General features: G+C 42.9%; 3 protein-coding genes and 1 long non-coding RNA gene across 4 annotated transcripts; 3 read left to right on the plus strand and 1 right to left on the minus strand.

The window, feature by feature from the left end:
- The first annotated feature begins 50,457 nt into the window (after positions 1–50,457).
- spty2d1 (SPT2 chromatin protein domain containing 1) lies at positions 50,458–69,012 on the plus strand. Its single transcript, XM_041837621.2, has 6 exons — positions 50,458–50,999; positions 51,570–51,684; positions 51,808–53,472; positions 58,644–58,800; positions 59,226–59,303; positions 68,287–69,012. The coding sequence occupies exons 1-6, from the start codon at positions 50,940–50,942 to the stop codon at positions 68,384–68,386; spliced, it is 2,175 nt and encodes a 724-aa protein (XP_041693555.2). The 5' UTR covers positions 50,458–50,939; the 3' UTR covers positions 68,387–69,012.
- A 20-nt stretch (positions 69,013–69,032) lies between these two features.
- On the plus strand, positions 69,033–93,399 carry uevld (UEV and lactate/malate dehyrogenase domains). Its single transcript, XM_041837623.2, has 12 exons — positions 69,033–70,107; positions 70,427–70,511; positions 70,628–70,693; positions 71,933–72,096; positions 75,904–76,045; positions 86,444–86,538; positions 86,981–87,086; positions 87,870–88,040; positions 88,292–88,456; positions 91,018–91,111; positions 92,177–92,300; positions 92,779–93,399. The coding sequence occupies exons 1-12, from the start codon at positions 70,066–70,068 to the stop codon at positions 92,941–92,943; spliced, it is 1,419 nt and encodes a 472-aa protein (XP_041693557.1). The 5' UTR covers positions 69,033–70,065; the 3' UTR covers positions 92,944–93,399.
- Positions 93,400–97,921: 4,522 nt separating this feature from the next.
- si:dkeyp-19e1.3 (bromodomain-containing protein 4) lies at positions 97,922–222,673 on the minus strand. The gene is made up of 14 exons (XM_041837624.1): positions 222,449–222,673; positions 168,697–168,770; positions 141,985–142,070; positions 141,692–141,731; positions 141,542–141,622; positions 141,007–141,114; positions 140,276–140,385; positions 124,981–125,029; positions 111,145–111,265; positions 110,888–110,982; positions 110,638–110,703; positions 110,374–110,473; positions 101,826–101,978; positions 97,922–101,067 (listed from the first exon to the last, which is right to left on the minus strand). Exons 2-14 carry the CDS (start codon positions 168,760–168,762, stop codon positions 99,461–99,463), a joined length of 2,682 nt encoding a protein of 893 aa, XP_041693558.1. The 5' UTR covers positions 168,763–168,770; positions 222,449–222,673; the 3' UTR covers positions 97,922–99,460.
- Positions 222,674–243,814: 21,141 nt separating this feature from the next.
- Positions 243,815–245,450, plus strand: LOC121531365. The gene is made up of 2 exons (XR_005994135.1): positions 243,815–243,890; positions 244,632–245,450. It is a non-coding gene; the product is annotated as an uncharacterized LOC121531365 (long non-coding RNA).
- Positions 245,451–247,386: the final 1,936 nt, after the last annotated feature.

Consider the following 247,386-nt stretch of genomic DNA (forward strand, 5'->3'; position numbering starts at 1 on the left):
GTTCCCGTCATAGCGCTCTGGAGCAGGAACAAAAGGCTCTCTGATCTGGGCTGAAGGGGTAGTAAGGACAGACACTTGATTGGTGAGTAATTGAACCTGATTAAGCAGCACCTGACTGTCCTCAGCAATCGTCTTAAACAGGGTATCATGTTGGCCAAGTAGAATGCCCTGATTGGCTATGGCAGTCCAAATTTGAGTGCACTCTGGGGTGGTATCCGAGCTACTGTCTGCTGGGTTCATGTTGGTCAGATCATACTGTTATGATTTAACTGGATAGAACCCAAATGCAGACAAGTACACCAAGCCAGAGAAGTTTTAACAGGTTTATTATAATGTTCAATAGTCCAGGTTTCCAATAAATGGGGAAGAGCAAGTCCAGGTTACAGGGAGGGTACAGATCCAGGTCAGGGCAGGTGTGGTACCGTAATGTCCTAGTGTCCGTGGTGAGTCCAAAGGAGAGGCCCGATAGTGGAGAGCAGGATGGTGGTGGCAGGAGTGAAGCGGAGGCAGGAGTCAGGTTCCAAATATATGGTTGTCTTGACTATGATCTGACGATGAGTGGAAAGTTTGACCGGGTCTTAAAGGCTGAGGTGATTATGGTGAATGAGCTGCAGCTGGAACCCTGACTCCCGCACACCAGACTTCACTCCTGCAATCAAGGACAGACAGAGGGGAGGGGGAGAGCAGAGAGAGAGCTACCTAGCAGCAGTAGGCCTAACACTGCCGATTTTGCAGGTTTTCCTACTACAAAGCATGTAGAGGTCTGTAATTTTTTATCATAGGTACACTTCAACTGTGAGAGACGGAATCTAAAACAAAAATCCAGAAAATCACATTGTATGATTTCTAAGTAATTAATTTGCAGTTTATTGCATGACATACAGTGGGGAAAAAAGTATTTAGTCAGCCACCAATTGTGCATGTTCTCCCACTTAAAAAGATGAGAGAGGCCTGTAATTTTCATCATAGGTACACGTCAACTATGACAGACAAATTGAGAAAAAGAAATCCAGAAAATCACATTGTAGGATTTTTTATGAATTTATTTGCAAATTATGGTGGAAAATAAGTATTTGGTCACCTACAAACAAGCAAGATTTCTGGCTCTCACAGACCTGTAACTTCTTCTTTAAGAGGCTCCTCTGTCCTCCACTCGTTACCTGTATTAATGGCACCTGTTTGAACTTGTTATCAGTATAAAAGACACCTGTCCACAACCTCAAACAGTCACACTCCAAACTCCACTATGGCCAAGACCAAAGAGCTGTCAAAGGACACCAGAAACAAAATTGTAGACCTGCACCAGGCTGGGAAGACTGAATCTGCAATAGCTAAGCAGCTTGGTTTGAAGAAATCAACTGTGGGAGCAATTATTAGGAAATGGAAGACATACAAGACCACTGATAATCTCCCACGATCTGGGGCTCCACGCAAGATCTCACCCCGTGGGGTCAAAATGATCACAAGCAAAAATCCCAGAACCACACGGGGGGACCTAGTGAATGACCTGCAGAGAGCTGGGACCAAAGTAACAAAGACTACCATCAGTAACACACTACGCCGCCAGGGACTCTCAAGTGGGAGAACTTGCACAATTGGTGGCTGACTAAATACTTTTTTCCCCACTGTGTATATATATCCTACCAGTCAAAAGTTTAGACACACCTACTCATTCAAGGGTTTTTCTTTATTTTTACAATTTTTTACATTGTAGAATAATAGTGAAGACATCAAAACTATGAAATAACACATATGGAATTATGTAGTAACCAAAAAAGTGTTAAACAAATCTAAATAATATAAAATTATTTCCTTAATGTGTTTGAGCCAATCAGTTGTGTTGTGACAAGGCAGGGGGGTATACAGAATATAGCCCTATTTGGTAAAAGACCAAGTTCATATTATGGCAAAAACAGCTCAAATAAGCAAAGAGAAATGACAGTCCATCATTACTTTAAGACATGAAGGTCAGTCAATACGGAACATTTCAAAAACGTTGAAAGTTTCTTCAAGTGCAGTCGCAAAAACCATCAACCGCTATGATGAAACTGGCTCTCATGAGGACCGCCACAGGAATGGAAGACCCAGAGTTACCTCTGCTGCAGAGGATAAGTCCATTAGAGTTACCAGCCTCAGAAATTGCAGCCCAAATTCAAGAAACAGACACATCTCAACATCAACTGTTCAGAGGGGACTGTGTGAATCAGGCCTTCATGGTCGAATTGCTGCAAAGAAACCACTACTAAAGGACACCAATAATAAGAAGAGACCTGCTTGGGCCAAGAAACACGAGCAATGGACATTAGACCGGTGGAAATTTGTCCTTTGGCTGGAATCCAAATTGGAGATTTTTGGTTCCAACCGCCGTGTCTTTGTGAGACGGGGTGTGGGTGAACGGATGATCTCTGCATGAGTAGTTCCCACCGTAAAGCATGGAGGAGGTGGTGTTATGGTGTGGGGGTGCTTTGCTGGTGACACAGTCTGTGATTTATTTAGAATTCAAGGCACACTTAACCAGCACGGCTACCACAGCATTCTGCAGCAATACGCCATCCCATCTGGTTTGGGCTTAGTGGGACTATCATTTGTTTTTCAACAGGACAATGACCCACACACCTCCAGGCTGTGTAAGGGCTATTTTACCAAAAAGGAGAATGATGGAGTGCTGCATCAGATGACCTGGCCTCCACAATCCCCCAACCTCAACCCAAATTAGATGGTTTGGGATGAGTCGGATGGCAGAGTGAAGGAAAAGCAGCCAACAAGTGCTCAGCATTTGTGGGAACTCCTTCAAGACTGTTGGAAAAGCATTCCTGGTGAAGCTGGTTGAGAGAATGCAAAGAGTGTGCAAAGCTGTCATCATGGGAAAGGGTGGCTATTTGAAGAATCTCAAATAGAACAAAATATTTATATATAAATATTTATTTAACACTTGTTTTTTGGTCCATATGTGTTATTTCATAGTTTTGATGTCTTCACTATGATTCTACAATGTATATATTTTTTTAAATAAATAAAAACCCTTGAATGAGTAGGTGTGTCCAAACTTTTTACTGGTACTGTGTGTGTGTGTGTGTATATATATATATATATATATATATATATATATATATTATTTATAATGTTTTGCTCAGAAAACTTGGGAAGCCAAATAAAACCAACTGCGGGCTATATGCCAGTTGGGGAACCCTGTTCTACACCATGCTGCTACAGTAGGAATATAGACAGTACACAACGATTGCCCATGAATGTGTAATAGCGTTTGTCTTTCTCTCACAGACAATACCGCTTGGATACAAAGAAGCTGATGACTCAAGAGGAGATGTGAAAGGTCCCATGACAACAAACTCCCCTTGTTTCAAAGTGACTCCGAACATCTCACTGCACCACCCAAACACACCATATGCAAGAATTCCCTTTGTAGAACTGTAGTATTTATTCTAAGCGTTAGTAGTATATTTTTCTTCTACTATACAGTTGAAGTCGGAAGTTTACATACACTTAGGTTGGAGTCATTAAAACTTGTTTTACAACCACTCCACACATTTCTTGTTAACAAATTATAGTTTTGGCAAGTCGGTTAGGACATCTACTTTGTGCATGACACAAGTAATTTTTCCAACAATTGTTAACAGACAGATTACTTCACTTATAATTCACTGTATCACAATTCCAGTGGGTCAGAAGTTTACATACACTAAGTTGACGGTGCCTTTAAACAGCTTGGAAAATTCCAGAAAATGATGTCATGGCTTTAGAAGCTTCTGATAGGCTAATTGACATCATTTGAGTCAATTGGTGGTGTACCTGTGGATGAATTTCAAGGCCTACCTTCAAACTCAGTGCCTCTTTGCTTGACATCATGGGAAAATCAAAAGAAATCAGCCAAGACCTCAGAAAAAAAATTGTAGACCTCCACAAGTCTGGCTCATCCTTGGAGGCAAATTACCAAACGCCTGAAGGTACCACGTTCATCTGTACAAACAATAGTACGCAAGTATAAACACCATGGGACCACGCAGCCGTCATACCACTCAGGAAGGAGACGTGTTCTGTCTCCTAGAGATGAACGTACTTTGGTGCGAAAAGTGCAAGTCAATCCCAGAACAACAGCAAAGGACCTTGTGAAGATACTGGAGGAAACGGGTACAAAAGTATCTATATCCACAGTAAAACGAGTCCTATATTGACATAACCTGAAAGGCCGCTCAGCAAGGAAGAAGCCACTGCTCCAAAACTGCCTTAAAAAAGCCAGACTACGGTTTGCAACTGCACATGGGGACAAAGATAGTACTTTTTGGAGAAATGTCCTCTGGTCTGATGAAAAAAAAAAAAAACGTTTGGCCATAATGACCATCGTTATGTTTGGAGGAAAAAGGGGAAAGCTTCCAAGCCGAAGAACACCATCCCAACCATGAAGCACGGGGGTGGCAGCATCATGCTGTGGGGGTGCTTTGCTGCAGGAGGGACTGGTGCACTTCACAAAATAGATGGCATCATGAGGAAGGAAAATTATGTGGATAAATTGAAGCAACATCTCAAGACATCAGTCAGGAAGTTAAAGCTTGGTCGCAAATGGGTCTTCCAAATGGACAATGATCCCAAGCATACTTCCAAAGTTGTGCCAAAATGGCTTAAGGACAACAAAGTCAAGGTATTAGAGTGGCCATCACAAAGCCCTGACCTCAATCCTATAGAAAATGTCTTGGCAGAACTGAAAAAGTGTGTGCGAGCAAGGAGGCCTACAAACCTGAATCAGCTACACCAGCTCTGTCAGGAGGAATGGGCCAGAATTCACCCAACTTATTGTGGGAAGCTTGTGGAAGGCTACCCAAAATGTTTAACCGAAGTTAAACAATTTAAAGGCAATGCTACCAAATACTAATTGAGTGTATGTAAACTTCTGACCCACTTGGAATGTGATGAAATAAATAAAATCTGAAATAAATCATTCTCTCTACTATTATTCTGACATTTCACATTCTTAAAATAAAGTGGTGATCTTAACTGACCTAAGACAGGGAATTTGTACTAGGATTAAATGTCAGGAATTGTGAAAAACTGAGTTTAAATGTATTTGGCTAAGGTGTATGTAAACTTCCGACTTCAACTGTATATATGTCATACATTGACATAACTGTTCCTGCATACAGCTGTGTAAAGTCACCTTGGTCTCCAGAGCAAATAAACTTTGTCTTGAATACAAGCCATGTCTACTTATTTGCTATATAGACAGACTAATCAACTGTTTTATTAAAACATGTTTACTTGCCAACAAATTAGTTTGAATGATACACCAACTCCCTGCAACATTTGTTTTAGCAGTAAGACTGAAGCTACATGTATATCCCAATTAATTTATCAAGAACTTGAATTCAACACTTTATTGGTTTCTGATGCAGCTGGAATAATTTAGTCACTTATCAGTACACTTGTAAAAAAAAAAAGAAGATATAAAACACCATTATGCAGTGCTTTCGGAAAGTATTCAGATCCCTTGACTTTCTATACATTTTGTTACGTTACAGCCTTAATCTAAAATTGATTATTTAATGTTTTTCCTCATCAATCTACACACAATACCCCATCGTGACAAAAAAAAAAAAGGTTTTTAGACATTTTAGCAAATGTGTCACAAATAAAAAACAGATACTTTATTTACATAAGTATTCAGACCCTTTTCTATGAGACTCGAAATATAGCTCAGGTTCATCCTGTTTCCATTGATCATCCTTGAGATGTTTCTACAACTTGGAGCCCACCTGTGGTAAATTAAATTGATTGGACATGATTTGGAAAGGCATACAAATCAAATCAAAATGTATTGGTCACATACACATGGTTAGCAGATGTTATTGCGAGTGTAGTGAAATGCTTGTGCTGCTAGTTCCGACAGTGCAGCAATATCTAGTAAGTAATATCTAACAGTTCTACAACAAAAACCTAATACACACAAATCTAAGTAAAGGAATGGAATAAGAATATATAAATATATGGATGAGCAATGTCATTATCATTATCAGAGTGGCATAGTCGAAGATGCAATAGATAGTATAGAATACAGTATATAGATATGAGATGGGTAATGCAAGATATGTAAACATTTAAAGTGGCATTATTAAAGTGACTAGTGTTCTATTTATTAAAGTGGCCAGTGATTTTCAAGTCTATGTAGGCAGCAGCCTCTCTGTGCTAGTGATGGCTGTTTAAAAGTCTGATGGCCTTGATATAGAAGCTGTTTTTCAGTCTCTCGGTCCCAGCTTTGATGCACCTGTACTGTCCACGCCTTCTGGATGATAGCGGGGTGAACAGGCAGTGGCTCGGGTGGTAGTTGTCCTTGATTATCTTTTTGGCCTTCCTGTGACATCGGATGCTGTAGGTGTCCTGGAGGGCAGGTAGTTTGTCCCCGGTGATGCGTTGTGCAGACCGCACCACCCTCTGGAGAGCCCTGCGGTTGTGGGTGGTGTAGATGCTGTACCAGGCGGTGATACAGCCCGACAGGATGCTCTCAATTGTGCATCTGTACACCTGTCTATATAAGGTCCCACAGTTGACAGTGCATGTCAGAGCAAAAACCAAGCCATGAGGTCGAAGGAATTGTCCGTAGAGCTCCGATACAGGATTGTGTCGAGGCACAGATCTGGGGAAGGCTACCAAAAAATATCTGCAGCATTGAAGGTCCACAAGAACACAATGGCCTCAATCATGCTTAAATGGAAGAAGTTTGGAACCACCAAGACTCTTCCTAGACCTGGCCGCCTGGCCAAACTGAGCAATCAGGGGAGAAGGGCCTTGGTTAGGGAGGAGACCAAGAACCCGATGATCACTCTGATAGACCTCCAGAGTTCCTCTGTGGAGATGGGAGAACCTTCCAGAAGGACAAACATCTCTGCAGCACTCCACCAATCAGGCCTTTTATTGTAGAGTGGCCAGGCGGAAGCTACTCCTCAGTAAAAGGCACATGACAGCCCGCTTGGAGTTTGCCAAAAGGCAGGGTTTCATCACCATCCCTACAGTGAAGCATGGTAGTGGCAGCATCATGCTGTGGGGATGTTTTTCAGCGGCAGGGACTGGGAGACTAGTCAGGATCGAGGGAAAGATGAACAGAGCAAAGTACAGAGATCCTTGATGAAAGCCTGCTCCAGAGCGCTCAAGACATCCAGACTGGGGCGAAGGTTCACCTTCCAACAGGACAACGAACCTAAACACACAGCCAAGACAACGCAGGAGAGGCTTCGGGACAGGTCTTTGAATGTCCTTGAGTGGCCCAGCCGAGGCCTGGACTTGAACCCAATCAAACATTTCTGGAGAGACCTGAAAATAGCTGTGCAGCGACGCTCCCCATCCAACCTGACAGCCTGAGAGGATCTGCAGAGAAGAATGTGAGAAAGACCCCAAATACAGGTGTGCCAAGCTTGTAGCGTCATACCCAAGAAGACTCCAGGCTGTAATCGTTGCCAAAGTTGCTTCAATAAAGTACAAAGTAGATGGTCTGAATACTTATGTAAATGTGATATTTTAATTGTAGTTGTTATACATTTGCTAAAATTTCTATAAACCTGTTTTTGCTTTGTCATTATGGGGTATTGTGTGTAGATTGATGAGGGGGGGGGGGGAACTATTTAATCCATTTTAGAATAAGGATGTAATGTAACAAAATTAGGAAAAAGTCAAGGGGTCTGAATAGTTTCCGAATGCACTGTATACATACAGTATGTACAACAGCTAGCAATATCTATACCACTGTCACGACTTCCGCAGAGGCTGCCTTCCTTCTTCCTTGTTCGGGCAGGCTTCGGCATTCGTCGTCAACGGCTTACTAGCCACTGCCGCTCCATTATTCATCATTCCATTTGTCTTGTCTTGTCAATCACACACACCTGGTTCTTAGTCCGTATATAAGTGTTCCCTCTGCCCCCCTTGTCCTTGTGGGTGATTGTTTAATTGTGAGAGTAGTGTAGCTCGGTGGAGCTACTCGTACCTTGTTATTGCCGGGGTAGATATTTCCCCTGTGCCTATTATTGTTGAAGCTACCGTTACCTTATATTGCCAGGGTAGATTTTCCCCTGTGCCTGTTTCGTTTGTTGCTATCCAGCGCTATTTGTGTACGATGGAATAAACTCTGCATTCAGTGATTACCCTTCTGTGCCTGACTCCTTCTATCACACTCATCACAGAATCACCCACCCGCTATGGAGTCAGCGGGAGAAGAGAGCATGCCTGGAGTCGTGGCACGGGTCCAGGAGTATTCCACAATGCTGGCCAGCTTGGGGAAAGCGATGGATCGGGTTCTTCAGGTCGTCCAACGCCTGGAGAGGAGAGGACCCGAGCTGTCGAGACCAGCTGGCCAACCGGATCCAGCCACCTACACCCCAGCACCCGGAGGAATCCAGATATCCCGACCACGGGAGTTTGACGGGACGGTGGCGCTCTGCCAAGGATTCCTCCTCCAACGGGAGCAAGCCTGCTGGGACACCATGTTCTCTTTCACGAAACTGGTGGACATAGCCATCCGTTTGGACAACCTGCTGGCAGCCAGAGTACGTCCTGGTAGGGGTCTGCCCGTTTCCACCCCGGAAGACTCGGATCCCAAGCTGATGGAGCTGGGTGGAGCCGCCTTCCAAAAGAGTGGAGGATGACAGCGACAGTGCCACTCTGGTGGCACAAAGGGACAGTACACCACACGTCATAGTCAACGCTCTTTTGGGCCTGGAGGCGGCAGGCAGGGCACTCTCGCATCACCCCAGGTATCGAACAACCACACTCGTTCAGAGCCCTCTGCTGCACACTGTACCCTACCTATCGACTTTCCCGATCACATGGTAGTTCCCCAGTGTAAGGCGCTAGTCGATTCAGGTGCAGCTGGGAACTTTATGGACAAGGTATTCTCACGCCGTCAAGGCATTTCATTGGTTCCCCTATCCATTCCCCTCCCCATCAGAGCACTTGATAGTCGACCATTAGGGTCCGGGTTTGTAAAGGAAGTCACTGTACCAGTCACCATGATCACCCAGGAGACTCATTGTGAGCAGGTTACTTTTTCGATTATTGAGTCTCCTGCTTTCCCTGTGGTATTAGGTATCCATTGGCTAGCACTCCAAAACCCCACCTTCTCATGGCCGTAGAGGGTTCTCACGGGTTGGTCGCGAGAGTGTCAGGGTAGGTGTCTAGGTGTTTCCGTTGGTGCAACCACGGTGGAAAGTCCAGACAGTACCTCCACCGTGCGCATTCCCCCCGAATACCTCGATTTGGCGCACGCGTTTTCAAAGACGCGAGCGACTAAAATAGCACCTCATCGGGCGAGGGATTGCGCGATAAACCTTCGGGTAGACGCTGTACCTCCCAGGAGTCATGTGTACCCCCTGTCGCAGGCTGAAACAGAGGCTATGGATACATACGTCACCGAGTCCCTGGGCCAGGGGTATATACGTCCCTCCACTTCACCCGCCTCCTTGAGTTTCTTCTTTGTGAAGAAGAAAGATGGCGGTCTTCGCACGTGCATTGATTATCAATCACTGAGCAAGGAAACAATAAGATGTAGTTATCCTCTCCCCCTCATTCCTTCAGTGATTGAATCAATGCATGGGGTGCGCTTCTTCACTAAACTAGATCTCAAGAGTGCATACAACCTGGTGCGTGTTCGGGAGGGGGATGAGTGGAAGACAGCATTCAGCACAACCACGGGGCATTATGAATACCTGTTGATGCCCTACGGTTTGATGAATGCTCCATCCGTCTTCCAGTCCTTTGTGAACGAGGTGTTTCGGGACATGCTTGGTCGCGGTGTAGTGGTCTACATTGATGACATCCTGGTGTATTCCACCACGCGTGCCAAGCATGTGTCCCTGGTTCGCAAAGTGCTGGACCGACTGTTGGAAAATGACCTTTATGCAAAGGCAGAGAAGTGTATGTTTTTCCAGCAGTCCGTCTCCTTCCTCGGATACCGCATTACCACCTCAGGTGTAGAGATGGAGGGAGATCGCATTTCAGCCGTGAGTAATTGGCCGACTCCAACCACGGTTAAGGAGGTGCAGCGCTTCCTTGGCTTTGCCAACCACTATCTGAGGTTTTTCCGGGGCTTTGGCAAGGTCGCAGCTCCCATTACATCCCTGTTGAAGGGTGGGCCGTCCCGGCTCCGCTGGTCTGCTGAGGCTGACCTGGCCTTCAGGAGACTGCGGGATCTGTTCACCTCAGCCCCGGTACTGGCCCACCCTGATCCATCACTACCGTTCGTAGTGGAGGTGGATGCGTCCGAGGTAGGGATAGGCGCTGTCCTATCCCAATGCTCGGGCACGCCACCCAAGCTCCGCCCCTGTGCCTTCTTCTCTAAGAAGCTCAGCCCGGCGAAGCAAAACTATGATGTTGGTGATCGGGACCTGTTGGCTGTTGTCCGAGCTTTGACCGTGTGGAGGCATTGGCTCGAAGGGGCGAAACACCCTTTCCTCGTCTGGACGGACCACCATAACCTGGAGTACATCCGTGCAGCGAGGAGGCTGAATCCTCGCCAGGCCAGGTGGGCCCTATTCTTCACCCGGTTTGATTTTACACTGTCATACATTCCGGGTACGAAGAACGTGAAGGCAGATGCACTGTCCCGGCTGTATGACACAGAGGAGAGGCCCAGAGACAACACCCCCATACTCCCAGCCTCCTGCATTGTGGCGCCGGTAGTATGGGCGATGGACGCGGATATAGAGCAAGCATTACGCACAGATCAATTTCCACCTCAGTGTCCAGCTGGTCTGCGGTACGTGCCTGCTCTTATTCGTGATCATCTGATCTTCTGGTCACACACGTCACTTCCTCTGGTCACCCAGGTATCGGTCGTACAGTGCGCTGCCTGACCGGAAAGTACTGGTGACCTACCTTGGCTAAGGACGTGAGGGTGTACGTCTCCTCCTGCTCAGTGTGCGCCCAGAGTAAGGCACCTAGGCACCTCCCAGCGGGTAAGTTACAACCTTTAGCTGTTCCACAACGACCATGGTCTCACCTTAGTGTTGATTTCTTGACTGATCTTCCCCTCTCCCAAGGTAACACCACCATCCTGGTCGTTGTGGACTGCTTTTCCAAGTCCTGCCGCCTCCTTCCTCTGCCCGGTCTCCCCACGGCCCTGCAGACTGCGGAGGCCCTGTTTACTCACGTCTTCCGGCACTACGGGGTGCCAGAGGATATAGTGTCCGACTGAGGTCCCCAGTTCACGTCCAAGGTTTGGAAGGCGTTCATGGAACGTCTGGGGGTCTCGGTCAGCCTGACCTCTGGGTTCCACCCCGAGTCAAATGGGCAGGTGGGACGGGTAAATCAGGATGTGGGTAGGTTCCTGCGGTCCTACTGCCAGGACCGGCCGGGGGAGTGGTCGGTGTTCTTGCCATGGGCAGAATATGCCCAGAACTCTCTTCGCCACTCCTCTACAAACGCCATTCCAATGTGTTTTAGGTTACCAACCGGTTCTGACACCGTGGTAGCAGAGCCAGACCGAGGCTCCTGTAGTGGATGACTGGTTTTGGCGCGCGGAGGAGACGTGGGACGCTGCCCACGTTCACCTCCAACACGCCGCGCGTCGTCAGAAGGCCAACGCTGACGGTCACCGCAGTGAGGCCCCGGTCTGGCTCTCGAACCGGAATCTGCCCCTCCGCCTGCCCTGCCGGAAGCTGAGCCCGCGGTTTGTGGGGCCGTTCAAAGTCCTAAGGAGAATCAACGAGGTCACTTATAGGTTATTACTTCCCCCTGATTACCGTATTAACCCCTCGTTTCATGTGTCTCTCCTCAGGCCGGTGGTGGTTGGTCCGCTCCAGGAGTCTGAGGTGCGAGAGGTTCCTCCACCTCTGGACATCGAGGGGGCCCCGGCATACTCTGTCCGTTCCATCCTGGAATCGAGGCGTTGGGTGGGAGGCCTTCAGTACCTTGTGGAGTGGGAGGGGTACGGTCCGGAGGAACGGTTCTGGGTCACGGTGAGGGATATCTTCGATCGCTCCCTGTTGCGGGACTTCCACCGTCGCCATTCAGCTCGCCCTGCTCCACGTCCTCCAGGCCGTCCCCGAGGTATGTAAGCATACTAGGCATTCTATATTATACTACCACATCACTCTAACTGAATGTGGATGTTGTGTTGGTTGAATGTTCCAGGCAGGTTCCAGAATGTCCGTCAGGTGGTGAACCTCTTCTTGTGTTGATTAATGGCAGCTGGTTTAGCTAGCTTTGGTGCTGTGGCGATGTTGGCAGGGATGTTGGGTTTGGGAGTATGTGACTCTGGCACCTTGTAGACAACCGTATGGTCCTTTCTGCACTCCACAGCCAGGAGAACAAGTGTCTCATACACTTTCTTCAACACCCACTGCTTCGACCTCTTGCTCATCTGTAAACAAAAAAGGGTACAGTAGACTGGTATGTGTTTTGTTAGACTCAGTCAATAAGGGGCAAAGATGTGAAAAGTTTGAGGGGGCTTGACTTGTAGACAGTTGTGTATTGGTGACGTTTTCTGAAGAGGATATTGTGCTTTTATAAATACCTTTGGCTGTCCTGGCTTGTTTCAAAGTAAGATGATGTTGAGCCTGAGCTTATTCAAGGCTGAAAGTTTTCATCCAATGGGTCTACAGGCTCTGTACTACTAAAGCTGGTGTGTCATCGTCATCAGCAGCAGGATTAGTCTGTAGGATACACAGTAGTCAGTGATTAGCCAACAATTTACTACTTTGCCCCCATCAATACACACACAAATAACGTACTAAAGAGCTAATGTTCGGTAATGTATTATTGCTATGTGATTGCTGTATATAAAAGTACCATGTACAGTGGGGAAAAAAAGTATTTAGTCAGCCACCAATTGTGCAAGTTCTCCCACTTAAAAAGATGAGAGAGGCCTGTAATTTTCATCATAGGTACACGTCAACTATGACAGACAAATTGAGAATTTTTTTTCCTGAAAATCACATTGTAGGATTTTTTATGAATTTATTTGCAAATTATGGTGGAAAATAAGTATTTGGTCACCTACAAACAAGCAAGATTTCTGTCTCTCACAGACCTGTAACTTCTTCTTTAAGAGGCTCCTCTGTCCTCCACTTGTTACCTGTATTAATGGCACCTGTTTGAACTTGTTATCAGTATAAAAGACACCTGTCCACAACCTCAAATAGTCACACTCCAAACTCCACTATGGCCAAGACCAAAGAGCTGTCAAAGGACACCAGAAACAAAATTGTAGACCTGCACCAGGCTGGGAAGACTGAATCTGCAATAGGTAAGCAGCTTGGTTTGAAGAAATCAACTGTGGGAGCAATTATTAGGAAATGGAAGACATACAAGACCACTGATAATCTCCCCTCGATCTGGGGCTCCACGCAAGATCTCACCCCGTGGGGTCAAAATTATCACAAGAACGGTGAGCAAAAATCCCAGAACCACACGGGGGGACCTAGTGAATGACCTGCAGAGAGCTGGGACCAAAGTAACAAAGCCTACCATCAGTAACACACTACGCCGCCAGGGACTCAAATCCTGCAGTGCAGACGTGTCCCCCTGCTTAAGCCAGTACATGTCCAGGCCCGTCTGAAGTTTGCTAGAGTGCATTTGGATGATCCAGAAGAGGATTGGGAGAATGTCATGTGGTCAGATGAAACCAAAATAGAACTTTTTGGTAAAAACTCAACTCGTCGTGTTTGGAGGACAAAGAATGCTGAGTTGCATCCAAAGAACACCATACCTACTGTGAAGCATGGGGGTGGAAACATCATGCTTTGGGGCTGTTTTTCTGCAAAGGGACCAGGACGACTGATCCGTGTAAAGGAAAGAATGAATGGGGCCATGTATCGTGAGATTTTCAGTGAAAACCTCCTTCCATCAGCAAGGGCATTGAAGATGAAACGTGGCTGGGTCTTTCAGCATGACAATGATCCCAAACACACCTCCCGGGCAATGAAGGAGTGGCTTCGTAAGAAGCATTTCAAGGTCCTGGAGTGGCCTAGCCAGTCTCCAGATCTCAACCCCATAGAAAATCTTTGGAGGGAGTTGAAAGTCTGTGTTGCCCAGCGACAGCCCCAAAACATCACTGCTCTAGAGGAGATCTGCATGGAGGAATGGGCCAAAATACCAGTAACAGTGTGTGAAAAAACTTGCTTGGTGGCTGACTAAATACTTTTTTTCCACATCATCCCCTCCTTCCTTGCTAATACTTCCTTTTCTCCAATTTAGACTTCAAGCCTTGCATGAACAACAGTGGCGGTCATTGCAGTTTAAGATGAGGGAGGACGATATTTTTTTTATTCATGAGCATGACCTTATTTCTATTACAGCATATTGGATGACTGTCATTCATATTCCATTCACCCAGTTCAATGTAACAGCAATAGGTTTAGGCTACTGCATGATACTAAAATTGTCCCTATACCCATCATGAGGTTGCTACAACCTAGCCTATGAATGAAAGTTTACAACGTAGGTGCACACAGGTCGAGAGAAAAATTTGAGGTGACAGACAGTGACATATTCAATACCGACTTGAACACTCTTGCCTGCATCTAGCTTATCATTAGTCCAACAGTTGCAAACAAGAGTTTCTATTGGACAAATTCAGGTATGTTTATCCCCGTTCCGTTTGTTCCGTTTAAGAAAACACCTTACCACTGCTACACCTGGTTATCAGCGGAGCCTTGTCTGGCAGCGAAACAGTTCATTCAGCCTTATTTTTTAAAACATAGCTGATATGGCTGACTTGCTAAAACAAATGTGGTTTCTACTGACAATTGAGATGTACAAACTATGGCATAAGGGCACGACAAGCGGATAACAGGCAATCCGTAATTTTGATTAAGACATAAATGAGTGAGCTAGGACGGACGTAGTCAATATAACTATTTGTTCAGCACTTTTGAAATGTACAGTGACAGAATTCAGAACATGGGCCGTTCTTACAGTGTTCTTCCTGTACACCAAGTCAGAACCGTAGGATAAATAAAGGGGGCATATAAGCAGACAATGAAAGCTCTTACAATATTCAATGATTACATTTCTCTAAAACAGGTTATAGGCTACATGTGCACCACCAAGTCAGAACAGTAGGCGAAATTAAGAGGGGAAAATAGACCGAATTATTAGGGTGAGGCACATGGGCTACTAACAGCTTACTACACAACATACACTTAGTATGACTTTCTTAGCTACAGTATACATATCTCCCTGGCATATTACATAATTTATGCAGCAGCATACAAGACATTTTTGGACTCACCTTGTTGTGCTGTGCTCACTTGAACAGGAAGGTGGTGCGGCAGTCCTTTGTGGGCAAACTTTGTCATCAAACTTTGTCATCAAAGTCTGTCATTCTCTGGTTTATGGTGCTTTCAAGACAACTGGGAACTCGTAAGGTCGAATCATGATGACGTCAATGATCTTCAGGTCGTAGCTCTAGAAAGAGGCCCGGGTTCTGGATTTACAATTCCGAGTTGGATGACCGTTCAAAATGTATATTTTGAGTTCGCAGTTGTCTTAAACTCACTGAAGTCAGATTTTGCAGTTCTGAGTTAACAGTTGTTTTGAGCGCGGCACAAATCATCCTTCATTGACAGCATTGCCAATGTTGAATGTTTATCATTTTACGCTTGGAAAAGAGACCCTTAATCCTAGACTTGGGACCACACAGCCACTCCACTGAATAGCAGGCTAGTGATTGCTTTGCAATGCTTGCAGTTAGCCACTGATTCCTTCCAAACCACTCATTGTTGAATTTGCGATTTCCATCTTGCCGATGAGCACCGATACGTTTTATCTATAATTTCTCTTCATTATTTCTCGTAATATGACAAGGATTAAAAAGGATTTGCCAGTAGATTGTCGACTTGATTCATGATGATGACTGCTAGCTAAGATTTTGAAAGTATGATGTTGACATGATCAGTCTAATCAAAGCTACTGTAGATATAACGTGATTTGACGTAATTGTATCTGTGGCCAATGACCTTGAGCCTTCTTGGATGGGCACTTCTAATGTAACTCTATGGCAGCACCCGAGCTCTACCCTTAGACGTGGTGGTGACGTAGTGTCCCCATGAGTGACAGAACACTGAGCCAATCACGGCGCAGCTATAGAACATTACCAACACCTAGACTCCATATTTTCCACTGGCTGCCCCACCACCACAGAAAGCACTAAGCTAGGCTGAAACACCTGCATTTTGGAGCTGCCTTACTCAAGAAAGCAAAAAAGCGGCTTTAGTATCTCAATGACTTTATTCTTTTTATTTTTTACATTGTTTGCAAACTGATATGTGACACGTATTAATGCCAAAATAACATGCAAAACAGGCAAGCCCCCCCAAAAAAGCTACAAATGTGGGGCAAAAAAAAAGGAGGGGTTCTGCCCCACCTTCCCTGAATGACGGGTCGCCACTGTAGCTAACATAGCTTTCCTCTGTTTGAGCAGGGTGTTTGAGTAGGCTAAACTAGCTAGCTAAGTGAAACTGAAAGTGAAAATAAATTACTCTCTCTCTTGCTTCTCCTTCATTTTGGAAGAAATGAATTTGTTCAAAACTGTTCAACTATTGTCTTTTCTCTCTTTGTGAGTCGACTACTCACCACATTTTATGCACTGCAGTGCTAGCTTGCTGTAGCTTATGCTTTCAATACTATATTTATTCTCTGATCCTTTGATTGGGTGGACAACATGTCAGTTCATGCTGCAAAAGCTCTGATAGGTTGGAGGACGTCCTCCGGAAGTTGTCATAATTACTGTGTAAGTCTATGGAAGGGGATGAGAACCATGAGCCTCCTAGGATTTGTATTGAAATTAATATACCCAGAGGAGGACGGAAGCTAGCTGTCCTTCGGCTACACCATGGTGCTACCCTACAGAGTGCTGTTGAGGCTCCTGTAGACCTTCATTGCAAAACAGTGTGTTTTAATCAATTATTTGATGACGTGAATATATTTAGTATAGTTTTATCTAAAAAGGAACACTTAATTAAAAAATAATAATAATAATTGTATGAAATTCACTGAGGAGGATGGTCCCCCCATTCCTCCTCTGAGGAGCCTCCACTGATGAACAACCAACTAAGACTCCATAATACAGAGAACTAGAGTAGAAGTTGTAGCCTACTTGTAAACACACCAACTATGACAACAAGACATACACGGACCATGGTTATGCCTGGCTCCATTATATTTATTTGCTCATCATGGAGTTATGGAAAGATTTAGTAGATTTTAGTACGATTTTAGAAGTTGACTTACACATTCCTGGTGCTGAGCTTGATGTTGATGCCTCTGAAGATGTTGATGGGATCGGACTCTAAATAGAACGTAGTCACATTAGCTTCTGCTGTAGTTAGTTAGCTAGCTAACATAACCTCATGAAGCTAACGTCAGCTTGCAAAGTTACAAGTCATTTCGCCAGATAGCAGCTGCCTAATTACATTGATATGCTTTGGAATGTCTAGGCAGCGTATTATTTATGAAAGCTAGCTAGCTAGATTTTGGTTTAGATAAACTAATGTAGTTTGCTAGTTAGCTAGGTAACGTTAGCTATGTTACCTCCCTCAGCTTGACTTATTTTCTGCTGCGCTGATTGTTGGCTGATCGGATAGCTCCCTCTTAGAAGTGAAGGGGAAAAATATATAGAATGGCATCACTTTTCAACGTTCGACTACATGGCAGCCCCATCGGTTGAGACTTCAGTTCTGTTTCAAAATCCTCTGCCTGAAAGTGCTGGCTACAAACCCAGACATTTAGATATTTCTCACACCTCCACGGGGCGGTCTTTCACGTCCTGAAATCGCTATGAATTCTGGATATTGTGGTTTGCTTACAACCAGGCAATGTATACTGAACAAAAATATAAACGCAAAATGGAACAATTTCAACGATTTTACTGAGTTACAGTTCACATAAGGAAATCAGTCAATTGAAATAAATAAATTAGGTTCTAATCTATGGATTTCACATGACTGGGCAGGAGCGCAGCCATGGCTGGGCCTGGGAGGGCATAGGCCCACCCACTGGGGAGCCAGGCCAATCCAATTAGAATGAGTTTTTCCCCACAAAAGGGATTTATTACAGACAGAAATACTCCTCAGTTTCATCAGCTGTCTGGGTGGCTGGTCTCAGACTATCCCGCAGGTGAAGAAGCCAGATGTGGAGGTCCTGGACTGGCGTGGGTACACGTGGTCTGCGGTTGTGAGGCCGTTTGGACATACTGCCAAATTCTCTAAAACGACGTTGGAGGTGGCTTGTGGTAGAGAAATTAACATTCAATTCTCTGGCAGCAGCTCTGGTGGACATTCCTGTAGTCAGCATGCCAATTGCACACTCCCTCAAATCTTGAGACATCTGTGGCATTGTGTTGTGTGACAACTGCACATTTTTAGTAATAATCATGCTGTTTAATGATCTTCTTGATATGCCACACATGTCAGGTGGATGGATTATCTTGGCAAAGGAGAAATACTCACTTACAGAGATGTAAACACATTTGTGCAAAACATTTTAGAGAAATAAGCTTTTTGTGCATATTGAACATTTATCACTTTTATTTCAGCTTGTGAAACATGGGATCAACACTTTTTACATGTTGCTGTCACGCCCTGACTCAAGGGACTTGTATTTGTTGAGTCAGGGTGTGTATTTTCTGTGTTGGGTTTGTCTATGTTAGATTCTAGTATGTCTAGATCTATGTTGGCCTGTGTGGTTCCCAATCAGAGGCAGCTGTCGCTCGTTGTCTCTGATTGGGGGACCATACTTAGGCAGCCTTTTGGCACGTGTTAGTTGTGGGATCTTGTTCCGTGTGAGGTATGTTATTTGTCTACCTTGGACGGCACGTTTCGTTTGTTGTTTTGGTTGTGCGTTTATTCGTGAAATAAATATGAATGCATATCACGCTGCGCCTTGGTCCTTCTCGTTCATGAACGATCGTGACAGTTGCGTTTATATTTTTGTTCAGTTTAGCTGGCCCGTTTCTACCGGTGAGATGCAGAAACCAAAGACAGTACAGTATAAAGATAGGCTAAACTGCTTCTCCAATAGAAATCCCTGATCACATTTGTAGGCGATGTCATGGCGACGTTGGCTAGCTAAGCTCATGCATAGAAACACGTCATCGGGTCTAGTGGTTGTCTCGCACCAAACTGTGCATGTGCAGGCCGTCAAATCAAAGGCACTCCTTCGATATAAAGTTATTTTTGACAAATTAAAACGTGTCAGTTTGTCACTTTCACAAGGTTGGAGTAATAACATGTTCAACTATTTGTGCCTTTAGATTTGGAGAAAATTAACAACTAAAGAATAATTTTTCAATTCTCTCATTGACTTCTCAAACCCCAAACCCCATTCTACTCAGGAACACTTTTAGTTTCCAAATCCACAGAGAAGCATTGCTGCTCATTTTGTGGCCCTTAAAGAGTCAAGGGGTCTGAATACATTCCGAATGCACTGTACATATCGCACCGTACACAATTTCCTGTACATTGTGTCGCAGTAAAAGGGGGGTCCATTTTACTCAGGAGCACTTCTACTTTCCAAATCCACAGAGTTTACAACCCCAAGGTCGTCATTCCCATTATTGTTTACATTAGAAATTTTAGTCATTTAGCAGACTCTCTTATCCAGAGCGACTTACAGTTAGTGAGTGCATACATTTTTTTTTTTTCATACTGGTCCCCCGTGGACCTTTAAGAGTGGGAAATCAGCTTTAATCAAAATATTTGCATATTAGATTGATTCTATTTACACGTACATGTGCATAGGTAATCCCTATGACATGCATTGCTCCTAATGAGCATATATTTTAGGAGGCGCAAAAATAAAGAGAACACAATAGCTCGAACTGCAATCAGGATCCATGCGACAGTCACTCCAAAGCGTTGGCTTCTACGCAAAGATCCAAACCACTTATTGCAGTCATAGGTTGTATGCTACAGGAGGCTATGTACAGCCTTAGACGGATATGATTGAAGCCTAGGCTATAATAGACTACATCATTCATTTTTGTTTGGAATGCAAGCAGTTTTAGGCAAGCAAGCGTTTGGAATTGTTGAGGCCCAACCTTTCTAACCATCAATAGGATAATCTAGCTAATTAGATTGGCATGTCAGTCTGTTAGCGCTTCATCAAACACTAAACCTAATTTCCATTGCATCTCAATAAAGTCGGTCGTTAAGCACAATCCCCTGTTGATGGTCGGAATTTGGCTCCATTAAAGATGCACTTTGCAAAAATTGCTCAGCCATTTCCTGGTTGCTAAAATTAGAATAGTTCGCCTAATTTCAGTTTATGTGACAAAACAAGCAAGTATAGTGTAGAGAATCATTGTACCATCTAAACCGCTGTTAGATATATTTTCCATAACCAAAAATATTGTATTTTCAACTGTTTGAAGCTGGTGTATAAAACCGAAAGTAAAAGACGCAAAAATGTGGTTATGGTTAATATATTTCACAGCGGTTTAGATGGTACAATGATTCTCTACACAATGACTGCTTGTTTTGTCACGAACTGAAATTAGGCTAACTATCCTAATTTTAGCAACCAGGAAATGGCTGAGTGATTTCTGCACAATCAATCAATCAAATGTATTTATAAAGCCCTTTTTACATCAGCAGATGTCACGAAGTGCTTATACAAAAACCCAGCCTAAAATCCCAAACAGCAAGCAATACAGATGTAGAAGCACGTGGCTAGGAAAAACTCCCTAGAAAGGCAGGAACCTAGGAAGAAACATAGAGAGGGCGGTTCGTCAATCCAGTGCCTTGCTGTTTACCTTCGCACCCCTGGGCAAGACTACACTCAATCATAGGACCTACTAAAGAGATTTCATTTACAAAATAGCCTCCAACACTCTACTCAGCAAATTGGATGTAGTCTATCACGGTGCCATCCGTTTTGTCACCAAAGCCCCATATACTACCTGTCACGGTTTACTATGCCAGAACCCAGAAGCAGACCAGGACAAGGTACGTAGAGAGAAAGGTGAGTGTTTATTTAATAGATTCCGAGTGAGGCTGAATAATCCAGGAAACAGAGCGGGTGGCGTGGATGGGTTGTTGAGGGTGCAGTGGTTGGTCCGGTACTGGCTCGGCAGCCGCCGACCATCAGGCAGAGGTTGGGTGAAGGTTCCGGGTGAAAGACTGCAGACAGAACAAAAACGGAGGTCAGTACACAGCAAGTCACAAGGTGCAAAACAACAAAACTAACACTAATGGCTCAGAGGCTGATACGCTGACAAACATACTGTTCATAGCTAACGATCCGGCAGGAACTGGATGTTAGGCCAGAGCCTAAGAAGGGTGATGATCAGGACCAGGTGTGCAGATTGCTGATGGGATGCAGGTGCGGAAAACAAGAGCGCTCCCGGAGCGTTCCCGAACCCTCGGGAAACTGGAGATTACGAACCGGAAAACTAGTCACCAGACAGGACCCGACTCAGACCGCCGGGATCGTTACAGTACCCCCCCTCCGGCCAACGCCACCGGGCGGACTCCCGGAGCGCCAGGATGGAGGCGGTAGAAGTCACTGATGAGGTCCGCATCTAGGACCTGTCGCCGCGGAATCCAACTCCTCTCTTCAGGGCCATACCCCTCCCAGTCCACGAGATACTGGAAACCCCGGCCCCGCCGTCTGGAATCCATGATGCGACGCACCGTGTAGGCAGGACCACCTCCGATCATCCGAGGAGGAGGAGGAGGAGGCGGAGGAGGCAACAGAGGACTGAGGAAGACAGGCTTGAGGCAGGAGACATGAAAGGTGGGATGGACTCTGAGCGTCCTCGGTAGTTTGAGTCGAACTGCCACTGGATTGATCACCTTCTCCACCACAAACGGACCAATGAACTTCGGTAACAACTTCCTAGACTCAGTCCGTAACGGAAGATCCCGTGTGGCCAACCAAACCCTATCTCCGATGGTATAGGTGGGAGCGGGGATCCGGCGACGATTCGCCTGGAGCTGATACCGGTCCGAAACTCTAAGGAGTGCCTTCCTGGCCCGATGCCAGGTCCGGTGGCAACGACGAATATGGGCCTGAACAGAAGGCACTGAGAGCTCCTTCTCCTGAGAAGGAAACAGGGGAGGTTGGTAGCCATACAGGCACTGGAAGGGAGACATCCCAGTGGCAGATGTAGGAAGAGTATTGTGGGCATACTCAACCCAAGGCAACTGAGAGACCCAGGAGGTGGGGTTGGAAGAGACCAGACAGCGTAGCGTGGATTCCATCTTCTGGTTGGCTCTCTCCGCCTGACCATTGGATTGGGGGTGAAAACCAGATGTGAGACTGACTGTAGCTCCAATGGCCAAACAGAAGGACTTCCAGACAGCAGAGGTAAACTGAGGGCCACGGTCGGAAACGATATCACTGGGCAAACCGTGGACCCTGAAAACCTCCCTAACCAGGATCTCGGACGTCTCCGAGGCAGAGGGAAGCTTGGCAATAGGCACAAAGTGGGCGAACTTGCTGAATCTGTCCACGATAGTCAGAACGACCGTGTTCCCCTCAGAAGCGGGCAACCCAGTGACGAAGTCCAGGGCCAGATGCGACCATGGTCGCCGGGGAATAGGAAGGGGGTGAAGTAGTCCAGAGCTGGGCCGATTGGTACTCTTATTCTGCGCACACACTGGACAGGCAGCAACAAAACCCCGAGTATCCTCGGCCATGGCAGGCCACCAAAAACGTCTGCGAAGAAACGCCATTGTCCGAGCCACGCCAGGGTGACAAGCCATCTTGCTGGCGTGGGACCATTTGAGGACAGCAGGACGAACCGACTCAGGCACAAACAACCGACCGGGTGGACCGTTACCGGGACCGGGCTGAGTCCGAAGGGCCGCCAGCACCTCCCTCCTCAATCCTCCACATAACTGCTCCCACGACGCAGTTCCGGGGGAGGATTGTCTCGGTCTTGGACCCACTCTCCTCCGTCTTGGAGAACATCCGGGACAAGGCGTCCGCCTTGCCCGTTCTTAGATCCAGGTCGAACGTCAGGGCAAACTTGAATCGTCCGAAAAACAACGCCCACCTGGCCTGGCCGGGGAGTTGAGACGTTTAGCCGATTGCACGTAAGCAAGATTCTTGTGGTCAGTCCAGACAATAAACGGTTGCTCCGCCCCCAACCAGTGGCGCCACTCCTCCAAGGCAAGTTTCACCGCGAGAAGCTCCCGGTTACCCACATCGTAATTCCTCTCCGCAGGCGAAAGGCGACGAGTAGTAGGCGCAGGGATGGAGTTTACTGTCCGTGGAGCATCGCTGCGACAGGATGGCGCCAACTCCCACATCAGACGCGTCCACTTCAACGACGAACTGACGGGCCGTGTCCGGTTGAGAGAGAATCGGTGCGTTGGTGAATCGCCTCTTCAAATCCAGAAACGCTCGATCCGCCTCCGGATTCCACTTGAAGGTCCTGATACTGGAAGTCAAGGCAGTTAACGGAGCGGCCACACGGCTGTAATCCCGGATGAATCTGCGGTAGAAATTCGCAAACCCCAAAAAATCTCTGGAGCTGCAATCTCGTACCGGGCTGGGCCCATTCCAGAACCGCTCTAACCTTCTCCTGGTCCATCCTAATCTCTCCCCTGGAGATGATGTACCCGAGAAAGGATGTCGTGTGGGCGTGAAACTCGCACTTCTCGGCCTTCACGAACAGGCGATTCTCCAACAATCGCTGCAGAACCTGCCGGACATGCTGGACGTGGTCGGAAGGTTCCTTCGAGAAGATCAGAATGTCATCCAGGTAAACAAACACAAAGAGACCGATCATATCTCTCAGGACGTCGTTCACCATACTCTGGAATACCGCTGGAGCATTGGTCAGTCCAAACGGCATCACCTGATACTCGAAGTGACCCATCGGTGTATTGAAACCCGTCAACCACTCGTCCCCCTCTCTGATCCGGACCAGGTGATACGCATTGCGTAGGTCTAGCTTGGTGAACACCGTAGCACCCTGTAAGGAGTCGAAAGCAGAACTCATCAAGGGCAGGGGATACTTGTTCTTGACCGTGATGTCATTCAACCCCCGATAATCAATACACGGTCGAAGAGAGCCATCCTTCTTACCCACAAAGAAGAATCCTGCCCCCCAGGGGGTGATGACGAGGGACGAACGAGACCAGCAGCTAGGGACTCCTTGATGTAGGTCTCCAACGCCTCACGTTCAGGTCGGGAGATACTGTATAACCTTCCCTTGGGGTAGACAGCTCCAGGGACCAGGTTGATGGCACAATCATATGGTCGGTGGGGAGGGAGTGACAGAGCCTTCTGCTTACTGAAAACTTCCCCCAAATCGTGATATGTCTCGGGAACCAGGGACAAATCTGGGGGTTTAGCCTCAATCACCTGACTGGGAACCGAATGGGGGCAGGCAGTCTTGAGACAGTTAGCATGACAATCAAAGGCTCCAACTCGTTACCTTGCCCGTCACCCAATCGAACGTGGGATTGTGTTCCTTCAGCCAGGGGTATCCAAGGACCAGAGGAACATGGGAAGACGGCAGAATGAAGAATGAAATCATCTCAGAATGATTCCCCGACAACCGCATCTTAACCGGTTCAGTCCTCATCGTGATACGTGCCAGACTACTGCCGTTCAGAGTGGTCGCTTCAATGGCTTCCGGCAATTGCTCCTTGGAAAGCCCCAGCTGTTCCACCAACTCGGCATCAAGAAAGCTTCCATCGGCACCTGAATCGATAAACGCGTTAAGCGCTAAGCTCTGATTCCTGTTCACAAGGGTAGCCGGGAAACGGGGTCTGACAGAGGTACTGAGAGGTTGAAACTGGCTCGCTAAAAGTCCTCCCAACTTTAGCGAGCCGGGCAGTTTGACGACCGCCGGGAACAAGTGGAGATGTAATGTCCCGAGCTACCACAGTAGAGGCAGCAGTTGGTCTTACGTCTATGTTGACGCTCCTCCTTGGTTAACCCGTGCCGCCCCACTTGCATGGGTTCAGAATCGGGAGAGAGGACCTCTCCACTAATCCATTGTGGTGGAGAATGATCGGCGTGTTCTGGTCCACCACCCGACCCGACTGGGAACTGAGAAGCTGATCGATTGGACGGACCCCATTGCTTCTCCCTCCTTCGCTCTCGGACTCGATTATCCACCCGAATAGACAAGGCTACCAAGCTGTCCAGGTCACTAGGCTCCGGATAGGAGATCAACTCATCCTTGAGCTGCTCCGACAGACCCTGGTAAAAGGCCGCTTGCAGAGACTCCTCGTTCCACCCACTCTCCACAGCCAACGTCTTGAACTCGATCACGAAGTCGGCCACGCTGCGAGTTCCTTGGCGAAGCGAAAACAGGCGCCTAGCTGCGTCCCTCCCTCGGACGGAATGGTCGAAGAGCTTCCTCATCTCGGCCGTGAACCCCTGGTATGAAGCCATGCAGGGATCCTGTCGTTCCCAAACGGCTGAAGCCCACTCCAGCGCTCGACCACGCAGCAACTCAATCACAAAGGCTATCCTAGCCTTGTCTGTGGCATAAGAGTAGGGCTGTAGATCGAACACTAATCCACACTGCATAAGGAAGGAACGGCATCTTCCCCAGCTCCCCCTCATATTTATCCGGCGTCGGAACCTTGGGCTCACGGATGGACACAGCTTCAGAAGCGGCAGGCGAGATGGGTGAAACCGGTAGTGGATCCTCCACCGGACACTTACGTTGGTTCTGGACCTCCGTCAGACCGGTAGAAAGGTTCCGAACTGACAACGCGATCTCCTGTAGTACCGTGCTATGATGGCCCAACATCTTCTCCTGCTGGGTAATAGCATGGCGAACAGAGTCCAGGTCCGCTGGGTTCATACTGGCCGGATCGTTCTGTCACGGTTTACTATGCCAGAACCCAGAAGCAGACCAGGACAAGGTACGTAGAGAGAAAGGTGAGTGTTTATTTAATAGATTCCGAGTGAGGCTGAATAATCCAGGAAACAGAGCGGGTGGCGTGGATGGGTTGTTGAGGGTGCAGTGGTTGGTCCGGTACTGGCTCGGCAGCCGCCGACCATCAGGCAGAGGTTGGGTGAAGGTTCCGGGTGAAAGACTGCAGACAGAACAAAAACGGAGGTCAGTACACAGCAAGTCACAAGGTGCAAAACAACAAAACTAACACTAATGGCTCAGAGGCTGATACGCTGACAAACATACTGTTCATAGCTAACGATCCGGCAGGAACTGGATGTTAGGCCAGAGCCTAAGAAGGGTGATGATCAGGACCAGGTGTGCAGATTGCTGATGGGATGCAGGTGCGGAAAACAAGAGCGCTCCCCGGAGCGTTCCCGAACCCTCGGGAAACTGGAGATTACGAACCGGAAAACTAGTCACCAGACAGGACCCGACTCAGACCGCCGGGATCGTTACACTACCCACCATTGTGACCTGTACGCGCTTGTTGGCTGGCCCTCACTACATATTCGTCACCAAACCCACTGGCTCCAGGTCATCTATAAATCACTGCTAGGCAAATCCACGTCTTATCTTAGCTCACTGGTCACCATAGCAACACCCACCCGTAGTCTGCGCTCCAGCAGGTATATCTCACTGGTCATCCCCAAAGCCAACACCTCCTTTGGCCGCCATTCCTTCCTGTTCTCTGCTGCCAATGACTGGAACGAACTGCAAAAATCTCTGAAGCTGGAGACACTTATCTCCCTCACTAACTTTAGGCGTCAGTTGTCAGAGCAGCTTACCGATCACTGCACCTGTACACAGCCCATCTGTAATTAGCCCATCCAACTACCTCATCCCCATTTTGTTATTTATTTTGCTAATTTGCACCCCAGTATCTCTATTTGCACATCATCTTTTGCACATCTATCATTCCAGTGTTAATACGAAATTGTAACTATTTTGCACTATGGCCTATTTATTGCCTTACCTCCATAATTTACTACATTCACACACACTGTATATATATTTTCTGTTGTATTTTTGACTTTATGTTTTGTTTACCCCATATGTAACTCTGTGTTGTTGTTTTTATCGCACTGCTTTGCTTTATCTTGGCAAGGTCGCAGTTGTAAATGAGAACTTGTTCTCAACTGGCTTACCTGGTTAAATAAAGGTTAAATAAAAAAAAATAAAAAAATGATTCTTCAGTAAAGACTTAAAGGTTGGATAGGCAGACCGTTCCAATTTTTTTTTGCTCTATAGGAGAAAGCCTTGCCTCCAGCTATTTGCATTTTACATTTACATTTTAGTCATTTAGCAGACGCTCTTATCCAGAGCGACTTACAGGAGCAATTAGGGTTAAGTGCCTTGCTCAAGGGCACATTTACGTCATTTAGCAGACGCTCTTATCCAGAGCGACTACAAATTGGTGCATTCACCCTATAGCCAGTGGGATAACCACTTTACAATTATACTTTTTTTTTTTTTGGGGGGGGGGGGGGAGGGGTAGAAGGATTACTTTATCCTATCCCAGGTGTTCCTTAAAGAGGTGGGGTTTCAAATGTCTCCGGAAGGTGGTGAGTGACACCGCTGTCCTGGCGTCGTGAGGGAGCTTGTTCCATTGGGGTGCCAGAGCATTGGGGTGCCAGAGCAGCGAACAGTTTTGACTGGGCTGAGCGGGAACTATGCTTCCGCAGAGGAAGGGGAGCCAGCAGGCCAGAGGTGGATGAACGCAGTGACCCGATCCTGCAGGTTCATGCTCTACAACATTCGGAGAGTACGACCCTGCCTTACACAGGAAGCGGCACAGGTCCTAATCCAGGCACTTGTCATCTCCCGTCTGGATTACTGCAACTCGCTGTTGGCTGGGCTCCCTGCCTGTGCCATTAAACCCCTACAACTCATCCAGAATGCCGCAGCCCGTCTGAACACCAGACCTGGATTAGGACCTGTGCCGCTTCCTGTGTAAGGCAGGGTCGTACTCTCCGAATGTTGTAGAGCATGAACCTGCAGGATCGGGTCACCGCCTTGATGTTAGCGGAGAACGACAGGGTGTTGTCCAGGGTCATGCCAAGGCTCTTCGCACACTGGGAGGAGGACACAACGGAGTTGTCAACCGTGATGGCGAGATCATGGAACGGGCAGTCCTTCCCCGGGAGGAAGAGCAGCTCCGTCTTGCCAGGGTTCAGCTTGAGGTGGTGATCCGTCATCCATACTGATATGTCGGCCAGACATGCAGAGATGCGATTCGCCACCTGGTTATCAGAAGGGGGAAAGGAGAAGATTAGTTGTGTATCGTCAGCGTAGCAATGATAGGAGAGGCCATGTGAGGATATGACAGAGCCAAGTGACTTGGTGTATAGGGAGAAAAGGAGAGGGCCTAGAACTGAGCCCTGGGGGACACCAGTGGTGAGAGCACGTGGTGCGGAGACAGCTTCTCGCCACGCCACTTGGTAGGAGCGACCGGTCAGGTAGGACGCAATCCAGGAGTGAGCCGCGCCGGAGATGCCCAGCTCGGAGAGGGTGGAGAGGAGGATCTGATGGTTCACTGTATCAAAGGCAGCAGACAGGTCTAGAAGGACAAGAGCAGAGGAGAGAGAGTTAGCTTTAGCAGTGCGGAGAGCCTCCGTGACACAGAGAAGAGCAGTCTCAGTTGAATGACCAGTCCTGAAACCTGACTGGTTTGGATCAAGAAGGTCATTCTGAGAGAGATAGCAAGAGAGTTGGCTAAAGACGGCACGCTCAATAGTTTTTGAAAGAAAAGAAAGAAGGGATACTGGTCTGTAGTTGTTGACATCAGTGGGATCGAGTGTTGGTTTTTTTGAGAAGGGGTGCAACTCTCGCTCTCTTGAAGACGGAAGGGACATGGCCAGCGGTCAAGGATGAGTTGATCAGCGAGGTGAGGTAGGGGAGAAGGTCACCGGAGATGGTCTGGAGAAGAGAGGAGGGGATGGGGTCAAGCGGGCAGGTTGTTGGGCGGCCTGCAGTCACTAGTCGCAAGATTTTATCTGGAGAGAGGGGGAGAAAGAAGTCAAAGCATAGGGTAGGGCAGTGTGAGCAGGACCAGCAGTGTCATTAGACTTAACAAACGAGGATCGGATGTCGTCAACCTTCTTTTCAAAGTGGTTGACGAAGTCATCCACAGAGAGGGGGGATTCAGCAGTGAGGAGAATGTGGCAAAGAGCTTCCTAGGGTTAGAGGCAGATGCTTGGAATTTAGAGTGGTAGAAAGTGGCCTTAGCAGCAGAAACAGATGAAGAAAATGTAGAGAGGAGGGAGTGAAAAGATGCCAGGTCGGCAGGGAGTTTAGTTTTCTTCCATTTCCGCTCAGCTGCCCGGAGCTCTGTTCTGTGAGCTCGCAATGAGTCATCAAGCCACGGAGCTGGAGGGGAGGACCGAGCCGGCCGGGAGGATAGGGGACACAGGGAGTCAAAGGATGCAGAAAGGGAGGAGAGGAGGGTTGAGGAGGCAGAATCAGGAGATTGGAGGGAGAAGGATTGAGCAGAGGGAAGAGATGATAGGATGGAAGAGGAGAGATTAGTGGGAGAGAGAGAGCGAAGGTTGCGGCGGCGCGTTACCATCTGTGTAGGGGCAGAGTGAGTAGTGTTGGAGGAGAGCGAGCAAGAAAAGGATACAAAGTAGTGGTCGGAGACATGGAGGGGAGTTGCAGTGAGATTAGTAGAAGAGCAACATCTAGTAAAGATGAAGTCAAGCGTATTGCCTGCCTTGTGAGTGGGGGGGGTGAGAGGGTGAGGTCAAAAGAGGAGAGGAGTGGAAAGAAGGAGGCAGAGAGAAATGAGTCAAATGTAGACGTAGGGAGGTTGAAATCCCCCAAAACTGTGAAGGGTGAGCCATCCTCAGGAAAGGAACTTATCAAGGCGTCAAGCTCATTGATGAACTCTCCAAGGGAACCTGGAGGGCGATAGATGACAAGGATATTAAGCTTAAATGGGCTAGTGACTGTGACAGCGTGGAATTCAAATGAGGAGATAGACAGATGGGTTAGGGGAAAAATTGAGAATGACCACTTGGGAGAGATGAGGATTCCTGTGCCACCACCCCTCTGACCAGATGCTCTCGGGGTATGCGAGAACACATGGTCAGACGAGGAGAGAGCAGTAGGAGTAGCAGTGTTTTCAGTGGTAATCCATGTTTCCGTCAGCGCCAGGAAGTCGAGGGACTGGAGGGTAGCATAGGCTGGGATGAAGTCAGCCTTGTTGGCGGCAGAACGGCAGTTCCAGAGGCTGCCTGAGACCTGGAACTCCAGGTGTGTGGTGCGTGCAGGGACCACCAGGTTAGAGAGGCAGCAGCCACGCGGTGTGAGGCGTTTGTGTAGCCTGTGCGGAGAGGAGAGAACAGGGATAGGCAGAGGCATAGTTGACAGGCTGCAGCAGATGGCTACAATAATGCAGAGGAGATCGGAATGAAATGAACTAAACATCTGGGAAAGGAGAGAGCAGGCCTCCCTCACCAAAAAATAAATAATATAACTCTCCCAACTTCCACCTCAGAAACTATAATTGTTTCACTGAACCACCCGAATAAAACTCTCCCAACTTCCACTTTAGAAATTAGAATTGTTGTAAACTACAGCAGACTGTTATCAGTAGCTGTAATTAAGTACAGCAGCTACCAACCACCTAACGTTAATGCCTCGGATGAGGTTAGAAAAACAGCTGAATGGTAGCAGCTAGCTGGCTCAATCACAGGTACTCTTAAGCATGAAATAACATTGGAAACAACTAACCACAGTTGCTAAAAGTTACCAGTAGCTACCCGCTAGCTAGCTAGCTAGCTTTGTTGGTCCAAGTAGTGGGTAAGCTAGCCTCGTGCTTCGCCGGGGTCTGCCGAATACAATACTTACCTACAATAATTACCTACAATAACCTTCAATAACTACCTGAGTAAGCTACCTATAATACCAAACTACAATACCTACCTACAATCTAAATACATGGTTTAAGCTTAACTCAACACCATATAAAGAGCCAAGCTTACCTTTCATAATGCAGCAATGATTAAACGTTGGGTAGCTAGCACAAAGATATTGTATTTAGCTACTACAGTACAGCCAGCTGGTAGTGTTGGCTAGCTAGCAATGGCTGCTGTGTTGACTTTGTTTGAAAAACGGCGTCGCTGCGAAGCGAATGTAGCTGGCTAAAAGGATATTGTTTTTTAGTTGCTACCGTTGCTAATAGCTACTCGCCAGCTAATCCAGGAGGTGAGTTAGCTAGCTAGCTTCGTGCTACACCCGCACGCCGAATACAAAAGTAACCTACAATAACTACACAACAGCTACCCACAACAGCCCACGATGCCTACCTATACTACTTAATAATATACAGCCCACGATGCCTACCTATAATACCTAACTACAATCTAAATACATAGTTTAAGCCTTACTCAACAAAGCCCAAGCTATGTATAAAGCCAAACTGGCAGACTGCAATCAGTAGCCGTAATTAAGTACAGCAGCTACCAACCACCTAACGTTAATGATAATGAGGTTAGAAAAACAGCTGAATGGTGGCGGCTAGCTGGCTCAATCACAGGTACTCTTAAGCGTGAAATAACATTGGAAACAACTAACCACTGTTGCTAAAAGTTACCAGTAGCTTCCCACTAGCTAGCTAGCTAGCTTTGTTGGTCCAAGTAGTGGGTAAGCTAGCCTCGTGCTTCGCCGGGGTCCGCCGAATACAGTCCTTACCTACAATAATTACCTACAATAACCTACAATAACTACCTGAGTAAACTACCTATAATACCTAACTACGATACCTACCTACAATCTAAATACATGGTTTAAGCTTTACTCAACACCATATAAGAAGCCAAGCTTACCTCCTGCTAGAGAAAACACAACCTCTCCCGACCACCGTCCACCTCAAGACGTATGCTTAGACATTTTTGGGACAATAAGGAGGCCTGCGTCTTGTGACTATAGCGTACGTGTTGATATGTACGGCAGGACCAAATTATAGAGATAGGTAGGAGCAATTCAATGTAATGCTTTGTAGGTTAGCAGTAAAACCTTGAAATAAGCCCTAGCCTTAACAGGAAGACAGAGAGAAGAGAGGCTAGGACTGGAGTAATATGCTAGATTTGTTTTTGTTTCTAGTCAAGATTCTAGCAGCCGTATTTAGCACTAACTGAAGTTTATCTAGTGCTTTATCCGGGTAGCCGGAGTGTAGAATATTGCAGTAGTCTAATCTAGACGTGATAAAAGCATGGATCTGCTTTTCTGCATCATTTTTGGACAGAAAGTTTAAGAGTTTTGCAATGTTGCGAAGATGGAAATAAGCTGCCCTTGAAATATTCTTGATATGTTCATCAAAAGAGAGATTCGGGTCCAGAGTAAAGGCGAGGTCCTTCAGTTTTATTTGAGACAACTGTACAACCATCAAGTTTAATTGTCAGATCAAACAGCAGATCTCTTTGTTTCTTGGGACCTAGAACTAACATCTCTGTTTTGTCCAAGTTTAAAAGTTTAAAAAATATGTCTTAAATATAGGCTTCCAGGGTAGGCAATTTTGGTGCTTCACCATGTTTCATCGAAATGTACAGCTGTGTGTCGTCCACATAGCAGTGACATCACCAAGAGGTAGAATATATAGTGAAAACAATAGTGGTCCTAAAACTGAACCTTGAGGAACACCAAAACTTACCATTGATTTGTCAGAGAGCAAACCATCCCCAGAGACGGACTGATATCTTTCCGACAGATAAGATCTAAACTGGGCAAGAACTTGTCCGTGTAGAACAATTACGGTTTCCAATCTCTCCAAAAGAATATGGTGATCGATGGTGCCAAAAGCGGCACTAAGGTCTAGGAGCACGAGGACAGATGCAGAGCCTTGGTCTGACGCCATTAAAAGGTAATTTACCACCTTCACAAGTGCAGTCTCAGTACTATGATGGGGTCTAAAACCAGACAGGAGCGTTTCGTATACATTATTTGTCTTCAGGAAGGCAGTGAGTTGCTGCGCAACAGCTTTTTCAAAACATTTTGAGAGGAATGGGAGAATTTTTTTTTTCTGGGTCAAGGTTTGGCTTTTTCAGGAGAGGCTTTATTACTCCCACTTTTAGTGAGTTTTGTACAAATCCATAGGATAGGGAGCCTTTTATTATGTTCAACATAGGAGGGCCAATCACAGAAAGTAGCTCTTTCAGTGATTTAGTTGGAATGGGGTCCAGTAGGCAGCTGGAAGGCCATTACTATTTTCGTGAATGTGTCGAGAGCTACAGGATTAAAAGACTTGAACGTCTCCATTGATCCTAGGTCCTGGCAGTTCTGTGCAGACTCAGGATAACTGAGTTTTGGAGAAATACGCAGATTCAAAGAGGAGTCCATCATTTGCTGTCTAATGACCATGATATTTTCGTTGAAGTTCATGAATTCATCACTGCTGAAGTGAAGGCCATCCTCACTTGAGGAATACTGCTTTTTAGTTAGCTTTGCAACAGTTTATCAAGTTGGAAAGGTAGGCTGATCGAGCAGCAGTGAAGGCGTTTTGATATTGCACAGTACTGTCTTCCCATGAATATTGAAGTCACCAAAAAGTTGAATATTATCTGCCATGACTACGAGGTCCGATAGGAATTCAGGGAACTCAGTGAGGAACACTGTATACGGCCCAGGAGGCCTGTAAACAGTAGCTATAAAAGTGATTGAGTAGGCTGCATAGATTTCATGACTAGAAGCTCAAAAGACAAACGCAGTCATTCTTTTTCTTCGTAAAAGGACATTTGCTTTCATAAATGTTAGCAACATCTCCGCCTTTGAGGGATGCACGAGGAATATGGTCACTAGTGTAACCAGGAGGAGAGGCCTAATTTAACACAGTAAATTCATCAGGCTTGAGCCATGTTTCAGTCAGGCCAATCACATCAAGGTTATGATCAATGATTAATTCATTGCCTATAACTGCCTTGGAAGTGAGGGATCTAACATTAGTCCTATTTTGAGATGTGAGATATTATCACAATCTCTTTCAATAATGAGAGGAATGGAGGAGGTATTTATTCCAGTGAGATTGCTAAGGCGAACACCGCCATGTTTAGTTTTGCCCGACCTAGATCGAGGCACAGACACGGTCTCAATGGGGAAAGCTGAGCTGACTACACTGACTGTGCTAGTGGCAGACTCCTCTAAATTGGCAGGCTGGCTAACAGCCTGCTGCCTGGCCTGCACCCTATCTCATTGTGGAGCTAGAGGAGTTAGAGCACTGTCTATGTTGATAGATAAGATGAGAGCACCCCTCCAGCTAGGATGGAGTCTGTCACTCCTCAGCAGGCCAGGCTTGGTCCTGTTTGTGGGGGAGTCCCAGAAAGAGGGCCAGTTAACTACAAAAACTATATTTTGGGAGGGGCAGTTTTCAACAAGCGATTGAGTTGTGTGAGTCTGCTGCAGAGCTCATCACTCCCCCTAACTGGAAGGGGGCCAGATACAATTACTCAATGACAACACATCTTTCTTGCTAAATTACACGCTGAAGTTATGTTGCGCTTGGTGATTTCTGTCAGTTTCATCCTAACATCTTTGGTGCCAAAGTGGATAACAATATCCCTATACCATCTACACTCGCCAGTTTTAGCCTCAGCCAGCACCATCTTCAAGGCAAGTCAGAAACATGTTCAGGTCTTGTGTGGAAGCAACATTTTATTTATAATTGGAATCAAACCAAAAGTAGCCAGGAGGATGCCGCACTTGCACTGCGTCATTTAGTGTCCGGTGGTATGCTACAGAGAAAGAAGATTAAAACATTAAAAGAAAGAGCAAACAGGATACAAAACTTTTGCAAACTAAGTTCTACAACAAGACTCACATTCAACATGGTTATTCGTTCTTTGGTCCATGGCCCTGTCAAAGACATTCCACAGCGCAGGCGGAAAGGTGGACCCAAGTCTGATCCAGGTGTTCCTGATGTAGGTGAGGATGTCCTCCACCTCAGGATAGAGTCTCACAACACACCTGGTACGTCTGCCATTAACAAGCTTGTTAAAATTAATATGGACCAGAGCCAGAGGCAGGTAACCCAGGGCCATGATCTTGCTGAAAGGGAACAGCCTTTCCTCCACGGTTTCCAGCCATTAATCTTCCTTGCATAAGATTGTAAAGAGTTATAAGACAATGACTAAGTTATATGTAGAGAATGTTTGAACGCGCTTATACTCTTACTATTTTAACATTTAATGGGAATATGTTTGATCAGACAACTTTGAGTGACGTGCTGTGACACCCACAAAGTCAAGCTGAGTTTAGAACAGGAGTAGTTTTCAAAGTTTGTGAAATAAGGAAAACCTTCCACAGATGACGAACTGAGTTTTTTTATGCTTTATTGGTTTTTGCAAGGTGCAAAAACGCTATTACAATAAACATGCATCTGATCTGTTATTGATGGTCCTTTATTAATTCACAGGGATGGGCAAAAGTTACAAAATACAATTACAAAATACTTTTGCAAAGTAATTAAAATACACATCACATTTGCAAGTAACTACAACATCATTCTTAGTAACGGTTACAGAAATGTTCACTTGCTTTGTCTGTGATATGTGGTTGTTTATCTACCTTAGTTGAATGCACTGACTGTAAGTTGCTTTGGATAAGAGTGTCTGCTAAATGTCCAAAATGTAAAGGTAAAAACAAACACTTGCAAAGCACACTGGGTATTATTCTAATGATTTGTATTGTCATTAAATTTGGCCTTGTTTGGGGACAGAGATCATTAGAATAATACCCAGTTTGCTTTGCAAGTGTTTATTTTCACATAACATTTTGGTTATTTAGCAGACGCTTTTATGACACCATAGTGCCATCACCCTTCTGATCAGGGGTGAAAGTTGATTTAATTTCTTGCCGGTATGGGGGACCTCCGATGTCTGCACACGCTTTTTTGTAATGGGCCTAATCATAGTTGTTGAACTTAAAAATTGTATTAGTCTACCTTTTAATGTGGGATAAACCCAACCAGTCATGATGTTTTCATCTGATTGTCAAACAATTACTTCAAAAGGCTCATGTAGGCTACCGGCACACGTTACTCAGGGACGGCTGAACAGAGGGTGCGGAAAAAAAATGTTTTCAAGACTCATTTTTCTGCTTAATTCAGATAGTGTATGAGACAAAAGCTGATACTGGGTCCGTAGTAACCTTTACTATTATACAGTATTGCACAGTGTTTACTATGAACATAATATAATACACTTCTGGCTGAATTTTTTCCACAAGGAAAAGGTACAGCCATTCACGTCTCCTCTCCTTTAGATGGTGTATGAGAATAAGGCTGATACTCTAGGTCCCATTCTATACTATCATACAGTATTGTGCAGTGAGTAAGGTTCTGTATTTATTTTCTTAATCAACCTTGTGTTCTTGAACATAGCCCTGTTTCTTTGTGTTCTTGAACGTAGCCCTGTCTTTCATTTTTGTTCATTGATTCCACCTGTGTTAGTTACTCACCTGGTCTCATCAGCTCCTTATTTAGTTCAGTTCATTCTGTTTGTGCCTTGTGAGGTATTGTTTGTTTTGACTCTACAAAGCCTTTTCCTAGCTCGTTTGTGAGAACCAGTTATAGCCTTCAGTCCTAGTTTTTGATTCACCTGCCTGTTTGCCTACCTGTGTATGACCATTGCCTGCCTGTGACCACGATTCCTGCCTTCTGCGAAAGTGAAATAAACACCTGCCGTGCTCTGCGCGTGAATCTACACCTTTTTCTCCTTGAGTATTCATTACAGTGTATACTATAGACACAGTAATATTACACTGTTGGCTTCATTTTCCAGTATTGGGCTGAGTTTATGTTAGCCCAACCATAGTGAGATTACACTTCCTTTTATTCACACAGTTGCTGGGTTACGATCGTTTTTGTTACACTATTTTACAGTACAGACAGTAACTATCATAGTTTCCCATGGAAACACACATTTCCACTCTACTACACTGAGGGTTTCAGTGTGTAGATGTTTATTATAGTTTGTTTGCACTACCTTACAGTACAGACAGTAACTATCCCTTAATTTAAAACTGACAGCTCTATTACACTACTGTCTTTTTCACACGGTGTGTAGCTGGGTTTACTATATATTTTCTGTTGCACTACTTACAGTAGGCTACATACAGTAACTATGCTAGTTTCCAGTGACTATCTTAGTTTCCCTTGGAAACTCACTTTTCAGCTATTACACTGCGGTCTTGCACAGTGTGTAGCTGGGGTTACTAGTTTTCTGTTGTACTTATAGTTAAGACAGTAACTATCCTAGTTTCCCCTGGAAACTCACATTACAGCTCTATTACACTGCTGTTTTTCAGACATTGCGTAGCTGGGTTGGTGCTCGATAGTTTCTGTTACACTACTTTACAGTACATACAGTAACCATCCTAGCTAGTTTCCCTTGGAAACTCACAACTCAGCTCTATTACACTGAGGGTTTACGTATATAGCTGAGTTTACCATAGTTCTGTTACATTACTTTACAGTACAGACAGTAACTACCCTAGTTTCCCTTAGATTACACTGCTGGTCTTACGCAGTGTGTAGCTGGGGTTGCCATATTCTTTTGTTATACTGCAGGGTATACACTACCCATCTCTTCTTCCCACAGAGAGAAACGACCATTTCCAGTATGGCTTTTTCGCCTTGAGAAATGTGACTCACTGCCTCAATTTAGTCTTATGTAGCGACATTTATACGTTTTTTTTTTTTACATTGGATAAAAGTAGGGACTCAGAGCTAGAAAATTGTGTTGTGGAACAATGGAACAAAACAGTTGTGGAACAATGGGAAAGTAATTCTACTTTGAAAGTTGATAAACTTGTAACCCCACTTTTGAGAAATTGGCCCTTGAATGTTTTGGTACATTTAAGTAGACACTCTTAACCAGAGCGACTGCATACATTTTCATATTTCTTCGTACTGGTCCCCCATGGGAATCGAACCCACAACCCTGGCGTTGCAAGTGCCAATGCTCTACCAACTGAGCCACACGGGACACCTACTGTAGAGCTCCTCTTTGTCTACACCAAATGGCCTACATCCTAATCTGACTTTGGTGCAGGTCATGTTGTTCTTCACATTACAGTCTCTGGTAAACACACACTGTATCAAATAAAATCAAAAGTTTACTTGTCACATGCACAGGATACAGAAGGTGTAAACGGTACAGTGAAATGGTTACTTGCATATTTGCATAGTAGCAATTTTTTAAAAAGGAAATTGTCCAGGTAAAAATATTTTATAAATATTAGATGACGCTTACCCAGACACACTTGTCTAAATTGATGGGTCATGTGAAATAAATGCTATAACCCCCAGCCACATCTTGCTAAGTGGATGGGTCTCTACAGAAGGTCTAAACGGTACAGTGAAATGGTTACTTGCATATTTGCATAGTGGCATTATTAAAAAAAAGAGGAATAAAAAGTGTCAATGCCAGTAGAGAAAGAACAAAGTAATATGCAAAATAACGATCAGTGATACTGGTGATGAACAAGGTAGTTACATGAATACAATAAGGGGTGAAGTGGCTGAGAAGCAGTATAAAAAATAAAAAATAGTAGCAGCAACGTATGGCATGTGTGTGTTAGGAGAGAGTAATGTGTATGTGAATAGAGGCACTGCAGATAGTCCGGATGACTTGGAACTCGCCCCCAGTGATGAACTGGTCCTTCCGCACCACGCATGAACAAGGGAATCTATATTCGGAGAGCCTGTTTCTGTCCTGCCCTTGACTTTGGTGCAGGGCATGTGATGTCCATGGCCTCTTCATCGCAAAACTCCTTGATCTTCTCAAAAATATACGTTTGTCTAGTTGTGTCCAGTCCAGGTGGTGCTTGTACAGGCAGACCAACTATGGGAGGAAGGATGTCAGCGTTGCGCAGCAGCTGAAACCTGGTCCCGACTGAGTCCGAACACTCCTTGGTGACAAAAACACCAGGCTCCAGAGCATCGAAGCTGTAAAACCGGAAAATAGAAGAAAAAAATTGAGAAGACATTACAACCTTGCATAACATCAATTGACCTCCCAAGTTTAGATAAGAAGAATAACCTCATACAATACAATGAAAATTATATTCAACTAAAGTGCTGGTACTGCTTGATCTGTGGCACCGGCCTGAAGTACGGAGTCAGGTGTTGTTGCCAGCCATAGCTTTCCACCAAGACCGTACCATCCTCCAGTCCAACCAGCTGTGGGATGTTGACCCCGCCACAGTGCTGTCCTTCACCACACTAGCAATCTCTCCACAGATTCCTGAAGGAAGACAGCCCGGCTACACGTACCTCTGAAAAATTGACAAATAATGTGAGATCAGTAAAAGTAGTGCCAAATATGTTGGAGGTAAATTAAATAATCGAAAGATGTTGCTTATGCTTTACATACCAAGTGTTGTCATCAATTCTTTGTAGAGGTGCCACCCCTCTGCTTTTGTCACATGAGATGGCAGCAGCTTTCCACCAAGGTGTTTGTGTCCTGGGTGGTGTCCTGGTAATACTATTGCATTATCCTCTGCATAGTTGTTGATGAAGTTCACAACTCGCTGCAAGTTCTCATGCTTCAGGTGTAACCTGTGCTTGCTTGGGCCGGCACTCTTTTTGATGGGAAGCATTAGACCATTCTCCTTGCATGACTGGTGGAGAAGAGTCAGGCGTGTTCTACTGATGCTGAAAGACAAATTCAAGATACAAATATTTTAGCATTATTATACAATGGATGGCCGTAATCGCCGCCAGACACACCTAGCTAACTTGATGGGTCATGTAATCATCTGGTGAAGTGGAGTCTTTTGTTTAGACATGTAGCTAGCTAGCTGGCTAAACAATTAACCATAATCCCAGCAAATAGAGTACTAGCATTACAAACCGCTTGTCATAGCTAGCCAAAGCTAACCGCCTACGTTCAATGTTAGTTAGCTAGCTAACATTAGGCTATAATTAGCTATGCAAATGGCTTTCTGAGATAATATTACTACACAGATCATACACGTAACGTTAGCTAGCGAGACAGCCAGCTAACGTTAGCTAGCTAGCTAACAGTATGCTTTAACTTGAAATGAAAACTACTTTCTGATAAAATTAGAAACTTATAATATCTGAAAATGTAGCTAGACTCTTACCCGTATACATGGATGAACACTTCACGGCAGAATGCAACCCCTTTCATTAAATAAGACTTCCTGTGTCGTTTCCGTTTTATTTGTACAGCTTGCTTGGCCTGTTGTGTCAAGTCACTCTGGTTCACACTGACCGTGTGTGATGCCATAAGAATCATCAGATCTTTCTCCCTCTCTGTCACGGATGCCATGTTTGCCCTTAGTTTGAAGATGTAATCCATAGAAACACTTTTGCAATTCTCCATGATATCTTTCAAAAAAGCTGCAGTAGAAAGGATTATCTACACATACCTAGCAGCTTATGTTATAGACAGAAGGTGCTACATGGCAGACCAATCCGAACTCATCTCTCGGCATGTCCAGCCCAGTCATTATCTCAGCCAATGATGGCTAGCAGAAGGGTTCCTGTCTTTTTTCGTGGCTAAACCAACTAGGCTCGTAATTTAACCATTTTATTTGTATTTACAGATGGCATACAAGTTTGTTATTAAGGCACATGAATGTTCACATGTTACAGAAGGAATTTCTGCCAAAAAACGCTTTTTGATTAAAAAACTATCTTTCAAATGCCCCTTCGGTGAAGTAGTGATGTGCGACATATGCCTAGTTTCCTGAAATGAGTCACAAATGCGAGGTGTCCCTGGCCACAGGCAGCGGACTGCGTCTAAGAAGGGTGTGATACTCTGCAGTCATCCTGAGGTGCTTGCCACTGGCATTGCCAGCTTCTCACAGGCCCAAAGGCCAAACAGAGAGGCAAGTGGAGTCCCCATGGGCATTGAATACAGTGATGAAAGGCTATTCCGATGTCGGCCACCGCTATAGTTATGGCGCCTCAAATGTCTCAGGGTCCTATAGTGTTGATGCCCTGGTTGAATGTTTCTGGCTGAATGTTTCCGAATGAGTTCAGATGGAGTGTCAACCTACATCCTAACCCCTCATTCTGGCCAAGGGTTCTGTCTGACAGACACGTTAACCGGCCATTACAGTTGTCCACATACGCCCCTCTCGCTGTTGTGGGTGAACTAGGGGCTTCCCCCAGTGTGTTGTGCCCGGCTAGGGCAATGGACACTTACTTTTCACAGACTCAGGCAATACGAAAGCTTTATCAGTTTTCGTTTACTATGGTGAGAGAGTTCTGGGCCAGGGACTATCCGACCGGACTCTCACATTGCATGGTGGACACTGTTACTGCAGCATTTCAGCTGGCCCACCGGCCTTTGTCTTTTGCTGTGGTGGCAGATTCTACTGGAGGAGTAACTGCCTTACCTGGACGATAGGATAGTCTGCCCCATCCAGGTATCAGGTCACAACGGACACAAGGACCCTCTTAAACCACATTTGAGTTCTGGGCCTCACCCTAAACCAGGAGAAGAGTCACCTGACCCCCTCACGGAAGGTGAGTCTATGGACATCCCTACCTCGGGATGTCCATAGACTCAACTCTCATGAGGGCACATCTCCCTCAGGTGAGAGTAACAAAATCCCATCCTACCTCAATCGTTTCCGGCTCGGACAAGCCATATCTGTGTTAGAGTGCCAACAGTTACTCGGCCTACTGACGCTGGCTTCACTGTTGGTTCCGCTGGGCATTCTCCATCAGGCTACTCCAGCGATGGTTCAACTCCCATGGCCAGCACCCAAAACAACACAGACACCGTCAACTGTTGGTGATGAGTGCAAGTTTGAGGATCCTATCGAAGTGGCTATCCCGCTCCTTCCTGTTAAAGGGGGTGAGCCTGATCAGAGTTCACCACAGAGAGCTAGTGAGCACTGAAGCCTCTCTGACGGGTTGAGGTGCTTAGTTCAGAGGCATGGCGGCCAGCGGCCGCTGGTGCTCCCATGGAGTGGTCAACACATCAATGTGCTGGAGCTCAGGGTAGTTTGCCTAGCTCTTCAACAGTTCCAGCCCTACTTGGTAGGACAGTATTTCCTGATCCAATGGCTCGGAAGCTTTTGCCGTGGGCCCAGACCCGCTTAGTACATATCCCCAGAGTCTTGAACAATGCAGCGGACATGCTCTCGGGTCCAGACAAGAGGAGTGTCACCCTCTGTCTTAACACCTCATTCTTGCCGAAGGTCCTGTTTGACAGACGTGAACCGGCCCTTACATTTGTTTGCATTTGCTCCTCCCGCGGCTAGCGGGTGAGCTGTGTTTCTTTCCTTAAGTGTGCTGTGCCGGTCAGGGCCTTGGACACTTACATTACACTAGAGCTGACCCCATTTAGTCGACTGTTCGATTGTTTGGTCAATAGGTTGTTGGTCGAATTAGATTTCTTTAGTTGAGCAGTCACACATTTTTTTCATGGTGCGCAAGACACCTGTCTGATTCGCGCCTGTCTCAGTGGACTAATCCATTGTGGAGGCACAGTCCATCACTCTCCCACATTGGATACGGTCGCTGTCCGCGGTTCTGAAACAATCTTCAGTGCGCCGTAGAATTGGCGCCTTTCCCTATGTTGCTATGTGCACAATAGCAAAGTTAACCAGCATATTGGAATTGAGAACAATGCGGCGGAGGCAGCAGCAGCAGAGATGAGGAAACAGCCCTTGCCTTAGCCTAATTGTCTAAGAAAATTGAGGAGAGAGGAAACCCCAACTTAATTAGGTCTATAATCAATAGCCTAACTGTTAAATGTGCCTGGATTTATAAATCATCCATATATATCTACAGAAATAAGACAGATCTTGCTTCTGTTGCCTGTTTGAGTGTTTGTTCAATAGCCTACTGACTCCATGAGCACCAAGCCTCAAAATGTCGGATAAAGCAATTTCACAGATTCTGCTGTTTTTAATCTTTGCTATGCTGTAATAAAGGCTTTTAAAAAAAAATCTTGTTACAACAGACTGGTATTACTTATAATATATTTAGTGTTGTTTACACTGTTCCAAGCAGGCAGAAAAATTATATTGTAATCTAACAGCACCTGTTTGTCACACATAATATGCACGCAGTTCTCGGTCCTATACCCTCCTTTTTCTTGATCTCCTTTTGATTGATATTATTACCATTGTTATTATGATCATCATTATAATAATAAGTAATGTCGTTATCATTAGTAGGCTTTGTATAGTAGGCTTGTATAACCACCATCGAGCTGTAGGCCTAAGAGCACGTTTTGTTTAGTCTTAATACCGTAACTTACTCAATCAATAATTCATTCATTCGTTCATGCCATCACACCGCACACGAGACATGCATGCTTCGAAATGCAATCAAGCATTTTAGTTTTTAAATTAAATAACAAAGGGAGCTTTGAATAATTAGCCTAAACAATAAATAAACCGCAATTCACGAATGCATGGAAATGTTTTAGTCTGCTGTAATAAAGGCTTTATATATATATATATTTATTTTTCGTTAGAACAGACTCTCTGGTACAGTTGTTTATTTAGTGTTGTTTACACTGTTCCAAATGTTCAGAAAAAAGTATAATATTTTAATCTAAGATGTGATGAGTGTGATAGAAGGAGTCAGGTGCAGGAGGGTAAATCACCAAATACAGAGTTTATTCCGTCATACACCAATTGCGCTGGAAAGCGACAAACGAAACAGGCACAGGGGAAATATCTACCCCGGCAATAACAAGGTACGAGTAGCTCCACCGAGCTACACTACTCTCACAATAAACAATCACCCACAAGGACAAGGGGGGCAGAGGGAACACTTATACACGGACAAATGAGGGGATAAGAACCAGGTGTGTGTAATTGACAAGACAAGACAAATGGAATGATGAATTATGGAGCGGCAGTGGCTAGTAAGCCGGTGACGACGAACGCCGAAGCCTGCCCGAACAAGGAGGGGAGGCAGCCTCGGCGGAAGTCGTGACATAATTTACCGTTAATTAACATAAACATGTTTGTTCCAGGCCTCCACACATACAAGCCGCATACAAACCGCTGAGACGTGCCTTTTGAACATCTACATAAAAAAAAATCTAATAAATCTATTTAATACACACTACCGGTCAAAAGTTTTAGAACACCTACTCATTCAAGGGTTTTTCTTTATTTTTACTATTTTCTACAGAATAATAGTGATGACATCAAAACTATGAAATAACACATATGGAATCATGTAGTAACCAAAAAAGTGTTAAACAAATCAAAATATATTTTATATTTGAGATTCTTCAAATAGCCACCCTTTGCCTTGATGACAGCTTTGCACACTCTTGGCATTCACTCAACCAGCTTCATGAGGTAGTCACCTGGAATGCATTTCAATTAACAGGTGTAACTTCTTAAAAGTTAATTTGTGGAATTTCTATCCTTCTTAATGAGTTTGAGCCAATCAGTTATGTTGTGACAAGGTAGGGGGGGTATACAGAAGATAGCCCTATTTGGTAAAAGACTAAGTCCATATTATGGCAAGAACAGCTCAAATAAGCAAAGAGAAACGACAGTCCATCATTACTTTAAGACATGAAGGTCAGTCAATACGGAAAATGTCAAGAACTTTGAAAGTTTCTTTAAGTGCAGTCGCAAAAACCATCAAGCGCTATGATGAAACTGGCTCTCATGAGGACCGCCACAGGAATGGAAGACCCAGAGTTACCTCTGCTGCAGAGGATAAGTTCATTAGAGTTACCAGCCTCAGAAATTGCAGCCCAAATAAATGCTTCACAGAGTTCAAGTAACAGACACATCTCAACATCAACTGTTCAGAGGAGACTGTGTGAATCAGGCCTTCATGGTCGAATTGCTGCAAAGAAACCACTACTAAAGGACACCAATAATCAGAAGAGACTTGTTGGGCCAAGAAACACAAGCAATAGACATTAGACTGGTGGAAATTTGTCCTTTGGTCTGGAGTCCAAATTGGAGATTTTTGGTTCCAACCGCCGTGTCTTTGTGAGACGCGGTGTGGGTGAACGGATTATGTCCGCATGTGTAGTTCCCACCATAAAGCATGGAGGAGGAGGTGTTATGGTGTGGGGGTGCTTTGCTGGTGACACTGTCTGTGATTTATTTAGAATTCAAGGCACACTTAACCAGCATGGCTACCACATGGCTACCACATGGGCTTAGTGGGACTATCATTTGTTTTTCAACAAGACAATGACCCAACACACCTCCAGGCTGTGTAAGGGCTATTTTACCAAGAAGGAGAGTGATGAAGTGCTGCATCAGATGACCTGGCCTCCACAATCCCCCGACCTCAACCCAATTGAGATGGTTTGGGATGAGTCGGACGGCAGAATGAAGGAAAAGCAGCCATCAAGTGCTAAGCATTTGTGGGAACTCCTTCAAAACCTTTGGAAAAGTATTCCAGGTGAAGTTGGTTGAGAGAATGCCAAGAGTGTGCAAAGCTGTCATCAAGGCAAAGGGTGGCTATTTGAAGAATCTCAAAGATAAAATATATTTTGATTTGTTTAACACTTTTTTGGTTACTACATGATTCCATATGTGTTATTTCATAGTTTTAATGTCTTCACAATTTTTCTACAATGTAGAAAATAGTAAAAATAAAGAAAACCCCTTGATTGAGTAGGTGTTCTAAAACTTTTGACCGGTAGTGCACACCATCACAATAAATCCATTATTTATTTTAGGCAGGTTTAAAGAAATATTATGATATGAAGAAAATGTAATTCAGAAGAACAGAATATGAGTTGGCCTACTGTATGTTATCTGGCTATGCACCATGCCCTAGCCTGTAGGCTTGTTCATTTAGTAGACAAGATATGCTTATAAGTCCTGTGCAATTATTTTATATTGACTTTAGAGTAAGAAGAATATAACTGAACATAGCTCAATAAAATAGAAACTATATTTTTCCCATTCCGGAGCGAGTGCGCAAATGAAGTGGCTATGTTGAGCGTAAAAGTGATAATTTGAAACAGGTCCTATATGCTAGATTTAGAGTTATTTGGCAACTTTAGTTGTGAATGATACAAACCGTAGAATGTCTTCGAAATCAAAACATATATGGGCTGCATGATGTGACTATAGGCTATTGATGATTTGAGAAATTCGCATAAAAGCTTGCGCTCTGTTCATTGCCTCAGGCTGCACACTGTTCTCTGATCAAGTGAACATATTCTCACCCATCAGACTTGTATTTACTAATATGTCAAATTAGTTTTGATTTAAAATGGCCTAATATTAAATTGAAAAGACAGGGGAAAAAATGTATGTCAAACGTGAAGGGGGAATAGGCTTTGTCGTGCCCTCTTCACGACTGTCTTGGTGTGTTTGGACCATGATAGTTCGTTGGTGATGTGGACACCAAGGAACTTGAAGCTCTCAACCTGTTCCACTACAGCCCCGTCGATGAGAATGGGGGCGTGTTCAGTCCTCTTTTTTTTCCTGTAGTCCACAATCATCTCCTTTGTCTTGGTCACGTTGAGGAAGAGGTTGTTATCCTGGCACCACACGGCCAGGTCTCTGACCTCCTCCCTATAGGCTGTCTCATCGTTGTCGGTGATCAGGCCTCCCACTGTTGTGTCGTCGGCAAACTTAATTATGGTGTTGGAGTCGTACCTGGCCATGCAGTCATGGGTGAACAGGGAGTACAGGAGGGGACTGAGAACGCACCCCCGATGGGCCCCGTATTGAGGATCAGTGTGGCAGATGTGTTGTTACCTACCCTTACCACCTGGGGGCGGCCCGTCAGGAAGTCCAGGATCCAGTTGCAGAGGGAGGTGTTTAGTCCCAGGATCCTTAGCTTAGTGATGAGCTTTGAGGGCACTATGGTGTTGAATGCTGAGCTGTAGTCAATGAATAGCATTCTCACGTAGGTGTTCCTCTTGTCCAGGTGGGAAAGGGCAGTGTGGAGTGCAATAGAGATTGCATCATCTGTGGATCTGTTGGGGCGGTATGCAAATTGGAGTGGGTCTAGGGTTTCTGGGATAATGGTGTTGATGTGAGCCATGACCAGCCTTTCAAAGCACTTCATGGCTACAGACGTGAGTGCTACGGATCGGTAGTCATTTAGGCAGGTTATCTTAGTGTCCTTGGGCACAGGAACTATGGTGGTCTGCTTGAAACATGTTGGTATTACAGAGTCAGTCAGGGACATGTTGAAAATGTCAGTGAAGACACTTGCCAGTTGGTCAGCACATGCTCGGAGTACACGTCCTGGTAATCCGTCTGGCCCTGCGGCCTTGTGAATGTTGACCTGCTTAAAAGTCTTACTCACATTGGCTACGGAGAGCGTGATCACATAGTCATCCGGAATAGCTGGTGCTCTCATACATGCTTCAGTGTTGCTTGCCTCGAAGTGAGCATTACATTTACATTTTAGTCATTTAGCAGACGCTCTTATCCAGAGCGACTTACAGTTAGTGAGTGCATACATTTTTTTTCTTCCATACCCCCCGTGGGAATCAAACCCACAACCCATGCTCTACATCCCTGCCGGCCATTCCCTCCCCTACCCTAGACGACGCTGGGCCAATTGTGCGCCGCCCCATGGGTCTCCCGGTCGCGGCCGGCTACGACAGAGCCTGGATTCGAACCAGGATCTCTAGTGGCACAGCTAGCACTGCGATGCAGTGCCTTAGACCACTGCGCCACTCGGGAGGCCACTCGGGAGCGTAGAAGTGGTTTAGCTCGTCTGGAAGTCTTGTGTCACTGGGCAGCTCGCGGCTGTGCTTCCCTTTGTAGTCTGTAATAGTTTTCAAGCCCTGCCACATCCGACGAGCGTCAAAGCCTGTGTAGTACGATTCAATCTTAGTCCTGTATTGACTCTTTGTTTGATGGTTCGTCGGAGGGCATAGCGGGATTTCTTATAAGCGTCCGGGTTAGAGTCCCGCTCCTCGAAAGCGGCAGCTCTACCCTTTAGCTGCACTGTTTGAGGAGCACGCAGCCTCTCATTGACAGGTGATATTCCACCCAAACTCTGTATGCCATGGGCTCTCCAACCCTGTTCCTGCAGCTACCCAGGGCTTACTTTGGGAAACCAAGTGAAATCTGTTCGGGAACATCGATAGTAACTTGTTTTCACAAATAAACATATTTAATTTAACTGTTGACAGCCCCTCTCTCTGCGCTCTCGAGAAAGGAATTAAGGAGAAAGAGGAGGAGATGGAAATGCACAGTGGTGAGATATTCTGTAGCTAAAGGTAATGTGTCAGCCTATTAATTACAAACATATAAACAATTCCCTATTACTAGGCTATTCAAAATAAAATAAAAATTCACTACTATAATTGTAGGCTAACTCTGTAAGCCGCCCTGCACAATCAATGAACCAACAGCATCGCCTGGGCCTATACATTCTCTCCCAGAGTCATGGATAGAAAGTTTGGAGCTTAGCATAAGGTAACAAGTCCATCCAGTATGCATTATAATAAAGGTAATTACTAGAATGTGTTTAATTTTGGAGTATAGGCTAGACCAATTATTCACAAAAGACATCTTAAATCAAAAAAAAAAAATTCTGCCATGCATAATATGCGGTAGGTTATGTATTGCTATGTAAGTATCCTGCCAGCAACTGTCAGCAGCAACAGCTTTCACAGGCTCATCATTTGTACAAATACAGAAGGTAACCCACTTAATTACTTTGATACATTTGAGAACCCAATTGTGAAACATCATTTATTATTTGTTGCTTATTTTCTACTTCTTAGATTTTATTTTATTTTATGTAACCTTTATTTAACTAGGCAAGTCAGTTAAGAACAAATTCTTATTTACAATTTACAATGAATTATTTACAATGAAAATCCATTTTATGATATCTGAAGTGAAATATAAAGGAGAGCACAACAATCAGGTTGGTTCCACCAGGCTAATCATAACCACCATTGATAATGTAATAAGTGCTCTCTCTCTCTCTTTGTGTGTTTGTGTGTGACCGACTAGTATCTTTGATGAGGGGCCAGGAGCTGATATCTTGCCTGCTCACCAACGGTCGTCGATGGGGAGAACAGAATTAAGTAGGTTTAGTCTGACCTGTTTAAACTTCAACAAAGTACCTGTTTGTGTGTCAGATATTACCTATCCTAACTGCCATTGGTAATAGAACAGTGACTATGTGTGTATGTGTTCACAGACACATGTATGGAGATAGCACATGGAGGTTTGCAAGAAGATGTGATGAAGTCCTGACTGACAGACATGCATGCTACTGATGTCTCTGAATGGACCTGGCACTCAGCATACATTTTTTTACTAGACACAACTTTTACTTGTATTGTCTTTTTTTATTATTGAATTGAATGGTATCAGTCAATATGGGGAGAGAGAAACCCTTTGTATTCTTCACCAGGATCAGGAACCTCCTGTTGTATACTGGACACCACACATGAAGGTATGACCACTCTAACATGTCTTCCAAGGTAGCCCCATTACCACCAGACAAAATGCCGATAGGCACAGTATCTGTTTTGGCTGGGAATGACAATGAAAGATAAAATGTGCACATTGTTATATTAGCAGAACACTGCTTCTATGGTACTATGTAAAGGATTATTTATTCAACATGGAGCTGTTACTACATTTGAAAGTTATCAAAACACTTAGTTTGGAATGTTTAAAAACATCTGCAATTGCATTCTTCTCATATTACTCTGTAGGCTACTGACCTATTCAAAGGTTCCTCCGGCATGTCACCATACATCTGCCTGTAGTTATTGAGCTCAACCTGCAGGTTTGTTTGTTGTGATTGAGTGGGGGGAAACAGCTGCGGGCAAGGTTCTGACAGATGGGTTTGTCTTGGTCGTGGCAAGGACACACCCAAGAAACACCCACATCAAACCACACCCCCAAGCCAACTCACGTTTGGCTTATGTCATGGCCACCAGCATTTCTTGAGGAGCAAGCCAAAAAACTAGGCCAAATCAGCAGGTGCAGATCCCCTGTAAGGGACACAAAATTAGCAGCAACGATCCTGGGAGTGTAAACTCAGTAAACTAATTTCCGTTATGGTTTTAAATGGACACTAGATGGGGTAGTTGTTCAAAGTGAAATATTTGTATTACCGTTTTTATTATTATTTATTTAATTCACTTTGGAAAAAATGTCAGATGGAAGTAGTATATTTTCAAAACTCTTAAGTACTAAACTCTTAATTGATAACACTTGTAATGTACCCTATCTTATGTTCAGAACATTTGATTGTGCATTCATATGTACAGTGCAATATGTATGTCCATTATGACAAACATACTGCATTTAAGCTGATTGGCATCTCTTTAAGGGCCGAAAAATGAGCAGCGACGCTCGTCTGGGTGTAAACTTGTGGATTTGGAAACTTAAGAGCTCCTGAGTAGAATGGAACCCCTTTTTATTGCGACACAATGTACAGCCAATGATGTATGGTTCAATAAATGGTAGGAGTACACACACACAAAAACATGTTGACCATTTAGGCTTGAAAATAAAAATAAATAAATCACATAATATCTTATAGAAATACTTTTAATTATTATTGTATGGTAAGTAGTTTCGCCCAAATTAATAATTTACCAAATTTACAGGACAATACTTATTCTGAAGGATTCCAAAAATCCGCGACCCGGAAGTAATTCGTTATTCTTGCCTGCTTCACATCGGTCTACGTATCTGTAATAGTCTTTGCTACAACAGCAGCACGAAAATAGACTTTTGTTCTTTTTTCTCGGCTTATCTCTTCGTTTAACTTTATTTTCCCTCGCCGTAACGAATATTTACTTGTGATCAATTGACTTTAGTGTTTGTGGTTCACATTTCAAGTTGATTAGACCGACGTTATCCCAGTGAAGGCTTACGTGGCTAGCTAGGCTAACAAGTGAGGCTAGCAACGTCAGCTGCCTTGTTTAGCCGGTTGAGATAGCTAGGTGTCTAGTTTTGCTCAGTTCAAATTAGCAAGCGAGTCAACTACAGTTTGACCAGTTATATTTTCTGAAGACAGATAACGCCTGGTTATGGTTGAAGTTTCTGGAAACAGCTAGCTAGTAGCTAGGTAGCCTGTCATACTTGTTCATTCTGGCTGGGAATATTGAGCTGTCCACCCAACCTTAGCTAACCATTCACCACCTGGCAAATAATCACCATGGACTTCGAAAATGTCTTGTCAATCGCCTCCCAAAACCAGGGTCTCAGTAGCGTACCGGTGAGAATAAAAGCTTTTGCTAACATTACTGCATATTTGTAAATTATATAACGTTATGATTACAACCAGTCAATTAGCTAGCCAGCTAGCTAACTAGTCTGCTCAATGTCTCCATAGCGTTTATCAGCTCTGCTAAGTGACATCCACGTTGGCTGTCATTCGTTGAGCTTGCTGACCAGAATGGGTGCTAGCTAGCCATTCGTTTGGGAATGTGTCAACTATTCAGCTTTCTAGCTAGTTAACCATGTTGGTAGTGCCTAGTGGTGGAGCTGAGGCCCGGCCTTATAACTTTGGACATGGCCTTATATGTTACACTAACGTTAATATTTTAAAACGTGGTGGAATGTATTAACATAGGTATCTAGTGACTTATTTATGGACGTGATAGCAGCTAATGTAGCCTTGCTTGAGAATATAATTTTCTCCCAAGGCAGGAAATAAGGATTTTTGTCTTAGGTATCCCAAACTTTTTTTTAATGAGTAATTTCTCAAACGACTAGTATATTACACAACTAACCATTCCATGTTAATCTATTTTATTCAATCTTTTCATTTCGCATTTCTTTGCAGAAGCGGTACAGCTTACAAACTGGACCACCCAAAAAGGACCCTAAAGTGAAAGGTGTCAACTCAGCAGCTGTGCAGGCTTTCCTAAAGAAACAAGAGATGGAGAGTAAAAAGAAAGGTTTGTTTTAAAATCGTTGTCGCTGTATTTAATAAAGGTGTGAAATTATGTTGCTTTTTTTATGCTGATGCATATAATATGCTCATTTGAGTTAATTGAAATGTGTTGTAATGTTTTCCACAGAGGCCATGAGTATGAAAAAGAAAGAGGGGCTTCTCGCCAAAAGGGTAGAGCTAAAGTCTGACCGCAAGGCTCGAGCGATGGCGTCTCGAACCAAGGACAACTTCAGGGGCTACAACGGCATCCCTGTGGTGGAGGAACCCAAGAAGAGGAGATCAAAGGGGGAAAGGGGCGAAGAGCAGCAGAGGAGCGACACTTACGACGAAGATGATGAGGACAACTACGAATACGCGCAGACTGACTCTGAGCCCGAGCCAGAACCGGAACCCCAGAGACCCAGACAGGCTGCTCCCAACTCCAAGCCTTCAAAGAGACCCAGCGGACCGTCTAAACCCACCCCTCCACCCATGAACTTTGCCGAGCTGCTCAAACTGGCCCAGAAGAAGCAGTTTGAGCCGGTGGAGGTGAAGGCCAAGCCGAGCAAGAAGAGCGAGCCGGAGAGGCTTCGGACGGCAGATGAGATACGGGAGCTGGAGCTGGAACGCAAGGCTAAGAGACCGGATAAAGGTAGCAGAGACTCCAGGCCCCAGGAGAGAGACCGAGATAGAGATGGGGACAGACATAAGGACAGAGATAGGAACAGAGATGGAGGAGACAAATCCCAGGCCAGCTCGAGCTCCTCAAGGAAAAGCACTTCCGACAGAGACGTAAGGAACGGGAAGCAGCCACACAAGAGCTTGTCGGAGAGGCCCGCCCCCAGTGGGTCGGGGAGGAAGCCAAAGCCCCCGCTGCCATCTTGCTCGTCGAGCGAGAGAAGCCACCACGGTTCTGCCAAGCCGTCTCAGGACAGAGACAGAGACCGAAATAGAGAGAAGCCCAAAGCAAAACCTTCTCAGAGCTCCTCTTCCAGCTTGTCAGGTGCCTTAAGCAGCAAAGCCCCCACCAAAGGAGCCTTCTCTCAGGTCTCAGCCAAACACCCCACACCCAGGCCCTCCTCAGCAGGCCACAAACCCACCGCCACAAGTGACCTTAACACCCCCAGGAAGGGAAACCCCTCACTACCTCCAGGGCGACCCAGCAGCTCCGGGATGAGACCCAGCACAGCTCCGAGTTCAGTCCAGGCTAGACCACAGGCTTTGGGCCAAAGCAGACCACAGCAAGGGGGCTCTTTGGGGCAGCCTCGAGCCAGCCAGGGCAGCTCAGGAAGGGGAGGACCCTCCAGATCCGGAAAGGGAGAACCGGCGCGACCTGGTGGTAGCTCCACGGCAAGACCAGGGAGTAACGGACAGATGAGACCCACAGCAGGCGGTCCTCCCAGGCCAGGGGGCCCACCTCAGGCCAGGCCGGGTGGCGGTAGTGTCCAGGGTCGCCTTGGTGACGGAGGGGTCAGACCTCCAGGGAACGCACCCAATCGGCCTGGGGGTGAGGGACTCGTGCCAAGGCGGCCACCCATCAGTATGGGCTCTGGGCCTGGGAGACCCAAGTGCACTTTGGTTGCCGAGACCATCTCATCCAAGACCTTTGGTGGAGGCAGGGGAGCGCCCCAGAGGCCAGGCATTCCACCTAGGCCAGGCATGCCACCTAGTAGGCCAGGCATGCCACCTAGTAGGCCAGGCATGCCACCTAGTAGGCCAGGCATGCCACCTAGTAGGCCAGGGATGCCACCTAGTAGGCCAGGGATGCCACCTAGACCTGGCATGCAGCCCAGACCAATGATGACACCGCAAGGTAAGGACCAGAAGGAGAAAATATTAGACCTGACAGCGAGCTAATCTAAAATATTTAGTGTGACGGTTTCAGCTCCGTTGGCGCAAGGTCGTAAAGGATGTCACTCTATGACAATACAGAATAAATAAGTACTAATATAAAACACATTAGGGGGGTAAAAACACTATAATAAAGCTAATGTCTTGGCCTGTAGTGCTGTGTGGAAGACATGAGCACTGCAAATCTGGGGAACAATGAATAGAGCCAAAAACAGGCAATTCCTTGATGAGAACCTGCTTCAGAGTGCAAACAACCATAGGTGCTTCTAAAAAGTATTGACTCGGGTGTGAATAATGTAAATTAGATAATTCTGTATTTAATTTTCAATACATTTGGAAACATTTCTAAAAACATGTTTTCACTTTGTCATTATGGGGTATTGTGTGTAGATGGGTGAGAAAAAAAATATTTAAACCAATTTGAATTCAGGCAGTATCACAACAAAATATGGAATAAGTCAAGGGGTATGAATACTTTCAGAAGGCACTGTATAGAAATATACTTCATTTGGGGCTGGCTTCCCGGACACAGATCAAGTCTTGGACCAAAAGACACTTTCAATTGAGAATCTTCATTGAGCATGCTTTTTAGTCCAGGACTAGGCTTAATCTGTGTCTGGGAAACCAGCCCATAGGATGAGAAATACTTCAATCAAGAATGACGTGCAATATACTGTTCTATATGTTGTCAAATGTAGTAAATTACGACCAAACCAACCATTTATACTATATAGGACATTTTACTGAAGTCGATAACGACAAGTTACTGACCTTTACTTTACTTTAGGAATGTGAGGTTTAAAATGAATGAGGACTAAGTAAGTCTTCTGATATGGGCTATTGCTAACAGGACATTTGATAACATTTTAAAGTAGCAGGAGTAGTTTGAATGGTCATTTAAACTTTTATTTATTTACCTTTATTTAACCAGGTAAGCCAGTTGAGAACAGGTTCTCATTTACAACTGTGACCTGGCCAAGATAAAGCAAAGCAGTGCGATACATTTTTTTCAATGAAGAACAATTGTGGGACTTAAGTGTTTTTGTGGTAGTGGAATAATTTGAAAACGTTTTACTTAAGCGAAGCAGTTAAATTTAGTAACATAATTGGTCTGATTACTTTGATAGATTACTATATCAACCTTATTACTTTGGACTTATGGGCAGTTATATCACACATTTTAATCAGAAATAACTATACTGACTACTACACTTTTATACACTCTCCTACTAGAATACGACAGTATATGAAAACTGTAATAATGGAGTACAGAAGACGAGCTATTGATGAAGTTAAAAATGAATTAAGAAACCTTATTTTATCACTATGGTTTGGACGATAGCAGGATGTTCTTGAAGTCCTCTCTGGGCTGGAGGATGAGTGGGAAGAGGGACAAACTGGCAGGAGAGGGGCACCCCTTCCCTCGGAGCACCTCTGCCCCCAGGGGGACACATAAATCAAGTCAAGTTGAATTTGAATCTACTTGACGTTATAAACAAAGAACATTGATAGTATTTGCTGGAAATGTTCATGACATGATTTTGTCTGACTTACGTAATCGGACAGGGACACAGAAGATTGTGTGGATTATTCTTTAGACCTGTTAACAAAGAAAAGTGTGTGTGTGTCAGACCTATGTTCAAATACTATACTTTGAGTGTTTTCTCTAGCCTGCCTGGAGTGTCAGATGGGCGAGGTTTGCAATTTTGGGACTATTTTAAGCCAGGCACGCTCAATCAAGCAAATATAAAATGTGTGTGAGGGTACATGTAGTGGTACTCCGTAAGAATAAGGGGAGATACTGATATGACTTCTCATTCATTGGAATACAACAGACAATCAAAGCAATGCCTCAAACATTCATATCCTTATGGGAATGTGATTTTTGCATACTCACCTTTTAACCAATGGATTTGTGGACAAAATGGAGCTGCAAATGAGACATTTACTTTTTCTCATGCACAAAACACAAATACTTTTGCTACAGCAGGTTAATTAGCCTACATGTTATTATTTAGCCATCATTAGCCCTATCCTTTGTTGTCCTATAATCAACAATTACTTTAGATTTAGTGTTCATCAGTATCTATTAGGATCTGTAATGATCCCAGTGTTGTCCATTGAAAAAATATGTAAGCTAACTTGGCAAACAATGTCTATGATAGCTAGCTAACTTGCTCATAAACATGTTTCTACATACACAACACACACACACATCAATATTATGGTCCCTAAACATGTCCACATAACATTTTGATCTGAGTTAGCACGATTACTGATGCGCAGTGAGAGACCAGTTTGACAAAATGTTGCTATGGCTACCAGGGAAGTGTCACCAATGACGTAATCTCATTCCCAGATTCATCCGCCTGGGGATGAGGTTATCGACGAAGTTACATGACTGTTCGTGACCCTTGGCTCAAAAGCAAACTGTCCTCTGCTGGACAGATGTCCCTAGCACTCTCATACATTTTCTGTGGGGTGCCTATGAAAACATAATAATTTGTGTAAACCACAGGAACTGATTTGTCATTTAAATAAAATAATTGTACTAGGCTCTTCCTGATTTTCTCTGGTCAAACCGGAAGTTGTTTAAAAAAGCTGAGAGGAAAAGTTGTTATTACTAAAACAGCTGTATCGTTTGATTGGGTGAAGATATTTATGTTCAGATTTGAATAGCAGAGAAGTAGAGGAAAATGTCATGCTTTTGTCTAAGTTGTTGGGAAAGTGGTCAAAACGACAGTAGGCTAATTTGTAGTTAACATTTAATTGAGAAGGTTTTTGGGAAAGCCTTTCCATCTCTATCAGAAGAAGGTTATCAGTATCATCACTAACGACTACACAAAGTGTAGATATACGCGCGCATCGCACACACACACACACACACAGGGTCATTCCTGTGCCATTTCAGAAGGTTGCAGGAAAATATGAATCGCTGATGCATTTTGTTCAAGTCTAATGATTAACATGGGCAAATTAATGCATTTTTATAAAAAAATACATTTAGTTGATTTCCTACTAAGTTCAATACATTATTTTAATGTTGTTGAATTCCTATAGTTACACTATAGTCTATGCCGGGAGGGCGGTGGGGGGGGGTTCTACTAAGCTAACGTATGAAATTGTTATAAAATGGTCATGCCAAGGATCATTTAGCTATTTGATTTTGAATTTTAACAGCGCTTAAGGTATCCCAAAATATATTTAAATAAATTATTTGATGAAACATTGAATTTGGTGTTACTGCTATTACCCCATAGAAACGCATTGAATAACAGATTCACTACATGGAACAACAGATAGTCCCCCAAAAAATGTAAAGGAAGTTTGTTCTGAAGTGGCTGTCCTATATCTGAGAGGGTTCATAATAGTTTGTAGACCAAACCGTTCCGACGCTAGACGTTTTTGTGACTAGACCAATTTTCGGGATGTCTCATGGTCTGACAAATCGCCAATATCGCGGAAGGGCGATATCGGTGGATGCGGTGGATTGAGACACCCCATGCAAAAAAATATCTCTAGCTTAGACGGATTTTTTAAAATATGTTAATTAGGTTTCCACGGGCCTGTGGAAATTGTAGGAGAAGGGTTAATGTCTGGATTCCTTGATTCCATCCACGTTTTCTGCAATGCTGATTTTATAGGGCCCTACATCCTGAGATTCATTATTTGAAATATAATTGTTTATTTTTTTACCATGAGCATGTAGACCGTAAAAAATATATTTTGCTTTCACAACTTAAAGTATTGGACTAATTGTTTTTTTTACACTAACATGAAGACCGAACTAATGCAAGCAGTGAAATGTGATACAAATGTTTTGGTCAAGATTCATACCTGAGCGATGTCTCTAGTGTAGTGTACCCTCTCTCCTGAAACAACCTCAAGATGGGCTTTCTTTCTCGACCTGGACACCAGATCCTTGTTGAAGTCGCCACAGACAATGATCGGTTCGGTGCCTTTAAACTATGACAATGGAAGGAGTGTGTGTGTGTACTGGTTTCAATGTGTTTGTGACTGAGTTAGCAGGGCTATTAATGCACAGTGAGACAATGTTGCTATGGTACCCTGGGAAGTGTCACCAACAAAGTTAAATTACAGTTTGTGCTATGAAATAAATACTGTACTCTGACCCACAACTTCATTGTAGATTCATGAGAAAAAGCAAGGAAAGTTAACTTAACGTGATGTCGTTTTATTGGAATTTGCAGCTGTTGGTAATGATTCTGCTAAATTCAGACTTAACTTACTGCATCTTTAATGAAAGCCGTTGATGTGGTTACTATAACAGCTGTACCGTATGATTGGTAGAATATATTTATGTCCTGATTCCAGATTTGAATAGCAGAGAAGTAACTTTGTCTAACTTGTTCGGAAAGTGGTCAGAATTTCAGTTTGTTAAAAGTAGCATTTTTTTGGGTTGACGCTATTAAAACCGCTGTATTGTTAGATTGATAGACATGTTTGTTCTGATTTCAGTCTGTTGTTGGGAAAGTGATCAAAATAGCTGATTTGTGTCAAATGTTGCATTGTTTACAGTGAATAGAATGTTAAGTCATAATGGGCCCTTTAGAATGTTGAGGAATTCCCTTTTTAAAGTGGATGGAGTACAAAAAACAATGGTTTAAAAAGTATAACAGATATCAAAGCACACTATTCCAGACCAGTCTACACTTTTTAAAGTTTGAATGGTGTTTCTAGCTTAAACGGTGTAAGAAGAGTGGCGTTCCAAAGAATAATAATAACTAAGTTAGAAGTATGACAAAGATTTAGTGGGATGTTTGCTGTCGCAAGTCCCACTAAAAAGTAACTGGTGCTTATACATTTTAAAAACGTATCGTTAAATTTATCGTTACGATAATTCAGTCAATTTATTGTGATATGGATTTTTGTCCAAATTGCCCAGCTCTAATGGTCAGCCTCCCTTCCCCCGTTCTAGACCTCTCTTACCCAGGCATATTTTCCAGGGTGTGTTCACTAGGAAGCAAACGGAAGTAAGTGGACCGAAACGGGAAGGGACTACCCGGATTTGAAATAAACACTTGTTTTCGTTTTCCGTTGCAAAAGGTGTTGCTATTGTGCAAAACGTTTTACCACTGTGTGCACTAATGAATACACCTCTGTTCTCCCCAGGCACGATTCGTTCACCAATCACCTCTGCCTACAAGAGGAAGTACGAGGACGAGGAGGAGTACGACTCTGAGATGGAGGACTTCATCGACGATGAAGGGGAGGACCAAGACGAAATCTCCAAACACATCAAGGAAATCTTTGGCTACGACCGGACCAAGTAAGGCTCTCTCACGCTCACACACACACACACACACACACACACACACACACACACACACAGAGACAGTCTGGTTGTACTGACCTTGTGGGGACACAATTGATTCCCATATAAAATCCTATTTTCCAGAACCCTAACCTTTAACCCTAACCTTTAACCCTAATTCTAACCCTAAACCCCCTAGAAACACACATACACTGTCAAGGTCTTCTTCAAATAACCCTAGAAGTGTGATGGCTGTTTTTAAAGATCGATGGAGGTTGTCTATAGTTATGTCCTCTGCTTGTTTGAAGTTCCCAGTTAACTGCTTTTCACTAGTGTTTAAGCTTTTTGAAGTCACTCAAAAGGACTTGGTGTAGCTTGTGGTTTGTTCCATTCTACTTCAAGGTCCTGAGTAATGTGTTTTGTGTGCTTTTCTGCCATAGATACAAAGAGGAGAGTGACTATGCATTAAAGTTCATGGAGAGCAGTTGGAGGGACCAGCAAAAAGAGGAGGCTAGGAGGTAAGCCGTTGGTGGGGGAGATGGACTGGTCCAAAAACAACCGCTAGTCCCTACCCCTTTGGTGTACCCATCAATCTATTGTTTACATTGAACATGCCCTTTCAAATCTGCTAATATCCCAGGAGAAGGGGCTATAGGTTTGGATCCGGCACTAGAATGTTGTTCTCTTTATGACAATTGACAAACCCACAGGGTGTTAAATTGTGTCCACTTGACTTGAGTACATAATACACAGTTGGCAGTTAGGGCTGTCCCTGACTAAAGAAAATCTTGGTCAACCGAGATTTTATTTCGGCAAATTGATTGGTCGACACTTTTAAACGTGTATTATTCCATATACAGTGCCTTTGGAAAGTATTCAGACCCCTTGACTTTTTCCACATTTTGTTACAGTACAGCTTTATTCTAAAATTGATTCAATAGTTTTTTCCCCTCATCATTCTACACACAATACCCCACAATGAGAAAGCAAAAACAGATTTGTAGAAATTTTAGCAAATGTATTACAAATAAAAAAACAAATCACATTTACACAAGTATTCAGACCCTTTATTGAGTACTTTGTTGAAGCACCTTTGGAAGCGATCACAGCATCAAGTCTTATTGGGTATGACGCTACAAGCTTGGCACACCTGTATTTGGGGAGTTTCTCCCATTCTTCTCTGCAGATCCTCTCAAGCTCTGTCAGGTTGGATGGGGAGCGTCGCTGCACAGCTATTTTTAGGTCTCTCCAGAGATGTTCGATCAGGTTCAAGTCCGGCCTCTGGCTAGGCCACTCAAGGACATTCAGAGACTTGTCCCGAAACCAATCCTGCGTTGTCTTGGCTGTGTGCTTAGGGTCGTTGTCCTGTTGGAAGGTGAACCTTCGTCCCAGTCTGAGGTCCTGAGCGCTCTGGAGCAGGTTTTCATCAAGGATTTATCTTTCCCTCGATCCTGACAAATCTCCCAGTCCCTGCCGCTAAAAAACATCCCCACATCATGATGCTGCCACCACCATGCTTCACCGTAGGGATGGTGCCAGGTTTCATTCAGACGTGATGCATTCAGACGTGATGCTTGGCATTCAGGCCAATGCGTTCAATCTTAGTTTCATCAGACCAGAGAATCTTGTTTCTCATGGGCTGAGAGTCCTTTAAGTGCCTTTTGGCAAATTCTAAGCGGGCTGTCATGCCTTTTACTGAGGAGTGGCTTCCGTCTGGCCACTCTACCATAAAGGCCTGATTGGTGGAGTGCCGCAGAGGTGGTTGTCCTTCTGGAAGGTTTTCCCATCTCCACAGAGGAACTCTTGAGCTTTTTCAGAGTCACCATTGGGTTCTTGGTCACCTCCCTTACTAAGTCCCTTCTCTCCGGATTGCTCAGTTGGGCTGGGCGGCCAGCTCTAGGAAGTCTTGGTGGTTCCAAACTTCTTCCATTTAAGAATGATGGTGGCCACTGTGTTCTTAGGGACCTTCAATGCTGCAGAAATGTTTTGGTACCCTTCCCCAGATCTGTGCCTCGATACTGTCCTGTTTCGCAGCTCTACGGACAATTCCTTCGACCTCATGGTTTGGTTTTTGCTCTGACATGCACTGTCAACTGTGGGACTTATATAGACAGGTCTGTGCCTTTCCAAATCATGTCCAAGCAATTGAATTTACCACTGGTGGACTCCAATCGAGTTGTGAATTATCAATGGAAACAGGATGCACCTGAGCTCAATTTCGAGTCTCATAGCAAAGGGTCTGAATTCTTACGTAAATGTTTTTTTTATTTTGTATACATTTTCCTAAACTGTTTTTGCTTTGTCATTATGGGGTATTGTGTGTAGATAGAGGATTATTATTTTTTAATCCATTTTAGAATAAGCCTTTAACGTAACAAAATGTGGAAAAAGTCAAGGGGTCTGAATACTTTACAAATGCACTGTAGGTTTATATACCAACGCAAGTAACTTCTCTTGCAAACTAGGTAAAAATACCCTACATAAAGCCTACAAATAAAAACATTACAGGTAGAAAATATCCAGATAAAAATAAATATCCTATAAATCACATTGACTACAGATGGCAGTTTGTTCATTTTCTTTCAATCGCATCTCTCTACTCCGCTTCTCTGCAACGAACTATCAACTGGGTCGGTCCAAAGCTCGCGCTAGTAGGCAGGGCAATCCTGATTAGGTGATTTCTGGTATATTATCAAAATAAATCAATCACAACATGTTTTTGGACTCATTCAGCAGTTTTTACCAGATTTAAGTACAATACCATTGGAAATTATTTTTCAAAGTTACATTTTATATTCTTAAAACTTAAGTTGAAAATCATGCTGTCACTGCTTCCTGTTGACAAGACATTTTGATCAATAGCCATATTGCAAAACACAGCTTTAACGTGTCCAAATCAATAACCAATATGCAGAAACAGTTCGTGATATATTGAAAACCTAAAATGTACACGTGCAATTATAATATTACTTTTTTTTTTTTAAACAAGCACCCTATAAACTATACGCGTTCTTGAAACTAACACAACTAAAATAACACATGGAAACGGGAGATACAGTGCTGTGAAAAAGTATTTGCCCCCTTTCTAATTTTCTCTACTTTTGCATATTTGTGATACTGAATGTTATCAGATCTTCAACCAAAACCTAATATTAGATAAAGGGAACATAAGTGGACAAATAACACAACAATCACATATTTATTTAATTTATTTCATAAACAAAGTTATGCAACACCCAATTCCCCTGTGTGAAAAAGTAATTGCCCCCTTACACTCAATAACTGGTTGTGCCACCTTTAGCTGCAATGACTCAAACCAAATGCTTCCTGTAGTTGTTGATCAGTCTCTCACGTCGCTGTGGAGGAATTTTGGCCCACTCTTCCATGCAGAACTGCTTTAACTCAGTGATGTGTGGGTTTTCAAGCATGAACTACTTGTTTCAAGTCCTGCCACAACATCTCAATGGGATTAGGTCTGGACTTTGACTAGGCCATTCCAAAACTTCCAATTTGTTGCTTTTTAGCAATTTTCATGTAGACTTGATTGTGTGTTTTGGATCATTGTCTTGCTGCATGACCCAGCTGCGCTTCAGCTCACAGACGGATGGTCTGACATTCTCCTGTAGAATTCTCTGATACAGAGCAGAATTCATGGTTCCTTCTATTAAGGCAAGTTGTCCAGGTCCTGAGGCAGCAAAGCATCCCCAAACCATCACACCACCACCATGCTTGAGCTTTGGTATGATGTTCTTACTGTGGAATGCAGAGTTTGGTTTTCGCCAGACATTACTGAAACCATGTCGTCCAAAAAGTTATACTTTTGAATCATCTGTCCATAGAACGTTCTTCCAAGATTCTTGATGATCATCCAGGTGCTTTTTGGCAAACTTGAGTCAACTTTTTGGACGAGATGGTTGACGACATACAGCTGGTGGGATATACGCTGCATCGGCAAGATAGAACAGCAGCCTCCGGTAAGACAAGGGGTGGTGGTCTGTGTATATTTGTAAACAACAGCTGGTACACAAAATCTAATATTACGGAAGTTTTGATCGCCTGAGGTAGAGTATATCATGATAAGCTGTAGACCACACTATTTACCAAGAGAGTTTGTATCTATATTTTTCTTAGCTGTCTACTTACCACCACAAACCGATGCTGGCACTAAGACCGCACTCAATTAGCTGTATAAGGCCATAAGCAAACAGAAAAACGCTCATCCAGAGGTGGCGCTCCTAGTACCCGGGGACTTTAATGCAGGGAAACTTAAATCCGTTCTACCTTATTTTTACTAGCATGTTAAATGTGCAACCAGAGGGAAAAAACTTAAACCATCTTTACTCCACTAGCTAAATTACTTCTATGCTCGCTTCGAGGCAAGCAACACTGAAGCATGCATGATAGCATCAGCTGTTCCGGACGACTGTGTGATCACGCTCTCCGTAGCCGATGGGAGTAAGTCATATTTTTAAACAGGTCAACATTCACAAGGCTGCAGGGCCAGACGGATTACCAGGACGTGTACTCTGAGCATGCGCTGACCAACTGGCAAGTGTCTTCACTGACATTTTCAACCTGTCCATGACTGAGTCTGTAATACCAACATGTTTCAAGCAGACCACCATATAGTCCCTGTTCCCAAGAACACAAAGGTAACCTGCCTGAATGACTACTGACCCGTAGCACTCACGTCTGTAGCCATGAAGTGCTTTGAAAGGCTGGTCATGGCTCACATCAACACCATTATCCCAGAAACCCTAGACCCACTCCAATTTGCATACCGCCCCAACAGATCCACAGATGATGCAATCTCTATTGCACTCCAGACTTCCATTTCCTACCTGGACAAAAGGACATCTACGTGAGAATGCTATTCATTGACTACAGCTCAGCGTTCAACACCATAGTGCCCTCAAAGCTCATCACTAAGCTAAGGACCCTGGGACTAAACACCTCCCTCTGCAACTGGATCCTGGACTTTCTGACGGGCCACCCCCAAGTGGTAAGGGTAGGTAATAACACATCTGCAACGCTGATCCTCAACACGGGGGCCCCTCAGGGGTGCGTGCTCAGTCCTCTCCTGTACTCCCTGTTCACCCATGACTGCATGGCCAGGCACGACTCCAACACCATTAAGTTTGTCGACGACACAACAGTGGTAGGCCTGATCACCGAACACGACAAGACGGCCTATAGGGAGGAGGTCAGAGACCTGGCCGTGTGGTGCCAGGATAACAACCTCCCCCTCATCGTGATCAAGACAAAAGAGATGATTGTGGACTACAGGAAAAAGAGGACCGAGCACGCCCCCATTCTCATCAACAGGGCTGTAGTGGAGCAGGTTGAGAGCTTCAAGTTCCTTGGTGTCCACATCACCAACAAACTATCATGGTCCAAACACACCAAGACAGTCGTGAAGAGGGCACGACAAAGCCTATTCCCCCTCAGGAGACTGAAAATATTTGGCATGGGTCCTCAGATCCTCAAAAAGCTATACAGCTGCACCATCGAGAGCATCCTGACTGGTAGCATCACTGCCTGGAATGGCAACTGCTCGGCATCTGACCGCAATGCACTACAGAGGGTAGTGCGTACGGCCCAGTACATCACTGGGGCCAAGCTTCCTGCCATCCAGGACCTCTATACCAGGCGGTGTCAGAGGAAGGCCCTAAAAATGGTCAAATACTCCAGCTACCCTAGTCATAGACTGTTCTCTCTGCTACCGTACGGCAAGTGGTACCGGAGCTAGGTCCAAAAGGCTTCTTAACAGCTTCTACCCCCAAGCCATCAGACTCCTGAACATCTAAACAAATTTCTACCCAGACTATTTGCATTGCCCCCCCCCCCCTCTTTTACTCTGCTGCTACTCTGTTTATTATCTATGCATAGTCACTTTAACTCTAGCTACATGTACACAACCGTTCAAAAGTTTGGGGTCACTTAGAAATTTCCTTGTTTTCGAAAGAAAAGCCTTTTTTTTTGTCCAATTAAAATAACATCAAATTGATCAGAAATACAGTGTAGACATTTTTAATGTTGTAAAAGGCTATTGTAGCTGGAAACGGCTGATTTTTTAAATGGAATATCTACATAGGCGTACAGAGGCCCATTATCAGCAACCATCAGTCCTGTGTTCCAATGGCACGTTGTGTTTGCTAATCCAAGTTTATCACTTTTAAAGGCTAATTGATCATTAGATAACCTTTTTGTAATTATGTTAACACAGCTGAAAACTGTTCTGCTTATTAAAGAAGCAATAAAACTGGCCTTCTTGAGACTATTTGAGTATCTGGAGAATCAGGAATTGTGGGTTCGATTACAGGCTCAAAATGACCAGAGACAAAGAACTTTCTTCTGAAACTCGTTAGTCTATTCTTGTTCTGAGAAATGAAGGCTATTCCATGCGAGAAATTGCCAAGAAACTGAAGATCTCGTACAACGCTGTGTACTACTCCCTTCACAGAACAGCGCAAACTGGCTCTAACCAGAATAGAAAGAGGAGTGGGAGGCCCCGGTGCGCAAGAGGACAAATACATTAGTGTCTAGTTTGAGAAACAGGCGCCTCACAGGTCCTCAACTGGCAGCTTCATTAAATAGTACCTGCAAAACACCAGTCTCAACGTCAACAGTGAAGAGGCGACTCCGGGATGCTGACCTTCTAGGCAGAGTTGTAAAGAAAAAGCCATATCTCAGACTGGCCAATAAAAAGAAAAGATTAAGATGGGCAGTCTGAGATATGGCTTTTTCTTTGCAACTCTGCCTAGAAGGTCAGCATCCCGGAGTCGCCTCTTCACTGTTGACGTTGAGACTGGTGTTTTGCAGGTACTATTTAATGAAGCTGCCAGTTGAGGACCTGTGAGGCGCCTGTTTCTCAAACTAGACACTAATGTATTTGTCCTATTGCGCACCGGGGCCTCCCACTCCTCTTTTTATTCTGGTTAGAGCCAGTTTGCGCTGTTCTGTGAAGGGAGTAGTACACAGCGTTGTACGAGATCTTCAGTTTCTTGGCAATTTCTCGCATGGAATAGCCTTCATTTCTCAGAACAAGAATAGACTGTTTCAGAAGAAAGTTATTTGTTTCTGGACATTTTGATTCTGTAATCGAACCCACAATTGCCGATGCTCCAGGTACTCAACTAGTCTCAAGAAGGCCAGTTTTATTGCTTCTTTAATCAGCACAACAGTTTTCAGCTGTGTTAACATAATTGCAAAAGGGTTATCTAATGATCAATTAGCCTTTTAAATTGATTAACTTGGATTAGCAAACACAACGTGCCATTGGAACACAGGACTGATGGTTGCTGATAATGGGCCTCTTTACGCCTCTGTAGATATTCCATTAAAAATCAGCCGTTTCCAGCTGCAATAGCCATTTACAACATTAACAATGTCTACACTGTATTTCTGGTCAATATTATGTTATTTTAATGGACAACAAAATTGCTTTTCTTTCGAAAACAAGGACGTTTCTAAGTGACCCCAAACTTTTGAACGGTAGTGTATATATTACCTCAATTACCTCGACTAACCTGTGTCCCCACACATCGACTTTGTACCGGTACCCCCTGTATATAGCCTCGCTACTGTTATTTTACTGCTGCTCTTTAATTATTTATTTAATTTTTTTGTTATGTTTTTTAATCAACACTTGTTTTTCTTAAAACTGCATTGTTGGTTAAGGGCTTGTAAGTAAGCATTTCACTGTAAGGTCTACACCTGTTGTATTCGGCGCATGTGACAAATAAAATTTGATTTGAAACACTTTTGTCAATTACTCATATCGATATCACGTTGAAATCAATAGAGCGAGAGGGGGGATATCCGTTTGCGCGTCCTGTTAAAACTAGCACAGCTCAAAAACCACACAGAATCTGGGAATAATTTATATATCACTCATAGAGGACAACTTGTAGATGACAGCCAGCTACATTTCAAAGTGTTGTATTTTGATTGAAGTGGGATCGCCAACGCAATAAGTGTAACACAATACTTTTTTGTTAATCACTCATATCATTTACATATTGAAATCAATAGAACGTTTGCGCTGTTTAAACTTACATTATACAAAGGCCACACGGAAACTTGGAATAACCTATCCATGGTTGAGAAAATTAGAATTTGTATGGGTAAACAGGTGCGCGCCCTCAACATTGACAGGAGCGGTCCAAACAAAACATGTGAATAAATTGACAAAACTCGTAAATGGAATGACATAAACCCAAACTTGTTTCTCACAAGTGTAGCATAGGTTGTGAGCTCTGCAAACAACGTGTCCTCTCCGACAATCAGAATGGTAAACAACAGTAATAATATATTGAATGCATTAACAGAAATTACCGTAACCAAACAAACATCGTAGATTAGAAATGATGGGGATTAACAGTAAATGTACTACTGGTAATGGGGAATTGATAGACGCTAACTATCAAACGGCAAACAATTCACAAAATGAAGTTACGAAACAATGAATGCGCTTGAATTGTCTGGAGAGAGACATGCCTTGTGCATTTTAGCCACACTCCCCTTCATGTCGCAACATTTTAAATTATACCCAATACACATTATATTCACATATACTGTAGTCCTAAGGAATACTCTCTCAAACGGTGTCAGGTCCAAAGCAGTAGGCATTATGGAAAACCAATTTCACTTATTTTCTCATTCTCCATTTTATCAAATGTATTGGCGTGCCAAGGCATATCTGGCAGGCGTGCCTTGCGTTGCAGAATGACTTTGCCATCCCCGCTGCCTCCGCAGTGGATTAGTCCACTGAGACAGGCGGGAATCAGACAGGTTTCTCGTGTGCCATAAAATAAAAATATATACAATTTGCGACTGCTCTATTTAAAAAATCTGTCGACCAACAACCTATCGACCAAACAATAGACCATTCGATTAAATGGGGTCAGCCCTATTGCCATTTCTACAGACGTGGTAGAGGGTTCCATAGAGCAATGCCTGCAAGTGCAGGTGTTTGTCAATTGCAGGGCTGGTCAACCCTGGTCCTGGAGGGCTGCAAGTGTTTTTAGCCTGATTCAAATAATCCACTAACCGTAGTCTTCCATTTAGACGTCAATACGTTTTATCAGGTATGTTACAGCTGGGCTGGTTCGAAACCAAAGCCTGCACACACTGCAGCCTTCCAGAACCAAGACTTGCCACCCTCAGTCCATTGCTTGTTTTGCCAGATTATGGATTAAACTCACTCATTCCTGTGTTCTGTCTCGATGTGTGTGCTCCTGTGCTATGCCCCCTGTGCCTCGCCCTGTCCTGTTAGCCTGAAAATGGCTGTTTTTGAAGATCAGGAAGAGGAGAGACGAGAGGAGGAGCAACTCAAACGGAATATGGCCAAGAGGAAGAAAAAGAATTGAAGCCCTAAAAACATATTCCTTGTCCCATCTTTGACAAGAAACAAGTGGAAGCCGACTTAAGTTAAGACAGTGGTTGTGTCTGCATGTGTTAACAAATCTCCTGTTTTGTTTTTGTCTCCACTTCTCCCAGTTTACGCCTGGGTATCAAGGAGGATGAGGAAGAGTTGCGCTTGGAGGAGGAAGAGATGAAAAAGAAAATGGCAATGAATGCGAAACGAAAAAAAGTTTGAGGACACTAACTTTAACACACGAACACAATGCAGCCATTTCCTGGAGTAGGAGGGGGTTGAGATGGGGTGGTGTAGGGTGAAGTTGCCGCTAGACGTTGCTCCTGGGTCAGTTTGGCATTTTCCCCACTAGTGGTTAGTATTGGGGGAGGGGAAGCTGATTCTAGATCTGCACCTAGGGGAAACTTCACCCTGGAGTGGAATGGGGTGGTCAGACCAGTGGCCACTTGCTTCTGTTACATTATTTATTTTTCCAGCTGGAAAGGGGCAGGGTTGCACTATCGAGTCTTTCAGTCTTTTACTAGCTGAGCTGCAAAGAGACTATTTAATATAATACGGTGCAGATTATGCCCTGCTATTTTTGAAACCCATAGAAAATGACAGAGCTATCATGTAAAATGTGATTGCCTTGCCAAGTTGTGAACGGCAATCATGTTGTATTTTTCCCCATACAGAACCGAAACTCACTGGTCCATTTTTTTATTCTTTAATTTTAAAGGGGCAATCGGTAGTTGAAACAATAAAGCGGAGTCCCCGCCTCAGTAAAAAGCTGTGGGATGGGGCTGGAGACATGTAACCACTCTCAAATTCATAGGCTATGGATGCAAGGACTGACCATCCATAATATCAGAAATATAGTTTTAACCATGTTTTGATTCTAATAGTGTTTGTTTACGTTTACTTTGTTTTCATACATTTGGAGTAAAACAAGCTTATATTTTGTGTTCTGAGTGGATATGACTGTTGAACTAAAGCTCATGAGGCATTAATATGTTATATTCCTCAAGAATCAATGGGTACATATAATTAATTTATAAATCAGAAAATGGATGTAGCAACTGCAGATTGCCCCTTTAATGATGGAGAGGAAGAGACATTGCCAGAGACATTTCATGAAAGTTTCTTTTTTCTTGTTAAAAAGATTTGACATAACTTGTTGGCTGATGGTTTTCATTTGCTTGTGTGGTGTGCCTTTGCTGTTTTTTTCCCCCAGTGTTATATTATTTTCATCTCTAAAACCATACGATGCTAAATTATTTGTTTAGCAGCCTGACTGCTAATTTAAATAGAAATTCATTCAATCATTCCTGGTCCTTTTATAGAACAAAATAGCATTCATTTTATACTGAAGCAAATTAAAATCTCTCGGTGGTGGAAAAATACTATTGAAAGGAATATTGAATATTGTATGAATGTTTCACCAATTTGACAATGTTATAGGCAATGTGAGTGTTGTCCATGACCATGCAGATATATAACATTATTTTCAAACACGAGATATTTCTCATTCTGATATGTTGTAGGTGAGCTTCTCTGGAATTATCACATAATTGATTACAAAAAATATGCTCACTACTAAAAATATGCTTCCTCTAATAATAGGTTATCTGAAACGAAGGTATTCATCTTTGATTCTTCACACAAACAGACTGGTTGTAGATTGAAATTCCAATGTTAAACTACGCTTCAGATTACTGTTCTGAGAAATTCTATCTCGATTGAGGTGCTGAGTTAAGAACTTCCTTTCGGCTTGCCGTACCTTGGAATGACACGCCCCTTTTTACTTTGCGGAAGTTTGTGTTTTGCTGCCAAGTTATTTAAAGCGAGTTTGGACTGGTTCTTCAAATAACAGAACCTGATTATTCCTACGCTACACGTGATTAATCAACAGATGGTAAACCATGGATCTCAGTCCGGAAGCAATACAGAAGATACTGTCAAGGGTTTGTGTCAAAGTTGTATCCTTCTTTCTGTCTTCGCTCGTTCTGTGTGGCTAGCTGGCTAGTGTTTGTTTAAATACCCGTATACTCCTACTATTGTCAATTTGATCAGATAACTGCCGGTAAAACAGCTTTGTTGCAGGCTACTCAGGCTCTTAAAGGAAGTCTGAAGTAAATAGACCACAAGTTATGTTTCCATGAAATTCAGATGTCTCCATTTCATTGTCCTTACTAAACATTTTTCTGTATCTAGCTAATTAGTTAGCTAACTAACTATGCAACTAAATCGCATCATGTCATCTTTATTTATTTATTATATCAGTACAAGTTTCGTGATGTTGCTATTGAGGAGCTGAAGAAAGTTCACCAGATTCATCCCGCGATGAAACCAGTAACTGGCACATACAGTAAGTTGGCTTCATCAGAATGATCACCTCCTAATGGTCCTTCAGTGAAGAGTTTGATTGTACAGACTGTTTCTGTATCTGTCAAATATCTTAAACATAAATCACCGGTTTCTAAGCTTTCAGTGATGGCACCCAGAAAGATCTGCTGAAGTTGATTGGCAACATACCTGTGAAATATGAAGGTGAGTCTTATCAAACATGTTAGTGTTAAAAAAATGCATGGGTAAATAGTTAAACCCTAATACAAAAACATGTATCTAGCGTGAACTGAGTTTACTTGGAGTTTCCCCGTCCACTACCAAGGTTCAACACCACCACTGTTATCATCAACCAAGTACTGACTGATTGTAGCTGAATGGTTATATCGCAGACTCAACCTTATCAAAGTTAGATGGCTTTACTGTTAATGTACAGTGTCTTCGGAAACTATTCAGACCCCTTTACATTTTCCACATTTTGTTACATTACAGCTTTATTCTAAAGTTGACCCCCCCCCCCGAAATATGACATTTACATAAGTATTCAGACCCTTTACTCAGTACTTTGTTGAAGAACCTTTGGCAGCGATTACAGCATTGAGTCTTCTTGGGTATGAAGCTACAAGCTTGGAACACCTGCATTTGGGGAGTTTCTCCCAATCTTCTCTACAGATCCTCTCAAGCTCTGTCAGGTTGGATGGGGAGCGTAGCTGCACAGCTGTTTTCAGGTCTCTCCTGAGCTGTTCGATTGGGTTCAAGTCCGGGCTCTGGCTGGGCCATTCAAGGACATTCAGAGACTTGTCCCTAAGCCACTCCTGTGTTGTCTTGGCTGTGTGTTTATGGTCATTGTCCTGTTGGAAGGTGAACCGTTGCCCCAGTCTGCGGTCCTGAGCGCTCTGGAGCAGGTTTTCATCAAGGATCTCTCTGTACTTTGCTCTGTTCATCTTTCCCTCAGTCCTGACCAGTCTCCCAGTCCCTGCCGCTGAAAAACATTCCCACAGCATCAAATCAAATTTTATTTGTCACATACACCTGTTTAGCAGATGTTATTGCGGGTGTAGCGTGCCTTTCCAGATCATGTCCAATCAATTGAATTTACCACAGGTGGACTCCAATCAAGTTGTAGAAACATCTCAAGGATGATAAATGGAAACGGGATGCACCTGAGCTCAATTTCAAGTCTCATAGCAAAGGGTCTGAATACTTGTGTAAATAAGATATTTCTGTTTTTTAAAAATGTTTTAATCAATTTGCAAAAATGTCTAAACCTGTTTTCGCTTTGTCATTATGGGGTATTGTGTGTAGATTGAGGATTTATTTATTTTTTAATCAATTTTAGAATAAGGCTGTAACGTAACAAAATGTGGAAAAAGTCAAGGGGTCTGAATACTTTCCGATGGCACTGTACAGTAAATTCTGTATTCCATGCTGTATAATTCCCAGGCCGTTCATACAACCTGCCCATCCTGCTGTGGCTGATGGACTCTTTCCCCTTCACCCCTCCTATCTGCTTGCTGAGGCCCACCACCAACATGGTCATCAGGGAGGGGAAGCACGTGGACGCCAGAGGACGCATCTACCTCCCCAGCCTCCACAACTGGGACCATGTAAGAGGATGCTCTCCTACACAGAGAAATCTGTGAGAGTTGATCACTGTTGTCGTTTCTCTTGACTGAAAGGCAATCCATGCTGATCAATACCTGGGCCCGTGTCCACAAAGCATCTCAGAAAATGTCTTAGGAATCCTGTTAAACCTGTTTTAAGACAAACTCCCAGCTCAGGGTAGGTTTTCGGATGATGTTAAGACACTGCCCAGACAGTCTGAACCAGGAGTAAAATCAACTCATAAAAGTTTATCTCAGCTGGTAATCACGACAGTTGGAGGTACCGCAAAGGAAAGATGGTGATGACCCATATCGCGATGAGGCATCGGCAGCTGTGAATTTTATAGCACGCGTCGCTTCAGACAACCACGGTAAATGTGACTGCATGTGTTGCAATACAACTTTGATATAATTTTCACAATCACTTTGCCTACTCTTAATTATTATATTATGTAGGCTTTTTTTTTTACCAATTCTGATGAATGTTAAAAGTGGAATTTTTACAATAGCTTCCATTTGTCAACACACTCGTCACTCACTTTTAACAATTCTAAATCGCTTTGCCACTGTAGGCATCAAGTCACTTGCCGATAAGGTTGCATACAACGTTTGAAAGGTCTATAATTTCATCGAACACAATCTATACTGCACAGAAATATAAATGCAACATGTAAAGTTTTGGTCCCATGTTTCATGAGCTGAAATAAAAGATTGCAGAAATTTTCCATATGCACAAAAGGCTTATTTCGCTCAAATGTTGTGCACAAATTTGTTTACATCCCTGTTAGTGAGCATTTCAATTTTTTTCAAGATAATCCATCCACCTGACAAGTGTGGCATATCAAGAAACTGATTAAACAGTGATTATTACACAGGTGCACCTTGTGCTGGGGACAATAAAAGGCCACTCTAAAATGTGCAATTTTGTCACACAACACTGCCACAGATGTCTCACGTTTTGAGGGAGGGTGCAATTGGCATGCTGACTGCAGGAATGTCCACCAGAGCTGTTGCCAGAGAATTGAATGTTAATTTTCCTACCATAAGCCGCCTCCAAAGCCGTTTTAGAGAATTTGGCAGTACTGCCAACCGACCTCACAACCGCAGGCCACGTGTAACCACGCCAGCCCAGGACCTCCACATCCAGCTTCTTCACCTGCAGGATTGTCTGAGACCAGCCAACCAGACAGCTGATGAAACGGAGGAATATTTTGGTCTGTAATAAAGCCCTTTTGTGGGGAAAAACTCATTCTGATTGGCTGGCGGATAGCGGCACCCCTGCCCAGTCATGTGAAATCCATAGATTAGGGCCTAATGAATTTCTTTCAATTGACTGATTTCCTTATATGAACTGTAACAGTACATATTTTTTGAAATTGTTGCATTTATATTTTTGTTCAGTATAAGTTAACATAAGCCCTAGATGCCTTCAATTGCCCAACTTCTAGGCATCCCCAGTGTAGATTTTTTTTTTACTACGCGATGTTGCGCTCCAAATGGCTAACTTTAAATAGCATGATGTGGATTTATTATCCTAGTGGTTCTAAGTATTTAGGCATATCAAGTGAAATAGGCCTTGTGAAGTCATTGTCAAACGCACAAGAGATACTATTGCATGTACAGTGCATTCGGAAATTGTTCAGACCCCTAAATAAATAAATAAACTATCACATTTACATACGTATTCAGACCCTTTACTCAGTACTTTGTTGAAGCACCTTTGGCAGCGATTACAGCCTGGAGTCTTCTTGGGTATGACGCTACAAGCTTGGCACAGCTGTATTTGGGGAGTTTCTCCCATTCTTCTCTGCAGATCCTCTCAAGCTCTGTCAGGTTGTATGGGGAGCGTCGCAGCACAGCTATTTTCAGGTTCTCCAGATATATTAGATCGGGTTCAAGTCCGGGCTCTGGCTGGGCCACTCAAGGACATTCAGAGACTTGTCCCGAAGCCACTCCTGCGTTGCCTTGGCTGTGTGCTTAGGGTCGCTGTCCTGTTGGAAGGTGAACCGTTGCCCCAGTCTGCGGTCCTGAGTGCTCTGGAGCAGGTTTTCATCAAGGATCTCTCTGTACTTTGCTCTGTTCATCTTTCCCTCGATCCTGACTAGTCTCCCAGTCCCTGCCACTGAAAAACATCCCCACAGCATGATGCTGCCACCACCATGCTTCACCGTAGGGATGGTATTGGCCAGGTGATGAGCGGTGCCTGGTTTCCTCCAGATGTTCAATCTTGGTTTTCTTAAGACCAGAGAATCTTGTTTCTCATGGTCTGAGAGTCCTTTAGGTGCCTTTTGGCAAATTCCTGGCCACTCTACCATAAAGGCCTGATTGGTGGAGCGCTGCAGAGATGGTTGTCCTTCTGGAAGGTTATTCCATCTCCACAGAGGAATTCTGGAGCTCTGTCTGAGTGACCATCGGGTTCTTGGTCACCTCCTTGACCAAGACCCTTCTCCCCCGATTGCTCCGTTTGGCCAGGCAGCCTGCACTAGGAAAAGTCTTGGTGGTTCCAAACATCTTCCATTTAAGAATGATTGAGGCCACTGTGTTCTTGGGGACCTTCAATGCTGCAGACATTTTTTGGTACCCTTCCCCAGATCTGTGCCTCAACACAATCCTGTCTCGGAGCTCTACGGACAATTCCTTCGACCTCATGGCTTGGTTTTTGCTCTGACATGCACTGTCAGCTGTGGGACCTTTTTATATAGACAGGTGTGTGTGCCTTTCCAAATCATGTCCAATCAATTTAGTTTACCACAGGTGGACTCCAATCAAGTTGTAGAAACATTTCAAGGATGATCAATGGAAACAGGATGCACCTGAGTTCAATTTCGAATCTCATAGTGAAGGGTCTGAATACTATATAAATAAGGTATTTCTGTTTTTTATGTGTAGTACATTTGCAAAAATGTCTAAACCTGTTTTCGCTTTGTCATTATGGGGTATTGTGTGTAGATTGATGGATACAAAAAAATAAAACATTTTAAAGTAAAGCTTTAACGTGACAAAGTGGAAAAGGTCAATGGGTCTGAATACTTTCCGAATGCACTGTAGGTCCAGATTATTTATTGATTGATTGATTGATCAGGTAGAAATATCAAAACATTATTTGAACAACTCCAAAGCAATTGCATGTGGCGCAGGAACCACTGACTCGCTGCATTTTTGTATTTTCTATACACCTGCTGGTAACTCTTAACTGCTCATGAGGTGTTTTAATATCTGTCAACTTTCTGTGACTCTTATGACTACATTTTACCCATAAGGATAGGAGTAAAATGTTTCTAATCTCAGCACTTAATGACCAATTTTCTACTCAGACGCTTTATGGATATGGGCCCAGGTCTCTGTTCTAGTATCCACACTTCAATACTACTTATTTGGCTCCATCTCATTGTCCTTCTGCGATTCTTGGCTTGCCATCTCCTTGCCTCCTTCTCAACCTTACTGGAGGATAAGGTCAAAGATCCCTGCCCTTTGGGCTTCTTCTCCAATGTGTTTTGAGAAAGGAGAAGATGCGAGGAATCAAGAAAAGATTGAGGAAGACCCTTTAGAATTAAGCAATGCATTGGGCATGTATCCTAAGTGGGACAATAGTATGGACAATACATATGGAAGTAACTTCAGAGTGTGACTCAATTTAAATTTTTTCAGCTCCACCTCAAATGTAGCAAATTTGTGCGAGTTTCATGTTATTCATTCTTTGACGGAAGCATTTTTGATGGAGTAAATTGTCATGTCATTGACCATGACAGATAGACACCGATGCATCCTCTCTCCCGTTGTAAAGCTGTGCGTCTTCCTCTCCCTCCACAGCCCAAGTCGTCTGTAGTAGGTCTCCTGGCTGAGATGATCTCCCAGTTTGAGGAGGAGCCTCCGCTGGGCACCAAGTCCACCGGAGACAACAGAGACCCCAATGAGCTGCTGGCCTTCGTTTCCAACCTGAAGATCAATGAAGGTGGGTCTGTAGACTAAAGTATATGGACTTTATTGGCTGGTTTGCCGGACACAGATTAAATGGTTTAAGAGCAGTTGTGAATCCAACATTTCCAAAATAGGCTAATTCTGCACATATGGTTGGGGTGGTTTGGCGTTTGTATCTTAAGCCTAGTTCTGGGCCCGTATCCACAAAGCGTTTTAGAGTAGAAAATTGGCTGTTAAGTGCTGAGAATAGAGACATTCTTCTGCTACTCTTATGGGTAAAAAGAACTTATGCATGAAGCATCTTTAGTCATTAGTCAGTCAACAGATATTTAGGAGACCTCATGAGCTGTCCTAACCAGTACCTGCTAAACTCTGAGTGGTTGTTTTGGACCCGGTACCGGGAACTCAAATCTTACTGCTGGCAATGTCATAAGAACACACCGCCCCCCATAAAGGCCATAAATCATGCGCTATGGTCATATTCACAGAGTATGCCATGTAGATCAAGTCACCAAAAGTGCAAATATTTGGTATGCATGGAAAGGCTACACCCTGAATGTCATTTCCAATTCATTTCCTTCTCCATCCACATGATCTTGTATGCATCCTCCACATGCGCTGTTGATCTAGCTCATCGTTTACAATAGGAAAAGTAAATGGGAAAATAAGTATGTTTCCTCACGTCTGTCTTATTTAAAAAAGCAAACAACATAACTTGAAAGCCCTGATTGCTAAGGTCATTTTAAGATGTCAGGCTTAAATCCATTCGGCCATTTTGGCACAGTGACTCACTACCCAAACCAGACGCAACTGGTTTCAAGTGGCCAAGAGACGTCCTATGATGATCTCCTGCTATCTAGTGGACGAACTGAGGGGATTCTCCTCATATGCAACACCTTCCTAATATTGAGTCGCACCCCCTCATTTTGCCCTCAGTACAGCCTCAATTCGTCGGGGCGTGGATAGGTCTGTTGCGGTGACCGCCACACCGGCGGTCACGAGTCATGAAGGCAGTCAAATTCCACGTGACTAACGGTAATTAGGCTTCTCCAAGCTCTGATGCTGCTGATGGTCATTAGTAGCCTACCAAACTTGCTAACTGCCTGGTACTCAGCACTCTATTGTCCCTCTAATCACTCTGACATCAATGCAAATGTTATGGAAAATCTAATCAAACAATTCATGAGCTCATGTTGCGCAATATTTCTATAGGCTATGCAATTGCGCGAGAACAGGGTGATGGCCTCTATTCAAAAGAGGATCCCATCAGCTTTCTATAGGCTAGGCCTACTATATTTATTTCTCAACTTTCCTAATATTAAGCACCTTGCTTATCTTTACAACAGGAGTATAACCTACCGGGCTGGCATGAAAATGAACCACGGGACATGTGTCCTCCATTTGCTATTTAAGTGCATAGATGACATGTATTTTTCCCCTGCCCCTGTTTTGAGACAGGTGCATGATAATGGTATATTCCAAATCAAAACAAACTTCACACACATTATTTTGGATATGTAAAGACAAGATTAAATCAAGAATAGTCTGATGGGTGACAATATTAGCCTATCACTTGTGAATTATATATTATCACTTGTGAATGATGCCCAGCTTAAGGCAAGAAACCATGCCTTTTTATTGCGTAAAAAATAAAATAATAATCATAGTAGCACACCTCATGTAGCCTAGCCCATAGGCCTACATGTTTTGAGAAGGTTTGTATCACAACTAAAGTGGCCAAGTAACTTCTTAAAATTAAGCACATTAATCCACTTACAAGGGGTGTAGAGCCTAACTGACATACAGTATCTCATAAAAGTGAGTACACCCCTCACATTTTTGTAAATATATGAGTATATCTTTTCATGTGACAACACTGAAGAAATTACACTTTGCTACAATGTAAAGTAGTGAGTGTACAGCTTGTATAACAGTGTAAATTTGCTGTCCCCTCAAAATAACACAACACACAGCCATTAATGTCTAAACCGCTGGCAACAAAAGTGAGTACACCCCTAAGTGAAAATGTCAAAATTGGGCCCAATTAGCCATTTTCCCTCCCCGGTGTCATGTGACTCGTTAGTGTTACAAGGTTTCAGGTGTGAATGGGGCGCAGGTGTGTTAAATTTGGTGTCATCGCTCTCACACTCCCTCATACTGGTCACTGGAAGTTCAACATGGCACCTCATGGCAAAGAACTCTCTGAGGATCTGAAAAAAAGAATTGTTGCGCTACATAAAGATGGCCTGGGCTATAAGAAGATTGCCAAGACCCTGAAACGGAGCTGCAGCACGGTGGCCAAGACCATACAGCGGTTTAACAGGACAGGTTCCACTCAGAACAGGCCTCACCATGGTCGACCAAAGAAGTTGAGTGCACGGGCTCAGCGTCATATCCAGAGGTTGTCTTTGGGAAATAGACGAATGAGTGCTGCCAGCATTGCTGCAGAGGTTGAAGGGGTGTGGGGTCAGCCTGTCAGTGCTCAGACCATACGCCGCACACTGCATCAAATTGGTCTGCATGGCTGTCGTCCCAGAAGGAAGCCTCTTCTAAAGATGATGCACAAGAAAGCCCGCGAACAGTTTGCTGAAGGCAAGCAGACTAAGGACATGGATTACTGGAACCATGTCCTGTGGTCTGATGAGACCAAGAAACGTATTTGGTTCAGATGGTGTCAAGCGTGTGTGGCGGCAACCAGGTGAGGAGTACAAAGACAAGTGTGTCTTGCCTACAGTCAAGCATGGTGGTGGGAGTGTCATGGTCTGGGGCTGCATGAGTGCTGCCGGCACTGGGGAGCTACAGTTCATTGAGGGAACCATGAATGCCAACATGATCCCCTCCCTCGGAGACTGGGTTGCAGGGCAGTATTCCAACATGATAACGACCCCAAACACACCTCCAAGATGACCACTGCCTTGCTAAAGAAGCTGAGGGTAAAGGTGATGGACTGGCCAAGCATGTCTCCAGACCTAAACCCTATTGAGCATCTGTGGGGCATCCTCAAACGGAAGGTGGAGGAGTGCAAGGTCTCTAACATCCACCAGCTCCGTGATGTCGTCATGGAGGAGTGGAAGAGGACTTCAGTGGCAACCTGTGAAGCTCTGGTGAACTCCATGCCCAAGAGGGTTAAGGCAGTGCTGGAAAATGATGGTGGCCACACAAAATATTGGACATTTTCACTTAGGGGTGTACTCACTTTTGTTGCCAGCGGTTTAGACATTATTGGCTGTGTGTTGTGTTATTTTGAGGGGACAGCAAATTTACACTGTTATACAAGCTGTTCACTCACTACTTTACATTGTAGCAAAGTGTCATTTCTTCAGTGTCACATGAAAAGATATACTCAAATATTTACAAAAATGTGAGGGGTGTACTCACTTTTGTGAGATACTGTACATAAGCAGCGTGTGAGTTTCAAGTTTGGGGAAGATAATTTTCACCATAAAAATGCTTCTTCATAATAAAATAATTAAATGCATAATCACATTTTGCGGTCACTTTTGATAATGGTGTTTTCCAGCTAATGGAACATTCGCACATATAGACTACTGCCTTGTGCGCATTGCTGCGCTTATAATGTGAAGAAATAGACTAACAGTTTATCATAATTTTAAGCTGTTGCGTCAGCCACATTGCGTAAAATTTTTTTTTTGCTTGTGGTTGTATTCATTTGGAAGCTGTCGCATCCCACAACTGTCCCAGACTATGTTTGGAATATTTATTTCTCGCACAGAATAGAATAGGTCAACTTTCATACTATGGAGGATAGTAGATTGACATAGGCTAGTGCGTTTGCTGTTCGTTAGGCCTACTCATCTTGTTGGCTGACGAAAAGTAAATGTGGACGGTTCTTCAAATCATCATTAGTCGCATCATGCGGCCTTACAATGGATTAAACATCAAAACATATAGCCCAACGTTTGTAGAACTAAAGTTACATTAATAACTAAATTAAGCATATAGGAGTACCTATTTCACAGAACAGCTGCATGTGCTCACTCCCTCAAATCGTTTGGAGAAAATATTGTTTCTATTTTATTCAGCTATGTTCAATTGTATTCTTCATACTATAAAATAATGCCACGGAATTCTAAGCAGATCTTGTCTGCTAAATGAACTAGTGTAGCCCACAGCCATTTGGCATAGCCTTATCAGGTCCTAACATAAGGACAACTCAGAGTATGCTATTCTGTTCTTCTGAAATAGACTACAATTTGTTTCTTTAGACCTGTCTAATATAAATAATTGATTTATTGTGAAGGTGTAGGCTATATTACATGGATTTACAGTGGGGAGAACAAGTATTTGATACACTGCCGATTTTGCAGGTTTTCCTACTTACAAAGCATGTAGAGGTCTGTAATTTTTATCATAGATATACTTCAACTGTGAGACGGAATCTAAAACAAATCCAGAAAATCACATTGTATGATTTTTAAGTAATTAATTTGCATTTTATTGCATGACATAAGTATTTGATCACCTACCAACCAGTAAGAATTCCGGCTCTCACAGACCTGTTAGTTTTTCTTTAAGAAGCCCTCCTGTTCTCCACTCATTACCTGTATTAACTGCACCTGTTTGAACTCGTTACCTGTATAAAAGACACCTGTCCACACACTCAATCAAACAGACTCCAACCTCTCCACAATGGCCAAGACCAGAGAGCTGTGTAAGGACATCAGGGATAAAATTGTAGACCTGCACAAGGCTGGGATGGGCTACAGGACAATAGGCAAGCAGCTTGGTGAGAAGGCAACAACTGTTGGCGCAATTATTAGAAAATGGAAGAAGTTCAAGATGACAGTCAATCACCCTCGGTCTGGGGCTCCATGCAAGATCTCACCTCATGGGGCATCAATGATCATGAGGAAGGTGAGGGATCAGCCCAGAACTACACGGCAGGACCTGGTCAATGACCTGAAGAGAGCTGGGACCACAGTCTCAAAGAAAACCATTAGTAACACACTACGCCGTCATGGATTAAAATCCTGCAGCGCACGCAAGGTCCCCCTGCTCAAGCCAGTGCATGTCCAGGCTCGTCTGAAGTTTGCCAATGACCATATGGATGATCCAGAGGAGGAATGGGAGAAGGTCATGTGGTCTGATGAGACAAAAATAGAGCTTTTTGGTCCAAACTCCACTCACCGTGTTTGGAGGAAGAAGAAGCATGAGTACAACCCCAAGAACGCCATCCCAACCGTGAAGCATGGAGGTGGAAACATCATTCTTTGGGGATGCTTTTCTGCAAATGGGACAGGACGACTGCACCGTATTGAGGGGAGGATGGATGGGGCCATGTATCGCGAGATGTTGGCCAACAACCTCCTTCCCTCAGTAAGAGCATTGAAGATGGGTCGTGGCTGGGTCTTCCAGCATGACAACGACCCGAAACACACAGCCAGGGCAACTAAGGAGTGGCTCCGTAAGAAGCATCTCAAGGTCCTGGAGTGGCCTGGCCAGTCTCCAGACCTGAACCCAAAAGAAAATCTTTGGAGGGAGCTGAAAGTCCGTATTGCCCAGCGACAGCCCCGAAACCTGAAGGATCTGGAGAAGGTCTGCTGCAGTGTGTGCAAACCTGGTCAAGACCTACAGGAAACGTATGATCTCTGTAATTGCAAACAAAGGTGTCTGTACCAAATATTAAGTTCTGCTTTTCTGATGTATCAAATACTTATGTCATGCAATAAAATGCAAATTAATTACTTAAAAATCGTACAATGTGATTTTCTGGATTTTTGTTTTAGATTCCGTCTCTCACAGTTGAAGTGTACCTATGATAAAAATTACAGACCTCTACATGCTTTGTAAGTAGGAAAACCTGCAAAATCGGCAGTGTATCAAATACTTGTTCTCCCCACTGTATTAGACTTTTTTAAATGTAAATGTTCCAAAGGTCTGCATCAGTGGCTTGTAGGCTATGTGTGGAAGCCAGGAGATGCTAAATGTGTTTGTTAATTAATGGTCAATTACCATGAGACCGACAGTTATTTGCTTGACAGTCACCTGCTGACGAAATTTCGTGACCGCCACAGCCCTAGGCGTGGACTCTACAAGTTGTCGAAAGCGTTCCACAGGGATGCTGACCCATGTTGACTCCAATGTTTCCCACAGTTGTGTCAAGTTGGCTGGATGTCCTTTGGGTGGTGGACCATTCTTGATACACACAGAAAACTGTTAACCGTGAAAACCAGCAACGTTGCAGTTCTTGACACAAACTGGTATGCCTGACACTTACTACCATACCCTGTTCAAAGGCACTTCAATCTTTTGTCTTGCCCATTCACCCTCTGAATGGCACACATACACAATCCTTCTCATTTGTCTCAGGTGTTCTTACTGTTTTGTACACTCAGTGTATATAGTTTCTGTAAGACCAAAAATGTATGCATGGGATGTTGCACCAAGATTATTATAATAAACTAAAACGAATCATGAAAAACGATTCAGTAAACTGAAATAAAATAATGTACAATCCCGTTTGAAAAATTATAACTTCTAAAGTAACTTGTGGGGGGTTGAATGGGGTTTTCAAGCTTTTTTTCTAACAGGGTTTTAAGCTTCTGAATCTGGCGAGTCACATTGAGATTGACTTTTTAATTTAAAGGGCGACTGAGCGAGATGATGCACCACAGATGTTGGGCGCGTTAGGCTGGTAAGGCCGAGGGAGGTGCATCTGCGACAGCCAAAAGTCGGTTTTCCAACTGTAAGGCTCAGTGTTGCCATTGTTTATAAAAAGTTTTCATTATAATGTTGAAATAAACATAAACCCACCCCCATATCACACATTGTACTGAAATCATAATTTAATATGTGCATTGTACAATCAATAAGTGAGAGCCTCATATCACATTAATTTATATATATCCACTGTACACAAATCTTGGCAAATAGGTCATGACTTTGGTCACGTTTGTGTGGGTCAAACAAGAACATCCCTAATGACAATAGAGCCTCCCACAATGGCTGCAGGAGGACGTTGGTGAAGAGCAACTGCAGAAACTTGCAGTCAAAACGTCATGATCACATGATTTTTGTAAAGTTCATGCAGTCGACATGTAGGCGCAAGTCGGACAATTTTTATCCCCAGAATGCAACACACTTTGAAAGGCGGTGACCATCTTGAGAAAACAATCCGCTCTAATACGCCTATTGAGATGAGCACAATACAAGACTCTGCTCTCACACAGTCACACAGTGTTCTCGGGTGCACTTCACACTGCTACAATGTAATAGCTACGGGACCAAAACGCATCAGATTAAATGTTGCAATGGTCAAAAGTTTTGATTTAGGGCTGGTTTCCTGGACACAGGTTAAGCCAAGTCTTGGACGAAAATGCATGCTCAATGGAGAATCTCGATTGAAAGACTACACAGCTGTGTCCGGGAAACCAGCCCATAAAGTTTAGCCTTGCGCTTCAACCCTCCTGGTTGTTGCGGAAATTGACCCACTACTAACTATACAACGCATAAATGGTTCCTAACCTCCCACGCATAGGAAACTATAGGTCCCCAACACCAAAACTGAAACTAAATAATATATAATGTTTTTATACAACGTTTTTTACCATTGCCACCGTGTTTCTCTAAAGCGTGTTGCCACCTTGCGATTAGGTTATTCTCCATTTGCAACAATGGCAATGAGCGTCTAAACTATCTTTCTTTGCAGTACCTCCAACTGTCATGATTACCAGCTGAGAAGCTTTTATGAATTGATTTTACTCTTTGCTCAGAGTTTGTCTGAGCAGTGTCTTAACATCATCCTAAAACCTGGGAGTTTTTGTTGTTGTCTTGAAACAGGTTTTAACAGGATTCCTATAACTTTTTCTGAGAAGCTTCGTGGATAGGGGCCCTGGGTTTAAAATGAAATAAAATTGTATTTTCACATGCGCCGAATACAACAGTGAAATGCTTACTTACAAGCCCTTAACTTATTTTTCTTTAAACTGCATTGTTGGTCAAGTAAAAAATAACATAATTAAAGAGCAGCAGTAAAAAAACAGTAGTGAGGCTATATATGGGGGTACCGGTACAGAGTCAATGTGCGGGGGCACAGGTTAGTCGAGGTAATTGAGGTAATATGTACATGTAGGTAGAGTTAAAGTGACTATGCATAGATAATAAACAGAGTTGATGTAAGCCATGATCAGCCTTTCAAAGCACTTCATGGCTACAGACGTGAGTGCTACGGGTCTGTAGTCATTTAGGCAGGTTACCTTAGTGTTCTTGGGCACAGGGACTATGGTGGTCTGCTTGAAACATGTTGGTATTACAGACGCCGTCAGGGACAGGTTGAAAATGTCAGTGAAGACAATTGCAAGTTGGTCAGTGCATGCTCATAGTACACGTCCTGGTAATCCGTCTGGCCCTGCGGCCTTGTGAATGTTGACCTGTTTAAAGGTCTTACTCACATCAACTACGGAGATCGTGATCACACAGTCGTCCGGAACAGCTGATGCTCTCATGCATGCTTCAGTGTTGCTTGCCTGGAAACAAGCATAGAAGTAATTTAGCTTGTCTGGTAGGCTCGTGTCACTGGGCAGCTCACGGCTGTGCTTCCCTTTGTAGTCTGTAATAGTTTGCAAGCCCTGCCACATCCAACGAGAGTCGGAGCCGGTGTAGTACGATTCAATCTTAGTCCTGTATTGACGCTTTGCCTGTTTGATGGTTTGTCGGAGGGCATAGCGGGTTAGAGTCCTGCTCCATGAAAGCTCTACCCTTTAGCTCAGTGCGGGTGTTGCCTGTAATCCATGGCTTCTGGTTGGGGTATATACGTACGGTCACTGTGGGGATGACGTCATCGATGCACTTATTGATGAAGCCAGTGACTGATGTGGTGTACTCCTCAATGCCATCGCAAAAAACCCGGAACATATTCCATCCAGTCTGTGCTAGCAAAACAGTCCTGTAGCTTAGCATCTGCGTCATCTGACCACTTCTTTATTGACCGAGTCACTGGTGCTTCCTGCTTTAGTTTTTGCTTGTAAGCAGGAATCAGGAGGATAGAATTATGGTCAGTTTTGCCAAATGGAGGGCGAGGGAGAGCTTTGTATGCGTCTCTGTGTGTGGAGTAAAGGTGGTCTAGAGTTTCTTTCCCTCTGGTTACACATTTAACATGCTGGTAGAAATTAGGTAGAACGGATGTAAGTTTCCCTGCATTAAAGTCCCCGGCCACTAGGAGCGCCGCTTCTGGATGAGCGTTTTCCTGTTTAGTTATGGCCTTATACAGCTCATTGAGTGCGGTCTTAGTGCCAGCATCGGTTTGTGGTGATAAATAGACAGCTACGAAAAATATAGATAAACTCTCTTGGTAAATAGTATGGTCTACAGCTTATCATGATATACTCTACCTCAGGCAAGCAAAACCTTGAGACATCCTTAATATTAAATTTTGTGCACCAGCTGTTGTTTACAAATATACACAGACCACCACCCCTTGTTTTACCGGAGGCGGCTGCTCTATCTTGCCGATGCAGCATAAACCCTGCCAGCTGTATGTTATCCATGTTGTCGTTCAGCCACAATTCTGTGAAATATAAGATATTACAGTTTGTTATGTCCCATTGGTAGGATATTTGTGATCGTAGCTCATCTATTTTGTTATCCAGTGATTGTACGTTGGCTAATAGGACTGACGGTAGAGGCAGATTACCCACTCGCCGTCGGATATTTACAAGGCACCCCAACCTACGTCCCTGATATCTGTCTCTTTCTCATGTGAATGACGGGGATTTGGGCCTTGTTGGGTGTCTGAAGTAAATCCTTTGCGTCCGACTTGTTAAAGAAAAAATCTTCGTCCAGTACGAGGTGAGTAATCGCTGTCCTGATATCCAGAAGCTCTTTTCGGTCATAAGAGACGGTGGCAGAATCATTATGTACAAAATAAGTTACAAATAACGTGAAAAAACACACACACACTAGCACAATTGGTTAGGAGCCCGTAAAACCGCAGCTATCTCCTCCGGCGCCAGAATTAGGCTTAAGGGAAACCAGACCTATATAGACATATACTGCAGCTTGCTGAATGGTTCATTGGGTATAAAAAGGTAAAATGGGCTATATTTGGGGCCAGAGGATAACACGTGACCGCTTTTATACAACAATTATATATGATTTATTTATTCAATGAAACCAGTCACCTACCACAAGTTAGAGATTCAAGGTGTCAGTATCTGGTCAAACCAGAAACCGACAATGCAAACACCAGATTAAGCTGTGGCTGGGTCTGATAGTTTGCCAACAATAGCCGAGCCAGCATTCCCTAGTGATGCTGTGGTAAACTGCAGAATGTTTAGATAGAAATGTATCATGTAGAATTGGGGAAAGCATCATCTCTGTTTAGTACATTTCTGTTTGCAGCATTTTGAAGCTGAACATATCACCTGACGAATACACCCCTGGCTCTAACTCAAACCATGTCCTCCAATCACAGGTGGAGTACAGCATCACGATCATTCAATCAACAAAGTCACAGTCATTGGGGGCGGAGACTTGGGAATGGCATCAGTGATGAGCATTTTGGCAAAAGTATGACTGCCTTTTTTTGCTTTGTCACTCAAATGTTAAAACCGGGTCGTGTTCATTAGGACATGCAACAGAAAGCGTTTTGCGACGAGAAATTGAATTTAGCGTTTCTTATTGGACAAGTCCATGTAGTACCTATTTCAGTCTCTACTTTGCCCTCCCTCCAAAAGATGGCAAACTTGGTCACAAAGCAGAATCAAAGGCTGATTTTGAATGAGATGTATTTAAATCTACATGACAAACAATTATAGGTCTTCCTGTTTGTCTGTTTTCTTGTGTTTGGTGCCAAATGAACACGACCCAGGTACATTGATATAACAAGAGCCTTTCTTAATCACTGTTGTGTCTAAAGGATGTGTTTTGAGTTGATGTTCACCATTTCCATCCCATCTATCCTTTATAACAGTGAAGAGCTCACATATCATGTTCTCTCTTTGCTTTATAGGGTAAAGTGGATAGACTAGTCTTCATTGACGTAGCTGAGAGCTCCACCAAAGGTGGTAGCATGGATCTAGAGATTTTCAACTTGCCAAAGGTGGAGGTATCTAAAGGTACATCTCCTATAAACTTATTAGACACTACTTTTACCCAGTAAAGCAGCAGTGAACTGTAAACTAAGCCTGACACATTCATCTAAACCTCAGCCTAAGTATAAAGTCACTAGTTTCGGCACTGAGCAAATTCCAGGTCTTGTGAGCGGAAACTTAAATTCTGCAAGCATTCTGTGCAACTTCCAGCACGCATTAATTGTGAACACAGGCTGTACCTGCTTTTAAATTAGTTTCACAGTGCTCAATAGGCTATTGTGGCTATTTGAGCATAATGTAGGCCTATCAGAGTGGCCTATCAACAAAACCAATTGAGAAAATGCTATAACATTTCCACATGGATATAGCTGTTGACTTCTATGAAATCCACTACAATAGCCAATATGTGGTGTTCACTGTAGGCCTACATTCCGTTAGACTTTAAAAACATTATGCATGGCTTGACATTAACCATTTTAGGACTGATGTTTTACTTATAAAGCTCAAATCACTTTATAAAAATAAGAAATGATCTGTAACACAATTGGCCAAATAGGTGACTGAAAATTTTATTGTGTTCTTTGATTCAAGAAACCACTTTACAAAATTAAATTCCTTGTTATCATTATTACCAACCTAATAAAGGTATGTTGGAGCAATTTAGTGTGCAGGTCCATCTTCATAAGGGATGTTTATTCAAGGGATGACTATCAACGCTGGGGCTAGCACCTTCCAAAACAATTTGTGACACAATCGGGCCTTAAGATACTCCACTTAGTTGAAGAACCATTTGTTTCCCACTGATAGACCTGTCGGCGTCTGCAGACTCCAGTGTGATCGTGGTGACAGCGAACGCGTGGAGCAACGAGCAGTCGTACGTGAGCGTGGTCCAGACCAACGTGGACATGTACCGGGGCATTATCCCGGGCCTGGTCCGCCTTAGCCCCAACGCTGTGCTGCTCATAGCCTCACAGCCAGGTCCGAACACACACACCTACCTTAACTATTATCCAGCCATCTTTTAGTCAAAAGCAGCAGAAGGCACTGAACTAGAAGTTTCATGGGAAATACAGAAGAATAGAGATCAAATCTCCCATTGGCATCAGTGTATGATTTTTACTGTCCACAAAAAATATTTACGAAAAATGAATAAACCCTCTGTTGTAATATCTCTCTCCCTCCCTCCTCTTCCCATCTCCCTTCTTTTCCTATGTTTTGACCTCTGGCAGTGGACATCATGACCCATGTGGCATGGAGACAGAGCGGCCTGCCACCATCCAGGGTGATCGGGGCGGGGTGTAACCTGGACTCTGAACGTCTCTGTCACGTCCTGGACATCAGTATCAACACACACAAACAGGCCTGGGTCATAGGAGAACTCTCAGACAACAAGGGTAAGAGAGACCGGTCTGAGGAGGATTTCTTTTCAGCAGTGGTGGCAAAGTTAGCATGGGGGGGTTGGGGTCAGTGGGCATGGCCAGTGGCGCGGTCTCCGACCAAATGTTAGAGTCCCTAGTCTTTGCGGTTTTTAAAGCTAATTTGTACATATTTTGTCATGGCTTATGCCGTATTCTTATGCTAGATTCTCCCTGACTGTCTAGTTTTTATTTTGATGATTGTTAGTTCTCAAAGATTATCTTATAAAAAAAAATATATAGCTCTTATCTCTTATCATTTCTACGTACTTTGTGGTTTTAGTCATTTATAGCTGCATTTATGTAACTTTTTGGGCGACCTGACCAAATTCACATTGACAGATCTATAACTAAAATGTCTTTCTCATTGAAAGCAAGTCAAAGAAGCAGTAGGTCTGTTCTATGTGCGCTATTTCTATGCTTCCCATTCTTAAGTTTTGTTTTTGCGTCTTTTACTTTTGTACACAAAACAGCTGAAAATTATAATATTTTTGGTTATTGCAAAGATATTTCACAGCGGTTTAGATGGTACAATGATTCTCTACACATTGCTTGTTTTGTCACATAAACTGAAATTAGGCGAACTATTTGAATTTTTGTTACCAGGAAATCGCTCCGCCATTTCTGCATATTGCACCTTCAGTTTACACTGAAAACATTTCACCATCCTGTAATTTTTTCCCCCAATAAAATGAAAATTTGTTTTTTATATATACAGTTGAAGTCGGAAGTTTACATACACTTAGGTTGGAGTCATTAAAACTAGTTTTTCAACCACTCCACAAATGTCTTGTTAACAAACTATAGTTTTGGCAAGTCGGTTAGGACATCTACTTTGTGCATTACACAAGTAATATTTCCAACAATTGTTTACAGACAGATTATTTCACTTATAATTCACTGTATCACAATTCCAGTGGGTCAGAAGTTTACATACACTAAGTTGACTGTGCCTTTGGAAGCTTCTGATAGGCTAATTGACATAATTTGAGTCAATTGGTGGTGTACCTGGGGATGTATTTCAAGGCCTACCTTCAAACTCAGTGCCTCTTTGCTTGACATCATGGGAAAATCAAAAGAAATCAGCCAAGACCTCAGATAAAAAATTGTAGACTTCCACAAGTCTGGCTCATCCTTGGGAGCAATTTTCAAACGCCTGAAGGTACCACGTTCATCTGTACAAACAATAATACGCAAATATAAACGCCATGGGACCACGCAGCTGTCATACCGCTCAGGAAGGAGACGTGTTCTGTCTCCTAGAGATGAACGTACTTTGGTGCGAAAAGTGCAAATCAATCCCAAAACAACAGCAAATACCTTGGAAACAGGTACAAAAGATACTGGAGGAAACAGGTACCAAAGTATCTATATCCACAGTAAAACGAGTCCTATATCGACATAACCTGAAAGGTCGCTCAGCAAGGAAGAAGCCACTGCTCCAAAACCGCAATAAAAAAGCCAGACTACGGTTTGCAACTGCACATGGGGACAAAGATTGTACTTTTTGGAGAAATGTCCTCTGGTCCGATGAAACAAAAATAGAACTGTTTGGCCATAATGACCATCATTATGTTTGGAGGAAAAAGGGGGTCGCTTGCAAGTCGAACAACCGTGAAGCACAGGGGTTGCAGCATCATGCTGTGGGGGTGCTTTGCTGCAGGAGGGACTCGTGCACTTCACAAAATAGATGGCATCATGAGGAAGGAAAATTATGTGGATATATTGAAGCAACATCTCAAGACATCAGTCAGGAAGTTAAAGCTTGGTCGCAAATGGGTCTTCCAAATGGACAATGACCCCAAGCATACTTCCAAAGTTGTGGCAAAATGGCTTAAGGACAACGAAGTCAAGGTATTGGAGTGGCCATCACAAAGCCCTGACCTCAATCCTATAGAACATTTGTGGGCAGAACTGAAAAAGCGTGTGCGAGCAAGGAGGCCTACAAACCTGACTCAGTTACACCAGCTCTGTCAGGAGGAATGGGCCAAAATTCACCCAACCTATTGTGGGAAGCTTGTGGAAGGCTACCCGAAACGTTTGACCCAAGTTAAACAATTTAAAGGCAATGCTACCAAATATGAATTGAGTGTATGTAAACTTCAGACCCACTGGGAATGTGATGAAAGGAATAAAAGCTTAAATAATTCTCTGTACTATTATTCTGACATTTCACATTCTTAAAATAAAGTGGTGATCCTAACTGACCAAAGACAGGGAATTTTTACTAGGATTTAATGTCAGGAATTGTGAAAACCTGAGTTTAAATGTATTTGGCTAAGGTGTATGTAAACCTCCGACTTCAACTATATACTTTTTTGGGGAGTGGCGGCAACGATTTAGCTGCAGCGACCCACCGCTGCTAAATGAATATAGGGGAAACACTGCATACCTAACTTCCAAGGCAGTATCTACTTGCAGTATCCGATGTTGTGGGTGAATGTTTATTACTCTCTGTGGAGCACAGGAGCCATTTAATGCCGTGTCTCTAGATATGAATGGGATTTATATAACACTCACAATCTGTCTTTGTGTTGCAGTCCCTGTGTTGAGTAAGATTTTGATGGCTGGGGCTAACCACCAACATCCAGAGATCGCACCCGGATCCAAAGCTACCAAACCTCTGTTAGACAGGTAAGTAACAACAAAAACAACGAGGTCTTTTATCCCTGTTCCTTCTTTAGCACTGCCAAGAACTTCCCCCGGAGACTGGAGTGACTTTGACCCAAAATGGCATCACACTGACTGAAGGTGTTCCGGATACATGTTGCCCGCAGGCACAGATCTAGGATAAAAAAATAAGACTGAAAAATGATATAGCTACTGACCTCAGATCAGTGTGTAGGGCCACGTGCAACTCTATCCTAATACTGCACACTGTTCCCCTATACAGTGCATTCGGAAAGTATTCAGACACCTTTACTTTTTCTACATTTTGTTACATTTAAGCCTTATTCTAAATTAAACAATTACGTTTTTCCCTCGTCATTCTACAGACAATACCCCATAATGACAAAGCGAAAATGTTTTTTTTGTAGTACAAATAAAAAAACATACCTTATTTACATAGGTATTCAGACCCTTTGCTATGAGACACAAAATTGAGCTCAGGTGCATCCTGTTTCCATTGATCATCCTTGATGTATCTATAACTGTAGTAAATTAAATTGATTGGACATGATTTGGAAAGGCACACACCTGTCTATATAAGGTCCCACAGTTGACAGTGCATGTCAGAGCAAAAACCAAGCCATGAGGTCGAAGGAATTGTCCGTAGAGCTCCGAGACAGGATTGTGTCGAGGCACAGATCTGGGGAAGGGTACAAAAACATTTCTGCAGCATTGAAGGTGCCCAAGAACACAGTGGCTTCCATCATTCTTAAATGGAAGAAGTTTGGACAGACCTAGACTCTTCCTAGAGCTGGCCGCCCGGCCAAACTGAGCAATCGGGGGGAAAAGGGCCTTGGTCAGGGAGGCACACGCTTCTAATCGAGAGTTTTACTTTTCATGATTGTTTTGTTGTTGAAATGTTAGAATTTTTATTTTGTGTAGATCGTTGAAAAAAAATGACAAATCCATTTGAATCCCACTTTGTAACAACAAAATGTGGAAAAAGTCAAGGGGTGTGAATACTTTCCTGCTCTAACCGAATGGGCCAACATGGTGTCGTGGCGGTGAACAGTTTCCTGTTTTGTGCAGGGCGTTTGAGATGCTGAAGGGCCGTGGCCAACGCTCCTGGTCCGTGGGTCTGTCCATCGCCGACATCAGCCACAGTATCCTGGTGGACCAGAGGAAGATTCACTCTGTCTCCACACTGGCACAGGTAACACAGCTGCACAGACAGGGACCTCTGGGTTCTGTTCATTAGGTGCCAAACTGACTGAAACGGGGTGGGACTACCTGGACTTATTTTTGCTTTCCATTGCAAAACGTTTAAAAAGCGTTTTTTGTTGCATGCCGAATGAACACAATCAAAGTCCCTCGAGAAACCAACATTTACTGTACACACCTCAGCTCAAGTAGATGCGTTGGAGGAGAGGATTTTGGGGGCAAACGTTCTGACCAGAATGCACTGCTGTCACGTTTCTCAGCTTGTGCTGTGTGCCGCATCCTGCACCTGTGTGTTAAGTTGTGTGTCCCTGGGAAGATCTAAATTGCATACTCCTCTCCTTCTCAAAACCCATTGGATATGAGAGCCAGAGGTCCCTCCCCGCTGACCTTCTCCAATGGGTTTTGAGAAGGTGGTGAGGAAAGAGGGCGTGAGGAGTATGCAATTGAGATTCTCCCTGTGTGTGTTTCAGGGCTGGGGCGGTATCGGTGCAGAGGTGTTCCTCAGCCTACCCTGTGTCCTGGGGGTGTCGGGTTCGACCCGTCTAGCGGGTGTGTCCCTGGGACAGGAAGAGGACGCCAAACTGAGAGAGAGCGTCACTTCACTCTGTGCCCTCCTCACACAGCTCAGGATATGATGCCCTGCCCCGGGCAGCACACACAGCCAACCAATCTGACTGACGAGGCCATCAACACTCAGCATGGATGAGCATTCTTCAGTCCTGGGCCCGCTTTCTCAAAAGCATCTTAAGGCTAGGTTCATCTTAGAACAACAGGATCCTATGGTTCTAAGGATGAACTTAGCCTTAAGATGCTTTTGGTTAACCAGGTCTTGGACCTGGAAGGCGGTAGGGTGGGCAGGTTTTTGCCCCAGCCCTGTACTAATTCATCGGATTCAGCTACTCTACTAACAGTCAAGCTTTTGTTTAGTGGTATCTGTTGTGTTAGTGCTGGGTTGGAACGAAAGCCTGCACAAACTGGCATAGATGACGAGACAGGGTAAAGTTCAAGTGATGAAAGAAGAGAGAAATGCTCTGACAAATTTTACTTAACATAGTTTTCAAAAATAAAATGTAATATGGTTGAATGGTGAAGGTAACTGTTTATTATTTATGAAGAAAATTGTATGCAAAAGGAATCAGAGATGTCTTCATATTTATCTCATATTTATCTTATTTAAAAAGACTTTACAGCACTCCAATGCTAATCATTCCTGGACTTTTTAGAGAAGGAAACAAAAAAAATCAGGAAACAAAAAAAATCAATCTATTCTGATAAATGTTTAAATCAAATCAAATTATGTCACATACACGTGTTTAGCAGATGTTATTGCGGGTGTAGCGAAATGCTTGTGCTTCTAGCTCTGACAGTGCAGTAATATCTAACAATTTCACAACATATACCCAATACACACAAATCTAAGGAATGGAATTAACAATATATACATATGGACGAGCAATGACAGAGCGTCATGGACTAAGATACAGTAGAATATTATAGAAAACGGTTTACATTTAACCAAATATTGACTTGGTGTCATTACTATTACATTATGCAAATGTGTACAGTTCTCTTCCTTGCACCCCACATCCCCACAGTAAAGGTGTAGATTGTTGTTGAAATGTATGCTGTGTTTTGGTGGAGGGATAAAGCTGGGTCGTGTTCTTTAGGCACCAAACTGAACAAAACAATGAAACATGGGACTACCTGGACGTGTCCACTAAGAAATGTTTGACTTTACCGATGCAAAAAAATTTCGATTGCGTGCCGTAATGAACATGACCTAGGCTTATGCTGTTTTTCACATAATGTTAAATGGCTTTATGAAGTGCCTTCTGTTTAATATTCCATGCTGAACTACTTTCCTTTAACTGTGCTAAACTACCTGATGTGTGTGTGTGTGTGTGAAACTTTAAAGCCTGGTGTTTTATAGGCGAAGATTGGAAAATGAAATGTATGTACATGCACACTAACTACTGGAGATTAAATGCTGTTAAATACTAAAGTAAAGATTTGTATTTTTATTAACCCTTTAACTGTCTCTTCTTGAAAAACATGTTAAACAAATATTGAACCTTAAATGTCCTATTACTAACAACTCATAAGAACTTCCAATCATTTTATTTTGTAATTTTTTTTTAAACGTTGTTTAATTTGGAAATTACAGAGCTCTACAAGGCGGTTGAGAAGTCAATGCCACATCAGAATGACAATTTGCATAGCATTTTAGTAATCTAAAACATACTACAAATTACTTTTAGGTCTGCTTCAATGGGTTTCATAGGTAGGTAAGCATTGTTAAATGAGGACTGATGTCGCATTGCAGCAAATTATGGTAATTTTGTGTCCAAACATTACAATACCATTGAAATGAATGTGTTTTCAGGTGGTGTATAGTGCAATCTCCCCTAAAATGATTTTCTTGAATTTCAAATGATCTAGGTTCTTCCATCATGTTTCCCACATGAACATTTGCCCTCCCAGGCCCACCCTGTCATGTGACATCCATAGAGTAGGGCCTAATGAATTTATTTCATATGACTGATTTCCTTATATGAACAGTAACGTTTTTGAAATTGTTGCGTTTATATTTTTCAGTATAGATGGCAGCAGTAGTTGCCTTGGTAACCAGACAAACAAATTAGCTAGTTTAGCTAATCAAACCATCAGTCCTAGCTTACTATTATTAAAACTCATTCAACAATGCCAATGTTTTTCAATTCAACTTTTGCTTTCAAAAGCAGCTGAAACATGTAAGAATGAACTATAGCCATTGAATTCTACCTTGCGCTATAGAGAAATAATGCACGCACGCGAATGCCCTTCAGAAACTAGTTTAACAATGCCATGGTATAATTAAGCAGTGGTATATGGCCAATGTACCACAGCTATGGGCTATTCTTATGTATGAAGCAACGTGGAGTGCCTAGATAAAGCCCTTAGCCATGGAGGCTCCTCTGAGGAGGAAGGGCAGGACCATCCTCCTCAGTGAATTCCATAAAAACTTTAAAAGTTATCCTTTTTAGATAAAACTATACCAAATTATTGATTAAAACACTGAGTTGCAATGTAGATCTACAGTAGCCTCAACAGCACTCTGTAGGGTAGCAGCATTGTGTAGCCGGAGGACAGCTACCTTCCGTCCTCCTCTTGGTACATTGACTTCAATACAAAACCTAGGAGGCTCTTGGTTCTCACCCCCTTCAATAGACTTACACAGTAATTATGACAACTTCCGGAGGACGTCCTCCAACCTATCAGAGCACTTGCAGCATGAACTGACATGTCCACCCAATCAAAGGATCAGAGAATTAATCTGCAGTGGTGAGTAGTTGACTCAAAGACAGAGGAAGACAATAGTTGAACAGTTTAACTAATTCATTTCTTCAAAAATGAAGGACGAGCAAGAGAGACTTTTCAGTTTCACTTACTTAGCTAGCAAATGCAGCTGGATAGTTTAGTTACTCAAACAGAGGGATGCTATGTTAGCTAGCTGGCTATGAATATCCAACACAACACTGGAACTCTTCCAAGTCAAGGTAAGCTTTTGTTTTTACTAATTTATTGCCACGGGCCCGCCGGTGTAACCGCTTACTGACTAAATACTAACGTTACTGCATGATAGTAGCGGGTTTACTAACGCATTAGTTCTATTAGCTATGTTGACTAGGACGTTACTTTAGCTAATATGGGTACAACGATGTAGGCTGTGTGTAGCGGTTATGACATGGTTTGGCTTGGAACGGGTTTTTCGCCTGGTCATATAGCCAGCTGTATTGTTAATTGAAGTCCACAAACAAAGGGAATAGGTGAGAGATGCAAGAAGGAATACAACATGGCTGCTATGAAAGTGAACTGTGTTTACGCGTGATCAGGGGTGTATTCATTCTGCCGATTCTGTTGAAAAACGTTTCTTAAACGGAAGCAAACGAAACGGGGATAGAAATACCTGAATTTGTCCAATAGAAACTCGTTTGCAACTGTTGGACTAATGATTGCACCCTAGATAAGCTAGATGCTGGCAAGTGTGCAAAAAATAAATAAATCGTCCTTCCTCATCATAAATGACACTGACCGCCATTGTAGCCGTGGTATATTAGCCATATACCCCCCCCCAGCGCCTTATTGCCTGGTTACAATTAATTTACATATTCCTATTCTTCAAGGTCTCTAACAGGAGTGGTGCAATATTCAACACTCACCAAATTAATTCCTGCCTTTTATCCAATATCTTTGGTGACAGATTTTGCGTTTTCTCACAGCCCTCAGTGGCACACAACACTAAACTGCAGCAACCCAAAATGATACAAATTATGTAAATTGATGCGGGAGGGCTAGGAGAGTTGACCAATCAAGTTCAAGTGAAGATTTTTTTCCCATACCCAGTTCTAAATCCACTGTCAAAATATGACAAAAGGGTTAATTGTAGATTAAATATACCATACTCTGATTTTACTCTGTAACTGGTCTGTTCTTTTTTATATAACATTTGTCAAAGTATGTGCTTGTTCACGAGGTCGGTCTGAGCTCAAGGCACTGCCCAGATTGATATTGATAAGCTATACTTCAAAACTGGACACCAACAGATCCTTATGATGAAAAATATATGTATTAGCTCAAGCCGAATGACATCGCTCCTTTCAGAACATGGTAAAAAAAAAAGCTTTTTGGCCAGAGCCTTTCAAAGGAATGCACAGTAACCAAGGACGAAACACACTCCAAACAAAGACACTGGAGAAAATAAAATAAAACTTCAAACAGATGTCCATAACACTCATAATTTAATGAAGCAGTAAACAACAGATATAAAAGGTACAGACTAGATCTACGTCCCAAACACTTTGGTCAAAAGTAGTAAACTATATAGAGAATAGGGTGCCATTTGGGTCGTAGCCTATATTTCCTTGTTACGTTATGGCTCAAACTTCCATTCCTCGAAGAATACCTCTCCTGAATGCTGGTTTCTTTAGTCAACACTGACCTCACTTTTAGACGGGCTGTGGCTCTTCAACTACGGTTGTCCCGATTCTTGACCCTTCTACTGAAGTGTGCACTTGCACCCTTTCTCTTGGGTTTAAAAATGGTGGAAACACGCTACGCCAATCGAATGCTTTTAAATTCATGGCCAAGTGTTCAAGTGCACATTTTGAGATAACTGTACATTTTGGGAGAAGGGTAAAGAATCTGGACGCAACTTACAAGTAGGATGAAGTTGACCCTACACACATTATTTTCCTCAAAACACATATTTTAGTATTTTGTTCATTAGTCCATTGTTGATAGTTTTTTTTTAATGCCTGCATTGGGAACCCTAACAATTTCTGGGTAACAATTAAGTAACTTACTGAGATTGTTTTTTTTATTTAAATGATATAAAAGAAACAAAAATAGCTTCTTAGCAAAGAGCAATTTCTTAAGCAAAAATTTTGTTGGGAGTGATCTGAAAACTATGTTATTGGCGGAAAGGTTTGGAACTCTTTCTTATTGGTCTATTAACTAATTTACTGCCTGGTGATGTCACCAGGCAGGCCAAAACTCCATCCCACCAAAACAGGCTGAAATTTCAGGCGGTCTTTTCAAACAGCTCTTTAACTAAAATGGGCATTATCATAATTTCACAGTATTATTCCAACTTCAGTGTGGAAATGTATATAAAACAGGAAAATCAAGTTGACTGCACTGGGCCTTTAAGGTTTCCCATTTCTCCACTAAGTGAAACCAGTCTTTCATAAATGGTATTGGGCAGGCTAAAGAATTATTGAATTCACTAATAATGCCATCTTGTGTTCCCATTTGTTTTTGTGTTGTTGGTTTGTTTATGAAGTAAACATGATGTGCGTTCAGCAGGATACAACATTACAGAATGTTCAGGTAGCAATATGTTACGTAGAGCAAACATGCCTCTGACATGTAGAATAAGTCATCACGTCAGCTCGATTAAAGACATTTCTATCTGCAACGTTCTGAACCGTTTGCCTACTGAACATGGCCCTGCTTCCACCCACAACACTTCCGTCTTCTTTGTACATATTTAACCCTTCTCCATAAAATGTGTACAGTACGTTATTGCTGTGATGTCACAGAAAGGTATCAAAACAAACTGGAATAATAACAATAAAATGCCTCAAATGCAAACGATATCCACAAGATGAAACAACAGAAAGCAAACCAGCAACATCCAAACAAACACAGTACTGCTTCTAACGCAAAAGAAAAAGGACTCGGCTACAAGTCCTTGATGCTCAATGAAACATGCATCAGTATATACAGGAGTGACTATTGCACCATGGCTCTATCAACGAGAGAGAGTTCAATAGAGAGAGAGAGCACCTCATTTGAAGGTCTGCTTAAACATCGCATGTACAAAATCTTTAAATAGTTTGGTAACCATGAACAAACGGCTTGTAAATCATCATATGTAATTTCCTCACATACAGTATGTAACATACGTTTATGGATAAACTGCCAACTATTCATCATTACAAAATCATGAATAACAGGCCTTATAAATGTTATTTAAATAGTTGACAAACTAATGTTTTTAAGCACATTCAAATAAGTTCAATAACTATATGGTCTAACTATATTGTATTGAGTTCTGTGAGCCTGCTCACATAAATTAAGTATATAGGCCTTTGGTGCTTCACAATGACTGTATGCCAACTTGGAAAGCCCTTTGAGTTAAGTTCTTGAACAGAAATTCCTGTTTTCGTTGGATGTTAAACTGCTCAATGCTTAAGACACTTTGCTGTTACAGGAAAATGGAACCGAAAGACAAACAGATTCCTACATTATCAAATTACCAACTGGTCATATTGCCAGACACACGCACATGCACACACACCTTAAAAATACCTCCAAAACGTGAGGCAAGACTACGGTTTCAAATTCAGGTGAACATTTAGAAAACAATTTGTTGCCCTTAATAAAAGGTGCAAACACCACAAAATATCTATACATATCTATGAAAAAAGGGATTTGCTCTCTCCAAAAACAGCAACTGACCACACTAAGGGCTTTTCCCACTCCCTCCTACAAAATGGCATTGTATGCTAGATGAGCACAGTAGCTAATTGCTGCAGTCTCTTCAGTCCATTGTCTCGTTCCCACCCAGCCACGTGTCTCAAATTCTTTACGTTTCAAACTATAGAAGCCCTAAAAGGTTACCGATTTGGGCATCTGGTGGCTTCCAGCGTGCATTCTACAAAAGTCTGGGTTGGATCGCACTAAGGGGACCCCTCCTGCCGACTGGGCTGTGAGGGCAGGCAGGGCAGGGAGGGGCCTGTGGGCCTTGGGTAGTTTTTGTAACTGGGAGGAGCCCTGGTTCTGGTTTGAGCTTTGGCTCTGGTTGACAGTGGTGGCTCTGTGTGTGTCCGTTAGGCTGCTGAGCCCAGTGTGGTGGTTAGGAGGAGGGCTACACTGGAAAGGAGCCAGTCTATCTGCGAAGCAGGGCGGGGGAGGAGGGATGACGATGGAGTCTACCACCCAGCTCTCCTCCTGTCCTTCATAGTCCGGCTCCTGCGGAAGAGAGGGAAGGGCTGAGAACGAGGAAGGAAGAAGAGAGGCAGAGAGAGGGGTGGGAGAGGTGGTGTCGGGCAGGGACATGAGGAACACCGGAGGAGGAGGAGGCGGTAGGGGATGGAAAAGAGAGGACGATGAAGGGTCATCGTCCAGCTCGGGTATGCACGGTGGTGGGGGTAGGCCGAACATCCCCAGTGTTTCCTGAGGGCTGGTGCTCGGCAAGGGGCTCTGCGGCAGGGCAGTGGCCGCCTCCAGCAGCCGGTCCATGTAGCAGTCCTCGTCGTCAGCCTCCGAGAGGTTGTCGTACTGGGAGGTGTTTGAGGGCCGGCGGTCCCCTGCCGTCTGGGGCACGCCGAGCGACACAGGGAACTTAGTGGGCTTGAAGGGGATTCGGGGGGAGGGCTTGGCAAAGGCGAGGGGGAAAGAGGGCCGCGAGGACAGGGGTTCCTCCAGGATGAGGTCCAGGGATGTGGGTGGAGGTGGTCGCGGACTCTGAGGCTTCGGTAGGGGTTCTACCCCTAGTGAAAGGGCCGAGCAGGGGGGCACAGAGTCCAACTTCAGCCCTACCTCGGTCCCATCTTGCAGGCATGGAGGTTCAGGGTCCAGGGGTGTGTGGGCGCTCTCTTCCATAGAGTAAAAGGGTGGAGGGGGTAGATCCGGGAGCTCCAGTGTCTTGGACCCTGATCCAGACTGTGTGATGGAAACATCCCCAACAGGGGGCTCATAGGGCGGGGGCCAGTTCCCGGGCTCTCCCTGGGTCTCTGGACCTGCAGGTCGGGCCTCTATCCCCTCTCTACTACCCCTACCCTCAGACCGACTCCCTTCTCCTCCTTTCTCCACCTCTGAGACATGGTCACTCGGACACTCCTCCACCCTCTCCCTGACCCCCCTCACCTCTGGCGGGGACCCAACCTTGTGTGGCTTCGGCGGAGGCTTGGGTGGGGTGACTAGACACATTTTAGGCCCTTCTGGCGCCAGAGCCTGGTTGTGGACTACCACTGGGTCCTGAGAGGGCATGGGGCGCGGGGGGTCGTGGGCCCCAGGGATGCTGCAGGGGTCCTGGGCGTCCCCGGGACAGGAGGAGTGGTCAAGGGTGATGGTGTCCGGCCTGTGGAGCTGGAGCGGGGGCTGGAAACTGGTCTTGGGCTGGTCGAGAGAGAGGGCTAGATCAGGCTGGAAGGGCATCAGGAGAACAGGCCGCTCTTCACCGAGGGGCTTCTTAGGCAGCTCCTCTGACTTGGCTACATTAGGGGAAGATAACATAGCAATTCAATACAGAATAACTATTATAATATCAACACAGGGTTGTAGTTCATTTGGCTTTTTATGTTTTAAACACAGACCCTGTTCAAATACTTAAAGTGGCAATATGTAACTTTTTGGGCGACCTGACCAAATTCACATCCAAATGTGCATTATAGATCTATCGTTTTACTTGAAAGCAAGTCTAAGAAGCGGTAGATCTGTTTTATGTGCGTTATTTCTATGCTTCCCGTTCTTAACTTTTTTGTGTGGATTTTTTACTTTCGGTTTTGTACACCAGCTTCAAACAGCTGAAAACAACAATATTTTTGGTTATGGAAAATATATTTCACAGCAGTTTCGATGGTACAATGATTCTTTACACTATACTTGCTTATTTTGTCAAACTAAAATTAGGCGAACTAGTTGGGTTTTAGCAACCAGGAAATGGCAGAGCGATTTCTGCATAGTGCAACTCCCCTTCTTGAAGTAATCACACATCTGAATAATGTTGGATTGGTGAAAGTATTAGGGTGGTAACCTTGTTTTCATCTATCCAACCACTTACAGATCTGTGCTTATCCCAAGGAAATGAGAAAGAGGGGATGCATTTCTGAAGTATTTGAAAAGGGCCACTATCCCAGTGTGAAACTGAGCCTTACGCAATTGACTAACTGACTGACTGACCAAACGACCGACCGACTGTGTCTGCCTGTCTGTCTGTGTAGGGACTGATAGACCAGGCAGAGAGCCCCACCTGATGGTGGGAGGTCCAGCTTCATCTTGCGGAGCTCGGCCATGGCCGCCTGCAGCTGCTCCACCACCACGTCGTCAGGTAGGAAGAATGAGCTGGACAGGCGCTCCTGGAGGAACTCCCTCAGGTCCTCCAGAGGAAGCTTCAGCAAGTGCTCTGATTGGACAGACACAGGATGGACACAGGAGAGGGCAATTTTTTTTTTACAAATTAAAATGCAGACCAAATCAATCGACATTCTGCCACGTTGATATGAGCTTTTTTGTTAGAAAACCAATGAAAGAGTACGACTGTTGTCACAGTTACACCTCTTCTGCTTGCCCGGCAGGCTTTCAGTATTTGATCTCAAACATGCTCTTCATGATAGAGTAGCAACTAGCTAATCACCTTACAGGCTAAATCATAAAATAGCAGCCAATCATAAATAACAATCAAATAACAGCAAACAATCAAGTGACGTGTTATGAAAACCATCATCCAATCATCTGAATTACTCAACAATCACACTACAGCATCCAATGAAAAGACTGCATTCCACTCCTCTCCACAGCAACCAGCGACCATCTGCATTATGTAAGCAAAGCAGCCAACCAACTGAGGCAACATGTGTAGCGATGTCATTTACGTGGAAATACCTTATAGTATAGCTTTCCTCTGAATCCCTTTTATGTTATGAAACAGTCACTTTGGGTGCAGGGTTGCGGTTACGGCATATTAAAGGGTGAACAAACTGAACTCGCTGGTAGTAATCTTGAAATATTTGATTCATCAAAATTCTTAAATGATTCTGTGTGGATCAGATGGTAAGAGTGCTGTGCTAGCAACGCCATAGTCGGGCTTTCAATTCCCACAGGGATTGCATAGTAAAAACTTTTGCACTGCACTTACTGTACTGTAAACTGCTTTGGATAAAAGCATCTGCTAAATGGCATATGCTGGATCAGTTTCCTGGACACAGATTAAGATTAATCCTGGACTAAAAAGCAAACTCAATGGAGAATCTTCATTGAAAGTCCTTTTTAGTCGAGGACTAGGCTTAGGCTACAGCCTAAGACGCATGAATATGGATGAAATTGTACAGTGAACAAAAATATAAATGCAACAATTTCAAAGATTTTTCATATAAGGAAATCAGTCAATTTAAATAAATTATTTAGGCCCTAATCTATGGATTTCACATGACTGGGAATACAGATATGCATCTGTTGGTTACAGATGCCTTTAAAAATAAAAAAGGGGCGTGGATCAGAAAACCAGTCAGTATCTGGTGTGACCACCATTTGCCTCATGCACCATTTGCCTCTCCTTCGCATAGAGTTGATCAGGCTGTTGATTGCGGCCTGTGGAATGTTGTCCCACACCTCTTCAATGGCTGTGCGAAGTTGCTGGATATTGGCGGGAACAGGAACATGCTGTCGTAAACATCAATTCAGAGCATCCCAAACGTGCTCAATGGGTGACATGTATGGTGAGTATGCAGACCATGGAAGAACTGGGACATTTTCAGCTTCCAGGAATTGGGGTACAGATTCTTGCGACATGGTGCCATGCATTATCATGCTGAAACATAAGGTGATGGCGGTGGATGAATGGCACGACAATGGGCCTAAGGATTTCTTCACGGTATCTCTGTGCATTCAAATTGCCATCGATAAAATGCAATTGTGTTTGTTGTCCGTAGCTTATGGCTGTCCATCGAAGTTCAGCATTTGCCCACTGAAGTTGGTTACAACGCCAAACTGTACCCCAGGTCAAGACCCTGGTGAGGCCGACGAGCACGCAGATGAGCTTCCATGAGACGGTTTCTGACAGTTTGTGTAGAAATTCTTTGATGTGCAAACCCACAACTTCATCAGCTGTCCGGGTGATTGGTGTCAGACAATCCCGCAGGTGAAGAAGCCGGATGTGGAGGTCTTGGGCAGGCGTGGTTACACGTGGTCTGCGGTTGTGAGGCCAGTTGGACATACTGACAAATTCTCTAAAACAACGTTAGAGGCGGATTATTGTAGACAAATGAACATTCAATTCTCTGGTGGACATTCCTGCAGTCAGCATGCCAATTGCACGCTCCCTCAAAACTTGAGACATCTGTGGCATTGTGTTGTGTGACAAAACTGCACATTTTAGAGTGGCCTTTTGTTGTCCCCAGCACAAAGTTTAATGATCATGCTGTTTAATCAGCTTCTTCATATGCCACACCTGTCAGGTGGAAGGATTATATTGGCAAAGGAGAAATGCTCACTAACAGGGATGTACAATTTTTTCCACAAAATTTGGAGAAATTAGCTTTTTGTGCGTATGGAAAATGTCAGTGATCTTTTATTTGAGCTCATGAAACATGGGACCAACACTTTACATGTTGCATTTATATTTTTGTTCAGTCTACATTACGTACACTAAATGACCAAAAGTATGTGGACACCTACTCGTCAAACATCTCATTCCAAAATCATGGGCATTAATATGAAGTTGGTCCCACATTTGCTGCTATAACAGTACACACTCTCCTGGGAAGGCTTTCCACTAGATGTTGGAACAATGCTGCAGGGATGTGCTTCCATTCAGCCACGAGCATTAGTGAGGTCGGGCACTGATGTTGGGCGATTAGGCCTGGCTCGCAGTCGGTGTTCCAATTCATTCCAAAGGTGTTCGATTGGGTTGATTTCAGGGCTCTGTGCAGGCCAGTCAAGTTCTTCGATACCGATCTCAACAAACCATTTCTGTATGGACCTCGCTTTGTGCACAGGGGGGCATTGTCATGCTGGAACAGGAAAGGGCCTTCCCCAAACTGTTGCCACAAAGTTGACAGAATCGCACAGAATCGTCTAGAATGTCCTTGTATGTAGTGGTGTTAAGATTTCCCTTCACTTGAACTAATGAGAGACAGCCCCAGACCATTATTCCTCCTCCGCCAAACTTTACATTGGGGCAAGTAGCGTTCTCCTGGCATCCGCCAAACCCAGATTCATCCGTCGGACTGCCAGAGTGATTCATCATTCCAGAGAACGCGTTTCCACTGCTTCAGAGTCCAATGGCGGAGAGCTTGACACCACTCCAGCCGACGCTTGGCATTGTGCATGGTGATCTTAGGCTTGTGTGCGGCTGCTCGGCCATGGAAACCCATTTCATGAAGCTCACGACAAACAGTTATTGTGCTGACGTTGCTTCGAGGCAGTTTGTAACTCGGTAGTGAGTGTTGCAATCGAGGACAGATGATTTATACGCGCTACGCGCTTCAGCACTCGGCGGTCCCGTTCTGTGAGCTTGTGTGGCCTACCACTTCACGGCTGAGCTAGACGTTTCCACTTCACAATAACAGCACTTACAGTTGACCAGGGAAGCTCTAGCAGGGCAGAAATCTGATGAACTGATTTGTTGGAAACGTGGCATCCAATGACAGTGCCCAGTTGAAAGTCACTGAGCTGTCCAGTAAGGCCATTCTACTGCCAATGTTTGTCTATGGAGATTGCATGGCTGTGTGCTCGATTTTATACACCTGTCAGCAACGGGTGTGATTGAAATAGCCGAATCGAGTAATTTTAAGAGGTGCCAACATACTTTTGTATATATAGTGTACATAATTGTCCGCTTTGGTCAGTCAAAATCACAACTCAAGTCAGTTTTTGTCAAACGAGTTGCATACATAAAAAGACGGACCGTTTGTGAATATTTTTGTCGGACAATGCACCTCTGTTGTAATTCATCAGGCAAAGGATGACTCCCATGGAAAAAGCATTGGCTCCATTTTGAAATTCTCGGACACAAAATCCCAATCCCAGTGCGCCCTTAATCTATGTCTGGGAAACTGCTCCATTATCTTTTAGGAGCAGAGTTCCTCTAGGGTTAGGGGGGTTACCTACAGTGCCTTCAGAAAGTATTCATACCCCTTTACTTATTCCACATTTTGTTGTGTTGCAGCCTGAATAAAATTTTTATTAAATAGATGTTCTTCTCTCTCACCTATCTACACACAATAAATACCCCATAATGACAAAGAGAAAACGTGTTTTTAGAAATGTTTGAAAATGAAATACAGAAATATCTAATTTATAAACTCAGCAAAAAAAGAAAGATCATTCGTAAAAATCAAAATAACTTCACAGATCTTCACTGTAAAGGGTAGTAACACTGTTTCCCATGTTTGTTCAATGAACCATAAACAATTAATGAACATGCACCTGTGGAACGGTCGTTAAGACACTAACAGCTTACAGACGGTAGGCAATTAAGGTCACAGTTATGAAAGCTTAGGACACTAAAGATGCCTTTCTACTGACTCTGAAAAACACCAAAAGAAAGATGCCCAGTGTCCCTGCTCATCTGCGTGAACGTGCCTTAGGCATGCTGCAAGAAGGCATGAGGACTGCAGATGTGGCCAGGGCAATAAATTGCAATGTCCGTACTGTGAGACGCCTAAGACAGTGCTACAGGGAGACAGGACGGACAGCTGATCGTCCTCGCAGTGGCAGACCACGTGTAACAAAACCTGCACAGGATCGGTACATCCGAACATCACACCTGCGGGACAGGTACAGGATGGCAACAACAACTGCCCGAGTTACACCAGGAACGCATAATCCCTCCATCAGTGCTCAGACTGTCCACAATAGGCGGAGAGAGGCTGGACTGAGGGCTTGTAGGCCTGTTGTAAGGCAGGTCCTCACCAGACATCACCGGCAACAACGTTGCCTATGAGCACAAACCCACCGTCGCTGGACCAGAAAGGACTGGCAAAAAGTGCTCTTCACTGACGAGTCGCAGTTTTGTCTCACCAGGGGTGATGGTCGGATTCGTGTTTATCGTAGAAGGAATGAGCGTTACACCGAGGCCTGTACTCTGGAGCGGGATCGATTTGGAGGTGGAGGGTCCGTCATGGTCTGGGGCGGTGTGTCACAGCATCATCGGACTGAGCTTGTTGTCATTGCAGGCAATCTCAACGCTGTGCGTTACAGGGAAGACATCCTCCTCCCTCATGTGGTACACTTCCTGCAGGCTCATCCTGACATGACCCTCCAGCATGACAATGCCACCAGCCATACTGCTCGTTCTGTGCATGATTTCCTGCAAGACAGGAATGTCAGTGTTCTGCCATAGCCAGCGAAGAGCCCGGATCTCAATCCCATTGAGCACGTCTGGGACCTGTTGGATCGGAGGGTGAGGGCTAGGGCCATTCCCCCCAGAAATGTCTGGGAACTTGCAGGTGCCTTGGTGGAAGAGTGGGGTAACATCTCACAGCAAGAACTGGCTAATCTGGTGCAGTCCATGAGGAGGAGATGCACTGCAGTATTTAATGCAGCAATTGGATGCACCTGATGTCAATTTGGAGTGTCATAGCAAAGGGGTGTGAATACAGTTGAAGTCAGAAGTTTACATACACCTTAACCAAATACATTTAAACTCAGTTTTTCACAATTCCTGACATTTAATCCTAGTAAAAATTCCCTGTCAGTTAGGATCACCACTTTATTTTAAGAATGTGAAATGTCAGAATAACAGTAGACAGAATTATTTATTTCAGCTTTTATTTCTTTCATCACATTCCCAGTGGGTCAGAAGTTTACATACACTCAATTAGTATTTGGTAGCATTCCCTTTAAATTGTTTAACTTGGGTCAAACGTTTCGGGGAGCCTTCCACAAGCTTCCCACAATAAGTTGGGTGAATTTTGGCCCATTCCTCCTGACAGAGATGGTGTAACTGAGTCAGGTTTGTTGGCCTCCTTACTCGCACACCACACGCTTTTTCAGTTCTGCCCACATATTTTCTATAGGATTGAGGTCAGGGCTTTGTAATGGCCACTCCAATACCTTGACTTTGTTGTCCTTAAGCCATTTTGCAACAACTTTGGAAGTATGCTTGGGGTCATTGTCCATTTGGAAGACCCATTTGCAACCAAGCTTTAACTTCCTGACTGATGTCTTGAGATGTTGCTTCAATATATCCACATAATTTTCCTTCCTCATGATGCCATCTATTTTGTGAAGTGCACCAGTCCCTCCTGCAGCAAAGCACCACCACAGCATGATGCTGCCACCCCCGTGCTTCACGGTTGGGATGGTGTTCTTCGGCTTGCAAGCTCACCCCCTTTTCCTCCAAACATAACAATGGTCATCATGGCCAAACAGTTCTATTTTTGTTTCATCAGACCAGAGGACATTTCTCCAAAAAGTACGATCTTTGTCCACATGTGCAGTTGCAAACCGTAGTCTGGCTTTTTTATTGTGGTTTTGGAGCAGTGGCTTCTTCCTTGCTGAGCGGCCTTTGAGGTTATGTCGATATATGACTTGTTTTACTCTGGATAAAGATACTTTTGTACCCGTTTCCACCAGCATCTTCACAAGGTCCTTTGCTGTTGTTCTGGGATTGATTTGCACTTTTCGCACCAAAGTACGTTAATCTCTAGGAGACAGAACGTGTCTCCTTCCTGAGCGGTATGACGGCTGCGTGGTCCCATGGTGTTTATACTTGCGTACAATTGTTTGTACAGATGAACGCGGAACCTTCAGGCGTTTGGAAATTGCTCCCAAGGATGAACCAGACTTGTGGAGGTCTACAATTTATTTTCTGAGGTCTTGGCTGATTTCTTTTCATTCTCCCATGATGTCAAGCAAAGAGGCACTGAGTTTGAAGGTAGGCCCTGAAATACATCCAGAGGTACACCTCCAATTGAATCAAATGATGTCAATTAGCCTATCAGAAGCTTCTAAAGCCATGACATCATTTTCTGGAATTTTCCAAGCTGTTTAAAAGGCACAGTCAACTTAGTGTATGTAAACTTCTGACCCACTGGAATTGTGATACAGTGAATTATAAGTGAAATAATCTGTCTGTAAACAATTGCTGGAAAAATGACTTGTGTCATGCACAAAGTAGATGTCCTAACCGACTTGCCAAAACGATAGTTTGTTAACAAGAAATGTGTGGAGTGGTTGAAAAACGAGTTTTAATGACTCCAACCTAAGCGTATGTAAACTTCCGACTTCAACTGTACTTATGTAAATGAGATCTTTCTGTATTTTATTTCCAATTAATTTGCAAAACATTCTAAAAACATGTTTTCACTGTCATTATGGGGTATTATGTGTAGATTGGTGAGACATTTTGAATTCAGGCTGTAACACAACAAAATGTGGAATACAGTGAATTCGGAAAGTGTTCGTTACAGCCTTATTCTGAAATTGATGAAATACAAATGTTTCCTCGTCAATCTACACACAATACCCCCATAATGAGGAAGTGAAAACCGTTTTTTATAAATGTTTTCACATTTATTAACAATAAAAAACAGAAATACCCTATTTACATAAGTATTCAGGCCCTCTACTATGAGCCTCAAAATTGAGCTCAGGTGCATCCTCTTTCCATTGATCATCCTTGAGATGTTTCTACAACATTTCTCCAGCATCGAAGGTCCCCAAGAACACAGTGGCCTCCATCATTCTTATATGGAAGAAGTTTGGAACCACCAAGACTTTTCCTAGAGCTGGCTGCCTGGCAAAACTGAGCAATCGGGGGAGAAGGGCCTTGGTCAGGGAGGTGACCAAGAACCCGATGGTCACTCTGACAGAGCTCTAGAGTTCCTCTGTGGAGATGGGAGACACCTTCTCTGCAGCACTCCACCAATCAGGCCTTTATGATAGAGTGGCCAGACAGAAGCCACTCCTCAGCAAAAGGCACATGACAGCCCGCTTGGAGTTTGTCAAAAGACACCTAAAGGATTCTCAGACCATGAGAAACAAGATTCTCTAGTCTGATGAAACCAAGATTGAACGCTTTGGCCTGAATGCCAAGCATCACGTCTGGAGGAAACCTGGCACCATCCCTACGGTGAAGCATGGTGGTGGCAGCATCATGCTGTGGGGATGTTTTTCAGCGGCAGGGACTGGGAGAGTAGTCAGGATCGAGGGAAAGATGTATGGAGCAAAGTACAGAGAGATCCTTGATGAAAACCTGCTCCAGAGCGCTAAGGACCTCGAGCGCTAAGCACACAGCCAAGACAACGCAGGAGTGGCTTCGGGACAAGTCTCTGAATGTCCTTGAGTGGCACAGCCAGAGCCCGGACTTTAACCCGATCGAACATCTCTGGAGAGACCTGAAAATAGCTGCCAGCGACGCTCCCCATCTAACATGACAGAGCTTGAGAGGATCTGCAGAGAAGAATGGGAGAAACTACCCAAATACAGGTGTGCCAACTTTGTAGCGTCATACCCAAGAAGTACTGAGTAAAGGGTTTGAATACTTATGTAAATGTGATATGTTTTTTATTTATCTTTAATACATTTGCAAACATTTCTAAAAACCTGTTTTTATGGGGTATTGTGAGGGGGAAAAAACGATTTAATCAATTTTAGAATAAGGCTGTAACGTAACAAAATGTGGAAAAAGAGAAGGGGTCTGAATACTTTACAAATGCACTGTAAGTCAAGGGGTATGAAAACTTCCTGGAGGCACTGTAGTATGAGCACCTCTGGCCAATACAAGACAAATGCCACAATTATAATATGACCTCCAGTGTGTAGGTCCTATCCTTCTCTGATGATGTCATACTCACTCTTGTGTATTTTGAGGGTGGTGTAGGCCATGGCTGTGAGTATCCTCTCTCCCTCTAGGATGTAGATGTCCCACAAGCGCAGGGTCAGGGTGAACGGAGTCTGTCGTAGAGACACACGTCAGAGGAGACATTTTGAAACTCTTGTAAAGAAACAATAAAAGATCTCTGAATACAGTATTTCGGGTCATTGGACATCAGGTGGCTAAATTACAAAATAACAGGCATGGTGTAATGCTGGGGGGGGTTCAAATGTATGTCTCTCACCCTTTCTATGAAGCACTGCAGGAACCATTTAGTGGTGTATATTCCATTGGACATCTGCTCTCTGTCCTACAGGCAATAGAAGAGTGAAACAGAGTTATTATTTTTGTATGCTTACAGCCCTGGCTTCCCAGAGAAAAAAGGATATCTAACACACATTTTGAGAAATGCCTTTCTGAAAAGAGATGAAGTTAGTGACAAACGCTAGGGGCCCATTGGATTAAATCATCCTCCAGGGAAATGCGTTTCTCACCAGATGTTTCTTGAGCTTGGGGAGGAGCTTGGACAGGATCTGCTCGTGGTGGGCCTGGTAACGCTGCAGCTTGGGGAACCCAGGGATGAAGAACCCTAGCACACACACACAGAGAGAGCGAGGATGCATAGTTAGGAGTCATGTCAAGAATGTAAAACAAGAATGTAAACAAGGTCTATGACAGTAGTTCAGTAGCAACGTAACTAACTCATCCACCCATCCTATATCCCTCTCTCTCCCTCTCCTCCCCTGCTCACCATGCATGGCGTGTTTGTTGTTGGTGAGGAGCTGAGACAGGGCCCAGAAGGCGTCCTCCTCGTTCAGATACATGAGCAGGATGGCGGCGACCTGACTCATCCCCTGGCAGTAGCTCACCTCCTGGGGACAGGGAAATAGATCTTTATTGTCCCCAAAGGACAACACGCTTGGAAAGTGGAGACGTCATAGAACGTCAAAAAGTAACATTGCTATAGACACCTTGCTGTTTTGGAGACAGCGTTGGATTTGCTAACAAAGAGATTTGCAATGGTAAATACCTTATTTACAGTGGTTCTTCCTTTAAAAGTTGCGTCATACCACAGCACAGCTTGCGGGATGCTGCGGAATGGTATGGCACGTTTGAGTGCATGACGTCATAGTATTTTACTGTCAGCCATTGTTGCCATTAATGCTAGTTCGACCACCAGAGGGCATCTTTGAGAAGCTAAGTTATTGAAATGATGGAGCTGTAGACCTAAGAGTCCTGTTTACTGTAGCTGTTTTAGCGTAACTTACTTATTGGCATAACGGTCTACTTCAATATACGTATATCAATCAATCATTAATTTGTGCATGTCATCACACAGAATACAAGTCATCCATGTCTTTAAATACAGTCAAGCATTTTAGTTGATATACTGGGGGCGGCAGGTAGCTTAGTGGTTAAGAGCGTTGTGCCAGTAACCGAAAGGTCGCTGGGTTCTAATCCCCGAGCCAACTAGGTGAAAAATCTGTCGATGTGCCCTTGAGCAAGGCACTTAACCCTAATTGCTCCTGTAAGTCGCTCTGGATAAGAGCGTCTGCTAAATGACTAAAAATTTAAAATGTAGTTATAAAATGAAATAACAAAGGGAGCCTTGAATTCACTAATGCATTTGCGATTGAATTCACTAATGCATTTGACTGTTTTTAATATTGGCTGTACTATAGACTTTAAAACCTTTATTTGTTAGAACAGACTATATGGGATTGATTATAATTTATTTGTGAATTATTATTGTATATGTGTTGTGCTGTTCATACTGTTAGAAATGTTGCTTAATTAAATTGATTAATATTATGGCGTTTCTATTCCAAGAAAAACGAAAATGCCTTTTACAGTAGCCTATGTAGGCCTAGGCTAGTAAGCGACTGCTAATGAAGAGTACAATAATCCTAACATTTCCACAGCCTAATTGTAGGCTAACCAATATCCAAACGGAGATTCAGCGAAAAGAAAAATCGGATTGATTTATTAAGACCAGTCCCCATGCTTGTCTCAAAGCAGTGCGAAACCGTGCTGAAATAGTTGACCACACACGGGTAGGCTATTGCTTCAAATCCTATTATAACAACTGGATGACTTTGGGTGTTTCAGTAAGCAACAATTTGTTGCCTTTTTATTTTATTATTTTATTTCACCTTTATTTAACCAGATAAGCCAGTTGAGAACAAGTTCTCACTTACAACTGCGACCTGGCCAAGATAAAGCAAAGCAGTGCCATAAAAACAACAACACAGAGTTACACACGGCATAAACAAAACATACAGTCAATAACACAATAGAAAATCTATATACAGTGTGTGCAAATGTAGTAAGTTATGGAGGTAAGGCAATAAATAGGCCATAGTGCAAAATAATTACAATTTAGTATTAACACTGCAGTGATAGATGTGCAGAAGATGATGTGCAAATAGAGATACTGGGGTGCAAATGAGCAAAATAAATAACAATATGGGGATGAGGTAGTTGGGTGGGCTAATTACAGATGGCTGTGTACAGGTGCAGTGATCGGTAAGCTGCTCTGACAACTGATGCTTAAAGTTAGTGAGGGAGATAAGTGTCTCCAGCTTCAGAGATTTGTGCAGTTCGTTCCAGTCATTAGCAGCAGAGGAATGGTGGCCAAAGGAGGTGTTGGCTTTGGGGATGACCAGTGAGATATACATGCTGGACCGCATACTACGGGTGGGTGTTGCTATGGTGACCAATGAGCTAAGATAAGGCGGGGATTTGCCTAGCAGAGATTTATAGATGACCTGGAGCCAGTGGGTTTGGTGACGAATACGTAGTGAGGGCCAGCCAATGAGAGCGTACAGGTCACTATGGTGGGTAGTAAATGGGGCTTTGGTGACAAAACTGATGGCACTGTGCTAGACTACATCCAATTTGCTGAGTAGAGTGTTGGAAGCTATTTTGTAAATGACATCGCCGAAGTCAAGGATCGGTAGGATAGTCAGTTTTACGAGGGCATGTTTGGCAGCATGAGTGAAGGAGGCTTTGTTGCGAAATAGGAAGCAGATTCTAGAATTAACTTTGGATTAGAGATGCTTAATGTGAGTCTGGAAGGAGAGTTTACGGTTTGTAGTTGTCCACATATTCTAAGTCAGACCTGCCGAGAGTAGTGATTCTAGTCGGGCGGGCGGGTGCAAGCAGCGTTCGATTGAAGAGCATGCATTTAGTTTTACTAGCGGTTAAGAGCAGTTGGAGGCCACGGAAGGAGTGTTGTATGGCATTGAAGCTCTTTTGGAGGTTTGTTAACACAGTGTACAATGAAGGGCCAGATGTATACAAATGCTGTCGTCTGCGTAGAGGTGGATCTGAGTCATCAGCAGCAAGAGCGACATCATTGATAGATGCTGTTCTTCTACTAATCTCACTGCAACTCCCCTCCAAGTCTCCGACCACTACTTTGTATCCTTTTCTCTCTCGCTCTCCTCCAACACTACTCACTCTGCCCCTACTCAGATGGTAAAGTGCCGTCGCAACCTTCGCGCTCTCTCTCCTGCTACTCTCTCCTCTTCCATCTGAAAATCTCTTCCCTCTGCTAAATCCTTCTCCCTCCGATCTCCTGATTCTGCCTCCTCAACCCTCCTCTCCTCCCTTTCTGCATATTTTGCCTTTCTATGTCCCCTATCCTCCTGGCCGGCTGGCTCGGTCCTCCCCTCCTGCTCCGTGGCTTGACGACTCATTGCGAGCTCACAGAACAGGGCTCCGGGCAGCCGAGCGGAAATGGAGGAAAACTAGACTCCCTGCAGACCTGTCATCTTTTCTCCCTCCTCTCTACATTTTCTTCCTCTGTTTCTGCTGCTAAAGCCACTTTCTACCACTCTAAATTTCAAGCCTCTGCCTCTAACCCTAGGAAGCTCTTTGCCACCTTCTCCTCCTTGCTGAATCCTACTCCTCCTCCCTCCTCCCTCTCTGTGGATGACTTCGTCAACCATTTTGAAAAGAAGGTTGATGACATCCGATCCTCATTTATTAAGTCAAATGACACCGCTGGTCCTGCTCACACTGCCCTACCCTATGCTTTGACTTCTTTCTCCCCTCTCTCTCCAGATGAAATCTTGCGACTTGTGACGGCCGGCCGGCCGCCCAACAACCTGCCCGCTTGACCCTATCCCCTCCTCTCTTCTCCAGACCATTTCCGGAGACCTTCTCCCTTACCTCACCTTGCTCATCAACTCATCCTTGACCGCTGGCTATGTCCCTTCCGTCTTCAAGAGAGCGAGAGTTGCACCCCTTCTCAAAAAACCTACACTCGATCCCTCCGATGTCAACAACTACAGACCAGTATCCCTTCTTTATTTTCTCTCCAAAACTCTTGAGCGTGCCGTCTCCTGCTATCTCTCTCAGAATGACCTTCTTGATCCAAACCAGTCAGGTTTCAAGACTGGTCATTCAACTGAGACTGCTCTTCTCTGTGTCACGGAGGCTCTCCGCACTGCTAAAACTAACTCTCTCTCCTCTGCGCTTATCCTTCTAGACCTATCTGCTGCCTTTGATACTGTGAACCATCAGATCCTCCACTCCACCCTCTCCGAGTTGGGCATCTCAGGCGCTGCTCACTCTTGGATTGCGTCCTACCAGACAGGTCGCTCCTACCAGGTGGCGTGGCGAGAATCTGTCTCCGCACCACGTGCTCTCATCACTGGTGTCCGCCAGGGCTCAGTTCTAGGCCCTCTCCTATTCTCTCTATACACCAAGTCACTTGGCTCGGTCATATCCTCACATGGTCTCTCCTATCATTGCTACGCAGACGACACACAATTTTCTCCTTTCCCCCTGATAACCAGGTGGCGAATCGCATCTCTGCATGTCTGGCAGACATATCAGTGTGGATGTCGGATCACCATCTCAAACTGAACCTCGGCAAGACGGAGCTGCTCTTCCTCCCGGGGAAGGACTGCCCGCTCCATGATCTCGCCATCACGGTTGACAACTCCATTGTGTCCCCCTCCCAGAGTGCAAAGAACCTTGGCGTGACCCTGGACAACACCCTGTCGTTCTCTGCTAACATCAAAGCGGTGACCCGATCCTGCAGGTTCATGCTCTACAACATTCACAGAGTACGACCCTACCTTACACAGAGTACGACCCTACCTTACACAGAAAGCAGCAGAGGTCCTAATCCAGGCACTTGTCATCTCCCGTCTGGATTACTGCAACTTGCTGTTGGCTGGGCTCCCTGCCTGTGCCATTAAACCCCTACAATTTATCCACTTGTCATCTCCCGTCTGGATTACTGCAATTTGCTGTTGGCTGGGCTCCCTGCCTGTGCCATTAAACCACTACAACTTATCCAGAATGCTGCAGCCCGTCTGGTGTTCAACCTTCCCAAGTTCTCTCATGTCATCCCGCTCCTCCGCACACTCCACTGGCTTCCAGTTGAGGCTCACATCTACTACAAGACTATGGTGCTTGCCTACGGAGCTGTGAGGGGAACGGCACCTCCTTACCTTCAGGCTCTGATCAGACCCTACACCCAAACGAGGGCACTACGTTCATCCACCTCTGGCCTGCTAGCCCCCGTACCGTACCTCTACGGAAGCACAGTTCCCGCTCAGCCCAGTTAAAGCTATTCGCTGCTCTGGCACCCCAATGGTGGAACAAGCTCCCCCACGACGCCAGGACAGCGGAGTCACTGACCACCTTCCGGAGACACTTGAAACCCTACCTCTTTAAGGAACACCTGGAATAGTATAACAGTAATCCTTCTACCCCCCCATAATAAATTTTTTAAAAAAAGGAGTGGTTGTCCCACTGGCTATCATAAGTTGAATGCACCAATTTGTAAGTCGCTCTGGATAAGAGCGTCTGCTAAATGACTGAAATGTAAATGTAAATATACACAGAGAATAGAGTCGGCCCGAGAATTGAACCCTGTGGCACCCCCATAGAGACTGCCAGAGGTCCAGACAACAGGACCTCCGATTTGACACATTGAACTCTATCTGAGAAGTAGTTGGTGAACCAGGCGAGGCAGTCATTTGAGAAACCAAGGCTATTTAGTCTGCCAATAAGAATGCGGTGATTGACAGAGTCGAAAGCCTTGGCCAGGTCGATGAAGACGGCTGCACAGTACTGTCTTTTATCGATGGCTGAGGTGCACCCATTACCAGCGGATATAAGTATTTTAGGCACATCATGTGAATTAGGCCTCATGTAAAATCTTGGTCAAAAGCGCAAGAGATACTGTTGCATGACAAACAGGTGCTGTTAGATTACAATATATTTTATCTGCCAGTTTGGAACAGTGTAAACAATACTAAATATGTTCTAATGAAAAAACATTGTAAAGCCTTTAATACAGCATAGCAAAGTTTAAAAACAGCTGAAATTGCTTTATCCGACATTCTGCGGTTGCACGATGCTTGGTGATCACAGAATCAGTAGGATATTAAACAAACACTCAAGTAGGCAACAGACGCAGGAACAGCATAGGGCTGAGTGACACTCATTCCTGGCTTTCGTTCAAAATAAGTTGTATTATAATGCAGGATTAAAGACACATTATTTCTGATTGTCTTTAGCATGCAGTCTCTCCTCTCGCTACAGCCAATTTCTTTTGAATTATTATGTGGATTATAATAAATTAATATATTTGGTCTGTGATATTGAGTTAGTACTTAAGCATTGACTACATTGAAAGTTTGCCATTTTTTGGCCATTAGGCTACACTTTACAATAGGACTTAACTCTGACTGACTGAAGCATCTATCGGTAGTCTAAACTGTGGCACAAATTGAGGGATTCGTGGGTGGGTGGTCCCAGAGTTAAGAAAGAACTTGGGTTAATACAATGGCACAATTACAATTGACATGTGGACTGACGATTTACAAAATGTGATACTTGTGCCTTACAACTCATTACATAAACGAAGAGTGGATGTTATCTGCCGTTTTGAGTGCAGCTCTTTCTGTTTTTAGAGAGACTCTTGGACTGAAACATTCACACCTCCACTAATTTACGAAAAGATAGTAAATTTGTGCCACAGTTTAGACTACAGATAGATCAGCGTTCTAACTCCCCCTTGTGATAGTGTGGTGCAATGACAGAAGGACGCAATTTACAACAATCTGCCACCATCCAACATCCTATTTCCATTGATCATCCTTGAGATGTTTCTACAACTTGGAGTCGAGGCACAGATCTGAAGAAGGGTACCAAAACATTTCTGCAGCATTGAAGGTCCCCAAGAACACAGTGGCCTCCATCATTATTGAATGGAATAAGTTTGGAACCACCAAGACTCTTCCTAGAGCTGGCCGCCCCGCCCAACTGAGCAATCAGGGGAGAAGGGCCTTGGTCAGGGAGGTGACCAAGAACCTGATGGTCACTCTGACAGAGCGCCAGAGTTCCTCTGTGGAGATGGGAGAACCTTCCAGAAGGACAACCATCTCTGCAGCACTCCACCAGTCAGGCCTTTATGGTAGAGTGGCCAGACGGAAGCCACTCCTCAGTAAAATGCACATGACAGCCCGCTTGGAGTTTCCAATAGACACCTAAAGGTCTCAGATCATGAGAAACATGATTTTCTGGTCTGATGAAACCAAGATTGAACTCTTTGGCCTGAATACCAAGCGTCACGTCTGGAGGAAATCTGGCACCATCCCTACGGTGAAGCAAGGTGGTGGCAGCATCATGCTGTGGGGATGTTTTTCAGCGGCAGGGCCTGGGAGACTAGTCTGGAATGAGGAAAAGATGAACGGAGCAAAGTACAGATAGATCCTTGATGAAAACCTGCTCCAAAGCGCTCATGACCTCAGACTGGTGCGAAGGTTCACCTTCCACCAGGACAAAGCACACAGCCAAGAAAACGCAGGAGTGGCTATGGGAGAAGTCTCTGAATGTCCTTGAGTGGCCCAGCCAGAGTCCGGACTTGAACCCGATCGAACATCTCTGGAGACCATGAAAATAGTTGTGCAGCGACGCTCCCCATCCAACCTGACAGAGCTTAAGAGGATCTTCAGAGAAGAATGGGAGAAACTCCCGAAATACAGGTGTGCAAAGCTTGTAGCGTCATACCCAAAAAGACTTGAGGCTGTAATCACTGCCAAAGGTGCTTCAACAAAGTACTGAGTAAAGGGTCTGAATACTTATGTAAATGTGATATTTCAGTTGTTTATTTGTAAAAAAAAATGCTAAAACTCCTAAAAACCTGTTTTTGCTTTGTCATTATGGGGTATTGTGTGTAGATTGATAAGGGAAAAAAACTATTTAATACATTTTAGAATAAGGCTGTAACGTAACAAAATGTGGAAAAAGGGGTCTGAATACTTTCCGAATGCACTGCCTATCAATTTTGAGATTTTTTGGTATTTTGTTGGTATTTAAAAAAAGTACTTTTCTTTAATGGAAAATTATATTTTCTTTAGTTTATCATACATGGAGTGTACAAAACATTAGGTACACCTTCCTAATATTGAGTTGCACCCCCTTTTGCCCTTAAAACAGCCTCAATTCGTCGGGGCATCGACTCTACAAGGTGTCGAAGCGTTCCACAGGGATGCTGGCCCATGTTGACGCCAATGCTTCCCACAGTTGTGTCAAGTTGGTTGGATGTCTTTTGGGTGGTGGACCATTCTTGATACACACGGGAAACTGTTCAGCGTGAAAAACCCAGCAGTGTTGCAGTTCTTGACACTCAAACTGGTGTGCCTGGCACCTACTGCCATACCTCGTTTAAAGCCACTTAAATATTTTGTCTTGCCCATTCTGAATGGCACACATAAACAATCCATGTCTCAATTGTCTCAAGGTTTAAAAATCCTTCTTTAACCTGTCTCTTCCCCTTAATCTACACTGACTGAAGTGGATTTAAGAAGTGACATCAATAAGGGATCATAGCTTTCACCTGGATTCACCTGGTCAGTATACAGTATGTAATGGAAAGAGCAGGTGTTCCTAATGTTTTGTACACTCAGCGTACTACCATCAACATTTTAATAAATGACTTTAAAATGGACATACATCAATAATCTCAAACGCTCACTACATAAAAATACACATTTAAAAGCCCATTTCATAGAGAATGTTACAAACTGGACTATATTTAGTAACTTACTTTCAAGAGATTGTGATTAGGTCTAAATAGGCGTTTGGCGTTTTATAGTCTACATTCAGTGTACTTGTCTTTAACTGACATTTCCCGAAAGTCAGACTCTTCCAATATGCGAACAAAAAATATTCAGCTTCAGAAGCATCTGCATTCACCTAATTTCGTGTGGTTATCCTTAGATATATTCTACAGACTTGCCCAGAGGGAATTGTTGATATGTTGTAAATTTTTTATTGTAGATAACATTTTATTTTGAAAAATGCGCCACAATTGCATTTTACGTACATTTCTTTAGTATTTTACAGATACAGTGGTGTGAAAAAGTGTTTGCCCCCTTCCTGATTTCTTATTTGTTTGCATGTTTGTCACACTTAAATGTTTCAGATCATCAAACAAATTGTAATATTAGTCAAAGATAACACAAGTAAACACAAAATGCAGTTTTGAAATGAAGGTTGTTATTATTAAGGGAAAACAAAATCCAAACCTACATGGCCCTGTGTGAAAAAGTGTTTGCCCCCCCTCCACCCCCCGTTATAACACAACTCAACTGTGGTTTATCACACCTGAGTTAAATTCCTCTAGCCACACCCAGGTCTGATTACTGCCACACCTGTTCTCAATCAAGGAGTCACTTAAATAGGACCTGCCTGACAAAGTGAAGTAGACCAAAAGATCCTCAAAAGCTAGACATCATGCCGAGATCCAAAGAAATTCAGGAAGAAATGAGAAAGAAAGTAATTGAGATCCATCAGTCTGGAAAAGGTTATGAAGCCATTTCTAAAGCTTTGGGACTCCAGCGAACCACAGTGAGAGCCATTATCCACAAATGGCGAAAACATGGAACAGTGGTGAACCTTCCCAGGAGTGGCCGGCCGACCAAAATTACCCCAAGAGCGCAGCGACGACTCATCCAAGAGGTCACAAAAGACTCCACAACAACATCCAAAGAGCTGAAGGCCTCACTTGCCTCAGTTAAGGTCAGTGTTCATGACTCCACCATAAGAAAGAGACTGGGCAAAAATGGCATGCATGGCAGAGTTCCAAGACGAAAACCACTGCTGAGCAAAAAGGACATTAAGGCTCGTCTCATTTTTGCCAGAAAACATATTGATGATCCCCAAGACCTTTGGGAAAATACTCTGTGGACTGACGAGACAAAAGTTGAACTTTTTGGAAGGTGTGTGTCCCATTAAATCTGGCGTAAAAGTAACACCGCATTTCAGAAAAAGAACATCATACCAACAGTAAAATATGGTGGTGGTAGTGTGATGGTCTGGGCCTGTTTTGCTGCTTCAGGACCTGGAAGACTTGTTGTGATAAATGGAACCATGAATTCTGCTGTCTACCAAAAAATCCTGAAGGAGAATGTCCGGCCATCAGTTCGTGACCTCAAGCTGAAGCGAACTTGGGTTCTGCTGCAGGACAATGATCCAAAACACACCAGCAAGTCCACCTCTCAATGGCTGAAGAAAAACAAAATGAAGACTTTGTGGCCTAGTCAAAGTCCTGACCTGAATCCAATTGAGATGCTGTGTCATGACCTTAAAAAGGCAGTTCATGCTCGAAAACCCTCCAATGTGGCTTAATTACAACAATTCTGCAAAGATGAGTGGGCCAAAATTCCTCCACAGCGCTGTAAAAGACTCATTGCAAGTTATCGCAAACGCTTGATTGCAGTTGTTGCTGCTAAGGGTGGCCCAACAAGTTATTAGGTTGTAGGGGGCAATCACTTTTTCACACAGGGCCATGTGGGTTTGGATTTTGTTTTCCCTTAATAATAACAACCTTCATTTCAAAACTGCATTTTGTGTTTACTTGTGTTATCTTTGAGTAATATTTAAATTTGTTTGATCTGAAACATTTAAGTGTGACAAACATGCAAACAAATAAGAAATCAGGAAAGGGGCAAACACTTTTTCACACCACTGTAGAAAGATGAAAAAAGTATTTATCGACAATCTACTCTGGACAAGTCCGGTCCTGGAGTGTTATTTTAAATGGGCAAAAAAATTGCTTTTCTTTCTAAAACAAGGAAATATCTAAGTGACCCCAAACTTTTGAACGGTTGTGTATATACAAAAAAGTATTATATTTGTGTCTACATTCAACTGGTAAAAGTGGATTGTGATTAAGGGAAAACAATTACACCATGAGGGTTAATTGATTCGCCCCACAGTTTCCTGAGGAAAACAGTCGGAAACAAACAGCCTTATGTTGTCTCAGAGAATCACGTTTGTTTATTTTCCGAGCCTAAAAGTATGGCCCCTACAGAATCTTAGTGTCAGGTGCCAATGTGAGTAAACATAACATTTCAGTAAACCTACTGTAGCTACTTAAATAACACACATTCTAATCGTGCCAATCAGGTTTATAGACCTAGGTATGACCCTCATCAATCTTAGCCTGTGTACCAGACTTGTTTGTGCTGTCGTTCCATTCCTATATTGATAGCACAACAAGTCTGATACCCAGGCTACATCAAATTAGCACTTGGGGAAAGAAACCTACATTATATTAAATTAGGGTTACCTTGAGGAGAAGCTAGCTAGAGATTCTCTGATTGTGTTCTCTGCATACCTCCCACATCCCTTTCCAAATACCAAATTATATTCCATCCCTTTCCAAATACCAAATTATCTTCCTCCCTCTCCACCCCCCTATCTCCTCCCTCTCCATTCCCTCTTCCGTTGACCCAGTTTCTGACTTGCAGCGAAAGGAGGACAGAAAGCACATGGGTCGTTTCTGCTGGTCCTGACAACTCTACCACACAGGTACCATACACACTCCAAAACCTGTGTGTGTTTGAGAGAGAGAAGAGATAGATTTGTGCATGTGTGTGCCCATTATGAGCATGAATGTGTGTGTGTCCACTGCCCATATGAGTGTGTGTGTGTGTGTGTGTGTGTGTGTGTGTGTGTCTGTATATGTCTGTACCAATCAGAAGATAACCTAGTAACCATAATAATTCCATCCTCTCCAGACAGTCCTTTCTCTATCCGTGCGGACCACTGCCTGTCTCCATCCCAGGGATATGTTGTGATTTGGCAGAAGCCTGGCTAGCACCGTTCTGCTCTTGTAAATATGGTTGTAAAGAAGTGATTGCTCCCTGATAAAGCATTCTAAGATACAGTCGCCTAACGTTAAAACTAAGGAGACCAATAGAGCATTCTAATAGGAAATACAGTACAAGTACTAAATACTGTCGAGTCACTACAGAGAGACAGAGACAGCAGATATGCAATTAATATTATTAAACCAAAATTACAGAGAGAGAGACATTATTACAAGATATGCTGCAACGCCGCTAGTTGCCAAATCACTCTGACCTCAATGGCAAGGTAGCCAAGTGGCTTGGCTATTTGGTTTTGGGTGGTTTTGGACTAGGGATAATACCCTTATGTTGACTTTGTACTGCATTCCCTATCCAGGCATCTGTTGGGCTTGGAGGTATGCGTTGGCCTAAAAAACAGCGGTGTCTGCCCACTGGTTTTTATCCTTGCCCTTTTAAATGTATTCACTGATTGAGCTCTGGGAAACCAGGGTTGCGTTCAATAGGGCACGTAACTTGAAACAATTTAAAAACATTTAGTAAAAGAAAGCAACAGAATCTAACCATGTTTGTTTTTCAACACAGCTATAACACGTGAATACCCTCGAGGAACGATTCACTCTTCAATAGCCCACTGAATAACCTGTCATGCACCTGTACTGTTAGTCTGGCGTCTGTAGTACGTAGCGTTGTAACTACATCCATTCATGGCTGCTCCAAACTCAATGTCTAACTGTGGTTGGATGAGAGTTCTGTTCTCCTTCTACTATTTTGCTACACACAGGGAATGCGCACGCACACACGTACACACCTCTGCCGTGGTATACAAAATATAAACACACATACAGTGGAGGTCCAAAAGTATTTGGACAGTGACAATTTTGTTGTTGTTTTGGCTCTGTACTCCATCCAGCACTTTGGATTTCAAATTATACTATTATTTTGTACATAGTCCCCCCATTTTAGGGAACAAAAAGTATTTGGACAAATTCACTTATACAGTGCCTTCGGAAAGTATTCAGACCCCTTGACTTGTTCCACATTTTGTTACGTTACAACCTTATTCTAATTTTTTTTTTATCATCAGCAATCTACACACAATACCCCATAATGACGAAGCAAAAACAGGTTTTTAGAATGTTTTGCAAATTTATTAAAAATAAAAAACCAAAATACCTTATTTACATAAGTATTCAGACCTTTTGCTATAAAACTCGAAATTGAGCTCAGGTGCATCCTGTTTCCATTGATCATCCTTGAGGTGTTTCTACAACTTCATTGGAGTCCACTTGTGGTAAATTTAATTGATTTGGAAATGATTTGGAAAGGCACACACCCGTCTATAGAAAGTCCCACAGTTGATGGTGCATGTCAGAGCAAAAACCAAGCCATGAGGTCAAAGGAATTGTCCATAGAGCTCCGAGATAGGATCGTGTCGAGGCACAGATCTGCAGCATTGAAGGTCCCCAAGAACACAGTGGCCTCAATCATTCTTAAATGGAAGAAGTTTGGAACCACCAATACTTTTCCTAGAGCTGGCCACCCGGCCAAAATGAGCAATCAGAGGAAAAGGGCCTTGGTCAGGAAAGTGACCAAGAACCCGATGCTCACTCTGACAGAACTCTAGAGTTCCTCTGTGGAGATGGGAGAACCTTCCAGAAGGACAACCATCTCTGCAGCACTCCACCAATCAGGATTTATGGTAAAGTAGCCAAACGGAAGCCACTCCTCAGTAAAAGGCACATGACAGCCCGCTTGGGGTTTGCCAAAAGGCACCTAAAGACGCTCAGACCATGAGAAACAAGATTCTCTGGTCTGATGAAACCAAGATTGAACTCTTTGGCCTGAATACCAAGCGTGATGAAAAGTACAGAGAGAGCCCTGATGAAAACCTGCTCCAGAGCACTCAGGACCTCAGACTGGGGCGAAGGTTCACCTTCCAACAGGACAACGACCCTAAGCACACAGCCAAGACAATGCAGGAGTGGCTTCGGAACAAGTCTCTGAATGTCCTTGAGTGGCCCAGCCAGAGCCCGAACTTGAACCCGATCGAACATCTCTGGAGAGACCTGAAAATAGCTCTGCAGCAATGCTCCCCATCCAACCTGACAGCGCTTAAGAGGATCTGCAGAGAAGAATGGGAGAAACTCCCCAAACACAGCTGTGCCAAGCTTGTAGCGTCATACCCAAGAAGACTCCAGGCTGTAATCGCTGCCAAAGGTGCTTCAACAAAGTACTGAGTAAAGGGTCTGAATATTTATGTAAATGTGATATTTCAGTTGTTTATTTGTAATAAATTTGCTAAAATTCCTAAAAACCTGTTTTTGATTTGTCATTATGGGGTATTGTGTGTAGATTGATGAGGAAAAAGTCAAGGGGTCTGAATATTTTCCGAAGCCACTGTATGCATATAACGCATACACACAGATATGACATAGGTGCCACACACACACACACAAACTCACCGTATTGTATACGGAGTAGGCCGCTAGCACATGGAACAGGGCCTGCTGCCTGTGAAGAGAGAAAGAACAACACTTACAATCAGCTCATTGACACCTTTCACACACACTGTACAGTTGCCAGAATGGTAACATAACACTCAAAAAAGGATGAATGAAGACTCAAGTACAATGGCAAGGAACATCTGTGTGTGAAATATGATGTTCTTTGGAACTAAGCTTGTCTTTAACTATAATATGAATCATAATCAAAGCTACTGAAGTGGAGTGTCTGTCTTATTTAAAATGAGAATTTTCTCAAGACTGACCACACCAGGAATGATTACTCATGCATAAACCATCTCCCCCATCCCACCCACGTCCTCCTCCCCCACCCCGTCCCTACATGATCTCCATTAATGAGGATGCATCCCAAATGGCACCCTATTCCCCATTTATAGTGTACTACATAGGGAATAGGGTGCCATTTGGGAAACAGCCTTAGTCCCTCACAGGCAGATCTATAATGAAAACATCCATAAACTAAACTAGAGTGAATAGACTTTGGCAGTGACCGCCAGTCTCTGAACCACAGGGATGCACTCAATCACAGCAGCACTCGAACTATGTACTGAACTTTTTTACATTCCTTCTCTTTTCCTCTAAGTGCTCCTCTCCTGCTAGTATCTACTACTGCCCGACCCTGTGCATCAAATCAATGATAAAGTGTTAAAGGTCAACTGCCCTTGAAAACCAACTTCTCCTTTTGAAAACGGCCTGTGGCATCGATATGAGTCAGAAACATTTATTCTAGTGTCAAAATTGGGTAAATAGGATAATTTTGGTCATAAAGTCTGTCTCGTCCAAAACACTGTTTTGTAAGTGAGTTCGTCACGACTTACTGGAGGGTTGATTATGGATTACTTACATGCCCACTTTTGCCAATGATGCCCAATTGCCCAGAGACAAAACATTGTGATCTGCCCCCAGCTGCCATGTGGACATTTGTTGTCAAGTCTGCATAGGGGTGCAACGCATGTTAAGTTCATGTTTTAAGTATCCGTATATTTCTGTTATTAAGGTGCTATCACTCTGTTATTAGTAAGCCTGTGCGGTAGTCTCCCTGGAGATGGACCTGGCCTGAGTGTGATGGCAACTATGTACTGTGGAAATACAGTGAAGTAAACGTTGTTAAACTGGAACCTAGACGATGTGTCATTTGAGTTAATGATACATCGATGAGTTAACATTGGTAGCAGAGGATGGCTAATAACTACAATGTGCCACCTCGCTTCGACTAGAAAAGGTCATATGAAATTTGGAAAAATGAACTTGGAATCTGGACACGAGTTTCTAATCTGGACGAGAAAAGGCAAGTACTTGCGGTGGTATTATCGCTTGAGGGAAGAGCGAGAGATACAGCACTGGAAATATCTGTTGAAGATTTGAACAAGGATGACATTATGGGAACTTTGATCAGAGCACTGGATTCTGTGTTTCTTAAAGAAGAGAAAGGCCGTGCCTCCGAGGCATATTCAAACTTTGACAGTGTTACTAGAGACATTTCGGTTGCAATGACGGACTACATAATTGATTTCGAACAGAGGTACAATAGGATGCGCAAGTCCGTCATGGTTCTCCCGGATGCAGTGTTAGCTTTCAAATCGCTAGATACTGCCTGTCTGGATGGTAGGGAGAAACAGTTGGCCTTGACTGCTTGTAATGTGCAGACTTTTGCGTCAATGAAGTCGGCACTAAAAAGGGTGCCTCTGTCGCGCCCATAACAGATGGAATGTAAGTGAGTGACGCAGCATATTTTTATTTTATTTTACCTTCATTTAAGTAGGCAAGTCAGTTAAGAACAAATTCTTATTTACAATGACGGCCTACACCGGCCAAACCCGGACGACGCTGGGCCAATTGTGCGCCGCCCTATGGGACTCCCAATCACAGCCGGTTGTAATACAGCCTGGAATCGAACCAGGGGGTCTGCAGTTACGCCTCAAGCACTGAGATGCAGTGCCTTAGACCGCTGCGCCACTCGGGAGCCCTGAGCAGCAGAGAAAAGGCACCAACAAGTCATATTCTCAAGACAACCAGACGAGGGCGCAATTGCCCGGCACAAATCCACTGGACAGGTATGGAAGGAGATCAACATGTGCCATTTGTCAAAGCACTTATTACCACTGGGTTAAAGACTGTCCTCATAACAAAATGTAAACACAGATGGAGCAGTGTAACGTTACACTATTTTCAAAAGAATCTGCTTCTGATACTGAGATCTTTATAGTTGAACCCTTAGGATCTGCTGTGATTGATACTGCATGTACACGCGCAGTGTGTGGTGCAAAATGGCTTGATAGCTATGTCAATGAACTAAATATGAAAGAATTACAAAATATGATTGACACACCAAGCAACAGAGCTTTCAAATTTGGAGAAGGGAGAGTCGTCCCTTCTACCAAGAGAGTCAAGATACCAGCAAAAATTGGGTCAGAATAAGTGTCACATTGAAACAGAGGTGGTCCCTGCAAATATTCCCTTACTATTAAGCAAAGCTTCCCTCAAGAAGGCAGGGGCTGTAGTAGACATAAAGGCAGTGATGTTTAAACAACCAGTGACCCTTGAACTTAATACCTCAGGCCACTATTGTGTAAACATTTTAGACAAAGACATCAAATCAAATTACATTTTATTTGTCACATACACGTGTTTAGCAGATGTTATTGCGGGTGTAGCGAAATGCTTGTGCTTCTAGCTCCGACAGTGCAGTAATATCTAACAATTTCACAACATATACCCAATACACACAAATCTAGTAAGGAATGGAATTTAAGAATATATACATATATGGACAAGCAATGACAGAGCAGCATGGACAAAAAAATACAAAAAATAATGTATGCACTCACTAACTGTAAGTCGCTCTGGATAAGAGCGTCTGCTAAATGACTAAAATGTCAAATGTAAAGTGACTAGTGTTCAATTTCTTAAAGTGGCCAATGATTTCAATAGGCAGTAGCAGCCTCTAATGTGATGGCTACTTAACAGTCTGATGGCTTTGAGATAGAAGCTGTTTTTCATTCTCTCGGTCCCAGCTTTGATGCACCTGTACTGACCTCGCCTTCTGGATGATAGCGGGGTGAACAGGCAGTGGCTAGGGTGGTTGATGTCCTTGATGATCTTTTTGGCCTTCCTATGACATCGGGTGTTGTAGGTGTCTTGGAGGGTTGGTAGTTTGCCCCCGGTAATGCGTTCGGCAGACCGCACCACCCTCTGGAGAGCCCTGCGGTTGCGGGCGGTGCAGTTGCCGTACCAGGCAGTGATACAGCCCGACAGGATGCTCTCAATTGTGCATCTGTAAAAGTTTGTGAGGGTTTTAGGTGCCAAGCCAAATTTCTTCAGCCTCCTGAGGTTGAAGAGGCTCTGTTGCGCCTTCTTCACCACACTGTCTGCGTGGGTGGACCATTTCAGTTTCTCAGTGATGTGTACGCCAAGGAACTTGAAGCTTTCCACCTTCTCCACTGCAGTCCCGTCGATGTGGATAGGGGGGTGCACCCTCTGCTGTTTCCTGAAGTCCACGATCTTCTCCTTTGTTCTGTTGATGTTGAGTGAGAGGTTATTTTCCTGGCACAACACTCCCAGAGCCCTCCAGACCTCCTCCCTGTAGGCTGTCTCGTCATTGTTGGTAATCAAGCCTACTACTGTTGTGTCGTCTGCAAACTTGATGATTGAGTTGGAGGCGTGCTTGGCCACGCAGTCATGGGTGAACAGGGAGTACAGGAGGGGGCTGAGCACGCATCCTTTTGGGGCCCCAGTGTTGAGGATCAGCGAAGTGGAGATGTTGTTTCCTACCTTCACCTCCTGGGGGCGGCCCGTCAGGAAGTCCAGGACCCAGTTGCACCGGGCGGGGTTCAGACCCAGGGCCTCAAGCTTAATGATGAGCTTGGAGGGTACTATGGCGTTGAATGCTGAGCTATAGTCAATGAACAGCATTCTTACATAGGTATTCCTCTTGTCCAGATGGGATAGGGCAGTGTGCAGTGTGATGGCGATTGCATCGTCTGTGGATCTATTGGGGCGGTAAGCAAATTGAAGTGGGTCTAGGGTGACAGGTAAGATAGAGGTGATATGATCCTTGACTAGTCTCTCAAAGCACTTCATGATGACAGAGGTGGAGTGCTACGGGGCGATAGTCATTTAGTTGTTACCTTTGCTTTCTTGGGTACAGGAACAATGGTGGCCATCTTGAAGCATGTGGGAACAGCAGACTGGGAAAGGGAGAGATTGAATATGTCCATAAACACACCAGCCAGCTGGTCTGCGCATGCTCTGAGGACACGGCTAGGGATGCCGTCTGGGCCGGCAGCCTTGCAGGGGTTGACATGCTTCAATGTCTTACTCACGTCGGCCACGGAGAAGGAGAGGCCACAGTGTTATCCTCAAAGCGGGCAAATAAGGTGTTTAGCTTGTCTGGAAGCGAGACGTAGGTGTCGGCGACGTGGCTGGTTTTCCTTTTGTAGTCCGTGATTGTCTGTAGACCCTGCCACATACGTCTCGTGTCTGAGCTGTTGAATTGCGACTCCACTTTGTCTCTATACTGATGTTTTGCCAGTTTAATTGCCTTGCGGAGTGAGTAGCTACACTGTTTGTATTCTGCCATATTCCCAGTCACCTTGCCATGGTTAAATGTGGTGGTTTGCGCTTTCAGTTTTGCGCGAATGCTGCCATCTATCCACGGTTTCTGGTTAGGGTAGGTTTTAATAGTCACAGTTGGCACAACATCACCTATACACTTCCTGATAAACTCAGTCACCGTATCCGTGTATTCGTCAATGTTATTCTCAGAGGTGATTCGAAACATATCCCAGTCCGCGTGATCAAAACATTCTTGAAGCATGGATTCCGATTGGTCAGACCAGTGTTGAATAGTCCTTAGCATGGGTACTTCCTGTTTGAGTTTCTGCTTATAGGAAGAGAGGAGCAAAATGGAGTCGTGGTCAGATTTGCTGAAAGGAGGGCGGGGGAGGGCCTTATAACCATCCCGGAAGTTCGAATAGCAATGGTCGAGTATTTTAGCAGCACGGGTACAACAGTCGATATGTTGATAGAACTTCGGCAGCCTAGTCCTCAAATTTGCTTTGTTAAAATCCCCGGCTACAATAAATGCAGCCTCAGGATATGTGGTTTCCAGTTTGCATAAATTCCAGTGAAGTTCTTTGAGGGCCGTCATGGTATTGGCTTGAGGGGGGATATACACGGCCGTGACTATAACATCACACAGAGGCCATGTAAAAATGAAATTCTAATAGACACAGAGCACATGGAGATTCTGACAGTCACAGAGAATATGACCACAGAGGAAAACCACAAAGTATTGTTAAAACTTCACAAACAGTTTGGACATGCTACAGTTGACAGACTTCAGAAATGACTCAGCAATGATGATGAGAGTATTTCCATTCTACAGCAGATCGTTAACAGTTGTGAGACATGCCAGAAATACAGCAAACCTAAGCCCAGACCAGCTGTTGGTTTGCCACTGGCTTCCAAGTACAATGAAACAGTGGCTGTAGATCTACATGAGCTAGGACCAAGTGTGTGGTACCTTCACACAATCAACCAATTCACATGCTTCAGTGAAGGAAGCATTGTGAATACAAAGAAACCCAGTGAAATAGTCAAGCACTTCATTCATTCCTGGATAAGTGTGCATGGCCCGCCCCAGAAATTGTACAGTGTCAATGGAGGAGAATTCAATAATAATGAAATAAGAGAAATGGCTGAGAAATTCAACATGGAAGTAAAGACAACTGCTGCATACAGTCCATGGCGCAATGGACTTCTGGAGAGACAAACACTCACCGAGATCATGCTGAAAGTGAAGCAAGACAATGGATTTGACTGGAAAACAGCCCTAGATTGGGCTTTGATTGCAAAAAACTCAATGCACAATGTTCAAGGCTACAGCTACTAGTGTTCGGGCAGAACCCTAATCCTGCTCCATTCCCTGTGCCAGTTTCAGTGTCCATATCATTGGATGCGACATCTGGTAGGTTTGTGTCTGTTAATGTGTCCTTTTTGTCATTTTCAGTAGGAGGCCCTAGCCATCAAGTCACAAGGCCGACTTCAAATGCTTTTTTTTTCTCCCCATCATACAATTTCACCTTTATAATAAAGGATCTATCATCGCATTTGCAGACTAATGTAATATAGGCTACTGTGCCTAATGTGATGAGTAGGCTAATAATATAACTCAGTCACTGTAAGGAAAACACAGTTCTGAAAAATGCATGCCTGAGCACATACTGAGTAGGCCTAATCAGGTACGATTCTTCTCCTTTCTTTGCACAGGAAAAATGTGGCCTTTTATAAACACATTTCATGCAATTCTACTACACTTTATATGACTGGAGACATAAGCAAAACATTTAAAAAATACGACAAATTATTAGCCTACTCTGCTGACACTGACAAACAGATCAGTAAAAACGACCACGTCTTGACTGTAACCATCTAAACTAGGCCTACGAAAAGGGGAGACAACTTGTACATCAGCAAACTATGTTGTTCCTACGATTGTATTTTGAAATATTACGATAGGCCTAGGCCTATTTACCTGCTTTTCACTGACCGCTGCAACTCAACTATAAGCTATTTGGTAGGCTATTTGCCACGCACGCTGTCCAAATTGTGAGCTTAAAACAATCCACAGCTAATTTTTTTAAGTAGCCTCTGTGGCCAAATCAGGCTCTCTGTCGTAGTATTTTCAATGATTTTATAGGTTTCTGTACAGGCACGAGTAATTATATAGCTAATTTGGCACATTTAATTCAATTTACTTCAGGGCAAGCTTATCTTCCCCTAGCTTATTGGACACGCCACCGCTGCCGACATCAATCTGAAAGTAAGCTGGCCGCGAGGTTTACAAGGCTGAGTTCAAATGCCAACATCAAATTCAAAGCATCGGTGCACTGCCTAAGCGGCAAAGTAAACTGTCTGGCACTGTCTCTGCTCTATGCAGAGAGAAAGGCGTGCAAGCTGGCAGCTTCTCTCCAAGCGATGCTCTGCATGGTCCTAAATCCAGCCAACCAATACATTAAACAACCATTGTATTTTAATTGGGATTGGAAAGATTTTAGTCACTCGCAACACTCATGTATGACTGCTTAAACATACTTCTATGCTCATTTATGTGTTTCATAAATAAAAAGTCTAAAGAAGGTTTCTTATGGCTCAATAATACTGACGAATGGCGGGATAGTACACTTCTGCTCAGTCCCTCATAGTGACGTCTGCCATTCCATATTGAGGCAAACATGCAACAGCTCTGTGCCATTTTATCATTCCTTGATTCCTTGCATCCTTTTTCTGTGCCCAAGGTTCCTCCCCTCAGACCTCCAATGGGTTTTGAGAAGGATGCGAGTAGAGAGGAAGTGAGGAGTTGAGCTGAGATTAATTGGGACAGAGCTCATGTCATTGTTTTAGGTGGAATCTGATGTTGAATGATACATTTGATCTGTTTGCACATAATTTATATCTTTGTTCTACTTGTGCTCTTTCCTCAGTTGGCTCTGGCTTGATGATTACCCCTGATCTGATGAGACTCCCTATGTGATTTGACTCCTGTATTACTGCCTGTACTCAAAACTTCCAATGCCAAATGTAAATAATTTGACACTGTAATTTGAAAGACAATGGTAGTTCCCAATCAGAAAATTACTATAAAACAAATCTGTTTTCCTCAGTTAATGTGTGTACCATGATGACATGTTCATCTGGTAATCATATTAATTTCAGTTTACATTCTATTATTTGGCACTGGTTATGTACTGTTAATGTAGCAGGTTGTCCCCTTTGTGTCTCCACATAATTCAAAATCCCCATATGCTGTGTATGTGTGCCCTTGGGCTTAATAAATACCCTAAACATTGGATCCTGCCTTAATCTAAATTCCTGCACTCTCTCTTAACTAGCTCACTAGTCCTTCCTTTCTTTCAATATCTCATGCCATTATAATGTGTGTACCCAGATGTTATTCCCAATAATGGAGTCATTACACTGAGTGTACAAAACATTCCATGACATAGACCAGGGGTGTCAAACGTACGGCCCGCGGGCAGGATCAGGCCCGCAAACGGGTTTAATCCGGCCCGCGAGATGATTTTGAATTTAAAAAATATATATATATAATTTTTTGGGGGGAAAGTATAAAAATGCGCTGCAATTTTTCAATAAAATAAACTGCTGTTCCAATTGCGTCCACTGGATGGCGCAATAGCAATTGTGTTAAGCAAGCAAACTGTTTATACCGGGGCAGAGCAAGTAGGTCAAGCACGTGCAGCCAATGAGCTACTTTGTTTTGCCCGCGATATTTATTACGGCTTCTACTTTTAACATTATGTGCTTTGGCACCCTCATTGCCCCAATATGTCTCTGTCAAAAAAGAGAAAAGTGGACGCAGAGTGCAGAGTGTTCCATGAAAAATGGTCATCCTATTTAATCACGGAATTGAATGAGAAAGATGTATGTGTTGCAGTGCTGAAAGAATATAACCTTCGTCGCCACTATGTGAGTCTTCATGCCGACAAATATGACAACTTTCAAGGACAGCGGAGATGAGAGAAGGTGAATGAACTGTTTGCGGGTCTGAAGAAACAGCAGTCTGTGTTTACTCACAGCCGAGACATCAGTGACGCTGCAGTGAAAGCTAGCTACCTCATTGCTAATGAAATCGCAGTGGCTTCAAAACCATTTAGTGAGGGTGAATTTGTAAAAACATGCATGATGAAGGCAGCGGAGATTGTGTGCCCTGAAAAGCGGCAGGCTTTTGCAAATATCAGCCTGACAAGAAACACAGTTGCAGACAGGATTTCCGATCTTTCAGTGGATTTGGACAGCCAGCTGAAGCAAAAAGTAAAGTCATTTATTGCGTTTCGGTTGCAATTGATGAAAGCACGGACATTACAGATGTTGCACAACTGGCCATTTTTTCATCCGCGGAGTTGATGACACATTGACCGTCACCGAGGAGTTCGTGGAGTTGGTGCCGATGACAGATACAACGACAGCAGCTGATATTTTTACCGCACTCGTCGGCGCGCTGGACAGGGTCGGAGTGGACTGGTCCCGCGCTGTCAGCCTGGCTACAGATGGTGCGCCCTCAATGATCGGGAAAAAAGCAGGCGTTGTGACAAAGTTCAGAGAGAAAGTGCAATCTGCAAATGGAGGACGTGATTTTTTGACTTTTCACTGTATTTTGCACCAGGTGGCTTTGTGTTGCAAGTCATTAAAGATGGATAACGTCATGAAGGTGGTCATCCAAACTGTTAATTTCATCCGATCCAGAAGCCTGAATCACCGTCAGTTTGACAGCCTTCTCAGAGAGAAAGACCACATCTATGGCCTGCCATACCACACTGAGGTAAGATGGTTAAGCCGAGGTGCTGTGCTGAAGCGTTTCTTTGATTTACGAGAAGAAATTGAACAGTTCATGGAAGAAAAGGGCAAACCAGTGTTAGAATTTCATTCCGCAGAATGGATGCCGGACCTTGCATTTATGGTGGATGTTACAGAGCACCTGAATAACTTGAACAAACAGCTGCAAGGGCGCAACAAAGTTGTCACGCAGTATTATGACAGCATACGTTCTTTCAAGTTGAAGCTGTCATTGTGGGAGACGCAACTTGCCGGTGGTGATGCAGCTCACTTCCCCTGTCTGAAAAAATGTGTGCGCGACCCAACATGTGGCAGACATGAAGCGGTTCAAAGATAAAATAACGGGACTGTTACGGGAGTTTGAGCAACGCTTTCAGATTTATGTTTATATGTTTTTATGTTGATGTGCTATTGTTTTTAATTGATTTTATTTTATTTGTATATTTAACCTATTCTTGACTCTGTGGTTCTTGCACTTGTTTGGGGAACAGGATTTCATTATTTTTATCTACATTTCTGCCTGAGAAATGACACCCTGATATAGTTCTGTGATCTGTGAAACAGTTCTGTTAATCACTGAGGCATTGTGTGTTTGTGTGTTCTTTTTCTTTAGAATTTTCAAATAAACTTGACGTGTTTTATGATTAATAGTGATGTTGTGCTTGTACTATTTTGGACACACTGTCCTCAGGCTCCAGCTTTATGTTGTATGTTGATCGTATTAAAACAAAGAAAACAATCTGAAGTTGTTGTTTTTAAGTTATATATACCATGATTTTTCCGGTCCGGCCCACTTGGGAATAGATTTTCCTCCATGTGGCCCCTGAGCTAAAATGAGTTTGACACCCCTGACATAGACTAACCAGGTGAATCCAGGTGAAAGCTATGATCCCTTATTGATGTCACTTGTTAAATCCACTTCAATGAGTGTAGATGAAGGGGAGGAGACAGGTTAAAGAAAGAAATGTAAGCCTTGAGACAGACAATTGAGACATGGATTGTATGTGTGTGCCATTCTGAGGGTGAATGGCCAAGACAAAATATTTAAGTGTCTTTGAACGGGGTATGGTAGTAGGTGCCAGGCGTACCGGTTTGTGTCAAGAACTGCAACGCTGCTGGGTTTTTCATGCTCAACAGTTTCCCGTGTTTATCAAGAATGGTCCACCACCCAAAGGACATCCAGCCAACTTGACACCACTTTGGGAAGCATTGGAGTCAACATGGGGCCAGCATCCCCGTGGAATGCTTACGACACCTTGTAGAGTCCATGCCCTGACGAATTGAGGCTGTTCTGAGGGGGATGCTGGCCCATATAGTAACAATACAAGAGCGCCTCCGACAGTTCCCAAGAAATGTTGTAAACAAGCAAAACAGAGCAGCGAACAGACGTCTTTATTGATTAGCATTCGGGATAATGTGTATCATCCAAGTCTTTAATGTTTTCTAGTGTCAACAAATTAAATATCTACTTTCACTGGACATCTTTCTAGGAAAACTATCCGAAATAAACAGCACAACGCGGAAGCTTTAACTATCACTTAGCAACAGCTATGGAGGAGAGAGTGGCGCTCTCGGAACGTTCAACTCTCTCTATATATGGCTCTGGATGAAACTAAGTTAAAAGCTACTTTCGTTTCGAGGTGTTGTAGAACGAGTGTCTTATGAAATACATTCCACACACTGGCTCTTGCTATCTTGCCATAACTGATTTGACAGAGAAATATCAGGTAGATAGGATAGCCAGCTGCAGCTATTACCAAGCTATGCTAGCTAGCTGCTGTAAGCTTGGCTAAACACATAGAACTGAATTAGCTGTTAGCTGATCATCTTGAGATGTTGAGTCTTCATTCTCCCCATAGCGAAGCTAGCTTAGCTTACCTCGCTGTACTCACTACTGTCCTTGTTTGTTGTGATTGAATGGCAAAGACACACCCAAGAAACCACACCCCCAAGACAACTCTTGTTTGCCTTCAGTCATGGGCGCTAGCATTTCTTAATGAGTGTTGATGAAAAACGAGGCCAAATCAGGAAGTGCAGTCGCATGTGTATGTGCGTGTGTATGTAATGCATGTGTGTTTAGAAGGCAGATGTGCCAGACATTCCAGAGGCCTGTGTTCTATTAGCCTGCTGGTTATGTCACAGTGATTCAGGGCTGTGCTGCAGAGGCACAGCGAGAGTAGAGAAGCCACCCCTCAAACAACAAATAGCCATAGCACTTCATCACACACTGCACATCCTCACAACTAGTGCATTTGGTCATAAGTTATCAAACAATGTACTCTTACCCAGAGTTTACAGGTCACGTGTGTAATTTTCTCACATGATATGCACATGTGTGTGTGTGTGTGTAAGGGCGGCAGGATTGGGCAGTCAAACACACACTACAACAAAACACACACTACAACAAACACAAACACACACAGACAGACTAAAGCAAACCAAAACAGGATTGTCTTCCAGTGGTCCTCTGTAGCTCAGCAGGTAGAGCACGGCACTTGTAACGCCAAGGTAGTGGGTTCGATCCCCGGGACCACCCATACACAAAAATGTATGCACGCATGACTAAGTCGCTTTGGATAAAAGCATCTGCTAAATGGCATATTATAAGTTAGACAAAGTTACTTCTCTGCTATTCAAATCTGGAATCAGGACATAAATATATTCTAACAATCATACGGTACAGCTGTTATAGTAACCGTATCAACTGCTTTCATTAAAGATGCAGTAAGTTAAGTCAGAAGCTTTTTTTGTGTGTTTTATTAACCTTCATGGGTGTTGGGCCATTAACCGAATGGTCGCTGGTTCAAATCTCAGAGCCGGCAAGGTGGAAAAATCTGTTGTTCAGCCCTTGAGCAAGGCAGTTAACCCCCAACAACAACTGCTCCCCGGGCGCCGATGACGTGGACTTCGATTAAGGCAGCCGCACCTCTCTGATTCAGAAGGGTTGGGTTAAATGCGGAAGACACATTTCGGTTGAATGCATTCAGTTGTACAACTGACTAGGTATCCCCCTTTCCCTTTCTCTTGAATGCATTTGAGGACTCACACCACAGCACCCTGATCCCACTAATTAAACGCCCACGCGACACTATGTAGTGCATTATGTAGGGAACAGGATGCCATTTGGAACGCACGCAGAGCCAGGAACTTGGGAGCTTTAAATAGCTCAGTATTTCTCTTTCACTATGTCCAGCTGTTGACGAGCAGGGAAGCGGTACTGCAGGCAGGATGTTATATTCTGGTCTGTTTGGATTGGTGGCTTTTAGATTTAACTGGAAATGTAATTCTCAGGGAGAAGTAGCGTAGGACTCAACTCAACCACATATAATGGAGAGTAGGACTGTTTATGGAAAGCCTATATGGTATTTCAGTTGAGCCGGACGAGTCAAAACAAATTGATATGCTGAGATGCAGTGGGGATGACAGAATGTGTGACTGTGTGTACAATTTATGTGTGCCTGGTATGAATGCGAGTGTGTGTGTGTGTGCGCGCGTGTGCGTGTATTAATGTAATGTTTATCTGTGTATGTGTGCATGCATGTATTTTTCTCTGTGTGCAGAACGTGTGTGTGTTTGTTTCCATATGAGTGCCATTTCTTGTGAAGCACTCTGTGACAGGAAGGTTAATAAAACACAGGGAGGAAGAAAATCTTGATTTGGGTTGCTTTAGTCTGTGTGTTTTGTTCTAGTGTGTGTATGTGTGTTTGAGTGCCCAATCCCACACACGCCTGTGTGTGTGTGTGTGTGTGTGTGTGTGTGTGTGTGTGTGTGTGTGTTAGCACGTGTTTGTGCCTGTGTATGTGCCTGTGTATCTATGCCTGTGTGTGTGTGTGTGTGGTGTGTGTTTTAGCATGTGTATGTGCGCCTTCTCACACACTCCAATTTCGCTCCAGTACCGCTCACTTCACGAGCTCAGGGCATGCCCGGTCCAGCATGCATTTGTAGTCTACTGCTATAGCCCCTTGCTTTAGCTACTGTCATGGAGTTCACTAAATATTTTCATAAAGCTAGCTAAGTGTGTCATTGTAGCAAAGTATTTATAAACCAAAAATCGGATCTCTTAAAAGTTTAGTTCATTTTTATCTATACAATAGGCTATCATTGATTTTGGCCAAATAGGCCTGACATATTACCTCTTTAATAATAATAATAATAATAAGCCATTTGTCATTGCGTCATTGCATTTTGGTACACCAGAAATACATTCATTTCCAATGGAATGCTGCGTTTGCCTTGCAGCATTGCGTTGCAGAGGCAGTTACAGTGCGTTCTGTGTGGTGCATACGTTGGATTTCTCGAACGTATGCGTCAAACTGAATGCGCAGACAGCTTAAGACAAATGGTAGCAGAAGATGAATGTTGAACTTTTGTTGCACACATATCCAGATGCTGCTGCGTACCATTTTGTGCAATGACGCTGTCAGTGTGATGAGGGATTAGGGTTACAATTAGGGTTAGAATTAGGGGTTATGGGCTTCCCGAGTGGCGCAGCGGTCTAAGGCACTGCACCGCAGTGCTTGAGGCGTCACTACAGACCCTGGTTCGATCCCAGACTGTGTCACAGCCGGCCGTGACCGGGAGACCCATGAGGCGGCGCACAATTGGCCCAGCGTTGTCCGGGTTAGGGCAGGGTTTGGCCGGCCGGGATTTCCTTGTCCCATCGCGCTCTAGCGACTCCTTGTGGCGGGCCGGGCGCCTGCAAGCTGACTGCGGTCGCCAGCTGGACAGTGTTTCCTCCGACACATTGGTGCGGCTTCCGGGTTAAGCGAGCAGTCTGTCAAAAAGCAGTGCGTCTTGGCAGAGTCCGTAGTGGAGTTGCAGTGATGGGACAAGACTGTAACTACCAATTGGATATCACGGAATTGGGGAGAAAAAAAGGTTAAAAGTACAACAACAAAAAACATTTAGGAGTTATGTTGAGTTAGTGTTTGGCGTTAAGGTTAGGGAAAATAGGATTTTGATTGGGAAAAAATTGTTTGGTCCCCACAAGGATAGTAAAACAAACGTGTGTGTGCGTATGAGTATGCGTGCGTGTATGTGTCAAGGTTAGGGGTCTGTCAGACATGGACACCAGAGGCCAGGGAACCAAAACAGTTGGGGCTTTAGAGACACCGATCCAAAACACAGGCCGGAGCCAGTGAGACATAAAGACACGATATGAAAGCTAAGCAAACCCTTATCACTTACACAATGGTGTCAATCAGTGTTAACGACAAGTGGTGGTGTTTTGCAACAAGGCTCTAGGGATGAACCACTGGCTTGGGTTGTTATTGCGATTGGTCTGAATCTTAGAGATACAATAATACTATATACTCTATTAAACTCTGTGGTCTGGATAATGTTAGGGGAACGTAATGATTATGTTAAGGAGATAATAAACCTCTAACACAACAACGTCATATTTTATTGAGGATACCCAAGGCAAAAAGGTGCTGTATTGAATGTCGCTCGACTGTCGCAGTGTGATCTGAATCTGATACAGTACAGAGCTTTATTTACTTCTCACCTAAGATGAGACACTCTCAATGACATGGGCACTAATGTATTCCTTATGCAGACCTACTGTCTATAGGGTTGTGCCTGACAGTGTAGCAGTAGCAGGTGTCTCACGGCACATGAACATGATTTGCATAATAAGGGGTGCAAAATTCCGGAAACTTTCCAAGGAATTTCCCAGGTTTTACCGAAATTCTGGTTGAAGTGTATTCCCTGCTTATTCCCTCCTGGTTCAGGTAATCTTCCAAGCAGAATTTCTGAAAAACCTGGAAACTTCCTGGGAAAGTTTCCGGAATCGTACAACCCTATTCATAATATACCAATAGCATGCATTGTTACAGCCCTGGTTAATGGCTTTAGGGTGATAACTATGAGTATGACGTACTTGACTCCAAAGCGGTCCATGAACATGATGTTGTTCCGGAAGGTTCTGTTGACGTCCAGATCAATCTGTTTGATCTCTGTAGAGAAACTCCTGGCCTGCTCCTTCATAGTCTGGCCACAGAGGAACCAAGCAAAATAACATCAGTTTTTGTATACCAGACCTGGGTTCAAATACATGTGTTTTTGATTATTTGTTATTTAAATACTTATTTTCTGTGTATTTGAGTATTTACAAATAATGTGGCCCAAATCAACTACTCCTATTGGAAGTATTTGAAAGTATTTTCAAATACTTTCCTATAAATACCCTACTATTTGAAAGAATAATACATTATTTAAAATACCAAACCAATACCAAACTGACCTGGGTTAAATGTATGGGAGTATATTTGATTCAGTTTCCAAGTGTATTTCCAAATACATTCCACAATTCAATTACTTCTCTATTCAAATAAAACAAAAATCAAAATACTTACTTCCAAATGTCTTTGAAAGTAATTGAAATACCCTAATATTATTTAAACCCAGGTCTGCTGTATACAAGGCGTAGCCAACCCTCCTCCAGGAGAGCTACCCTTCTGCAGAATCCCAAATCAACCCCTAGCCCCTACCCCATACGCTCTTCTGTAGATCTGAAAGGATCCAATAGGTGTGCAATATAACAAACATTCCACCAAGCCTATAAGATGGCAAGATGGAGGGAGAAGAGGTTTAGTGCTATAGTGTGCTTACCTCATACTTCCCAGAGTTCTCCTGCTTCACCTTCTCTATGTCCAGTAGCAGAGCCCAGACCTGGCCTCTCAACTGGAGGGGGATTCCCTTGTACACACGCTTCACCATCTAGAGAGAGAGACCAAAGAAAGAGATACCAGAGAAAGAGAGAGGAAGATATATTAGGACAACTGCCTTAAACATGCTTCACCTTCTACAGAGACCAGAGAGAGAAGGAGAGAGCGAAAGAGACCAGAATGAAAGACCAGAAAGAGAAAAACCAGAGAGAGTAGGAGATATCAGTAGAGATGGGGTGATCATTAAAGAGAGGAGGTTCCCCTAGTACACTATCTTTACCATCTAAAGAAAGACGCAGGGGCTAAAAGAGTAAAAAGGAAAACTACAAATAACGATTCCCCCCGTCCCAAAAATTACAAGACTGGAGATTGATGTGAGATTAAAAAAGGGAAGCAAAGAACAAATGAGAGAGAGAGAGAGAGGAGGAGAGGGCTGAGGAGGAGTTTGTGGTGTGTATAGTCAGCACTGGGTCGGTCACCTTGTCACTGTTCCTGTACTTGTCCCACTTCTTGACCATCTTCAGCCATTTCTCCACCCGCTCAATCTCCTGATGCTTTTGCTGAAGAAGGGAGGACAGAACAAATCAACAAATCAATCAATCAACCCAAAGGTGATCAGCAGTACATACCTTCTCTTCAATTGCGCTGGGAGTCAGCAGCTCCTCTTCGCTGAGGAGAAAGACACAAACAAAAGGTGAGTCAGTGGATAATGGCGCGTTCATTACAGTGATTTAAGGCTTCCCTTCTCTTTTCCTCCTGTGTGTGTTGTGTGTGTGTGTGTGTGTGTGTGTGTGTGTGTACTCTAACCCCAGTACCCTGCTAAAGTTGAAGCCCTAAATCTAGGAACATGGTTGGGGTGAACCCCTGGCTGTAAGTCTCCAGAAGAGAGATGAACACTGTCAGAGACGTCATGTTAACTTACTGCAGGAAGCCGTGGCGGTCTGTGACCTTATAGATGCTGTAGTCAGCATCCTCCCAGGGGTCGATGTGGACACCCTCCTGCCTGCCCTGAAAACACACAAGAAAACATGTACAAAAGCCTCACATCACACACACACTAAAAAGGACAATGCAGCAGGATCAGTTAAACTCAATGTGTATTTACTTATAGTACCCATACAGGAGTACAAACACACACGCAAGAAATAAGTCATACAATTTCGGTGTTTTGTATCATATTGTACAACATCTGATGAAACTAACATGGTAAAAGTGTGAAAAATGTGATCAGTGTTATTTCCTTATAGTTGCTGGTTGAAAATACAATTTACGCAGGACCTTCTAATCAGCAGGTTTTGCATTGATGGAGTTTTGGCTTGCCTGGTGACATCACCAGGCGGTATAATTTCATAGACCAATAACAAAGACAGTTATTGGTCTAGAGTTATTGGCAAGCCAATGAGGGGATTCGATTAAGCTGGCCCGGGTTGCACACGGCTATGACCTGTCACGTGACCGGGAGAAGCAGTTGAGGGAGGCGCGCCCTGCTCAAATCTAACAGTAATCTGAGCTCCTCGGTCATATTGTCAACAATGCAGCATGATGCATTGTTCAGAAACATACAACAATTCTCTTCATTACTCCACGTGCTTAACCTACGTCACTTTTGTTTTGAGCAGACACTGTCGGTCAGAGAGGGGCACCTGGCTCACGCCGGGAAGTAGCCCGGTTTCAAAATGAATGCAATCACTTTTCACTCGATGCAAACTCCGCCTTATAATCACCTGTTTCCCACTGGTTGCCCTTAAAGGGTAGGTAGCATAAACATAACCACATGCAACATATGGATGGATTTGCATTAGAATATGCATCAAAAGTCCCAAAGCAAAATTACACCTTACTTTTCTATTTTTCGAGTTATTACATGAAACTGATCACAATTCCGAAGAATGCCGGAAAAAACATTTGTGACTCGTTTCAGGAAACTAGGCGTATGTCGCGCATCACTACTTCACAGGAGAGGCATTTGAACGCCTTCTGGAACATGTGAACTTAATGTGCCTTAATAACAAACTTGTATGCCATCTGTAAATACGAATACAATTGTTAAATTACGAGCCTAGTTGGTTTAGCCACGGCCATGATTTGCTGAGATAATGAATGGGCTGGACATGCCGAGAGATGAGTTCGGATTGGTCTGCCATGTAGCATGCTTCTGTCTATAACATGAGCTAGTCAGTATGTGTAGGTAATCCTTTCTAAAGCGGCTAATTTGAAAGATATCACGTAGTAGAAGTGCAAGTGTGTTGCTCTCCACTTTCTGGAGGACCGAGTTTTGAAATCAGTGGAATGCCCGGTGGAATTAGAGTATGATAGCTAAGGAGATGGAGAAAATTATGGTGTTTGATTGCAAATATGCAGAGGGAGTCGAAAAGAGAACACATAGAAGGCTGTTGTATAAAACCCCTGTCTCCGGATTACATCTTCAAACTAAAGGCAACCATGGCATCCGTGACAAGAGAGGGAGAAGCGTCCATCCACGTATATGAGTAAGAGAGTCTAGCTAGCTACATTTTCAGAAATTATACGTTTCTAATTCTGTCAGGAAGTCGTTTTCATTTCAAGTTAAAACATACTGAAAGCTAGCTAGCTAACATTAGCTGGCTGGCTCGCTAGCTAACGTTACGTGTATGATCTGTGTAGTAATATTATTTGTATCTCATGCATTGCTAGTTATAGCCTAATGTTAGCCTGCTAGCTAACATTGAACCTGGTTGGTTAGCTACCTGCAGATTAATGCAGGGCAGTAACGTTATGAGTTGGGATTATGGTTCATTGTTTAGCTAGCTAGCTACATGTCTAAACAAAAGACTCCACTATGCATGTAACCATTTCACTACACCTTCTGTATCCTGTGCATGTGACAAATAAACTTTGATTTTATTTGATAAAGTATGTGTTTACCAGAGACAGTAATGTGATAAACATGTCTGAAATTAGGATATAACGTTAGGCCAGCGAGACAGTGACCAAGTTCTAAAATCTTCCGGTAGAATGCCCTGCTTTTATTTCATCACACTCACAACCGTAAGCTATTTTCTGTAATTGGCTCGACATTAACTTGTAAATAATGATAATGTTGTGAGTTTATTTTCCTGTAATAATGAAGACAAATGAGCTAAAGTGAAGACATTGTAAGCTATATGATATGGTCATTATTTGAACTGGCTAGCCCGCTAACTTAACATTAGCTTGCTAGCTAACAAGCTAGAAACAAACCAAAACATTGTTTAGAAAGTTGCTTTTAGTTGCCTGGTTTGCTAGATTGACATATACTAAATTCATTTTTAAACAGGTGGGTTTATTATTAAAATACACTATTTATGCTATTTTGGACCACCGTGCTGTTTAAGTCATGCAGCCTGTAGTGTTTGTGTTCATACTTTTTCATAACGGCAAGTTTGATGTCGGATGACAATAGAATGTTCATGATGTCACTGCGACAACTCTCGACAGACGTAGTATAAACCAGCCTTTAGTCTTGAAATTGTTGGGTGTTTAAGTACATGGCCTCACATGTGAATCCTTAAAGAGATGGGTGTGGCTAAGGCTTAAGAGGGTGTGAATGATGCTGAATGGGTGTAGACAAAGAAGAGCTCTCTAGTAGGTGTACCAAAACATTCAAGGACAATTTTCTCAAAAGTGAAGTTACAAGTTTATCAACTTTCAAAGCAGAATTACTTTCCCATTATTCCTCAACTGTAGTGTATGATATACCATTTTCTAGCTCTGAGTCTCTACTTTTATCCAATGTAAAAAACACAATTTCAAATGTTACTTCATAAGGCTGAATCGAGCCGGTCGGTCATATTTACGGGGTGTGACGTAATATGGAGGACCCAGCAAGCCAGCCTGTTCCCTATGATGTAAACTCCAACAGAAATAACTTGAAATGTATAACTTAAACCAAATCGTTTGCACTCATGACTACTGGTTTCTATTTAAATACAAATACTTGCAAGGTTGCTAGCCAACTTAGCCTGCTAATGTTAGCCCTACCAGTCTGCTAACGTTACATTAGCATTTCAGGAGTCAGTCAGTTGCTATCAACACCTTGCTGTACAACTACATTAAAGTAAACCAATGTTTTGGAAATACATAACCACATTTAACCAGTTATCAAAGTGTTATATGCAGTTAATGTTATCTTAGCCAGCAAACTAGCCAGCCAGTTAACGTTAGTTCTTTTATCCAGCTAGCTAGCCTAGCCAGCTAACGGTACAACAATGAAGACCATTGAGCACAGGCAGTAACCCACAGAACATAACTAAAACAAAACCCTCCAGGAGATAAACAAAAAAAAAGCAAAGAGAGCGGAGACTTACATATTGACGGCTGGGGCCCATCATGGTAAGGACTGTAGGCCGAGTTAGCTACCAAACAAAGCGAGAGCGGCACTTCCGATGTGAGAAGCCTAGCTTGCTATTTTAGCCAGCTAACTAAACTTGCCAGCTAGCATATCACTGCAGAGTAAACGTCCGCCAGACAGTGACTATGAGCATAGCAGGAACTCTGTTTCCCCTGGGTCTTCCCTTTTTGGAGAATCTGATGAGGAAGAGGTGGTGCTAGAAGAGGCAGCTGAGGCACAGATCACTTTCCCATTTGGATTTGAGCCCGAAGCAAGACACCAAGAGCGTGCTGGTGCTGAACTTGTAGTGCAGGATGCAGTTCATCAGCTAGAATTTAGGTTATCTTGGGCGGTACAACCAGTGTTGCCAACTGTTTCTCAGTGAGATCCCCGCTATTGGCTCCTTGATTTGTTGCTAGAAGTCGCTTGATTACGTTTTACCATTGCCACGAAGTCACAGCACCAATTTGCCTTGCTGCGGCACAGCTGCGGTCCCAGGCAAAGCGTTTCCGCACCCTCTCCCGCTGCACACCCCCTCCCCTTGTGCTTTTATGCCTGTGTGTGCACCACTGCTGTGACTTCTGTTGCACAGACCGCTTCTCCTGCTCTCGTTTGCGGTAGAATCGAGTGGGAAAAGTCTCTAAATGCTATTAACACCATAGAAACCCTTGGTGTCAAACTCCCCAAAGGCAGACGGAAAAGTAGTTGAATTTGTCGTTGTAATCTTTTACCAATAAAGGTCGCTGGAGGGGTCTGAAAACTCGCTAAATACAGCGACAAAGTCACTAAATTGGCAACACTGGGTATAACCGTGTGCCAATTCCAGCGTGTGCAGTCAATGAGAAATAGGTTCTCAAATGACAACATGCCCTAAAAATAATTCAAACCAGTTTTTCCTTTTTATTATTAACAGTTATAAAATATATGTTATACCAATACATCACGTTTGTCATGGGTCTTTAAAGAAATAAAAATATAATTTACAAATACAATAAATAATTGTACATATGTTTATACAATTCTTTATGAATGATTGAGTTCCACTCTGAAAGCTTGGCGGCAGCAGCAGAGACGTGCAGAATTTGGGTTGAGGAGTGTCAAGGAGCCCAACATCCGATTAACATACACCGCAGGCAGAAGTGTAGGTGTGGAGTTAGGCTTGTTAAAGGCTCAAAGTGCTGCTTACACTTATCTAATTATCTCAGCTCAGTAATGGGAAGTAAACAAGGGTAGACGGTACAAGAGAACAACTTTGTGATACAAAACCCTAATGACAGTTACAGCTCTACCCTAGCAGAAAGACAGGAATCAGCTTAGGGCTTAATGCAGTTGTGTTGATGGCAGCGTGACAATAGAAGGCTGATGTTGAACTGAGGTGGTATTCAGGTTTCTAGAGAAAGAGGTAGGGAGAAAGACAGAACAAGAAATTAAGTCTCAAGTTCACATATTTGAAAACATATACAGTGAGGGAAAAAAGTATTTGATCCGCTGCTGATTTTGTTCGTTTGCCCACTGACAAAGAAATGATCAGTCTATAGTTTTAATGGTAGGTTTATTTGAACAGTTAGAGACAGAATAACAACAACAAAATCCAGAAAAACGCATGTCAAAAATGTTGATTTGCATTTTAATGAGGGAAATAAGTATTTGATCCCCTCTCAATCAGAAAGATTTCTGGCTCCCAGGTGTCTTTTATACAGGTAATGAGCTAAGATTAGGAGCACACTCTTAAAGGGAGTGCTCCTAATCTCAGTTTGTTACCTGTATAAAAGACACCTGTCCACAGAAGCAATCAATCAATCAGATTCCAAACTCTCCACTATGGCCAAGACCAAAGAGCTCTCCAAGGATGTCAGGGACAAGATTGTAGACCTACACAAGGCTGGAATGGGCTACAAGACCATCGCCAAGCAGCTTGGTGAGAAGGTGACAACAGTTGGTGCGATTATTCGCAAATGGAAGAAACACAAAATAACTGTCATCTCCCTCGGCCTGGGGCTCCATGCAAGATCTCACCTTGTGGAGTTGCAATGATCATGAGAACGGTGAGGAATCAGCCCAGAACTACACGAGAGGATCTTGTCAATGATCTCAATGCAGCTGGGACCATAGTCACCAAGAAAACAATTGGTACCACACTACGCCGTGAAGGACTGAAATCCTGCAGCGCACGCAAGGTCCCCCTGCTCAAGAAAGCACATATACATGCCCGTCTGAAGTTTGCCAATGAACAACTGAATGATTCAGAGGAGAACTGGGTGAATGTGTTGTGGTCAGATGAGACCAAAATCGAGCTCTTTGGCATCAACTCAACTCGCTGTGTTTGGAGGAGGATGAATGCTGCCTATGACCCCAAGAACACCATCCCCACCGTCAAACATGGAGGTGGAAACATTATGCTTTGGGGGTGTTTTTCTGCTAAGGGGACAGGACAACTTCAAGGCATCAAAGGGACGATGGACGGGTCCATGTACCGTCAAATCTTGGGTGAGAACCTCCTTCCCTCAGCCAGGGCATTGAAAATGGGTTGTGGATGGGTATTCCAGCATGACAATGACCCAAAACATACGGCCAAGGCAACAAAGGAGTGGCTCAAGAAGAAGTACATTAAGGTCCTGGAATGGCCTAGCCGGTCTCCAGACCTTAATCCCATAGAAAATCTGTGGAGGGAGCTGAAGGTTCGAGTTGCCAAACGTCAGCCTCGAAACCTTAATGACTTGGAGAAGATCTGCAAAGAGGAGTGGGACAAAATCCCTCCTGAGATGTGTGCAAACCTGGTGGCCAACTACAAGAAACGTCTGACCTCTGTGATTGCCAACAAGGGTTTTGCCACCAAGTACTAAGTCATGTTTTGCATAGGGGTCAAATACACTGCTCAAGAAAATAAAGGGAACACTTAAACAACACATCCTAGATCTGAATGAAATAATCTTATTAAATACTTTTTTCTTTACATAGTTGAATGTGCTGACAACAAAATCACACAAAAATTATCAATGGAAATCAAATTTATCAACCCATGGAGGTCTGGATTTGGAGTCACCCTCAAAATTAAAGTGGAAAACCACACTACAGGCTGATCCAACTTTGATGTAATGTCCTTAAAACAAGTCAAAATGAGGCTCAGTAGTGTGTATGGCCTCCACGTGCCTGTATTACATTTTACATTTTAGTCATTTAGCAGACGCTCTTATCCAGAGCGACTTACAGAAGCAATTAGGGTTAAGTGCCTTGCTCAAGGGCACATCGACAGATTTTTCACCTAGTCGGCTCGGGGATTAGAACCAGCGACCTTTCGGTTACTGGCACAACGCTCTTACCCACTAAGCTACCTGCCCCACCTGTATGACCTCCCTACAACGCCTGGGCATGCTCCTGATGAGGTGGCGGATGGTCTCCTGAGGGATCTCCTCCCAGACCTGGACTAAAGCATCCGCCAACTCCTGGACAGTCTGTGGTGCAATGTGGCGTTGGTGGATGGAGCGAGACATGATGTCCCAGATGTGCTCAATTGGATTCAGGTCTGGGGAACGGGCGGTCCATAGCATCAATGCCTTCCTCTTGCAGGAACTGCTGACACACTCCAGCCACATGAGGTGTACACATCAATGCAATTAAGCAAATCAGATTTGACACATCAATACAACTAATTGTGTAACAATTTTACAGTAGGACAGTAGAACAGTAGACAATATACATGGCTTACCTGAACAATTTCTATGTTCTGGATCTTGTTTATTCTCTGTTCAACAGCAGTGAATGTCCCAAACATCACAGAGTGGCCGGGACTACCATGTGTCTTTCCATGACATACTGACCAGGTGAATCCAGGTGAAAGCTATGTCACTTGTTAAATCCACTTCAATCAGTGTAGATACAGGGGAAGAGACAGGGTAAAGAAGGATTTTTAAGCCTAGAGACAAATGAGACAGATTGTGTATTTGTGCCATTCAAGGGTGAATTGGCAAGACAAAATATTTAAGTGCCTTTGAAAGAGGTATGGTAGTAGGTGCCAGGCACACCGGTTTGTGTCAAGAACTGCAACGCTGCTGGGTTTTTCACGCTTAACAGTTTCCCGTGTGTATCAAGAATGTTCCACCACCCAAAAGACTAAGTTGCGCTCACAATTCAAAATATGCACACCACTACTCACCCAGTGATCACATCTTCCTCATCCTCAGCTGGGATGTAGTCCTCATCCTCCATGTCCTTTCCATCACCATAGATGTCCTCGTTTTCCTCCTCAAAACCCAGGTCCATCTCTTCATCTTCTCCAATTAATGTGTATTGCACAAATTGGGATTGCGCCAAAGTGTTGATTGTTTAAAATCCTAGACATAATTCAGTATGTGCACATCAAACTAAATCTGCTCAGGTTTTATGATAATACATTATTGTTATTGACAGCTTTGTGAAAAATTGTTTGCCTGGTCACGAGGTGAGTATACATATTTATTTTACCTTTATTTAACTAGGCAAGTCAATTAAGAACAAATTCTTATTTACAATAATGGTCTACCAAGAGGCAAAAGGCCTCATGCGGGGACGGGGCTGGGATTTATAACATGATGACTCACCAATGCTTCTTGTATGTGGCATTAGAAATGACACCTCTGTGCCTTTATGACACGTTGGTCCCAATGCAGGTGATGCGACCGGCACTTCAGACAGAGACTACACAAGAAGGTCCCTCACCAAGAGAAGGCTCATCCTGGACACTGGGTGCTAGACACTAGATTTCTAGGGAAAAAATGTAGAAAATATATTAATTATCTAAAAGATGTCAGATCAGTAGTTAGATCTAATCATCAATCAACATCCATTTGCTGCCTATTTTCACAGCAATGACTTATTATTTTACTATACTATTTGTGTTCTACATTTACATTTACATTATTTAGCAGACTCTCTTATCCAATATGTTGGTGAATGTGTTTATTTAGGCTTAGGCCATTTTTCCCCTTGGGGTATCAAAAGTATATCTTATCTCACAGACTAATATATCAGCGTAATGCATGTATAAAGACTAGCTATCATTTATCACATCATGCAAGCAATATTATATAATAAAAGCTAAAGGTGAATTAGCTAGCTAGGTTGCCAATTGACTTAGCTCGCTAGACAGCAAACTTTTGGCAGACTAATTTGGCAAACAATTTTAGGCACTACATTTTAGGCTGACAACTTTTGGTATGCAATGCAATGATATTTACCAAATTTAGCAGACAATTTATGGAGCTCATCTTTTGATGGATATATTTTGGTATACAATGACATTGACCAACAGGACCATCTGCAAAAATAACTTTAGCTGATGTTAGCTAGCCATCCAAGTAGGAGAGGTGGCTGGCTGGCTGGCTCCCATTTCTCAATCCCAGCAATGTGTCAACATGTTTTTGGAACACAGTCACAAGTTGACAAGCTTGCTAGCTAGCAGAGAGAGAGACTAGCTAAGTTAGCTGGTCAAAAACATTGCAGGCAGTGTTGCCTTATTGTAACGTTTCTAGTATACAGGTAGCAACCTTATAATAAACGTTAGCTAGCTAGATATAACTATCTATAAATGTTAGTTAGATGATGATAGATGTAATTTATACAAAATACATAGCTAGGTCACATTGAACTTACCCGGTTTCTCTCCTCCACTGCTGACACTCACGATGTAACGTTACAGGTAGGTCGGTAGGAAACCAAGGTTATAGGCATTTCATGCTCGCCACAGAACCTGGTTTCAGACTGAGTCTCATTCCGAATCCTGCCTTCCACTGGTTATAGCCATCGAAATCCTCCGGGGTTAAATGAGCACTGCATACAGTAGACATGCCTGCGGTTCCCTTACTCCAATCCGATTGCTTCAACCAGAAAAACTGGACCCACTTCAAAGCTAGCTTCTCGTTTTGGGACACAAATGAGTCGTAACCCTGTCCTTGTGGGTATTACTGCATCCAGCAACACCACACCTCCTTGGCATATTTATCTATAAAAAAAACTGCTAGGTCTGAAATGAAAACGAACACTAGCGACTACTACAACACTCACTAGCTCGCGCGACTACCCCTACTAAACGCACAGGAGAAGAGCACTAGTTCTCCATATGATGTTGAGAAACAGTGCATTGTGGGTAGTTCCCGAAGAGATCCAGAAATAAGTTAACCTCTACGGGATCGGTGTCTAATGTGATTAGCATGACTGTTGTAAGTAACAGCAAACTTTCCAGGACATAGACATGTCTTATATGGGCAGAAAGCTTAAATTCTTGTTAATCTAACTTAACTGTCCAATTTACAGTAGCTATTACAGTGAAAAAATACCATGCTATTGTTTGAGGAGAGTGCACAACAACAAAAAACGTTTCACGGCAACTGGTTTGATACATTCACCTCTGAAGGTATATAACGTAGTTACATTCAATAATCTTGCTCTGATTTGTCATCCTAAGGGTCCCAGAGATAAAATGTAGCATAGTTTTATTTGATAAAATCTATTTTTATATTCAAATGTAGGAACTGGGTTTGAACCCTTGCTGTTTCTGGCTCCACAGCCACCCCACCATCTAGATGTGTGAAAATTAGTGTATAAGCTAATGATCCATCATATATGACATTCCCGGGAGTGTGTAAATGTACATTTGGTATTACCATATCATTTTTGTATGTTCTCTATAGTTATATATTTGAAAATGTATCAATTGACCAATTCGGCACATTTGGGCAGACTTGATACAAAATAGTCCAGTATTGCAATGCTTCACTGGATCAATCTGAAACTTTGCACACAAACTGCTACCATCTAGTGGCCAAAATCTAAATTGTGCCTAAACTGCAATATTATATTGTGGCCTTTCTCTTGCATTTCAAAGATAATGTATTATCTTTTACCATATCTTATATTCACCTACATTAATTTCACATTTCCACAAACTTCAAAGTCCTTCCTTTCAAATGGTATCAAGAATATGCATATCCTTGCTAAAGGTCCTTCAGGTACATCATTTTAGGCGAAAATTGAAGAAAAAAAGGGTCCGATCCTTAAGAGGTTAATATGTAAAAACACAAAAATATATGTATGTTTATAGTTATAGGTAACCAGATCGTGACTACAACTAAGTCTTTGACCACACAATGTTGTTATTTTGGTGAGTAAAAACTCATAATTCCTACTAGGCCTGTGGCGGTCACGAAATTTCATCAGCCGGTGATTGTCAAATAACTGTCGGTCTCACGGTAATTGACCGTTAATTAACATAAAACACATTTAGCATCTCCTGGCTTCCACACATAGGCTATAAGCCACTGATGCAGACCTTTGGAACAACTACATTTAAAAAAGTCTAATAAATTCATGTAATATAGCCTAAACCTTCACAATAAATCCATTATATATTTTAGACAGGTCTAAAGAAACATGATATGAAGAACATGTAGTCTATTTCAGATGAACAGAATAGCATACTCTGAGTTGTCCTTATGTTAGGCCCTGATCTGGCTATGCCAAATGGCTGTGGGCTACACTAGTTCATTTAGCAGACAAGATTTGCTTATAATTTTGTGGTATTATTTTATAGTATGAAGAATACAACTGAACAAAGCGGAAAAAAATAGAAAGGATATTTTCCTGCAAACGATTTGAGGGAGTGCGCACATGCGGCTATTCTGTGTTGAGCGGTTAATGTAACTTCAGTTGTTCTACAAACGTTGGGCTATGTATTGATTTTTAATACATTGTAAGGCTGCATGATGCGACTAATGATGATTTGAAAAAAGTCGCTTGAAAGGCATGAGCTCCGCTTTGTCTTTTGCGCAGGCTGTACACACTTCATCAGTCTCTCATTCACAATTTGACAAGCACTTGATAATACCTTGAATTTACCGGCGGCGTCGCCTTGTGTGGCGGTAATGCACCCTAAAAAAATCCATGCCTTTTGCAGCCAGTGGCCGTTGTGCCCTTCTCCCTGAGTGCTGCGTGCTCCGAAACACCTCTCACTCACATGGCTCTCAGTCACGTGATCGGGTCTTTCTCATAGGCTACAAGTGAAGGCACACGCATCGGGGACGCAACTGCGTGCGTCCTTATCCAATTCCGGCTTGCATATTGAAGATATTGGAAGAACTGTCCACATTTACTTTTCGTCAGCCAACAAGATGAGTAAGCCTAACGAACAGCAAAAGCACTAGCCTATGTCAATCTACTATCCCCCATAGTACAAAAGTCTACCTATTCTATTCTGTGCGAGAAATAAATATTCCAAACATAGTCACACAACAGATCAGAACGTTTAGCTTAAATGTTGATAAACTATTAGGCTATTTCTTCACATTATAAGCGCAGCAATGCGTACACGGCAGTAGGCTATAAGCGCGAATGTTACATTAGCGGGAAAACACCATTATCAAAAGTGACCGCAAATGCGAATATGCATGTAATGCTTTTATTATAAAGGTGCATTTTTATGGTGAAAATTATCTTCCCCAAACTTCAAACTCACGCGCTGCTTATGTATGCCAGTTAGGCTCCACACCCCTTGTAAAGCGGATTAATGTGCTTAATTTTAAGAAGTTATTTGCCCACTTTAGTTGTGATACAAACCTTAACAAAACAAATAGGCCTATAGGCTAGGCTACATGAGGTATGCGACTATGATAAAAAAAACACACAAAAAAACGGCTTTGTTTCTTGCCTTACGCTGGGCATCATTCACAAGTGATAATATATAATTCACAAGTGATAGGCTTATATTGTCACCCATCAGACTATTCTTGATTTAAGTATTCAGACCCTTTGACTTTTTCCACATTTTGTTAAGTTACAGCCTTATTCTAAAATTGATTGTTTTTTCCCCTCATCAATACAATACAATACCCCATAATGACAAAGCAGAAACTGTTTTTTATTGATATTTCCGATACTTTATAAAGAAAAAAAAATGAAATATCACATTTACATAAGTATTCAGACCCTTTACTCAGTACTTTGTTGAAGCACATTTGGCAGCGATGAGAGAATTGAGTCTTTCTGAGTACGACACTACAAGCTTGGCACACCTGTATTTGGGGAGTTTCTCCCATTCTTCTCTGCAGATCCTCTCAAGCTCTGTCAGGTTGGATGGGGAGTGTTGCTGCAGAGCTACTTTCAGGTCTCTCCAGAGATGGCTGGGCAACTCAAGGACATTCAGATACTTGTCCCAAAGCCACTCCTGCGTTGTCTTGGCTGTGTGCTTAGGGTCGTTGTCCTGTTGGAAGGTGAACCTTCGCCCCAGTCTGAACTCTGGAGCAGGTTTTCATCAAGGATCTCTCTGTACTTTGCACCGTTCATCTTTCCCTCGATCCTGACTAGTCTCCCAGTCCCTGCCGCTGAAAAACATCCCCACATGCTTCACCGTAGGGATGGTGCCAGGTTTTCCCATCTCCACAGAGGAACTCTGGAGCTCAGTCAGAGTGACCATCGGGTTCTTGGTCACCTCCCTGACCAAGGCCCTTCTCCCCTGATTGCTCAGTTTGGCTGGGCAGCCAGCTCTCGGAAGAGTCTTGGTGGTTCCAACCTTCTTCCATTTAAGAATGATGGAGGCCACTGTGTTCTTGGGGACCTTCAATGCTGCAGAAATGTTTTGGTACCATTCCCCAGCTCTGTGCCTCGACACAATCCTGTCTCGGAGCTCTACGGACAACTCCTTCGACCTCATGGCTTGGTTTTTGCTCTGACGTGATGTGGAAAATAATCACTATACTTTATTAAAAATCAAAGTTCCTCCAGAGTTTTTGTAGAATCAAGATTTACTTATAATCAAGATTATTACAATTCAAACAAAGCCGTGCTGGTCTGCAGAGTAGCCTCCTTCTCTCTTTCTGCCCCACATCTATATAGTCCCATTCACACACATCCTATCTTAAAATCCCTCCCTCTTCAGTTTCCCGCGCTCTATCACTCCGCCCACTTCCTTGGTCTATGATGGCGGCTAAATTCGACTGTCATTCAGTTTAGAAACAATATTATTACAATCAATCACGCCCTTGTCATGCAAAAACACTCATGTTCAGTTTAAACTCTATTCAACCCCGGCTCTCCCGGGCTTGACCTGAAGACTGATTGTTGGACATGACAGGTCCATACTTAATCTTTCAAACATACACAAACCCCACCCCATCATGCTGTAATCAATCAAGAAGGTCGCCAAGGAGAGACAAAGGTTTAGCCTGAACTCTGTTCAACCCTGGTGCCGCTCTTTCCACTTCGTTTGAGGAGAGAGACAAAAGGCCACAGTCTGGTTTCAGTCTCTGATAAGGTAGGACGGCCATGGATTTAGGTAAGAGCGAGCAATTCGACCCTAGGTCAGATTCCCACTTCTCACACACACACAGTGAAATGACCCAAGTAAGTTCTTGCCTAGCAACAGAGAATTCTAACTATATGTTCGTGATTAACTCAGTTTTATCTCATAGTCCACTAAAACATCTCCCTTACATGCACTGTCAACTGTGGGACCTTATATAGACAGGTGTGTGCCTTTCCAAATCTACCACAGGTGGACTGCAACCAAGTTGTAGAAACATCTCAAGGATGATCAATGGAAACAGGATGTACCTGAGTTCAATTTCGAGTCTCATAGCAAAGGGTCTGAATACTTATGTAAATAAGGTATTTCTAAAAAACGTTTTTCACTTTGTCATTATGGGGTATTGTATGTAGATAACAAAATGTGGAAAAGGTCAAGGGGTCTGAATACTTTCCGAATGCACTGTAAAAGGGGAGGTTAGTTAAAAACGAAAGCAACTTTGAGCAATTTTTTGATTGGTTCTCATATGTACACTATTTGCTATATATTTTGATTAGATAAGTGTTCATCCCCCTGAGACAATACATGTTAGAAAACACCTTTGGCAGCGATTACATTTTGGGTTACAGCTGTGAGTCTTTTTGGGTAAGTCTGTAAGAGCTTTGCCCACCTGGATTGTATAATATTTGCCCATTATTTTTTATTTATTCTTCAAGCTCTGTCAAGTTGGTTGTTGATCATTACTAGAAAGCTTGATTTTCAAGCCGATTTAAGTCAAAACTGTAAGTAGGCCACTCAGGAACATTCAACGTCATCTTGGTAAGCTCCAGTGTAGATTTGGCCTTGTGTTTTAGGTTATTATCCTGCTGAAAAGGGGAATTCGTCTCCAAGTGTCTGTTGGAAAGAAGACCAGGTTTTCCTCTAGGCTTTTGCCTGTGCTTAGCTGTATCAGTTTATTTTTATCCCAAAAAAACTCCCTAGTCCTTGCCAATGACAAGCATACCCATAGCATGATGCAGCCACCACCATGCTTGGAAATATGAAAAGTGGTAGTCATTGATGTGTTGTGTTGGATTTGCCCCAAACATAAACCTTTCACTACTTCACAGGAGAGGCATTTGAATATATTATTTTTTATTTATCTAAATGCGTTTTTGTTTTTTTGCAGAAATGCCGTCTGAAACGTGAACTTTCATGTGCCTTAATAACAAACTTGTATGCCATCTAGAAATACGAATCAAATTGTTAAATTACGAGCCTAGTTGGTTTAGCCACGGAAAAGTACAGGAAACTTCCCGCTAGCCATGACTGGCTGACTTAATGGATGGGCTGGACTTAAGAGAGAGCCGAGAGATAAGTTTGGATTTGTCTGCCATGTAGCATGCTTCTGTCTATAACATGAGCTGCTCAGTATGTGTGGATAATCTTGTCTACCATGGCTTTTTTTGAAAGATATCATGAAGAACTGAATAAGTTTTGCTACTGCTCTCAACATTATCGCTCTGAAGTTAATAGCACTATAGACAAAGCTCAGTGGGAAAAGGTTGCTATGGACTACTTTCTGGAGGATGATCATGCCATGCTACCTCTCTCTGACTCTGAAAATGAATCAGACAATGAGGAAATCCCTAATTTAGATAAAAACGTTTTCATTGAACCAGACATCGTAGAGTCTTCTGATGACAATGGTGTGGAACAAAGAAGTTGACCGAGTTTTGAAATCAGTGGAATGCCCGGTGGAAGCAAAAAGATGATTGCCTGTTGCGGAGAGTCCAAAAAGAGAACACAGAAAGAAGGCTGTTGTATAAAACACCCGTCTCTGGATTAAATCTTCAAACTAAGAGCAACTATGGCATCCATAACAGAGCGGGAGAAGCGTTCATCCATGTATACGGGTAAGAGTCTAGCAACATTTTCAGATATTACAAGTTTCTAATTTTGTCAGAAAGTCATTTTCATTTAAGTTAAAACTTACTGTTAGCTAGCTAATGTTAGCTGGCTGGCTCGCTAGCTAACATTAAGTGTATGATCTCTGTAGTTAGCTCAAATTTAACCTAGTTGGTTAGCTAGGTCAAAACAACTGGGAACTCTGAAAAATACGAGGTCCAATCATGACGTCAGTGATCTTCAGGTCAGAAAGTCAGAGCTCTAGAAAGAAACCCGCGTTCCTGAGTTGGAATTCCGAGTTGGATGACCGTTCAAATCAATTTAGTTTTTCCCCCAATTCCCAGTTGTTTTGAACACTCGGAAGGCAGAGTTTTGAACGAGGCATTAGAGTTGGGATTATGGTTAATTGTTTAGCTAGCTAGCTACATGTCTAAACAAAAGACTCCACTATGAAAGTAACCATTTCACTGTACCGTTTTCACCTTCTGTATCCTGTGCATGTGACAAATAAATTCAGATTTTATATAGTGTGTGTTTACCAGAGAAGTTAACGCGAAGAACAACATGACCTGCACCAAAGTCAGATTAGGATATAGGCCAAGGACTAGATAGTGTATTTTTACTGCTTTTTTCTACTACTTTCACCACTTTTAGTCTTGAAATCTTTGGTTGGTTACTACACTGTGAATCCTTAAAGAGATGGGTGGGGCTAAGGCTTAAGAGGGTGTGAACGATGCTGAATGGGTGTAGGCTTAAGAGGGTGTGAACGATGCTGAATGGGTGTAGACAAAGAATGTATGATCTCTGTAATTGCAAACAAAGGTTTCTGTACCAAATATTAAGTTCTGCTTTTCTGATGTATTAAATACTTATGTCATGCAATAAAATGCAAATTAATTACTTAAAAATCATACAATGTGATTTTCTGGATTTTTGTTTTAGATTCCGTCTCTCACAGTTGAAGTGTACTATTATAAAAATTACAGACCTCTACATGCTTTGTAAGTAGGAAAACCTGCAAAATCGGCAGTGTATCAAATACTTGTTCTCCCCACTGTATTTCTACCATATGGTGACCCGACCCACCATTTTAAGTTGTTTGACCAAAGTAAAAGTCCAGCAACACGCCATATTATTCAGAGCCCCATGAAATCAAATCAAACTGTATTTGTCACATGAGCCGAATACAACAGGTGTAGACCTTACAGTTAAATGCTTACTTACAAGCCCTTAACCAACAATGCAGTTAAGAAAAAAAAGTGTTCAGTAAAAATAAAAAATTAAAGAGCTGCGTAAAAATAACAGTAGCAAGGCTATATACAGGGGGTACCGGTACAGAGTCAACGTGCGGGGGCACAGGTTAGTCGAGGTAATTGAGGTAATATGTACATGTGGGTAGAGTTAAAGTGACTATGCATAGATAATAAACAGAGGAGCAGCAGCGTAAAAGAGGGGGGACAATGCAAATAGACCGGGTATACATTCGATTACCTGTTCAGGAGTATTATGGCTTGGGGGTAGAAGCTGTTAAGAAGCCTTTTGGACCTAGACTTGGCACTATGGTACCGCTTGCCGTGCGGTAGCAGAGAGAATACTAGGGTGGCTGGAGTCTTTGGCAACTTGTAGGGCCTTCCTCTGACACCGCCTGGTATAGAGGTCCTGGATGGCAGGAAGCTTGGCCCCAGTGATGTACTGGGCCATACGCACTACCCTCTGGAGTGCCTTGCGGTCGGAGGCCGAGCCGTTGCCATACCAGCTGGTGATGCAACCAGTGAGGATGCTCTCGATGGTGCAGCTGTAGAACATTTTGAGGATCTGAGGACCCATAACAAATATTTTCAGGTCTCCTGAGGGGTAATATGCTTTGTCGTGCCCTCTTCACAACTGTCTTGGTGTGTTTGGACTATGATAGTTTGTTGGTGATGTGGACACCAATTCAACTTGAAACTCTAAACGTGCTCCACTAGAGCCCCGTCGATGAGAATGGCTCGGTCCTCCTTTTCCTGTAGTCCACAATCATCTCCTTTGTCTTGATCACGTTGAGGGAGAGGTTGTTATCCTGGCACCACATGGCCAGGTCTCTGACCTCCTCCCTGTAGGCTGTCTCATCATTGTCGGTGATCAGGCCTACCACTGATGTGTCGCCGGCAAACTTTATGATGGTGTTGAGTCGTGCTTGTTCATGCAGTCATGGGTGAACAGGGAGTACAGGTGGGGACTGAGCACGCACCCCTGAGGGGCCACCGTGTTGAGGATCAGCGTGGCAGATGTTTTGTTACCTACCCTTACCACCTGGGGGCGGCCCGTCAGGAAGTCCAGGATCCAGTTGCAGAGGGAGGTGTTTAGTCCCAGGGTCATTAGCTTAGTGATGAGCTTTGAGGCCACTATGGTGTTGAACGCTGAGCTGCAGTCAATGGACTAAACACACCGGCATTCTCACGTAGGTGTTCCTTTTGTCCAGGTGGAAAAGGGCAGTGTGGAGGGAAAGAGATTGCATAATCTGTGGATCTGTTGGGGCGGTATGCAAATTGGAATGGATCTAGGGTTTCTGGGATAATGGTGTTGTGAGCCATGACCAGCCTTTCAAAGCACTTCATGGCAACAGACGTAAGTGCTATGGGTCGGTAGTCATTTAGGCAGGTTACCTTAGTGTTCTTAGGCACAGGGACTATGGTGGTCTGCTTGAAAGATGTTGGTATTACAGACTCAGCCAGGGAGAGGTTGAAAATGTCAGTGAAGACACTTGCCAGTTGATCAGCACATGCTCGGAGTACACGTCCTGGTAATCAATCTGGCCCTGCGGCCTTGTGATTGTTGACCTGTTTAAAGGTCTTACTCACATCGACTACGGAGAGTGTGATCACACAGTCGTCCGAAACAGCAGATGCTCTCATGCATGCTTCAGTGTTGCTTGCCTCGAAGTGCGCATAGAAGTAATTTAGCTTGTCTAAATTGTGCTTCCCTTAGTAGTCTGTAATAGTTTGAAATAATAATAGTAATATAATATGCCATTTAGCAGACGCTTTTATCCAAAGCGACTTACTTTATTTTATTTTATTTTTTTTTGAGCTCCTGCCAAAATAAGTCATGTGTCATACATTTTTACATATGGGTGGTCCCGGGGATCGAACCCACTACCCTGGCGTTACAAGCGCCATGCTCTACCAATTGAGCTACAGAGGACCACACCATATCTAGTTTCTACAGATCCTACTGAGTAGTGTTGTCACGATACCAGATTTTTGACTTCGATACCATGTTTAGTATCATAATACTCGATACCAAAACAATATTCCATACCGAAAATATACAATGGCAACAAACAAAAAAGAATGCGTATTAGCTAAAGTCACAGAATAACTACTGGGCTTCATTCAAAAAATACAAAATATATATAAAAAAAACATTATACAACATATTCATAACTTATAAAATAAAATAACAAATAATATATTTTATTCAATATTCAATTTCTTGCAAAAAATAAAAACTATATTAAATAACAGAATAATAGTATACTACGATTCCCAGAGCGCATTTCACTTCCGAGGGTGCAATGCTCTGCCCAGGGCAACCGTCTGGCTAGTGGCAGAGAGGGAAATCTGTCGGCCTCCAGCAGGTGGCATTTGTTTTCGAGGTCAATGTCAAATTTGCTCTACAAAAAAAATCAGTGGCTTATTTGCTACTTGAAGTTTATATGATCGAATGGAAGTTTTGTAATGCTTAATTTGTTACGAGTGTACTGATATAAGTAGGACACGTGACATCCTGGCAACTTTGAGAAAAAACACTTTATATCGGAGTTGTCTCGAGATGGCTATGTATATTCATCGCATTAGGCTAGCAGCAGAGCATCTCTCTCCATTGAATACAGGTGGTTGACGTCAACCACCATCGAATATTCAAAAAAAGGATTACAATAATGAGAAAGAAAGGATAGGTGGGAGCTAGACTCCCATTGTTAGGACAGAGAGACATGTATCTTGTGCCTTCGGAAAGTATTTAGACCCCTTGACTTTTTCCATATTTTGTTACGTTACAGCCTTATTCTAAAATGGATTAAATGGTTAATTGATTGTGCAGGGCGGATTACAGTGTTAGCCTACAATGGGTGACATGTCTGGTGAGTATGCAGGCCATGGAAGAACTGGGACATTTTCAGCTTTCAGGAGTTGTGTTCAGATCCTTGTGACATGGTTCCTTGAATTACTATGTTGAAACATGAGGTGATTGCGGCGGATGAATGGCATGACAATGGGCCTTAGGATCTCGTCACGGTATCTCTGTGCGTTCAAATTGCCATCAATAAAATGCAATTGTGTTTGTTGTCCGTAGCTTATGCCTGCCCATACCATAATCCCACTGCCAGCATGGGGCACTCTGTTCACAACGTTCACATCAACAAACCACTTGCCCACACAACGTTATACACGTGGTCTGTGGTTGTGAGGCCGGTTGGACGTACTGCCAAATTCTCTAAAATGATGTTGTAGGCAGCTTACGGTAGAGAAACTAACATTAAATTATCTGGCAACAGCTCTGGACATTCTTGTAGTCAGCATGCCAAATGCACGCTCCCGCAAAACTTGAGACATCTGTGGCATTGTGTTTTGTGACAATACTGCACATTTTAGAGTGGCCTTTTATTGTCCCCAGCAAAAGGTGCACCTGTGTAATGATCATGCTGTTTAATCAGCTTCTTGATATGCCACAGCTGTCAAGTGGATGGATTATCTTGGAAAAGGAGAAATGCTCACTAACAAATCAAATCACACAGATGTAAAAAAAAAAAAAAAAAAGATTTAGGTATGGAAAATGTCGTGGAACTTTTATTTCAGCTCACGAACCAACATTTTACATGTTTTTGTTCAGTATAATAGGCTGACACATTACCTTTAGCTACAGAATATCTCACCACTGTGCGTTTCCATTTCCACCTCTCTCTCATTCATTCCTTTCTTGAGCGAGCGGACATAGGGGCTGTCAACAGTTCAATTAAATATGTTTTGTTGTTTATTTTTTTATTTCACCTTTATTTAACCAGGTAAGCCAGTTGAGAACAAGTTCTAATTTACAACTGCGACCTGGCCAAGATAAAGCAAAGCAGTGCGATAAAAACAACAACACAGAGTTACATATGGGGTAAACAAAACATAAAGTCAAAAATACAACAGAAAATATATATACAGTGTGTGCGAATGTAGTAAGTTATGGAGGTAAGGCAATAAATAGGTCATAGTGCAAAATAGTTACAATTTCGTATTAACACTGGAATGATAGATGTGCAAAAGATTATGTGCAAATGAGCAAAATAAATATCAATATGGGGATGAGGTAGTTGGGTGGGCTAATTTCAGAATGGCTGCGTGCAGGTGCAGTGATCGGTAAGCTGCTCTGACAACTGACGCTTAAAGTTAGTGAGGGAGATAAGAGTCTCCAGCTTCAGAGATTTTTGCAGTTCGTTCCAGTCATTGGCAGCAGAGAACTGGAAGGAATGGCGGCCAAAGGAGGTGTTGGCTATGGGGATGACCAGTGAGATATACCTGCTGGAGCGCAGACTACGGGTGGGTGTTGTTATGGTGACCAGTGAGCTAAGATAAGACGGGGATTTGCCTAGAAGTGATTTATAGATGACCTGGAGCCAGTGGGTTTGGCGACGAATATGTAGTGAGGGCCAGCCAACAAGAGCGTACAGGTCACAATGGTGGGTAGTATATGGGGCTTTAGTGACAAAACGGATGGCACTGTGATAGACTACATCCAAATTTGCTTGCTGAGTAGTGTGTTGGAGGCTATTTTGTAAATGACATCGCCGAAGTCAAGGATCGGTAGGATAGTCAGTTTTATGAGGGCATGTTTGGCAACATGAGTGAAGGAGGCTTTGTTGCGAAATAGGAAGCAGATTCTAGATGTAACTTTTGATTGGAGATGCTTAAAAATACATATTTGTAAAGACAAGATTACATTGACAATAGTCTGATGGGTTAAAATATGATCACTTAATGAGAGAACAGGGTGTGCAGCCTGAGGCAAGGAACAGAGCGCAATATCTTTTTGCATCTTTTTCAAATAGTTAATAGCCTATACAGTAGTCGCATCATCCAGCCCATATATGTTTGGATTTCTAAGACCTAAGGTTTGTATCATTCACAACTACATTTGCCAAATAACTCAATCTAGCGTATAGGACCTGTTTCAAATGATCACTGTTATGCTCTCCTCTTATGCGCAGTCCCTCCGGAATGGGAAACATATTATTTCAATTTTACACAGCTAAAGTTCAATTATATATTTTTTTACAATACAATCATTGAATATATAATAATGGCATCTGCATATCTTGTCTGCTAAATGAACTAGCCTACAGCCTATGGCATGGCGCATAGACAAATAGCATAAAGTAGGCTGACTCATATTAGGTTCTTCTAAAATACAGTACATTTTCTTCATATTGTAATGTTTCTTTAGACCTGCCTAAAATGTACCCCACACATACAATTATCTGTAAGGTCCCTCAGTCGACCAGTGAATTTCAAACACAGATTAAACCACAAAGACCAGGGAGGTTTTCCAGTGCCTCACAAAGAAGGGCACCTATTGGTAGATGGGTGTAAAAAAAAAAAAAAAAAAGACGACATTGAATATACCTAAAGCAGACATTGAATATCCCTTTGAGCATGGTGAAGTTATTAATTACACTTTGGATGGTGTATCAATACACCCAGGTCACTACAAAGATACAGGCATCCTTCCTAACTCAGTTGCCGGAGAGGAAGGAAACCACAGGTATTTCACCATAAGGCCAATAATGACTTTAAAACAAAGTTTAATGGCTGTGATAGGAGAAAACTGAGGATGGATCAACAGCATTGTAGTTACTCCACAATACTAACCTAAATGACAGAATGAAAAGAAGGAACCCTGTACAGAATAAACATATTTCAAAACATGCATCCTGTTTACAATAAGGTACTAAAGTAAAACTGCTAAAAATGTGGCAAGAAATAAACTTCATGTCCTGAATACAAAGCGTTATATTTGGGTCAAATCCAACACAACACATCACTGAGTACCACTCTTTATATTTTCAAGCATGGTGGTGACTGCATCATGTTATGGGTATGCTTGTCATCAGCAAGGACTAGGGAGGTTTTTTAGGATAAAAATAAACGGAATAGAGCTATTCAGAGGCAAAATCCTAGGTTCAGTCTGCTTTCCAACACTGGGAGACAAATTCACCTTTCAGCAGGACAATTACCTAAAACACAAGGCCAAATATACACTGGAATTTCTTACGAAGAAGACATTGAATGTTCCTGAGTGGCCTAGCTACATTTTTTACTTAAATCGTCTTGAAATTCTATGGCAAGACTTGACAATGGCTGTCTAGCAATGATCAACAACCTACCTGACAGAGCTTGAAGAATACTTTTAAGAATAATGTGCACATATTGTTGTACAATCCAGGTGTGCAAAGACCTTCAAGACTTACCCAGAAAGACTGACAGCTGTAATCGCTGCCAAAGGCGATTATAACATGTATTGACTCAGGGGTGTGAATACTTATGTAAATGAGATATTTCTGTATTTCATTTCCAATAACTTTGCAAACATTTCTATAAAATTTGCAAAAATTTCAAAAAACCTGTTTTTGCTTTGTCATTATGGGGTGGTATTGTGTGTAGATTGATGAGGACATTTTTTTTATTTAAACAATTTTAGATTAAGGCTGTAACGTAACAAAATGTGGAAAAAGTCAAGGGGTCTGAATACTTTCCAAATACACTGTATATAATTTTTCCTCCGAAAACTTGGTGGGCCAAATAAAAATCACCCGCTGGCCAAATTCGCCAGTTGGGGAACACTGATTTACGGCTATTCAAAATCTACTTTTTTTATACAATACATTTTTCTCATCAAGAGAAGAAAGGTTATGTAGCCTATTACGTATTTAAGTGTTTGTATTATGTTTGTATCATTCAGTTCTCAGTTGTTTTTTTGTTAGTTTTTTACGTTATCTTTGCTTGTTTATAAGATTGCAAACTTTTTAGGCTATTTATATTCAACTATCAAGTTTTTGGTCACAGAGAGACAGATAAACATCTTCATTCTATGTTTAGCTGAGATTTTCTGTATGTAAAGTGACACGGGAGGGCAGACGGTGATCTAACGATGCCCTTAGCTGTTCTATGAGTGGTCAGAGGCAGCGTTAGATTACTAGTGATTTCAAGTGCAGCTTCAATAAAGACTGTTTTGGGTTAAAGCTTGGACATTTTAAGATGCTCTTAAGAAGGTTCTAACGATGAACTTAGCCTTAAGATGCTTTTGGGAAACTGGGCCCAAAGCTGATAAAGAGTGATGGAGACGAGGTAGAGAGAGGTGACGCTCTAGCAGGGGCCGTTCTGTCTGTGTTGGCTACTGTGAGTGTGACCGAGTGACACGGGGAGCAGTGAGGAGGGAGCGAGAGACGAGACAGCAACCAACCAAGCCTACAAATACCTAGGTGTCTGGTTAGACCGTAAACTCTCCTTTCAGACTCACATTAAGCATCTCCAATCCAAAGTTAAATCTAGAATTGGCTTCCTATTTTGCAACAAAGCCTCCTTCACTCATGCTGCTAAACATGCCCTCGTAAAACTGACTATCCTACCGATCCTTGACTTCAGCAATGTAATTTACAAAATAGCTTCCAACACTCTACTCAGCAAATTGGATGTAGTCTATCACAGTGCCATCAGTTTTGTCACCAAAGCCCCATATACTAACCACCATTGTGACCTGTACGCTCTCGTTGGCTGGCCCTCACTACATATTCGTCGCCAAACCCACTGGCTCCAGGTCATCTATAAATCACTTCTAGGCAAATCCCCGTCTTATCTTAGCTTACTGGTCACCATAGCAACACCCACCCGTAGTATGCGTTCCAGCAGGTATATCTCACTGGTCATCCCCAAAGCCAACACCTCCTTTGGCCGCCATTCCTTCCAGTTCTCTGCTGCAAATGACTGGAACGAACTGCAAAAATCTCTGAAGCTGGAGACACTTATCTCCCTCACTAACTTTAAGCATCAGTTGTCAGAGCAGCTTACCGATCACTGCACCTGTACACAGCCCATTTGTAATTAGCCCACCCAACTACCTCATCCCTATATTGTTATTTACATTGTTATTTATTTTGCTCATTTGCACCCCAGTATCTCTATTTGCACATCATCTTCTACACATCTATCACTCCAGTGTTAATACTAAATTGTAATTATTTTGCACTATGGCCTATTTATTGCCTTACCTCCATAACTTACTACATTTGCACACACTTTATATAGATTTTCTATTGTGTTATTGACTGTACGTTTTGTTTATTCCATATGTAACTCTGTGTTGTTTTTACCGCACTGCTTTGCTTTATCTTGGCCAGGTCGCAGTTGTAAATGAGAACTTCTTCTCAACTGGCTTACCTGGTTAAATAAAGGTGAAAATTTTTTATAAATAAAATAACCTTGTGCTATAGTAGACTACTAGCTGCCATAGCTAACGTTAGGTTATCCAATATGATTACGTAGTGCCTGTCTTGACTGCATCAAACCGGGAGAAGCCAGTTAAGCTAGCTAGCTTGGCTAATTGAGGCTGCATGCGCTTTCTCGTCCTACACAGTTAGAAACAACAACATTCAGAATATTAAATAGCAGCCTACCTGTTGGCTCTTGGCCGTTGTAGCCTATCCTTCTCCTTTAACTTTAATTCCGTTATTTTAATGCCATCTTCCATTGATTAGGTCTCTCCTAACATTTGCCACACACAGAGGCTCTATCACTATAGCCTATTGCAGCTTTGATGACTTATGATTGGACAACAACAACAAGCTACAAGAGCCACTCTCGTGAAAAGCAAGAGCCAGCAGCCTTATGATACATATATTTCTCTCCCTCTTTCTACTGCAGCAGTCACACTCGGATCTGTATGGGTCCTTCCGGACAAATCAGTAAAAATTACACATTCCCAATACCAATGACAATCATATCAGACCCGACAATATTTAGAATTCTGAATCCGGACCTGCTCGGGTCCCAGATCGGGTTTCGGGTATTCAGGTACAGGTGGATCCGTGAAGCCCTCTACTCAGGGGCTTCGCTTCACCATAATATGGGACAGAGGACGCTGCTCTATTTACCCTTATTTTGGGTTGCAGAATCTCCCAAACATTCCCAAAAGTACACTGGAATAAAAGAAGAAGCTTCCCCTACCATTGTTAGAGTATTACATTTACTAGACTGTTTATCAAATGTTTCAGCTTGGCTGTTCTGTGTGTCTGCCGGTCTAGAGTGTCATCACTCTAGGCAGAGGACAGGGATGGCAGTCTGTCCCTACAGTCAGCCGTTCAGTACTGGGCACAGCTATCTGTCTGTGGTCCTTCATTTGAGCAGTCCCTTCAACTAATCTTCCACAAGTACACAGCAAGAGTGGCTGAAGTTATTTATAATAAAGGGACAATCTGGGTTTCAAAAACAACAAAGTGCTCCACTTGTTTAGGTAAACAGCTGAGGGATGGGGTTGGAGAAATGTAATCACGCTCAAATTCATAGACCATCTATGAGATCAAAATGTTTTGAAGCTATACAGTGTTTGTTTACGATTACATTGCTTACAAACAATGGGGCAAAACAAAAGTATATTTTGGGTTCTGATCGAGTACATGCATTCATAAGTTCTATTCTTTAAGACCAAATGGCAAGGCCTATATATCATTAATCAAAAGTTTTTTTTAAATGGATGTACCAATTCCAGATTGCTATAGGCCTAGTGCTCGTTTCGTTTTGTAAACATCAAGTAAATACATGTTAGTTTGTTGACAGTCTCGGCATCTAGGCTACAAATCATCTGTACAACAATCCAAATATAATGGGGCAAACAGCCCTTGTCATACTTAAGAGATCATGATGGGGCGCGCAAACACACACACAGTTGTCACACTCACCTTGGGAAAATCTGAAATGGCACCATATGTGATTCTGGCCAAAAGTAGTGCACTACATAGGGAGTAGGGTGCTTTTTTCAACTCAGCTCATTTTGGACAAAGCCCTCGTCTTAGGCGACTTACAGAACCAATGATGTCACACACACAAACTCACCTTGTCATACTTGGAGATGATGTCAGCCCGTTCCTCTGCTATCACTGTCTCGATGTCCTTCTTCATGTCAAAATCTGAAGGGAGAGGGGAAAGAGAAGAGATGAGTTTTACCACAATTCAACATTGGATCATTCATAATAGGCATGATTAAACATAGCATAACAACGTAACGCAACACAAAACACCCGAATCACAGAGAGAGTCTAGTGCTGTTGCCTCTTCTATTCTTAGTTCCTACCAGCCTAATAAGACATCTAAAGTGGTTCTCTGAGCCACTCATCCTCATCACTAGCACCAAGCCAAACAACAGGGCTTTGACGATACCAGTGTATTTTCCATGGCAAAAATGAAACACGAAGCAGACCAAACTCGTTGGTCCTATAAAAACCTGCTGTCTGTAAAATATTGTGTGCTATAGCTTGAAAATAAATAAATGGACTGGATGACAACATAATGTTTAGGGCTGTTTTCCTAAAGTAGTTAAATTTGCTTCATGTTTTGTTTCCTTGCAACAATACTAACAAGTATCGCGATACTGGTATCGTCACAACCCTACCAGTATGAGGTTCAAACGTCATGGATCAGATCAACCAATCAAGCAACTGATCGATCAAGGTCGTCTATAGGCTATATCATCATTAGTCACTGTCCTACATACTCGTTAAAACTTAAAGACACCTAATTGCCAAAAGAAAGTACAAGATAGCCGTATGTGGCACATCCTATGAGCAAGCAAAGTAGCAAACCATATAGGGCCTAGTTCACAACTATGTATTAAGGAGACCACTTAAACCTGTTATTTTTGGTATTTCTCACTGCCTACTATCCTATCATGTAAAGTTCTTCTGTTCAGTTTAAAATTAGGACCAGCAAATAGATGGTCAACCACAAGCAAATCCAGTACTCACAGCTTAAGTTCACACATCAACTAGGCTAGGTCTGGAGAAGGGAGCTGGAGCAGGCATATAGTATACTGTATAGTATACTGTACTGGACAAACACCAAACTGTAGGCAACAGTCCTATGCACAACAGTTAGCAATATCGATAACTTTTACTACTAGCCTTGCTTCGTGCCACAAAGATGGTGAAAGAAACAATAGTTGGTCTACATTATCTCCAGTCTTCACCTGCTCTGATGATGTATAAGGTCTACATAGCATAGTGACAGAGCAGACTGTGGTGAAAATCACTTTGGCCTATTTAGGGAAAGATGGTTTCCCTAAAACAAAGTGTTGTTAGTAATAATAGAGTTAGACTATAGTGAGAATATCATATTATGTGAAGCCCTTATCAGAGTCCCTTTGGTTCCACACCGTGGAGCCGCTGCGAGATATGGGTCAGAAATCGTACTTCAATACAGGGATGGGATATGCCACTGTACAGTCGTGGTCAAAAGTTTTGAGAATGACAAGTATTGGTCTTCACAAAGTTTGCTGCTTCAGTGTTTTTAGATATTTTTGTCAGATGTTACTATGGTATACTGAAGTATAATTACAAGCATTCCATAAGTGTCAAAGGCTTACATGAAGTTTATGCAAAGAGTCAATATTTGCAGTGTTGACCCTTCTTTTTCAAGACCTCTGCAATCCGCCCTGGCATGCTGTCAATTAACTTCTGGGCCACATCCTGACTGATGGCAGCCCATTCTTGCATTATCAATGCTTGGAGTTTGTCAGAATTTGTGGGGTTTTGTTTGTCCACCCGCCTCTTAAGGATTGACCACAAGTTCTCAATGGGATTAAGGTCTGGGGAGTTTCCTGGCCATGGACCCAAAATGTCGATGTTTTGTTCCCCGAGCTACTTAGTTATCACTTTTGCCTTATGGAAAGGTGCTCCATCATGCTGGAAAAGGCATTGTTCGTCACCAAACTGTTCTTGGATGGTTGGGAGAAGTTGCTCTCGGGGGATGTGTTGGTACCCTTCTTTATTCATGGCTCAAGTCTTTGCCTCACTGTGCGTGCAGATGCACTCGCACCTGCCTGCTGCCATTCCTGAGCAAGCTCTGCACTGGTGGTGCCCCGATCCCGCAGCTGAATCAACTTTAGGAGACGGTCCTGGCGCTTGCTGGACTTTCTTGGGAGCCCTGAAGCCTTCTTCACAACAATTGAACCTCTCTCCTTGAAGTTCTTGATGATCTGATAAATGGTTGATTTAGGTGAAATATTACTAGCAGCAATATACTTGCCTGTGAAGCCCTTTTTGTGCAAAGCAATGATGACGGCACGTGTTTCCTTGCAGGTAACAATGATTTCAAGCACCACCCTCCTTTTAAAGCTTCCAGTCTGTTATTCTAACTCAATCAGCATGACAGAGTGATCTCTAGCCTTGTCCTCGTCAACACTCTCACCTGTGTTAACGAGAGAATCACTGACATGATGTCAGCTGGTCCTTTTGTGGCAGGGCTGAAATGCAGTGGAAATGTTTTTTGGGGGATTAAGTTCATTTTCATGGCAAAGAGGTACTTTGCAATTAATTGCAATTCATCTGATCACTCTTCATAACATTCTGGAGTACCGTATTTTCCGCACTATAAGGCGCACCGGAGTATAAGCCGCAGCAGCTAAATTGAATGATGTGTACATATATAAGCCGCACTGGACTATAAGCCGCAGGTGTTTTAATGTTTAATTACCATATGTAAGGGTTCGTGCACAGAGGGGATTGTCGGGAAAGAGATGGCTGCTTGAGGAAGCTCCCATTTATTAACATTTCAACAAACAAGTTGCATATTTGCATAACATATTCAAGTGTTACCATTTAGTGCAATAGTAGCTACAGAACATATACTGTGCTGTGTAAACTGTACTGTATCACATAGCGTTTCAGACACACAAACTTTTCAACACTGCTCTCGTTCTGTCTCTCGTACCACTCTCGGTTCCACTTTTACTTTTGCGCGCTACCTGTCTCACTCTTTTCCGGCCTCCAGCTTTTCCTGCTGGAGCCCGCCGCTTAAAGATGGGGGGCGCGGACCAGTCATAGAGCCCATAGAGTTAAAGTTGGTGGACTGTAACCTGTAAAATCCATATATTTAGGAGGTCTTCTAGTGGCCGTTAGCTGTAAAAATCCATAGATTAGCCGCACCGTTATATAAGCCGCAGGGTCGAAAAATTTGAAAAAAGGCGCGGCTTATAGTCCGAAAATTACGGTATATGCAAATTGCCATCATAAAAACTGAGGCAGCAGACTTTGTGAAAATTAATATTTGAGTCATTCAAAACTTTTGACCACGACTGTACTTCAAAATGTTACCTTTATCCACACAGCTCCATCGAGAAGATTGAAATACTGCTAGTTTTCCTGGAAATCTGCCCTTTTCGTCCTCATGCTAGCCAGCAGTAGCCACAGCATGCATTTGCATAAATTAACATGGGTTAAATGAGAACCATAGGAATACAGGAGGTAGCTTTTGTAAATGGTCCTGCTTCTTGGCCAATTAAGCTACAAGACCAACTTTAAAACATTCAGGCTATTCTAACTTCAAATTCTTTAAAATCTTTATCAACTACTAACTATACACATTTGCATAAATAACTAACCAACAGTAACGCTTGAACCGTTCAAGCTAGAGACACCAAACCAACGTTCACATGTTCAGGCTATCTTATCCAATCAATCAATCATTCCATCTATCTACTTTTTCCAACTATTACCAGTCACTACCATTACTACTGCAGTTACTACCACTACTATAACACAACCATAACTTATATCACAACCATAAATACTTTAACAGCTAGCAAGAACACCACATTTTCTAGTTGTAATAATTGTTTTGTTAGGAATGAAAAGCTGACTGAAGACTGGACGGCCGGGCATTCGTGCAGTTGAGTCCATTTCTGTGGTAACATGGACTCTTAATAACGTGATTAAACTTGTGCTCCTTGCTAAAACAAGCAAGGTGTTGTAGCAAATTAGTCTTCGGTTGCCTTTAGGCAATGCCCCCCTCCCTGCAGCAGCACGTAGAAATATAATGAATATTCGATTTCTATGGCAGCAAGCAGTCAGGAGCGGAGGAGAGGAGAAAATGTGAGTCTTTAAAACATTTGTATATGTTTTGCTGTTATGGTGACCACGGTAATTTGGCTCACCAATAACCGTCATCCAAAATTCCATGACCATCACCGCCCTAACAAATGAGCTAGGCTCAGACACCCTAGTCTATGATTAGCCTCCATAAAAACTATTGATAATAGTAAAGTAAAATAGTCTCTTCTCCTTATCTGGAGCTGTGTCAAGCGTCTCAGATTATGAGTGCCGATGTAGGATCAGGACCCTCCTGTCCATGTAATCTTGTTCATTGTAATCTAAAAGGCAAAACTGATTCTAAAATCATCACTCCTACGCTGATATGCTTGATTGCTTACATACAGCCCCTGGCCATCAATCTCAATACTGTTTTCTTATATAACAGTTTGCCTAAGCAATGACATGAGCTAGCCTGTAAAATATGAAAATCATAAAGACAAGTGAACAACCAAAGCACATCAAGTGACACAGCCAACATATTTTCTAAGCTCGTGTTCATTAGGACACACAACAGAAAACTTTAAACATGTTTTGCAACAGAAAGCAAAAATGAGCATTTCTTATTGGACAAGTCTAGGTAAGTCCCAACCTATTTTGGTCCGTTGTCTTCTGTTTGGTGCCTAATGAACACGGCCCACCAGGTCCTAAAGCACGTGCCACAGCCATATTCTTATCTAAGCTCCAGGCCCTCTCTAGGTCTGAGCTGTTTTTATCATCTTGGGGTGGCTAGGTTGTGTTAAAGGTCCAATACAGCCACTATCTCAATATCAAATAATTTCTGAGTAACATTCTTTTCAAATTAAAATGGTCAAAAAGAAACAAAAATAGCTTCTTAGCAAAGAGCAATTTCTCAAGCAAGAAGTTTGCTAGGAGTGAGGGGCCTAATTGGACGAGCCTAATGGGAGGGATATGTAACCTGAAAACTAGCTGTTATTGGCAGAAAGATTTGAAACTCTTTGTTATTGGTTTATTAACTTATATCGCCTGGTGATGTCGCCAGGCAGGCCAAAACTCCATCCCACCAAAATATGCTTAAATTTCAGGCAGTCTTTTCAAACAGCTCTTACACTAAAACGGCATTAACATAATTTTCACAATTTCACAGTATTATTGCAACCTCAGTGTGGAAATATATACTGAACAAAAATATGAACACAACATGTAAAGTGTTGGTCCCATGTTTCATGAGCTGAAATAAAGATCCAAGAAATTTTCCATATACACAAAAAGCTTATTTCTCTCATATTATGTGCACAAATTTGTTAGTGGTCCTCTGTAGCTCAGCTGGTAGAGCACGGCGCTTGTAACGCCAGGGTAGTGGGTTCGAACCCCGGGACCACCCATACACAAAAATGTATGCACGCATGACTGTAAGTCGCTTTGGATAAAAGCGTCTGCTAAATGGCATATTATTATTATTATTATTTACATCCCTATTAGTGAGCATTTCTCCTTTGCCAAGATAATCCATCCACCTCACAGGTGTGGCATATCAAGAAGCTGATTAAACAGCATGATCATTACACAGGTGCACTTTGTTCTGGGGACAATAAAAGGCCACTCAAATGTGCAGTTTTGTCACACAAACACCATGCCACAGATGTCTCAAGTTTTGACGGAGTGTGCAATTGGCATGCTGACTGCAGGAATGTCCAACAGAGCTGTTGCCAGATAATTGAATGTTCATTTCTCTACCATAAGCCACCTCCAATGTCGTTTTAGAGAATTTGGCAGTACGTCCAACCGGCCTCACAACCGCAGACCACATGTAACCACTCCAGCCCACGACCTCCACATCTGGCTTCTTCACCTGCTGGATCGTCTGAGACCAGCCACCCGGACAGTTGATGAAACTGAGGAGTATTTCTGCCTGTAATAAAGACCTTTTGTGGGGGGAAAAAATCATTCTGATTGGCTGCGCCCCTGTCCAATCATGTGATATCCATAGATTAGGGTCTAATGAATTTATTTAAATTGATTGATTTCCTTATATGAACTGTAACTCAGTCAAATCGTTGAAATTGTTGCGTTAATTTTTGTTCAGTATATATAAAACACAGGAAAATAAAGTTTTTGACTGCACTGGGCCTTTAAAAAGCCTGTTTCCTGTGTTATGACCCTCAGACTGCTGATAATATTGTGTTTGGTCAGGAAGAGAAGGAAACACCACCGCCACTCCTTCAACACAAGGGATGATGGTGTTGTTGGTGACTGGGACTAATATTTACGTGAGGCTAGTGGGGGGGAAAATTAAGTAAGTGTCCCCTACTGAACAGGATCTCAGGTCACAAAGTGCACTGCGGGCTAGTTTATTTTGTATCTTTAAGTGCGTACGTGCACTTGCGTGTGTGTTTGCGTGTAGTCAGCACAGCCACTGAGCAGCCAGGTCAAATTAGGTCCAACACTGTCATTATTTTGTCTGTGAATCACTCGCAAAAGCTGAGTTACACCCTCTTTGTCGGTAGAGTCAAAGCATGATGGCTTATGATCAATTCAAAGCGCCTGGCTTTACTAGGTTCTTCTTTTCAAGTGGTGACTCCGGGTGATCAGCATAGTACGAAACAGAAGATAGACTAATCGAGAAGAACAAGTGAATCAGCAGAAGCAGCAGGGGAGGTAGAGATGAGTGGGCGAGATGAAACTCTACTTAACTACCATCCATGCACTTGGAAAACTGTTACAGTGAGGGAGTGAAATTATTTTTGAAATGCTTTGGCAATATTTGCAGACTGTACTACGTGCATATAAAGTACTCTTAATCAAAAAATTGTTTGAGAGATTGCGAGGGCGAGAGAGAGGTTAGAAAAAGAAAGGGTGTATGGGAGAGTGAAAAAGAGAGGAGATATTGATGTAGAGTGGCCGACTCTTTTCTCTGTGTATATCAATGACGTCGCTCTTGCTGCTGGTGACTCTCAGATCCACCTCTACGCAGACGACACCATTTTGTATACATCTGGCCCTTCATTGGACACTGTGTTAACAAACCTCCAAACGAGCTTCAATTCCATACAACACTCCTTCAGTAGCCTCCAACTGCTCTTAAACACTAGTAAAACTAAATGCATGCTCTTCAACCGAACGCTGCTTGCACCCGCCCACCCGACTAGAATCACTACTCTCGACGGGTCTGACCTAGAGTATGTGGACAACTACAAATATCTAGGTGTCTGGTTAGACTGTAAACTCTCCTTCCAGACTCACATTAAGAATCTCCAATCCAAAGTTAAATCTAGAATCGGTTTCCTATTTCGCAACAAAGCCTCCTTCACTCATGCTGCCAAACATGCCCTCGTAAAACTGACTATCCTACCGATCCTTGACTTCGGCGATGTCATTTACAAAATAGCCTCCAACACTCTACTCAGCAAATTGGATGTAGTCTATCACAGTGCCATCCGTTTTGTCTCCAAAGCCCCATATAATACCCACCACTATGACCTGTACGCTCTTGTTGGCTGGTCCTCACTACATATTCGGTCGCCAAACCCACTGGCTCCAGGCCATCTATAAATCACTGCTAGGCAAATCCCCGCCTTATCTTAGCTCATTGGTCACCATAGCAACACCCACCCGTAGTCTGCGCTCCAGCGGGTATATCTCACTGGTCATCCCCAAAGCCAACACCTCCTTTGGCCGCAATTCCTTCCAGTTCTCTGCTGCCAATGACTGGAACAAATTGCAAAATCTCTGAAGCTGGAGACACTTATCTCCCTCACTAACTTTAAGCATCAGTTGTCAGAGCACCTTACCGATCACTGCACCTGTACACAGCCCATCTGAAATTAGCCCGCCCAACTACCTCATCCCTATATTGTTATTTATTTTGCTCATTTGTACCCCAGTATCTCTATTTGCACATCATCTCTTGCACATCTATCATTCCAGTGTTAATACTAATTGTAATTATTTTGCACTATAGCCTATTTTATTGCCTTACCTCCATAACTTGCTAAATTTGCACACTGTATATTATATGTATTTCTGTTGTATTTTTGACTTTGTTTTGTTTTACCCCATATGTAACTCTGTGTTGTTTTTAATCGCACTGCTTTGCTTTATCTTGGCCAGGTCGCAGTTGTAAATGAGAACTTGTTCTCAACTGGTTTACCTGGTTAAATAAAGGTGAAATAAAAAAAAAAAAATAAAAATAAAAAAAATAAAAATAAAGAGTGCGAGCAAAAGGCCTATTCAAATCAGTGGTAAGTGTGGTAGGCACTTTACACAAAATAGGGAGGGAGATAGGAAACCTTCATAGTAGCCTTTGTATATGGGTGATTCCATGTAAAAGTCAACCTGACCATGCACAAATAAAGTGAGTAATTTCCAATTACCAAGCACGTTCAAAATTATCCTTAAGATCAATATCAGGGGTGTCAAACTCATTCCCTGGAGGGCCTAGTGTCTGCTGGTTTTTGTTTTTTCCTTTCAATTAAGCCCTAGACAACCAGGTGAGTGGAGTTCCGCACTAATTAGTGACCTTAATTCATCAATCAAGTACAAGGGAGGAGCGAAAACCCGCACACACTCGGCCCTCTGTGGAATAAGTTTGACACGTGATCTATATGTTGGAGTTCAGGCTTTATTAGTTTATGTAGAAAATGTAATGAATTTTGACCATTACAGAGTAGGTGGCCAAATCACAAAAACATATCTTCAGTCAATCATATTTCATGGCTTTTAGAAAGGGCTCACTGAGCTTTTCTCCACTCACATCTGTCACCCCAGTATTAGTTATGAAGATGAGATGTTATTGTAGCAATACAGACCAAATTGAAGTGTCTTGAGTTTTGTTTGCTTGATCTACAGTATTTTAAAGATAGGGGGGTCACATGACTGGGACAGGCAATGTAACATCCATAATGTGTTTTTTTATGACATTTTTGTAACTTTTGTAAAGTTCTTGAAACTTTCTCTGTAAAGCTGGTCTGTAATTGGTTTCTCTCTTCATTGTCAGTATCCTTTTTCAGCGTTATGATATCTGTAACATCCATACCGGTTGTGGATGTGATGGATATTGAGGTATTAAATCTTAGCTTCAGAAGCTTGTGCATTCAATACATTTTGTGTGTTTGTTCTGTGATGTATTCTTCTGAAATGCATTTTTCATACATTTCGTACAGTTATTTTAGATAGAAAGATGTGTTTATATAGTTCTGGAGTGTCTTTCTCAAATGGAAAGACCCCCAAGATATACTGACTTCATCCAGTATCCAGAAAAGTGGATTGGCAGTACAGGCACATGTATGTATATTGTCTCATTTGCATATTTTGTTTCAATATTTCAAAAAAATTAAAAAAATTAAAAATTATTATACTACTGTCTAATTTCAACTGGTAAAGGTTTATTTTTTTTATTCACTGAACAAAAATAAAAATGCAACAATTTTAAAGATTTTACTAAGTGACCGTTCATATAAGGAAATCAATCAATTGAAATAAATAAATTAGGCCCTAATCTATGGATTTCACATGACTTGGTCACAGATACCTTTAAAAAAAAAGGTAGGGGCGTGGATCAGAAAACCAGTCAGTATCTGGTGTGACCACCATGCCTCATGCAGTGCGATACATCTCCTTCGCAAAGAGTTGTTCTGGCTGTTGATTGTGGCCAGTAGAATGTTATCCAACTCTTCTTGAATGGCTGTGCGAAGTTAATGGATATTGGCGGGAACTGGAACACGCGATTGTAAACGTCAATCCGGAACATCCCAAACATGCTCAATGGGTGACATGTTTGGTGAGTATGCAGGCCAACTGGGACATTTTCAGCTTCCAGAAATTGTGTACAGATCCTTGTGACATGGGCCCGTGCATTATCATGCTGAAACATGAGGCGATGGCGGTGGATGAATGGCACGACAATGGGCCTCAGGATCTCATCACAGTACCTATGTGCATTCAAATTGCCATCAATAAAACGCAATTGTGTTTGTTGTCTGTAGCTTATGCTTGTCGATACCATAACCACAACGCCACCATGGGGCACTCTGTTCACAACATTGACATCAGCAAACCGCTCGCCCACACAATGCCATTCTCAGAGCATGCGCAGAACAGCTGGCAGGCAAATTCACGGTAATTTTCTACCTCTCCGTGTCCCAGTCTGTAATCCCCACGTTTAAGATGACCACCATCATTCCTGTCACCAAGAACTCTAAGGCTTCATGCCACAACGACATGTAATCATGAAGTGCTTTGAGAGGCTGGTTATAGCACAAATTAACTCCACCATCCCAGACCCACTCTAATTTGCATACCGCCCCAACAGATCCATAGATGATCCAACCTCAATTGCTCTCCACACTGCTTTCACCCACCTAGATAAGAGGAATACCTACAGTGAATACGGAAAGTATTCAGACCCCGTGACTTTTTCCACATTTTGTTACGTTACAGCCTTATTCTAAAATGTTCTTCTCATCAATCTACACACATAATGACAAAGCAAAAACAGGTTTTTACACATTTTTGCAAATGTATAAAAACAAAAACGTAAATTTCACATTTACATAAGTATTCAGACCCTTTGCTCAGTACTTTGTTGAAGAACCTTTGGCAGTGATTACAGCCTTGAGTGTTCTTGGGTATGAATGACGCTGCAAGCTTGGCACACCTGTATTTGGGGAGCTTCTCCCATTCTTCTCTGCAGATCCTCTCCCGCTCTGTCAGGTTGGATGCACAGCTGTATTCAGGTCTCTCCAGAGATGTTCAATCGGGTTCAAGTCCGGGCTCTGGCTGGGCCACTGAAGGACATTCAGAGACTTGTCCCGAAGCCACTCCTGCGTGGTCTTGGCTGTGTGCTTAGGGTCGTTGTCCTGTTGGAAGGTGAACCTTCGCCCCAGTCTGGATCAGGTTTTCATCAAGGATCCCTCTTTACTTTGCTCCGTTCATCTTTCCCTCGATCCTGACTACTCTCCCAGTCCCTGCCGCTGAAAAACATCCCCACAGCATGCTGCTGCCACCACCACGCTTCACCATAGGGATGATGCCAGGTTTCCTCCAGACGTCACGCTTGGCATTCAGGCCAAAGAGTTCAATCTTGGTTTCATCAGACCAGAGAGAATCTTGTTTCTCATAGTCAGAGTCCTTTAGGTGCCTTTTGGCAAATTCCTTATGGGGTATTGGCTTTGTCATTATGGGGTATTGTGTGTAGATTGATGAGAATAAAATTAGAATAAGGCTGTAATGTAACAAAATGTGGAAAAAGGGAAGGGGTCTGAATACTTTCCGAATGCAATGTATCTACCTCCATCACTCCAGTATCCCTGCACATTGTAAATATGGTATTGGAACTGACCCTGTATATAGTATGCTTACTTACTTGTGTTCTTCATATCTGTTGTTATTTCTCGTGGGTTTTTCTAGATTTACATTGTTTTTTGATTAATGCATTGTTGGGTTTTGAGTTTGCAAGAAAGACATTTCACTGTACTTGTGCATGTGACATTAAAACTTGAAACACGTGGTCTGAGGTTGTGAGGCCGGTTGGACGTACTGCCAAATTCTCTAAAACGCCATTGGAGGTGGCTTATGGTAGAGAAACATTTTTGAGAAATAAGCTTTTTGTGCGTATGGAACATTTCTGGGATCTTTTATTTCAGCTCATGAAACATGGGACCAACACTTTACATGTTGCGTTTATATTTTTGTTCAGTGGAGAAACCTATTAAACGCCTGGCCTTGTATACCTTTCAGGTTACCTGTAATTATGCAATCCTAAAAGGTACAATGCCTTCTGCTGACGTTTTAAAAACATTCCAAATGACAAAAAAAATATGTGTTATGATACATTTTGATCAAGAAATCTTTAAGATTTTAATGTCTATTTCAGACTTTGTAACATCCATAACTGTTGTTTTTCCTCTCTAAAGTAATAGAAAATAAAACATTCAAAATTATAATTTGTGTTCAGCCAAGCCTTTTCTTTGAAATGTTAATCATGTTTTGACCTAAGACTTACAAACTCAAACTTTTGCTAATATGTTCAGTCTCCCCAAAAAGCTTGTCAATTTCATGTAACATCCATAACGTTTCTTAAAAAACATCTTAAGATTACAGTGCCCAATTTCAGGCACTAGATTTACTGGAAATTACTGATCATGTTTTACATGCCTTATTTTACTCATTTTCCACCATTTTATATGTCAGCACACAAAACAACCCAGAGGCTTCTCTGTGGAATAAACGTGTATCTGGCTCCATCCAGTGGTTGGCTGCGTCGTTACAATCCATTTTGTCAGCTCATTGCCACGTCAAAGGGGCGGTCCTTAGAAATGGTGCTCTCCTGTTCAATTTGCTCATGACACAGAAGTCACTGGATTCCTATCAAGCAGGCGGTTCTAAATATAACTTTCATAGCTGTATGATAAAGAATGTGACCTACACAAGCCGTTTTTCTTACACATTTTGACTATCACTAATGTCATGATATTTTGGGTAAAGTAATAAAGGTGAAATATTTTAGGTAGATGTTCCTAAAACTGATTCTAACTATATATAAACATTATAAAGTATGAAAAGGCTATGATACCATCATATTTGTAGAAGGTTAATTATACTTTATTTAGTAGATCATATGGGTTGAAAAGTTGCTTTTTTCTCAGACAAACAATTCCAGGTGAAAGCAAACAATACATTATTCAAAATATTGCCTTCTTACTAGATTGATGAATACAGACATAGCAAAACAGTTAAAAACAGCTGTTAGCTAATTATTTACAAGTCCACTTTTTTGGGGTATACACTCCCCCCAAGGGGTACTATAGACGCATGAAAGTTTCATTTATATTTTGTTTGTCCATTCTGTGAGACCATTCCATTCTGATTTTGCGTGCAGATGCCATGTCCATAATGCTGGAATAGCCCATATATTACCCAGTGCAGAGTAAGAGTGAAAGACATGGGTAAAAGAAAGAGAGAGAGACGTGGAGTGATTTTCTTAACTGTGGCCAAAACACTGATGACATTCAGGTTGCTTGTCTTTCTGCAGGGCAGGGGCCCGAATTACATAATTTCCTGTTGGTGACCGCAGGATCTAAATATGGCATGCAATAGGTCCTAAATGTCCTGTGACGGAATGTTAGCCAATATGACATTTGTTGAGCAGCTCATCAAACTCATGCACATGTTTCTCAGCATATGTATCTGTATGTATAAAAAATAAAAATAAACAGTCTAGGCCTATACCAAGATGCAATGGTTTGAAACTATGACTAATGCCCCTAGCATCACATCTTTAAAGTACATTTATCAAAACTTTAAATCAGACCGTTCAGACTGGTTCCATGCTTTTGGCCTCCTCACCGACGGTTATGGAAATAAAATAACCGTCATAACCGTAAAAAAACATGCGCTCTTAACGTGATAAAACTTTGTTGCTCTTTGCGGAAACAAGCAAGGTTTTGTAGCAAACGTTTCTTCGGTTGCCTAGGCAACACCCCCCTCCCTGCAGCAGCAGCACACATATATAAATATAATTAATAGAACAGGCTTGGAACCTCTAACCCTGGCAATTTGACTGGTTAACTCATGGGTACACTCGCAATGGCTGCCTGGTATTATGATGCAAATCAATTCCATGGTAATATAGAATGTTCATTAAAAATGATACTAACTGATGTGGCTCATACAATGGAATGCATTTTTTGTATTATCAGTTGAGTTGAATCAACAAATCATAGCAAATATTGATGGGTACACTTCTTACTTTGACTTCCTGCTTGGCTCCTCGCAAATGGCCGACAGTCCACCCATTATGCCATCATTGACTTGAATAGGGACGCCCTTCTATTGCAGCACATGCAGTCAGGAGCGGAGGAGAGGAGAAAATGTGCGGTGACCGCGGCCATTTGGCTGTCTAATTACCGTCATTCAAAATTCCATGACTGTCACAGCCCTACCTCCTATCCACTACAATTTAATCATGGGGGCCAAAACCTTCTATTGGCATATCATTACGTTCTACTGGAGATGTGTAACAAGTGGGGAAGGGTGTTTCTCCCTTCTGCATGGCTACCCATAAGGTCATGCTCCCCTGGACGGGGCCTTACAGGAAGTAAACATTTCAGCAGACCGAGTGCAGAGAAAAAAACTGCCAAGCAGCCAGACATTCATAGGTCTGATTAAGGGGCAATTCCTGCATTATGGATATGACATTTGCCCACAAAATCACAAATTAAATGTCTCAGAATGAAGAAACCAAACATAAATTATATCTTTGATGTGTCTATAGTAGCCCTTGGAGGGTGTATATAGGGCTGTTGCGGTGACCGTATTACCGCCACACCGGCAGCCATGAGTCATGACTGCAGTAAAATTCCACGTGACGTGACTCAACGGTCACGGTAATCTCCTCTTATGCACTCTGGACATGCATTGGTAGTACCCAACTCTGGTACTCAGGGCTCTATTGTCCCGCAAACCACTGACATCAATGCAAATGCAATCGAAAATCACATCAAACACTTATCAACACAGAATCGTGCTTTTAAAACTCAGCTCACTGGGATTGATCAATTTGAAGAAGTTCAATAACAGGTTGAAAATGAGTGGTGTTATTTCAAAGCCTAACACAACAAAATAGACAGCACTTTCTAAGGTGATGATTAATTCCAAACACTCATATGCATATTAGAGCTCATGCATACGCATAGGCCTATGAGCCCAAGCATGACAAAAACCCTGAATTAAAATAATGATTGTGCCGTTATACAATACATAGCCGACCACATATTACGCATGGCAGAATTTTTTATTTTTTACTGATTTTAGATTTGGTATATAATTGGTCTAGCCTATACTCCAAAATTAAACAAATTCTAGTAAATCGCCTTTGAGTGTGGACTGTATTATTATTAGGGCTGTCCCTGACCCCCAAAAAATTATTGGTTGACCGAAAGTCGTCTGTTCTTTCGACCAATCGATTGGTCTAAATGTTTTACTGTGTATTTTTCCATATATAGACACGTGATTTAATAAAATCAACTATATATGCATTGAGCTTGTCTGATGCTTTAAGCTCACGGTTTGATGAAATAAGACAAATTACTCAAGAGATCAAGAAAACCAGAGTAAATAAAAAAACCTGTCCCAACCTTCCTCCTCCCGCTCCTACTGGCTTTCTCAGATTCTGCAGTTACTCTCCTGAAGTTGCTGGTAATAGGCTACACGAGGAGTCTGCAAACATTCTCATCTGGAATGCCAATTTATCTTACAATTTCTACTGATCTGCGTGCCAGTTATGGTTTTCATATGCACATTTTCGTGGAACAGTTTCATTTAAATTTATAATAACATCTTCGTATCTCAAAATCATTGTCATGTGGTTAATAAAAATTATATCCAAATCTAAATGAAAATCATCAACCTAAAAAGTAACTTCTATTGTCATTGGCAACTATGTAAAAATAGCCTATAAAGCCAACAAATAAAAACATTACAGCCTGCAGGTAGAAAATATCCTGATAAAAATAAATATCCTATAAATCACATTGGCTACGAATGGCCTGTCTGCAACGAACTTGAAACATTGTATCAACTATTAACTTGGGTTCCGGCCTGAAGCAACATTGTATAAAATATTCTGGACCCTCAGAGATTCCTGGCCAGTCAGCTGAAACAGACACAGCTGTAGGCTATTTGCGCAAGGGATAAAAAGTAATTAGGTAGGCCTATTTTATGATGTTTCCACTGGATAATAATAATATAATATGCCATTTAGCAGACGCTTTTATCCAAAGCAATTAACAGATCAGAGCATGATATTTTTCCCTTTCACGCTGAATGGTTATCGAAAGGGAGAGAGCAGGACAGATCTTTCAATTACATTGAAGAATTACTGTCATTCTCAATGGATGTAAAAGAGACTTTGTTTGCTTGCTGTTTGAGGTGAAGAAAACATTACTTTGATAAGCTTAACAGCTCATTTGCTGTCATTTGGAATGTTTTTAAAAGCCATGCATTAACAGACATTACCGTAACCAAACAAGATTAGATTGGAACTTATAGGAATTAACGGTAAATGTACTACTGGTGATATATGTGATAGGGAATTGATAAAACACAAACAATCAAAACACCAACAATTCACACAATGAGGTTATGAAACAATATGTGCACAAATTGCCGGGAGAGAGCGCATTCTAGAGAGAGACGTGCATTGTGCAGCCACACTCCCCTTCTTCTTGGACAGTGCCATCCCCACGGCCTCCGCATTGGATTAGTCTCGGACTCCGCAATGGATTATAAGACCGGTGTCTCGTGTCCCATAAAAAAATATATAGAGTGGGGAGAACAAGTATTTGATACACTGCCGATTTTGCAGGTTTTCCTACTTACAAAGTCTGTAGAGGTCTGTAATTTATATCATAGGTACACTTCAACTGTGAGAGACGGAATCAAAAAATAAATAATCCAGAAAATCAAATTGTACGATTTTTAAGAAATGAATTTGCATTTTATTGCATGACATAAGTATTTGATCACCTACCAACCAGTAAGAATTCCAGCTCTCACAAACCTGTTAGTTTTTCTTTAAGAAGCCTTCCTGTTCTCCACTCATTACCTGTATTAACTGCACCTGTTTGAACTGTCCACACACTCAATCAAACAGACTCCAACCTCTCCACAATGGCCAAGACCAGAGAGCTGTGTAAGGACTAATATTGTTGACCTGCACAAGGCTGGGATGGGCTACAGGACAATAGGCAAGCAGCTTGGTGAGAAGGCAACAACTGTTGGCGCAATTATTAGAAAATGGAAGAAGTTCAAGATGACGGTCAATCACCCTCGGTCTGGGGCTCCATGCAAGATCTCACCTCGTGGGGCATCAATGATCATGAGGAAGGTGAGGGATCAGCCCAAAACTACACGGCAGGACCTGGTCAATGACCTGAAGAGAGCTGGGACCACAGTCTCAAAGAAAACCATTAGTAACACACTACGCCGTCATGGATTAAAATCCTGCAGCGCACGCAAGGTCCCCCCTGCTCAAGCCAGAACATGTCCAGGCCCGTCTGAAGTTTGCCAATGACCATCTGGATGATCCAGAGGAGGAATGGGAGAAGGTCATGTGGTATGATGAGACAAAAATAGAGCTTTTTGGTCTAAACTCCACTCGCCGTGTTTGGAGGAAGAAGGATGAGTACAACCCCAAGAACACCATCCCAACCGTGAAGCATGGAGGTGGAAACATCATTCTTTGGGGATGCTTTCCTGCAAAGGGGACAGGACGACTGCACCGTATTGAGGGGAGGATGGATGGGGCCATGTATCGCAAGATCTTGGCCAACAACCTCCTTCCCTCAGTAAGAGCATTGAAGATGGGTCGTGGCTGGGTCTTCCAGCATGACAACGACCCAAAACACACAGCCAGGGTAACTAAGGAGTGGCTCCGTAAGAAGCATCTCAAGGTCCTGGAGTGGCCTAGCCAGTTTCCAGACCTGAACCCAATAGAAAATCTTTGGAGGGAGCTGAAAGTCCGTATTGCCCAGCAACAGCCCCGAAACCTGAAGGATCTGGAGAAAGTCTGTATGGAGGAGTGGGCCAAAATCCCTGCTGCAGTGTGTGCAAACCTGGTCAAGACCTACAGGAAACGTATGATCTCTGTAATTGCAAACAAAGGTTTCTGTACCAAATATTCAGTTCTGCTTTTCTGATGTATCAAATACTTCTGTCATGCAATAAAATGCAAATTAATTACTTAAAAATCATACAATGTGATTTTCTGGATTTTTTTAGATTCCGTCTCTCACAGTTGAAGTGTACCTATGATAAAAAATTACAGACCTCTACATGCTTTGTAAGTAGGAAAACCTGCAAAATCAGCAGTGTATCAAATACTTGTTCTCCCCACTGTATACATTAGATTACGCTTACCCAGACACACTTGCCTAAATTCATGGTATTGTGAAAGGGTCACTATAGGTCACTAGTCTAGACATGTACACATGTCCATGAAATACAATAGATGGCTGAAATCACCCCCAGACACACCTGGCTAACTTGATGGGTCACGTAATCATCTGGCAAAGTAGAGTCTTTTGTTTAGACATGAAGCTAGATAGCTATCTAAACAATTAACCATAATCACAACCCATAGCTCCAGTACAAAGGGATTGTCATTGACCCGACCCATCACTGCTTCCTCCTCTCCTTTGAAGTGAATGTTAATCTGAGAGGCAGTCAGATTGAGCCCTAGTAGGGATTAGACTATTAGAGCAGAGACTGAGCAATAGGCCTAAGATTAGGAACCCAACCATCCAGCTGTGGTTAACTAATCCGAAACAGGGTAGCAGACGAGGAGACAGAAAAGAAAACAAATGGAGTTGGAGGGATTGTGCGCTTTGATTTGTGTGTGTTGTGTAGTTTTTTGTAAGTGTGTGTGTGTGTGTGTGTACAATAACCTACGTTTCAGAATGTCCTTAGGTTTACAGGGCAACTAACCTTATCCAGATCAATGCATCAAAAACATGGTGTGATTATATCTATGCTAGTCTTTCCTCAGCAGATCAAGCTCGACCAACTAAGGTCACTGCCAATAATCCTGCCTAATTGCATCTGATACTCGATTAAGTTCTGGTGAAAGATGTTAAGAGAAAGACACTAACGTGACTTGCAAAGTCTCAACCCCCAAAACGAAACTATCTGCAAATTTCAGGCAAGTTTATGGGCCAAATGTTCCCTCCCCTTCTGAAATTCTAAAGATATGAGCACCTGTTAAATCATGAGTTGTCCGAATGACGAAGAATCAGTGTACCGGAACAAAGTTCCTCGTTAGTCGTCGCATACCCGTCTGTTGACAGACACTAATACCATTTATTACATTGGCTGTCCACGAGAGATTACTTTGCCAATATTGTGGATTGCAATTTCACACATTTTTATTTGTATGACTGGAGCAAGTCTGGTATAAAAACGGAAGGATTCCTTCCTAAGGAGATTGACTGAAATCCAGAACCCTGGAGTCACTGATTTGACCTCGGTCGCCTTTCAAGTTCAATATCTGGACCCTAGAGCTGGGACGATAAACCCAAAATTATTTTGCTACACAATGTTTCCGGTAGATTGTTCTAAAACCATTATTTGGTCAACAGTAATATCCTATGCATCATGTTGATTCCTGCTATGAAAGTATCTGCCTGTCCAAATTTCAATTTTGGCTGCTGTGTGAGTGAGCCACTCTATGCATTCTGATGAGCACAATCATATGACCGTTGCAATTACGAGACAAATACAGTTTCCAAAGCAACTACTGTTCTAGTTACAGAGGAGAGTCACAGCTTTCTGTGAGTATCGAATGTATTTCTTACCTCTTAATATTGAGTTGATGGCACCACTTTATTATCGGAGTAGGCTATGTAGTATGGTTTTGATGCGCCTGCAGAGCGGAGCTGAGCAGAGTGCACCATTTCCGGTGAATAGGCCTACATCATGTAGCCTAGGCCTACCACTGGAAAGTTTTTGTAGGACATTTCATTTGCTGATTGAATAATCAATTAGCCTACATGGCTATCTAGCAACAAGATCATATTTAGAGTTAGCAATCTAGCTGAGTGTTTTGAGTTCCCACTTCCTCAGTCAGGTGCTAAATAATAGGCTATATCCTAGGTCAAAATGCACAAAGCTGTCGTCAAATTAATCTCTGAAGAGCCAAAAAGAAATTTGATAATTCTGGATCCTATTTTGACAGGTAGCAAAATATAAAATCATGCATTCCCTGGATAAGTTAAATGAAATAGCTTACTTTTTAAAATCATAGGTTACCATCTCCATTGTCTTACTTGCCACTGGAAAAAATTTGTCTAGAGCCCTGCCGCTAATGTAAAATAACTGTCCATTAAAAAAAAATATTTTATTGCTGTATTTATCGTTAGAGCTAAATATACTGAACAAAAATATAAAACGCAACATGCAACAACTTCATAGATTTTACTGAGTTACAGTTCATTTGAAGAAATCAGTCAATTGAAATAAATTAAACTAATATATGGATTTCACGACTGGGAATACAGATATGCACCTGTTGGTCACAGATACCTTAAAAAAAAGAAAATGGGCCTCACAATGGGCGTCAGGATCTCGTCACGGTATATTTGTGCATTCAAATTGCCAATCGATAAAATGCAGTTATGTTCGTTGTCCATAGCTTATGCCTGCCCATATCATAACCCCACAGAACACCATGGGAAACTCTGTTCACAACATTGACATCAGCAAACCGCTCGCCCACACAACGCCATACAAGTCTGCGGTTGTGAGGCCAGTTGGACGTACTGCCAAATTCTCTAAAACGACGTTGGAGGCGGCTTATGGTAGAGAAAGTCACATTAAATTATCTGGCAACAGCGCTGGTGAACATTCCTGCAGTCAGCATGCAAATTGCACGGTCCCTCAAAACGTGAGACATACAGTGGGGAGAACAAGTATTTGATACACTGACGATTTTGCAGGTTTTCCTACTTACAAAGCATGTAGAGGTCTGTAATTTTTATCATAGGTACACTTCAACTGTGAGAGACGGAATCTAAAACAAAAATCCAGAAAATCACATTGTATGATTTTTAAGTAATTAATTTGCATTTTATTGCATGACATAAGTATTTGATCACCTACCAACCAGTAAGAATTCCGGCTCTCACAGACCTGTTAGTTTTTCTTTAAGAAGCCCTCCTGTTCTCCACTCATTACCTGTATTAACTGCACCTGTTTGAACTCGTTACCTGTATAAAAGACACCTGTCCACACACTCAATCAAACAGACTCCAACCTCTCCACAATGGCCAAGACCAGAGAGCTGTGTAAGGACATCAGGGATAAAATTGTAGACCTGCACAAGGCTGGGATGGGCTACAGGACAATAGGCAAGCAGCTTGGTGAGAAGGCAACAACTGTTGGCGCAATTATTAGAAAATGGAAGAAGTTCAAGATGACGGTCAATCACCCTCGGTCTGGGGCTCCATGCAAGATCTCACCTCGTGGGGGCATCAATGATCATGAGGAAGGTGAGGGATCAGCCCAAAACTACACGGCAGGACCTGGTCAATGGCCTGAAGAGAGCTGGGACCACAGTCTCAAAGAAAACCATTAGTAACACACTACGCCGTCATGGATTAAAATCCTGCAGCGCACGCAAGGTCCCCCTGCTCAAGCCAGCGCATGTCCAGGCCCGTCTGAAGTTTGCCAATGACCATCTGGAAGATCCAGAGGAGGAATGGGAGAAGGTCATGTGGTCTGATGAGACAAAAATAGAGCTTTTTGGTCTAAACTCCACTCGCCGTGTTTGGAGGAAGAAGAAGGATGAGTACAACCCCAAGAACACCATCCCAACCGTGAAGCATGGAGGTGGAAACATCATTCTTTGGGGATGCTTTTCTGCAAAGGTGACAGGACGACTGCACCGTATTGAAGGGAGGATGGATGGGGCCATGTATTGCGAGATCTTGGCCAACAACCTCCTTCCCTCAGTAAGAGCATTGAAGATGGGTCGTGGCTGGGTCTTCCAGCATGACAACGGCCCAAAACACACAGCCAGGGCAACTAAGGAGTGGCTCCGTAAGAAGCATCAAGGTCCTGGAGTGGCCTAGCCAGTCTCCAGACCTGAACCCAATATAACATCTTTGGAGGGAGCTGAAAGTCCGTATTGCCCAGCGACAGCCCCGAAACCTGAAGGATCTGGAGAAGGTCTGTATGGAGGAGTGGGCCAAAATCCCTGCTGCAGTGTGTGCAAACCTGGTCAAGACCTACAGGAAACGTATGATCTCTGTAATTGCAAACTAAAGTTTCTGTACCAAATATTAAGTTCTGCTTTTCTGATGTATCAAATACTTCTGTCATGCAATAAAATGCAAATTAATTACTTAAAAATCATACAATGTGATTTTCTGGATTTTTTACATTCTGTCTCTCACAGTTGAAGTGTACCTATGATAAAAATGACAGACCTCTACATGCTTTGAAAGTAGGAAAACCTGCAAAATCGGCAGTGTATCAAATACTTGTTCTCCCCACTGTATGTGGCATTGTGTTGTGAAAAAACAGCACATTTTAGTCCCCAGCACAAGGTGCACCTGTTTAATAATCATGCTGTTTAATTAGCTTCATGATATGCTACACCTGTTGGGTGAAAGGATTATCTTAGCAATGGAGAAATGCTCACTAACAGGGATGTAAACAAATTTGTGCACAACATTTTAGAGAAATAAGCTTTTTGTGCATATGGAACATTTCTGGGATCTTTTATTTCAGCTCATGAAACCAACACTTAAAAATGTTGCTGTTACATTTATCATGATTTTTGTCCATATCACCCAGCTCCGTGCCACTGTGTGGTATTGTTGTGTGATATGGACAAAATATCATATCACTGTATTTTTCACATTTCTGACAGTATGACAGTATTTGATGTTTCTGAATAATACAAGTTATGCTTTATTGGTAGTGCATGACCATAGGATGACAACAAATGAATTCTAGTGGTTTTAATGGGCTATTTGTATAGCATTATTTGTAGAGCAATCAAAATCCTATTTTGTAGACTAACACTGGTTCTTATCCAATGGTTTCCATTTGCATAGTTATTTGTTCAATTTCAGCATTCACTTCCAGCATTTTAATACATTTCTTAATTTCCTGCACTTTGTTATCATTTACACACAGTGTCACGTTTCTTTTGTCTTAAAAAGCCTCTATTTCAAAATAAAATAGTTTTCCCTTGACTGATTCAATTGCAGTTCTTATTTTCGTAGTCGGCCGATTTCTGGGGTCTGTACTCCCAAAGCTGTTGACTTGTGCTTGCATGTTAACTAGCAGTTCTCCTCTCAGCTGTAAGCAGTTTCTTACTCGCGATAAAAATTTATGATTGGCAAGATTTTTTCGAATAATTACATATTTATGTAACAAAACAAACTAAAATATGGAAGTAGACATCCATCTCTCACAGTTAAAATACCGTTATAGAAGGTTAAGTAAAAATCACACACAAACACACGACTCAGTCTCTCATATTGCTAATGGCGTGATGAGGGGAGAGAGGACAGATGTCTACTTCCATTTCTCTTGCTGCTGGATGATGAGTTAACGGCTCACTGACGGCATTGGTCAACAGCTTGCCCTACCTAATCAATCTGGCCCAGACCAGCCCAAGGCCCAGACCAGCCTACCATACTGGCTTTCAGCCCTCACCCGTCTCACAGCTTTAAACCATGAACATAATAAAGAAGTAGGCTACATCACCTTAAAGTGATAGTTTACCCAAATTACAAAATGACAGATCTATTGGTTTATTTACCCTGCTGTCTTACCTTGCCCATAAACTGCTTACATGGTAAGGAAACCAATATATCATTTTGTAATTTGATATATCCCTTTAAGACCTTTTTATAGCTGAGAGCTGTGCTTTGCTGTGTCAGAAGAGAAGAGTTTACAGGGATGGTCTACATATGGCCTGATCATCGGCAGTGCTGCAGCAGCTTTGTTATTGCAAGGCTACATTCCACAGTTACAGTGGGGAGAACAAGTATTTGATACACTGCCGATTTTGCAGGTTTTCCTACTTACAAAGCATGTAGAGGTCTGTAATTTTTCATCATAGGTACACTTCAACTGTGAGAGACGGAATCTAAAAATAAATAATCCAGAAAATAACATTGCATGATTTTTAAGTAATTAATTTGCATTTTATTGCATGACATAAGTATTTGATACATCAGAAAAGCAGAACTTAATATTTGGTACAGAAACCTGTGTTTGCAATTACAGCGATCATATGTTTCCTGTAGGTCTTGACCAGGTTTGCACACACTGCAGCAGGGATTTTGGCCCACTCCTCCATACAGACCTTCTCCAGATCCTTCAGGTTTCAGGGCTGTCGCTGGGCAATACGGACTTTCAGCTCCCTCCAAAGATGTTCTATTGGGTTCAGGTCTGGAGATTGGCTAGGCCACTCCAGGACCTTGAGATGCTTCTTACGGAGCCACTCCTTAGTTGCCCTGGCTGTGTGTTTCGGTTCGTTGTCATGCTGGAAGACCCAGCCACGACCCATCTTCAATGCTCTTACTAAGGGAAGGAGGTTGTTGGCCAAGATCTCGCGATTCAAGGCCCCATCCATCCTCCCCTCAATACGGTGCAGTCGTCCTGTCCCCTTTGCAGAAAAGCATCCCCAAAGAATGATGTTTCCACCTCCATGCTTCACGGTTGGGATGGTGTTCTCGGGGTTGTACTCATCCTTCTTCTTCCTCCAAACACGGTGAGTGAAGTTTACACCAAAAAGCTCTATTTTTGTCTCATCAGACCACATGACCCTATCCCATTCCTCCTCTGGATCATCCAGATGGTCATTGGCAAACTTCAGACGGGCCAGACCATGCACTGGCTTGAGCAGGGGGACCTTGCGTGCGCTGCAGGATTTTAATCCATGACGGCGTAGTGTGTTACTAATGGTTTTCTTTGAGACTGTGGTCCCAGCTCTCTTCAGGTCATTGACCAGGTCCTGCTGTGTAGTTCTGGGCTGATCCCTCACCTTCCTCATGATCATTGATGCCCCACGAGGTGAGATCTTGCATGGAGCCCCAGACCGAGGGTGATTGACCGTCATCTTGAACTTCTTCCATTTTTTTATAATTGCGCCAACAATTGTTGCCTTCTCACCAAGCTGCTTGCCTATTGTCCTGTAGCCCATCCCAGCCTTGTGCAGGTCTACAATTTTATCCCTGATGTCCTTACACAGCTCTCTGGTCTTGGCCATTGTGGAGAGGTTGGAGTCTGTTTGATTGAGTGTGTGGACAGGTGTCTTTTATACAGGTAACGAGTTCAAACAGGTGCAGTTAATACAGGTAATGAGTGGAGAACAGGAGGACTTCTTAAAGAAAAACTAACATGTCTGTGAGAGCCGGAATTCTTACTGGTTGGTAGGTGATCAAATACTTATGTCATGCAATAAAATGCAAATTAATTACTTAAAAATCATACAATGTGATTTTCTGGATTTTTGTTTTAGATTCCGTCTCTCACAGTTGAAGTATACCTATGATAAAAATTACAGACCTCTACATGCTTTGTAAGTAGGAAAACCTGCAAAATCGGCAGTGTATCAAATACTTGTTCTCCCCACTGTACATGTGTAGGGAACAGCCTACAAACTTTAGCCTGGGCTAGGTAACATCTTTTAAATAACATTTCTATAGGCTATGCAAATGCATGAGAAAACAGAGTTTTGATGGCCTCTATTAAAAACAGGACGATCCCATCAGCTTTCTATAGCCTAGGCCTACTATATTTCTTTCTTAACATTCCTAATATTAAGCAAATTTTTTCTCTTTACAACGTGAGTATAGCCTTCTGGGTGGCATGAAAATGAACCACGGGAAAAGCGTCCTCCACTCGCTATTTAAGTCCATATATGACATGTATTTTTTTGCCCTGCCCGTTTCGAGACAGGTGCATGATAAATGGGCAATTCTAAATCAAAACATATTTCACACATATTATTTAGTATATGTAAACTTTTGTACTATGGGGGATAGTAAATAGACATAGGCTAGTGCTTTTGCTGTTTGTCATGCCTACTCATCTTGTTGGCTGATGAAAAGTAAATATGGATACTTCTTCCAACATCTTCAATATGCGCTACAGAATTGGTTAAGGACGTGCGCAATTGCGTCCATGATGTGTCTGTCTTCACTTGTAGCCTGTGGGAAGGACCCGATCACGTGACAGGCATTGGCTAATAAGAATTGAGCTATCTGAGAGAGCCATGTGAGTGAGAGGTGCTTCGGAGCACGCAGCTGGGAGAAGGGAATTATAATTATTATATTCAGCCCAAGGGCACAGCAGCCACTGGCTGCAAAATATATGGATTTTGTTAGGGGGCATTACGGCCACACAAAGGGGATGCCACCGGGAAATTCGAGGCATTATCAAGTGCTTGTCAAATTTCGATGAGTCGCTTTATGCAGCCTTAGAATCTAGTAAAAATCTAAACATACAGTGGCTTGCGAAAGTATTCACCCCCCCCTTAGCATTTTTTATATTTTGTTGCCTTACAACCTGGAATTAAAATTGATTTTTTGGGGGGGTTGTATCATTTCATTTACACAACATGCATACCACTTTGAAGATGCAAAATATTTTTTATTGTGAAACAATCAAGAAATAAAACAAAAAAACAGAAAACGTGAGCATGCTTACCTATTCACCCCCCCAAAGTCAATACTTTGTAGAGCCACCTTTTGCAGCAATTACTGATGCAAGTCTCTTGGGGTATGTCTCTATAAGCTTGGCACATCTAGCCTCTGGGATTTTTGCCCATTCTTCAAGGCAAAACTGCTCCAGCTCCTTCAAGTTAGATGGGTTCCGCTGGTATACAGCAATCTTTAAGTCATACCACAGATTCTAAATTGCATTGAGGTCTAGGCTTTGACTAGGCCATTCCAAGACATTTAAATGTTTCCTTAAACCACCTGAGTGTTGCTTTAGCAGTATGCTTAGGGTCATTGTCCTGCTGGAAGGTGAACCTCCATCCCAGTCTCAAATCTCTGGAAGACTGAAACAGGTTTCCTTCAACAATTTCCCTGTATTTTGCGCCATCCATCATTCCTTCAATTCTGACCAGTTTCTCAGTCCCTGCCAATGAAAAACATGATGCTGCCACAACCATGCTTCACTGTGGGGATGGTGTTCTCAGGGTGATGAGAGTTATTGGGTTTGCGCCAGACATAGCGTTTTTCTTGATGCCCAAAAAGCTCAATTTTAGTCTCATCTGACCAGAGAACCTTCTTCCATATGTTTGGGGAGTCTCCCACATGCCTTTTGGCGAACACCAAACGTGTTTGCTTATTTTTTTCTTTAAGCAATGGCTTTTTTCTGGCCACTCTTCCGTAAAGCCCAGCTCTGTGGTCCTATGGACAGATACTCCAATCTCCGCTGTGGAGCTTTGCAGCTCCTTCAGGGTTATCTTTGGTCTCTTTGTTGCCCTCCTTGCCTGGTCCGTGGGTTTTGGTGGGCGGCCCTCTCTTGGCAGGTTTGTTGTGGTGCCATATTCTTTCCATTTTTTTTATAATGGATTTAATGGTGCTCAGTGGGATGTTCAAAGTTTCAGGTATTTTTTTATATTTCGGATATAACCCAACCCTGATCTGTACTTCTCCACAACTTTGTCCCTGACCTGTTTGGAGAGCTCCTTGGTCTTCATGGTGCCGCTTGCTTGGTGGTGCCCCTTGTTTAGTGGTGTTGCAGACTCTGGGGCCTTTCAGAACAGGTGTATATATACTGAGATCATGTGACACTTAAATAAAGTCCACCTGTGTGCAAGCTAACCAATTATGTGACTTCTGAAGGCAATTGGTTGCACCAGATCTTATTTAGGGGCGTCATAGCAAAGGGGGTGAATACATATGCACACACCACTTTTCCGTTATTTATTTTTTAGAATAATTTCTTCCTCCAGGTTAGATGGACATCATATTGTTTTTGTGTCTCCCATTTTTGTAGGCCTATTAGATCGTTTTTATTGATCTAAGTTGTCTGCAACTGTTTGTCAGTGTCAGCAGAGTATAGAGTATTTTTCCATATTAAAAAATATTCTGCTAATGTCTCCAGTCATATAAAGTTAAGTAGAATAGCATGAAAAGTGTTTATAAAAAGGCCAAATTTTTTCTGTGCAGAGGAAAATAAACATCTGATATAGCCTAGCCTAGGGCTCTTCCACTACGCGCTGCATTGAACTTTTTTTGCGAACAGTGATTGAGTTATGTTATTAGCCTAAATTATGACTATCCGATTTACTCATCATATTAGGAATAGTAGGCGATCTTATATAAGTGCAAATGCGATGATGCATTTAATGCTTTATTATATAAGTGCATTTTTATGGTGAAAATTAGGCTAGCTTCCTAAACTTGACTCACGACTACGAGCAAGACAGCTGTGGATTGTCGAATTGTCTATATGAGCTAATGTTGTGTCCCCGTCGGCTGTCGGTTATGTCGATGACCGCGTACATATGACACGCCAAATCACCGACACCAGATATTCCATGACCTAGTAGCCTAATATTTTCCAAACATTCAGTGTCCAGCAATCAATCTGTTCCAGCCTCTAATGGGTGTGAGACACCACCGTGTGTGGTGTGTGTGAGTGTGTGTGTGAGAGTGAGAGTGAGAGAGAGAGAGGAGGCTGCTACAAAAGAGGCTATATATCCGTGACTGCTGTTAGGTTCACTGCAGGGTCAGTGTGAAACCTATGAAATATATGTGAAAATACAGCAGGGATTTCTCACTGGATTTCTACGCCACTGTGTGTGAACACCACTGTGCAGGCAGACAGACAGGCAAGCCCTTCTCAATGCCAACTCTGTACTCACACTCTGAGGCGAAGAGAGAAGGTTATTTGTATGGAGACGTGTGGAGTCAACCTGAACCTCAACAGATCTTTTCTGCATTTCTTCTCTGTAGAATAAAAGTTTGATGAGCATGCTTTGTAATGTTTCTAAAATAATACATGTATTACTAGTAAGAAGTGATGTGGTATATTGGTCAATGTTATTTAATTTTTTTAAAACCAAAATATCACAGATGAGACAAAAATTTTCAGTTGCCCCTTTAATGGCGGGAGGTTACCATGGCAACTAGGGCACTCGTGCTGTCAGGGACAGGGTCAACCAGTCGTCAGTGACAGGGTGTCTGTGAGATAGAGAATCTGACTAGTAGCCAATGTGTCCTCGAATAGCATTTAAAGCAAACTCAAACATCGAAAAACAACCTAGCTTGTGAACAAAACAAATGTAAATACCCAAGACACACAAGGACAAAGTCTCACTTTAGTAGACTTTAGAAAAAATTTAACCAACTTTTGACTGTGTGCAGCACTTCGCAAAATGAATCTTCAGCACTTCAATCACAGCGCGCACAGCTCCTCAACCAGGCAATGTCACGCAAGGTGGGATATATTATAAGATTAGTAGTTCTTTGTGTGATTAGCTACCAACTATAAAATAAAATGACAGAAGCCATTTGAAAACCGATACTGCAGCATTTATTTTGTGCTCATACTTGACTATTTTTATTCGCAAATGCGAGTGAAATGCTTGCACTGTGGAGCCCTGACCACCTGCCAACGTGGCTGGTGTAATATACAGTTGAAGTCGGAAGTTTACATACACCTTAGCCAAAATACATTTAAACTCTGTTTTTCACAATTCCTGACATTTAATCCTAGTAATAATTCCCTGTCTTAGGTCAGTTAGGATCACCACTTTATTTTAAGAATGTGAAAATGTCAGAATAATAGTAGAGAGAATGATTTATTTCAGCTTTTCTTTGTTTCATCACATTCCCAGTGGGTCAGAAGTTTACATACACTCAATTAGTATTTGGTAGCATTGCCTTTAAATTGTTTAACTTGGGTCAAACATTTCGGGTAGCCTTCCACAAGCTTCCCACAATAAGTTGGGTGAATTTTGGCCCATTCCTCCTGACTGAGCTGGTATAACTGAGTCAGGTTTGTAGACCTCCTTGCTTGCACACGCGTTTTCAGTTCTGCCCACAAATGTTCTATAGGATTGAGGTCAGGGCTTTGTGATGGCCACTCCAATACCTTGACTTTGTTGTCCTTAAGCCATTTTGCCACAACTTTGGAAGTATGCTTGGGGTCATTGTCCATTTGGAAGACCCATTTGCGACCAAGCTTTAACTTCCTGACTGATGGCTTGAGATGTTGCTTCAATATATCCATATAATTTTCCTCATGATGCCATCTATTTTGTGAAGTGCACCAGTCCCTCCTGCACCAAAGCACCCCCACCGCATGATGCTGCCACCCCCGTGCTTCATGGTTGGGATGGTGTTCTTCGGCTTGCAAGCTACCCCCCTTTCCCTCCAAACATAACAATGGTCATTATGGTCAAACAGTTCTATTTTTGTTTCATCAGACCAGAGGACATTTCTCCAAAAAGTACGATCTTTGTCCACATGTGCAGTTGCAAACCGTAGTCTGGCTTTTTTATGGCGGTTTTGGAGCAGTGGCTTCTTCCTTGCTGAGCGGCCTTTCAGGTTATGTCGATATAGGACTCGTTTTACTTTGGATATAGATAATTTTGTACCCGTTTCCTCCAGCATCTTCACAAGGTCCTTTGCTGTTGTTCTGGGATTGATTTGCACTTTTCGCACCAAAGTACGTTCATCTCTAGGAGACAGAACGCGTCTCCGACGGCTGCGTGGTCCCATGGTGTTTATACTTGCGTACTATTGTTTGTACAGATGAACGTGGTACCTTCAGGCGTTTGGAAATTGCTCCCAAGGATGAACCAGACTTGTGGAGGTCTACAATTTTTTTCTGAGGTCTTGGCTGATTTCTTTTGATTTTCCCATGATGTCAAGCAAAGAGGCACTGAGTTTGAAGGTAGGCCTTGAAATACATCCACAGGTACACCTCCAATTGACTGAAATGATGTCAATTAGCCTATCAGAAGCTTCTAAAGCCATTACATAATTTTCTGGAATTTTCCAAGCTGTTTAAAGGCACCGTCAACTTAGTGTATGTAAACTTCTGACCGACTGGAATTGTGATACAGAGAATTATAAGTGAAATAATCTGTCTGTAAAGAATTGTTGGAAAAATTACTTGTGTCATGCACAAAGTAGATGTTCTAACTGACTTGCCAAAACTATAGTTCGTTACCAAGAAATTTGTGGAGTGGTTGAAAAACGAGTTAATGACTCCAACCTAAGTGTATGTAAACTTCCGACTTCAACTGTACATCTTACCCGCCAATGCCAAAATCTACCCACAGCACAGTAGAGTTCAGTACAATAAAGTATACTGAACAAAAATAAATGCAACATGCAACAATTTCAAAGATTTTACTGAGTTACAGTTCATAGAAGAAAATCTGTCAATTGAAATAAATGTATTAGGCCACAATCTATGGATTTCACACGACTGGGCAGGGGTGCAGCCATACTTGAGAGCCAGGCCCAGCCAATCGGAATTAGTTTTTCCCCACAAAAGGGTTATATTACAGACAGAAATATTCCTCAGCCCCCCACTCCTCAATCGATCCCGCAGGTGAAGAAGCCAGATGTGGAGGTCCTGGGCTGGTGTGATGCATTTTAATCACTTAATAATTAATAAACAACATAGTTATCAGTAAAAATTGATAGGTCAACCTTTACTTGAGAGAAATTAGAAAGTATCTTAAATATAAAGGTTTTTGTAACAGAATGACAAGACACTAGGCAATCTTACAGAAGGCAAATAATTTCCGCAACACTAAATATAATTTTTATATTAGTTGGCAGTTTGTGTTTTGATGAATTTCTAATACCTTAAGACTATTTTGAATAGATCTTTTTTAAAGACCCCTTTTCCATCTGTGTGACCAGAAATCAAAGCCGTTGCTTATTCCTAACTTTTAGGATGGAAAATAGTTGAAAAACAAATCTATGCCTTCATTTCCAAAAATATCGACTCCTAGCTTCATTTGACACCAAATTATATATGCTCTTATAAACGTAACGTTGGTGCTCATGGGTCCTTTTACATGACAATAACCATATTGGCAACTAAGTACCGTGAAAATATCGTATCGTGAGGTCCCTGGCAATTCCCAGCCCTAGCCAGGACAATGGCTAAAATCACTGTAGGCGGGTCAAGGCACGAAGTAGTTTGATATATTGTCAATATAGCAGTGAATACTGGCTATCAAATATAATAACCACATAATTCAATTAGGCCTAACAATAAAATTGAATGTGAAAGTCATGACTAGTCTACCAGATACGCATTGATTCTGCAGGTGTGCCACACATTGGACAATAGCCAATTGTTTATGCTTGACCATGTTGCTTCCTCTCAGGAGTCACTGTTCAATGGCACTGCACAAGCTAGGTGTGTGTGTATGTGTAGGCCCATGGAGACCTATTGAGGACTGATATTATCTAAAGTGGCTGTTATAATGCTGAAGTACTAAAGCTGAGCAGGCTTACTTTCTATTACTGTACTACTACTTGGCCTACATCCTTGTTTCCAGTGCCTTGTCAAGACAAAGTCTCAGTAAGACTTAACACGGAACTTGACTGAGAAGAACACATTCCCTTTGACAGCAAACGACCGTTAGGCACTATCGGCATGTCAACCTCTGCGAATTGGTTTGCCTGTGTAAGCTGCTCACCCCATACAACACTGACTGTGTTAATTTGGATCGTTAGGGTTTTTCTCTTTCTCTGGGTTCAGATCAAGTAGCTATGTCAGTGTAAGTACTGTCGGAGTTACTACAGGTGACTTGTACCTTCTGTCGCTTTCTCTCTCTTTTTTTGTCAGTCCCTCTCGCCGTCTCCTTCAAGGTCTCTTTCCCTCTCCAGCTCACTCTTATAATCTGTGCCTCCCTCTCTCTTTCTCTCCCCTCACTCACTCGCTCTATCCGTTCAGTCTCCCTCTCTGTTTCTCTTGTATGGCGCTAGTGTTTTATGTTTATGCGGCAGACATAGGGACTGTGTGACCGTAGGGGGGGGAAACATCCAGAACACAGCAGAGCAGAGAGGCCCAGAATAGACCCTCTGTCCCTAAGGGCTCCTCATCTAAACAGCCAGTAGGCAGGTTTCCATTGACCAAGGTTTAAGCGTCAAAAGCAACGTCGCAAGGAAAAACATTGCGACATGTATTGGAAACAGCAGCTATAGGAGAAATGACCTAAAGATCAAACATTTTTATTTGTGGACAGCGGTGGATTTTTATTTTGTCGCATTTTTTTTATTGCAACAAATAATGATGGAAACAGTGTTTTTCAAATGTGACCAACCACCTCAATTCATGTCTTAGGTAGCAAAATTATATATATATATATATATTTTTTTTTTTTTTTCATTGGATAAAAGTAGAGACTCAGAGCTACAAAATGGTATATCATACACTGCAGTTGAGTAACAATGGGAGAGTAATTCTGCTTTGAAAGTTGATAAACCCCACTTTTCAGAAAATGTCACTTGAATGTTGTTTTGGTACACCTACTGGAGAGCTCTTTGTGTACACCTATTCAGCATCGTTCACACCCTCTTAAGCCTTAGCCCCACCCATCTCTAAGGATTTACATGAGGCCATGTGCTAAAGACAGTGAGTAAGGTAGTGTAGTAAATAACCAAAGATTTCAAGACTAAAAGTGATGAAAGTAGTAGCCTACAATAAGGAAAAACTCCAGGTAAAAATACACTTTATCTAGTCCTTGGCCTATATCCTAATCTGACTTTGGTGAAGGTCATGTTGTTCTTCACATTACCGTCTCTGTTTAAACACACGCTATATCAAATAAAATCAAAGTGCATTTGTCACATGCACAGGATACAGAAGGTGTAAACAGTACAGTGAAATGGTTACTTGCATATTTGCATAGTAGCAATAGCAAAAAATAGAAAGTGTCCAGATAAATATATTGTATAAATATTTTATAATTATTAGATTATGTTTACCCAGACACACTTGTCTAAATTGATGGGTCATGTGAAAGAAATGCTATAACCACCCGCCAGCCACATCTAGCTAAGTGGATGGGTCACTATTGTCTAAACATGTACACATGTACATGAAATACAATAGATGGCCATAATCACTCCCAGACACATCTGGCTAACTTGATGGGTCATGTAATCATCTGGAAGAGTGGAGTCTTTTGTTTAGACATGTAGCTAGCTAACTAGTTAGCTAAACAATTAACCATAATCCCAACCCATAGCTACAGTACAAACGGATTGTCATAGCTAGCCACTATGCATAAAATACTGTAAAATGAATCTGCAGGTAGCTAAAGCTAACCAACTTGGTTAAATGTTTACTAGCTAGCTAACATTAGGATATAACTAGCAATGCAAATAACTTTCTGAGATACAAATAATATTACTACACAGCTCATACACGTAACATTAGCTAGCGAGACAGAAAGGTAATGTTCGCTAGCTAGCTAACAGTACGCTTTAACTTGCAATGAAAATTACTGACAAAATTTGAAATGTATAACATCTGAAATTGTAGCTAGACTCTTACCCATATACATTGATGAACGCTTCACGGCAGGCTGGAACCACTTTAAATAAGTAAGACCTCCTGTTTCTTTCCCGTTTTGTTTGTAGTTAGCTAAAGCTTGTTTGGCCCGTTGTGTCAAGTCACTCTGGTTCACACTGACCGTGTGCAGAAAGTAGTCCATTCCACTGATCTTTGTCGATAACGCCTGCTAAATTCAGGGCAGCAATGTTGTTAAGAGCAGTAAAAAAACGTTTGCAGTTCTCCATGGCTAACGTTATATATTTCAAAAAAGCCACTATAGCAAGGATTATCTAAACATACTGAGCAGCTCATGTTTTAGATAGAAGCGCGCTACAAGGCAGACCAATCCGAACTCATCTCTCGCCATATCCAGCCCATCCATTATATCAGCCAATCATGTCTAGCGGGAAGGTTCCTGCCTTTTTCTGTGGCTAGACTAACTAGGCTTGTAATTTAACAATTGTGTTTGTTTGTTATTGAAGGCACATGAAAGTTCACGTTCCAGAAGGCATTTCTGCCCCAAAACGCAAAATTACGTTCAAATGCCTCTCCTGTGAAGTAGTGATGTGCAACATAAGCCTAGCTTCCTGAAATGGGTCACAAATGATGATTGCCGAATAATTTTGAAGGTACGCGGTGCACGTGATTTCATCATGTAACTAAAGCTCCACTCCAAATTGTATTTTAAATGCCTTCTGCTTGCAAAATAAATATTTAAACTATATAAATGATATGTCTTTGCAGGACAAGGATTGTCTTGACTTTCAAGAATGCCTGAATTGCATCCCCTTGCATTTCTTGTTGGCTGGATGCATGTTTCACCATCCAATTATATCAGATCTACAGGAGCGCAAGTCTCACCATGACATGGATCGTGGCAATACATTGGGACATGAGAATGATTAGAATATGGAAAATATTTGTCAATTCTTGCGTTCTCTCCATGCTGGCTTTTGCGGGCTACCTTAGACACAAAACAGATAGGTGGGAGGTAGGACTGACCCTTATTAGTCAACTGGTCGATTGTTTGGTCGTTAGGCTGTTTTGGACGACGAGATATGTATATATATTTGTTACTGCTCGACTAAAACAGTGAGGGAAAAAAGTATTTGATCCCCTGCTGATTTTGTACATTTGCCCACTGACAAAGAAATGATCAGTCTATAATTTTAAATGATAGGTTTTTTAACAGTAGAGACAGAATAACAACAAAAAAATCCAGAAAACGCATGTCAAAAATGTTATAAATTGATTAGCATTTTAATGAGGGAAATAAGTATTTGACCCCTCTCAATCAGAAAGATTTCTGAGCTCCCAGGTGTCTTTTATACAGGTAACGAGCTGAGATTAGGAGCACACTCTTAAAGGGAGTGCTCCTAATCTCAGCTTGTTACCTGTATAAAAGACACCTGTCCACAGAAGCAATCAATCAATCAGATTCCAAACTCTCCACCATGGCCAAGACCAAAGAGCTCTCCAAGGATGTCAGGGACAAGATTGTAGACCTACACAAGGCTGGAATGGGCTACAAGACCATCGCCAAGCAGCTTGGTGAGAAGGTGACAACAGTTGGTGCGATTATTCGCAAATGGAAGAAACACAAAATAACTGTCAATCTCCCTCGGCCTGGGGCTCCATGCAAGATCTCACCTCGTGGAGTTGCAATGATCATGAGCACGGTGAGGAATCAGCCCAGAACTACACGGGAGGATCTTGTCAATGATCTCAAGGCAGCTGGGACCAGTCACCAAGAAAACAATTGTTAACACACTACGCCGTGAAGGACTGAAATCCTGCAGCGCCCGCAAGGTCCCCCTGCTCAAGAAAGCACATATACAGGGCCGTCTGAAGTTTGCCAATGAACATCTGAATGATTCAAAGGAGAACTGGGTGAAAGTGTTGTGGTCAGATGAGACCAAAATGGAGCTCTTTGGCATCAACTCAACTCGCCGTGTTTGGAGGGAGGAGGAATGCTGCCTATGACCCCAAGAACACCATCCCCACCGTCAAACATGGAAGTGGAAACATTATGTTTTGGGGGTGTTTTTCTGCTAAGGGGACAGGACAACTTCACCGCATCAAAGGGACGATGGACAGGGCCATGTACCGTCAAATCTTGGGTGAGAACCTCCTTCCCTCAGCCAGGGCATTGAAAATGGGTCGTGGATGGGTATTCGAGCATGACAATGACCCAAAACTCACGGCCAAGGCAACAAAGCAGTGGCTCAAGAAGAAGCACATTAGGTCCTGTGGAGGGAGCTGAAGGTTCGAATTGCCAAACGTCAGCCTCGAAACTTTAATGACTTGGAGAAGATCTGCAAAGAGGAGCGGAACAAAATCCCTCCTAAGATGTGTGCAAACCTGGTGGCCAACTACAAGAAACGTCTGACCTCTGATTGCCAACAAGGGTTTTGCAACCGGGTACTAAGTCATGTTTTGCAGAGGGGTCAAATACTTATGTCTCTCACTGATCAAATAAACCTACCATTAAAATTATAGACTGATCATTTCTTTGTCAGTGGGCAAACGTACAAAATCAGCAGGGGATCAAATACTTTTTTCCCTCACTGTAAGCATATAGCAAAACCAGTACTGTATTTTGAAACCGTGCATGCCTGTATATTCGTAGACAGATAACTTATTTTTCTCAACCCATGTACACATTCGATACACCATTAGAAAGCTGCTACCTCACAGATTCCAACAGTGATAGCCGTGTCCCTCTATGACCAACACTCACTAAACTATTAATCAAAGAACGTCAATAACAAACTTCAATTTTTCTTATCACAACAACAAACTGCGTTTTACCTTTGTTGTTTTTGTTACCAAAAGTAGTGTCTGATCGAATAAAACCACTTGAAAAGATACTTTAGTGTCTCTCTCTCATTCCGAGTCGATTTCAATGAGTTTACATCGTTTTACATGGCCAACAATGTGTTTGAAGATGAAGTCAATAGTTCGTTTCAATCACAACAGGCACTGTTTTGTCGCCATCTTCTGGATATGTGATGCAATCCCAGTGGCTTGCAATTGTGCTAATTTAATTATACTGATCCAGAGCTTTCGATAGAGGGGTCACATATAAAAATCGACCAACAAGATTGTTGAAATATCCAATTGTCTTGCTGCATTACGCACGGTTACGCAGAGCGCACAACAGCACTTGCATTTCTGAGGGAAAACGCAAAGTTTATAAAAATATGGCAGGCTCTAGTAACAAATATACAGTTACAGAGGCGTTATTAATTGTAACAGATTAAAGTTGGACTCCATGTATCCCCATTGACTCTGAATCGGACGATGAGGACCTGCTTAGACCGGACGAACCAGACCCCAACGACGAGAACGAAGGTTATCGTGTCCAGGGCCCTACTCAAGCATCAGAAGAGTATGTAATCCCATTGTTATTTATTACTTCTAATACACTCATTTATTGTATGAGTACAAAACATACATTCTAAAATATCTATTTGAGTAACTGAAGCTCAACGTAAGTTAGCGCTAGCTTAGCTTAGAGGCCCACACGCAAGTTTACTTACAATAGAACGCTATGTGTATTATTTCTTGTCACTGAATTATCACTTTAGTCAACATTCTCATAGTTCTAACTATTTATTATATATATCTGACAAGTGTGTTTTAGTCATGATTTTGTTTTCTCTTTTGTCTTGTTTGCACAGTGAAGATGATTATAGGGGTGATGAGCCACAGCCAGAGCATCTGCCTCCTCAGCCACAGCTGCCCCTTCCTCATGCAGAGCCTCCTCTTCCTCAGCCTGGCCGCATGTCTAGACAACAGACTTTTGCTCCCCACCCTCGGCCACGGTCTTCATCGGACACTGAGTCCCCTGTAAAGAGCCCTCAACCCAAAAGAAAAGGGAAAGCTTTCTCAAAGTCAGCGCATCCAAGTAAGCATGGTGGAGGTAGGCCTGCCACTCCAAGAGTCGGGGAGGAAGAAGAAGATAGGTGGCATAATAGAGAAGAGAATGATGAACGACCAGACCCAATCCGGTTTATGCCCACCAGAGTCCCAGGCCCCACAATCGACACCACTGTGTCATGGTCTCCCCTTTTACTCTTTCAACAGTTTTTTAGCACTTCGGTTGTCCACACAATAATTTGCAAAACTAATGCAAATGCTGCCAAAAGACTGCAGTCCGGACTGAAATTGGATACCACTAACGATGAGAGATTTTAACATTTTCCTGGCAATTCAGCTATACTCAGGGCTTGTCTCTGTACACGAGAGGGGCACCTACTGGAGGAAGGAATGGCCATATAATTTCCGCTTCCCTGGAGACACTATGACACGAGACCGGTTTGAAGCAATCATGTGGTCACTGCACTTGAGCAAACCAGAAGACGATGAAGCCAACAACACTAAAAAAGGCACTGCAGAATATGACAGACTTCAAGAACAAGCCCCTGTACACTGAGCTTACCAATGTCTGCAAATCACATTTCCAGCCATACCAAAACATCTCCATAGACGAAAGGATGGCGGCATCAAGGCGAGAATAAGTATGCAGCAATATATGAAAGCAAAGCCAACTAAGTGGGGGTATAAATTATTTGTACTGGCTGACTCTCATACTACTTATACATGGAATGTTTTTGTTTATGAAGGCAAGTGTGTTCACACCAGGCCAGGGACTAAGCTACACTTCAGTTATGGACTTGATGCCATTCCCTCTACTTGGTGGGGGCTATACACTTTTTGTAGACAATTTCTATTCTAGCCCTGCCCTTTTTGAGGAACTACGTAGAAGAAACACTGGTGCCTGTGGGACAATTAGAACGAACAGGATTGGTTTCCCACAAACCAAAAGGAACAACCTGCCAAAAAAAGCAGAAAGGGGAGATTTGTGGTGGATACGCAAAGGAAATTTATTATTTGTAAAATGGATGGACACACGTGAGGTAACCATGTGCTCCACTGTACATTAAGCATTTAGTGGACAAACTGTCAAAAGGAAAGTAAAAGAGGGTGGTGTATGGCAGACTAAAACTGTGCCCGTCCCAGATGCGGTAGCAGACTACAACCGGAGCATGGGTGGAGTGGATTTAGTCGACGCATTGATTGGATACTACAGTGTTCACCACAAGACAATGAAATGGTATAAGACTTTTCTTTTTCATTTTGTTGATATTGCTGTTGTAAATAGTTTCCTACTTCACAAAGAACTCCATAAGTACAACCCCACTAAGCTGTACACACAGAAGTTGTTCAGGGAAAAGCTACTCACAGAAATGGTGAGCTTTGCTAAACAGTCTGAAGCACAACCTCCATGACCACCACCAACATCCTGCATGCCAGAATACTATAGTGATGATGCCAGCAAAGACAGGAAGAACTGAAGGAGATGTCTGGATGTTGGCGTCCCCAAAGTGAAAACACCTGTGTACTGCAGGAAGTGCCAAGTCCCTTTGTGCCTTACATCAAAGCGTAACTGTTTCAAGGATTGGCACGACAGCAAGTTTTAGGGTAAAAAGGGTCTACATTTTGTGTGACAACCCACCCAAGGACACCATATCATTGTTTATAGTTTTGGGATGTGTGGACATTTTGTTTTTAAATTTGTTGTTTATAGTTTCTAATAAATCTGCTCAGTTTAGAGTCAAACTTTCCCATTGTATGGTTTATTTTAATGGGAACACGTATAGAGGTCTGGGAGAACATTTGAAACATCAAAACAGTTGTATTTTGATGGAATGTACACATATAGTGATATGTTAGTGAAATTAAATGACTTTTGCTGTCTGGTACCTGATAAAAGTCAAATGGCACTGATGGTGCCCAAATCTACCCAAATGTCTCCATTTGGTAATCCGCCTAAACATACTTCAACTAAAACCCCTACAACTTTGGTTTACTTTACTTTATTGGCATCAAACTACACATAAGTACTCAGATATTGGGCTGTGGTCCCATAGTGTTTAGGGGCTGCAGCTGCATAAGTCCAATAAAGCATTCCCTATAAAACCTGAAGTGACTTTCAGGCGGAATCAAAACCTCCCAATTTATGCTGTGTTCTAGCTTCATGTACACCGTAAGACCCACATTAATTATTTAACTATCTCACGTGTTACCTTTCTTTTGCTACTAAGATTATGTTTATAGCCTTTGTTGTTTTGGAGATATACTCTATTCAATTTGGGCATGCATTTTCGAGGCAGGCACTTTAGCCAGGTGCCTAGTGATGAAGAGGTTAAGAGTCTGGGTTAGAGTCCCGCTCCTTGAAAGCGGCAGCTCTACTCTTTAGCTCAGTGCGGATGTTGCCTGTATTCCATGGCTTCTGGTTGGGGTATGTACGTACGGTCACTGTGGGGACGACGTCATCGATGCACTTATTGATGAAGCCAGTGACTGATGTGGTGTACTCCTCAATGCTACCAGAAGAATCGCGGAACATATTCCAGTCTGTGCTAGCAAAACAGTCCTGTAGCTTAGCATCTGTGTCATCTGACCACTTCCTCATTAACCGAGTCACTGGTGCTTCCTGCTTTAGTTCTTGCTTATAAGCAGATTCAGGAGGATAGAGTTATGGTCAGATTTGCCAAATGGAGGACGAGGGAGAGCTTTGTACGCGTCTCTGTGTGTGGAGTAAAGGTGGTCGAGAAAATATTCATCCATTACGAGATGAGTAATCGCTGTCCTGATATCCAGAAGGTATTTTTGATCATAAGAGACAGTGGCAGAAACATTATGTACAGAATAAATTACAAATAACACGAAAATACACACATAATTGTACAATTGGTTAGAGAGCTGTAAAACGGCAGCCCTCTTCTCCGGCGCCATTCATTTGGTACGACCAGAGTTTTTAATGTAAAAAATATATATATTTTATTGTAATCTCAAAAATGCAGAGAGAAGCTCAGTCTAAGAGAAAAAATGGTTTTCGTTTATTTAACAGAAGTTGTAGTTGACAGTCACTCAAAATGAGGGATCGTCCAGTGAAAAACAAAAGATATACACTGCTCAAAAAAATAAAGGGAACACTAAAATAACACATCCTAGATCTGAATGAATGAAATAATCTTATTAAATAATTTTTTCTTTACATAGTTGAATGTGCTGACAACAAAAATCACACAAAAATTATCAATGGAAATCAAATTTATCAACCCATGGAGGTCTGGATTTGGAGTCACCCTCAAAATTAAAGTGGAAAACCACACTACAGGCTGATCCAACTTTGATGTAATGTCCTTAAAACAAGTCAAAATGAGACTCAGTAGTGTGTGTGGCCTCCACGTGCCTGTATGATCTCCCTACAACGCCTGGGCATGCTCCTGATGAGGTGGCGGATGGTCTCCTGAGGGATCTCCTCCCAGACCTGGACTAAAGCATCCGCCAACTCCTGGACAGTCTGTGGTGCAACGTGGCGTTGGTGGATGGAGCGAGACATGATGTCCCAGATGTGCTCAATTGGATTCAGGTCTGGGGAACGGGCGGGCCAGTCCATAGCATCAATGCCTTCCTCTTGCAGGAACTGCTGACACACTCCAGCCACATGAGGTCTAGCATTGTCTTGCATTAGGAGGAACCCAGGGCCAACCGCACCAGCATATGGTCTCACAAGGGGTCTGAGGATCTCATCTCGGTACCTATATGGCAGTCAGGCTACCTCTGGCGAGCACATGGAGGGCTGTGCGGCCCCCCAAAGAAATGCCACCCCACACCATGACTGACCCACCGCCAAACCGGTCATGCTGGAGGATGTTGCAGGCAGCGGAACATTCTCCACGGCGTCTCCAGACTCTGTCACGTCTGTCACATGTGCACATGTGTGAACCTGCTTTCATCTGTGAAGAGCACAGGGCGCCAGTGGCGAATTTGCCAATCTTGGTGTTCTCTGGAAAATGCCAAACGTCCTGCACGGTGTTGGGCTGTAAGCACAACCCCCACCTGTGGACGTCGGGCCCTCATACCACCCTCATGGAGTCTGTTTCTGACCGTTTGAGCAGACACATGCACATTTGTGGCCTGCTGGAGGTCATTTTGCAGGGCTCTGGCAGTGCTCCTCCTGCTCCTCCTTGCACAAAGGCGGAGGTAGCAGTCCTGCTGCTGGGTTGTTGCCCTCCCTACGGCCTCCTCTACGTCTCCTGATGTACTGGCCTGTCTCCTGGTAGCGCCTCCATGCTCTGGACACTACGCTGACAGACACAGCAAACCTTCTTGCCACAGCTCGCATTGATGTGCCATCCTGGATGAGCTGCACTACCTGAGCCACTTGTGTGGGTTGTAGACTCCGTCTCATGCTACCACTAGAGTGAAAGCACCGCCAGCATTCAAAAGAGACCAAAACATCAGCCAGGAAGCATAGGAACTGAGAAGTGGTCTGTGGTCACCACCTGCAAAACCAGTCCTTTATTGGGGGTGTCTTGCTACTTGCCTATAATTTCCACCTGTTGTCTATTCCATTTGCACAACAGCATGTGAAATGTATTGTCAATCAGTGTTGCGTCCTAAGTGGACAGTTTGATTTCACAGAAGTGTGATTGACTTGGAGTTATATTGTGTTGTTTAAGTGTTCCCTTAATTTTTTTGATCAGTGTATTATACTCTAACTTATAACTTCTTTAAAATGTTGAATATTTGAGACCATGTATATATTCATATTTTACTCTTCCTTGCTTTTTTTAGGAGGTCAATTTAACAATCACATTTAAAAAAACAATTTAACGTTATTTAGCGACATACCCTGAAAGTGCATAGGTAACACACAAGGGAACATAAAAAGTGTTTCAAATTTTTCAATAAATCCCTTTTCTAATTTTTTCACATTTGAAATCCTTATACGTCATCGACCCTAATAATATGCATGTCAATTTCTCCTGGCTCAAAGTCGACGAGAGATTTACTTAATCACTACTTGTATTTGTGAGAGGTATTGACATGTTGGATGCACCAAGCTGTCTGTTTGAACTACTGGCACACAGCTTGGACACCCATGCATACCCTACAACACATGCCACCAGAGGTCTCTTCACAGTCCCCAAGTCCAGAACAGACTATGGGTGTCGCACAGTACTACATGGAACTCTATTCCACATCAAGTAACTCATGCAAGCAGTAAAATTAGATTTAAAAAACAGATAAATACACCTTATGGAACAGTGGGGAATGTGAAGCAACAAACATAGGCACAGACATGCATACACACACAATAACATATGCACTATACACACACGTACACATGGATTTTGTGTTGTAGATATGTGGTAGTAGATAGAGTAGGGGCCTGAGGGCACACAATGTGTTGTGAAATCTGTTGTGAATGTATTGTAATGTTTAAAAATTTGTGTCTGCCTTAATTTAGCTGGACCCCAGGAAGAGTAGCTGCTGCCTTGGCGAGGTGTGATAGGCTATCTAGGATTCATAGTTAAGACTTTGAATTGACCAGCAACGAAACAGAAACGGCAGAAATGCTTTGAAAACAGCTACTGCAGCATAAATTTGACTATAAATGTGTTCATAAGCGAATATTTTTTATTCACAAATGCAAGTGAAATGCTCGCACTGTGGAGCCCTGACCACCCGCCAACGTGGCTAGTGAAACAGACATCTTACCCACCAATGTCAAAATCTACCCGCATTTGGCAGGTGGTGGGTGTTAATTTTAGGGCCTGTTCACATCTGTGGTGAATAATAACACTGGGGTGGTAAGTGACAGAGATCCTCTGACTGGTGTCCATTGTTCTATCACACATCACTACCCCAGACAGTTCATATTAGCCCAGTCTGAAGCCCCTCTCTTTTCCATAAATATGTATAAGGGAACTCCAGTGAGATGCCTCTAGGGTAGTAGAAGCTCCACAAATGGCATGACATGACATACAGGCCGGTTAGTGACCTACTTCTGGAGACGGAAGCATATACGGTGTGTGTGTGATGTGTGTGTCCGTTGTGACGGCCCTGAATTTGTCTGAACCGTCTCAGTGCTTCTCCTGCCGATGGGGCACTTCCCCTTTAATTCCCTATTAAATAGCCAGCAATGGATGCGCAAAAATGGGTTGTGACGGTGGTGCGAATGAGGACGTGTTCAACCCTCAGTTACGAAGCCTCTTTACTCTGTTTGTTTTGTTGTATTTTTTAAAAAAAAGTGCGCTTTGTACCCTTGTCTCAAGTTTAACCAAGATCGGATCCACTAATTTCTTCCTTTGGACTACACATCTTTTTTATTTCACCTTTATTTAACAAGGTAAGCCAGTTGAGAACAAGTTCTCATTTACAACTGCGACCTGGCCAAGATAAAGCAAAGCATGCGATAAAAACAACAACACAGAGTTACATATGGGGTAAACATAAAGTCAAAAATACAACAGAAAATATATATACAGTGTGTGCGAATGTAGTAAGTTATGGAGGTAAGGCAATAAATAGGCCATAGTGCAAAATAGTTACAATTTCGTATTAACACTGGAATGATAGATGTGCAAAAGATGATGTGCAAATAGAGATACTGGGGTGCAAATTAGCAAAATAAATAACAGTATGGGGATGAGGTAGTTGGGTGGGCTAATTTCAGAATGGCTGTGTACAGGTGTTTCTTTGTGGCCTTTCTCCGCTGGAGATCTGTTGGCAGATTGGATTGTCTGGCTGACCACAACTTTTTTGCATAAGGTATTTCATTTGTTTTAGTGTGATTTATTCTGTGTTGATTTATGTGGTCAGTTGTAGTTGAAGACTACTGAGATTTGATACTCACTACACTCATTTACCGGGCTGGACACTTTTTAGGCCCGAGGTAAGGGACATTTACCAATGAACCAAGGATGTTATTGTTTTGTGACTTATTGATTGTGTGATTATTATAATAATACAACAAACGCAAAAGAACAGTGGTTTTGAAGTTATTTCCAATGTTTTAAGGGTTTCTGAAAATGGTATTTCCATACTGACTTTTACACAAGTCCTTTGTATTGGTGTAGTCTTGACGGACTGGACGGGACTCATTCCCTCTCAAACAAACAGGAGAAATCTATATTTTCTCTGGTAGGCACAATCTACCTGGCACCCATAACAAACGATAACCTCAAGTCAAAACAGCTACAACATGTGTTAAGGGAAGGCTGGTATGGCCAAGATGCTGGCTTTCACCCATACAATCCCACCCATTTAATTAACAAGGCAGATAAACTTGCTCAATTACACCCATCACAACAAAACATAAATTTACATAAAATGCAGGTTAAATAGCCCAATAATAAAGTTTATGTAGGATGACAAAATTATTGTTTACTTTTTGGTACGTCTATTCCACTTGATTCAGCCCTCCCCACCACACCATCTTTGTCAAATGCTAAAGGAAGTAAGCCCATTCACCAACCACCCAAAACAACACATCCGTTTCCTGTGCTGGTCTTCAGCTCAGGTTCAACAGAATGAAAACAAGCAGAGTATGGCCAATTATAGCAGAGATACTCTTGACTCACAGTCACACACAATGACAAGAACCAATGCCATTTATAGACAACCAAAGATCTCACACTCACACACAGAGAGAGACAGACGCTTTCAGTTTATTTAGTCTAGTCTTGCTAGCTGTAGCCTACAGTACAGTCCATTGACGGATTGGAATCGTTGACGTTGGTAGGCTAAACAGCGCTCATTTCAAACCAGTGTGTTGTGAACAACGTTAGCCTGAGCAACAATAGTGGAATCGGCAGTTTGCCTTCAAAATAAAAGTCCCCCATTGAAACTGATGCAAACGGATAAAAATAGTGGAATCATGCCATAATTGGACTAGATAATGATAAACAAGTTGGAATGTTATATAAATTCAGCAAAAGACTATTAGTAAATATGTTGAAAATCTCACTGTGGATGTATTTGAAATCAAATTTGCATTGGGGGCATAGCCTACTTATATGCACTGTACAGCCTAACCTATGGATTATGCACTCATGGTATACAGTTAAGCAACATTAGCAGAGTAAACTCCACGGTGAAGGAAGTTTGATGAACTTCACCAACAGTGACTTTCAGCATGCATGTAGGGAAGGGCACTCAACTTGTACTATACTACCTCGGATGACTTGTGATTGGCTAAAATAAATGGATAATAAGATTAACTGTATTGTTAGATTTCAGTGCAGCCTTTGATGTTATTGATCATAATTTGCTTTACATCACCAACATCACCTGCCATCCAGGACCTGTATACCAGGCGGTGTCAGAGGAAGGCACAAAAAATTGTCAAAGACTCCAGCCACCCTAGTCATAGACTGTTCCCTCTGGTACCGCATGGCAAGCGGTACCGGAGCGCCAAGTCTAGGTCCAAAAGGCTTCTAAACAGCTTCTACTCCCAAGCCATAAGACTCCTGAACAGCTAATCAAATGGCTACCAGGACTATTTGCATTGTCCCCTCCCCCCCCCCTCTTTAACGCTGCTGCTACTCTCTGTTTAGTATCTATGCATAGTAACTTTGTACATATTACATCAATTACCTCGACTAACCTGTGCCCCCGCACATTGACTCTGTACCGGTACCCCCTGTATATAGCCTTGCTACTGTTATTTTACTGCTGCTCTTTACATTTTCTTATTTTTATTTATCAATTTTTTACTTAACACTTCTTTTTCTTAAAACTGCATTGTTGGTTAAGGGATTTTAAGTAAGCATTTCACTATAAGGTGTTGTATTCGGCACATGTGACAAATACCATTTTCTTTGACCTGGCGCCGACAAAGATGTTGGCCTCGCGACTAGCTCTAAGGAAACTTGCGGTATTTTGTTTTTTTATGTATTATTTTGTACATTATTTGCTCAGAAAGTGTTTTGTATCATTACAAATAGCCAGAAAAAACTATTGGATATTAGAGCGGCGGTAACTCACCAGCATTACGACCAGGAATACGACTTTCCCGAAGCAGATCCTTTGTTTGCTCTCCCCAGGGCAATTGAACTGATTCCAGCGGCTGACCCAAAACATCGCCGGCGGAGGAGAGGCACTCGGAGCGGCCTGCTGGTTCGATTTAGGAGGCGCGCACACCACCCACCGCTTCCAAGTATATTACTTGCTAATGTTCAGTCTTTGGATAACAAAGTCGACAAGCTCAGGGCAAGGATTTCTTTCCAGAGAGACATCAAGGCCTGTAACATACTTTGTTTCATGGAAACATGGCTCTATGGAGATATTCTGTCGAAATCGGTCCAGCCAGATGGGTTCTCAGTTCATCGCACAGACAGAAATAAATATCTCTCCGGGAAGCAGAAGGGTGTAGGTATGTGTTTCATGATTAACGACTCATGGTGTAATTGTAGTAACATACAGGAACTCAAGTCCTTTTGTTCACCCGACCTAGAATACCTCACAATCAAATGCCGACCGTATTATCTACCAAGATAATTTTCTTCAGTTATAGTCACGGCCGTGTATATGCCCCCCCTCAAGCTGATACCACGACGGCCCTCAAAGAACTTCACTGGACTATGTAAACTGGAAACCATTATATTCTGAGGCTGCATTTATTGTAGACGGGGATTTTAACAAAGCAAATATGAGGACTAGGCTGCCGTAATTCTATCAACATATCGACTGTTGTATTTGGGCTGCTAAAATCCTCGACCATTGCAATTCGAACTTCCGGGGTGGCTACAAGGCCCTCCCCCGCCCTCCTTTCGGCAAATCTGACCACGACTCCATTTTGCTCCTCCCTTCCTATAGGCAAAATATCAAACAGGAAGTACCCGTGCTAAGGACTATTAAACGCTGGTCTGACCAATCGGAATCCACACTTCAAGATTGCTTTGATCACGCGGATTCGAATATGTTCCGGGTAGTTTACGAAAATAATTTAGACGAATACACTGAAACGGTGACTGAGTTTATCAGGAAGTGCATAGATGTTTTGCCCACTGTTACTATTAAAACCTACCCTAACCAGAAACCGTGGATAGATGGCCGCATTCGCGCAAAATTGAAAGCGTGAACCACCGCATTTAACATTTACATTTTAGTCATTTAGCAGACGCTCTTATCCAGAGCGACTTACAGTTAGTGAGTGCAAACATTACAGTGAGGGAAAAAAGTATTTGATCCCCTGCTGATTTCGTACGTTTGCCCACTGACAAAGAAATGATCAGTCTATAATTTTAATGATAGGTTTATTTGAACAGTGAGAGACAGAATAACAACAAAAAAATCCAGAAAAACGCATGTCAAAAATGTTATAAATTGATTTGCATTTTAAATGAGGGAAATAAGTATTTGACCCCTCTACAAAACATGATTTAGTACTTGGTGGCAAAACCCTTGTTGGCAATCACAGAGGTCAGATGTTTCTTGTAGTTGGCCACTCAGGAGGGATTTTGTCCCACTCCTCTTTGCAGATCTTCTCCAAGTCATTAAGGTTTCGAGGCTGACGTTTGGCAACTCGAACCTTCAGCTCCCTCCACAGATTTTCTATGGGATTAAGGTCTGGAGACTGGCTAGGCCACTCCAGGACCTTAATGTGCTTCTTCTTGAGCCACTCCTTTGTTGCCTTGGCCGTGTGTTTTGGGTCATTGTCATGCTGGAATACCCATCCACGACCCATTTTCAATGCCCTGGATGAGGGAAGAAGGTTCTCACCCAAGATTTGACGGTACATGGCCCCGTCCATCGTCCCTTTGATGCGGTGAAGTTGTCCTGTCCCCTTAGCAGAAAAACACCCCCAAAGCATAATGTTTCCACCTCCATGTTTGACGGTGGGGATGGTGTTCTTGGGGTCATAGGCAGCATTCCTCCTCCTCCAAACACGGCGAGTTGAGTTGATGCCAAAGACCTCGATTTTGGTCTCATCTGACCACAACACTTTCACCCAGTTCTCCTCTGAATCATTCAGATGTTCATTGGAAAATTTCAGACTGGCATGTATATGTGCTTTCTTGAGCAGGGAGACCTTGCGGGCGTTGCAGGATTTCAGTCCTTCACAGCGTAGTGTGTTACCAATTGTTTTCTTGGTGAATATGGTCCCAGCTGCCTTGAGATCATTGACAAGATGCTCCCGTGTAGTTCTGGGCTGATTCCTCACCGTTCTCATGATCATTGCAACTCCAAGAGGTGAGATCTTGCATGGAGCCCCAGGCCGAGGGAGATTGACAGGTCTTTTGTGTTTCTTCCATTTGCGAATAATCGCACCAACTGTTGTCACCTTCTCACCAAGCTGCTTGGCGATGGTCTTGTAGCCCATTCCAGCCTTGTGTAGGTCTACAATCTTGTCCCTGACATCCTTGGAGAGCTCTTTGGTCTTGGCCATGGTGGAGAGTTTGGAATCTGATTGATTGATTGTTTCTGTGGACAGGTGTCTTTTATATAGGTAACAAGCTGAGATTAGGAGCACTCCCTTTAAGAGTGTGCTCCTAATCTCAGCTCGTTACCTGTATAAAAGACACCTGGGAGCCAGAAATCTTTCTGATTGAGAGGGGGTCAAATACTTATTTCCCTCATTAAAATGTAAATCAATTTATAACATTTTTGACATGCGTTTTTCTGGATTTTTTTGTTGTTATTCTGTCTCTCACTGTTCAAATAAACCTACCATTAAAATTATAGACTGATCATTTCTTTGTCAGTGGGCAAACGTACAAAATCAGCAGGGGATCAAATACTTTTTTCCCCTCACTGTGTATATATATATATATTTTTTTTATATACTGGCCCCCGTGGGAATCGAACCCACAACCCTGGCGTTGCAAACGCCATGCTCTACCAACTGAGCTACATCCCTGCCGGCCATTCCCTCCTCTACCCTGGACGACGCTGGGCCAATTGTGCGCCGCCCCATGGGTCTCCCGGTCGCGGCCGGCTATGACAGAGCCTGGATTCGAACCAGGATCTCTAGTGGCACAGCTAGCACTGCGATGCAGTGCCTTAGACCACTGCGCCACTCATGGCAATGTGACTGGGAATATGGCAGAATACAAACAGTGTAGCTACTCACTCCACAATCAATTACACTGGCAAAACATCAGTATAGAGTCACAATTAAATGGCTCAGACACGAGACTTATATGGCAGGGTCTAGAGACAATCAAGGACTACAAAAGGAAAACCAGCCACGTCGCCGATACCGACGTCTCGCTTCCAGACAAGCTAAAAACCTCCTTCCCCCGCTTTGAGGATAACACAGTGCCACCGACACGGCCCACTACCAAGGACTGTGGGCTCTCCTTCTCCGTAGCCGACGTGAGTAAGACATTTAAGCATGTTGATCCCCGCAAGGCTGCCGGCCCAGACGGCATCCCTAGCCGCGTCCTCAGAGCATGCGCAGACCAGCTGGAGTCCCTTTGATGCGGTGAAGTTGTCCTGTCCCCTTAGCAGAAAAACACCCCCAAATCATAACGTTTCCACCTCCATGTTTGACGGTGGGGATGGTGTTCTTGGGGTCATAGGCAGCATTCCTCCTCCACCAAACACGGCGAGTTGAGTTGATGCCAAAGAGCTCCATTTTGGTCTCATCTGACCACAACACTTTCACCCAGTTCTCCTTTGAATCATTCAGATGTTCATTGGCTAACTTCAAATGGGCATGTATATGTGCGTTCTTGAGCAGGGGGACCTTGCGGGCGCTGCAGGATTTCAGTCCTTCACGGCGTAGTGTGTTACCAATTGTTTCTTGGTGATTATGGTTCCAGCTGCCTTGAGATCATTGACAAGATCCTCCCGTGTAGTTCTGGGCTGATTCCTCACCGTTCTCATGATCATTGCAACTCCACGAGGTGAGATCTTGCATGGAGCCCCAGGCCGAGGGAGATTGACAGTTATTTTGTGTTTCTTCCATTTGCGAATAATCGCACCAACTGTTGTCACCTTCTCACCAAGCTGCTTGGCGATGGTCTTGTAGCCCATTCCAGCCTTGTGTAGGTCTACAATCTTGTCCCTGACATCATTGGAGAGCTCTTTGGTCTTGGCCATGGTGGAGAGTTTGGAATCTGATTGATTGCTTCTGTGGACAGGTATCTTTTATACAGGTAACAAACTGAGATTAGGAGCACTCCCTTTAAGAGTGTGCTCCTAATCTCAGCTCGTTACCTGTATAAAAGACACCTGGGAGCCAGATATCTTTCTGATTGAGAGGGGGTCAAATACTTATTTCCCTCATTAAAATGCAAATCAATTTATAACATTTTTGACATGCGTTTTTCTGGATTTTTGTTGTTGTTATTCTGTCTCTCACTGTTCAAATAAACCTAACATTAAAATTATAGACTGATCATTTCTTTGTCAGTGGGCAAACGTACAAAATCAGCAGGGGATCAAATACTTTTTTCCCTCACTGTATGTAATAGGGAATTGATATACACTAACAATCAAACGCAAACAATTCACAATGAAGTTATGAAACAATGAATGTGCACAAATTGGTGGGAAAGAGCGCATTCTGGAGAGAGAAGTGCATTGTGCATCTGGGCGCATGGTCAATCAGACTTCTGCATTGGCCATGCAGCATTTACGGTGATATGGCCTCAGTAGAAGTCAGGGCATTCATACTTCTTGGCTTCACGGAGCAGTGCAGAGCTGTTGTCAAGGAAGTGAGTTTGTGTTTATACAGGATGTACCGCTCCCACCTACCCTCAACCAATCATGTCAATGTGGAGCTATACAGAGCCCTCCGTATTATTACAACATTTGGGAGGCGCGTGGCGATGCGGTACGGAGCTCGATTTGGCCTCTGCATGCCTCTAGACGCTCCACAATTGCGTCACACTCTCCATATGGAGCCTCCGACCACATTTTCGGATCAAGCATAAATTGGCTTTTAGTCTAGGCCTCCACAATGGATTAGTTCACTGAGATAGGCGCAAATATATATATATTTGTTACTGCTCGACTAAAACAAATCTCAGCCTAACGACCAAACAATCGACCAGTCGACTAATTGGGGTCAGCCCTAGTATGCTGATGATTGCACACTACACATCAGCACCTACAGCCAGTGAGCTCACTGACTCATAGCAAGGAATTGTAGTCAGTGTCAGAATGGGTAATTAACAATAAACTGGTCTTAAATACATCTAAAACCAAAAGCATTGTATTTGGTTCAAAGCATTCTCTTGACCTTGACCTCAGTTGAAAAAGTTGAACTCCTAGGATTAACATTGGATAGTCAGTTATCATGGTCAAGACATATTGACAAAGTTGCTGTGAAGATGGGGAGGGGTATGTCTGTTATAAAAATATGTTCTGAGCTTGACACAAAGATCAACTGTACTAGTTGTTCATGCTCTGATCTTGTCCCATCTTGATTACTGTCCGGTAATATGGTCAAGCACAGAAAAGAAAGACCTAGCAAAGTTGAAGCTGGCTCCAAAAAGAAGCAGCACGCCTTGCCCTTAACAGCACACAGAACTAACATCAACAAATGTACTACGTCTCTTCTAGTCTTTTTAAGGGACATTTGTGTGTTTAAAATGCCTAACCTCTTGTATAATCTATTTACATACACTTCAGACAGACATACATACATACCCCACCAGACACGCCACTATGGGTTTCTTCCCTGTACCCAAACCAAAAACAGATTTAATGCGTCACTCAGTTATGTATAGAGCCATGTCATCGTGGAATGCTCTGCCATCAGAGGTTACTCAGGTATAAAGCAAGTTTAGCTTTAAAAAAACATATTGTATCATGGTGCCTCTCCTCTTTCTAAAGTTAAAATGTAACTGTATATAAGAATATGTTTACATGAATAGTGTGTAAATAGTATTTTTGTTGTCCCTTGGTGTCTTTCCAATCTAACTTATTTATTTTTAATTTAAAATGATGTATTTTCTAAGATGTTTTATTTATTTATTTGATTTCCTTGTCTATAACTGTTCTGTACTTTGTCACGTACAGAATTTGTACTATGTGGACCCAAGGAAAAGTAACTGAACTAAACCAACTGCGTGGAGCCGAGAACAGGCATTGTGGAATCTAGCTACATCGATTCAGTCAATACTTTAACAAATGTAAATTACGACACGCCCACCTTGTACCTATGTTTGTCCTTTGTAGTTGCATGCCTTTTGTTTTCTGAAATCGATACTTTTATAAACGTTAATCAAATACAACCACCGACTGTTCGCTCATTGCTGTTGCGCTAAAATGGCAACTCAGCGCAAATGCGCATGTGGCAATTGAATCTCAAAAAGGAAACAGGCGATGGTGGTATTTGATTAACGTTTATTGAAAAAGTATGTTTTTCAGCTTACAAAAAAAGGCTCGCAAGTACAGAGGACAAACATATGTACGAGCTGGGCGTTTCATAATTTAAATGTTTTTAAGTATTGACCTTGGGAGAATCGATGTAGTCGGAGCTAGAGTCCACAAAGCCCGGTATCGGCTCCACGCAGTTGGTAAAGTTAATCAGAAACTTCCTTCACTCCAGTCCGCTACTAGCAACATATTATGCCATCAAGACAAGACAATCAAAATAACTTAGCTGGACAAGGAGCCACAAATAGCATGTTCTGCTCCAAAAAGAAAACACTTCCTCAGTGAAAAACAACGCTTTTGTTCTTTATCAACTCTAGCGTGTGACAAATTAGATAGCTAATGTAATGAGGCTAGCTAGCAATGTCATTTCAATATCCACAATGCGAACACTCACAGCATCATGGTCACAAAGGCAGGACCACAAGCCTCCTGGCTGGCTGTCGCTCGCGCTAATGTTAGCTAGCTAACAAACTCAATCAAACAGGGCACAAATACCGTACCTTTTTAGGGTGACTCTCCTGCGCTGTCCAGTCAGTAAGAGAATCCTCTCTTCTCATTCTTTACTCGCCCATAGACTGTTGAGCCGAGATAGCTATCACCCAGACAACTGCGATAGTTTGCTGACTGCCCAATCTATTGAACGACTGCTGCTGCTCTCCCTCCCTCTCTTTCGAAAGATGCATTGCCACGAGCTTGCAGCTGTCTCGATGCCAGCAGTGACAGAATGGAGCACGCGCAGCAGCGGCAGGAGGCGCTCAAAGGATAAAAATATGGCACACACACGACAAGGGGTTTTAGGAAAGACAAATGAGGTGAAAGGTTTTGTCTTCTAGGTTACTTCCCACGGTATCATAATTACTCAGGTGGATATAATAGTACATGATAGATACATGGTTAATGGATTTCTCACAAAATGCGCACGATAGAGCAGTGATAAACGTGACGGGGACGGGCTAGTATAGCTACAAAATATGAATTCCAATATGTCTTCATTCAATTCTAATGAGAATTTCCTTAAATACGCAGAAAGTCAAGATAAGACGTGTATCATATGTATCCATATAGGCCTATCCATCAATCACTATCTTTGAAAACTGAATAGGTCTGAAAAGCTTGTACAACAATCTCTGGTGTTATTACGCCCTCTACCGGGCGATTGAGTGCATGGTCCCTTCTAAAACATTAAATCCTCTAATATTCTGTCAAGACCTGCATCCACCAACAGAGGAAGATGAGTGACAAGCCCGACCTTCTACAAACTAAAGAGAAAGAGGCTACTACTTTACCAGACAAGCGCTTTGACACACACAGCTGGTAAAAATACTACCCTACCAGATAATCATACTAAGTTAACCCAAGTAACAGATACAACCAGAGTCGCCTCTCCTCTGTAACTGATGATGGTGAAGGTAACCCTTTGGCCCCCAGACAGGAACCGTTTCTCCTGACCATGTGACCTGTCCAGGAAATTATACTGTTTTCTCAGAGGACATAACATCATTCAGCTTTATTTCTGGGCTGATAATAAAAGTGAAAGCGCCAAATTAACTTGAACGAATTACGCCTATTCATCATCTGTGATTCCAGTCATAAAACTAAAAGCTTCAACAAGAGCAAGGTATTGTGTTTCATTTGAAAACAGCATAACATTTCGTAAAGCAGAATATTTCAGTCATAGTTGGGTGTTAAGGTCCTTCCTTCAGGAAAACGTGTCCCCATGCTGCTCTATACCATGTCCAGAATTCCATGGCTACTAGAATGTCCATGACGGTCATTCTGACCATTGATATTTCAATTGTGTAAATATTTCATAATATATAATAAATTACTAAATTAATGCATTTGTTATGTTAAAATATGACATAAGAAACCTTAGGACACCAAATGTAAATTGTAATCAGTCAGACAATGTATTCATTGATCCAGATGCGCATAGACTGTAAATATTAAAATAAGACAATTTTGTATTTTTTGACTGTAAGACAAAATTTGATTTGAAACTCATATTATTTAGTTTTATTGTTTTAATGGTTTAAAAATACAAAAAATGAAACATGGAACAAAACCGTTTCATGTCATTGCAACAACAGGTGTCAAATGTAAAATGAACATACAGTGCATTCGGAAAGTATTCAGACCCCTTGACTTTTTCCAAAAAATTTTACATTACAGCCTTATTCTAAAATTGATTAAATCGTTTTTTTTGTTAATCAATCTACACAAAATACCCCATAATGACAAAGCAAAAACAGGTTTTTATAATTTTTTGCAAATGTATTAAACATAAAAAATTGAAAAATCACATTTACATAAGTATTCAGACCCTTTACTCAGTACTTTGTTGAAGCACCTTTGGCAGCGATTACAGCCTTGAGTCTTCTTGGGTAGGACGCTGCAAGCTTGGTACACCTGTATTTGGGGAGTTTCTCCCATTCCTCTCTGCAGATCCTCTCAAGCGCTGTCAGGTTCGATGGGGAGCGTTGCTGCACAGCTAATTTCAGGTCTCTCCAGAGATGTTCGATCAGGTTCAAGTCCGGGCTCTGGCTGGGCCACTCAAGGACATTCAAAGACTTGTCCCAAAGCCACTCCTGCATTGTTTTGGCTGTGTGCTTAGGGTTGTTGTCCTGTTGGAAGGTGAACACTGTGTTAACAAACCTCCAAACGAGCTTCAATGCCATACAACACTCTTTCCGTGGCCTCCAACTGCTCTTAAACACTAGTAAAACTAAATGCATGCTCTTCAATCGAACGCTGCTTGCACCCACCCGCCCGACTAGAATCTGTGGACAACTACAAATACCTATGTGTCTGGTTAGACCGTAAACTCTCCTTCCAGACTCACATTAAGCATCTCCAATCCAAAGTTAAATCTAGAATCGGCTTCCTATTTCGCAACAAAGCCTCCTTCACTCATGCTGCCAAACATGCCCTCGTAAAACTGACTATCCTACCGATCCTTGACTTTGGCGATGTCATTTACAAATTAGCTTCCAACACTCTACTCAGCAAATTGGATGTAGTCTATCACAGTGCCATCCGTTTTGTCACCAAAGCCCCATATACTACCCACCATTGTGACCTGTACGCTCTCGTTGGCTGGCCCTCACTACATATTCGTTGTCAAACCCACTGGCTCCAGGTCATCTATAAATCACTTCTAGGCAAATCCACGCCTTATCTTAGAACATTGGTCACCATAGCAACACCCACCCGTAGTATGCGTTCCAGCAGGTATATCTCACTGGTCATCCCCAAAGCCAACACCTCCTTTGGCCGCCATTCCTTCCAGTTCTCTGCTGCAAATGACTGGAACGAACTGCAAAAATCTCTGAAGCTGGAGACACTTATCTCCCTCACTAACTTTAAGCATCAGTTGTCAGAGCAGCTTACCGATCACTGCACCTGTACACAGCCCATCTGTAATTAGCCCAACCAACTACCTCATCCCTATATTGTTATTTACATTGTTATTTATTTTGCTCATTTGCACCCTAGTATCTCTTTTTGCACATCTATCACTCCAGTGTTAATACTAAATTGTAATTATTTTGCACTATGGCCTATTTATTGCCTTACCTCCATTACTTACTACATTTGCACACACTGTATATACATTTTCTATTGTGTTATTGACTGTACGTTTTGTTTTTGTTTATTCCATATGTAACTCTGTGTTGTTGTTGTTTTTATCGCACTGCTTTGCTTTATCTTGGCCAGGTCGCAGTTGTAAATGAGAACTTGTTCTTAACTGGCTTACCTGGTTAAATAAAGGAAAAAAATATATATATAAACCTTCGCCCCAGTCTGAGGTCCTTTGCGCTCTTGAGCACGTTTTCATCAAGGATCTCTCTGTACTTTGCTCCGTTCATCTTTGCCTCGATCCTGACTAGTCTCCCAATCCCTGCCGCTGAAAAACATCCCCACAGCATGATGCTGCCACCACCATGCTTCACCATAGGGATGGTGCCAGGTTTCCTCCAGATGTGACGGTTGGCATTCAGGCCAAAGAGTTCAATCTTGGTTTCATCAGACCAGATAATCTTGTTTCTCATGGTCTGAGAGTCTTTAGGTGCCTTTTGTCAAACTCCAAGCGGGCTGTCATGTGCCTTTTACTGAGCAGTGGCTTCCGTCTGGCCACTTTACCATAAAGGCCTGATTGGTGTAGTTCTGCAGAGGGTTGTCCTTCTGGAAGGTTCTCCCATCTCCACAGAGGAACTCTAGAGCTCTGTCAGAGTGACCATTGGGTTCTCTTCAAGGTCTTCTCCACCGATTGCTCAGTTTGGCCGGGCGGTTCCAAACTTCTTCCATTTAAGAATGATGGAGGCCAATGTGTTCTTGGGGACCTTCAATGCTCCAAATTAGCTGATATATGAAGCAATCATAGCAATACAACTCAGTAAAATTAACATTATTTTATTTTATTTTTGTATATGTTGGGGTCATACACATTTGAACTGGATGGCTAAGTATTGGCTAAACTTTGACCATGCAATGCGCCCTGGCTCATGTCCTTTAGTCTCTATAGCCTACTCACAGTTAACACAAGTAATCACTATCTTTCTTGTCCACACACAACTTTCTGGCAAGTGTTGCAAGTCTTGTGTGTTTTGTTCTGTTTTCAATGCCTGCGCACTTGGCACTGCCTCCGCTTCTACTCTGGTCGTGTGTCCTTGGGATGCTGCAGCCGTGGACCTTCGGCACAACTTTCTCAGCCATGTGGTGTGCTCAGAGCTCTTTTCTAGTTGAAGCATATACTCCCTCCGTGGAAGTTTTTCCCCCGTGCAGGCCTTGTAGAGAATGTGCACGTTTATGCTAGCCAGGTCAAGGATGTTATAGAACACTGCCACTGGCCATCTTCGCATTTGACACTGTACTTGCGCGCCATTTGGTCAAGCACACACACGCCCACCTTCAAATTAAATACAATACAGTACACGTATGCTACAATTAAATGCTTACTTGCAATCTATATGCTACACAAAACAACGGCAGTGTAAACACAAAGAATCAATGTAGACACAGTAAGAAAAAGAGATATACCTTCGTTGCGTTGTAGTGGGTTGTAGTCTCAGGCTTTGCCTTTTGGCCTCCCCCGATGTCAACAGTCGCGTGCATCGTGCTGATGAGGCAGACATTCTTTCGTTACTTCTTACCCTGGTAAATTGTCAGCGTGACGTTCTCACTTTTCAGCACCTGTGTGCTGAACAGCTCCGCCCGCTCTTTAGCGGAGGGGGGCAGCTCCCGTCTTGCTTTGTTTACTGGTGAAGTCAAGGGAGGTGAAGAAGTTGTCCTTAGTGATATTTCTTCCCTTCCCCAGGTAAGGATCAACCATCTTCAGCACCACACTCTGTCCTAGTCTTTGACAAGGTCTCCGCGTCTGATCCTTCCCCAGGTATGGCGCGCCGTTCAACATGTACTTACTCTTCACATCAGCAGCCAGACAAAACTTTATACCAAACCTGTCTAGTTTGTTCGCCATGTACTGAGTGAAGCGGCAGCGTGTTTTTGTGGGGAACAGTTGCTCATCCATGGTGATGTTGGTACGCAGGCGATGCTGTTCTCAACGAATTTCACCCACACCTCAGAAACCAGGGCAAATGTGTCTTCTTGGAGACGTCTGCCTTGGGTCTCTCTCTTGCCAAAACGCAGGAATCTCATGATCTCCTTGAATCGATTACGGGACATGGTCTCTTTGAAGAGCGCATATTAACAGTCAGCTGACCAGAAGCTCTCCAGTGCCATACTCTTTCCGCTTTGTTCACCACGGATATAAAAAAGCGCAATGAAGTTCAACAACACACAAATTGTCCTCCTGTACTCTGTGTGCGTCAGCCACAGTGCAGTCAGTCCCTAATGTGGTTGAGCATCCCATTATCAAATACACACAGGAAGGTGGTGAGCGCATCTTCAATATTGCGCTTGGCGTGCGGTGTGGGTCCTTCAGCTTCAGTCATGACATTCTGTCCTTGTCGTCTCCTTATATTTCTGCCCGGCTGTACTGTCCTTTCCCAATTACTGTCTCTCAGGTGGCGGGGGATTTGGCAGGACAGGATCTATAAAAAAAGATATATCATGTAAGCTTAGTTAGCCTATTTGTAAAAATACAAATAAATCATCAGACAACCAAGTATGCTAACGTAGAATAATAATAAAAGACAAGACACTGAAATACAAAGACAACAATCCACAATATTGACCTACAAAGTTTATCCTTTTTGGAGCAAATTGCCTACCTGGTTGGCCTACAGGTGTTGGCGGTCTGGCCGCTGTGGGGATGGCACAGGTGCAGATGGCAATGGTTGTGGATGTGGCACTGTTGACAATGATAATAGCCAAAATAGTTTATTTCATTTCATGAAATACAGATGTGAATCAGGGCTAATCTTCCATTCATACACAACAATTGCAATATTGCAAAACATCATAATTGGCTTGCGTACACAATACAGGCCAACATGATTAAGCTAATAATAATAATAATAATAATAATAATAATAATAGCCTAATAATAAAAACAATTAGGCCTACAACAATTGTAAGCCTATAATAGTCTAATGCCAGTAATAGGCTAATTATAGACAGTGATAGCAGTGACAGGAAAGCAATGGTGATAATAATAATATTCTCATAATAATAATATTTGGCTAATAACAAAAACGAAAATAATAACAATATTATTTCATTCTATTGCAGTTTTTATTTTATTCTGTTGCACCTAAGTTAAGCGTAGGCCCATATGGGTTGTAAGCCATTGGTAAATGCGTTTCTTGTAAACAAGATTGCTGTAAGTCAGACCAACAATTGAGGATCTCTAGGCCTAGGCAAAAAAGCTGAAGAAGAGACAAGGCCTACTTGAAACATCAGCCGACGTGGAGGCTTGATCTGGACCAACAGGTCTTGAAGTGGATGTGCCCAAACGCATTATTTTCCACTGGGGCATCTCTGTATCACTGTAAGAGTCAAGGTCATCGGAAGAGCTCTCATACACCCATGAGACATCACTCCCTGCATCATATGCAATGCCTCCATCCGACTCTCCCTCTTCCAGATCCTGGAGATTTGGCTGAAGCCTGTGCAGCAGTCAGCTTCCTCTTTCCTGACATAGCTAGCCACCATTTTGTTTTGATCAGACTCATACACCCATGAGACATCACTCCCTGCAGCAGTCAGCTTCCTCTTTCCTGACATAGCTAGCCACCATTTTGTTTTGATCAGACTAGCTATCTGTTCTTTTTTATTCTATGATATAATTGTTATAGGCCTATTGTGTTATTTTGTGTTTCTATTCTGTTCTATTATATTCTGTTCCAGTTCTAATTTCTATTTGCAACTGTGTTCTAATTTGAAGGGGTCTGAATACTTTCCAAATACACTGTAATTGTATGTGTGGGGTACAGAGATTATTAAAAAATCTAGTTAAACTCTATTATTGCACACAGAGGGAGTCCATGCAACTTATTATATGACTTGTTAAGCAAATTTTTACTCCTGAGCTTATTTAAGCTTGCCATAACAAAGGGGTTGAATACTTATTGACTTTCAGCCTTTAATTTTGTATGAATTAGTTAAATAAAAAATAAAAACATGATTCCACTTTGTCATTATGGGGCATTGTGTGTCGGCCAGTGACACACAATATAAATCGAATCCGTTTAAAATTCAGGCGAGACAACAAAATGTGGAAAACGTGAAGGGGTGTGAATACTTTCTCTAGGCACTGTATATGGCAAGGTAAGCAACTTACAAAGAGAGAAAGACGAAGGAGGACTATCCATACCAAACTTTTAATTGTATTTCCAGGCACAAGCATTTCGTCCAATCCTGATTCTTCGGCCCCCTGGCTTAGTATAGAGAGAAATATGGTGTCTCCTATTGCCCTGGAAGAGGTGGTCTTCACTGATATATCCCTTAAACAATGTAAACTATGCTTTGGTCCTATTATTGCTCACACAATCTCTATTTGGTGCAAAATTGAAAAACAATGTAACTGGGAATCAAAATGGCATGCCCACACTCCAATATTTCACAATAATGCCTTGCAATCTGGAGGGCGGCCTTTTGCATCCCCCTAATGGTCCAAATGTGGAATCCGTAACCTTGCCGATATCATTGACAGTAATGGTTTGAGCAGGGGCGCCACTTTGGTTTTAGAAGTGGGGGGACATAACCTGGTGGTGGATCTGGGGGTCCTCCCACAGAAGTTTTGGGGGCATCTAAAGCTAATTTCCTGCATTTCTACACAATCCAATATGCCGTCTCCATTTAGAACAAAAAGTAAGCAAAAATGCCCACAGTAAATCAAGCTATGTAAGAGATCATTATTAAGTATGTTTAAGTGATTAATAAGACTGAACTAGATCAAAGGTAATTCAATAATAAATATTGTGTTGCACCTTTAACCAATAGCCTAACAAATGAACAACTCTTGAAAAAATACAAAGACTTTTGATTGTCTTTGTTAAGATTTCAACCAGACCGACCAGCCAGTCTGAGCCGCCTGCACGTCCGACCACCACCAGTCTAGTCAATAACTCACCTCTCTCCCAAAACAATTTCCTTCCCAGTTCCCACCTTTAATTGTTTTAGTTCCAAAGGGAAAGGTTTGGAAACAATTTTAATTATTTTGTATAACCCATTAACACACAGAAACAGCAAATTCTCCATATAATTAATCTCATAGGCCTAATAGTACTGTAGAGCTCTTTTTACTTGCACACAATACAGCTGGGTCGCCCCATCCTGTCCCTAGAGGTCCATCACCCTGCAGCGCCCCAACCCAACACACCCCACTCAGCTTTAGGATCTTAGTGAAACATTCATTTATTGGTTTTGGGACAACCGACAGGATGGCAGACCCCCAGGGCCAGGACTGAGCAGCCCAGCAGCTAGGGATTGCCTAAATAGGTACAGTGGGGAAAAAAGTATTTAGTCAGCCACCAATTGTGCAAGTTCTCCCACTTAAAAAGATGAGAGAGGCCTGTAATTTTCATCATAGGTACACGTCAACTATGACAGACAAATTGAGAATTTTTTTCCCAGAAAGTCACATTGTAGGATTTTTTATGAATTTATTTGCAAATTATGGTGGAAAATAAGTATTTGGTCACCTACAAACAAGCAAGATTTCTGGCTCTCACAGACCTGTAACTTCTTCTTTAAGAGGCTCCTCTGTCCTCCACTCGTTACCTGTATTAATGGCACCTGTTTGAACTTGTTATCAGTATAAAAGACACCTGTCCACAACCTCAAACAGTCACACTCCAAACTCCACTATGGCCAAGACCAAAGAGCTGTCAAAGGACACCAGAAACAAAATTGTAGACCTGCACCAGGCTGGGAAGACTGAATCTGCAATAGGTAAGCAGCTTGGTTTGAAGAAATCAACTGTGGGAGCAATTATTAGGAAATGGAAGACATACAAGACCACTGATAATCTCCCTCGATCTGGGGCTCCACGCAAGATCTCACCCCGTGGGGTCAAAATGATCACAAGAACGGTGAGCAAAAATCCCAGAACCACACGGGGGGACCTAGTGAATGACCTGCAGAGAGCTGGGACCAAAGTAACAAAGCCTACCATCAGTAACACACTACGCCGCCAGGGACTCAAATCCTGCAGTGCCAGACGTGTCCCCCTGCTTAAGCCAGTACATGTCCAGGCCCGTCTGAAGTTTGCTAGAGTGCATTTGGATGATCCAGAAGAGGATTGGGAGAATGTCATATGGTCAGATGAAACCAAAATATAACTTTTTGGTAAAAACTCAACTTGTCATGTTTGGAGGACAAAGAATGCTGAGTTGCATCCAAAGAACACAACACCATACCTACTGTGAAGCATGGGGGTGGAAACATCATGCTTTGGGGCTGTTTTTCTGCAAAGGGACCAGGACGACTGATCCGGTAAAGGAAAGAATGAATGGGGCCATGTATCGTGAGATTTTGAGTGAAAACCTCCTTCCATCAGCAAGGGCATTGAAGATGAAACGTGGCTGGGTCTTTCAGCATGACAATGATCCCAAACACACCGCCCGGGCAACGAAGGAGTGGCTTCGTAAGAAGCATTTCAAGGTCCTGGAGTGGCCTAGCCAGTCTCCAGATCTCAACCCCATAGAAAATCTTTGGAGGGGAGTTGAAAGTCCGTGTTGCCCAGCGACAGCCCCAAAACATCACTGCTCTAGAGGAGATCTGCATGGAGGAATGGGCCAAAATACCAGCAACAGTTTGTGAAAACCTTGTGAAGACTTACAGAAAACGTTTGACCTGTGTCATTGCCAACAAAGGGTATATAACAAAGTATTGAGAAACTTTTGTTATTGACCAAATACTTATTTTCCACCATAATTTGCAAATAAATTCATAAAAAATCCTACAATGTGATTTTCTGGATTTATTTTTCTCATTTTGTCTGTCATAGTTGACGTGTACCTATGATGAAAATTACAGGCCTCTCTCATCTTTTTAAGTGGGAGAACTTGCACAATTGGTGGCTGACTAAATACTTTTTTTCCCCACTGTATATAAATAAAATGTGGGACACAAAAAAAGGCAATGTAGAACACCATTGCCTAAAATGCATAGCTCCAATAACTTTCAAAAGATTGTTCCGAAGTTTGCCCCCCAAAAATGTATTTTCCTATGAATGAAGTCGCACAAAAATGTAGCAAATTAGCTAGGGAAACTGACAGATCAATAACGTTAAAAACTCACATTGCACTGAAAAAATGTCAGAATATCAATCTTCAATCGTTTGGCTGACGGTTTCATCATTTGATTCAGGTCTAGTGTGATTGAGTCAAAAAGAATAGCTAACGTTTGCCAACTTTTGGCCAGCTCTCTCTCGCTCTAATGGTACATCAACTGGCAAAAGCTAGCCAAGTTAATTTACTTCTGTTGAAACGGGACAAAACAAAGGCTACAAAACATTTCAATAGAAACAACTGCTGTTAGATAGTAATAATAGCCACCTCATATCCAATGTTCCCTCTAATCTTTTTCAGCACTGAGCAAATTTCAGGTCTGCTGAGCACAAACCGCCTGTTTATTGTGAACACTGAGGCTGTACCCGCTTTAAGTTACAGTTTTAACAGTGACCAAGTAGGCTACTGTGACTATTTGATCATAATGTAGGCCTACCAGAGTGGCCTACTATAAAAAACAATGGAAAAAATGCATCCCATAACATTTTAACATGGAAATAGCTGTTCTATCATTCAGCCTACAGTAGCAACCAATGTGTGGTGTTCAATGTAGGCCTACAATCCATAAGAAGTTTGAAAAAAAACATGCAGGGCCTGACATTAACCTGTTTATCCACTTGTCCTTCAGACAAGGGGGTGACTGTAAATGTTTTTGTGTTTGATGCAAGAAGCCACTTTACAAAATAAAATGCATTATTATTCGCATTATTACAGAGAATCAGACAAATTATGCTACCCTCTGCCTATTGGCTACTTAGCTTATTCAAGCGTGTCTTAAAATACAACACTGCCCCTTTAAGACAAAAAAAAAAAGCTCTTTACCTGGGTTGCTTTTCAAAGATGTCTAGAAATGTACACGTTTTGTGCTCTTGTAGGAAGCAATCACTCCCCTATTGCTGACTCCAAATGATCTATAACAGGGATAATAACTCACTAACTAGCAAAGGATATGAACAAAATGTGCACACGTGGCTACATGCAGCTCTTGCTTTGATCTCAAAACAAGCGCATCTACTCACACCACAGCTGTAAAGACAGTTCAGTTCAAAGTAAATGGCACAGATCCATATATGGCAATGGTCGATTTGCATATAGGCCTACTGCAGTCTCGCCCGCGCACATGCGCAGCTTATAGGGAACTGCTCAGCATAGAGGGAACTAACAGATAGCTAGAGGTTAGTGCTGACCTGGCTGTGGTAGCTACTAGCTAGCGTAGCTAATTCATTCACATCAGTCGAGAGGGGAGGAAACATTAGCTAACGTTACATGTCAGTTACAATATTAGCTCAGCACTGCGAATAAACAATAGTTTAAAAAAATTATGTTAAGTTAAACAGCAGTTACCTTGCCAGCTACATTAGTCAACTAAAGAGTAGCCAGTTTCTGCTCTGCTTGCTTTTACAACTCGGTGAAAGAGTGCAACACATACACACTGAACTATGCTCAACTCTCCCATGCTGGTCCAGCCTGCCTTCCAAACGCTTTGCCTTCACACAGCCTGTCAGCCCGCTCTGTGGTGTCTGTGTGGTCCTAAATCCAGCCTAAATCCAGCTGGCTGAACACTCCAAACAGCCTACCCGACCGCTGGGAGGCGTCCGCATGGTCCTAAAGCACACCGGTGCCGCTTTTTGTATCACATTGCAATGATAAAACTGGAGGGGGGGGGCAAAAATGCAATTTCAGAATGTGGGGGGGATATGACTCCCCCGTCCCCAGTGAAAGTTGCACCCCTGGGTTTGAGAACATTCCAAGATTAGAAACACACACACATATTAGTCATTTTAGTCATTTTTTTTAGCAGATGCTCTTATCCAGAGTGACTTACAGTTACTGAGTGCATACATTATTTTATTTTTTCATACATTACCAGGCAACTCCTTTTTTCTATATTTACAATTTAGGTCAACTATGCTGGCCTATGGAGTCTCTTGGGCAACCCAACTACTGAACCATCCAATGATGGTATTTATAAATAAATTATCTGGTCTCCCGAAAGGACTGATCTCTATAATATATATACAACTTTTGGAAAGCTCATATTCTGAGCTAGCCATTAAAAAAGTATGGTCCACAGATCTAAGTGAATCTGAACAACCCTTTGTTGATGGATGATTGGGACATCAGGCTGCAGCCACACATGAATTGAAATTTAATATGAAATAAAAGAAGCCAAAAAGCAAACGGTTGGGGCTTTCTGATTTTATACAATTATTTTAGAGCTATGTGACGTGTAATAACATTATTTCACAATGTTTAAAATTGTGTTAACACCATTTCACAATAATAATTTCTGAAAAAAAACATACATCTTAACCATTCACTATCGATCACTTCTATAGTTCAGATTAAATCATTTGGTGTGATGAACCAATAACAAAGGGAGAAATGCAGAGAACAATGTAAAGCAATTTTACCAGTTGTATTTAGATTGTCATTATGGAGACACCTATTGGATAAATGTGTCGACTCCTCTCTTGCTGCGCCCAAAAGATTTTGAGCTAGTTTTGGCTGGTAAAAAATCTGAGTGGCTGGTAGGTTTTTTAATCTACGGGTATAGAATGTAACAAATGGCATAATGGTAATAACGCTTAATAACTTACTAGTATATGAAACATTCACAAATACATTGATTCTCCCCCAAATACCACCTTTTTACCGTCAACTGAAATTCTAACTTTGTACTGATATACACTACATGACCAAAAGTATGTGGACACCTGCTCGTCGAACATCTCATTCCAAAATCATGGGCATTAATATGGACTTGGTCCCACCTTTGCTGCTATAACAGCCTCCACTCCCTTGGGAAGGCTTTCCACTTGCTGCAGGGCTTCCATTCAGCCACAATAGCATTTGTGAGGTCGGGCACTGATGTTGGGTTATTAGGCCTGGATCGAAGTCGGCGTTCCAATTTATCCCAAAGTTGTTCGAAGGGGTTGAGGTCAGGGCTCTGTGCAGGCCAGTCAACTTTTTCCACACCGATCTCAACAAACCATTTTCTGTTTCATGCTGAAACAGGAAAGGGCCTTCCCCAAACTGATGCCACAAAGTTGGAAGCACAGAATCATCTAGAATGTCATTGTATGCTGTAGCGTTAAGATTTTCCTTCACTGGAACTAAGGAGCTCGAACCATGAAAAACTGCCCCAGACAATTTTTCCTCCTCCACCAAACTTTACAGTTGGCACTATGCATTCGGCCAGGTAGCAATCTCCTGGCGTCCGTCAAACCCAGATGGTGGAGCGTGATTCTTCACTACAAAGATCGCGTCTCCACTGCTACAGAGTCCAAGATTGAAAGGAAATTACTTTTAAAGAACAACCAGGCATCCTCTACTGACGGAATGAGATCCATCCAGGATACCTGGGCCAGGTCAATTAGGAAGGCCTGCTCGCTAAAGTGTTTTAGGGAGCGCTTGACAGTGATGAGGGGTGGTCGTTTGACCGCGGACCCGTTACGGACACAGGCAATAAGGCAGTGATCGCTGAGATCCTGGTTGAAGACAGCAGAGGTGTATTTAGAGGGTAAGTTAGTCAGGATGATATCTATGAGGGTACCCATGTTTACGGATTTAGGGTTGTACCTGGTAGGTTCGTTGATAATTTGTGTGAGATTGAGGGCATCTAGTTTGGATTGTAGGATGGCCGGGGTGTTAAGCATATCCCAATTAAGGTCACCAAGCAGTACGAACTCTGAGGATAAATGGGGGGCAATCAATTCACATATGGTGTCCAGGGCACAGCTGGGGGCTGAGGGTGGTCTGTAGCAAGAGGCAACAGTGAGAGACTTATTTCTGGAAAGGTGGATTTTTAGAAGTAGAAGCTCAAACAGTTTGGGCACAGACCTGGATAGTATGATAGAGCTCTGCAGGCTATCTCTACAGTAGATTGCAACTCCACCCCCTTTGGCAGTTCTATCTAGACGGGAAATGTTGTAGTTGGGGATGGAAATGTCAGAATTTTTGGTGGCCTTCCTAAGCCAGGATTCAGACACTGCTAGAACATCAGGGTTGGCGGAGTGTGCTAACGCAGTGAATAACTCAAACTTAGGAAGTAGACTTCTGATATTTACGTGCAGAAAACCAAGGCTTTTACGGTTACAGAAGTGAATAAATGATAGCTCCTGGGGAGTAGGAGTGATACCGGGGGCTGCAGGGCCTGGGTTAGCCTCTACATCACCAGAGGAACAGAGGAGGACTAGAATAAGGATACGGCTAAAGGCCTTAAGAACTGGTCTTCTAGTGCGTTGGGTACAGAGAATAAAGGGGGCAGATTTCCGGGCGTTGTAGAAAAGATTCAGGGCATTATGTACAGAGAAGGATATGGAAGGATATGAGTACAGTGGAGGTAAACCTAAGCGTTGGGTAACAATGAAAGAGATAGCATCACTGGAGGCACCGATTGAGCCGGTCTCAGCGTGTATGGGGGTTGGAACAAAGGAACTATTTGAGGCAGTTTGAGAGGGACTTGGGGTTCTACTGTGAAATTGTATAATAAGAACTAACTGGAACAGCAATAGGCATGGCATATTGACATGGGAGAGAGGCATAAAGCAATCACAGGTGTTATTAGAGAGAGCTAAGACAACAACTGGTAATGGCGATCAAGTTTGGGCTGAGGCTAAACAGAATAAACAGGACAGGGTACCGTGTAAAGGAACAGTCCAGCAGGCATCAGCTGTGCAGCTGAGTGATCATAAGGTCCAGTGAACAGCAATATGTGAGTCCGAGAGCAGTTCAAATTGGCGCTTCAGCACAGCGAGCAGGAAGCACTGTTGTAGTTTGCGTGTGCTAGCGTGCCAGGGCTAGCAGATGGATCTTCGTGGTCGTCGCAACGGGAAGCTTGTTGAAACCACAGACGATTACGTTGGCAGACCAGTCGTGATGGATCGGCAGGGCTCTGTGTCGACTCTAGGAGGTCCCGTCCAGTTGACAGAGAGGTAGATAGCCAGAAGATGTGCTTGACTCAAGGCTAGCTCAAGGCTGATTAGCCAACAACAACGTTCATTTGGTTGCAGCTAGCTAGTTGCGATTATCCCGTGTTAAAGGTCCAGTGATTCAGTTATTCCGGTAGAAAATACGATGTTCTGGGTGAAAACCGCTAACGGTGGCTAATAGCAAGTAGCTAGTTAGCTAGTTAGCTGGCTGGCTAGTTTAAACTGGAGATTCTAGATAAAGGTGAGTAAATAATAGAATCCGTTCCACATTGTGTGAGGCGGGTTGCAGGAAAGTATATTTAGTAGAAGGATGAAAAGTGTGATAGGGAAATATATACGTAAAATACAAAAAAATATACAAAAAAACAGGCTATTTACATGGACACACAAGAGAACACGACCGCATTGCTACGCTATCTTGGAAACATTCTACTGCCAATGTTTGTCTATGTAGATTGCATGGCTGTGTGCTCGATTTTATACACCTGTATACACCCTGCAACGGGTGTGGCTGAAATAGCCAAATCCACTAATTTGAAGGGCTGTCCACATACTTTTGTATATATAGTGTATGTATTCGTTGCACCTCTGCATACACATTCTCCTCTCAGTCCTTGTGTAATGATTGCATAGTGAGATCAATGGAAGGTTTCTTTTGCAGGTGTTCATAATGTTTTGTAATATCAGATTTCTTTTGCAGGTTTTCATAAAGTTTTGTATACTGATATGCAACCAAATCACCAGAGGATACTGGAGATGAAACCTCAACAAAGGAGGACACCGGGGTCATTGAAATGGGTACTATTTTAATTACAGTATCTGCACAGGGCCAGAAGGAAATGCTAAAGTCCAGCTGGCTTTTCATGCTTTCCCACTTTTCTACATTAAAGTGGACATACCCTAGGTCAGGAGTTCCCAAACTTTTTTGGCCCACGACCCCATTTTGATATCTGAAAATTCTCGCGACCCCCAACCATCTAAAAGAATATGTAATTAACGGCCAATGTTTACTTTTTTATTTGGGGCTATGGCAGTCAATTGAAAAACATTTCTGATTGTCTTCTCAACTCACCATCACATACTTTTAATGTGGGGCTATGACAGTCAATTGCAAATTTGTCTGACATAATGTATTTTATCTCACCACCACTAATAAGATGGGAGTGCTTGATGCATGTCACGTCGGAGCTTCTCAAAGTCAGGGGGCGTGGTAAACAGTGCGCACCTCACCTCACCATACCTGGATCGGTATTTGGTTTTAATGCAGACGAGAGCACTGAATCCAGCTTCACACAGATATGAGCTGGTGAAGGGTAGCCTACCATGAGTTTTATGGTACTTTCACGACAACTGGGAACTCTGAAAAATACGAGGTCAAATCATGATGTCAGTGCTCTTTAGGTCAGAAAGTCGGAGCTCTAGAAAGAGGCCAGAGTTCCCGAGTTGGAATTCTAAGTTGGATGATTGTCCAAAGCTCCTCCGTAGTGACCCGTGAATGCATTGTCTGCAGCGTTCGATCACATGACAGCTCGATCAGCTGTTCGATTTCACTTACCAGCATGTCAACTGAGCCAGGATCCCAGAATCCCAGTCTTTGATGGTTTGATGTAGTTTACAATCGATGTTACCTGCTGCAGTATATCTCAGAGTTCTGTACTCAGCTCTTTTGCCGCCAGTTGCTCTCGGTGTATCATACAATGCGTCCATATGGCAGAGGGAGACACATTCATAACTAGAGTGCAGAGACCTGCCTGCCGTCCCGCCATAGATGGAGCCCCATCTGTGCAAAAGCTCACCAATCGATCCCATATGGAATCTGTTTTTCGTCAATATAGCCACGCAGCACACAACATCCCCTATGCCGTTTCATGCTCGGGAATCGTGAGACAGAACAATACAGTGGGGGAAAAAAGTATTTAGTCAGCCACCAATTGTGCAAGTTCTCCCACTTAAAAAGATGAGAGAGGCCTGTAATTTTCATCATAGGTACATGTCAACTATGACAGACAAAATGAGAAAAAAAATCCAGAAAATCACATTGTAGGATTTTTATGAATTTATTTGCAAATTATGGTGGAAAATAAGTATTTGGTCAATAACAAAAGTTTCTCAATACTTTGTTATATACCCTTTGTTGGCAATGACACAGGTCAAACGTTTTCTGTAAGTCTTCACAAGGTTTTCACACACTGTTGCTGGTATTTTGGCCCATTCCTCCATGCAGATCTCCTCTAGAGCAGTGATGTTTTGGGGCTGTCGCTGGGCAACACAGACTTTCAACTCCCTCCAAAGATTTTATATGGGGTTGAGATCTGGAGACTGGCTAGGCCACTCCAGGACCTTGAAATGCTTCTTACGAAGCCACTCCTTCGTTGCCCGGGAGGTGTGTTTGGGATCATTGTCATGCTAAAAGACCCAGCCACGTTTCATCTTCAATGCCCTTGCTGATGGAAGGAGGTTTTCACTCAAAATCTCACGATACATGGCCCCATTCATTCTTTCCTTTACATGGATCAGTCGTCCTGGTCCCTTTGCAGAAAAAAAGCCCCAAAGCATGAAGTTTCCACCCCCATGCTTCACAGTAGGTATGGTGTTCTTTGGATGCAACTCAGCATTCTTTGTCCTCCAAACATGATGAGTTGAGTTTTTACCAAAAAAGTTATATTTTGGTTTCATCTGACCATATGACATTCTCCCAATCCTCTTCTGGATCATCCAAATGCACGCTAGCAAACTTCAGACGGGCCTGGACATTTACTGGCTTAAGCAGGGGGACACGTCTGGCACTGCAGGATTTGAGTCCCTGGCGGAGTAGTGTGTAACTGATGGTAGGCTTTGTTACTTTGGTCCCAGCTCTCTGCAGGTCATTCACTAGGTCCCCCCGTGTGGTTCTGGGATTTTTGCTCACCATTCTTGTGATCATTTTGACCCCACGGGGTGAGATCTTGCGTGGAGCCCCAGATCGAGGGAGATTATCAGTGGTCTTGTATGTCTTCCATTTCCTAATATTTGCTCCCACAGTTGATTTCTTCAAACCAAGCTGCTTACCTATTGCAGATTCAGTCTTCCCAGCCTGGTGCAGGTCTACAATTTTGTTTCTGGTGTCCTTTGACAGCTCTTTGGTCTTGACCATAGTGGAGTTTGGAGTGTGACTGTTTGAGGTTGTGGACAGGTGTCTTTTATACTGATAACAAGTTCAAACAGGTGCCATAAATACAGGTAACGAGTGGAGGACAGAGGAGCCTCTTAAAGAAGAAGTTACAGGTCTGTGAGAGCCAGAAATCTTGCTTGTTTGTAGGTGACCAAATACTTATTTTCCACCATAATTTGCAAATAAATTCATAAAAAATCCTACAATGTGATTTTCTGGATTATTTTTTCTCAATTTGTCTGTCATAGTTGACGTGTACCTATGATGAAAATGACAGGCCTCTCTCATCTTTTTAAGTGGGAGAACTTGCACAATTGGTGGCTGACTAAATACTTTTTTTCCCCACTGTATATCCTCGTGAATAACATCCCCCGACATGCACGCCCCCATTCTCATCGACGGGGCTGTAGTGGAACAGGTTGAGAGCTTCAAGTTCCTTGGTGTCCACATCACCAACGAACTATCATGGTCCAAACACACCAAGACAGTCGTGAAGAGGGCACGACAAAGCCTATTCCCCCTCAGGAGACTAAAAAGATTTGGCATGGGTCCTCAGATCCTCAAAAAATTATACAGCTGCACCATCGAGAGCATCCTGACTGGTTGCATCACCGCCTGGTATGGCAACTGCTTGGCCTCTGACCGCAAGGCACTACAGAGGGTAGTGCGTACGGCCCAGTACATCACTGGGGCAAAGCTCCCTGCCATCCAGGACCTCTATACCAGGCGGTGTCAGAGGAAGGCCCTCAAAATTGTCAAAGACTCCAGCCACCCTAGTCATAGACTGTTCTCTCTGCTACCGCACGGCAAGAGGTACCGGAGTGCCAAGTCTAGGTCCAAAAGACTTCTCAACAGCTTCTACCCCCAAGCCATAAGACTCCTGAACAGCTAATCATGGCTACCCGGACTATTTGCACTGCCCCCCCACCCCATCCTTTTTACGCTGCTGCTACTCTGTTAAGTATTTATGCATAGTCACTTTAACTCTACCCACATGTACATATTACCACAACTACCTCAACTAGCCGGTGCCCCCGCACATTGACTATGCAACGGTACCCCCCTGTATATATAGCCTCCCTACTGTCACTTTATTTTACTGTATATATAGCCTCCCTACTGTCACTTTATTTTACTTCTGCTCTTTTTTTCTCAACACTTTTTTGTTGTTGTTTTATTCTTACTTTTTTTGTTTAAAATAAATGCACTGTTGGTTAAGGGCTGTAAGTAAGCATTTCACTGTAATGTCTGCACCTGTTGTATTCGGCGCATGTGACCAATAAAATTTGATTTGATTTGATTTGATGTATAGCGAACAAGTCAATGCATGGGCATCTCGGCCCTCACAGCTAACGCCATTTGGAGAGCATAAGCTGGGAAGATTTTGAGTCGTTCAGTCAGAGCATCAATTATTTGTATAACAGTGTTATCTGACAAAGGTATTGATGTGAGTTTCTACACCTCCCCACACATTGTTTTCACCATATCAATTGCGGCCGGTAATATCAAAGTCTCTGCAATAGTGTGTGGTTTCATAGCATAGCGGGCCTAGCCATTCACCGTGGGAATGATTAAAGTACAACGGTCAAGTGCGGCATTTTCCCATGATCTAAAGGCACTCTCTCATTGAATTTGATCTTTCAGATTTGAATAATTTTCATTTAGATGTTAAAGGTTAACCACATTACAATGATTTAGATACAAAGACGATATTATATATATATTTTAATACTTTTTTTCCAGGATTTTGAAAATTCTCCTGTGACCCCATTTTCATATCAGGACCCTTAGTTTGGGAACAGCTGCTCTAGGTGAAATTCATTTTTTAACAACATAAATCACAGCACGGCATCCCCGTGATTCCCATTTGTCGCATAATTTGGTAGTGGGACTCATGATTAGGTTTGAGAGCATAGGTACCATCAGCTCTTTGACGGAGGAATTTGCAAACCATAAAGCTGTCTTGGTCTTGACACTATTTCCAGAAGCCAGTGGCTTGGGTCCTCATTGCTCTGGACTTTCCTGTCAGGAGATGTGCCTAAATGTGGGTCGTGGGGGTTGACTTTGGTGTACCATGCTGCTGCAACCGGCTAAAGCTCCAGGCCCCTCTTCATCGCCTTGGTCTGCACTGTTGTCTTCCTCTGCATGCTGGTGGCAAGACTGTCAAAGTCTGATACCCTGGAGCACACCATCTTAAGAGGATGAAGTAAGGCGCTGGGAGTGGACGTGATGACAGGTGTTGTTGTTGCTCTGCTGTCTTGTCTCTTTTTTCCAAGTGCCTCTGCTCCAGACTGGGAGATAATCATATCACCGTTGTAATACATATCATTTTCATTCAGAACTGTAGGGAAACAGCTTGGGTGTGGCGGCAGGGGAAATGTTGGGAACTCATCAGTAGGGTTGGATGAGGATGGTGGTGGCTCTGTGTTCTCCAATAGTGGCAGCTGCAAAAGAAGTGGAAAGAACAGTTATTACAAAGCACCAACATTATTGATTCAATCATGTACTGTAGGAATCTATAGAAGTCTATAGAAGAGCCTATAGAAGAGCATCCCCAGTTGGAGGAAGAACAGGAGGAAGGGGAGAGCTTAAAGATTTAACTCGCTCAAAAGGAAGAGGAAATGGACTCAAAATCCCCAACCCATTAATTCCAGAGTCAGTAAATAACAGCAGTGTCCCTAACTACACTGAACAAAAATATAAACACAACATATAAAGTGTTCGTCCCATGTTTCATGAGCTGAAATAAAAGATCCCAGATATGTTCCACACACACAAAAAGCTTATTTCTAAATAAATAAAATAAAAATATTTCTCTCAAATGTAGTGCAAAAATGTGTTTACATCCCTGTTAGTGAGCATATTTCCTTTGCCAAGACAATCCATTTGTGACACACAGAAATATGTATGGTCATATTTTTGATGTTTTCTTTTGTTTGTTATTTTATGGGTCCATCCCTTGTATCATTTTCTAGGCCTCCTAGGTATTTTCATTTAAATTAATGTATATGAGTACTGCCACTAGGCGGAGCCGTGACCTCAAATGGGAGCGTTAGTGAGATTGTGAGGTCTTGGAGGTTTCTTCTTCAATCTTGGAGAATGCCTACTACTGAAAACCACTAACGTTTCTCCGTCTCATCATTTTATCCTGTTAATTCAGGTATGTAATGTGCAAAAGTGCAATATGGCCCTCAAAATATTGAGGTAACATGGTTAATGACATAGTCCATGAGTTTGGTGATGTTTGAAGGCAATTGGAGGGAGTGTTAATCGAGTGAAAAACTAATTGGTATTCTCCCCACTGTAAGTCATGGAGGTTGGCTATGTTGCTAATGGTTTACATGTAAGAGAAGGAGTTAAGTTACTCTACGTTTTAGCTCCTATTAGTTTTATTTTCTATGAACGAAGGCTCAGTTTAGTTCGGGTAATATATGTAAATATGCGATGTGATGATAAAATGTGTTAATATTGGTACAAAAATAACGTTTAACAGTTCGCTAGCTTGATGCTAAACAAATTTAGCTTGGCTGGGCACTAGCTAGCTCTAGGCTAGTTGGTTTCGGTCATTGTTAGCTTACGTGTTGGTGGTTTATAGTGGTTTATAGTGTAATGGTTGTAGCATTGTTTAGCACAGGCCTCCAGCAATTTACAACTTTTTCAAAATTGACAATGATAGTACAGTAATTTATATACGATATGAATGTGTAGAAGTATGGTGACCTTTTATTTTCTGGGATACTGGAATATGGAATGGAAAGATTTAATACTACAATAGAGTTGATTTTTTGACAACAACAACAAAAGATGAAGACAATATAATATTTTAATAAATCTTGGAGAATGCCTACTACTGAACACAACTGACGTTTCTCCGTCTCATCATTTTATCCTGTTAATTCAGGTTTGTTATCTGATGACCACATCTCAGTCCGAGGCGTGTAACAGATTTTGGGGGGCTCGTCCGGGATCGGTGCCACCTTCAGGAGGTAGCTGATCCAGAGCTCGATGAACCAGGGACAGCGTGACTTGTGACCAGAGCGAGAGGACTACGAGTGGGTGACTAAGCAGCGGCAGGTGACCAGCGTGAAAGGGGATCCTGGCAGAGAGAGTGCAGCACTACGTACCTGAAGTGTTTGGAAGCGTGGTTCATGTCCGACGACAAAAGGAAGGGACTGGTCTGGGCCATTAAGAAGAGGTTGTCTACGCTGACATCTGATCCAGTTGGCTGAAAGTCTTGATGTGGTACCAGAGCTAGACCCAGCTTGTGTGAATTAATGTGTTGTAAGACCCTACTTGAGCTAGAGCAGTGGTTCCCAAACTTTTTATAGTCCCGTACCCCTTCAAACATTCAACCTCCAGCTGCGTACCCACTCTAGCACTAGCGTCAGCGCACTCTCAAATGTTGTTTTTTTGTAAGCCTGCCACACACACACTATACGATACATTTATTAAACATAAGAACGAGTGTGAGTTTTTGTCACAACCCGGCTCGTGGGAAGTGACAGAGAGCTCTTATAGGACCAGGGCACAAATAATAATATAATAATAATCAATAATTTTGCTCTTTATTTAGCCATCTTACATATAAAACCTTATTTGCTCATCAGAAATTGTGAATAACTCACCACAGCTTAATGAGAAGGGTGTGCTTGAAAGGATGCACATAATTCTGCAATGTTGGGTTGTATTGGAGAGAGTCTGTCTTAAATTATTTTCCACACACAGTCTGGGCCTGTATTTAGTTTTCATGCTAGTGAGGGCCAAGAATCCAATCTCACATAGGTACATGGTTGCAAAGGGCATCAGTGTCTAAACAGCGCGATTTGCCAAGGCAGGATACTCTGAGCGCAGCCCTATCCAGTGGCATCTGATTAAATTCAATTTTCACAGAACCGCTTGTTGCAATTTCGATGAGGCTCTCTTGTTCAGATATCGGTAAGTGGACTGGAGGCAGGGCATGAAAGGGATAATGAATCCAGTTGTTTGTGTCGTCCATTTCAGGAAAGTACCTGCGTAAATTGCGCACCCAGCTCACTCAGGTGCTTCGCTATATCACATTTGACATTGTCCGTAAGCTTGAGTTCATTTGCACACAAAAAAATCATACAATGATGGAAAGACCTGTGTGTTGTCCTTGTTAATGCAGACAGAGAAGAGCTCTAACTTCTTAATCATAGCCTCAATTTTGTCCCGCACATTGAATATAGTTGCGGAGAGTCCCTGTAATCCTAGATTCAGATCATTCAGGCGAGAAAAAACATCCCAGATAGGCCAGTCGTGTGAGAATCTCGTCATCATGCAAGCGGTCAGACAGGTGAAAATGATGGTCAGTAAAGAAAACTTTAAGCTCGTCTCTCAATTTAAAAAAAAACTTGTCAATACTTTGCCCCTTGATAACCAGCACACTTCTGTATGTTGTAAAAGCATTACATGGTCGCTGCCCATATCATTGCATAATGCAGAAAATACATGAGAGTTCAGGGGCCTTGCTTTAACAAAGTTAACCATTTTCACTGTAGTGTCCAAAACGTCTTTCAAGCTGTCAGGCATTCCCTTGGCAGCATGAGCCTCTCAGTGGATGCTGCAGTGTACCCAAGTGGCGTTCGGGAGCAACTGCTTGCACGCGCGTTACCACTCCACTATGTCTCCCTGTCATGGCTTTTGCGCCATCAGTACAGATACCAACACAACTTGACCACCAAAGTCTATTTGATGTCACAAATTGTTGTCCTGGTTTCCAGTGGTTTGCAGAAGAGGATGTCTTCCTTAATTGACCCCCCATAAATGTAACGGACATATACCAGGAGCTGTGCCAGGCCTGCCACGTCTGTTGACTCATCCAGCTGTAACGCATAGAAATCACTGGCTTGTATGCGAAGAAGTAATTGTTTCAAAACATCTCCTGCCATGTCACAGTGTTGTTTGATTTAGGCATTGTCTGTATAATTTTTTTTGCCTTTTCCCCCAGCATTGTCCCAGCCATATCCGCAGCAGCAGGAATAATTAAGTCCTCCACAAGATTATTGGACTTGCCTGTCCTAGCCACTCGGTAGCTCACCATATAAGACGCTTCTAGCCCCTTCTTATTAATGGTATCTGTTGCTTTTATACATGTCTTACTACTTGAAATTCGTCTTAATTTTCACAAAAAAAACTCCTGTGGCTTATTTTTCAAATTGGCATGTTTCGTTTCAAATGTCTGCGCAAGAGTGAAGGTTTCATCGAGTTGTGAGATAGTACTTTTGCACATACACTGCTCAAACAAACACTAAAATAACACATCCTAGATCTGAATGAATGAAATAATCTTATTAAATACTTTTTTCTTTACATAGTTGAATGTGCTGACAACAAAATCACACAAAAATTATCAATGGAAATCAAATTTATCAACCCATGGAGGTCTGGATTTGGAGTCACCCTCAAAATTAAAGTGGAAAACCACACTACAGGCTGATCCAACTTTGATGTAATGTCCTTAAAACAAGTCAAAATGAGGTTCAGTAGTGTGTGTGGCCTCCACGTGCCTGTATGACCTCTCTACAACGCCTGGGCATGATCCTGATGATGTGGCGGATGGTCTCCTGAGGGATCTCCTCCCAGACCTGGACTAAAGCATCCGTCAACTCCTGGACAGTCTGTGGTGCAACGTGGCG

The sequence above is a fragment of the Coregonus clupeaformis genome, chromosome 19, assembly GCF_020615455.1.
Source record: "Coregonus clupeaformis isolate EN_2021a chromosome 19, ASM2061545v1, whole genome shotgun sequence".
NCBI lineage: Eukaryota > Metazoa > Chordata > Actinopteri > Salmoniformes > Salmonidae > Coregonus > Coregonus clupeaformis.

Excerpts from the sequence above, each read along its gene's own strand:
- spty2d1 (XM_041837621.2), top strand. The coding sequence starts at position 50,940 with ATGGACTTCGAAAATGTCTTGTCAATCGCCTCCCAAAACCAGGGTCTC. Across the intron at positions 53,473-58,643 it reads ACCAATGATGACACCGCAAG|GCACGATTCGTTCACCAATC; the intron begins GTAAGGACCAGA and ends TGTTCTCCCCAG. Across the intron at positions 59,304-68,286 it reads CAAAAAGAGGAGGCTAGGAG|TTTACGCCTGGGTATCAAGG; the intron begins GTAAGCCGTTGG and ends CACTTCTCCCAG.
- uevld (XM_041837623.2), top strand. The coding sequence starts at position 70,066 with ATGGATCTCAGTCCGGAAGCAATACAGAAGATACTGTCAAGG. Across the intron at positions 91,112-92,176 it reads ACCAAACCTCTGTTAGACAG|GGCGTTTGAGATGCTGAAGG; the intron begins GTAAGTAACAAC and ends TGTTTTGTGCAG. Across the intron at positions 92,301-92,778 it reads CTGTCTCCACACTGGCACAG|GGCTGGGGCGGTATCGGTGC; the intron begins GTAACACAGCTG and ends TGTGTGTTTCAG.
- si:dkeyp-19e1.3 (XM_041837624.1), bottom strand. The coding sequence starts at position 168,762 with ATGAAGAAGGACATCGAGACAGTGATAGCAGAGGAACGGGCTGACATC. Across the intron at positions 141,623-141,691 it reads CCAGCGCAATTGAAGAGAAG|CAAAAGCATCAGGAGATTGA; the intron begins GTATGTACTGCT and ends TCCCTTCTTCAG. Across the intron at positions 110,983-111,144 it reads CAACAAACACGCCATGCATG|GGTTCTTCATCCCTGGGTTC; the intron begins GTGAGCAGGGGA and ends TGTGTGTGCTAG.